General features: G+C 41.1%; 8 protein-coding genes across 41 annotated transcripts in view; 3 read left to right on the plus strand and 5 right to left on the minus strand.

The window, feature by feature from the left end:
• ANK2 (ankyrin 2) overlaps positions 1-83,180 on the minus strand; it is a 316,117-nt gene extending 232,937 nt beyond the window's left edge. For all 27 annotated transcript variants that reach the window (XM_032444311.1, XM_032444309.1, XM_032444304.1 and 24 more), the window contains exon 1: positions 82,494-83,180. In XM_032444311.1, coding sequence (XP_032300202.1) covers positions 82,494-83,165 — 672 coding nt within the window. In that variant the 5' untranslated portion in view covers positions 83,166-83,180. The remainder of the gene's footprint in view (positions 1-82,493) is intronic.
• A 7,805-nt stretch (positions 83,181-90,985) lies between these two features.
• On the minus strand, positions 90,986-116,201 carry LARP7 (La ribonucleoprotein 7, transcriptional regulator). The gene is made up of 13 exons (XM_015861992.2): positions 116,109-116,201; positions 113,768-113,976; positions 112,243-112,343; positions 112,046-112,129; positions 109,445-109,609; positions 108,775-108,883; positions 106,788-107,162; positions 105,878-106,013; positions 103,132-103,289; positions 102,217-102,335; positions 99,593-99,752; positions 97,057-97,148; positions 90,986-91,471 (listed from the first exon to the last, which is right to left on the minus strand). The coding sequence occupies exons 2-13, from the start codon at positions 113,973-113,975 to the stop codon at positions 91,391-91,393; spliced, it is 1,788 nt and encodes a 595-aa protein (XP_015717478.1). The 5' UTR covers position 113,976; positions 116,109-116,201; the 3' UTR covers positions 90,986-91,390.
• A 126-nt stretch (positions 116,202-116,327) lies between these two features.
• Positions 116,328-140,886, plus strand: ZGRF1 (zinc finger GRF-type containing 1). The gene is given in 30 exon segments (XM_015861993.2): positions 116,328-116,393; positions 116,940-117,057; positions 117,176-117,256; positions 117,382-117,438; positions 117,662-117,847; positions 118,559-120,728; positions 121,018-121,100; positions 121,586-121,657; positions 122,000-122,173; positions 122,716-122,818; positions 122,905-123,011; positions 123,248-123,380; positions 124,901-125,134; positions 125,137-125,534; positions 126,424-126,562; positions 127,112-127,296; positions 127,774-127,964; positions 128,626-128,765; positions 129,829-129,975; positions 130,832-130,946; positions 131,874-132,133; positions 132,927-133,086; positions 133,749-133,826; positions 134,654-134,801; positions 135,768-135,895; positions 136,210-136,333; positions 136,757-136,933; positions 137,073-137,207; positions 138,135-138,396; positions 139,329-140,886. Coding segments are annotated over 29 exon segments (6,324 nt in total). The 5' UTR covers positions 116,328-116,393; positions 116,940-117,036; the 3' UTR covers positions 139,445-140,886.
• A 2,532-nt stretch (positions 140,887-143,418) lies between these two features.
• On the plus strand, positions 143,419-144,750 carry NEUROG2 (neurogenin 2). The gene has a single exon (XM_015861954.1). The coding sequence runs from the start codon at positions 143,522-143,524 to the stop codon at positions 144,167-144,169; it is 648 nt and encodes a 215-aa protein (XP_015717440.1). The 5' UTR covers positions 143,419-143,521; the 3' UTR covers positions 144,170-144,750.
• A 6,232-nt stretch (positions 144,751-150,982) lies between these two features.
• ALPK1 (alpha kinase 1) lies at positions 150,983-187,254 on the minus strand. 3 transcript variants are annotated; one of them, XM_015861986.2, is made up of 15 exons: positions 187,176-187,245; positions 177,767-177,846; positions 175,429-175,606; positions 171,511-171,665; positions 162,964-163,162; positions 161,439-161,498; positions 160,438-160,524; positions 159,580-159,656; positions 158,476-158,571; positions 157,839-157,943; positions 155,334-157,416; positions 154,521-154,674; positions 153,150-153,312; positions 152,062-152,248; positions 150,985-151,435 (listed from the first exon to the last, which is right to left on the minus strand). In XM_015861986.2, exons 3-15 carry the CDS (start codon positions 175,547-175,549, stop codon positions 151,239-151,241), a joined length of 3,684 nt encoding a protein of 1,227 aa, XP_015717472.1. In that variant the 5' UTR covers positions 175,550-175,606; positions 177,767-177,846; positions 187,176-187,245; the 3' UTR covers positions 150,985-151,238. The 3 variants fall into 3 exon arrangements, with proteins under 3 accessions (XP_015717474.1, XP_015717472.1, XP_015717473.1); XM_015861987.2 differs by lacking the exon at positions 177,767-177,846 and having other exon boundaries at positions 187,176-187,254; XM_015861988.2 differs by lacking the exons at positions 171,511-171,665; positions 175,429-175,606; positions 177,767-177,846; positions 187,176-187,245 and adding an exon at positions 165,754-169,925 and having other exon boundaries at positions 150,983-151,435.
• TIFA (TRAF interacting protein with forkhead associated domain) lies at positions 187,250-192,818 on the plus strand. Its single transcript, XM_015861989.2, is given in 3 exon segments — positions 187,250-187,373; positions 187,672-187,764; positions 191,307-192,818. Coding segments are annotated over 3 exon segments (786 nt in total). The 5' UTR covers positions 187,250-187,257; the 3' UTR covers positions 191,884-192,818.
• A 3,533-nt stretch (positions 192,819-196,351) lies between these two features.
• On the minus strand, positions 196,352-213,548 carry AP1AR (adaptor related protein complex 1 associated regulatory protein). 4 transcript variants are annotated; one of them, XM_015861963.2, is made up of 10 exons: positions 213,219-213,548; positions 208,492-208,540; positions 207,084-207,110; positions 206,218-206,243; positions 205,300-205,396; positions 204,420-204,518; positions 201,633-201,691; positions 200,467-200,540; positions 199,794-199,922; positions 196,352-198,648 (listed from the first exon to the last, which is right to left on the minus strand). In XM_015861963.2, the coding sequence occupies exons 1-10, from the start codon at positions 213,293-213,295 to the stop codon at positions 198,383-198,385; spliced, it is 903 nt and encodes a 300-aa protein (XP_015717449.1). In that variant the 5' UTR covers positions 213,296-213,548; the 3' UTR covers positions 196,352-198,382. The 4 variants fall into 4 exon arrangements, with proteins under 4 accessions (XP_015717449.1, XP_015717448.1, XP_015717451.1 ...); XM_015861962.2 differs by having other exon boundaries at positions 201,633-201,694; XM_015861965.2 differs by lacking the exon at positions 204,420-204,518.
• Positions 213,549-227,723: 14,175 nt separating this feature from the next.
• Positions 227,724-242,682, minus strand: FAM241A (family with sequence similarity 241 member A). Of its 3 annotated transcripts, none has more exons than XM_032444238.1 (2): positions 242,442-242,682; positions 227,724-232,345 (listed from the first exon to the last, which is right to left on the minus strand). In XM_032444238.1, the coding sequence occupies exons 1-2, from the start codon at positions 242,535-242,537 to the stop codon at positions 232,100-232,102; spliced, it is 342 nt and encodes a 113-aa protein (XP_032300129.1). In that variant the 5' UTR covers positions 242,538-242,682; the 3' UTR covers positions 227,724-232,099. The 3 variants fall into 3 exon arrangements, with proteins under 3 accessions (XP_032300129.1, XP_032300130.1, XP_032300128.1); XM_032444239.1 differs by lacking the exon at positions 242,442-242,682 and adding an exon at positions 241,477-241,668; XM_032444237.1 differs by lacking the exon at positions 242,442-242,682 and adding an exon at positions 238,156-238,444.
• Between the last annotated feature and the right edge of the window lie 45,676 nt (positions 242,683-288,358).

Consider the following 288,358-nt stretch of genomic DNA (forward strand, 5'->3'; position numbering starts at 1 on the left):
AAGGAATAGAAGTACATTAGCAGAAATTATATGGGAAAATAGATAGTCACAAGCATTTTTTTTCCTCCGCAGCAGTTGAAGTAAGGCACTGTGTTTTTTTTCTCCTCAAATATTACTCCATATATATCACACATCCCTTTGACTCTTTTTTCTTTTACTTTACACCTACATCAGCTTGGAGAACCCTGCATAACCCAACAGCCACACAAAATGCACACATCAGGCAGGGAAATTCCACAGAGTGGACATTGAGGGAAGCTTCAGATTATTTTATATATATATATGTATGTATGTATATGTGTGTGTACATATACATATGTATGTATGTATATGTGTGTGTGTGTGTGTGCATTTAGTATTGAACAAATAAGCCACGCTAGTGATTTTTCAACTGAAACCTCTAACTTGGGTTCTTCCCACAAGCCTTTCAGTCTTTATTTCCACAGGCAGACCTACTAAACAAGAAATAGAGCAAATGTTTTTCCTCCTGCTCTACCAACAAACAAGGACTCAGGCAGGCCCCTTCTGAGCCTTAAGTTCACTTTCCTGTTTAACCGATGGACTTAGGCACGTGACAAAAGAAACGAGGACAGGAACTCTGTTGGCTGGGGAGAAGGGCAAAGGCTTGCTGCTCTCAACTGTAGAAGCTGGCATTGACTTCTGAAGAATTACAAGCCAGCCAAATGCACTTTGGACATTTTTGGGAACAGCATGAACACAGCAGAGCCTGTGAGGGAAGACTGTGATGGAACAACACTCTTGCACTTCACTGTTGGCTTTTCCTGATATTATAATCAATTCACTACCTGATAATGAAACAGCTAAAGCCATGCTTTGAAATCAGTGTCTGCAACATAAATAGTAGTTGGATATATATAAGAAAAACAGTTGAGGGCAAAAATAGAAAGAGCCTGAAGGCACACAAAATCTCATTACAAATAATACACAGCTGCCTCTCAGACAGAAGTATTTTATTATAACACAGGTCCTTCTCTGCCTCCAATTCCTAGAGTTATAACTATACACATCAATCAAAAAAATGCCACCTCAGAAAAAGGATATTTTTCCTAAAACACATGATGCCAAAACTATCTACACTGTTCCACAGAGTGAAATCAAAGTCATTACTTGACGTACTTTTCCACTGAACTTACTAAGAAAGCTCATTTGAACTAAAAGTCACTTTTTACACATCAAACAACCAAGAGCTCATAGAGAACCTACAAAAATACTATTAGATTTCAGGCTAAAAGCAGTGCTAATCATCCACAAAAATTATGGCTTGCTGAAATTTCATATCAGGTCTCAGTACCTCAGTCTCTCCTCAAGCTGGGACAACTGTAGTCATTTGTAACTGTAAATAAACTTATCTCATTAAGGGCAATTCCACAACAAGCAGTTAATCTGCAGTTAATCTTTGCTTGGAAAATATGCTACCACCAAGGAATACAAACAGTGCCACAGCAAGAAAATCAGTGCTCAGAAACAATAAACCAGACACGCATCTGTATCCTCTGCTTTGTGAGCACACACAAGCAAAAGAAATTGAAGGAGTTAGAGACCAGATTTGCAGACTAGATTTCCATCTACCCAATCCTAACCTATGATTTGAAAATGTATTTCTTAAAAAAAATATTTGAAAAATGAAAATCTCTACTTCAGTGCAAGACAGAAATTGAGATGCTCTCGTTATACACAGCTGTGGATGAAGAGTTCAAGCAGTCGCTGTTTGAAGTGTTTCTGATGAGAAGTTTTTTTGCTCTGGTTTTTAGCATTTACTGAATCTTAGAATCACAAACGTTGGAAAAGATCTCCAAGATCATCCAGTCCAACCATTCACCTCTCACCAATATTTCCCACTAAACCACGTTCCTCAGTACAACATGTACACGGTTCTTAAACACCTTCAAGGATGGTGACTTCACCATCTCCCTGGGCAGCCCATTTCAGCACATGATCACTCTTTTCAGATAAGTTTTTCTTATCAAACTCCCATTCTGTTCAAACAAAGACTCTATGTGGGTATTGTTAGTGACTGAAGTTAAGCTTTGAACTTCAACTTACCTCAGTACCATTATCGGCATGTTAGCGTTTTTGAAATGTGTATTATTTATTTTTCACATAGCACGTATATTCTTATATATGTAACACACATAACATTACATTAAGAATCTAAATCAGATTCAAACTAGCAGTTTTCTTTTCACCAAAATAAAATGCCTGTTACTTTGTTGACTTTGATAAATTTTTAATGCAATTTTGTGCCAACAAGAAAATAGAACTGTAGAAATGTAGATAATAGAAAATTAGAATTTCCCAGGTAATGCAAATTTTAAGTCTTGACCAGCTGAAGGGTTTTTTTTCCCCAAAGCTGTGAAGGTCTTTAATGCTGATCAGAGCAGAGCCGCTGTGGGAAGATAAGAAGAGGCTTTGGTCTATGTGTGGGTGAGCGAGCATTAAAGCCACATGCAAATGTATATTTATTTTAAAAATAAGAACTCCTATTATCCATATGATGTATAACAGAAGCCAAGCCAATTTCCCAGGACTGTCTTGACCCAGAAGAGACTTTTTCCATTATGGGTATCTATCCATTCCCAAAACAAAGGATCACTTTAATGTTCATATGCTTCTTAAAGCTCTAGAGGTGTCAGTACGTCAGCATCGCCTATAGCACAGCAGGGCAGCGTGTGACATGTGGAAGCTTCCCCAGTTACAGAAGCATTTAAGCTGAAGGACAGTAGTAAATATCAGCTATGACTAACTCCAGCCTAGAAAGGAGGACATCAGAGCCTGAAAAATCAAGTCAACATTTGGCAGACACAGAGTTAGATATCCTTAAATGTATTTTATGTGTGAAATTAAATTCAATTAATAAGAGTTAATTGGGTGGGGCAGTAAAATTCAAATGGAAGTAACAGGATTTCTTTCAGGTTTTGTGCTTATTTTAGTTAAACAATCAATCACTACCAGTGACCACAGTCCAAATCATTCCATGTTACACTAAGAGAGGAGACTGAAAACAAAACACACTTGAAGAAACTTGCAGTTAGAAACAGGCATTGGTCTCAGTCTGAATCCCATCTCACCTCATCAATTAAAATGGAATCATCCACACACACACATACAAAAAAAGACAACCAGAGATGCAAGCAGATATTCCTACAGTTACAACAAAGTGACCTGCTCCCTTATGCTGGCTCTGACTTAACACTGGTGCTTTTTTTACCTCCATTTCAGGCTTTTTTTTTTTAGGTTTGGTTTTTGTTTTTTTTTTTTAAAGAAGAGAATATGGATTCTCAAGGACTTAATACAAGATCCACTTTGGATTAGAAAACATACATCAACTTCCTGACACAACGTAGGCAGACAACAGTGCTTATGAATTCTCGTTGACTGCAGAGAAAGTTTCACATCCCGCAGCATGGTTGCCATGGCAATCCCAGTCAGTGCGATATTCTTAGCAGGCGCTCATGGTACCATCCCCAGCACCCAGCCTGATCCATAGCCAGGCTGCATGAGCACATCCCTATGCCTGAGCTCACCCTAGGAACCAACAGTCACCTGAACCAAGAGCTGAAGTGCCTCTTCCTGTCACCTGGGAGGTGGCAATGGTGTGCTTTATCCTGACTTGAAGGTGAACCAAGAACAGCAGCCTGGAAGCTGTGCTCACCTCATTCTGAGCTTTCCCTCATTGCTCACAAGATACAATAGTGACGAATAATAGAGGCAAGCACCCTGAGCCAAAGTAGCAGCCGAGTTTCCATGCCAGTTCAGTTTGTGACTGAGCAATTCACACCATCTCACTGAAGTGATGCTTTATAGACTTCAGCTGGGAATGGGGATAGTAGAGAAGAGCACTCAGACAAGGATAGGAGAATTAAATGTATAGGGGGCCACTATTTACAGACAAGTTCAGACCCACTGTGCACCACCAAATCTTGATCTGCTTCCACTCTTACTGCCTCAGTGACAGAGCATAGAATATGACATTGTGGACAGAGCACTGGCCCACAACAGCTGATAGAACTAATCTTGTCTGGACAGACACTCACTAAATATATCTTTTACTAGACCTTTAGAGAAAAGCCCTCTGTATCTGCTGAGACAGCTCAAAGCAAATACAGTATAAAGTGTAATTCACATGAAAGCAGAGACTTTCTTGAAAGGTATATAAAAAGCTTGCAAGGATCAAGGAGAAAAACAAAACAAAATAGAAAATACAACCTAACACGTTCTGAAATAAAAGAACCAAACAGCAAAGGAATACAGCAAAGAAGGTTTCAAGGAGATGTCACAATGGCCTTCCAGTACCTGAAGAGGGCCTACAGGAAAGCTGGGAAGGGACTTTTTATAAGGGCAAGTAGCAACAGGACAAGAGAAATAGTTTTAAACTGGAAGAGGGTAGGTTTAGACTAGATATTAGGAAGAAATTCTCTACTGTCAGGGTGGTGAGACACTGGAACAGGTTGCCCAGTGAGGCTGTGGATGCCCCCTCCCTGAAAGTGTTCAAAGCCAGGCTGGATGGGGCTGTGAGCAACCTGGTCTAGAAGGTGTCTCTGCCTATATCAGGAGTGTTGGAACTACATGATCTTAAAGGTCCCTTCCAACTCAAACCATTCTGTGGTTCTATGATACAGCAGAGAAGGCCTCCTTGGCAATTTTTCCAAAAATTGAAAAACTGCAGTTTTCAGAAGTTTACGTTGTGTCACATTAAAGGTTTTTCTAAAGCCATAGCAAACACAAGCCTCAGTTATGACCAAGGTCCAAAATACATTTGCACTACAAAAGTGGAATAAAAGTCCAACTAAATGAAGTACCCCAGTGCTTCTGTACAAGAATGATCCTGATATGTTTCTGGTTCTTTTTCCCTAACCTTTGAATGTTCCCCCAGTTATTTTAAAAATCACCTCCAGTTAAAAGTCACAAGACTTGTTACAACCTGGAAGAAATGCAGCAGAAGAGTAGCACTGGCTTTGCATATTGACTGATCTTGACCCCAAACCAACCTATGCCAAAGGGAACTTGCATCAGTTTTTCAGAAATACACTAACTCACGTACATAAGTAAAACCAAGATTAGGTCTGACATTTCAGCTTTGGTACTTACCAAGTGGAAATTGAGCAGAATCTTCCCAGATGCTTCGCTAATGCACAGATGATTTGTTAAATATAAGCTAGTACTTTGCTTTTTCATTTCCTGCTTATTTCTATTAAGATGGGTCCTGGGAAGATGCAAGACATGGTGCTGCAAAGCACTCAACTATACTGTATTTACTTGGATAGATTCTGTGGTTGCTTTTAAGTGTACTAAATATAACTGATTATTTTTCTTTCTAACCTAGAAAGGGGAAATCACAGCTGACACAGATTTCATCTCAGCAGTTGCCTGTAAGCCCTGTTTGCAGATCTCCTCCCCCAGCAGAGAAGGATCAGCATGGTCCTGGGTCGCAGGTGCTCTGACCATCCATCAGAATACTGTCATGCCTTCCTTTCCCACTAAAAATTAAGCATAGCTAAAAAAAAGGGAAGCACTAGAAATAGGGATGCTTCAGGTCAGTTATGAATACACTGGGCGTACAGTCTAATCCAGAAATAAACAATAGATTCCACTGATCATATGGTATTAACCACTGGGCTTAATGCATTTGCAGACTCTCAATCAATCAAAGCAAATTCTGCATATATTGCAGTAGCTGATTTACATGCAAAGCAAAGGAACATCAATTGATAGACCATCACAGTCATGCCACTTTGATGCTGATGAGCCAGAACCACCATGTTGGGAACCCTTACATAATTCATTCAGGTCATTTTCATTCTAAATAGGTGAAATGAGTCATTTTAAAGATCCTATAAAATAAAAGAAAGATTTTCCTTTTAAACACTTAAAATGGTTCTGAAGTAGAAGTAATTAGAAATGCTGAAAATATTACTACCTACCCAACACAATTTATGCTGCTTACTGTCTCCTCCTAAATCTATTTTTCAAGACAGGAAGGTGTTAAAGCTCTCCATTAGCACTGCTGTAACACTACACAAATCTATTTACACCACACTGAAAAGATTCAGTGCTAGAAGAACATCTTGTTTGCAAATCCAAAAGCTGAAATGGTACGCACATTAGTGTTGTACAATTTACATTTGCTTTTGTGTGTATTGTGCATATGCATTGCAACAGCACAGAACACACAGGGCACTTTTTGCATAAGATCCCATACCAGGTAGGGGACTCCATCCACCCTCCATTTTTTGGCTCCACTTCAGATTCCAATCTTTCCTCTCTCTGTCCCTTGGCCACCACCAGAGCTGCCACCTCGTACCTGCAGTTGGTCCTCCTGGGACACACTTCCAGCCCTTACCCACCACCTCCCTGTGTCCCTGCATGGTCCCCTGTGCCTTAGGCAGGTCCCCATCCCAGACTCCCACTGCAGCCCACCACAATTCCATCCCACCATGGTTAGCATCTATAGCATACCTGGCTTCTCTGCCTCAGCATGTAACTGCTGTTTAAAAAGCGAGGCTATTCCACATGACAGGAAAGCAGAACCTGGCCCCTCACTCTTGAGAATATTTACAGATCACATATGAAGGCTTATTTTCAACAGAAACTCTCACAGAGCAATCATGCGTGAGAATTTCCTGAAGCAGATTTGGAGCTCATTACTATGGCTCCTCAGGCTATTTGCACACACGCAGCTCTCAGGCGCTCCCTAATAAGAACTCTGATGGATTCGACGAATCATTAGCACCACACAGCAGGAAATTTCTCTCTTTTTCACGCATCACAACAAATATGCTGATTGTGTACATCGACTTCAAAACATCTGCAAATATCTGAGCTGCGAGAGGTCAGAGGATATAAACCGAGTTGAAAATACAGTTGTTAAAATGATGCAAATTGTACACAGTGTTAAACACAGACGAACCATGGCAACCATCTCAGAGGCAGACACACAGCCTTGTTTCATTGCTATAAATCTCACGTAACTGAATTTCTGGCCAGGCTCTAGATTCATTAAAATTAATTATTCCTGCAGTTCGAGTAAAGGAAAATTAAACCCCCTGATCCATGCGAAAGCAATGGGAACCTGGTCTTAAGCTGAAGGAGCCCTGGAGCTGCAGAATAACTCAGGTTGAAACAGACGTCTGGAGGTCATAAAACCACTGCTCAAAGTAGGTCCAATTTGATGAGGATGGACAGGACTGTGTCCAGCTGACTTATGAACACCTCCAAGGACAGAAATGCAACAGCCCCTCCAGGCAGATCTTTCCATCTCCCAATGGTGAAAATGTTTCTCCCTATGTGCAATCAGAAATGGCTGCGTTGCAACTTGTGTCCCACCACATTTGTGGCAGTCTTAGCACTGTGTTCCTCCAGCAGCAACCTGTCTTTTCTCTACCAAGAAGCTGAAAGGCCATAATTCCACCATCCCACAGCCTTCTTAAGGCTGAACTTAAAAACAAACAAGCAAACAAAAAACCATAACATCAGAGTTCTGTAAGCAAGTTGTGAACAAACATGAAAACATACATTAATGTTTAAGAGATTCTCCGTGGGAAAATAAGGAGCAACGATCATTCCTTTTTATTTTTCCTAAAACCAAAGTGTTTGGAAAATGTATCCTATGCAAAGTGAAAAGTGAAGAAAATTGTCAAGAAAAAAACAACAAACAATAAAGAGCTAATGGGTAAACACTGTGCTGGGAAAAAGGAGCAAGAATGTCAGGAAATTTTACTACATTCACATCTGGCTCAGTACAGTGAATACAGTAACCAATTATTTATAACACAGATTACTTGCCAGCAGGTGGATGCCTCATTCCAGGTAATCTTAACTGGATTTTTGTACCAGTTTGAATAGAGTGATCCACTAGGAAGCAATAACTAAATCTATAGCACAAGTTAAATTGCCTTGAAAAGCTTTCAGCAACTCCTAGAAAGGCTATTTTGGCCCCATTCACAAAGTAAAAGGTAAATTCTCCTACTCTAACCTAGAATCAATCAGAAAATCATTAAGATTGGAAAAGGCTTCAGGATCATGTAATCCAGTCATAACCAATGTTGCTCACTCAACAGTGTACTGAAGTGCCACGTCCACATGTTTCCTAGATACCTCCAGAGACAGTGACTCCACCATTCCTTGGGCAGCTAGTCCCGATGCCTTTCAGAAGTTTTCCTGATCATCAACTTGAATCCCTCTCCCCTTGCACTACATAAGGCCATTCCCCCTATTTCTATCAATTTTATGTGGGAGAAGAGGCCAATCCACACATCACCACCATCTTCTCTTTCAGGCAGCAGTAGAGAGCAATAAGGTCTCCACTGAGCATCCTCCTCTGTAGCCTGAACATTCCCAGTTCCCTCAGACGCTCCCCATAAGGCTCATGCTCCAGACTCCTCACCAACTTTGTTGCCCTTCTCTGAACATTCTCCAAGGGCCCTGATGTCTTTCTTGTAGTGAAGGACCCAACAATGAACACAGCACTGGATACACGGCTTCACCATGGCTGAGTACAGAGGGACCATCACTTCCCTGGATGCAATATTTCTGATACACACCAGGATGCTGTTGGCCTTCTTGGCCACCTGGGCACACTGATGGCTCATGTTCAGCTGAGCACTGACCAACACTCCCAGATCCTTTTCCTCCACACAGATTTCCAGTCACTCTGCCCCAAGTCTGTAGCTTGGGAGGGGTCAGTTAGGGTTGCTGATACCTGGTATACTTTATTGCTTTAAAGTAGACTTAATTCATAAAATAAAACAAAACAAAACACAAAGAAGGGAGGAAAAACTCTCAAACCCTTTAGCCAGTTGCATGAAATACAGGGAGACACACTGTTCCTATTAAATGTTATTTAGTGACTGCTGAAAAAGAATCCAGCAAACACAGCTCTTTATGCAATTTAACATTTGGGAAGAAAAAAAAAAAAAAGCTGAAAACACATTAAGAGCAAAGCTCACCAGCAGCTGAAACAATACAACAAGAGGCACAGGCACTGGTGCATTTATCTCATATAAGGAGGTCATGTAAGGACAGGTGCCTGCTCCATCCCAAGCCACCAGCCTGCCGGTGAGCACAGCTGCACCCTGTGCCCACAGCACATAGCAGATTGCAGTGCTTTCTTACAAGATAAATCCTACTCATTGTATTAGTGCTAAAAAATGAAAATGTCAGGAAAAAAAGAATGAATTTTCCCCTGGGACACACACAGGTCCCTTTACACAGTGGATTACTTCAAGTTAGCAGCAAATCCACATTTACTGGTACCTCTTGCAACTCTCAGGCATCAAGCCATGGGAGGTTCTCCCAACAGTCTCCTACCCCATGTAAAGAAACATTTTTCATTCCTGCTTTGAAAACATCTTGTGCTAAGGGTCAACTACAGGCAGATGAAGCACACACAGAATTGCACCTTGCATATAAAAATCCCTGCTTAGTTCTGGGACCACATGTAGAGACTGACCCTGCAAGCCTGCATAGCTTTCTGCTTTCATCTTCGAAGGCAAATTTGCAAATTTAGCTACAGCTGTTACAAGTAAGGAGAGAATCAGATTTCAGTTTGTAAGACATCCTCTACAACCATAAACTGTAAGCTGTAATAAAACAGAGGCACCAGAGCTTGTATGGATTTCTGCATAGACTCATAAATTTGAGAACTATCTTTAAGACTGGACAGAAGCCTGACATTTATTTTCTGGAAGGTCTGTGAGTGTGATAAGACATCAGCTGAACTGCTGACGGCACCTTTTGGAGCAAGAACCTGATAAGCAGCGTTAGTTTTTAAAATCAAGTAAGAATTCCCCACCCTACAGTCCCTGATTAGTCTGTTTTCAGAATATATTTCTTGGAGGACAAAGAACTAAAGCAGAGATTGGATTCTTTCGTGTTTGTTTTTTTTTTCCTCTTTTCCTGCACATGTTTTTCAAGACATTAGTTTTTCAGTAACAGCTAAGCCTTAAGCTTTAGCCCAAACTCAATAAATACACAAATACAGAAAGACGATTATAAAAACCCTTTTGGGATATGCCCTACATATGTGAAAGAGACTAAGATGTTTTACATGTTTAGCTACATTATTCTAAAACCACCTCAATAACAGAGATACCAGATAAAATGAATTAAGCAAACTGAACGTGTTAAAAGGTCCCAAAATCTACCATCATTCTCGTGACTCAGTTTGCCATGATGGCAGTGCTCAAGCAGATGCAAAGCCATGTTTGCAAGGCACCACCTCTACCTGACTGGTCATAAGGCAGCAGGCCCACTAAGCCCAGTTGCAGCCAGGCTCGGCTCCCAACAGGGCCCACAGGACCATCCTGCTGCTCGCCCTTACCTTTGGCTTGCAGAGAGAGGCACCCAGCGCTGCATCCCTGGGGACTGGGATGCACATGGCCACTAGATGGCAGAGGGAGAAGGGCGGGTTCCTAGCCGGGACTGAGCAAAGCATCAGTACCGCTTCAGGTGCAAGACTTGCTGGAAAAGCAAGGAAAGCCTGATAATGAAGATAACCCAGCACAGCAGACAGGTGTTTATAAAAGCAAAAAACAAAAACAAAAGACAAAACAGACTATTCCAGAAGAGAATGGTAATGAAATAATGATGCAGACAGTATGCTCAGGATACCAGATGCACTTTTGTTAAGCTATAACTATACATAAGCATACAGGCAACAGCTCATCACCTCAGCAATCTTTGTAAACCTTCCAGCTATTAAGAAAATACATTAAAAGGAACATAATCGGATTGTCTTTAGTGTTCTTTAAATGGAAAATCCCTCCAAGCAAGCAAAAACCACATCAATGCCATACCATAAAATACTTTGTAACGAGAATATTTAATGGTGGTACTATTAACATCACTGTGTCATAACTCAGATAACCTAAAAATCTGATAGCAACTAAGAGCGCATGATGAATTTGTCATTTCTTCATATTAGACTGCTGTTTCTGATTATTTTAATTGGTTACTATTTGCAACAGCATGTTTAGGGAAATTAGGCAATAAATTATATAGCTAATGATGGGGTCACACAAATCACACAAACATTGTAACACTGTATACAGGAAACAGCCTGCTGTTTGACTTGGAGCTCTGGTAGCCAGAGGAATAAGATCTGTCCTGAAGCCAAATAACATTATCGTTAATTTAAGGCTGGTGCTTCATTTGGCTCAGTGCCCCACAGGCACATCCCACTGACATGGGTTTTGCAGCATTACCTCAGAGGGAGGGACCAGCAGGATTGTAGTTCTGCCATCTATAGAAAACCAATTTCTTCTCCCCATCCAGCCTTAGCATAATGGCTCTTTTAAAGAGCCATGCAGAAAAAGGAAATTTAGGAAGTGTGTAGGAGTTTTCCCTTCCCCCAGTTTCCTGCTCCCTCTCTCATTTCTCTTAAGACACTGAAAACCCTTGCTGAAAATACAGCTAAGTGGGTGATATAGTATATTCAGTTTGGGTCCACATCAGATCTGGCTCTAGGTCAAAAGATCCCTTCAGAAAATACCCACTTCCCTTGGAGTGACATCTACGTATTAATGGAGACCACCTGGTGGTTTTTCTTATTGTTGTTTGTTTGTTTTTTTAAGATGACAGATTCACATTAAATGTTTTGCCTTTCATTTCCGATGTATTCCATCCAATGAGTTGCTGCAGGGAATCCAGTGACCAAAATGCTCTAAAAAAAAGACTGGGGGGGGGGGGGGGGGGAGGGACTTTTTTGCCATCACTAAAATAAGAAACAGAAGCTGACCAGCACATGTTCACATCACTTCAAGCCAGCAAGGTAGGCTGTGCGTAAACAATTAAATTTGTTACATGTAAATAACCTGAAAATTGACCTAGCTGCACTATGCCTAATAACCATGAGCTAACAAATTTTGTCAGTATGTTCTGCATTGTCTGACTGAAATTTGTGTTGCTTCACTGAAGTAGGTAAATTTACCTGCTTGTAATTACACTATGAAAGTGGCAAACAATCTTTTGCTCCTGATGTTAGCACCTACAGGAGTAACTTTATTTCAATCAGTCTCATATAATCTCAATTTAATTTTGAGATTCCATTCATAGCCTAAAGCAAAGATGCACTGAAATAAAAGCTGAGATCATCAGATCAACTATAATCCAGAAAGATTCCTTTTGTGAACTAAGTGCATCTTTAGTGTTCTCAGCTTTCTTATCCACCCATGGCCCTATGGCTCTGCACCACAATCAATACCTATTGGTTTACGTCTGGGTTTTGATAGCTTTTGAGAAAGAGTGTTGCTGTAGCTCAACAGGGCAGCACCTTTCTATTCTTCCAGCAGCCTGATAAAAATCAAATAGCAGTGTAGGTTCTAGCTGACAAATTCAATGGAAAATCCACATAAACCCAGTCCAATTCCAGGAGATGGTTGATACTAGAAATACTCATTAATACAGACAAAACTAATTACTTATACCAACTTCTAAATATCAAAGTATTGTGCAAATACTGCAGGATACTACAAGGTTTGCCACCAGTCTTTCTTTCTTTAGAAGACAGCTGAGTACAAGCTGCTGGTAGTTTTTATTCGTGCTAAAACAGGATACTGAGATTCAGACTAAGCAACTCAGATTCAGACACTAACTCCCCAGTTTCAGTGAGCTTTGTTGTGATGCATCTCTGGCCACTGATGTGAGTGACACAGTTGATGAGATTGACAGCTTTTCACTAAAGCCCTCAGCAGCTTGTACTTGTCATGCCTAAAGCGTTAGCATATCACTTGAAAAACAGTCACACTTGGGAGGTACGCTCTCTCACCACTCTCCTAATGTGGATCCTTACAGAACAAAGACCTCTCTGAAGCAGCAGTGTGCTTTGCTTGGGAGAGGCTTGGCACAGAGCAGTTAGGAGCCAAACCTACTCTTTTTGGGTCACACTTGGCAGAGCTTTTCGGTGATTCAGCTTCTTAGTAACCACTCAATGCAAGTCAAACCCTGACAGGGCAAAGAGGAGGTAAATCACAAAAATGTTGTTATGAAAATCTATTCAATAAATACACTTAGTAAAATCAGTACTCCACGATATACACATAACTAGCCAAATATCAGTGGTCACTTTGTGTTTCCAAGTCAACCTCACACATGGGGAAAGGAATAGGTTTAAGCAGACTTATTTACCCAGAGAGTTATGTAAACTGAGAGCAGGCACTTTAGATTGCCCAAACTTCTCAAAAATTAGTATTTGTTTTGGAATGATATGCTAGTCATATATAATAAAATAGTTACAGTTGTTCTGGAGGTATGACAAGATACATTTCTCATGCCTCATCACTCAAAGAGATGATCATCACAATAAAACTTTTACTCAACAATGTTAAAGAAATCAGAACAACAAAGATCTTGGCAATATTATCAACACAGTATTAATACCAAAATTCAAAGCCTTGTCAGAAAACATGCAACTCCAAGTTAATTTTGCAGAGATGTTATCGCCATAGATCATAAAATGAGAACAGTAGTCTTGTTTGTACTGACATTACACCCATAAAACAGAAATACGCAAAATAATTGAGTACAGCATAGGAAAATGTAGGTTCTTTTAATGCAATTTTTTTAATGCAATGCTTCTACATCTTACCCAAAGTTACCTATCATTATCATATTTTCTCTCTGAAGGGTCTCTACACGTCTTGCAGACCATCTTGCAGACCAGCCATGCCCACTCACAAGACCACTTTCTTGAGGTTGGAAGTGGGGGAATTTCTACACAGAAAACATGAAGGAGATCTCACTGCTTAATTATACCTATTTCATTTGTATCTGTGCTTTCAGAATGCTCAAACTCCCACTCAGAAGATAAACCCTGCTACTTTATTTTGGTAAATATGGACAAAAAGATGAATGCCTTCAACGGGCATTCATGCATGGCCCTTTTGCTACCTTGCTATCTTTTCCCTGTCAAAAAAAGAATCAACAGAACATAACAAAGAATGAGGATAGTAAAATGTAAGCCTAACAGATGAACAATTCAACCAATAGGAAGAGCAAACATTCCTCTTGCTCAGACAATGACCTTCATGTTTTCCAGTGCAGGGCTGAACTTTTCTCCATGGACAAAATGCGCTGTGCCTAAGGTGAGAGCTACCCAACAAGGCTGATGCTAGAAGCCTGAACGTGTCTATCTCTTACTTATGATCTCTTGAAATCCTGCTGAAGGCTATCCATACTGATGTTGCATCATATTTATCTTTCTCTGCTACTGTGCTCTTCATCAGTGGATTGAGACAATCATTACCTGAAGGGTTCAATAATTATTGCACACAGGTGCATGTCTTTACTGATGCTCTATTTTGCAGAGATGCAAAAGTGTTACTGGAGGCCTGTTAATGGTAGTGCTCATGGACGTGAGGCTAAGGAACAAGGTTGTGTTCTTTTGGTGGTGTTATTTTTTCATGTTTCATTACATAAGGACTGATCCAAACTGGTGTGAGGAGATGATAGAATGTAGGAGAAGGTTCTTCAGGTTTAAAATAGATTTTCGGAATGAACAGAAAACTTCGATTTCCTGTAAGAAAATTCTTGACACCTGACTTTCTTGTGAGTTGAAAGATGGCCTCATAAATCAGACTTAAGCAATGAGACGTGATAGGATATGCTTCTTCCTTCATTTTCATTAATACTAACTATATTGAATCATGTTAATCAAACAACATGCCAGAATGCGAAATCAAAAGATAACTGTATTATTCATAGGCAATCTTAATATTCAGACTACTCTGAGCGTCAGACCTAATGGTTAAATTGATGCATTGTTACAAATCCCTCAGAGTAGATGCGCTCAGCAACAAAGTCACTAGAAACTACTAGGTTGTAATTCCATAACTTATCTTTCCATTTATTGGATATGTACTTCTGCACATACTACAGTTGAAATGGATAGCAGATAAGAACTTAGTCACCTCAAAAAACTGTCTCTCTTATATGGTAGTGTTGGAGCATGCACTAAAATTTTGGCATGCATGAATTGAAAAATATATTCAGTGCAAAATAATTTCAAATCTGCTAAAGCAATAGGATGGGGAATTCAATAGTCTTCAGTGCAGCTCGCACTTCAGGTCATTCTTTGGTCATTCAGAAACACATGCCACTGGAACTTGAAATTATCAGAGAGAATGAGGGGAGATGCTGGTCTTCTCTATGGAACTGATGCACCCAGCCTGCTGTACTGCTTTTGGAAAATGCTGAATAAATTATTTTATCAGATATTCCCAGTTTATTAAGACAACAACAACAAAAAAAGAATATGTATTCCACATATGCACAGAGCCAAGGTGTCATTTGATAAAGGCTCATGAGTGACAAATTCATGCAATAAAATCCCCCATCTTCCTCACAGCCCCAGAGTCAGCTTTGCAAATCACAGAATTAATCTAACTCATGGTTGCAGGCTCATCCCTTTGTGTTCATAGATTGTTCCAATCAGCTGTCAGAATGACTTACAAAGCAAGACAATGTCACTGACCTGCCACATCACCATATTGTTTTTTATTAAACGCATTAGTCTCAGAACATTGATAATCTGAAGCTTCATGCATAATCAAATCAATAGAAATATAAAGAAGCCTTATTAAACCTTTCAGAAATGCATTGCTATCAACATGTATGATTTGTTGATTGAATAAACCTTTAAATACCTTTTCAGAATTAATTTCATGAGGGTTTCTTAACAACAAGTAACCTACCTCTAGGAATTCCTGCTTTTTTTCCTATCTTCAGCTCCTAAATATTTTCTTTATATTCTTATGGTATAATTGCTCTCCACACAAACAGTAAAAAATGGAGAGACCTACCAGAACACTTTTCAAGAGTAATCTTGCAGGACCAGATATGAATACAAGAGCCATGAAACACAGCAAGCATCAAGACAACACAAGCTGCAAAGGCAGATTAGCTATTTTAAGTCTGTATCTAGAGAATGCCATCCATTAGCACAGGAAGATCTGAAATTACTTTGCTGCAGCTGTAGCTCAGTTTGGTTGACTTGTTATTTTTATTTATTTATTAAGGTTTGGGGTTGAACTTTGGGGTCAATTCTAACTGATCCCTGAGTGACCAGCTGCAAGCGAGAGCACAAAGCTATGAAAAGAGATCTGCTCCTAATAACATAGGAATATACAGGGAACTATTGGAGTTAATTGACCCATCCGTCCCATTGCAAAGTAAAGAAACCAACTGAATCAATTAAAAAAAACAAATGCTTAGGAGTTATTGCATTTAGTTTTTATCATCAAGAGAAAGACTATTTGTGCAAAATTAATAAGAAACTTGGGCTTTATGCAAAATGCTACAAGGGAATTTCTTTTGTATTGCTGATGTAGTAGAATATTAATGAGCACTGGGAACAGGAGCAGTCAGAATTACAACAAGCACTGAGGTCAACAAGGGTAGAACTGCAAGGTTACATTCTAAGAATTTTTCTTGTTGGTTGGTTTATTGCTTGTGTGTCCTTTTCTGTTGTTGCTGCTTTAGTAAATGGAACACATGCAGCCAAGCATCTTTACATATACACTTCTACTGTTCTGAACAAGAAAACGTTGATTTGTTTGGAGGTGACCTGGCTACAGAAATGCAGTGCCTATTTCTATTAAAAGGCAAACATCTCAATTTGGAATAGCTTTCTAACACACAGGAAGATTCCACCGCTCAAATGCATGGTATTTGGCTTTTTTTGTTTGTTTGTTGTCTTTAACTGTGAAACCACATGAAGCTAGAAATCAAAGCAAACTAGACTAAGGCAATAGCTGGAAAAGCATAAATAAGTGGTTGGGCACAACAGCAGGCACTCCTGGCAGAATGTTTTAATATAGTTTTTGATTCTGTATGGAGTAGCTGAAAACTTTAGAACAGCAACCAAGAAGGATTTGACAAAGGAAGCCATCTGTAGAGCATGAAATACATACAAATACATACCTGCATAGAATAAGGGAATACCCAGAACTGCAGGAACTCTTCTTTCTTTTTGTCCATGAACTCACTAAGAATCCTTTTACTACATAACTGACGAGAAGATAGAGAGTTTTGATGTAATACTGGAATACTTACCCGTCTTTTGTCCTTCCCTTTTGTATATGCTCAGATGACCCAATTTAGCACAGCACTGAAAGGATCTCCTGAGACAGGCAAAGTTCATGAAAATATTCATAAGAGAAAAGGTATGTTATTATCTGTGGGCTCTGACTACTCGACCGTAATTAGAAAGCCATCTCTCTTTTAGCAGATGGGGCACCTGGCTTCTTTCCAGCCTTCACTTCATGTTGTTTATTATGGCAACCCAAATTGTGAATGAAAGAAGTAAAATATTTCCTAGTGAATCTTCGGTTTGACCCAACTTCTGTACAAATCAAATGTGAGTACAATTTATATGTGTGTGTGTGTATATATATATATATATATATATATATATTTAGTAAGCAAAATAGCTCAGCAAATTGATAACTGGCTATAGGCTCACCCACACAAAGACAGCTGGATCAAAGCTCCTTCAGCAATGTGGAGACAAGCTCATTATTCTATGGCAAGCTGGTGATGCCTTTCTAATTACATCTAGACAAGAAACTCTGTCCCAGGGAATACCATAACACACATGGCCTTTGTAGGCAACCTCTGCAAAGAGATCAGACAATGACTGAATTCTCCATTCTTTCCTTTACCAGCCCAGCCAAGTCAAAACCATCTAGGAAGGTAGCACCCATGCTATCTGCTGTCCTAGCAGATAGAAACCTTCACAGATGTTTGATCTATCTTACCCTGATTACAGATATTTTCCCCAGTCCACAAAAAAATAAAAATAATAATAAAGACAAAAGAATAGCAGCTTAGTTCCATGCAGAAAATAGGTAGGTAGCCAAATAAAATGACAGTGTGTGTGGAGGAATGGATTAGAACAATATCAAGGCTAGCGAAGGCTAGAATATTTTTACAAACATAACAGCAGGTACATCAGGAAAAGCATTATCATAAACCTTCCTGCAGTGTATTGGCAGCATTTCCTGGGCGATCTGCAGGATGAACTGAATAGTGGACAAAAACATTGTTCAGGCTCCACAGTCATGCATTACTCTGCTGCTAGCAGCAACGCTTGTCAATTAATGCAAACTGTGGAGTTTGATCTAAGAGATGGTATGGCTGCTGGCAACTCTCTTGAGTCCACCAGACTCATTTTATGGAGAGAACTGAAGGGCTATCAGATGACATCAATTTTCACTCACTTCTACAGCTGAGCAAATAATGAGGAAAACGATATGCAAACATATCAGCAGCTCCTCTATGTGATTTGCTCCCATTGTGCTCCCAAATCTCCTACGTGATTACCGTGGGTGTTTGGTTATGGGAAGGGCTTGCTCTCAGCATTCTCTCAGGACCACAGAAGTAATCCTCACTACCAACAGCCATTTTGAGGAAGAGATCACGCACAAGATGATTATAAATAGCAAACAAGTTTGTTAACATTACAATCTGTTTGTAGACAACCTGCAATCAAGCAAGAATGTTAAATCATCTCGCAAATTGCTATTGAAAACTGTCATCCTCAGCTCTAGCCTAGTGGCACTCGTGAACTGAGGTAAAAGACTTCAGTGAGCCTTAGTTATTTTCTTTAGTAATAATGAAATTCAGCTTTCCAAACATGTGATGTTCCCAGAAACACGTTGAGAGCTCCTTTGGCACCATCTAACGCAGCATACACCCACTAAAGTCTCAGTCTTTTATTTGGATTAAGTCCTACATGAACAGAGTTAGTACTAGACTCCTACTCTATTCTGGAAGCCAGAAAACTTCTGGAATGATTTTGAGTGGAGATCAGTCATTTTGGCAGTTATTTTGGTCTGGCATGCAATTAGTTTGCTTGGGAAAAGTAATTTGCTCTCTATTTGCCTACAAGCTTGTCTGTCTGCATGATGCATCCTGAGAGAAAAGATAGCTTAGGTAGAAATCAACAACTAATGCAGATGCCACCATCTCTTCCCTTTACCTCCTCTGACAGCGAGCATTCTGCATCCAAACCAAGTCAGACTGAAAAAAACAAAACTAAAGCTGATTAAAAAATACAGCAAAAATAACCCTTCTTTAAAACGATGAATAAATCAGATTTTTCTGGTCAGTGATTACTTCATGTAACATTTTCTCACCAGTAACTGTAGTACATGACCTTTAGCATTTTAGGCTAGTACTTCCTAACACTCAATGTGAGCATTCATTTTGATGTCTCAGAACATGAAAACCAGGAGAATTATGGCTTCAAATATTAGATTAAAACAAAAAACAAAAACCCCACAATCCTCTGAACAGCCTGTTTCTAGGATGACATGCTGTAAACAAGCACGTCAGCACTGACTTCAGCTCAGCTGCCACAGAAAAAAAGCATCTGTTTTTCTTCCTGGCACATACTAAATACAACTGAAGCATACTTGCTTAACTGAAATACACTCACACTTTCCAAAAATACCATTTACAATTAAAAATAGCCATTCCTGCAATCACAGTCTCAAATACTCTGGGATTTATCTACATACAGACTGACAAAAACAGTGAGTGGAGCCAATGAACTCCGGTACATTGTCCAGGATTTTGAAGGGTCACCTACACACAGACAACATTACTCAGATTTAGGACACCCTTCTTCATCAGACTTTATTGTTTTAGATCTCACCACCTAAAATGACCAGATGCAAACTGGTCGCTTCAACATGCAAACAAAAGGAGGTGCTGATCCATAAGTTGCAGCTGAATTTCAGTCATGTCATGCTTGACTACGTCATTACATAAGAAACAATGGGGAAAATACATAATGAGATTTTATATCACATGTGAATAGAGAGAAGTACTGGCATGCTACTGTGATGAAAGCAATTCTGCATAATAAAGCTCTCCTATCTTTGCTTAATTTCCTTGCTGTACACTGATTCAGCTACTTATCCTGTTTTTCTTCCCTACTAACCAGAGATATCAGGTGGCAAGCAGCTCAAAACAAATCCAAGGCAGAATCTGTAAAATGTGTCCATACCCTTAATAGTGCAAAGTACTATGAGTGAATTGATCTTCCTATGAAGTGGCTGACAACATCATAAAGGGTCATGGCTTTGTGCTCCTCATGGAAAATTACTACAGCATCTCCTAATCCCAACCAGAAACCAAGAAATGTCAAGCTTAGATAACCCTGATAAGGAAATATCTTTTCCTCACCTATGGGGACATGAGACTCTTCAGATCAAAAAGTAAGGAAAGCAATCTTACTTGAGGAAACATCCTTTAAAAACAGAGCAAAACGGGAATGCTCTTGATCACAAGGTTTACTCAGAAATTCATAAAATTCTGAAAACAATCCCTAAAACAAATAATAGACATGGCTTATTAAAATTAATTATTAATGAAATACTTACACATCACAAATTAACTTAATATAGAATATTTTGCATCTCTGTAGGCCTCTAGTACCTCCAATTAAATATATTCATGAAGATCTGTGTTCAAATCCAACAAGCACTACTTGTTCATAATTAAAAAGGCAAGTGTTCAGTGTTCTGGAATGGCATGCCTTCCTACCATAATGTTATTGGACACAGCAGGCAGCACTTTATTTACCTGTTCTAAGAAAGCCGTGAGTTACTCTGGCTCTAGGAGTATTTGCCCTTAGCGAGGGATAAAACACATTTACACTAAGTCTCGCCCAGAGAATAAGTTACTTGTTGCTAGAAGGTAATGGTTCTCTGCCTGAGCTCATGCTGCTCTCTGCCCACCTCTAGAAGGGAGCAATGTCCAGCCAAAGCTGATCTAAGCTTTTTGAGGCTGGAGATAAGGATTTGCTCTTGTGCTTTTAATGCCCATGAGACATCTATTAGAAAGTCCAGTGGCCACAGCGTCAAGCTGGCTGGGAGAATCCTGTCCTCTGCTAGTACCCTCTTTATGCACATACCATCCAAGCGCACTGATTGCAGATGAATACTTAAGTACAGCTACTAGGAAGTCAACCCCACTATGACAGTATTGCACTGCAATGTGGTGATTGCCTGGTAGGAAGAATAGTAGATTGAGTATAATGCTATCACATTTACCTTCCACTATGGCCAACGATGAAATGGAGAACACTTGTGAAATACATTTCAGATTGTAGAATACACATTCATAAATCTTAACTTGAATATTATATTGACACTGGGAGAACTGGCTAGATTACACAAAAGCTGGTGGAAAAAGAACACTATGAAAATAAAGACAGGGCACAGATGCTGTTGGTGTTCATATGAATTTACTACTAACCTACATGAAATGAGACTAGGCCCCATGTTTGCAGAAATGACTCAAAGGACACTGAAAGCTGCCATCTCACCAGATTCCTTGCAATAATCTGAGCCATGCTGCAGAGATAGTGCGAGTGGAGAGCCAACGGCTTCCCAGAAAACGATGTCCTTGGCTTACAAAACTGAAGTCATGGTGTAAGAAACAACTCCAAAATCACTGAAAATCAAGTTTCTGGAATAAGATGGCAAGTGTTGTTTTGATTCAAAGTGCTATGATTGCTGAGAAACAAATGCACCAGGGTCGGACAGGGAAAAAAAGCATCAATCACATGATTAGGAATAAAATGTTTTCTTTTCAATGAAGCTCTAAAACTGAACTGAAATTGAAAAGCAAAGATATGTGCAGATTATGACCGCTGGAATTAAGAATAGCTCTGTCTCAGGCTTAGATTTGAGTGACTAGAGCCTCAAAGGGAATTCTAAATCGGCTGAAGTTTAATATAACAAAGGGATTCCAGATGCATTAGAATCAATGGAGAGAGGAGGTTATAAAGCACTTGCTCTCTACAACTAAAGGGCACAATGAAATTATGCAACTCCTTTCTTCCCTTGCTATCCTCAGCTCATTAGCTAGCTAAGCTACAGACTCATTATCGCTGCTTTTGACAGCTGCAGCACAACATGAAAAAGCACCTACTGCCCAAAATACTATACTGAAAAATCCCACCCATGTTGTAAAAGGGACACTAGTCCTGCATAACAGCAAACACCAACTTATTTCAAATAGATGCTAAGAAGTGTTGTTAACCACATTACTTGATTCTGTGGAAGAAAACTATACAAAGCTGAAATGTATAGATGTGGAATGACCACTGGGGCACCCTAAAAAGCAAGAGAGCCTATATGCAGCATGATTACACACATGGCCTCTTAATGGATGTCTACAGCAGCCCAGAAGAGTACACAACATGATTTTCAACCCTGCCAATCAATCTGAGAGCCACATCTGTGAAAACAGGGAGCAATTTTCTTGACCTTCTCTCACAAGGCAAAAAGAGAAGAGCACTGCTCTAAAACATAAGGGAATAGGTCTGCACTCTAATAGCTGATGGCAGCTGTGTTTGCAATGGTCACTCTCCCATTGACCTTCTTTCATTTATTATCCACAGTTTACGTGTCCCAGAGATGCATATTAGATTGGAAGTTTACTATTTATCACTGCTATAAAGGCATGAGTTCAACCAGGATACACTGAGCCATGCCCAGGAAAACATTACAGTGATAAAATTTCAGAAAATAATCAAGTGAATGCAGACCTAAATGCCAGAGCAAATTTTCAATGATTCCAACGTATAAATTAGGTTCATTCTTTTTCAGTTATAAAGGATACATTTAGCCAAGGGATCTACATCTTCTCCATGACTCAACTTACTTCATGTAATGCACTGGTACGCCGGATGACTGTTAGTTAACTTTTCATTATGTTTATAATAGAAAGCCCCAGTTTGAGACACTTTCCTTTACCCCCCTACTTTCCCACCTTAATACCATCCTTTCCCCCTCCCCTATTTCCTCTGCTAATGCTTCTTCCTTGATGGGTTCATCCCCCCATCCACACTCACAAGCCCTGCGAATCTTTGATGTAGCTGTCCACTTGTCACAGCTTTCATCGCTTCTATACAGCCCTCTCATCTTCTGACAAGCCTGTTCATTCACGCATAGAAAAACAGCTTTGTAAGAGTTAACCACAGAGGGATGGCTAAGGACACAGTCTAAGCATTAATGGCCATTTACCTTCTGACCTAGCAATGACTGGATGAGTAACCTGGGGCACTGATGAGAGGAAGAGAGTAAGTAGTTCAAACCTATTCACTGACAGAACTTCCTACATCAGACATAACATTTAAAGATTTCCCACATCATTTCCCATTGGTAGCCAAAATCCATCTCACAGTTTTCTCAGCCTTAACCAAAATAAAATCTGAGCTAATGAAACAAGTGTCTTCTGTTACAAAACTGGCTTGTCGAAAAGCTTCAAGCAAGCATTCCATTCTGCAACTGATCCAAAGTGCTTCTTCCAGGAGAGCTCTGCCCTTCACCAAGTCTAGATTTAACCTGATTTACACGACACAATGCTATCCCTAACCAGTAGCCTGGGGCATTTTATTTCCTGCTAAGTAAGCTGAAATACAAACAATGTATATATATGCAATGTGTATATAAATATTTAGCATGTACACACATATACAAGTGTATGGCTAGGAAGCAGCACTGGAGCACCACCCAGTGTAATTTTGTACAGGAAGCAACACACATGTGGCTATGGCCACTGTACTGCCCTGGGTTAAGAGTGCCTAAAAAGAAGATAGAGAGATGACAGAAGCACACAAAGCAGACTTTCCATCCATAATAAACAGATTTGAACATCAGCATTGACGAATTTAATCTTAGCAGCTACATCTTGCATGTTTTTCTTCTGTTTTTATCTCTGGAAATCTGGGAAAATGGACTAAAGGACTCATTTCTGAACTCCAATAAAGCTGAATCCCTGACTATGCCAAGCTCTGTGCTCATCTATCTTTTTCATTCTTAGCTTCACAAAGTGCCATCTAAACACCATGCTGGGAACTTTTAGATTCCAGCTCCCCACTGTTAAATACCAAGCCATTAAACAGCCACCTCCTTAACAGTGTGACTTCTTATTTCAGTCCACATTAAGACAAGCATCTTGTTTTGCAGATCACAGGCACTTCTTTGGCAAAAACAAACCATGTACCCCTCAGACCTTTGAATTTTCTATGAACAAAAGTGCATCTGTGATGCAGCCTGCAATGAAGAGGGAATGAAATCATCTACACATCAGATACATTTAACTCCTTCTACTCCTTGTGGGAGCAAGATAACAGAATCCAATCATGTTTACACACAAAATACAAACAAATGTTATATGTATCAAGACAGTAAAGTTAAAAATAAATTTCCTACACAGAAGCTTGCACTCAGGCTCAGAGAGGCAGAGCATCAAAAACTCATCAGTGCTTCTGATACTTCCTGTTTCCTAAATGAAAACTTAATCTAGAAACAGACTAAGGAATTCCTTTTTACTATAGGTTTTCCCTAAGGAAAAAAATGAACACACTTGTAATTCAGAATCCATAATGTTCTGTGTAGGTAATCATAAAGCAGTTTTCTAGTATCACTCAGAACTAACCTACAAAATCATCCTAGCAGACAATCCGAGAGATGATACTTCATCTAGTTTTCTGAGAACTGCAGTGAAACATCTTAAAGTTAACACTGTGCTTGCAGGAACACAATAAAAGATAATATCTCGCAGAAATTACCACAACACACTGAGCAAGACATGAATAAGAAGCTCTTCTCAGTGCAATGAAAGCAAGCCAGCCTTGGGCTGCAGCTTCATATGTTTTCATGAGGTAAACTACACTGGATTCTGGATGCCCAGACAGAAGCTAGCAACATAAGATGAGGCAAACACAAGGAAAATACATGAAGTATACCATCGTGTTTGAATTCATATCGATATGCTACCCCCGTACACACAATAGAAGCTGAATCAAAATAGAGGTTGCTTCCAAGCAAGCTTTAGCGTGCCAAGCAATAATCGCTGGCCACAGAAAAATCTGTCTTTCAGAAGCACCATCTTTGGGGATATTTTTATACCAGTTGGCCACTTACTTCTGCAGCAGCAGTTGTTTCCATCACATGGCCTTTAAAGAACAGAAATAACTCAGAAGCCTCCTAATTCAAATTCTACTACTCTTTGGATAAAACACATGGAGACCGAGAGGGAAACCATAAGATACTGCATAGGTACATTGGGTGAGAGTATGGAGTCACTTGCAGATGCAAGCGCTGTCAATTGAAGGTTTGGGTTGCCATAGTTTTTAGATTTGCCCAGAACCAATTTCCACCCGCTTTTCAAATAGAAGATATTTTCTTATCAATCAGGTCAACCCTGATAATGTTCTCCTGACTAAAAGTCAGAAGCTACCTCAGAAGTAGGGGTGATCACAACCGCTTGCCATTTTCCACTTGAAACGCACAAAGGAAAGTTTAATCTGATCCAATAGAAAATGTCAAAGCTCAACTAAATGTCAAGTTTTCATTACCTTCTGAAACAGACACTGTCCTGAAAAATAGCTGCAAGCGCAAGACAGTTTTTAAGTGCATTTGCTGATACCAAGCTAAAAAACAACAGTAGTCTAAGAAAATACTGCAACATAACTCAAGTCTACATTCTGATGAAAAGAAATTACTTTTTAGTGATTTCTTGGACATCTTTTGATAACCTCAATCTAATTTGCAGTCCTTAAGTGTTAAGAATATGTTTTACCAGGAAACACATCATGTCACGATACTTAAGAGGTTGTTATCTAGTAAACTATAAATAAAAATAAAGCCACAAAAGTTAGGAAACTCAGGAAATACCAAACTTAAATGTCCCAACCAGGAAATCAGTGAAAAACAAAAGGGTAGCCCTTGAAAAATAAATGAATACAGCTAATACACAAACTATTTGCTAGCAATAAACAAGTTGAACAGCAAAGCAAGTAGATCAACATTCAGTGACACGTAATAACTTGAGAAGCATTACTTATGTTACTGTAATTATTACTGAAATTATAACACTTGTCCCCTTGTCAGTTTAAAAAAGAAATTACCTTAAGTGAAAATACACAGAAAAGAACAAAAAAACCCACAAAATGGAATACATCTCTCCATTCAGCCAGACAGCTTGCTCTTATTGCACCGATGAGATGTTCAGCAGCCTAATTACTCTGCCTTCATCCTGTCATTTCAGCTCCTACAAAATATGCACTCAATCAGCCAACTTCAACACATATGGTCATCTCACAGGCACTGAAAGTAAACTGCCTTTTTCCTCTTTCAGATGATTCCTTCAAATAAGAACAATTCCACACCAGTGGGGCTGAAGCAGGTTTAACCACGCCCACCCAAAAAGTCTAATTTATGAATGAATATTTAAGGACATAGCTTATATTATACAGACAATGTACATACATGCCATCACTTGTTTGTGCGCACATACCCTATTTAAGCACAGAGCTGTTATCTGTCTCAGTACAGGCCCTATATAATCTTTTATTCATGAATTAGCTCTTAAAACACAAAAATCCCACTTGCACCACAAAACTAAGCATGCATTCCTTATTTAAAATACAACACAGCATTATTCAAGGAAATGCATTTTCAGGGAAAAAAATTTCTGTGGCTCTGCTGCCTTTTACTCAGCTGTATCTCTCTACATGGTAATTGCTAGATCATGCCCTGAACCAATGATTGAGCACCAGGTGAGAGGACATGGCTAACACAGGGAGTACAGGTGCAAGTAATGCAGCTGAACAACTGGAAGAGCCCATCCCTCCTTACCTTAATTTAAGGGCTAGCAGCCAAGGGAGCAGCGTACCTACTTGGAAACTGCAGCTTTTTTCAGATTCTATCAGTCTTTGGAAAGTGGAAAGGGTGAGCCAGTTTTTTCCACTTTCTAAACTAAATCTCAATGAACACATTTACAAACATGCTCCTGTTCTGGTAGAAGGTGCTAAAGTTGCCTTGCATTGCTGCACATCCTCTTTCCCACCTCCTTGTTTTGCACCTTTAAGCACTGAGAGGCAGCCACCACCACTCCCCAGCACCAGGACATACAAGTGAAGCTTCAACTACACCAGGGAAAATTAGCAGCTGTAACAACTGCATCTCCACTCATGCCAGGAAGAGGAATGATGAGTCTTTTCTGTGGCGATCATGCTGATTAGGTTTTCTACAATATCCACATTATTCCTAAAGTCAAAGATTAAGGACAGCTCTGTGCTGGTTCTTTTTCTAACTGGTTTAAACTGCTGTTTTTGGACTCCAAGAGGAATTGCCAAAAACTCAGCCTGAGTTCTCTACGTGAATACATTCCTCCTATATCTGAAAATGGCCAAAATTTTCTTATTGCTGTTATCAGTTCTCATGTTAAGAAGATCACAAAGAATTTGTGCTCTGAGTGTTGAAGCATCCTCAAGTAAGATGAATGTTCTGACAATTTTTGTGTTGGCATATCCAAAAAAAACCCAAAAAAACAGCCTTAATTCCTTGTATTTAGAATGAGACACTCCCTGCTTATGAACACAGGCAGCTGGGAACCAGCAAAATGCCATAGGGCAAAGCTTAGAGCCAGCAGATGTGAAACTGTGCTGCAGAAAAGCTACGAACTCTTACACACAGAATGAGGAAAGGAAAATTGCTTACTAGGCTGCTGCACCCCAGTGGCAGTACCCCTCAACAGCAATCCATTTACACAATCCACATCTAGCTTCCTGCTGAGTACTCAGCTGGATCTCACTGGGCATCAACCCAGGCCTACAACACAGCACTTTGTCTTCTTTTCTCATCAGCAACAATTCATATTTAGTTTTGTCACAGTCACCAGGAAGGATCTGAAGAGATAGCAGAGAAACTTACTTGGGAGGTTATGCTGACAGGCAATAACATCAGTAAGTTTTATAAATATTTCTACTGCTCAATGTATATCAAGTCAAATAATGCGCCTGCTCATTTGGACTTCTAATGCTTTTCTCTCTTCTGGCCAGAGCTGCTGAAAAGTCTGATGACTTCAACAGTAACACCCTATAGGCAACAATCCCGACAAGAAAAAGTGTTTGTCTCATGCTGGGTTAACATAGTGAAGATAAAGTACAAAATAAACAAGAGGCAGTGAGAAAAGATTATAAAGAGTCTCACAAACTACAAGCAGAAAGTCTCTGCCAAAAGCTGAGCATTGACAAGGAAGGAATGGGGCACAGCAGCCTGGTGGTTGGGGAAAATTAGGGAAAAGAAGAAAGGGATGCGGAGTACCAGCTTGTGCTGAAGTTAACTGAAGGGTTGGAGGATGATGAGAGCTTAGTAAGAGCGCTCCCATTGTGAGTCCAAGCAAGGGCAATACAGCTCACTCTTTGAAGAACCACACAGTAAAGCCCCCCAACAAGGAAAGCTTGCCTTTTTGAGTAGGGACTTGGATTATCCAAAAAAGCAAGCCATGCCAGAAAAGGAGGAGAAGAAGATACTAGAACATGAAATACACCTATTTCCATTTGCTTATAGATCTCAGGGTCTGGGAAGTTGTTTTGAGGCAGCTCCTCTTCCCAACTTATTCTTCCAACTAAAAATATGAATTAGGAACATCACATTTCCTGCGTTCTCTCTTTTTTGTGAATTCTGGTAGAGAATTAACATGCCTTTTGGCTACAATATAAATTGCATGTTATTTCCAGCATTTTAAAGAGGATAGATTTTTACTGATCATGTCATAAAGCAGGTGGAGTTTTCCATTTCAGTCTGCTCAAACAGAGCTCCTGATGGAGCAGCAGGAACTAAGGCCTGTGTTTGGGACCATACAATTAGCCACAAGTGCTGGCAAGGTAAACATTCAGAGTACGCTTTCCAGCAACCACTAAGTGGAAGTCTCCAAAATAAATCAAAATTCTTTAAGCCTACAACTGTTTCTGTTCCCTGTTAAAATAATAATAATAAAATCTTCAAAAGTTTTAAATTAGTCTCCAATTCCATGATTCACAACATGATACACAAGTGCTGCCTGGCTCAGTTTGCTGCTTTTGAGGGCTATGAAGTAAACCAAAGTCAGCTCAAACTACTCAGTATCAGAGAAATCAGCTTAAAGTCATATTTTTCAGAAATGATTACAACTATCGTTCATTTTACTAGAGATGACATGTTCCTTGTACTATTTAAACAAGACTTTGCATTCAAGAATTCAGAGGAGGAACTGACAGTTCCTTCTGGCAGTGCTTCTTTCAAGCACTGTGTAATCAAGTGTCAAATCTCTGATGTGAGTCCCCTATGCAAACTATTGCTGTGCCACAAGAGTGCAGTGGGAAGACATGTGAGCAGAAGGTGGCAACAGAGCACCAAACCAATATCTGCATCCAATTTTACTCAGAATTAAATGCTTGCTGCCACCGGAGAAGATGTACACACATGGGTCATACACCTCCACCACAATTATAATGATTTAGCATGGATTTGTTTTGGCTACATTTCTCTTGGGCAAGAACTAGTGCCAGGACGCTAATTATGCCCTAGGATGCCCTAGGATAAAAGCTCCCTAACCATCTCAATGTGCTGATTACATGCTCCCTAGCATCACAAAACCCCTGAACCAGAAACCAAATATCTTAATTACACATCCACATACCTGACCACATTGGCACCATAGATCCCACATCCCATCCCAAGCCACCCACAGCAGGGCATCCAGGGACCACATGTGAAAGCAGCACAGACAAAGAGATTAAGACAAAAATCCCAGGGACGGCTTCACTCGCTCAATCAGAAGTGACCACTGCTGGTGACTATCAGCTCCTAGGTCCCACCACCAATCATCCTGGGCTGGGATCTAATGCCCAGTGGACAGAAACCAAGTCTGTTTTCACACCCATACAGTGATTAAAATTTGTCCTGTAAATATTTCTAGCTATGACTTCAATGGTCTGTGAGGATGTTGGCACCCCAGTGCAGCCAAATAGAGATTTGTGTGAATACCAAGCTATAAATAACAGTAGGAGGCCTTGGTTATTGCTTATCCACCACTAAAAGGATCCCACAAGCAAATCCATTCCTAGATGCTTGGTCTTCTCTGTATCACTGTAATAGATCAGGTTTAAGAAAATCCAACTAAGCAAATGCTAAGATTTAAGATACTGGCCACCATAAAAGCCTGCCAGATTTACATACACTGTTACCTGAAGTTATCACAGTGGCAAAGAGACCAGGATTCTCGATTCAGACTTTGAATGACTGCGAAGACCTAAGTGCATTGGTATCTGCCCACCTAATATACCTGAAATAATCTTTAAAGAAATGCTTTAATATTGATGCAGAGTTCATAAATCCACCACTCAAAACGTCATAAGACACACAGAGCAAATGTTGCATAGAAAGTGAAAACATATGTAACAGCTTTAGCTTACTGATTCTTAGCTGAGTGCTCAGATACACAGCATCTTCAACATGAGGCTGCCACTACCCCCACTGCAGGGTCCTGCCTCAGTATGGTTCATGCATTATCACATCAATTTTCTGAGAAAGGGAAGGAGCTGGGGGCAGCTGCTGTAAATCAATATTACTCCTCAGATTTGGTCCCATCTTATCCTGGAATTGTTCTATACATTTATCCTGTGTTCTTTAATCTAGCTTAGATTCACGTAATAAAGAACTGAAATCCCCATTTAAGTAAAATAAAAAGTTAATATGCAACTGGGAAGCCAGAACAAATTATTTGTACAAAACAGTTCACACAGATGGACAATTCCAACACCACATTCTCATTACCCAGCTGGAAGCCCTTCCCAAATAGCGTATGCTTCTTCCTTTGAGATTAAGGATTCACACAAACAAACAAAAAAAACCCCACAGCCCATACATATGGGACAAAGACCCTCATAGGTAATTTTATTAGTAGACACCTTATTAAAATAGTTTAGCATATTTGAAGTCAGAAATTTATTAGTACTGAGCAAGACAAAACAACTAAAATCTAACACAGGAGACAAACTGTTAAGTATTGGATAATCTAAAAATAACAGTTATAGAAAGTTAGAGGGAAAGGTGCAATGCACAACAAACCACACTTACTACTCTCTTCATTCCTGACTGTTCTACTGATTTATAAAAGAACTAAAACCACCCACACCACAAACAACCCACAGAAGCTATTTCTGATCCTAGCTTCTTGTCTGGCTTAGCAACTAAACTGCATGAGCCCAATTTTGACAGGTTGGCAGGGAATCATCATTGCCATTTAACCTTCATTCCAGAACACTGGCCTTTATCAGGGAAATGCTGCACTCAAGTCCCTTATAAATAGCTTGGCTTCCCCTTGACACATGTGCTTGGACGCTGTCTGCACTTTAAATAAACCCACACTATATATATATATTCGGAGAAAGCTTCTCATCTTTGAGAACACATCATAAAGATTGATAGCACACATTTTACAGGAACAATAGGAGAACTGTCAATCTATACCTAATACTTGCACCAAAGTAAATGAAACTTCACTGTAGCTCAGTGCACACTTTCAGGTCAACAGGGTACTTAAGCAAAGATACTGTTTATGACAGTACCTTTCAATGGCTGTAGATATCACTCAAATTCCTGGTGTCATATAGATGTCTTTTGGAAATATTTACTTTACTGTATATGCTTTTTGGGAACATTTTGTGTCAAAACAAGTGGCTCTTTTGGTTGTTTTATTTTCTGAACTGACACTGGTGTAGCTGTTTTGCTGGAAGAGGCCACAACTCCACAGGGTGTTTGAATAGCGTTCCTGCAATTCCTAATGTTGCGACAGCATTGCCAAGGAGAGCTAGAAAACACCAAACATCTCACACAGATAAAAGCTGCATTACTACATTTGCACTGCTAATATTGAGGATGTAGTGCAGCTCAGCAGGTCAGATGGGACTTTTCTTCCGTCTGCAATTATCATCATGTTAGTACATCAACACAGCTGTTTGTTTTCATAATTTCTCCAGGTTGCAATTAAAGCAAAAGTTTTTTTTAAACAAAGCAAAATGGGACTTTAAAAAAATAAAATCTTTTTTACGTTTTATACGTTCCCTCCCTGAATTTAAGATGTCCTGTATTCTAGAACAGCAGATTTCCCATTTCCTACCCTAGAGGCTGGAATAGAGATGGTCTCAGGAACTCCCTTCATTTAGGGAGGTGGAAAGAGTTTACCTTAGTTCAAAGGCTGAACAGTTTTGTGAAAGAAATCACTTGAAGGTTATTAAATACACAGAAATAACATTCAGCTCAGGAAATCCCCTGAGCTGAAAACTGTTGGAGTTCAGGAGATTATTAAGAAGAACTGTCAGAAACACTTGCCCTGCCATTATTCTTCTTCCTCAAGCACCAGGCTGAGGGTATTGTTGAGGAAAAAACACTGAGAAACACAGGCCCTTAAACTTGATCTTCACATGCAGCTTTTACGGATGACAAATGCAGGTACCATCTGAAAGTCCAAAGTTTATTTCATTGTATGTTTGCAGACTGTCTGAAGAGTGAGGGAAGCAACTATTCATCAGTTAGTGCATTTACAGTTCAGGACTGCCACCTACCACTACCAACAAACACCAGTTCTTCATTTTCTAAGAAGACCACCTGTGTTCTCCCCTTGTTGGCAATGCCTTTCCTTGAACTGCTTCTGTTATTGCTTCTGGTACGTTTTAGGTCAGGTTTCCAAAGTCAACCATTTAAACATTTACCAGCTCTGGATGCCGGCAACTTCCTCCAGCAAACATTACCTTGTATTCATCCACAAAGTGATTTCTCCCATCATAACACTCAGCCGTAGGTTTTTCAGCCTCATTCCCAGCAACCCCATAACTATCAACCTGAGCTGGGCATCACTGACATAATGCACTGTTCAAGTTATCATTCCACTGTACATACTAATTTCAGAATCTATTCTTCTGTTACTAAACATCACTAGGCTTCTTAGAAAGGAGCCAAAGGAGATTCAGGTTGGGAATTACAAAGAATTTCTTCTCAGAAGAAGTACTGAGGTACTGGAATGGCCTGCTCAGGGAGGTGGTGGAATCATCATCTCTGGAGCTGTTCAAGAACTGTGCGGATACAGCACTGAGGGATATTGTTTAATAGGCACAGTGTGGACAGGATGATGGTTGGACCAAATGATCTTAGAGCTCTTTTCCAGCATTAATGATTCTAATAAATTACCCTTTTTTCCATCTAAGAAATAGGCATTCATGTCTAAATGCTAGAGCAAAAAGCTAAAATGCAGCAGAAAGAGTCTATTGCAAACTACTGTGCAGGATTTTATCCAAGAGTTTTGAGTGAAATGAGCTACATCAGCTGAGTCCCTCTGGAGAATTTATAGATTCATCTATGTGCTTGCTAATCTGAGATCATGAGTAGGATCTTTGTTTTATTCAGCATGCATTCAGACACACTACACATTAAAGCAACACACACACACACACATATATATATATATATATATACACACACAGTCATATATACAGATATTTCCCCAAACATTTTCAATTAAAAATATGGAAAATTCTATTTGCACTGCTTTGATAGTTATGATACAACACTTCCTTCTTATTTTTATGACCTTTTTTCATTAATACATTTCCTGTAACAGCAGATCATAATCTGTTCTCATGGCTACAAATTAATGAGACAAATTACAGTGACATTAGAGTCTGAGCAAAACAAGACCAGATGACGAGGCAGCCCATCTTTCATCAGCTTCTCTAGCTAAAAGACACAAAGAAAATAGCAACTACTTACTCTACTTCTCCATTTCCATCTCTGCAGCAATGCAGGTCTCTGAACCATGCAAGTTACCTGCAAGTTTGCAGTCACTTAATATAGAGAATATATACCTGCCTATACCATTAATGCCCCGACCCATCCAAAGTTGAGGAATGGATTTAATGAGGGATCAAACTGATTGCTTACATTTAATGTTTGTTAAACACTTTCTTGTCCTAACCTGAGGCATACACTACAGGCAATAACTGGTTACTTCAGCCTGCCCACTTTAAATAGAGAAGTTTTGAGGGATGATATCTTTAAGTTATTATTTCATACCTATATAGATTAGCCTAGGGAAGCCAACGTTTTAAGAAGGATGTGTAACTGCATGCTACTGATGCTTTGTGAAGGACAGAAGCCTATCCATTGCAACAAAATGATTGATGAGATTGCAGTATAGTTTATCCCAGTATGTGCCACTGGAAAACTTTCCACTATTGACAAATATCCAATGCAAACCTCAGTTCTAATGGGTTTACATTGGCTCTTGAAATGTAAGTAGCAACCAAAAAAAAAAAAAAAAAAAAGAAAAGAAAGAAATAACTTTAGAGAACATTCATGAAGCATTTAAACTGGCAGATGAGGTATGAATTTTTAAGTGGCACTTAAAGACCAAAGAGTCCTGCAGCACACAAATACATCTAAACATAGGCACAAGCTTAAAAGAATGACTTCCTTCAGACACTCACAAATCAGTGCTGGTATGTGAAACCCTGACAAGCGTCATACCTTGGACCCATTTGCAGCTGTGCCACTGGAATATGGATGGAGATAAGCAGAGGTAACAGTATTATTCTTCAATTATGTTTTACTGAATATTATTACCAATATTCCAGCTTTCCTCCATCAACAGTTTATTTACCAGGCAGAAGATGGTGTTGCCTCTCCTAGAGGATTCTGCCTACCTGCAAAGTAGACCAACTAGAGACAAGACAAAACGGTTGAATTGTACCTTCCAAAAGACAGCAGGGACTACCCCAGCTAAACTTACTGAGCTCATCAGTTCGGTGCTACAAGTATATTTTAGAAAGACATGTTGAATGAGCACTATGATACGAACGTAGGATCTGTTAAGTCAGCTCTCTGCTACTTAAATACAAAGGAAATGTCAAACATTTAAAAGCGACAAATATCTACTTTATTTGTCTGAGCATCTGTAGAAAGTTTAGTTTTCAACTCTCAATCCATAAAGTATCATTCCAGATCTGCCCATTTAAAGGCTGGTTTTTGTTTGTTTTTAATTAATTCCCTCCTCCCCACGCAGAGGTTGGCACACACACAATGTTTTGCAAAACGGGGGAGGCAACCAATAATTATCTGATGCCTTCATGGCCCATTAACTTCCATTCGTGAGGGGCCAGTCTCTCTTCAGCTATGTAGCTTTGCTGCTAATTGTCCCTGCCTCTGAAAACATTCCATATAGACATCTATAGCATGAGTAAAACACCGAAATATTCATAGGCTCTCTGGAATTTCTCCCATTTTGGAGTCACAGATCCCAAGAAGATCAAAAGAAAGTAACCACGACTCTTTCCCTTACTCATTTTGGTTATGATAAAAATAAATTTTGTAACTCAGGCCAGATCCACTCTGGATTCAATTAATTGTGAAGAAAATGAACCTCCTACGTACCTCTAAAGAAACACAACAAGGCAAAAAGCAGTGCAAACTTACCGTACACCATGTCATCATTGTTTTGAAGGAACACCCTAAAGTCAAAGGGTAATTTATTCATCATGCCCCTTCCAACTTTCATTTCTTTTTAAGCTGCCAACAAAAGTACTGCTTCATGCTAAATGATATTTATTCATATTTTAAATCAGTTCCTTGGAAAAATCAAACAGGAAGATTATACGCAGTGATTTAAAGTTGTGACTGTCTAGACTGAATGTTCGGTATCTTGTACCATTTAGAAACACTGCAGAAAAGTACAAGTTAAGCTACAGCAATGCAGCCAGAAGAAAAGGAAGAATAACTGTTAAAATTAGCACTGTTTATGTCTGTGCATACAACCATTTCAGATATGGAACAGATGATGTGATTTAACTAATACTAACAAACAAGAAATCCTGAAGCACTGCATCCCCTTTTCAGGCAGAAAATTAAAACAAGAAGAGATGAGGCACAGACATGAGATTATTTTGTCAATTCTGAAATTTCCATTATTCACTCTGGATGTCTGAATACTAACATGCATGTCCTCCACTCACAAATTTTCCACAAATACGACAGTGAAATTATCTGAAGGAAAATACCACCAGTAGTGCATTTGACACAGCCAAATACGCAAATACTCAGAATCAACTTGGCTTAGAAGTCACCTCAGGGTCAGAAATATTTAGGAAGATCATCAGTTATTTGCATTCTGTAGGGGAAAAAAACAAGCTGCTTTTCTCCATCTTCTTAATCTACATATCACCACTACCTGACATAATACCAGTCCTAGTGAGCAGCAGTGACGCTAAGTTTTCACTGCTTGAGGATGAAGCTCGTTAGTAATTGAGCTCCTATGACTAACTCATCCCACAACACATACAAATACGGAAGTGTCTCATTGGAGATTACAGTTAATCGACAAAATTTTCCAGATGAAACCAGTTCTAAGCCTTCCAAAATAAAGCAGAATACTCAATTCTATAGTCATTTCAGTAAACCGAATATTCCCCTGTGCTTGTGAGTTTAGTCATCAGGACTAACCAACAAGATGTCCTTAAACAGATTATATGTTACGCAGTTCCTCCCCAAATCAACAAAGTCAGGTTCATACATAACAGTAAATTAAATCCTATATTCACTCTGCTCTTACTACAAAATTCAAGACCTCTATTGAGGGGTAAATGACTTCAGCACACAGAATTGCCCCTAGAAAGTGAAGCTAACAAGCATGTTATTTTCCCAAAACCACGATATTACACTGCTTATAGTCTTCTATACTCTTCTATTATCCTGATATTCTTCAGAATCCTATGCATTAAACAGAAAAGCAAATTGCCAAGCATCCCAGTATACCAGTTTAACAAACACCAACTCATCCTTTAAATGTTTATGGCAAGGATGTCAAACTATGAAATTTCCCAGTTTGTTTAGCAATAGAATCAGTACATCAGTTAAAGAACAAACATATTAGTTTAGCAAAGGGAATCCATGAGTGATAGTTCTAAAACTTTCAAGTTCAACTTTAGTGATTGAATAGCCTTATTTTCCTCAATAATTTTGTACTGGGGACATAATAGAATACTTTTATCTTTTGCCTCAATGATTTTGCTTCACAAGAAGCACAAGTCATAATAGAATACTCTTATCTTTTGTAGCCTGTTTTGGTGCCTGGCTCCACAGAAGCCCATGGATATACAGCTTGGCACATGCCATAAACCCACTACGTGGCTTTTACCAAAAGCTTGAAAAGACAAAGCAGCATTTCCCAACTGCACAATACCTTGTAACCATCCAACAGCATGTTGACACATTCTGTTCTGCGGTGTCACAAAAAAATACAGCTCTATGATTGCTGAGTCCTTAGTGTCTTGATGAGGAAAAAAAGACTTTCTTCCAGCAGTATAAAGGCACAGGTAAGCACAGGGTAATCATTCTGAACACAGTTCATATTTTCACTGGTACCTCAACAGCCATAAAATAAAAGTCTAAATTGTAGGCAGCAAGACAAGATTACCAGAGGACAGTGGCATTCTGAGATCTCAGAGATCTGTCACCTTTTCTGGGCAATTCCTGACCTCAGCATGTTGTTTGGCATTTACCTAAAGATGCAGACTTCAAGAACCAATACAGTACATTGCTTGAAATAAGGATTTACCATACACCTTGCATTCTGAACAATACCTGCCTTATTGAGATCACCTCTAGACACTTCCAAAGATGTAATATAAAATTAATTTTCATGTGATTAATAATCCAAAATCATTTTTGTATTCAGCAGCAGCACAAAGCCTCTGCTGGCTTCCAATAGAAAGCACCCGACTACAATGAATAATGACTGCAGATGATCATTAAGAAAGCAGGATGTGACATGTTTCCAAAAGGAAGCTTCAGAGACCTGATAACATGTCAAATGTAATAAACTAAATTGCCTGAAACAAATCACCAACTTCATCTTTACACATCATTACATCCATTTCCCCACAGTATATCCTAATATAGACTATGAGACAAATCTACATGATACAAAGTTGTATTTGTTTTAAGTGTACCAAATACAGGAGGTGTGCAATAAGCATTGCATCAAATCTAATATTTTCTCTTACTATATAAATCTCATGGACAATTAATTGAGGCTGATTTTTACTTAGTTTTTGTCAGTTCCATGTGTTTGCTTAGGAAATATCCCAGTAACAAGAAATGGTACTCCACTGTATTTCCTATGCTATGAATCTTGAGTCTGTAGCATGATCAAAGGAGAAATCAAAGGGGAAGCACTTCCAGAAGTAGGGTGTATTTCAGCCCATTGAAAATACCAACTTTGAACAGAGGAACCTAGCTCTACAAAGCCTGAGACCACTCTTAAGCAACAGCGTTCGTCATTCCTGCAGTCAGTCCTCCAAGACAGAGTCCATACTCTAGGGAAGGTGTAGGAAACATCAAGAAAAGCATACAACCCATTTCCAAGCAGCAGTGGTAGTCAATGATAGCGCCGCAGGTTTCACCCTTCCCTTCCACTTTTCCCCAGATTACTGAAAGTTTTGCTTTTCATTCACAGTTCTTTCACCATGACATTTCTATACCAGTAAAACTACTGTGAAGGCAAAATAAAGAAGGAGAGCAGAAAAACTGATTTAGCAGTTACATACAACCAGTACTATTAAGGCAAAACTGCTTAGAAATTTTCAGCTGAAGATATCAACAGTGGTATCAATAATCATCTCAGAAGTAGGAAATTCAGTGTTAAACCTCAGTTCCACCTTACTTAGGCCAGAAATTGAGATATTTTCTGTTTCTTATATACTTTCTCTAGTCAAAAAGCCTATATTCCTCTTTCCAGGCCTCTGTTAAAAAAATATATTAACTACAATTTTTGTTTTTAGAGAAATCGCTAGTAAGTATTGACAGTTTTATAATAGATTCTCCCATTAGCCAGCCTTCCTGAAGATGCTACTAAATAACTATAGTGCCATCAACAACAGTTACTACATGGCATCACTGTATGTAACCATTGCTTTCCCATCAGCCTACACTCTTCTGAACGGTTTTACAGACTATCACATTTGACAGCAAAAATGGTACAAAATTATAACTGCTTTCCAGTGATTTTGGAAATTATGACAAAGGGAATATGGCTGGATGTGCTTTGAAGTTTGTGCACAAATGTAGTAAGCAAAGCTCAAGAACTTTATTAGTAGTATATTTATGGGTAGCGCTACCCAGTGCAAGGCAAGTCCTTTCATACTTACATGCCCATCTGGCAGCCAAGGCAGTGGCTGACTAGAAACCAGATACTAATTTAGCTTTCTCAAGGTTATTTTTCAACTTAAGATCAGTATTTAAAACAGATCCCCCAGTGACTCGCACACAAGCTAGCAATACTTCACCTAATCTCAGAGGAAGCCTCTGCAGTAGGACAGATTTCAAGCACAGTATCTACATGTTCAAATTATATTATTCCTGCCTACAGTTGCTTCCCAATACTGAATGGTACCACATGTGTTACCACAAAGTCACCTGTGACCCACCAGTGCAGAAAGACAAATACTTCACCTGTACGATCAAGAACACTGTCACAAACCAGGACCAACATAGGTTAGCACCTGCTCAATTAATATGAATTACATACATAAAAAACAACTAAGAGTATGGTATCCAACTTCAGATGTGATGTCACTTAAGGATAACATGATGAAGATTGTTGATTTTTACTTCTTTCAGTCAATCAATGAACAAGAAAGAATTTAACTTTTTAGAAAAGGCAAACAGTCATTCAACATATACTCAAATTACTCAAGCATTTCTCTTCAACCTCAAGTGAAATACCTTTTGCAACATGCTGGCCATTTAAACGTCAATTCTTCATGTCCCATTCAGTTACTTACCTAAAAAAGAGAAAAAAAAGAAAAAATACATTAATTTTCCATGGTCTCAAAGCTGTTATGAATCCAAACTTCACTCTCCATTCCCCCTCAGAAAATGTTCAGTAGTTGTAAATTAGGTAATGGGGTTTGGTTATATTATCGGTTTAGATGGCATGTTTTCACTTCTGTTCCAGCTAAGAGTTCATTAATCAAATTCAAGAACTTTCTTTCCATATTATTCCTTCTTCCCTCCCCAGTAAATGATCTCTAAATAAAGCTTACTGACAGTAGCAGTAATTGAAATCTAAATTATTCAGCATTAGTATCCCAACATCACCTCTGGTACAGCAACAGACATTTGTGAAACCTCCTAAAAACCACTGGCAAAAGAACAGTTTGAACAGAGAGCAGAGCAGACCATGAGACTCTAGTTGACAGACTGCTATGAATTCAGGTACAGCTTTGACACCAATCTCCTCAAGTTCCATGTTTTAACTCTGGAGCTCCTTCACAGTTCTGTCATTATTCTCTCACGTAACTTTGAGCCACTTCATCTGTTTCCTTCTGCAAAGGCAAAGTATTTTCTCGTATAGCACTTTGAAGCTTTGGAGCTTTTTTTTTTAAAAAAAAAAGTATACAACCAGGACGACCAGCTGCGTGAACAACTAACTACTAATCACAGAATTGCAGGGGCTGTAAGGGACCTCTAGAGATCATTGAGTTCAACTACCTTCCAAAACAGGCTCCCGAGAACAGGTTGCACAGGTAGGCATCCATGTGGGTCTTGAATGACTCCATTGAAGGAGGCTCCATAATAATAATAATAACCATAATAACGGTTTCCTATATTATTATACTCTGCATTTGCTTTCAGCAGTCCCTGCAAAACAGGCAGGCGCAAGCACAGAACTCAAGAGACCCCACTCCCCAGGAGTGTGTGCCCAGTGCAGAGCAGCCAGGTGGGAAATGGCTGCAGGACGGCCATTTCTTTTCCCAGATGCATGCAATGTCATCTGTTTCTCCCTGTAATCCATACATGGATTACACGAGTAACTATAGCTGCATATTTCAAATGAATCTCAATTCATATTTTTCCCATCCTTACATGCCATCCATTGTTCTTCTAGCCATCTACAGGAACTTATTCCGAAAAGGCAGTATTTCTTACTGCATCCATACTATCATAGAATCACCAAGGTTGGAAAAGACCTAAAAGATCATCCAGTCCAACTGTTCACCTATTACCAATGGCTCCCATTTTTGTCATATGTTGGTTTTTCAGATGTTTTGTTAACCAGTACAGTAATTTCAGAATGATAAACATATTTCAGTCCTGTTACAACTCAATAGCTTTCATATTCAATTACAGACTCCAGAATCTCAGTAACTCACACCCCATCCTTTCCGGAGTTATGCCCACCCAAGCTCTCTGAAACAAGTCAGATGGAGCTCATTCTTCCACATAATGTGCTCACACTGAACAGAGCGTACAGGCTCAACATTGACTCTGCCTGTCTCCAGCTAACTATTTCAGACAGGATTTTGAAGCACTGCCAATCTCAGACACCTACTGCACAACTGCTGCTTCCATCGCCTGTCAGCTTTCTCTGTGATGCCTCTGAACTTGTACAGTGGCTTTTCTCCTTGGCAGAACTCATTTTATCCTCTTTCAAAGAGAGAAATATGGGTTTTCTAGTTCATATGCAAGCACAGTCTTTTCCAAGAGAAATGAAACTGCCAGCTACAACCCATAATTCTCCATTGCAGAATATATAATGCTGCTGTACTTTAACTACATGATGCAGAATCACAGAATCAACAGAATCAGAATTGTAGGGGTTGGAAGGGACCTCTAGAGATCATTGAGTCCAACCCCCCTACACCACGTTGCACAGCTCGGCATCCAGGAGGGTCTTGAATATCTCCAGAGAAGGAGACTCCACCACCTCCCTGGGCAGCCTGTTCCAGTGCTCCATCACCCTCACCGTAAAGAGATTCTTGTGCACGAGTACTATGGCGCTCTGGAATGTCTCTTGGGCTCCCTACAGCACAGCTCTGGGGCATGTCTGGATGATGCACTTAGTTGGATTCAGAATGTAGTACTTTGAGCTTTTGTCTTCCAAACAACTATCCAATCTGTTAATGGCATCTACTAGAGCTGTTTAATGTGCCAGTGTTCTGGTTTGTGAGGTTTTTGTTTGTTTTTAAAAATCACAGGTGCTTTCACAGATATCATTCCTCTAACCACCCATTCCACAGATAATCTGGAGGGATGAGAGAAACCCAAGGGACTATTTTTGCAGTGCCTTTTTTATCCCCCCCAGTTTAAGAAGTCATGAGGGTGTCCCCACATAGAGATGAAAAAAGCATTAAACTTCAAGTACCACAGCTAAAGGTTAATTTTCAGGAAGGACACTCTGCCATTTTGTTAGTGTTACGCTTATTCAATTGCCAGGGGGTTGTACCAGAAGAGCTGAAAGCAACAGAAGCACCCCTTTTTGTGCAGCATGGGCAGCCAGCAAGAACGCACACAGTCTATCTGTCCTTTGCCCATTTTAGCTGCAGACCACAAGCATTCCTCTCAAATGAGGTGTACATTTCTCTTTTATCAGTGAAAAGTATTTATACGGGAAACAGTGATCAGATTCCAAATGAGGTGACTCATACGCCGATAATGAATCCCACACCATTTCTTTCATGTAACATCCTACATTTTGCACCTTAGCAACCTAAGGCTTTTAAGACTGTAATGATTCAGGAATCCTTTAGCTCAGAGCCAAGATGTAAGCTGTTAGAAGCAGTAGAGGCACTGAATGCAGTCTTTCAGAGAGCACAGAGACATGGGTATGCTGAAGACATATTTGCTTGAGGGCTGGTACTGCTCTTACTTTCCACCTCCCAGGCATTTTGCTGTTGTCACTATTTCTAGCTGAGGGCAATGGCTAGAACTTGACCTGTGACAGTAACCCAATTATGAAAAGCACTTGCACGTGATTAAATGTGATATAGGTGCATTTCGGATCTGTACCTTTTCAAGAAAGCAGCTATCTTGTCTTGTATGGAGGTTTGGCCACATCTTCACACTCCCACATCCTCCTTCCTCAGTTGCACACATGACCTAGTAATACTACTGCACACAATAAGCACAGCTTTCTTCCCCTCCAATATTAGCTTTGAAGAAAAAGTGGATACTACAGAGAAAGAAGTGACAGCCACATCAGTAGCAGGTGTCATAACACCACCTCTATTCACCACCACTCTAAGCTGCACCTTCCTTGAGTTAGAGGAGGATAAAGGTGCAGAACTTATCACGAATCAGGAAGGAAGTCAGTATAACAGCTTAGACACTGAGTTTCTTGTTAATAGGATTAATGCTAATGGATGAAGCAGTCTCTTGTCTGTCTAAAAATTAGAGATGACCCCCCAAAAACTCTGGCCAGAATTATATTAATGGATAACTGCAGAAATAAATAGCTACAGGAATAAAAACACAGTTTCCTACCATGCAGAGGACTTAAAACAAGAATAGTTTAGCTCCCATTTGTACCCTTCCATTTGCACTGTGAAGCACTGACCAAGTCTCCCTCATTCAGGGTTTGTGTCCACAAAATGAGGTGGATGCATTCATTCCACAAGGCAGCAGAGGCTGGTGAAGCACGACAGTGTTATTGCCTTACAGCCATCTCTCCTCCTAACAGACTGTATTCACCCCATGTCCATCAAAAAACTCTCAGGTTTCTTGCCATTTCTCATCATGCCACATTCTTGCATCTGCTAAAGCATCCTGTGTAGGAAGTGAAAACTCTTTTTCTATTTGAACTTGATTAAAAACCACTATTCCAGACTAGAAACATTTTGCCTTCGCTGTAACCTATCTTGTGTTTACAGAACTAATCTCTTATGAAATTCAGTGTTATTTTTGGTTCCCTCTTTTCTGAGAACATCTACCCGTCTTCTCTCATTTTTATCCCTTGATACATTTGTTTACCCTGATACCCACAATGAGGTATCCAGAGAAAAGCCATATATGATCAGATCTCACGCTCCACCAGTAGCAAATACACCACACCTTGGCACAACCATAATGCTCACTTCAGCTGTCCTATGCAGTGAGAGAACAAGTTGATGATATTTAGTGCTACATCTGTCAAAAAAATTCTGTTTTTACCCTATCAAAGAGGTAAAAACTGTTTGACTGGAGGAAACAGAGTTCCATAGTTCTGACTTGTGCTATAAACACAGTGAAAGAGACATGTTCATAAATATTTTGGAAATGATCCCTAATTAGCGGGTTACCAGCTGGAGCATCTGATTCTTGTTCAGTTTCTACAGAGAAGGACTCTGAGCAGAGACACTCTATGAGAACATACACTTCAACATGGAAAGATACGCATGTACTGCTATTCATAAATCTGCACGGAGAGCTAATATTCAGCACTGGCTACTGAGAGGGGAAACCAGCAGGAACGAGGCAGAACCAGAAGGGCACAGGAGAGGCTCCATTTTGCCATGTCCATCCAGGAAAGGCACAGAAGTGCTCTCATCTTTGAAACTGAAGCTTCAGTTCAACTGATCCCTCTTTGGGGCTTTGAGCTTTCTAGGCATAACAGAAGACAAACTTTGGGAATACACATAACTGATAGAAAGTCATTGCTCTATGGAGAAACACTTTCCCCACCACTAGCAGGGTGCTGCACTGAACACTGATAATAATAAGATGAAGAAACTGTGAGCAAAAACATAGCTAGTGAGGTCTTCACTAAGCACAGGTCTGTTCCTCACCCAATATCTTAGTGGTTAAAACCAACAACAGGTTACTGTTTTTAACATAGTGTGATACACCAAACCCAGAGAAACATAGAATACTCACCTTAATTTGTTTCCTTGATATTATATCTTCTAAAATGATTAACTTGATGCATTAAAATAAATGCATCTGTTTTTCTGCTTACGTATTTTCAAACCAACTGTCTCTGTGTACTGCACCTCAAGAGCCCTAAAGCCAGCTCCTTTTTTCCTGTAGGAAAGAGTTCCAGCACTCTGACAGGGCACCAAGTCACCAGGGGTCATGGAGGAGGAGAACAAACGCTGCCTTTGTGTAGGTTTCCTGGACCAGAAAAAGAGTTGGACTCCCAGACGCAACAGATCAGGACAGTGTCAATTGCACAATGAGTGCGACATGAGAAGTGTGGGGAGCACCAACTCCTTCAAGGGAACAGAGGCTCTCAAAGCCCAAGGCTCTTCTGAATGAAGAGTAAAAGAGCTTTAAACAACACAGTTCCTATTCCTCTGCCATTATGCTTAGCTAGAGCTTTAACACTACAGCTCAATTCTGCCAACTCTTAGAAGCCATTAGTACTATTTAGATGGCTGGCAAATGCATCAAAACAGTAGTTTACTCTTCCTCCTCCTAAGCTTAAGAATCAAAGATATCTCAATAGCTTTTTTCAGTTTCCTAAATCCACTGTATAGCTATCAACCCATTAAACTGAAATTAAATTGTTACAGCATATTAATTGTCTTGCAAATTCTGATGAAATGTTAGTGAAAAGGTGGTAACCCAGTATACTACTTACATATGAAGTGCAAAAGCCTGACGTTTGGCTCCAACACACCTACTGAGGTAAATCTAGCAATTCGAATTCCGGGCCAGATCTGGATTAGAAAAGGGCAGCAACAGTGAAGTACAAAGAAACAAGACGACACTGCTTGACATACTAACAGCTAAATGGAGCTCAGTGTGGAGACATCATGAAAGTACTTGCAGAGAACTCAACAAATAGCATGGCAAAATCTTATTAAGAATGCTGGCCAACAAAGAAATGGCTTTGTGCTTATTTACCTACCAGAGAAAGAAATCACCCTTTGTTAGTGAAGATGGGCTGGTGTTTTAAAAGTGGGGAAAGAAAGAGCTGTGGGAGACTCTGAAAGAGGTAACTTTCAGGTGGGATAATTAGTAGCTAAAGGGTAAATCAAAAGGGTAGATGAAGTAACTTTCATAGCACACCTGAAGTCTAATTTTGGTAGAGACAAAGGACAGCTGTCGCATTAATCAATTTAATCTGAACAAGTGCTGTAGGGATGACAAAGAAAAGCATGTGTCATTTTTGACCTTGCAGTTAAATTCCAGAAGAGTTAAACATTGGTCATGCATCTGGGTTAAGGATACCTGTGTCCAGGCTGACACAGAGGTACACCTACAGACATTTCAAGTTATGCTTAAATGACAGACATAACTAAGCTCTTACAGAAAAATAATAATAATTAAAAGGAACAGTTGAAGAAACAAAGAGGCAGCAATAGCTCTGCTTCCATCATGCCAAGTATGAGAACCCAATCCTAAGCAAGGTTGACTGAGAAGTATTTCAGATTCGACTGGAGACCCTGACTTGTAAATACCTCGATATCTCTCTTCTATAACTATCTTCTATATCTGTATCTTCTATACTTTGCAAAGCACCCATCAGAGAAGCTGGGGCTGCACCCACACACAGCAGTGAGACCACATAATACGCCTTCCTCACTGAACTTTGTCCTAGAGAGAGAAACACCAGCAGACGTCAGGCTGTTTTCATCACCTAAACAGTCTCACCAGCAGAAAAATATCACACATACAGGATTTTCTACAATCACTTCCAAGTCATCTGAAACCTTGAGCATGGTGCAACAGTGTTTTGTTGGTGGTTTTTTTTTTTTGTTGTTGTTGTTTTTTTTCCCTTTACTATAACAGACATTAAAGGTCAAATTCTGTATTACTGGATAAAGGAAGAAGCAGCAACAAAAAAAAAAAAAAACAGAGGGAACAATCCATCATTCTGCTATTCCTCACATCTCTCTGTAAGACCAGAGACTCCAGACGCTTATTAATAGCAAGTAATTAGATTGCTGTCCATAAATACATACCATTGCTTCCATCAGGAGTGCAACAAGATTAACACACAGAGAACATTGGAAAAAACTCATCATCAGGAATGACTCACTCCTTTCATAATTATTTCTACTTCAGTTTATGGTGTTGATGCATTTTGGACACATTCTCCAAGACACCTCACTGGCTCTCTTAGTACCCAATGCAGAAGGTTTTCTTGCCAGCTCCCAGGACTTGCACTCACTATTACAGAGGGCTGCTCAGCCCAGGGCAGGTACTGCAACTCACTGAGACATTCCCTGGGCAACCAGCAGTTTCCAGCTGGGTGTGTTTTGGGAAACGATAACAAGGACACACAGCTGGGCCACAGCTTGAGAGGTGAAGTTAGCAGTTATGTGGTAGCTCTACCAATCCCTGAACAATTAGGAGGTAAAATGAACTGGTTAAAAGCTCACAAAACTCTTCAGCTGACAAAAGAATGATAGCCTCTACAAGTATCTTTGTTATATTATAGAATCATAGAATCACAAGGTTGGAAAGGACCTACAAGATCATCTAGTCCAACCATCCTCCCTTTACCATACCTACAGAAAACCACTAAACCATATCTCCTAGCTCCCTGTCCTGATGCCTCTTGAACACTGCCAGGGATGGTGACTCCACCAACTCCCTGGACAGCCATTCCAGTGCCTGACCACACTGAGTGAAAAAAATCCTTCTTATGTCTAGTCTAAACCTCATCTATTGTGCTATATTAAGGATAAATAGGATTTTTAGTACTCTTTAGCTGACAGACATAGGTATCTCACCAGCTAGTCAGCTGTGTGTATGAAAACACAGCCAGGAGAACAGCTCTAAACAACACAGCCTGAGGATTAAGCCCTTTCCGACCTTTCAGGTCAACATTTCTTTGTTCAGTATGAAAAGCCCAGTAACAGAATATTTCCTTACAGTCCAGAGTCATCTAAAGAGCTGCTGCCATAGAAACAGATTTTTATTTTTTTTTCCCCCTCCTTTAAACCATCACTGCAGTCACTTTTCTTTCAACGACTTATTCCACTTATTCCATTTTTATTATGTAGGTTAAGAAAAACAAGGAGCCCTCGAAGGACATTACCACCTCATGATCTTCGGTAATAAGAAAAGAAAAATGAGAAACAAACAAAAATTCAAATTGAGATTTGCAGCAGTTTCTTTAATTTTGTATTCCTGAGCACAAAGAGAAAGGAATCTCTCCCTGAGACAGAGGTGAGGAAGGAGGGGCAAGAAGTAAGGAATGAGTGAGTGGCAATAACACCATCTCCTTCATCTCCTCTTTTTGTTTGAATTTGTTCTGAAGCAGAAACTTCTGTTAGAAACTGATAGACTTGAACTACTCTAATTCACAAATGAATGACCTCTGAGAACAGTCCCAAAAGGAAAAATCAGAATATACCATACCTCATGTGGGATTTTCCACATAAAGGATAAGATGCCCAAGTGGATCTCATCTGGTTTGCGATGAACCATAAATCTGGCACAGCACTGAAGCTGGCCTGTAATATTCTGGATAGAAAGAGTTCAAAACAAGTGCTAATTCAAAAGGTTCTTACATGAGTTATTTAAAAAAAAAAAAAAAAAAAAAATAACACTATTATGAGCTCTTTTTCAAAGCTGTTCTGTGTGGAAAACCAGGAATAGAATAGAAAACACAGAGAAATGCAACTCAGAAATACCTCAGTTTATCCCACATCCTGGAGCAAACAAACTTTTTTCTGAAGGAGGAAGAAAAGAGAGATCGAAAATAGGAACAGAGAAGCTGGAAATATTTGGTCCAGTGTTCTGGAACAGACATAAGCGTTCCTCAAAATCTTACATTTCAAAATGTAGCCAGACTGGTAAGTTTGTCAACTACTGCAGCTGGACCTTAGATATCTGCAAGTGTCTGACTGTGCAGCAGCCACATTTGAGAATTAAAAAGTTTGTGTTAGTAAAAAAATATATAAAACATGCTCAGATAATCCCAATTATCTTAAAAACCACACGTGTTTCCGCAAGAGAAACTCCTTAGCCAGCCCTGCTGCAAATGCCCACATAACCTTTTTAACTGTATTTCATTGGTCCCATTTCCTAAAGCAGGGCCACAACTTGGCAGTAAACAGCTTTCTCCTGAGCAACCCAGTGCAGCTCTTTTTTCTTTAGTTTTTTGTCCCCTCAAAAAGCATCAGAAGCTGTAGTTGGGAGCAAAAGAAAATAAGATTTGTTTCAAAACTTCACATCTTGGAAGCTATGTAGCATCATGTAAACTTGTCATTTCTAGGACCTCTTCAGAGCAAAGGACACTTTCTTTCCACACTGAGAACTGCCGACAGATGTTCTCCTTTCTGTTGTTAAACAGAAATTCAAGCCTTAATAGTACTGGATGCACCCTAAGCAGACTTTCCATTTGATCTGCTCTAAGTGGTGTAGCCTTTTTTGCCTCCTTGTTCCAGCACAATGCATGTTTGGTACCAAAACAGTGGCAGCTGACACTGTTTCTTCTGTTAGCAAGAGCTTTACCATTCAATTAAAACCAAAAGCATTTGTCATATTGCGTGGCATTGAAGTAGATTTAATCAGCTGAGGGCACTAGTGTTGTCAGTGCCAAGCTGAAAGAATTTGGTAGAACAAAAGCTAGATTTATCTCCATGGGAGTTTGGGCAGGGAGCAGTAGAGCATCTTAGCAAACACGAAGGGGAATTTTAGGAGAATGAAGTGCTCGCAAGAGAATGTTTTCATCATAGCTATGCCAGAAAATAAGTTAATAAATGACCAGCAGGATGCACCTACAAGCTGATAAGAACAGAGTTGAAATTCATTTCTTTATATCAAATGTTACTAAGGTGCTCTACTGTTATGTAACTCACTATCCAAAACAATTAGCACCATCATGCTTGATTATGTTCATCAAGAAAGCTGCAAAAAAAAAAAATTAATCAGAATGGAATCCCCAAACTGATCCTCAAAAATACTCTAACTGGGACTTCCACTCCCTTAGAAGTCATAACAAGAGATGTTGTAGCTCTCCTAGCTAATACACCATATAGATCAAAACTCTACACAACCAACTCAACGCAAACTGCAAAACAAAAGCACAACATACACACACCACACTAAAAGGAAGGAAGAAATGGTCTTCATCTTTTTGCACAGTTGGCCAACAAGATAATCTTTTTTAAAAAACAAAACCCTCTTTTTACCCTTTTGGATATCAAAGTCATTCCAAAAGATCTAAGCAGGTGATAATTAAACTTGAAAGAAGGAGTGGGGGAGAGAATCTGAGAAAAGAACTACAAACAGCTTCCATGAAAGTTCTCGTGGGACACAATCTAGAAAACAAAGCATACAATATTCTATGTGAAAATTCAGAGTTTTCCACATGCATCACAGAGCACAGGAAACCAAATGTTTTGAGTTAGCGAGAGTGGGAACACTGACAATATTGCCTTTATGCATTCAAATTCTCTTAAACCATTTTAAAGTGACAGCTTAAATCTCCCCAAGTTTTAATTAACTGACTGCCATAGGTCAGAGAGAGAAGACTGGATGTCATGTAGAGTGCTGGTATAGCTGCTGCTTTGGCACAAAGCAGCCTCATTTTTGGCATTACTATATTGAAAGCTGCCTACAGTACGTTAACAAATTGGAATTCAGCCCTGCATGAAATGTTTCAACATTCACTCCAACTGTGCTAAAGAAATTACCTATTTGTTTTTTTCCCTGCTAATTACAGAGCCTCTTGAAAGGTACAGTGCATCCTTTGAGTTCTGCAAAAGCCTGTGAGAGATGAGGGATATTTGGATCACTCAGAAGACAATCCTTACCTCCAAAGAGACAGGGCGGCATTTAATAAAGTTAGAAAAAAAAAAAAAAGCCATAAATTTTATCTAACTTTACCCACTACAGGCACCAGAATCCATCTAGCTCTAATGTACTCTCTAATCTAGAGGTTACAACAATTAGTTGACTTGATGAACATGTTGCTTTTTAGACACTCAACTCATTCTTATGGACACCTGCCTTTGAAAAGCTTGATGTACATTTCACATGGACACAAATCCTTTTCAATGATGATGCGGCAGTGATAACACCCAAAGCAGCTCCCCCAGAAGGACTTGCAGAAAGCATTATAAAGCCTAGACACAGCATGTGAGTGTTTGGAGCCTCACCAGCCTGGCAGATTGGTTTCTGAGCCCAGGCCCGCAATGGTGCTCATATGGTTCCTTTTTCACATAGCCAGTAGATCAGCAACATTTATAAATTCACACGGCTTCAAACTCAAGAAACTGGATCTTGGAATAAATGTCAGAACCATTTTAGAAATGCCATGTCATTTAATTTACCCTGAACTGATACCTAAAATTCAGCATTTTTAATGTTAACTTAGAAAAAATGTGGAAATCAGATGTCTGCACCCACATGACTCCATAGCCAGGGTATCTGCACACTTTCCTTCCACCCAGCAAGAACGCATACAGTACTTCTGGTAGTACAGTGCCAATTGTCTGACTCCAGCTGCACCACAGGCAAACCAAAACATCAGTGGCACAACCCATGGGTGTTGTCTTGTCACCTCAGTGTGTCACTCAGTCCTTTCCTGCTGTCCTCATTTTGTGCAGAAGCAGCTGAAACCTTTAGTCACTTCTGAGTAAGCATTCTCTCATCAAGAAGCATGCTATCCTACACTACTACTTCTGGCTGTACAGTTTTCATTAAGCAGCATTCTACAAAAATTAGAGTACATGATAGACTGCATTTTTCTTTTAAGGATGCATCAGAAACGCAGTCCTCAATAGTTTTAATAGCAGGAGTCCACAACTTAACTCAAAATGCTTCAAGAACTTGTAAATTCAGAAAAGTTACATTCTAAAACATCACCAGAGAACAAAATCCCAACCAGGAGAGATGGAAGGATGCTGCCTCTTCTACTTCAATATTTTCACATTGGTCTGCTGCGAGTGAACCATTGGCCCAAAGGGAGTTCTCCTTCTACCTGCAAGAAGTGGCCCTGGGTTCCCCACATCTTGACCTAGTATCTGTCCTGATGCAAGGTTATAGATAGCAAGGGGTTAATAAGAAATGTCCACATTTTTTTTTCTGTTTTTCATCAAATTAATCCAAAAATCTGATGCAAGTTTCACAAATATTAGAACTCATATCAAATCTAAGAGTTTATTCCTTACTAATTATTTTTTCCTCTTTAAAATGCATTAACATTTTCACATCACCTTTAAATATTGACATGCTTAGATGAATACTTCATGGTGTTTTAAGGAATATCTTATTCTTCATGTTTCTGCTATTAAGCACAAAGTGGCAATTCCACACTCACAAAAAGGAATCTGTAACATTTTACAAAGAGGGCCATAGCACAGAAATAATACATGAAGGGCAAGGTATAATATTTTTTTTTCCCCAAAAGCTACTTAAGTGATAAAAGAACCCACACATCCCTCATTCAAATTAAGAGAAACTGCATGTCCAAAGCTCTTAAGCAATCTCAAATACCTCATTACCCTATAGAAGATTCTCCCAGTTTAAGAGTTTTCAGTTTAGCGCGATGAACCGAGCGTGGTCTCTGATGTGACATGAAAAGACTTCTAAAAGCAGAAGTCTTCAAAGATATTCCAGTTGCTACTATTATTATTTCTTACAGACAAATAAGCCTCCCCATACAGTTTGCTTACATCTGCAAAACAGTTCTAAAAGTATATAAGGACTGTACATTTTAACAACTGCCTCTCTTCTGCTTTTGCTCTAAGTTAATTACTTGTTTCCCTTTCTACATACCATCTTTCATCTGTGAAATGGAAGATTTCAAATGCAGACAGAGCCACCAGAAAGGCAGATTTCTCAGCTGTGTGCTCTGGACTAATATGTTCAGATAGTAACTTTTTTTTCCCCATACTTTCTCATCCCATTCCCCTCATCTCCTATTTTTTTCCATTTCCTTTAAGATCTTGTTGCAGCTTTAGAAGCTGCTGATGGAAGCTGGGTCCATAAATGGCTGAGGCAGCTTGGTAAGGCAGGTGTGGGCTCTTCCCATGCTGTCAAACAACTGGGACAACCAGTGCTGTTTGCTTACAAACAGCTCTATTTCTTGAAAATTCCACCTGTATCACAGGTCACAGCAGAGGTGGTAAACTGCAGTATGAGATGTGAAGGAGTGTGATTGCCTTCAGCTGGCTTGAAAATTGTCTTGTCAGATCACTTCATTCAGGGCTTTCTCTAGGATCACTGCTAAGGGACAAAAGCTTTGCATTGCACTTTGTACTCCAGACTTCAGTAGTTCCTATGCCAAGAAGTAGCTTGTAAGAAAGCAGTAGCTGTAAACATTATCGTTAAACTTTCTCTTAAAGTAGGGCAAGTTGCTCACATTCTAATTGGCTCAAAAGAAACTAATCTTGAATCACATAAAGGCAGAAAACTTGTAGCAATTAAGTACAAAACAAATGTCACACACTTTGGTAAGCAAAGCGTAAGCGATGGTATTAAATCATTAGATTTGTGAAATCAAATGGACTCAAAACCACTCACGTGCTACTCAAAGACCACTCTCTTTTTTTAGATGTATTGTGGGGAGAATGCAGAAGTCAGGAGCAAGAAAGGAAATAAAGGCAAGAGACAGGACAGAGATCTTTGAAGTCATTCTTACATTAAGTGACTTCACTACTGGATACTCTCAGATACACGGAGTACACACAGTGCATTATGTACAAGTGAAAGTTGGGATGTTTGGGTCTAATTTAAGAGGGGATCTATTTAAGAGGAGATCTATCATGACACTCCCTCCACAAGGTACACAGTTACATAGAAATCACAGGAAAAGAGATGAGATTTTAGCACCCAATGGAAGAGGAGACATCTCCTGCACTGCCATTCGCCATTCCAGTAGCTGCAGTTCTACTTTATTAGTGAATCGTTTCAGTGACCCAAAATAGAAACCTTTTTCTTTTAAGTGCTTATACAGTATTACCTGATATTATACAGCCTTAACTGCTGAACATTACTCACTGCCTGTCCCCAAAAGGGAAAAAGCATTCTGTTTCTCTCTTTCAAAAGAAAAGCCAATAATTTGTCCTGAAGTACATGATAAGTTTGTTGCATAGATGTATGCACTCCATCTATTGCCTTTCAGTCAATCACTTCAAAAAGAGACAGAGCTGGAATGCTTCATTTTCAAAACCTAAGCACAGCAAAGAGCCTACTGCGTCAGCTATAGGAACTCCAAAGTGCTCAGGGAGTGGAAATCACTTGGCACAAGGGATGGATAAAGGAGGAAACCACTGAAGACAGACTTTCTGGAACAACAGCCTAGCAAACACAGCAAGCACTTGGACTTGTGGATTTAATTATATTTATAAATATTTCAGCCACCCCTCTGAACCTGAGCTGTATGCCTGAAAAAGAAGAGGGGCACAGCAGATAGTATTCTAACCCAAATCCTTTTCTCTGGGCATGCAGCATACCCAGATGAGCAAAGCACAGCTGCTGACAGCCTCCCACAGCTCTCTGCCTTCCCACAGGTGCCAGGCACAGCACCCAGAGGAGAGCTGCTATGGACATTGAGGCAGCAGCTGGCTGCCAAGCTCAGTGCCACACCTCTGTGTTCTACCTCATCTTCACAAGCAGCTACAGAACAGACTGTGGGATCGCTTCTGCTCAGACTGAGGATCACAAAGCAAAATGTGGGATGTAACAAATTGAAGCTGTTGTGCAGGTTGGAGCACAGATGTATAAGGCAGCTCTCTGTAACTGACAGCATTTAAGATTTTAGGTCACTGCTACTCTTTAAAAGACTGAGAAATGATCATAATGTCATATGTTTACTTCAGCTCTAATCTTACCATTGATGACTCCCTTTCCACAAACCAACATTTGAATCAATTCATACTATTAAAAATGGATAAATCCTTATTGCTAGTATTCTTTAACTCTCTGTACAAGAAATAAATAGAAACAGGATCTCTTATAAATAGGATATTCCCGTTTAGTATTAAAAACATCACAAAAGCCATGTTTTCTGTAAACAGCACGTAAGTAAACCCTCCCCTTGGCAACTAATTTTAGAGTTTCCCTCAAGGTCAATTACAATTGTAAACCATAACTGATTCATTTCAAGCCGCATCTTGCCACTCTCCCATGCCTTTTTCCATGAAAACAAACAAGAAACAACATTAGACACTACCTCCAGAACTTCAAAAAGCAAATGAAAAAATATTTAGTGAAGATGCTTCTTATATCAGTACAGAAATACAGCCGTCACTGAAACTCAAGAGCTTGAATAAGACTATGGGACTACCACCACCTGGAAGCTGTGACAAGCCACAGAATAAATAGCCCTGAATAGCTCAAGGCTCAAAGTTTTTAACATTGTGCTGAACCAGGTCTGAACACTGGTCTAAAAATGGCTTAAGGGAGCATTCCTTGTATTCAGTAGAAGACTGAAAGAAGAAGATTTCTTTCATCTGTTCAGAAAAGCAGCCTTCTCTATAAGCCAGGTTTACCAAGGTTCTGTATTCAGTAGAAAGTTAAAGATATTTTTATATATATATATAGTATATATATAAATAATATATACATACATATTTATATAAAAATATAAATAAAATATAAACACACACAGAGAGAAAGAGAGACTTTGCTTGTTTCAATGAGTTCTTCCTCCCTCAGTTTCCAAAATGAACCTTCAGAGTGAGCTAGGACCTGCTGAATCAAGATTTCTATTTTTACATGCACAAATGTATATATAGGTCGATAAGTACATTATTTTTAAGAGTTATTTGCGGCTTCTGTCCAAGCCACACTGTGAAGCTAGGACCAAGCATAGAGTGAAAGCCTTGGTTAGGAAAAAGAGTAGGAAAGGATAAAGACATTTCAAAATGGGTTCAAACAATGCTTTGGAAACAATACGAAAAGTATTTTCAAGCCACCAGCTTAATTAGGAGAGACTTCTGAACCCTAATCCAAAGCAAATGATTTAAATGCCTGGGCCCTCAGTACAGGAAGGATGTGCAGCTCTTGAAGTGGGTCCAGAGAAGGACCACTAAGATGGTCAGAGGGCTGGAGCAACTCTCCAGCCAGATACAAGGAAAGGTTGAGGGAACTGGGCTTGTTTATCTTGGAGAAGAGAAGGCTCCAGGGAAACCTCATTATGGCCTTCCAGTACTTGAAGGGAGCATACAAACAGGAGGGGGATGACTTTCTACAAGGGTGGATAGTGATAGGCGGAATGGCTTTAAACTGAGACATGGAAGGTTTAGGTTAGATATTAGGAGGAAGTCTTTCACACAGATGGTGGTGACGCACTGGAACAGGTTGCCCAAGGAGGCTGTGGATGCTCCATCCCTGGAAGCATTCAAGGCCGGGCTGGATGTGGCTCTGGGCAGCCTGGTCTGGGGGTTGGTGACCCTGCACATGGCAGGGAGTTTGAAACTGGACGATCATTGTGGTCCTTTCATTATATGATTCTACGAAATGTCTCTGAAATGTAACCTAAAAAGAACAGTGAAACAACATGGAAAGGCAGACAAGAAACAAGTTCCTGGTTTCACTATGAAAGTTGAAGATATGATGGAGAACAGAACTTAGGGGGTCACTGGAAGGCAAAAGGTTATCTCAGCAAGTGGAACAGGCATTCTACTGAGAAACTAAACTGGCACAGCTAACCATGTGAAGGCATTGTACTTCAAAAAATCTAATACAACTTCCTCTACTTTCATAACAATAAATTCACGCTATTAAGGGTTCACACTATTAAGCTTAAAATACAACTTTGTGTATGCATATTCACTTAGAAAAACAGGTTTATATATAAGATAATCCAACTCTCTCCATTTTGTTGAGCCCTCCCAATGAGCTACTTTCAACACTTACACATCCAAATAATCTTAGATTACAACAGCAGCAGTCACAGGAGTAGAAGTTTGCGTGTTATTATTCCTAATGCCCAGGAATTACATACTTAAGTCCCTGTCAGTGTTGCATTATCTTGTCATTGCTAAGACACAACAAAACTTAATGCCGTGTTTAACATCTGGAATAGTCTCTGAATACAAGCTGGTCATTTGAGATTAATAATGGGGCCTTTCTCATAGTTGCCCCCAAATCAATTGTGCAGATTTATTGCCAAAATTATAAAGCTAGGACCTTTAGCCATACATGTTCAGCAGTAAGTATATTGCAGCAAGAAGCACATGTGGAGGATAGGGTTGTGGCATCAGTTTCTCAAGAATGTTTTCTTTCATGCTGTGTGTGTAACTTACAAGGGGACCATACAAACTATTCACAGCATCCTGTGGAAAAAGCAGCATCTCATGGTCACACAGGAAATCTGCAGTTGTGCAGGAAATAGCTCACGGGATCCCAAATCCCACCCAGCCAAACTGCTGCCCATCCTCAGCCATGCTTAATACAACTAAATTACCAATGGCAACAAATTGCAAAATCAGCCTTTCAGATGAGTCTATCTGTACAATGCATCAATCCATAACTTGTCTCCTTCAGACACTTGGATAAATGGGCTGGATGCCCAGCACATTATAATAGCCCCAAAAAGCTTTTGGCTCAGTCTGGAAACACATCAGCATTAACTTAAATCTGCTGCTTTGTATACTACGTGAGATATCTGCTTATGCTTTGTAGCCGAATTACACCAATTAAAGAGCCCCAAATACTGAGCTTGCAGAGCAGTTCACAGCACAAGACTAAGGACAGCCATTAACAAGAAGCACAGAAAGCTGAACTTGGTTTTTATTCCTTTAGGGCACTCTGCTCAATCAGCTACTTCTTTCTTTTCTAAGCACAGACTTCTCATGATGTACATTCAACACCTTCATAAAAAGTGATTCAAAGATTAAAAGTTGGGTGTGCTCCCACTGATTCTGAAGGGGATTATAGGAGTTCCAGTCTTGCAGCTATAACCATGGGTTACAGCAAAGCCACCTTTGACCTGAGCTGCTAGAAAGCATGACAAAGATCATGGAGAATCCAGCTCTTTGCCATGCTTGCTCTTGTTAAGGAGTCTCCCATGCCATGTAAGTACTGGACTAAATCACTCCAAGACAGAAAGCCATTCAATAGTAACAATGAAAGGCATTTTTAGTTCTTTAGAGCTACAGATGTAGCAGGCCAAGAAAAGGTCTAAGAACACCCAGAACACCCAGGTTGCACTGGAAGCAGTGATTTATTGACCCTATCACTGTGGCTTAATGTGCAGACTGAAGAGACAAGGCAGGGATTGTATGCAGACCACTGAATTGCTGAGCGCTAATGAGATCATCTGACAAAAACCAAGAGATCTATAGTAAAAGCATATTGTGTATCCACAGAGTGAAACAAGAGAAAGGTGAGATAACTTGTTTGTTTGTTTTAAATACTTAGGAACAAGTTCAGGGATCTGTACCAAGACGCTGCTGGAATCCGCAGTTGCTAATTGCACAGATGGCAGAAAGGGATGTAATCCAAGATCCATCCAGGTCAGAGCAACACCTTTTATTGACACTAGCAGGCTCCAGATCAGGCTCAGGGATACCAATGCCAACCCAGCTAGCACTGGTTTATCACCAGCAGGCACCAGACCTTGTTTGGCTCTGGCATACTGGAAATACATGAAGGCAAAAATGAAAATTATGTATAAAACAAATTAGCAAAGGTTACAGATTAGCAAGAAGGCTTGTTTCTCCTTTTATCTGCTTTTCTCTATTGACCAACTCTTTGAGCAAGCACTTCCAACAGAAGCAGCAATTTCTAAGCAAGAAGTATAGACTTACAGACACCTTATCAATAGCTCCCTGCTCTGATTACAATAACATCTCCTCACGCTAGAGACAGAGCCCATTTTGCAGCCCTAGAAAAATGAGAAAAGTGAAGAGCAACAGGAGTATTTCACAGACAGGATCCCATATAAATTCACATACAGTTTAAGCACACTCTCAGAGTGCATTTTCCCTCTTCAACAATGGACTACAAAGAAGAAAAAGGAAAAAAAAACCATGGTTAGCTTGTTGGACATAACCGGGGCTAAGTTAGAAATTATGGATGTACATCCCCAACAATTTCTTCTTTCCTCCTTATTACAAGCAGGGAATGAGAAGTGAGGGTGATAACCACCCATATTTGCAGCAACTGACACACCCAGTAGCTGCACCCAGCACTCCATCCCCAGGTTTTGCACAGTCAGGATCCCCATCTCACTGCCAAAGAAGCCCTACACCCACACATGGCTCAGTGAAGTCCTCACATGGACAGCATTCTGTCATTTACTATCAGAAGCACTGGTGGGTGCTGCATGCTATGGGAAAATGAATGGAACGCAAGGGACTTCACACTCTTGTCTCTGTGGGGGGAAGAAAGCCTTAGGGACTGAGAACATCTTCCTTCTCTCCAGCCTTTGTTCACTGAAACAGATGAATCAGAGATCAGGTAGATCTCCTCCATCACAACAAGCCGAGGTGGAAAAAAGGAACAATTTTGACAGCTCTTTATGGAAGATGCAGGAGTTATTGACAGATCTCACTCCGCATCTTCAACACACGACCACCCCCCCTCGCAGCACAACACAAGCAGCACAGCAGAGCCCCACGCTGCTGCCACCCTGTCCCTCCAGGGGTGCAGTGGGAGCACCTGTGCCGGCTGTCCCCAGGGTGCCACGGGGATCCCCCACCGTGCAGCAGCCCCAGCAGGTAACGAGCAGCTAACCCACACCCTGGTGTACCTCCCTGCCAGCAGCCAGGCTTCCCGTTTCTACCGGAGCGTTCTCCTTATCCCTCCCCGCTATTTATCTCAATGGCTTCTTACACAGAATAAGCTGCGGGGTCGCTACCGAGAAATAACCATTGTGAAAATAAAATTAAGCGCTCACGCCCACCCCTCACAAGCCCTGCAGGAGGAAAGAGACCCCGGCCAACTTACGCGCTCGTGTTTCTCAGCAGCAGCGGCTCCGTGGACGGCTCCCCGGCTACAGGCGGCGGTGCCGAGTGCCGCAGGACGCGGTGGGTCAGCCCGGCCCCCGCAGCCCGCCCTGCCTCCCTGCCCCGGGGCGGCACCGCGCCGAAGATCCGAGCCGCAGCCCCGCACCGCCGCTCCCACGCCGGGCTCGGAGAGGCGGCGTGTGGGTGCGGGAGGAGCGGCCCCGTCGGGCTGCCCCCCCCCCCGTAGAGCGCTTCGCCTTTGAGGTTGGGGTGGAGAGCCACGGCAGCGCCTGTTACGGTGCCGAAGCTGGGAGCGGGCAGAGCGCAGAGCCACAGCCCTCTGCGGAGCGTCAGGCCGGCTGGCAATCGGTGCTCGTTCTGCTCAAAAGGAGCCCGAGCTGGCTTCGCTGCCGCATTACAACACGTCTGTGCCTACAGCTCTGCCAAATAATGACGGCGGAGGAGCAGAAGACGGAATTAGAAAAGAATCTTAATTCATTAGATTCAAGCATGAATGGCAGGGAGAACGATGGGCAGAACAGAAACCACAGCGGGGTATGGTTGGCAGTTGCACAGAATCATTAAGATTGGAAAAGACATCTAAAATCACCTAGTCCAACCATCAACCCATCCCCCCTGTATCCCCCAGTGCCATAACTCCATATCTCCTGAGGCTGATTGGTGCCACCACCACACAATGTCAAGGGTCGGAAGGGAGCTCTGGAGATCACCCAGTCCAACCCCCAACTAAAGCACCTTCCCCACGATAGGCTGCCCCACTGGAAATGCAGAGAGCCCAACCTGCTCCAGCAGCTCCACAGCTCACATCCATATCTTCACATGTTCTCATAACAGACTCTCCAGCTATATTAACTGCAAAAACCACGGGACACACAACAGTATTAACCTAAGCTACATTTCTTTTACTTTGGTAACAGGGGTAATAACCACAAAAGAGGGAGGTGAAACTGGAAGCATCAGTAAGGCCCTTTTAATGACCTGTGCCTTGCTGCCTACTACTTTTTTCCTCAAATGAACTTCAGTAGGAACCTTAAAGAGTAAGTTTAATGCATGAAATCAGAAGCCAATTTGATCACAAGGATTTAGGTCAGCTCCAGTTCAAGACCTAACTATTGCATGCAAGTCAATGGCTGTTCTCCTAGCAGTGTAACAGAGCACCATGTTCTCATAACCACACATACAGAAGTCAGTGGGACTTTTTCAAATAAATTTGTCACACCATCTGATCCCTCACATTACATGCACAGCTGCAATTCTCCTTTTTGAGCATGAAATAAATCACCAGAACATTGCTACAGGGGGGAGCAAAGTGGGTCAGCGAAGTAATGGTCTCTTCTAAACAGAAAGGAACGTTCTAAGTCAGCAACACTAGCATTTATTTTCCAGAGCTGTTTCAGAATGTATCATTATTTATAACATGGTTCAAAGATCACAGATAGCTCTTCTCATTCTCCTTATACATAATCACTTCAGTACAGAACAAAGCGACAAAGTGAAGCACTAATACAGTGTTACTGCTTCCTCTGTGCATCCAGAGAATTCGAGATGAAGGCCTGCAGTGCTGTAATTAAGAAAAAAGAATGGTCTCTAGCGTGGTTTCAGCATGTAGAACCTAACAGTCCAGGTACAGGGATCTTGAAACCTGTCCTGGTTGAGCCACATACAACTTCATTGACCCACATATTAAAAAAAAATAGTAGAAAATGTGTAACGAGATGCTATGGAAACAGAAGGCTGGGGAAAGGGTTAAGGAGGACAGGAAGTAGGAAGAAATACAAAAATAGAAACTTCTGTGATGCTGTATACATTAGCTCTGGTTTCCAGCACCCAGTCTGTGCTGCCTGGAATCGGTTCTGCTAAAGCTTTAACAGTGCTAAGTACCCCTCCTACCTAAACTGTAAGTAAGGTGAAGATTGATGCTAGAATTTATACTTTTTAAACACCCACATTATTCCTATACTACTCCCCCCCAAGCTGTATTGTGTTTGCACACCACTGACATAAAGTGACTTATAACTCCACTCCGAGACCCAGAGAAGCAGCACTACCCCTTGTGCAGCTCAGCGAGACGGGGTACTTGAATCCTGCAGCATAACACATGCAACAAGGAGAATATGAAGGCAGGCAGACATACAGTAAGCTAGGAAATCACTGCATTGTAATGTATGGCATGAAACATTCATTTGGTTTTTCCCCCCCATTCCTCCTTCCCTCATTTTCCAGATAAATCTAAATTGTTTCATTCATAGCAAATGAAATCAATAATGCTTTTAGCTCTGAGTATATAAAGAGTCCAGCATTAATGTTGCACCCCTTTCATATCCGACTCCTTCCGGAGCTCAACGAGAGCAAATCCTGAGTGTAAAACAAAAGCTGGAGCAGGCCCAGCAAAGCCATGTAAGTAAATACACGTACATTCACCAGGAAAAGACAGGGGAAGCAACACTATTTCAGTGCTTTCTAGCAGGCTGGTGGATGTCAAGGCAGCTTGGTGAGGAGCCCCATCACCCACACAGAGGAAAGGGAATCATTTCACTAATAAGAGCTGCTCTCCCACGCTTCAGTGTGTGCCACTTGAGCAGCCCAGTCTCCCTCAGTCATCTTTCCATCAGCACAACTCAACATGCCATTGAGATCAATACAGACACTGCTTTTCAGGGTGATGACCAGAAGCTCAGCCCAAGAACAAATTCTGCTTGGCAGGATGAGGAGCAGTATTCTCCTGCTGGTGAACACTCCAACTATTTCAACACAAAATGAGTCGTCTTCTGCATGGTAATTGACTACTGAAGTGAAACATTTCTCTCCATCACTAACTCCTTCAGAAATAAACTAACAAAGACCAATTCTGAGAAGAACTCTCTCCTTGTAGGGTCTCTCAAACCACAAAATCAAGTACAATTTTCACCTTCCTGGCAGAGCAAAGCCACAGACTGCATGGTTTGCCAAATGCACATTAGTCTGTGTCTACATAACAGCTTTGAATTACTGTAGGTCAGAGCCTTGGGATTTCCAAGGCAAGTTTGTTTTGTTGTTTTCTTTTTCAAGTTAATTCTTCTTTTCTTTTAATGACCATTATTTCACAAAGGTAACAGCAAGAAGAATTGCTGCTGAAGACATCAATTGAAAGTTTTAAATGAAAAGCAGATCCATATTCTCCCCAAAAGGGTGTCTACCTGTGGAAAGATCAAAGTGAGATCCACCCACACATCTGGATACTAGCCATTGAAAATATATATGGTTTCCCAGTTTTAAGCTTACCCTTTGCTTTCCTATCCATCACTAACTCCAGGCCAGATCCCACAGAGCAATTTTCATCAGGTAATGGGAGAAGCCAAAAAAAGAAAGAAAGAATAGCATTTGTGTCCTTCACTTTCTCTTCCAGCATCTGGTGGTCCTGCAGGGAGGAAAATCAGGGAACATAACACTGCCAAATTAACAAGCGAGGCATGCTAGGCACTCATTTTTCTGGCTGAGGAGGTAACTTGGAATAATTGTTCTATACTCTATTCCTGTTTGCTGTTATTTGTTTTCCTTTTCCTCCCCCTCAAAGCTTTACTGGTAAAGGAATTTAACTTCATTTGCAGCGAAGGCAAGAGGAAGTTCTCTGGTATTTGTTAATTTCCAGCATTATGTTCTTCTAATTTAATTTCTGTGCATCTCTGTTCAGTGTTCAGGACATAATTGAAGGAGGTGGTTTGTACAGTTCAGTCACCAGCATAAGCCAATTCAACAGCTCACGATAGCAACAAGCAGTTTCAAACAAACTTTATATTCCCAGAGGAGCTGGAACCACAGCATGCCCAATGCTGACTGTACCGTAGTCAAACAGAGAGCCACATAGACTGCACCTACAGTAAGATGCCCTGCAAAACTGAGTTTTTTGACTCTTTCCAATAAAAGCTTCAATCCAACTGCAATCACATCAGTTCTTTCTACTGATTATCGAAGGCAGAGCTACAGTTCTCCTTGGAATAACAGAATTCACTAATAACAAAATAAGTTAAGAATTACAAAGATGGAAAAACACATTCCCATGAGCTTACTACAGGTTTACCCCAAACTTCCCCAACCTCCAAAGGCCACTTACTATTCTGGGATTAAACTCAAAGTAGAAGCCTTTGGAGTAGTGCTTGGCACATTTGCAGATGCACCTTAGCAAAACCAAATTGACAGAACCTATTAAATAAAGCAGTGGTTAGAAAACGATGCTTTGAGGAGGCCAAGCAGACTGAAGCCAAAGAGTAAGATGCTGGCAGGAGGTATTGCGAGCAGATTTTATGTCTTCTATTTCCATTTGAAAAAGAGTTCTCAGCACTGAGATAGGCACACTCAGCCCACACAGACTAATCTGTGCTTTTAAACACAAGCTTCTTGTTAAACAACAACAAAAAGAATAACTCCTGGGCAAGCTGTATATTTTAATGGAACTGTCCTTGCTGTGTGTGTGATATGAAGGCAAATTTGTTTCCCGTCAGCCTAATGGACTTTTGAGATGCAGTTTTTCCACTCCTGTTAATGACTTGTTTCAATGGAGATGAGTGCTCTGTGTACAGCAATGCCATCTTCTGGCACAGTTCCTGTGAGAAAAGGAACTTGCTGAATACCATTAAAAGAAAGCTCCTGTTCTGTGAAAATAGAAACTCAGGCTCCACAATAAATCTCAGATTTTCCCCTTTCCATTGCTCACACTGTATTTGTCGGAGGGACTGAAATAAAGCAGTGAGAATACATGCAGTGCACTGTAGGAGAAAATTAACTCAAGTGGCTCTTAAAGGTGCACCAAGCACACTAACGAGAATGGATGTTGCTGCTGATTCCCACAAATGCTCTGAGGTAAAGCATTGTAACTGAAGTCATGGACATGCACAAAGCTGGGCAATGTAGCAGCCTGGGAAGAAGAACTAGTACTAAACAGAACCAGCTTTGCTGATACAGAAATCCTTTCCCCAGGGATATGCAACCATTTCACACATCTAAATTATTTTTATGTTTCAAGCCAGGAAATCTGCACTATGCAATGACATGCTATTTATATTAAGGAAATAAATAAGGGCTAGAAATGCACGACTTCCTCATAATTCCTGTGCTGACTTTCTCCTGAACTATCTCTATTTGTAATTAGGAAGTACAGTAGGACAAGATTAGAATCAAATGTCTCCCACTGAACCCACACCTACACTTTGTTCTAGAATCTGCAAGGTCAGAACTCACTGCAAGTGCACATCTCAAAGGCTGAACAACCAAGTCAAATCTTAACCAGTTGCACTCTGGAGCAGTAGCTGAAGAAATTATTTATTTATTTATTCACTGTGCCATTTAATTCCCAAAATCCTCCCTAGAAATCAAATAGAAGAAATATATAGTCTTGCATCCGCCAGACTTCAGTAGAAGCTGCCTGAATTATATTTAGGCTACAGTACGAGTTGTACAATACAAGAGATTACATATGTAGAAAACAAAACCAAACAAAAACCACTGCCTGAAATGAATCCTTATGTGTGTAACAGAGCGAGAACTCCAAGAAAACCACTTCCCACAGCAAGCGTATCTAGGGACCCTTGTTCCCATATAGATTCCTGTCACTTAGGTCAAGAGTTGGAGGTTTGCTCTATTCTTTCACATCACTTTTGCTGAACAACTCTCAGCAGCCCTCACTAACAGCTAATCATTCCCTTTCAGAAGTTTTATACTTCATTTTTCCCAGTACTTAGTATTTCAAGGTGAATTTGCTTTCATCAGATTCTCTGCTCTTATTCTGACTGAAATAAAGGAAAAAGTACAGAGGTAGAGCCCACACAGCCAAAGTGCATTTTTTCAATAACTGTTTTTATTTATCAGATAAACTGTTTAAAAGCCAGCCTATCAAAAATAGCAAGACAGTCACTTCCAGGAAAACTATGTAATTACCGTAAGCATCTTCAGTTAATTTGTCCTCTGGACGCATTTACATAAGCTACCACTAACACTACACTAATCTAAGTGGTAAACAGAATAAATAGATGAGGACAGTGGCTCAAAACATGATGCTGAACAGCTGACACAGCTAGGTTTGTTTTTAAGGATCACTCAGCCAAACATTCTGATGGTTTCTGCCTCTGTGAGGAAGGTCAGTCATTCAAATGCTGCCATCACAGAACTTGTTAATCACTAGCATTTTTATTTATTTTTAAATGAGTAACTGGTCCAACTAGCTCAGCTTCTGTAATTCTCAAGCAAAATAGCAAATAGCACTGTTCTTTACTGCTAACACACAACATCTTTAATATAAACAACACTGCAGCTGTGTGACTGATATGAGAACATTGCTGCTGAATTCTTGGAAGCGGAGTGTATGAAAGCTTTCCCTTTGTTTTATTACAGCTGAAATCTTATTTAAAAACTTAGACTGAACCTCAGTGGTTTGGAGATTGATGTATACCGTATGAGGATATCAAGCAAGTTAAAAAACACCTTCTACCTCAGAAGTGGCACATGAAAGTCAATCATGCTTCCAGAAAAGCTGTATGTGGTTGATAATGGATGATATCAACATTTGATAACACACCGGAGCAACACCTAGAGGTGAGAAGGATGCGTATTGGAATGTCTGGGAAAAAGCACAGCCCAAATGCAGATGTCTGAAAGAGTCTACCACTACCTCAGCAATATATTGCCATCTTTCCTCAGTGCAAGACAACAGACAGAAGTCTACCTGACAGGATGCTGCCAAGCAAGATTTGAAATCAAGATCCACCCTCTGATAACTATAAATTCAACTCCTCATGAAATTAAACATGAAACAACAATACAAGATACACCATTCATTTTAGGTTTTGTAGGCTAAACCTTTGCTGGCTCTGGCAAAGCTGCAGTAAGTGAAGCCTTCCCATAGGAATATCCAATGTATGACAAGGAGAAGGAAACTAAACAAATCAAATTATAAAGCACTTAGGGCCAAATGTAGTAATTCTACTGATCAGTAGCTGAATATCTTTTTTCCCAGTGAGTCACCTCTTCAGAGACTGTCCAGCTAAACAACAAGCTAATTTCACACATGTGCCTACAGCTCTTCTCATGCAACAGAGCTGTTACCGTAACCAGAGTCCCTCTTTTGCAAGGGCAGTAAAAGACAAACTGAGGGGAAGAACTGAATGCAGCTCATGGATACACACGCGATATCTGAAATGCATACATTGTTCCCATGTTTGGCTAGTGGAGTTATATGACTACTTCTCTAAAGTTCATGCATCTGAATAAACACAACTGTTTCCCATATCTATTAGTGTCTAAATTCCTCATGAGTAATCTCAACAACATAAAATTTGGAATCAGAACTGAAAGGTTTGTCTTGTCAATTTATGTACAGCAGTAGTTTGTTTCCACTGGCATTTTTGTCTGGCAACAGTTTAAATATAGCAATTCTGGTAGCAACACTTTTTTTTTTCCTTTCTGTTTTTCTTTTTTGAATAGCTTTTCCTTGTCAGAGCAATGCTAACTGGTCTTTCTCACTGTATTTTCAAAATGAAATGAACCACAGCAACACAGCTCCATACAAAGCTTGCTTTTGGGGTAGCGCATGAAGCAGCTCCTGCTCCCTGCCCTATTTCCCAGGTGCTGTGGACACCACATTCACTGTTCTTGGAGCAGCAGCACCACTCCAGCCAAGCAGCTCAGTGGTGAGGTTAAGTAGGATTGTCTCTTTTGCTTGTATGTCCCAATGGCACTTAATTTACCTCAATAAATACATAAATAAATAACTTCCCACCTCTACCTTGCCCTTACAAAGATGCTAGTCTGCCCTTCAAGGAAAAAAGGTTATGCTTGTTGCACCCTCTGTTCTGGATGAAGGAATGAGACACAAATAATTTGAGACATTCAACACGCCTCAACCTTTGCATCGCAGTGTAATGTCTATAAATCAAAACCCACTTAAAGAATAACTTATTCCCAACATGATCACAATTCTAGAGTTGTGATAAAAGCTTCCCAGCAGCTCTCTATAGGTACACTCGAAACAATTCCAGCTCAAACTCAGACACCATCTGACTCCTTCCTTCATCCATCTGTGTGTGAACTGAAACATCACTCAAGACTCAGCTCTCTCATCTCAGAGAACTTCTTCCTCTTCTCCTAACGCAAAGCAGTAACTCACCAGCCACTAGCAGGTGAGGCTAGAACAACAGGACAGTCACTCCTATCAGAGCATCTTAAGTGAGGTCGCTCTCTCCCCCATCAAACGTTTTGATTTGACATTCAGCATTGAAAGCTCGAATGCTTTGCTTCAGTAGAAAGAATGTATCTTTAATAGATTTATAGCTTAGCACTCCAGCCAAAAGGGAGATGAAAAAGCATGTTCTGATACTGGAGACAGATGTCCATTGTGTATGTACTTTTTATTGGTGGGAGTAATTAATTAGTCTGCTAGCCTTTTGAGCTCTGAGTTTTGATTTTAAATAATGGTTGCAATGTCACTTTAATACATCAGCCAATTTTCATTTTTTAATACATGCAAAAAAATTGGGGGGTTTAATGTTTGTTTGCTTTTAATGGTCTGATTCAAGTAGCTAATAGCTTAAGGAACCTTCTTACAGAAATAATTCAGTTACTCCTTGTATATTAAAAAAAGCACCAAAATCTGCCAATGGAATTCCAGATCAACCTTCACATCTGGAAGCTGAGATTTTAGATGAGCAGACCTTTCATTCTCTCTCTCTCCTCAGCACCATCCCCTCCCAGTAATGCTGTATGTATCCTCTCACCTAGAAACAAGCAAGTCTAGCACCAGCACCAAAGGAAGGAAAACAAACAAAAAAAAAAATATATGTAGCAACAGCATACAGTTGGAAACAACCAATTGAGACTTGGTTCTCTATTTTCTAGTTCTACTGAAATGCTATAGTGAGAGTTTAACATAATTCAGGTACACAAGTAGTACTTCCTACACTCTTTAGAACAAAGTCTGCATTGCCCTAAATTGACAAAATTCTCTCACAATTTCCAGAACGTCACATCCACTCCAACATTAAATAGAAATTAATATTTTTTGCAATTTGGTACCTCTGTAATTTGAAGGCAGCAAATGAAGCTCTTAAATATATCAGCAGATTTAAAATTAACTCACTGCAAAGATAAATCTGGGTTCCAGGCAAAGGTTCACTTCCATCTGCCCAGAAGAAATTTAGAAGCACACCAGGGGAGGCAAGTGCCTTAGTATCAGGCATAAGTAACTTGGATCCAGCAGAACATCCTTGGGCAGCAGATATCAGCCACAATCAAGAAGTGATCACAGCCTTGCCTGCTGTGCATTAAGTCTCAATTTCCCAGGGTAGGCCCCTCTGACACTGAATAAATCAGCCTCATGTATCACTGTCATTCGTTCATTTTCTCTATCCCTAAACTAAAATTATTTCTGGATCATAATTACTGGGGAAAAAAATGTAAAATCATTACTTTTGCTGGCAGGTTTTCAATTTTGAATCTGAGCCATGGGTGACCTTGTACAAGTGATCGGTTCCTCTTAGTCACAGAGAATCTCTTATGTGTTCACAGGCTAAGCACAGTGCTCTGAATGGAGAAGTATACACACCTGTGTTTTCCAGTTTGATAGAGGAGTTTGAGAATAGGGTCTAAGGTTACCAAAAAAAAACATCCGTTTATGTTTGCAACACCATTTTTGGTTGATATAAATACATGACCTGCCAATTTTCAAACCGAACATATAAAGTTGCAAGCAGTTGTTCAACTCAAAAATCCTATCACATCTCTTTACCCAACTTTCATAAAAGACTGAAGCCCTTTCTTCAGTCACACCTCATTCACACCGTCATTATTCTGGCTGTAGGTGCATTTGTGTACAATTGTCAAGCATGAAATACAGGAAGAGTAAAATTCCAAAAAATCTCTGCCAAACAGCTTGAGAACTCACTAAGAGCTGTAGCCACTGCCACTGAGCCACTCTGATGCATTAGCTTCACAAAAACATGACCAAGTATCCCACTAGTTTTATGGTTTCGTTCCTTTTTCAATATAATAAGAAAAACATATTAAAAATCAAAATGTTTTGTTTCTATAATATATATTTTAGGGAGGGAGCTATTCTGAAAGCAGTGCCTCCTGTGTTATTACATTGACCAAGGACATCAGAGGCAGATGTTGGAAGTAGGGCAGCAGAGGCTGAACCTCCCCCCATTATTCTATTCCACGCAGTTGCTATATGATGGTGTAAAGTGAAAATAATATGAAGATGGTAGAAGGATGGTGACAAATATTCAAAAGATTATCTATAGAAAAAACTCACCAGTATAGAAGCCTTCAGCCTGGCTGGAAAACACTGAGCCTACCTCCACAGAGGAGCAATCTCAAAGAGATGCTGCCTTAGTAGTGGTCAGCCCTTAAATGAAGTCTAGGGGTCAAGCTCCACCCCTTCCTGGAGCACAGCTAATTACTCTCACCTGTGCTCCCATAGCTGACCCAACACCTGCCTCAGCTGATTAATCAGAGGTTCAGGCTGTGATTACCAGTTTCCCATACAGATGGACAGCAGTAGAGAGGCAGTCAGACATGGAAGTACATATGAAGAAAAGGGGTACCGCTGGATTCCTCCATGCCAAAAAGAAAAAATAGCACCCACTTACATTCATTGAAACTTGCTGAATGTTGATGGAGACCAAACAGTGGTCAGCAGTTGTGGCAAACTGTTGTGAGCATGGCATGCAGGCTCTTGTTCACTGCTGACAAAAATGCTTAGCTAACACTGGTGGCTATGTTGAAAAAGTGTTTTGTAGCTGAGAATTTGCTCTATCAAATACTGTTATTGTGCTCTTCATAGCTGTTGTGGTTTCCATGGAAATAAGCAGGAGGCATCGCTTTTGGAGCAAGATACTCACATGCAGCCCAAAACAGTCCCCCTTTACTCAGTGCAGCCAAGACAAGCCAAAAGTCTCAGACTCCCATGTCTTATACAATGTCTTCCCCCAGGGAAACACAACAGTAGAAGACAAGGATACAAAGGCTCATTTGGGGATCTGACAAAGCACACACTGTGGAAAACCAGACTGCAGCCCTGTTCCTCTCACTACATTTCAACTAGACAAAAATCTAACCAGCTGGTGCTTTCAGCAGAGTTAAGATTCTCATCTTTCTTTGTCTCTTATTTTTAACTGATACAGGCACCAATATAGATATTCCTCTACATCTACAGACTCACAGAGGAAAGGAAGAAGTCTTTTTAATATAAATGATGTCCACATACAAGAGTACTTTCATTTTTGGCAGAGTATAAGTCCCAGTCAGGGCTACGTTGCATCTCCAGTTAAGTTCATACTGGTTTTCCATATATATGAGGCATACCAAACTGACATGAAGCCCTACATAAACTGTTCTGCAGTACCTGAACATTAGAAGAGAAGCACTTCCCAAAAGTGCAGCAATTTCTATATGCATATTTATGTTCTTCTAAATTTAACTCATATTACATAAAATGATTCTTGCAATTAGAGATTAAACAGGCTTTGAGTGAAATAGATAGTAACTAACATAACTAAAAATGCAACAGAAACATCACCTTCTTTAGTTATTCCTTGGCTGCTGCTGGGTTTCAGGTATAAAAAAAGCCAATGGCTCTGCTGCCATAGTCTACGTTACCATGGTAAGTGCTCTGCCGTAGATAATTCCATCTTCCTACAAAGACCAAAAATATATATTTGTGTCATCTCCAAAAGCGAAAATTTGATTTACTATTCCCATATCAGAATATGTTTCTGAAAACATATCTATCTCCATAACTGCATTTAAGTGAGGATTATTAAATAACACTTACTGTTGATGTTAAAGGAGAGTTTAAAACAAAGATTCTAGAAACCTCCCATTTATAATATTGTCATTGATTTCACAGTATTTGCTACTTTCTCTTGTAATCCTTTTAACTTTTTACAATATTAAAAACATCTTCAGAGTGCCTTTAGCCAATATTTTCTATTTATTTTCCTTCAGACAACAGTTCCGTCGTGTGCTACCAAAGCTGCTTCATGAGAAAATAAGTCTAGAAGGTTCGCTGCAGTTTCTTCATGAGGTGTAAAAACACTGGTACATGCGCTTCCTAATACATCTTTCAAAACATATACTACCAAAGCAGAAGAATGGATATCGAGAAAACCTTCATTTATCTTTTGATAAAAAATAAAGTAAAATGATATTGCTCTCTTTTCAACATGATCATCTGAGCCTCATACAGCGTGTAGTCCACAGCCAAGGCATTTTCAACAGCCTTCTTCAGAACATACATTACTATAAAATAAGTTATCTCAGGAGTTATTCAGCAAAGACACCGTGCTCTGCAATAGTGAGATACTCCACCTGCACACACTTCCACTTCTGAACTGAACGTTCAGGTGGTACATACAAACCCTGGAAATTCCATCTGAAATCTATCTGTATTAGAGTGAACACCCATCAGTACTATTTATATTACCTTTAACATGCTTCCATTGTATATCAAAAGGTATTTTGCAACATAACTTCAAACCTCTTACTGTGAATAATCACTGACAGCTAATTGCACACATAGAACTGAACACGCATTTACAACACGTTCTTTATATAGACCTGAAAACAGCTGCCTCTAAATGAATGCAGATTTTGTGACCTTCTCAGAAGTACCACAGACTAATAAGAGATTCTACGTTGCAGCTGAAACCAATGTGACCAGCTGTCCTCAGTTCATTACAAGATAGCCATAATGCTGGAGTGAGAATTGCTGCAGGTTCTGGGATTTGTTTGTCACAGCAGAAGTACTGTAGCAACCTGAAGAGTTAGCTAGAAGCTTCTTCTTGCAGTACAAGGCATTTCTAGTTTTAAAATAGATAGATCATAATTAGTGTCAGAGCCATCAGGCCATTCTATTATTAATCTCCAAAAATCCTATGATGCTGTTGCTCAGCATTTCTTTTTCTGATTGAAATGAATCTTCCCATGAAGTCTACAGAACCTAAATAAATCAACATCAAGCATGCAGCACACCCAAACTTTTGGTGGAAGCTGTTACAGGGAAGAGATGTGCACACTATGTTATTGCCTAAGGGTGATGCAACAACAAAGCTCAATGTCAAAAGCTACAACAGGCACTAATCACACTGCATCTCAGTGGGACTACATGCAGACTAGAAGCCGGCTGCCTCCTCAACTCCCAGCTGCTTCAAAGGACTGATTTTCTAAAACACGACTATAATCACACATGAGCAAAACTTGAAAAGGCAAGCCAGCTGCCTCTCATAGATGTAGAGGCCAACTTCAGGTAAAGGTCTAGATTCACACATCCCCCTCAGATATGGGCACCATGAGCAGCAGGCTGACAGGTGCACAGAATACCAGACTATGTTTAGTTGCAACTGAGGCTGCATCAGGTCACGCTACATATATATGTTACTACATATAACCAGAGCTTTTTACCCCCGCCCACCACCACCCTCACAGATGAGGAAGTTTGCATCTCATCTCTACACTGCATTGCAGAAAATGCCATTAGAAATGAGAGAGCTCCAGTTTCACCAGGTGCAGCTAATAATGCAAAACCTTGTCAAGGATGTATGTTTTTGAATCCACTAGTGCACCTGGCTGCAAAGACAATCAGAAAGCTGCGAAGCCAAGCCTGACCAGCAAAGAAACCTTAACTGGCATTGCACAGCACTCCAAGCTGTCCAGTGGGGCTGTACCAACTGCAGCTGTGCCAGATGTATGTGCTACTATACACAGATCACCCAGAGAGCCCAAAGACACCATAAGAAGTGCGCAGTAAGAGACAGAGGCCTTTCAGCTGCTGTGCTCTCATGGAGTCTGCAAGAAAATTCTAAGTCCACAGTCAGACAGGTAGAGAGGTTAAGGCTTCTACCCTTAGACCCAACAGAACTGTGACAGCACAGTTCAGACACAGATATGAAAACCAGGAACAAATAAGTTAGCTGCCAGGAGCAGTATTGCTCTGGGTGATTAGAAGTTATCACCCATTAGTGCATGCTAAGCAAGCAATTTCATGTCATAAAAATAGAGCATCGATTGATTTTCTATGGAGCCCGCACACTGACTTATCATGTCTTAAGAACAGATCAAAATCTTGTCAGACAAAATACTTCATACAGATTTCATCCACATTTGCTTTACTAAATATAGATTCTCTCCTTAGAGCTGAACAGACAGAAAGGAATGTAACCACTCAAATCAACAGAAATTTTGCACATGTACTTTTACATTTAAGTGTTTGTGCTCAACACCTCTTGTTCATTACCTGTTCCGACTTACCCAGCTGCCATTGGAAGAACTGTAATCTTTCCCCCTTTTGCATTTTAAGGTCACAGAAATTTAAGTTCTTCTGTTGTTCATGCTCGAGTTTCTCTAATTGCATCCTCAGAACTTCAATATTACTATTAAGAAAAGTTGGTTATTTTTCTTATCCGGGGGCAGGGGGGATGGAGAGATGGAAGAGGTTCTGTTTTACCTGTTTTAAACCAACCATTATTCTGGGATGATGGAAAAGCCCTTCATACTCATGAATAAATTACCAGCTATTCCAGAAATACATCCACCTTTTTTTTTTTTTTTTTACTAAATTTCAAGAATCTGAATTTCCAAGATAAGAAATGAATTTTCACTCAATTTATTATTACTTTTTGCAATCAAAAGCACAAAGAAAAATGTGAAAAACAAGACTGGTATATCAGCAAGCAAACTGTTGTAACAATTAATACTAAGCAAAGGTTTGCTGAACATAAATTTACCCCTGCAGTGGTAAGGCCACACACATACCAGCTGAGTATGATCCTGTAAAGTGAATGAAACAAGGATCATTTGTAGCAGGAATGTGGATTCTTGCTCTGAAGACATTCCTAAATCCATGCATCTGTTTACAAAAGGATGTAAAAAAATCTCACCTGGCTACTTAAGACTATTCTGAAACTTTCAGCCTTGTAATTAAACATTGTTGATGTAAGGCTTTGAACCAACAGAGGCAGAGGGAAGAGTATTATCTATTATGTCCAACACGTGGCAGTCCTCAGGAACAGTCCACATTGCTCTCAGTGGAACCTGCAGAAGGTTGTGCTGACACGCGCTCACTTAGGGGGCTAAAAATAGGACTGCAGTGGCATCTTTCCATCAGTTATTGTCCCCTGGAAAATCACATGTGCTTCTGGTTCCTCGTGAGTGACACAGATCAGACTAGAAAAAGAGGCATCAACCCTAGTTTCTGGTTTCAAGTATACTCCTATGTCATTTGTATCAAAGAATCCTAAAATTGCTGGAAACACCCACCTCATTAAGTACCAGCCAGCCACAAGACAGCAGAGAATGCATACCAAGACAGCAGTGAACCCAGCAGTAATTCAGGGTAGAGCTTTTCCAGTATAAATCTGACTGCTAGGAAACAGTGCTCGTAAACAGCCTCATTAGAGGTCGGTTCAGATACAAAAAGCTGGTTGTATGAAATCCAAGACCAGATTACTCATGACATGATCTGGATCTACAGCTCCTCCAGGTTTGCAGTGTGACAAGAGACACACATGTGGCACGTGATGCCCTGTCTGCTGTCCCAGGCAAACCAACAGCCTTTGGCTTCTGTGCACTGACCAGCTGCTCCTCTCGGCAGGAACTAAAATATCATCTTGAATCTAGGCCAAGATATCAGCATCCAGCCAGAGCAAGTTTGGACTCGCAGAGAGCTCTTGCAGACTCACAAGAGGATCCTGCCCCTTTCCCTGACAACTTCACTGTCACACACACATATACGCACAGCACATGAGAGGGAACCGCAGCCATCCACTGCTGCTGGAACGAAACCCGCATTCCTGAGCAGCAGCAGCTGAGGGTCACAGATGACCAAATATTGGCAGTCAGTCCACACTGAGAGGAGGGAAAGCTAGATTTTAGAAAGATACAATAACAAACAAAAGCGTCTCAAGAGGATTCATGGAGCTGCAACACAGGAACCGGCATACAAAGGATACTTCAGAAGAGTTCTGCTCATGTGATCACAAGGCCAGTTACAAGTAAAGCACATACACAGAAACATTAGTACAGCATTCATTGCCTCCTCCTGGAGGTGTACAGCAAGAGGAGGCAATGCTGAAGTTGTTTTAAACCAATGAGTTTGGTTGCATGGTATTCTTAATGGTGTTAGAAGGCATGAAATGGAAGTTATCCTCAGCAGAACATAAAGGTCACATTCAGGTAAGGACCCTAGAAAAATAAAAAACAAAAACAAACCACAACCTTTTGAAAGACTGCACAAGAAGATGAATCAAGTCCGGATACTCTCAATGTTTTCTGAAGTAAGACCACAAAACAGTACTCCACTATCAGACCTAATATAAGGGACAACATCATTTACAGCGCTGTTCTATTAGTTTGAAACTGGTCACTTTGAATGCTTTCAGTGCATTCCCATCACTTGGTAACAGCCCATGAAATGCAAGTTCTCCAGCTGGATGCACAACTTGTGTCAAGGTGTCCCACACCTTTTCCTTGGTTGACAGGACTTGAGATCACACCCCATATCTTCATGTCATTCTGTGCCACACACATACACCCCACAGGAAGTAACGGCACTCAGGGCAGTCACATGAACATATTCATGCACATGTTAATGTTTTAACCTGCTTTGCAAATAACAATCACCACAGAGGTCAAATACTTCTCCAGTTTAGTCTACTACCAAGAAAAAATAATCTAACATCTTACGTTAATTGTGATCTTCAGAGCCCTTCAATTTAGCAGTACTGAACATTGTGCCTGATTTAAAGACTTCAACAAAGCAAATTGGGTGCCTAAAGGAGCAACAGTAGTAAAGGAAACAAAGAACAGCATCATAGTTTCGTCATCACCAGCTCGGACTTCAGCATTACCAGCTCAACACAGGGAAACCCACTGCAGAGTCATGTGAGCTCCACAAGAGAACCCCTTGAACTCTTCCTCCCCAGATATACCATCTTTAAACACACCGAGAATCTTAATAAAATAATGAGGCCATTTATAAATAAAGTTTAATTTGAGAGGTGCATTTTATAAAGCTTCTTACCCCTTTTCAGGAATCACAAGTTAAACTCAAAACCAGCACAACTTCTGGAAACCTGCCTCAGTTATCAGTGGTCAAAGCACTGTTGTGAAAGGGAAGCCCTAGAAGTGGGAGGTCAGCAGACTGATCTGATTGCTGCCAATTTTTGTGCACCAGCGGAGCTGAATATGAAGAGTTAATAAGGCAAACACTTTTTGAAAGTGTTTCACAGGGATTTTAGATGAATGAATCCTTGTTGCACAAACAAAGATTCCTTTAACATAGGAACTGCCCCATTGCATACTGTACCCCCAGTACTCTGTAGGAACAGTCAAGTTCTGCAGATTAACCAAAATACTTCAAGAGAGGACAATCCAAATAAGAATAAAACTGTACAAACGGGGAGAGCCAATAATGGTGCTGTAAGCTGTGCAGTCCTATAGCTCAATGCAGCTCATTTTTTTTTCACTCAGGCAATCTCAACTGTGAAGTACAACTTGACTTGAGCTTTAACTTGATTAAACCTAAAAATGCAGAGCATGTGCACGTAATTAGTACCAGCAGTTATGTCACAGGAGGAAGGAAACATACATAAACATTATTCTAGGATTCTATTAGTAGACCTACAGAAAACACATTTTTAAACAACAGCCACCAGAGCTCTCGGGATTTTAATATTATGTTTTGAGGCAGTGTTAGAGTAAACTGCAGCTCTGATATTGTTGCCTTAATCTCATTAGCAAAGCCACTGTATTACTGATGTTGAATGTCTGCTGAGGATTTCATAACCTCTAGCAGAGATCAGACATGCAGTACATTATTGGAAGAACATTAGGATGTCAGGCACTGCACAGGAATCACAATAATTAGCAGTGATCATCAGAAAATGAATATTTTTGTTCAGCTGAAAGATGAACTTGACTGCATAAAACATTTGCAGTCCTGAAAAATCTGCAGCTCTGCATCTTTAACCCATCTGCACAGCATTACTTCTTACACTATCAGTGAGTAAGGTTCAGCTTTCAGTACTAAAAGTCCAGCAGAAATTTTGCCACACTGTTTCAGCCACATTCTTACACTATTTAAAAGAAGTATACCCAGCTATGGTTTTTAAAAAGGATACAACTAAAGCGCCTATCTTGAACCGTACGTCCTGCTAGGTAAGATGGCCAGTCCTAAATTCCCAGCGAGGACAGTCAGACGCTTAAGAAACGAAAGGGGGGAGGATGGGAGAAAGGACATCAGAACAGAACATGCAGTGTTTAGTCAAGTCGAGCTTCTGAAGTTCATTCGGGAGTTACTATTTTTAAACACAATAGAAATGCGTACCAACAGAAGGGCAGGAGGCCCATCTCTGTACTCCCATCATCAGCAAAGCATATTCACCATTCAAGGAGTGCATTCTCAGTGATCACAGCTTGAGATAGATGCCTTAGGGGAAGCTCAGACATCGAAATTGTTTCTCTGTCTCTAAACGTACAGCATTTTTATTTGTTATGGCATACAGCAATACCACATGCAGGACAATATGAAAGAAAAGCCCAGTAAAATGCAGGATGTGGTCCCAGTCAAAGGGAGCTCTTCTGGTAGGAGCACAGCCCTAAGGCAGCCCAGCCATGAGCAGGGAAAGCTCTATAGCCCATTGCAGTGCAGATACCAGAGTACACACACAGCCACCTCACCCCAGGGCTGCCCAGAGCATGCCCTCACAGGAACAACCAGAAACAGAGACTGCCACAAAGCTAACACAAAGAGATACAGCCCTGCCTGCAGGAGCACCAATGTGCATCGGTCCTATACAGGAGAGAAACTTCCAGAAGGTGAGCAGTCTTTGGCTCTGGCCTGCTGGCTTTCTGGTGCTGGGGGCAGCCCATCTCCTGCAGGCAGCAGGTCTCCCCCAAGAAGTTGTTTCTGCTTAATAAATACCAACACTTCTGGTTTTATAAGTTCAGGTGTAAGTCATAATATTTGAACAATCCTTGCCTATTTTCCTTCCTACTTGGTTTAGATGCCCTTGATATTACACATACCTACTGCAGCTGACAGTATTTACTAAACTAACTTAGTTTAGAAACATGTTTAATACTCTCAGACAGCCCTGGCTCTGGGACTTCATTTACTTTTTTTCTTTCTTCTTTTAGCCCTTCCACATTCTTTTCTATAAACCAAGAAAAGACCACGCTGGAACAGTGATACATTTTCACTCACCATTTCTGCATAAATCAGAACTCTCCAATGTAGTCCCCTCCTTTTGGAATCTTCTATGTCATCAAAAGAAACTATTAATTTGAAGATATGAAGCATTTGCTGTGATTTTGAACATACAACATTTTTATCCTGGAGAATTTTTGCTACCATTTTTTTTTTAAAGCTGCAGTACCTCTATAACCTTCCTCAGGATTCTTCATTGCTTTGAGGATTCAGGTGACTGAAACACGAATGCTGAGCTGAGCTGTAAGCTTCCCATCTATCCTCCCTGGTATGCCTTGTGTGCAATCCACTGTGACATACTCTTTCACAGCATGATCATTAGTGATTCCGTAAGTGACTGCTACACAAAGCAGGCATTTACAGAGATTTCACCTCCCTTATACGCACACACCTCTCCTTCACGGACTAGATGATCTCTGTGCAGCCCAACCATATGCAAAAGCCCAGCCCCCAGCAGACAGGAGAACTTTGCAGGGGTGAAGACTTGGAGGCAGAGCTGCACCTTTAATCTCTGCTTGCAAATTCCCTCCATGTCTGGGAGGGAAGAAAGCTTTCAAAAATAACCATTTCCCTTTCCTTGATTATGGGCCTTAACAACAACAAGAAGAAGTATGGCAGAAATATGTTTGTTATTCTACAGTGTGTCATCATATATTGCAATTCAGCTCCTAGGGTCACTTTAAGCCTTTTTCTATACATCTCAATTCAGCGTAAAGGACAGACACAGAAGGTGACAGAATTAACATTGCACAGCTCTTAATTCTATTACCTTGTAACTACTAAGCACTTGACTTTGCAACCAAAATAACACTGCAATACAGTAATTCTTGCGTATTACCTAGACACACATAGTCATTTACATACTAACCATAATTATCTTTCCCTACATCAATCCACACCCATTACACATTGTTCCATAACTTAAAAATAGTGAGAAGCCATTTTTCTAGCACACTTTTTCCTTTGATGCGGCATACACAGTTCGTAGATGCATAAATGTTCACTGTGGTGGCTGCTCTCTTTACTCTGCGCTGTGATGCATTAATTTTACTATGCTGCTTTTCAAGTCATTTGCATTTTGAACAAATTACTTCTAATCCTCAATAGTAGCAGAGGATAAGATTAAAAATAAGCGTGAATGGAATTAAAGATTAAAAATATCATTGAAAATGAAGAATTCAAACCAATGTAATTTTTTGAAATTAGAATTCCCGTGCCAGCAAAGATGTGAAAGGAAGCATCATCCTACAGTCCCACACACCAGCTGCAGTGTCCCTGATAGCAGATTTTTGCCAGCCTCTAGGTGGAGGCCTCACACCAATCAGACCACATCTGTTTGTCTCCAGGTGACCCCACAGCCTGCAAAGCTGTGTCCTTTCAGCAGAGACTTTCTGCTCCTGCATCCAGGAGTCACTAATGGCACAATACATGAGACCAGACAACTCTGATTTCCAACCATTTAAACTGTGCTGGGGAACCTTGGCTCCCCCAGGTCTACTACCAAGGTACCAAGTAAATTGTGAAAGTCTCACATTCCCCTTTCTTCAGCGTTCAAGCTAATTTCTCGCACTCACTGATTCACAGGGCCATTTTGCTATGGAAAGGTCCTTGGAGAAACAGAATGGCAGATCTGCTCTGTATCCTCCCACCCAACAGCAGCACTCTCCTCCTGAACACCGCGGTAGATGCTCCCTCTCCAGGTTCTGGTTCTCATTCCAAGTCTTAGTCTGGCAACACAGAATCCTTATGTCCTTTGAATATATTTGGATTGCCCAAATTCTGCCATATTTGGGGGAAAAAAGGACAACAACAGAGATTGTGCAGAAAGAAAGAGGACTGTCAGTTCCAGCCATCATTCTACAGGCAGTTCTCTTACCCAAGGAGAACTGTGTGGAATAAAGGGATTTCAGGCAAACAACAAGGGCATCATCGCATTGGGAATATCACCATGTAACTGTCGTATATCGCTCAGTGATAAGCAACTTTGATTGAGATGAGTTAAATCACAACAGAAGACACTCACCTTTGTTTTTAATAAGAAGCAATGCATTAACATCAGTGATATATTTGTTCACATTCAGAGGTATAACATGATAGAGTACCTATGTGGCAGCACCAACCAACATCCCAGTCTTTCCCTTCAGTTCTGTTTTTATTGGTTTGTTTCTTCTACAGACCGTGTGTTCTGATGCAGGACACTTAATGCTTGTTTTGGAAATGTTGAGTTTATTAATATGGTTGTATTTTTTAACATGAAAAGGTGTGTTTGAATTCCTTTCTGACAACAGGAATAAAACCCTGGCAGACAGAAGGAATAATAATGTAAATAACACATGACTACTAACATGGGCATAACACCCTATCATAGCCATAGTTCAGAAGTACACCTGCCGAGTGATTTCTATCTAAAGTAATTTAGAATAATTCTAAATGTAGACAGGACAAAATGCACAGGATGGCAGTAAAACAGCTGCAGTAGTTTTTCACAAGCAACTTTCACATATTAATAGGATTTTACATTGTCATTTCACTCTCGTGTAAAATGTGTAACATGATGAAAAGTCATTCCATAATGCTAAGAAGCAGCAATCATCCCATTGAGCCATGCAGCAGACACAAGGCTACACTGCATGCACAGCACCAGGTCTGCTCTCAGGGCCTTCAGCTTTGCACAGCCAATGACATGCAGGCTACTGGGACCGTAAAGCCAGTCGTGCCCGACTCTGGAATCACACACATGAAAGCAACTGCTTGGCCTGGCATGGCTCCCCCTCTTCCTTCATCTTCATCAGCAGTGAGCGGCTGCTATTAATTGCTATTAGCAGTGATAACCAGTTGCTGCTAAAAATAGGTCAGAGGAAGCACGGTGCTGCCCGTGCACTCAGGATCCAAGTGCTGTCAGGAGAGCTGATGGCTTACAATGAGCGGGACCTGGACAAGGAGCAACTCGAGTCATCACTGCGGGTCTGGTCGCTGCATGCAGTGATCCCACCGAGCTGCTCCCACACCAAGAGCCAGCTGCGTGGGGTCTTCACGGCCAGGCCCTCCCCGGCCATTACCTGCAGCTCCTTCCAGCCCCTGTATCCTGCCGGTGCCCCACACAAAGGCCGTTCAGCCCCAGCTCCCTGCACACCATGGGGCTGAGCCGGGACCCCACATCTCCTGGTGGGCAGCACTGCCACAGCCAGAGACGAAGGAACAGAAAGAGCAAGGCGGGATTTATATCTGGATTTCTGTTTGAGCACGTACACGGCACGATCATCTGGCCGCTCATCGGGAACCCTCCTTTACAACAGCGTTTTATTGATTGATCTGAGCACAGTGACACAAAAGACTCAGCACGAGGAGCAGCCGCAGAGCCCACAGGGGCATTCGCTCGGGGATGTCCCTCAGAGCCTCCAAATGCGATAGCGGCTCCAAATGTAAATCAATGCAGCACCGCTCATCGCGCTCCGTTAGGTGCATGCGGCACGGCCGATTACTGCTGCATTACGCCGGCAGGGCCGGTGTTCCCGGGGCTCCCCCCCTCAGCGGCCGCGGTAGCTCACGCAGGTGTGTCCGACAGACGCCGGCTGAGGGGCGGCAGGAGGGAGGAGCTCAGCCCGTACCCGACGGCGCCGCCCGCCCGCAGCAGCCGCTCCCCCGCACCTGGGGCGGCCGTTTCTCCCCTCCGGAGGCCGCTACCCGCCGCTCGCGGCCCCTCCGCACCTGTCGCCCGCGTGCTGGGGGTAGGGGAGGGGGGCACGGACGCTCGCGTGGCCGGGCACCCACCTGGCGAAGGCGCGGCGGGCCGGCGGGGGGCGAGGTCCCGCCTCCCGGCGCGGGGGGCGCGGGGGCGGCCATCTTCTCGCCCCGCGGCTCCTTCCCGCCGGCGCCCGCCCCTCTCCTCAGCCCCGCGGGCGGCGGCGCCCCGTGGCCGACACCATGCCGGGGAGCCCGGCCCGCCGCCCGCCCGGCCCCGGCACGGGGAGAGCGGGGTTGACCTTCCCGGGACGGCGCCCGGTTCCCCGCGCCGGCGGGTGGGTGCGGGCGGGTGGGTGCGAGGGGGAGCGCGGTGCCGGGCGGCGCGGCGGGGTGCCCGCAGCCGGCGGCGGGTGCGGAGGAGGAGGAGAAAGAGGAGGAGGCGGTGGAGGAGGAGGAGGCCGGGCTGCCGATGAGATCATGGACAGCTCCGAGACGAGCGGGCGGGAGGAGCCGCCTCGCACCCCACACACGCACCGCTGCCCATCGCTCGCCCCGCAGAGCAACGCGGTGTCTGCCAGCGTTTCGCAGTGCGTCACAGCACAGGTAGAGCTCCCAGCTCAGCTCTCGGCCATTACGGGGGTGAATAAAGAGCTGCTCTTCACGCTGACCAAAGCTTGGAGGGCTCAGCAAAGCAGATGCTTTAATATTTGTTAGAAGTTTTGGGTATGCGGTGGGAAACAAGGCAGTAAATATGAGCATGTTGAAGGCAAGTGAAGAGTGAGAGATACGAGGCTGTCATGCAAAGAGCGGTTGCAGTTTTCAAGCCTGCCCGAGGGGTCTGCACGACTTCCTATTTAATTGAGTGTTATGATTTTTCAAGCATCTTTGGAAATCCCTGCCAAAGTTTACAAGCCATCAGTTTGCATGCCCAGCTTTGGAGAACAGCCCGTTTTATCCCAGCACACGGTGCCAGTGAGACCTCGATGAAGAAAACCTCTTTTCTGCTCAAAGGACTGAGCTTTGTGACTAGGACATCTCTATTTCTAACCTGCCCTCATGTCCTCTGTTACATTCTCTCTATGCTTTGATACTATCTCTAATATTGTCTCATTCCTTATTGAAATCTGCAGGTACTGGATTAAATCCACAGCCTGCCAGCAGACTGTTAGCCTTATTTCTACCATTTAATGCACGCTGCTGTGCCTGGGGGTTAGAATCCCCTATTAAACACAGCTTTGCCCTTTTGCAGACTTCCACTTGGGCAGCAGTTTTACACTCCACTTCTTTTTTGGGTGAACAGACTGTGAGATTCATACAAGCAGATCTTTTTGCTGAAACAGCCAGTATCAGGCCATAGTGACCCTACCACCACCCTCTGATCGGCCTCTGCTCCTCAAAGCCCCTCAGGATTTCTCAAGTGAAGTGTTTTGGAGCAGCAGTGCTTCAGCCCCGAGACACAGCAGCTGGGTGGAAGATGAATGAGCTTGACATCACCCTTGTCAGCCTAACGCTAGGGGTGCGATGCCATGGCACATGTATGGATGTTCTGCTTTCACACCAGTGTCAGGCAGAGATGAAATTGCCCAGTGCCCTGCATAGTGCTGCAGTGAGCAGTACTGCCCCTCGTTTCTTGTGTCCTCTGTTTCTTTCAGTCTAGGAGCAGCTGAGCTCCCCCACTCTTCTTTGTAGCAAGGCTCCTTCAGATGGGCCTCAAACTACCCTGACATCACATGGCTTTGAGTCACATCTCGATAGGCCTTAGTATTGAAGTGCTCTTGTTCTGCCCTAGGGTCAGCACCCTTCCTCCTCTTGGTTTTGGTGCTGTTTTTAGAATGAGGCCTTTTGGTTAGTGCGAGCCTGGGTAACAATGGGAAGCAGGGCCAGCTCCTGCGCCAAGCCATCAGGTCTCACCCAGCTGAGGCACCAGCTGTTCCCAGCTCGTGTTTGCACTTGCAGGAGGTCTTCTCACCACACCTGGTAAGAAGCAGCAAACAGACACTGCACAAAGCACTTGGGAACCAGAAGCCACCTTTCCTAACAAAAGACATTTGAGCCTGCAGCAAGTAGGAGAAAAGAAAGCAAAAAGCAGCCACAGCAGAAAAAAGGGAGAACAAAACAAAGGGAAAAACTTCATGAAGCACAAAGGGGAGAAAGGTACACTGTGAAGGTAGCTCCATGCATTATTCATAGGGTGGGAGAAGGAGCACCATGCTCCCCCCAAGGGAAGTAGGAGTAAGAGTCACCAACTTCCATGTTTGCTGTGTTTTTGCTTCTTGCAACAAGAAATGGCTGTGCCACCTCCATCCCACATGCTTTGCCATCACTGTTCCCATGGAACTGTGGACTAGATTCTTCCTGAGAACAATCATCCTCAGGAACGTGCACTCTGCCAGTGTTCAGAGAGGGAAGTACCTGGTGGTGAAAGGAGCTTTCATAGAAGGGACTTTGTTTTGCCAATTGGATGCCTGTTCCATAGGTGATCAGCACAGCCAAATGCACTCAGCACTGGGCTGCCCAGCCTCAGCCCTACAAGAGGTTGCAAAGCAGCAGGGGAGATGCTGGACTGCTTTTAGCATCTGACTCCTCTTATCTCTCTCTTTATTCCAGGTCTTTCATTTTGCACAGACCACTAGGGCTGTGCGCTCTGATTACACAGTTTGGAGCAGCATAGCACTACTGGCAGCCAGCTATCAGCAACAGGTGTGTGCACCGGGAGCACTGTGACAGGGGCTGAAGCACTCTGCCACTGCAGCACAGCCCTCCTGCCTGCACAGCTCTGCTTTCAAGTGCCATGGGTGGTTCATCCCTTCCCTTTCCTTTTCTCCCACTTCTTACCACCTTTCTGTGCTTGTTTTCTTCCATTCAAAATGCCAGCAGGCAATAAAATGGCAGCAGTGATGAGCATGTGCTTATCTGGCTTAAAGTTAGTTGCCTTGACAACAGCGACCAAAGCTCTCATGTACTCTCCTGCCTTCGTTCTCTCATTTTCACAGTAATTGAGATGAGTAGGGTAGTAAACACGCATGCTAAGTGTGCCACCAGCACCGCTCCCGGCACAGGGATGCAGCAGCAGACTAGCTGCATGGCTCTGCTCACCTGCGAGCAGAACCATGGGCTGTTGGTGCCCATAGAGTTCTCAGCCCCTTGGCACGAGGAGCTCCAAGCTGAGGGATGCATGAAGCACCGCAGTGCCCTTCCAGCCCAAGGACCGCACCTCCACAGCCCGCTGGCACTTCCCTCTTTGTCCTCAGAGGGTCACTGCTGGAGCTGCAATTAGCAGATTTGTGTAATTAGTTTGATTATGTGTTCAGCCAGTCTCTGTCCATCAGCATTGCACAGTGGCTTCCAGCCATTTCTTGCAAACCTGCAGCAGTACTTGCTTGCAGTGCTTCTAGTGCATGCCTAGCACTGTATTCTAACTCTGCTCACATCAGTCACACTTGGGGTGCGTTTACACACACTGTTGTTAAGTCAGTTTAGTATTTCCCAACATTATTAGACCAGCTGCACATTCTGGCTCCCTCACAGAGAGGACATTCTGCTTTTAACCCTGGTCCCTGGAGTCCCACAGCTGACAAGCAGCAGGGTCAGAGTGAGCAGGAGGGGCTGCAGGGGCAGCAGGGACAGGCTCCTGGCCAGTCGTGCTGCCAAAGAAATGGGCACTGCCTGTTCAGAACACAATGAAAAGCAGCAAGCAGGTCTTTGCCCTTGTAAAATTAATCAAGTATGTTCACCCAGGCATTTCCCTAATGCCGCTCTTAGAGACAAAATGCCTACTAGCATTTTAGAAAATGAAAGTAAAAAAAAGTAAAAGCAAAAAAAAAAAGACCAAAAAACCCCCAAACAACAGCTTATTTATAGAATAAAACACATTGGCAATCTAATGCTTTGGTACCACAGCTCACACCCACACCACCACAGGCAGGAATGCACAGTGTTCCACCACAGAACCCCACCTGACATGACTTAGGTAGAACTAACGCTAACTATAATATCCTATTTGACTTTTGGTACTGAGCAACTTCCTCAGTACCACCAACAGAAACTTTATGACCTGCAGGCATGATAACTGCATTACTTCCACTCTCAGTGACATTTCAAAGTCACACACGTACAGGGTGATGTGTTTTTTTTTGTTTGTTTTGGTTTTCTTTTGTTGTTTTATTTTAGCATTATGCAGTATTCCATGATTTAATGTTGTCTGAGATCAGTAGACAGCGTGGTACCACAAGTAAGCAATCACAGCACTGACCTATGTTCTGGGAGCCTAAGACAGGCAAATGCCTTTGACATCCATCAGAGGATAATTTTCTAATTTGATTTAGAGCCTCTCCAGAAAAAGATAATTGACTTACCTGCCAGCTTTCAAGGGCTGGCCTGACGTCTGATTTAAGCTAGAATGCAAAGTACTGCATACCTCTTAGGGAATGAAACAAAAAATGCAGAACATCAGTATAACGTGCAAAACAAAAGCAGACAGAACAGGCAATGCAAATCAGAACTGGATGGTAAAAAATAATCACTAAAAAAAAAATGTAGAAAGGAAAAGCAGGGAAAGCAAAAGAGGATGTAAATCTTGGGAATACTGCATATCAATAGAGGTGGCAGACAAAAATTTAGCCAGTTTTCCTACTGCGGATGCCCACATGAGCACTTTGGCATCTCATAATCCCTCAAGGACAGACCAAAGGGGCACAGAGTACAGGCATAACAGAGTGAGGGGATCCCCCACTAAGAGCAGGCTGCTTGAAGCTGCAGGCCCAGTAGCTGTGGAATACCAGGCTGCTCCTTTTGAGCAGAGGTGTTTTACCACCGTGTTTCTCCTTCCAGCATCTGAGAGCACACAAACAGCTTGTGGGAGGCAGCCACAACCTGCGAGGATGTGTTTGAAGGTACAGGTACTTTGAGCTGCCCAAAGAGGCACTCGGTGGCTCTGCACGTAGGTCCTATTGCTGCTGTCTTTCTGCACATACATAATTGAATGCCAGAACATGAGAAAGGCTTCCGTTTCTGTCAGCTAAGGAGGGGAGCATGCATTCTAACTTGCTCTGAAGGTGCACCTGGATCTGCCCGGGTGCAGGACAGCTCTGTAAGCACACGGTCACTGCTGCCACCTGCCAGAATCAGCTTGAGAGCATTTGGAAAAGTTATGCTTTATGCAAGAGGCACCAGGGCTTCACACAGGAAGCCTGAAGTGACAGGAAGACGCGACCCCGTTGGGAAATCAGCGACTCCAACAGGAGATCCAGATGATGACGGATTAAAATCCAAGGCTATGACTGAAGCTTAAACCATCCCTCCTCCACAACTGCACTGTTTGTGTTTTTTTAAACAACGTATCAGTAAGCATTTTGGTGAGAAATGTGTTCAACAGAGCTTTTTACCTTTGGCTGCTTGTGCAACTATAAAGCCAAAAGGAAAGCAGATTAATTCTAGGCTAGCAGACATGCTTGCTTCTGTCCTTTTAAGATCCTTTCCTGCAGGCAACAAAATACCCGTTTGTAACAGATGTCTCCGCTTTTGTCTTCAACAAAGGTTTTCAAATTAAGTGTGCCCCACGCCCTCCTTCTCACCTGCCCGACCCCCCATCTCACTAGCCATCCCGCCACTTAGCGCATCCTTTCCACCTAACTCCTCCCACACTCCGTGCTGCCATCACACCCAGAACTCTTCACCTGCATTCCAGTCCTCCTCCTCCTCCCCTTCCTCATTTCCTGCCCCAAACTTATCTGAGCAAAGCCCCAGCACGACCGAGCCCAATCATTTCCAAAAGACATTTACAAGGCCAGCTTTCAAACCTGGAAATGGAACATTTCCAGGAGGAATAGATAAATAAATATATATTATATATATATATAATATATATTATCCTGATATATATATCAGGAAGAAAGAAAATCAAAGTGGCCGTCTGGGGGTAGGAAAAATAAAGAAAGCAACAAAACAGTTTTCCCTAAAGAAACCATCTAAATCATAGACCTTAATCACAGAATTGTAGGGGTTGGAAGGGACCACTAGAGATCATTGAGTCCAACCCCCTGCCAAAGCAGACTCTCTACACCACATCACACAGGTAGGGGTCCATTCAGGTATTGAATATCTCCAGAGAAGGAGACTCCACCACCTCCCTGAGCAGCCTGTTACAGTGCTTTGTCACCCTCACTGTATCATGCGAAACTTCCTATGCTGTACTTTCATCCCATTACCCCTAGTCCTATCCCCACAGATACAGAAAAGAGACCAGCCTTGCCCCTATGGCCCCCACACCTCAGGTATTTATAAACCTGGATCAAGTCCCCTCTCAGCCTTCTTTTCTCAAGGCTAAACAAACCCAGTTCGCTTAGTCTCTTCTCATAGGGGAGATGCTCCAGGCCCAATATTACTATAATATTAATATACTTAATTAATATTCTTTCAAAAACAACATGCCACAAAGCTTTCTTATTGAAGTCCCAGATTGTGTTTCTTGCTCCAAAGGTCTCCATTTAGTAGGATTACAGTCCTGTTGCTACCATGCACAACCTGCAACTAGTGGAAGAGAGGTAAAAATGTAACACTGCTAAAAATCATTTCAGATTCAGCACTGTGCTGGTTCAGGAAAAGCACAATCAATGCTGGACTTTGCTTCAGGCAAATTTATGTGCATTAAGTTTGACACTGAATACTGCAAGCAGACAGGAATCTGCAAAAACAAATGAGAGCCATTGGTTAGGAATTGCTGTAATCTTGCAGTACCGTCCTGATATTTTAATGAGGATGTGTTATTTATGGGTAGAAAAAGGCTGCTGAAAGTTCTAAGGAGAGGGTGAACCTGGAGATGAGCAGAACAGAACATTGAATTGTATGCACAATATTGCTCTTGAAGTTCAACATCAAATAAGGCAGACAGGAAGCTGCAAAAACAAATAAGAGCCATAAATTAGGAATGGTTATAACGGATTAATGTAGAAATAAATAGAACACTTAATTGTAAATAAAACAAACAACAGCAGAAAAATCGCTGTAGCTAAACACTGCAGACCATGCTGAAGGCAGCCTCTGTTGGTAGTGGTCAAATCCGAAGTACTTTAGGGATGCAACACTCAGGGGATCGTAAAACTCAGCAGATGGACTCCTCTACTTTAGCATATGTCGACAAAGAAGGATAGAAGCAGCAGATTTTAACTGTCATGGTAGAGAAAAAGAATAAGAACACATAAACCATTCTGGCATAATTAAGAATCCTAGGGATTTTTTGTTTTTTAGTTTGTTGTGGGGGGTAAATACACACACTTGCTGTGTGTTTGAATCACAAATTATTAATAAAGCAGCAGAACTCCCAAGAATTCTGCTTGTGCAGCTCTGCTCCACTCTCCATAAACCATAAAAAAAGGCCGAATCATTTATTATTTGAATCATTTATAACATGGGTGAATTTCAGCTTACATGAATTTCAATTCCAATTAGAGAGCAATCCATGATATTTTAAGCCATTACTTACTACAGAAGTCCACACACAGGGACTGGCATTGATGTTAGAATCCAGTCTTCCCCCTCCTTTTCTCCAGATTCCTCTTGGAAGGAATTGCCCTTGTGCAATTTCTAAGAACCATTTGCAAGTTGTTGGTTTTTTTTTTCCCCCTCCCCTGAAAGTTTGTCCCTTATCTTGCACTTTTTCTGTTCTGTGTTCCTGCTATCTTTAGTTTGATCACTGTTATACTCCCCTCCATTGATTTGTGGTAATCCTCTCCATTCACTTACTGCCCGAGGAGAGGGATACTGTCTGCTGCCGGCTCAGATGCTAATCTGTGTCTGGTGGGAGTAAAGGATGGACATTTACACCAGCTGTGCCAGAGCCTAAGGACTGTAAAGCAGAAGAAAAATACCAGTGTAACAAAACTTACATTAATATATGTGGCATTAAAATAGCCACACTGCTCAAATGACCAGAAAACATACAACTTTTAAATGTTAACCAATTTTATGACCAAAATCCATAGACAAAAATGCCTGGAGTGTCGTTCCAAGTTTGTTTCAAGAGCCTGGTGGTATTTTAGGAATGTACTTGTTTCCAAGTAGTTTGCTCATCCCTCTATTTATAAAGGAAAATTCACACTTTTACAAACCAATGTGTTAGTTCCTTTGCCCTGCAACAAAATCCCCTAAATCTCACCAACAAATGTGTGAATGTCTTATCATTAATTGAGAGAACTGTAAAAGCATACTTAGCTACACAACTTTAACTGTATTATATATTTCATACAGAGAATTATTGCCAGTTAACAATGAAATCAAGTACATTAAGATTAGTATCTTACCTTGTAAACTACACAACTTCAGTACCCGTCTGTGAGCAAGATCTATTTCTGGAACCAGAGTTACCAGATGTAACCAAGTTTGGTTTTCTCCTTTACTTTCCACTCTCAAAATTACAACTACAAGACCTGTTAAGCATTCAATTCATGTTCATTATTTTCAGGCTCCTTAGTGAGGGATCTTCATGCAGCCCTGGTCATTTTAAAATACGTGGCAGAGTATACAGTCATTCTACTGCATTCTCTGATAATCTGATGAACTAAACAGAGGCCTCGAGAGATGTATTTACCATTAAACGGCTTTATTATTTCTAGTGTCCAAACACCAAATTAAAGAAGCACAACTGAAAATGTCTCAAGAATTTTATTTCATAACCTCGTGTATAAAACTTCAACATACAAAAAAAAAAACAACCCAAAGTGAACTAGAGCAAGATCTCTTGTAATACATTTTTCCTTTCCATAAAGCTCTACCTAAGGGCTCAGAAGCAGTAAACATTCAGCCTACTCAAAAATGGGATTCGGAGTAATGTTCATACTTGCAGTCTGCAGAATTATGAGTCAAATGAACGGGTTTCTGATTCCTTCTTAAGAACAGTTTAGTTGCTGTAAGCAGGGATGGGCTTGGTTGTTTTTTTTTTTCCTTTTTCTTTTTTAAATCGTGGTTCAATTTCAAGACTACATTCAGCCTTAGTTATCTTCAGAGAAGCGAATGTGTTTACTTGTCTGTTGAGTCTTTTCAAGTCTCATTCTTTCAGCTTTGGCAATCAACTGCAAACGAACACAAAAAGCAATAAGAAAGTTTACATGAAAATTATGATCTGAATAAAATTACCATTTTGTTTTGCAATCATGATTGTAATATTCATTCATCTATCAAATCTCCTAAGAAAAGGATAATGTTTGAACAGAAGAGCTAATCTGTACATGCAACAAAAAGCTAAAGCAGCCCCAATTAGCTACAATTCAGCAGGGCCCCAGAGCATTCGAAAATAAAATAGGGCAGCCCTTCCATTACTGGACAGTGCAGCATCTTTTATTCCAGTCCTCCTTCCTCCCACCATGGCTGAAGAGAACAAAACTATGCATTAAGTAATCACAATATACAGTGCTATACAGGACATTAAGAACATAAATCCACTTACCGGATTCACACTATCACTCGTGACATAAGATAAACAAAGGACACACGCAAACTAAAAAGCTGTATGACTGCTTTGTCATTTTTTAAAGGTAGCAAGGACAAGAAACACTGAAATCCTGAAGGAGGAGCATCCTTTATGGTGGGAAAACAGCAGAACACACCACAGCTCTTAAGGAATAACATTGCAGTAGGGAGAAATAGCGGTGCTAGGAACCCCTTACTTAAATCTGCCTAGCCTGTAAGTTGTTGGCTGCATTTCACAGCAGACTGATGAAATTACTACAGTATCTGGGTTTGTTTTACTTTTTCCACACAATTTGAAGCTGTAAGTGCTGGACTGCCATACTGCTGAAATTGCTTGCTTCAGTTCCCTGCCTGATTGCAGTAGCACTACAGATGATTTTAACTCATTTCTCTGACCATACTCTCTTTTACTCATGACAGTAACTTAGACTCTTTTCTAAAAAGGCAGCCCTTCTTGCTCTGCAGAAGATGATCATCTAGGACACTTGTATACTGCCACCCTGACAAGCGGTGCTCCTCATCAGTTCAGATGACTTCCGCAACGTAACTTCTATCTGGCATAGAATATTTTTCCCTTTTCTCACAGCTAACCAAACTTCAGGGATATATCCCAACTCTAGTCTTAAGCAAAACCTGTTACCTCTGCACTAAACTCTGAATTTAGCTATTGGCATTCCCATAGGATATTTACAATTTAGGGAAAATATCTCAGTAGTAATTCTCACACACACCACATTGCTTCCTTGCAAATGTGATGGGAAATATATTTTTTCCAAAATATCACCCATACTAGAACACTCACCTATTTAACTACAGCACTGCACCGATGCCATAATAACAGCCAAAAGCAAAGATGCAAACATTCTTGCTGGGATGATTCCAAATGTAAGCAAAAGATCCTAATAACTGTTACATGAGTAAAATGAAAAACAAATGTAAGGAACAAGACAGACTTCCCAGTCTGGATAAAAGGTGAGAAAGCAGGAGACACTGGTGAACCTAGATAAAAATCCATAAAGCACCAGTTTAAATCCATGCCTGCTTATTTGATGCAGACTAGGAGAATATCAGCTGGTGCTGTGGTCATAGGTGGGAAGCAACCCATGCAGAAGGCAGCCCAGAGTTTCTTTGAGGAGTCTCATTTATAAATGAAATTATTTATCTCCATGAGTGCAGCCAAAGCAATGCCCTGCAGACACTGCTTCTTGTACACAGCAGGCAGCACATGGTATGCTACTGCTGCTGCAGTGATTACAGCAGTCAGGAATAATCCTACACTGATATCACAAAACAGTGCAGTGTTTGCTATGCTGCAATATAATTATACTACTACCATTATATATGGTCCTCCCTCATCCTCTAACATGTAATTTGTCTGCACTCCTTAATATAGTCTCGACAGCAGGAACAGCTCAAACTCTACTGCATTGCTTACTTTCACAAACATTCTCCAGAAAGAAAGTACATTTAAATACATAACTAAATTTAATTACTTGCTGGTAACTAAAGAATGGACTGGGAGAATTAATCTCTAAAATGTAATGAGTACAATGGGTCATTAATTCAACATATTACATATACTCTCAAGTTATCAATCTACTACCAGCACCTATTTCTCATTGGTTGCACCTAATTGGAACTACTATTCATGTTTCATAGAGCAGCCTAGTCTCCCACAAACATCAGCTAAAGCATAATGCAGTAAAATGGTATGCCATTCAGAGGCACTTTGACAAACCTGAAAGGTGGGCCTGTGTGAACCTAGTAAGGTTTAACATGCAAAGTGCAGGGTTTTGCACTTGGGTCGGGGTAATCACAGATACACAGACTGGGGAGAAGAACTCCTTGAGAGCTGCCCTGTGGAAAAGGACTCAGGGGTCCTGGTGGATAAAAAACTGAACATGAGCCAGCAGTGTGCTCCTGAAGTTCAAATGGACAATGGTATCCTGGGTGCCATCAGAAGAGAGGCGGCCAGCAGGGACAGGGAGGTGACTGTCCCTCTCTACTCTGTCCTCATGAGGTCCCATGTAGAGTACTGCATCAAGGCCTGGGGCCCACAATACAAGACCAACAGGGAACTGTTGGAGAGGGTCCAGAGGAAGGCCACAGATGATCAGAGGGCTGGAGCACCTCTCCTGTGAACATAGGCTGAGGGAGCTGAGCTTGTTCAGTCTGGAGAAGAAAAAGCTGTGGGGTGACCTCATGGAAGCCTTCTAGTATTTAAAAGATTATAAATGGGAGGATAATCAACTTTTTACAAGGGTAGACAGCAATAGGACAAAAGAGAAAGAAGAGAAAGGGGTTAAACTCAAGGAGGAAAGGTTTGGACTGGATGTCAGGGGGAAGGAAGTTTGTTACAGAGAGAGTGGTGAGGATGCTCCAACAGGCTGCCCGGAGAGGCTGTGGCTGCCCTGTTCCTGGACATGTTCAAGACCAGTTTGTATGGGGCCTGGGCAACATAGTCTAGTATTAAATGCAGAGGCTGGTGGCTCTGTCTGTAGCAGAGGGGTTGGAACTCGATGATCCTTGGGGTCCTTTCCAACCCAAGCCATTCCATGATTCTAGGAAAGGCGCTTAATGTGTGTCATAGAGTGGGATCTTCCCTTCCTCCTCTCCTATTAGCCCCCACTGCCAGTGCACAGGCAGGGAACAAATCAACCTTGCAAAGACACAGCCCCTGAGCATAATGTGAAAAGAACAGCATGGGCTGTGCCCAAGCATTCCCACTTTTCTCTCCTATCCCCTTTTACCCATTTATTCTGCACATTAATTGCTCCTTCGCTAGCACCCAATTCTCTCTTCCTCCTGAAATGCCTTTCACTTCTTTCATAACTCCTATCTTCTTGAATCTCATTCTTTCCTTCTGTGTAAAAAACCTACAAAGCATAAGATGCTTCAACTCCCAAAGAAGTCAAGCACCCAGGCTGAAAGCGTAAAGCTCTCTCTGTGAGCAGACAACTTCTAATCAGTCTATGGAGTCTAAGGCCATACAGTAATTGCTTAAGATTTGCTTGAACAAGTACTGCCCTAAATAAGCATTTCTGACAAGATTTCCAGTCTTTTATCACTTCAAATTGTTTATCATGTAAAGGAACAATAGGCTGAAGTGTAGATTTGGAAGAGCTAGAAGAAGCAAGCACAAGGATGATGATGAACCATCAATTCTAGGGGTAAAGAAATTATATATATATATTAAAAAAAAAAGTTCACCATAATACTGACACTGAATACCTTTTAATTCTCCCATATACCAAAGGGTGGTGAGATATCAGTCACAAATGATGTCAAGCCTTTTAAGTTTAAACACTAATTCAAGCAGGTACCTATAAGGTATTGTCTCCAACAGAACTATAACAGTTAAGTGCTCATTTTAAAAACAAAACAAAAAACACTTGGACTAAATAAAAAAATCCTTTAAAAGAGCAGATCTTCATAAGGTAGATAAAGCAGTGGCATACTGAGCTGTATGTATGCACACATTTTCCTTTCCGCTTTTACTGTGATCTTCGAATGAACCAATGTGGGAGCACATTTGTAACATTTTACGTTGAAAATCCTTCCATATTAATGAATAAAGCAATACTGTGGGTTTTTTTGTACTATCTTTTCCTGGAATACAAGATGCAAAACCGTACAATAAAGGGTTAAAAGCTCCTGACTAGATCTAGACATTCTTTTCCTGATGTCTTGCTTAACAGACTTAGCATTTAAACAGCATTTGCTAAGCTTTGAAGTCAACACCTCCCAGCATTGTAAGGTGATGGGTAAGGGGGAGGTGCAGGAGTTTGCTGCTGCTATTGTTAAGCAGAACTGCAACAGTTTATATTTGCAAGCCTAAGTAAGGTCCATTACTGGCCACTTTACACCACTTTGGTCAACAAATACCAATCGTCAAAAAGATGAAGAACTAGAATCATGAGAGCAGGACACCTACAGCATGAAGTAAAAAACAGTCACTGGCAAAATATATTTTCTTTAACATAAGAACTCATTAAAAATAAATAAATAAATAAAAAATCTGTTAGTTTCCACATGCACAGAGTCTGATACTGCTTATATTAAGGAATAAAGGCTAAAACTCAAGGGCATCTCTTTTTTTTTTTTTTTTTTTTTTTTTTTTTTTTAGGTAAATGCAATGTCTTCCCAATTATATGGAACGACTAGGAAACTCAGTACTGTGTGCATTAATGTGGCATCTTGTAAATGCAATTTGTCTGAAAGTCTATATAGTCACTGTAAAATAAGGTCAGATGATTTTTAAGTTTTGTAAGCAGTGACAAAAACTTCAGTTAAAGCCAACTCGGAAGCCTTATCTGCAATAGATGTATTGAGTAAACCAAGCAATAAAACATCCCTGAAACACCATTTGGCCCCTCTCTGTAGGGTGAAAGGTCGAACTCCCTTGATAAAGAACCCTTCATGCCTGGAAGTGTCTTCTGTGGGCAGGAGTTGGGGCTGCTCCCTGCCAAGTTCAATGCAACACTCTCTCAACACTGAGGTCTGATGGGCACAATAAGGTCAAGGTCTGAGGAAAACACCAAATGAGCACTGAATAAAACTATACTGCAGTGCTATAGTTCGTAGGATTAAACTGTTTGACAGCTAAAACAACTAGACTTGAGCACATTAGGTGTGCTCCAAGCTCACTAGACGTGAGACAGTTTTGGTTTGGAAGCTGTTTATGTACAGATGCTGGTTAGCAGTACATGGATTTGTCTGAATTGGAACTTACAAGACTACAAGCATAGATTCAGGATTACTCTACAATCACACCATCTTTCACCATAGCACAGAATTCGACATTAAATGCTGTATAAAAGCTTTTGTTCTACTGAAATGTTGCTTATTGCACTAGACAAACAACCTAGAGCAAATAAATTACTGCTTTATAATGAGCTCACCCAGTGGAGTTTTTAAAGGAAAAAAAAAAAAAATAAAAAAAATCAGCTTACAAATTAATTTCATGTAATTAGTTATGGAGATGAGAAAAAGTTGAACCCACAAAGAGAATCCTTGCATTTGGCAACCGGACTAGGTCAGCTACATACTTTGTGAGTGCAAAACCATGCTGCAAAGTAGGTAGAAGGTGATCTTCCTTATCTAATTACAAAGCCAAAGATTCTGAAAAAGCAGATAGTCTTCAACTACGGTTGTATGAAGGGAAGGAAAGAACAAATAAACACCTCACCTTTTCAGTACCCCGCTTCTTTTCTCGAGGCTGGTTAAGTTTAGCTTGTCTGTCCACTAAAATCTTCTGCCAGTAACGTTGTTCATTATCACCTTGAAAATCAAGTTAACACAACAGTATGTGAACAGAGGTATACAATTTAGCAACATGGTGTTTGTGCTGGTAAAATCTTTTCTAACTCAAGTAACCCCCATATAAAAATACTTGTTAGGAAAACCTTAACATCAGTTGTAGTAAGAAACAGAATTTTGAACTAAAATATATGTGTTTATTTTTATTAGGACGTCAAACAAAACCCACTCTTTCTGCTTACTGCAAAATCTGTTTCAAAACAGATCCAACTGAGTAATAACGTAGGCTTCAACTATCAGTCTTTGTGAATCCAATCCCTATTGCTAAACAAACCAGCCAATATAAAAGGCTGCCCTGCAACATTTGATCAACACACTTCGGTGAACAAAGTAAAGAAAGAGTGTCTAAAGAAACTTAAAGCTGACACAAGGGCCTGTGCTCTGTAGTCCTGGACGGGACCTTAATCTAAGGTACTACAAACTTCATTAACTTTAGAACTTGACTGGCAAGTTATGTTGGTATTCCTGAGCAAGTATCTTTACAAGCTTAACAGAAAGAACTGAAGAAATAAGCAAACAGTGCTCTATACACTTAGCTGGCAGGAGGAGCTTAGTTTTAACTAACATTTCACCACAGTACTCAGCGGCCCTATAATCCACTGATGTATTTACTCTGATTTGTTTGACTACACTATCAAAAAATAACTGTAAAAATGACAATTATTTGACTTCATCAGACTGTGAGAAGCCAGCCGTAGATTGTGTGGGTAGTTTCAGAAGATAGAAAAAGAGCAGAAATAGTTCAACAGTTTCCTTCATTGACTGTTTTGTGGTAAAATAAACAGTTTGCCACTGCTCCTTTTGGTATGAATTGCAGCCATCACAATAGGAATTCTGTGGTGAAATGCCATATGGTCTCACAAGAAACCATCAGTTATGGGGAATTCTCCAGGTTATCCTGGAAAGGATTTCTGCAGAAATTATGGAGCTATGATAAGCAATTTTACATGTATTTTAACTGCATTTTATGTACATTCAGTCACAATACCACAATACCACCAAAATGCTTAATATGTTGCCAGAGGAAAAGCACAGTCAAAAGTTCTATTAAGTCAAATATTACTAGAAGAAGTTCTGCCCCTGAAGTAGCAGAGAGCATTAAAGATTCCCTATTGTTATTCATCACATTCACCTTTACACCACCAAGAAAAGCTGAAGTTCTTACTCAGCCTTTTGCATGCCTCAAAAGCCTTTCTATTCTCATTTCAATGAACCAGTTTGGGGTAAAAAAAAATTTAAAACTATGAATGGAACGATCCTACAATGTAGTATTTACCTACTCCCAATCTACTGCTGTGCTCTTTCATACAAGAAAAAAGAAACCCACATGAAATCATAGATTATAATTTTTTTTTTTATTTTTATTTTTTTAATTTATTTTTGGAACATAAAACTCTGGAGGACAAATAATCTCAGCATGACAATAGCAGCATTCACCAAGCCTAAACTTTAACTGCGATAGTATCAATAAGGTTAATGCTTTCACTGCAGTTATTCCTTCTGTAATCCTTAATTGTCCTTTATGTGGGTTTACATCTACGCACACATGTAACTGGACCCCATAAGGCTCTATGCAGGCATATACTGACATTTAAACACGTAGACAAGATAATCTCATCTGTAAGGCTCTTGCATTTGCTTGGTTTGGTTTATTTAAGATTTAAGATTTTTACTGTTTAGAATTAAAAAGTATGAATTCAGTAATCAAGTTTGAGACAAGTCTCAACTCTCCAATCTCCGCACACAGAAAAACATTTCAATCTAAAACAAAATAAGAATTTAGAACACCAGAGTAATTACAGGACAAAGAATACATTACAACGAGTCTCCTTTTTTAGTGTAAATGTATTTCTAAAAAAGCATAATACAGCCATTAGTTATTGAACCTCCTAAAAAAATAAATAGATTAACTGGAAGGTAGGTGTTAAAGCATAACCTTGCTGAGAGTTTGGTATCTTTCATTTTAAATTCTTGCCAGTTATCAGAATGTTATAGTCCTAAGGCCAAAATGTGCCTTAAGTTCTATAGTCTAGATCTAGGGTAGTGATGAAACCAGTCTCAAAAGAAGAGAATTAAATTGATCAGAGCAAGTAAAGCAACTATTTCACTCTATACAGTGGCTTAAGAACACTCACTATTTTACTAATTCCATTACAGTCAAAAGTTAAGACTTATAGGAAATAAATATACAATATATAATAATAAGAAGTCTGCTCAACAGCTACAAAGACACTTAAATTTTTATCCATAAAGCTATTACAATACTACATGATATACATAAAAGATATGACCTATAGTCAGCCACTGTAGCTGTAAAGATATACATTTGTCTCCTTCCACTAATAAAAAAAACTGGTAACAAACAAAAATACCACACAAAACAACAAATAAGCACCAAGACTTACCAGTAAGAATTTCATATTTCCAGTTGTTTTTTATCTGTAGGTCTTTGTGAGACTTCATGACTGTCTGTGCATCCTCAGGAGTATTAAAACGGACATGGCATTCTGTGTCTCCTTCTAGCATGTCAACATAAGCAACATCAGCCAGCATTGCCAAAGCATCCTATCAGGGTGTGTGAGAACACAGACTTCAGAGTACAGAAGAGTGGCTATTTTGACCACACAATTTGTAGAACAGCACTCATTTTTCATAGAAGGTTATGGAGTAGAAAGTAGTAACAATTTTTGAATCACTTGTCTAATAATTTTGAGTCAATATATTTTCATAAGATGAGCCCATAACTTTAAGACAGCTATTAACCTCTCATTGTGCTCCCAAGAACTATTTTAAGCAGTAATTCCTACAGATATTTCTTTTTCCTAAGAACAATTTTGACTAATGGAACACTAGTTTTGAAACAAAACGGACAATAACTATATCTGTACTAACATTCCTTCAAAAGAAAATAATAAGTGTTGTAACACTGAAAAGCGTCATTCCAATAGAAAAATATTCAGGGTCTTCCTACATATGAAATCCACACACACAGGTTCCTTTAAGGCAGATAATCTAAAAAGTAAAAAAAAACACAAAACAAAACAACAAAACAGTCCTTCCTATCTTTATGAAGTGATCTCTGCCTGAAAATTTTCACTAACAGCTGAAGGAGGAAGAGTCACACATGCTCTTTCAGATGAAGTACTTCACTTGTAATACCTGCTGTTAGGGAAATTAACTAAAACCACACATTCCTAGTCCATTTTGTTCACAGCAGGCAGCTCAAGCCGCTACTGTTCAAGAATTACTTGCTTTTAACCCCATCCACTACAAAGCACAACCTTAAGCAAAACAAAACTAAGCACCAAAATTGTTGAGATCCTTTGAGAATCAAAACTACTGTTCATTCTGATAACCCAAAGTCATCGTGTTTTGGTTTTTAAATTAAGACTCACACAACACATAAGTTTCTCTCCCCTGAGAAACAGGGGAGCAAATGGAAGTAGCACAGCAAAAAACTAAAATATCAAAATAACATTAGAATTGCACTGAAAAGATCTTTCAGGTATGTAGAAGTTCCCCATGCCTGTCATGCAAGAAGAAATACTGGAAATTTACTAAGAAAAACCTAAATGCATTGTCTGGCGGCAGCAGTGCTGTAGATATGACAGACCTGGTGGACAGACAAAGTAAAGGCTTTTGCTGAAGCGTTAAACATTTCACAGAAGCAACTAGTATAGCCACAAGTCAGCCAGGGAATGTCAAGTATAGTTTGCAGTTCCCTCTGCCAAGCTGAGAAACAGCTGGAGCATCCTGAGGATTGTTGTTTGTTCCAACTACAGATGTATTTTACAACTGTATTTCTTCCTAAAAATCTTTCCTCATTTGTTTGGAGATATTCTGTATAATATTTTGCCTTATTATGGAAACCACAACAACTATTAACAAGAATAAAGGCCATGCCAATCTTGTTATGTCTTTACTTTCACTGAAATGTTCTTCTTAAACTAAAGAAAAAAACTAAATTTGTTTTATTTGGAAATACCAGACTGGAAGTTTATGATTTCAGCAGTAGCTGAAAATGAGCTCTGCCCTACCTGAGCATAATGTGTTATGTGACAACACAAACTCAACTACATAAAATGTACTTTGCAGTCAAACTGAACTGGCCTTAAACGTTACAGTGACAACTACCACATTCTCAGTGCCTCCAGTACTCAGACGACTGCCTACAAATACCAAGGCAGACAAGACTGATTAAGGTGAAACCTCATGTATCATCAATTCCTTTTCAGTGAAAAATACCCTTCAAACCTTGCTAGTATTTATGCATACATTCAACTTCACACACTTGCAAGTAGAAAGCTCCCAACAATGTACAGTTAGATATCTAAGTAGTATGGTAAGCTACCTCAGAACTTGTGTTTAGATCCATTCCCATTATAAGTGGTCTGCACATTTATTCTAACATGAGTTAAAACCAAATGACAACTTTCTCATACAATATGTTTTCTTAACCCCAAATTCCTGTTGTTAAAAACAAACTAACTAACTAAAACAACAAATCACCACATACCGAAGCAAAAACAATTTACCACTATGGATTCCTTCATTTGATTTGTACCAAAACTAGTGGCACAATTACATACAGAAAAAGGTGCACCCAACAACATCAAACTCCTATTCCTGAAACGGAAGATTGGTCTCAGCAGTGATTTACTTTTAGCAGTATAACATTAACCACATTTTTCACACAGCAAATGAAAAGACAGAACAAGAAGGGCTGGAGGTAGAGGTGACAATTACTCATCCTCCAGAGCATTATTTATTTCTGCCATTATTTTCAGCCTTGGTTGAAGCACTCAAAAGGCTACATCTTGTTTGAAACATTCTCTTCACCCTATTTTGCCATCCTAAATTCTTCCATTAACAGGTACTAGAGAGGAATCCGAACACAGCTACAGGTAATCAAACAAACAAACAAAAAAATATCGTTAAAATTTGTTTAAATCGTATTCCATATTCAAACATTTGGGTGGCACTGTAAGAGGAAAGGCTAACAGCTACCCTGAGGTTACAAAGGCATTACCTTGATCTGCTTCCTGCCCGGCAGGGGCTCAGTGCTAATGATCTTCACAATTACTCCACTCACAAACTGGGGCCCCATTGTGTTAGCCTTGACAGGAGGGGCACCATCTTCACTGGTGGCTGATGGATTGGAAAAAAGGAGAGAAGAAATTTCACATTTATCAGTTTGGCAAGCCAAAATCTACAAAAGCACAGAAGCAACGTGATGTACACAGAAATGAAAAAGGAACATATTTTAAAATCGTGGATCCAGATTCCTCTCTAATGTAATAACATAAAAGAAAAAAAAATCGTAGCTTCACAAGCACCCTAGAATATTTTTTCTTCTATTCATCACAGTTAATAACCAAATCCTGAATCTATAGTGATTTAAAATAAACGACAAGTCTGTTATCGAAGTTCAATTCAATTTCAATTGAATTCAATTCAATTCACTAAATGGGAAAGGAAAGAGGATCCTGAGGTGGGGATGGGAGGAAACAATTCCATTTCAGAAAAATATACTAGTAGATCCAAGAATATGCAGCTTAACTTCTAGCTATAAACCTGATCAAACCCCATTATAAGGCATTTCTGAATGCTTTAGATTAACAGTTTTGTAGCCCTTAGAAGGGATGGTTAAACAACACAGGCCAACATCAAAAAACTCATTCTTGACTTATTTCTCCCTGGCTTTTAAAATTACAATTACCTAAAAAAAAAAATAATCTCGTTTAAGAAGTGGAACTGGACTGTTCTTGCACCACTTTTTGCTTATAAAATTCCTTAGTACTAAACCAATTTAAATGAGAGAAGCTTGGCATTCAAAGAGAACATCAGTATAGGAAAATAAGTTTTCTTTTTCTATATTTCTAGAGGACCAGTGACTTAAGCATTCTTGAACCATATAAAAAGAAAATGAAGAACAAACAGTTACATTTGCCATTTTTAGACTGAAGATTTTTCGGTGCACAGTTATTTGTTTCCATCTCTCCCACAGGCTCAGGTTTGATTTGGGACATTGTTTTCTTTAAGGAGGCCATGCTGGCTTTTTGAAGAGCCAAATATTCTTGCTTCAAATCCATCCATTCAGTCCTGTAAAGGCAAGACAGGTAAACCAGTTGTAAACACAGAAATAAGGTTTAGAAACTCAGACAAATCTGTCTATGATGGCTGAAACTAAACTTGGCAAGTGATGTAGATCTTTCTTATTAGAAGTCCCCACACAGTTTGCTCATTTTCACCTTGGTCAGTACCTGCATTTTTAATTTTGCTTTAGCTTTTAGTATTTCAAGCAAGTTAAAACAAGAATAACCTCACTTGTAGAGTGACTCAAATTCATTACACGTTCAGAAAACAACAGTGGTAAACTCTCTTCTACTGGAACTACAGAGCTCACAGACTCTATATTCAGAGTTAATTCAGAGACAGTGAACTCTGAATTTACCGAATTAGTTCAGTGAAACCACTTTGTGTCACTATATTAAGAATAAGTCATTTACTTTCTAGAAAAATCATTGATCGAAAATCAACAACTGGTTAAACTCTCCAAAAACCCACTGAGATAAGAACATTCCTCACTATTCAAATGCACTCTGCTTAAAAAATACCACCACATGGAAGCAATTTATATATTTACATACATTTAACATGGAGATGTTTCTGCAAACAGCCAGAGCTTTGCTCCACAGAAACACAATGCCTATAGTGCCACTGTGAGAACGACTCATTGTTACCCTAATCTGTACTATCAAACAAGCTGATAGAGGATTTTTAAAGAGGAGGATATCTTGTGGTAATGGTTTTAGCTGTTAACACTGACAACTGTATACTTCAAAAAAAGCATCCAGACTCACCCAGGATCATACATTCTCAACAGAGCAAAGACATTAAAATAACAAAAGACCCACGTAATGATTCGTTGAGATAAAAAGGCAACACCATTCCATGGCGAGGTATGGTATAAATACAAGCACAAGGAGTTGCTTGTCAGCGTGTCTCCAAAGAAGAGGAGACTGTGGGGAATGAGGCAGGCAAGTATTTACAATGCTTATCCTCTTACGGATTTTTTTTTTTTTGCGCTTCGCTTCAATTTAAAACTTATTTCTTTGTCCTCAGGATCCTGGAGGAAGAAGACGAGCACCGTTGGATAACTTTTTTTTTTTGGTGTGGACCCCTTTTACTTTAACATGGAGGTGCTTTCTGTGATTTTACAAAAGTAAGTGCTTCCATGTTTTAGTAGAGGTGAATCCTGTTCTCAATTCCGAAATGCTGTCCACGGCTTCGTTCTTATTTTGGTCAAGAATTTTCTCCCCACAAGACTTGAGCAAAGAGACTTTTGGCCGAAAGCAGCTAAGGACGTAAACCAAGACAGTTTATGGTCTGTAGGTTCAGAAGGATTTTTTAAAGGACTTCCTCCGCTTTAACATGGAGGTACCTGCTGCCTACAAAAGTAAGTGCTTCCATGTTTCAGTGGTGGTGGATCCTAATTTCTTTCTCCTCTTAGAAAAATGACAAGCATTACAACGCAGCGCTGACATGGTTTATTGCAGCGCTGGGTGCATGGAGATCTCCACCTAGCATGCACCCAGCGCTGAAATAACCAATGTCGGCTTTTTAAACTATCATTTACTTGCATGATTTTTAATTGTGTTGTTAAAGTAATTGTTGTAGTTTGTTTTACAGAAAGAAGTGCAGCCTCTCTACTTAAGGTTTCCCACAACTTAAATGTGGACGTGCTTGCTTTGTTCTAAAAAGAAAGTGCTTCCATGTTTTAGTGATGGTGAATCTTTCTTCTCAACTGGAAACTGGAGCAGAAGAACAATTTCTTTATGGATCTTTTTGGTTTCTGTATTATGGGGGAGGGAGTGTGGGGCCTCATAATATTTCTACCACAACATCTCTAGTCAAGATTATTTTGCATCCTGTTTCTGTATTTGCACTGCACACAGTCTTGTATGCAGAGCTAGTAATCGGACAGCAAGGACCCCCTCTACTTTAACATGGAGGTACTTGCTGGACACCTGAAAAAGTAAGTGCTTCCATGTTTTAGTTGTGGTGTCTCCTGAAACCCAACAGATGTAGAATTCTGGCATTCCCACTTCTCAACTACAGGCTAATACTGTTGCTAATATGCAACTCTGTGATATAAAAATTGGAATTGCACTTTAGCAATGGTGATGGACTGTCAGAAATGCACACTTGAATTGCACACTAAGTTCTCATTCCACAAGCATTACCTAAAAACTCTTGCATAAACCTTGTATAAACCCTTGTACAAGCTGCTGTATATACAGATTACTTATATAAAATGTGTGTTGGCATTCAATAAAACGTGAAACTATGCACATTTTTTTTTTTTTTTTTTAAACCTACGCAGAAACTCCTCATGGCAACTGAACGTTTTAAAATTACAGTACTCCCAAACACATTCACTGGGCAAAAAGGCTACTACCACTTCTACATAACTTCCAGGGCCAAGACTCGACCAAATACAGACAGCTAAATAAGTAATATGAGGCATAATTTTAACCTGCAAGTTTCAACACTGGGAAGGGGGGTTTTAAATCCACAGGAAACCCAAGCAGTGAGTAAAACTCACTTCGGCTTGGGCATCTTACACCATCACAAACTGCCTGCTCATAATCAAAAGACACTGGTAGTAAGCCACATATTAAACTTACTTTGAGAGTACTCTGAGTGGAATAACTTCTTCACCCATCTTGTGTCTTTCTTTGTGTTTTTTCTTGTGTTTTCTTTTAGATTTTGAAAAGGATGCGTCTTTTTTATCACCATCTTTATCATCTTCCACAGGAACATCTAAAAATTAAAAACCCAAAAGAAAACTGGTATAGAGGCAAAACAAATGGCTAAAGCAGACAACTGCAGTTTCCCTCCCCCAACATTTTTCTTCACTCAGCAGCCATTAGATAAACAAGTTAGGACTTATTCCCTAGTCCACTTGCCTAGCTTAGATCTATACTGGATTCTTCTTGCACATGCAAATGCCACTGCAATGCAGCTTTGAATCCCATCTCTACTAACATTTTTCCTTATCCTTTTGGAATTTTTAACCTTATCTAGATTATTAATACTATCACCACCATTTGTCTAGCTTTAATCCATACTTTTATCTTCAGTGACTAGTGAACTTCTTTGAACCATTTCTATTTCTGATGAGATTTACCTACTTCAGTGTTATAGATCTTCCCTATCCTCCCTGTAGATTATCTCCTTGAAATGGCTCCTTGCAAGGTTAAATTTCAACAGCAGAAAATCCCAAATATTCATAAACTGACCTTGTTCTGTCTCCACCAATTTCTACCTACTGACTCAAGCAGAGCAATCTTACCAGTTTGAATGTTACCAAACTTTAATTTGATAAACTTACTAGCCTTCAAGAGTTGGTTTCTTAACATATTTGTATTACAGAGATTACATTGCAGCAAAAAGCTGCCTTCCATCCACAAGGTTAGTAATTTGCCTGTCCCATACCTTCCCCTCATTCCCAAGCACCTACCATTCATCTCTAACAGATAGCCTCTCAACTACTCGTTATATAAATGACAGAAAAAGAAAAGCAGTGAACCTTACCATTAGAATCTTTTGGAGCTTCTGTTGGTTCCTCTTTTACAGGATGAACTTCATCCTTCTGAACAGTCTTCTTGACTTTTGCAACTGATGCCTCACCATCTCCAGAGCTACTTCTTTTTCTCTTTCCTGGCCTGCTTTCCATGGGTACTTCTGAGCTTTCTGATCTGTCCCATTTTCTTTTCTCTCTTTTTGAGAGCTGCCTGTGAACCTCAGTTCCCCCCATTTCTGAACATTCTGATGAAGTCCTGTGTCTTTTTGACTTGGGGGCTTGCTCTGTTGTAGTGTTCACATTAATTTCCTTTGCCTCTGCAGCTGCCTGTACATTGCCTTCTTTCTTAATTTTGGACTTCTTTTTTTTCTTCTTTTTCTTCTCCTCTATGTAAAAAAAAAAAAAAAAAAAAAAAGTTACAGTTGCTAATGACCACAGCTGGGTTAGTAGTTATACCACTGGTCATGCTACTCTGAGATGTTAAATAGGTGTCTGCCTCTATCATCTCTAGCTATACAGTTAAGATGCAATACACTATCCCAGAGCTCCTCCCAGGCATTCTAAGCAGAATTACAAAACAAAAACTGAAAAGAACACAGGATGTTACAAAATTGGAAAAGCTCTTGTGACTCTTGTGACTGACAAACTTGTGCAGTTTGACTACAGGTTTCCCCAAAATACCTGTTTTCAAATTAAGAAGAAAGGAGTTAAGATGTTATGTCATTGCCTTCTTGCCTTTGAGAAGAAATATACACCAGCTTCCAGGCCAGCCAAAGACAAACATAAAAAGAGACTGCTGATTTATATTCCCAGAAAAAGGATTTACTCAACAAAGTGGCCCCATAAAACTAGCTCCCATTAAGGAATGCTAACTTAAACTGTAGGAAAAAAATACATTTTGTTCACAGTATTTGCTTCAAAACTGTTGTGGGTAGGATGCAGTATGGAGCACTATGAACACACTTCAGAAGGGTTTAAAGATTGCTCCTGTGTGACCTGATGTAGGTGCTCCTCCTCCTGTAGGGGGGACTAGATGATCTTTCAATGTCCCTTCCAATCCCTGAAATTGTGTTTAATTTAAAAGGCATTTTTTTTCTTTGGTATTTTCAGTCCTATCTGCCCTAATAGTATGACAAAGAATCAGTGACAATAATGAGGAACACAACTCATCAATAGCCTTGAGAAAGAGTGTAGGAAGTCCCCTGAAAATCTAGGAAATTGTATTAGGCTCAGAAACAAGAGGAAAAATGATTCAGTGAATCAGAGTTAGAATATGTCTCTGTTAAGCAGCTTCATAAATTACAGAAGCTATTTATTATTGGAAACATACTCAACTGTAAATTCATGATTCTTCTTGCAATATCCTCAAGATTTTTGTGAGCATCCATAGATCACGTGAAGTGAATTATTAAATTAGCTGCAAAAAGTTCATTTCGCTATAGGCTGCTCTGCTCAAGAGTTTCAAAGAGGAAAATTATAAAAACAGTTTTCAAAGTTCTTCACTGAAATTCTCAGTAAGGGAATGAAAAATAGCACAAGGTTTGCTCTGATGGCAGATGATCACAAGCTTATGTAAATGGCAATGAAGTTCAAAAATAATCTTCCTCTTGTGTCTGTACCTTTCTTTTCAATACTAAATATTACTAACACAATATCTCCAATTTGTCTTTTGCTAGTGCTAAGTGCTTAGATAATACTACTATAGTCTAAAAGCTGTTCTGCTGGCATAACAACGACTAATGATGGCAGCTGGCAAGAGGGGGAAAAAAGATACTGAGCTCCTTATCAAGCAGGAAAACAAAAAAGCAGAATCCTCCTACATTTGAATTTTACAATTCCATTTCAAGCCTACATTGGCAGCAGCACTAAAACAAGCGTATTTGTTTCTTCAAGGTTAAGAAATGAGATTAGATTATAACAACAGCAATCAGTTCAAAACTCTGAATTCAGAGGCTGAAACAAAACATTTAGTCTTGATCCTACCTACTTAACACTTACCCACTACACTGCTGTTACTTGTATTGAGTGCAGGGACAGGCTTATTCTTGACTGTTTTGGGGAAAATCCCAGGTTTCCGTGGTGCTTCTTCTGGAGGATTATTTAAAAACTTCAAAACAAAACAAAATTCAGCAATTAATTTTTTAAAATCCACTGCACATTCAAGATAAAACAAGCAGGACAATGTTCATTCAAGAACAACGAAGCCCCCCCATGACTTTGGAGAAGTTCAGAGCTAGTTTATTTCATATCATTAGCGTGACATATTTGTGCCTCTATTGCCATTATGGTATGATACACGCTTTTAAAGTTGCAAATGCATATTTTCAGCCAGTTAGCTTGGTGCAACTACGCTTATGTCAAGAAATTTAGTAAGCCATTCTACTGTTATGGAGATCTCTAATTCTGTAAAATATGCCATTGCTAACCAATAAAATTAGTTCAACGCTTACCCCCTCCCTTGACTCTATTAAATCTCCAAACAACAGAATTTACACTTTTAAGGATTTTGATTGATTGCAATTCTGAGAGGAAGAGATGAGGACATAACCCCTATTAGCTCAGGATTTCAGTTATGATATTTCAGGAATTTCTGTATGTGAAAGCTATGTCCATATCACTGACACACAAAAAGGAAGAATGTTGACAGATGAGAGACGCCATTACTCACCTCAATAGCTTTTTCTGCTTGCTCTTTAGTTTCAAATTCAACAAAAGCAAATCCCTTGGGATCACCAGTAGATTTATACCGCGGTATGCTGACATAAACTACATTGCCACACTTCCCAAACACCCTCTCAATCCAACTGTGATTGACATTTTTGGGAAGAAGCTCCTATAAAAGCAAAAAGAAATCTTGTTTTCTCAGTATTGTACTATCATTTTATCAGATGGTTTGCTACATCTAAATAGAATTCTTCACAAAAAAACACATTTGATGTAACATTAAATAAATAATTTACTTCAGTAAATATTCTTGTCAGGAGGTCATAACATTCAGACAGTAAAGACAGTGATCTGAAAATGGATCTCTATACATTCTCCTATCTTAACAAATAATTTGGATTGAATTAAACAGGTTCATCTTCTTCCCTTGACAGAAACACCAAGGCTTCACATGTCACTGCCTTGTTCAAAGATAAACCATCTCTGTCCAGTTAAGATCAGAGTAAGCATAACTCTGTATTGCTTCAAACTCATCAGCATAGAGCACAAGGATTGTGTTTGTTTGTTTCATGTTGAGAACTCAGGTGTCACACAAATTAATTCTTGCAGGTCACTAAAGAGGTACTACTCAAATTGGTTTAAGCTCTACCAGCTTTTTAATACAGCAACACATTTTAGGAGCATGCACACACAATGCCTCAGTTCTTAACAGTTTTCCTTCCCTTATCAAAGAAACATTCTATTGTATCAGTGCCTAAAGGAGACTCATTTGAACACAATTTAAAATCAGTACTCCCAGATACATGCCTGAATTAAGTAACCAATACTTCTCTCTTTTTTTTTTTCCATGACAAGTTACCATTCCTTAAAGGATCACTGCTCCCCCTCATGGCTTAATGAGTTAAATGACTTCGAGAAGTCATTTAACATGGCTCAACAGTCTAGTAATAACAAAATAAGGGGTGGGTATCTGACACAACAGGCTTCTAAAATGTGATAAAACAAACAATATCCCTCTTCCCCTTTCCAAACAAACAAACAAAACCCCACTAAACCAACCAACCAACAACAAAATAACTCTGTACCTTTTTGGGTGGTAAAGAGAGGATATAGAACTGCTACACATTCTCCAAATAAGATTTTTTATGGATTAACTAAATTACAAAACCCAAATCACCTATTTTGGTTTTACAGAAAAAGTTAAAATTAAGGAAAATCCAGTTAACTATGTAGTTAGGTTATATCACTCAATACATTGAAATATTATATGAAGGCCTTCATATTGGGTTCAATTCTATTAAAAATGCACATAACTTTTAAAGAAGTGACAGTACAACCATCAGATCTCTTTCCACTTCCCAACACAAGTGGCTCAACAATACAATAATAGTAGACCTACTCTGAGATCTAAAATATCATACTGAGAAGCAGCATAAGCTATTTTCATTTATGTTAGTGAATCATTGAACTAGTAAGGTTGCCACATTATGCTAGTAGGAATATTTTAAAAAGCAACCTTAACATAAGATTAGCTCACTTAAGTAAATCCTGCAACTAAAAGAATGTTTACTTCATAAATGCTTGCTAGTACCACTGTGACTCCTCTAGCAACATTAATCAGAAAAGCCCAGGGAAATAAGTAAGATATGGATGAAAATACACCATTTCCATGCCAGGATGTGAAACAGCTCTTTGCTCAGCATTTTAAATCAAGACAATGCTAGAAGACAGCATATGACACTAAACCCATTCCTTTCTTGCCCTGGTCTCTGGCTGTGATCACCTACTTTCTCTTTACTTCCTTTACTCTGCACAAGCAGTAATAGTCAGGCCCTGACCTCTCTGTGCTAACAAAAGTATAAATGAACAGGTATTTTCATTCGTTATAAATGAACAGGTCTGTTTAGCCTTGAGAAAAGAAGGCTGAAAGGGGACTTGATCCAGGTTTATAAATACCTGAGGTGTGGGGGCCACAGTGGTGAGGCTGGTCTCTTTTCAGTAGTGCGTGGGGACAGGACTAGGGGTAATGGGATGAAACCACAGCATAGGAAGTTCCACATGATACAGTGAGGGTGACGGAGCACTAGAACAGGCTGCCCAGGGAGGTGGTGGAGTCTCCTTCTCTGGAGATATTCAAGACCCACCTGGACACCTACCTGTGCGACATGATGTAGGGAACCCGCTTTGGCAGGGGGGTTGGACTCAATGATCTCTAGTGGTCCCTTCCAACCCCTACAATTCTGTGATTCTGTATTCCCAAAACAAATTTTTATTGCATTGAAAGTACATATTAAGCCTAATATATGCCTCATCATTACAAGTTTAGTACATCTCTCTCCTTTTGTGCTGTCTTTTTTCTGAGAAAAAATCCTGTTTCCTGGTACTTTGATCTTGTCAAAGAAAATCCAACTTTTAACTGTAGTAAAATATGCGGCTGCTTTGTTGTATGTGCCATTCTTATTACTATAATAATTTGCAATCAAGTTACAGCCTGAAAAATGTACAGTGTTTTTTTTCAGCAAGAATAGAAGTTTAAAGTATTTGTAACAGCTGGAAATAAAGTGCTCTGTGAGACACAAAGCTCACAAAACAGGTACAAACTTACCACATAGACTGTACGACTATCCACATCCTTTGGTTGTTCACCCAGCGGCTGGCGTCTTCTAATCCTAGTTCCTTCTAAATCCAACTAGAATTTAACCAGAAAAAAAAAAAACAACACAGTCAGCAGGACTGACTACTTCAGTTCCACTATAACTACTAATCCAATTGCAGCAAAAGAGTGAAATATTGAACACCCACCTCTACAACAGATGAACTTTTAACTGCTCGTGCTATCAATTTTCCATCAGTAGTCAATTTTTTCATTTTGTTGAAAGAAACAAGCAGTGATATGTCAACATCTGAGAAGGAAAAATAAAAAATAAAAGGAGCACATGATGAAATCAACGCAATTTAGAAAGCCCTACTTGTGTGTAACAAACAGACATCAAGAATGAGCTAGAATTCCCATGAAAAGAATGTGGCAGTCATTACTCCAGCATGCAAACCCACACTGCAGACTGATGAGGATCTACAGAAAGTTGTCACCATCAGAATTCAAGCTTCAAGGAATCCTATATTTAACGTTTTGTGCTCATCTATCAAAGGAATTTCTGTCTTTTACCTTCCAAATGATAATTGTCCTTGAAAAGAAAGGAAGAAAAAAAGCCTTTGTGATGTACTTTTACAGTACAGAAATAATTTGCAGTGAAAACATGTTTCTCCTTGTGTTTAACCTAGCCTTTCCAACACAAAAGAGCCCCAGCTTTTACTTCAGCTGAGATGAGTCATGCTGATAACATCTGAACAGAAAATTATGCAGTACCAGTCTTAGTTAAAAAACTGTTCGAGACATCCAAACTTTAACACCCACAGAAAACATAAAGAATTTTCTTCTATACACTCTTTAAAAAACAACTTGGAAGTTCAATGCAATTGAGGACTCTGACAAGTGATATAGACTTCCCACACAACACTGATGGGCTAATGATTTATACTTCAAGTATGGAATCCTTAAGAAAACAAAGAACACACTTATGGAATCTGAAATGCATTATTTCTTTTGCTGGAAAAGGACTGTCTGTCTCTATAGATACAGCACAACTGATATAATCCATCTGGAGTAACACAATTGAGCAAATATACTGATAGATCATCTTAACCACAAATTTACTATTCTTAAAGCAAAAAGCATAATTGTTAGTGCAGCTAATGTGTAAACTAACTTCTGCTTCAGGATGAGCTGAGTAGTTCCAAAACCAAGCTCTATCTCCTAACCTGAATTCAAATGAACCATGTCAAAAATGGCCAGTAGGAAAGAGACCTATAAAAGCCCCAGTAAAAGCAAATGCACAATCTCTCACATATCAAATCTGTCCAAGCAAGAGGAAGAAAGAATATAAAACTGCAAAAGGAAGTGACATTTTCATACCTGTATACAGCTACCCTACAATTCAAGTACTGTACGTCTATGGAAAACAGTAACCCATGTTTGCTTGCTTATGCTGTTGATTATATTAATAATAATAAAATCATCAATTCAGGTCTCTTAAACAGTCACTACAACTGTTGCAGATGCCTCTAACTTACTTCTACAGCTATTAGTAGAGGAAAGCAAAATAAATGCGTACAGATTCAAAGAACTATTAACAAGCTCATATACAACTGCTTTCTTCTAGACAAGCAAGCATGCACCTAAAAATAAATTGTAACATCACCTGCAATATAGCAAAGAAGAAAATTCAAATCATATCTGTTTACTGACATGCCATTAATATAAACTTACATCCATCTCTGGACTTTTCTATTTGCTCTCGAAGAAATCTATCTTTGTGGAGATTAACATCGCCAAACCAGAAATCCACCTGTTTAGCTATGTCTGCAAGCACCTGCTTCACCCTTGACCTCTTCTTTTTCTCCCTCTCTTTCTTCTGTTCAGTGCTTTCCTCTTCCATGGCTTTGTCTCTTGCAGCTTCAGTCTCCATTCCCGTCATTCTGCCAATCAAAAGTTAAATATAACATTTAAGAAAATCAAAGTACTGTTACAGTATGGAACAAACACTGTAATCCCATACAGTTATTTTCAGAAACTTTATCACATGAAAAGGAGCTTAACTTTACGCATGCCCTACAAAAACATGTACCATTCAGTACTGAGTAATGTTGAAAAATATTAAGTACAGAGAAGGCTATGCTGAAACCTAAGTCTCACAGCTCCTTGCAATGCCCTCCAGCCATAGCAATTCACTGCAGACAGGTTGGTACCAAACCACAGGCTTTCCATTGAAAATCTGTGCTACCGTGTTAATCCAGAAAGCTTCACGAGCAGCCTGCTCTCCCCATTAAGATTACTAAGGAAACATGCACTGTCAGAAAAGCAAGGCTATTAACTAATGTTACTGAATTACTAGAAGTACTTGTGGAGGTAATTAAGCATCCTTCAATAAGTCAAATTCCTCGTTAGCAGAGAAGGAAACAACCTGTTAAAGGGAGTTCACAAAACCCATCTTCAAGTAGATCTTTGCCCTCCTAAAAATAAATATAAATATCCAATAAATCTCACTGGAATAGGCTCCCCAGGGAGGTGGTTGAATCGCCATCCCTGGATGTGTTTAAGAACCGTTTGGATGTGGTGCTCAGGGATATGATTTAGCAGAGGGTAGTTAGAATTAGGGTAATATAGCTGGGATGTGGTTGAATTTGATGATCTTTGAGGTCAAAACTTCTAGGTACATCAATTCAGGTTTTTTTTTTGTCTGGTGTTTCAGCTCACTGGAGGTATACAGTCATCCTAGAAGAAAATGCCAGTCACCACAGCGCTTTACTCAAGCCAAACAAAGCAATACCGGCAAAAGCAGACAGCTTTTAGAAATAAAATTAACACAAAAAATAAAGCGATTAATATGGAAATCATCATTTGAAAGACTCCTCAGCTCGTAAGGAAGCACAAGTACAGCCATCAGCGAGGAAGCTGACATCTGCAACAGGGCAACAATGGAAATAGTCTTCAAATTATTGTGCAAATGTGGCTCCTCAGCCGGGGATCAGTTTCTCTCCCCGCTGTGAGCTGACCACTCAGAACAGCGAAAGGGCAATTATCTTGGAGAGATAAACCAGGTAGAACTCTCCCAACTGAAGTTCAAGCTACATTCGAGCCCTTCAGCAACTTACATTAATTACTAGCACACCGCTTAGCTGAAAGCTACAGTGAGTTCCACCATTACAGGACACTTTCTTTAGTTGAACAGTATTTTATGACCCCGCTAACACATAACGAATATGACTTATGAACGGCAAAGCTTTATTTTAAAAACCCATCTAAAGCATTTCATGTATTTCTAGTCACTCAGGAAACACCAACAGGCACAAGCTGTAATCTGTTCTGTTTTGCTCCTCCTCCTCTCCCATACCCACTTTTAGGCGCTGCTTTAGTGCTCTGTGATATCGAGCATTGATATCAAAGCTCGCTTGCTTACTGTAAGCACTTAAATATGAAGATAGGAGAAGGAGGGATCATATGAAACCTTATGCTATGTTTCCATACAGTAAATGACAATAATTTCTCTTCTGGACAAAACAAACGTTAAGTTTTTTTGTCTTGTGGATAAAATTCAGCACACCTCTGCTTTCAGAGATGTACATTGCAGACTGCCTTGGGCATTCTTTGCTTGGCATAAAGGAAGAGCTGTACCTCTTTTAACTCATTTCTTACCACAGAATCACCCGGGCTGGAAGGGACCTCAAGGATCATGTAGTTTCAACCCCCCTGCCTGGCAGGGCCACCAAACATACACATTTACTAGATCAGGTTGCCCAGGGCCCCGTCCCAACTGGCTCTGAACACCTCCAAGGACGGGGCACTTGTTACACTCCTCCCCTCGCACCCCGTTCCTGCGTGACCAGGGCAGCTCTTTTCAGCCGTTATAGCACTCAGCAGCCCTATTTCCAGGGCGGTGCAGCCGCCTATGCTCCAACTACGGCTCTCTCTTAAGGACGAGCGGCGCCCGCGCTGAGGTGATGCCCACAACCGCCACCCTTACACGCGCCCCCCACCCACAGCACGGCGGCACCGCCCCCTTTTCACTTGCCCCCGCCCCCAATGGTGACCCCCGCCTCTCCCTACTGACCTGTCGCGGGGCGGCGTCACCTCGTGTACCCCGTGTACCCCGTGCCACCCCCCGCCTCTCTCACAGCCGCCCTGTTCTCCGTGCCCTGCCCGACAGCCGTCACGACGGGCGGCCCCGGCGGAGAGCAAAGCACCGCCCGGTGGCGGACGGCGCGCATGACGCCGGGAAGTGTTTGGAGAGGCCGCGCCTGGCGAGGAGCACGTGATTTCTCTCGGCGCCGTCGTTGCGTGGTGACGTCACGCGCTGTGGCGGGAAGTTCGGAGCGCGGCGGGACGGGTCGGGCCGCTCAAGGTGTGTGTGTGTGTGTGTGGGGGGAGCTTGAGCTGTGGGCCGCCTTCGGGCCGTGTGTGGGGGTACGTAACGCGCTGGGTCACGCGTGTGCGTGGGTCTCTCGGCCTTATATCGCTGCTTGTGGGGCTGACGGAGCGCTTGCCCATCTCCTTAGGGCGGTGTTGCTGTGCTGTCACTGTCAGCACGTCGGGGCGCAGCTGTGGGGGCGGACTGCCTGTCAGTTGAGCACGCATGGCCGGCCCGCCGGCTGGGAGCCGGTGAAGCGGTGACAACGTTCTTCTGTTAACGGTTTCTGGCTTTAATAAACAGTGTTTTATGCTGAGCCTTCTTCTGTTCTAGGAGAGTGGTTAGGTCCTGGAAAGGTGCCCAGGGAGTTGTGGCATGCCCCCCTTGGAGTTTTCAAGGCCAGCTTGGACGGGCCTGGGCAACCTGATCTAGTAAATGTGCTATGTTTGGTGGGCCACTGCCAGCAGGGGGTTGGAACTGACACTGATCCCTTGAGGTCCTTTCCAACCCGATCATTGTGTGATTCTGTGTGTTCCTCAGGTTGCGTGAAGTCTTTGTGCAATAAGCTGCTGAAGGGCCGTTCTGCTTATGAAATGTGAAGTTGACTTCTGAGTAGAATTAAGCCAAGGCAATGGCTTCTCAAGAATTTACTGTAAGTTTTTTAACGCTACGCCACTAAATATAAAATCAATGAAACGACACTGATGTGTTATTTAAAATGTTTTTCTTTACGTTTATGGTTGTTTCAACGTTTTGCCCTTTGAAACCAGGTGTTGTACACTCACCAGAAAATGAAAAAATCCAAAACGTGGCAAGATGGAGTTCTGAGGATTAGACCTGGAGAAAATAAGGTGAGTGTCTTTACATTGAAATCATCTGCTAGGCAATCAGTGGCCATTTCAACCACCTGTAAAGCAAAATTGGTTTTTTTTTGTGTGGTTTTTTTTTCTTCAATTCCATTTATTTTTCTTTGCAGGCGATCTTGTTTGATGAGAAAGGACAATATTTGGAGAGTATGTTTATAAAATCCCAGGTATCTTTTATTTGGAGCTTGATTTTTATGCTTATTATTGTGGTTTGCATTTCAAAGTCCAGCTTGTTTTCCGTTATTAACTACTTCTACAATGGTTGTGATGTGTTGGATATAAGACAGCACATTTATAGTAATTTTACATTTGAGTATATACAATATTTAGAAGCTCTGTAGTTTCTTAAGTAGCACTATTACATATACATGTTGCATTCTCTTTCCCTAGGTGAATTCTGGAGATAATTTAGAAAGCGAACGATATCTGATCACAGTTGAAGAAGCAAAAATGAAGGAAAACTCTTGCGAGAATCAACCAAGGAAAGCTGAAGTAGTAGATGTGAATAGACGTGGTGTGAAGCCTGGAGTTCTACCTCCCAGGCATCTGTCTGTTGGCTTAAAGAGGAAGTTCAAAGTATGTCTGTTACAAAGATGGTTTGACCCTAACATACATTTTAAAACACAAAGGGCACTTTTAAATGGAATAGTAAATATACAGATAATATCTAACTACCCTTCTTTGGAACTGTAAGTCAAAACGTGTTACTAGTAGCTATTCTTTCCAAAGCTTTTTAAATCTTTGTTTAGTTCTGTAGGATTACAGTAGGATTAAATTGCAAGGATCATGATTATTTTGTTATACATGTATTATTTTATCTGAACCAACCAAGAGAGTCTAGAGTCGGAGAAGACTGAGAGGGGATCTTATGAGTGCTTATAAATATCTACATGGCATGAGTTAAGTGGATGGGGCCAGGTTCTTTTTGTTGGTGCCCAGACAGAACAAGGGGGAGTGGGCACAAACTGCAAAACAGGCAGATCCCTCCAAACCTGAGGAAAAACTTCCTTATTGTAAGGATGACAGAACACTGGAACAGGCTGCCCAGAAAGGGTATGGAGTCTTCTTCTCTGGAGATACTCAGTTTGAGACTCACCTGGATGCTCTCCTACACAACCTGTAGAGAGCCTGCTTTAGAAGGGGGTTGGGTTAGGTGATCTCCAGAGGACCATTCCAACCCCTATGATTCTGTGAAAATATTTTATGGAATGTACTCAATTTTCATCTTTTGCTTATGAAATGTGAAGTTGACTTCTGAGTAGAGTTAACTTTAAATTTCTCTCATAGGGTTTCCAAGGGCCACGTCAGGTTGAAAAGAAAGTATCAACAGTAGAAGATGGAGAAAGAATGGCAGTATTGCCTACATCTGAGCAGAGTCGGGATCTTTTTCCATCCAGGTTTTATAGTACCTCTCCCTTATTTTCTACTGTTTACAAGAAGAATGCAGAAACAGATCTATCTACAGACTTGCGTGAAGATGGAGGTACAGATAACAGAGATCGTGTGACTCCCTCCCCAGTGGTTTCACTTCCATTTCTTCATACGTGTAATGAAACAGAGAAGAAAAATTCTGATCAGTCCATGGTAAAGCCAGAGTCTCCTCTAATAACTGGGCACACCAAGTCTAGTAGTTGGACAGCTGGTCACGGGGCAGTGTCACAGAACATCAGGAGCACAGCACAAATCATAGCTCTTTTGAAATCTAAAACAACACAAGTCTGCAGGGAACAAGCAACGTCTGAAGTCACAAAATGTAGTAGATTTCAAGCACTGGAAAACAGAGATAGTTCATATAGCCTAAAAAGCACAACCCTGCCTGCCTTTTCTGTCAACTCTGACAAAAGCATTGCTCAAAATATTCATCATTTGCCTTCTACAAAGGAAATGGTAAATGATAAAAAGGAATGGAATATTGAAATGCTTATAAATTCATCTGAACCTTGTGATAAAGAAATCACAGGGCGAACACATGACAAAAAGGCTGATAGTTTAAGCCAAGATTTACAAGATCCCTGCAAGACAAATAGTTCTGTACTATCTGAATTAACCATAAGCAGAGTGAGCGACAGCCAGTTTGTGTCTTCTTGTTCAGCAAGTCCAATTGCCTTTGAAGCACCTGTCTCCATATCCAGAGAGCATCTGGCAATTAATGGTCTTCAGGATAATTCATCAATCGATTCTCAGCGTGACCTTCAGCTGAGACAAAGCTCAGAAAGAGCACCTAGTGACTCAGAGCTCTCTGAGGATGTAACAGTGACTGAAAATGGGATTGCACTGCAGGGATTAAGTCCATGTGGCAGGGACTGTAGTCCAGACAAACAGGTGATGGAGGTTAATTTTGACCTGTTGGGGGCTTTTGATTTTCCTGATGTGGACAATGGAGAGCACTGTGAAAGAAATAAAAAAGAGCTCACTGAAGAAGATATGCTTTCAAAAAGTGTAGATTGCTTAGAGGGAGAAGATGGGGCTCAAAATACTGCATTGAGACTTAATTCTTGTTTTGAAGTGATGACACACTGTAAAAAGGAAGAAAACAAGTGTTCAATATATGATGTAGAAAATGATGGCAATCGCTGTACTGAGAACATGCCATTACAGTTTTGTAACAATGTTGTAGGTACAGAGAGTGTTATGGAGGACTCTACCGAAATTGTAGCAGAACTTTTGGATGATAGAAACAGCTTTAAAGAGATTAATGAAAGCCTAATAAGTATTGAAACTGTGAACAATAAGAAGGATCTCGATGTCTGTGCAGCACTTACCATTAATGGCACTTTGGGAACAAAAAGGAAGCACTTTGATCTTTCTCCTGGTGACACAAATGTTGAATGTCACCCTAAAACTGGAATGTTTTGTAAAACTGAAAATGTTTCATGTCTTGCTTCCAGCAGTATTATTTCTACAACAGAAGGACAGACTGAAGATGATATTATGCAGCTTGGATGTAGAAAATCCCCAGACGGTGATATAGAACATTTCTGGGGAACTAAAAGTGATTACATCAAACCAAATAGCCCTGTGCTGACTTTGTCACAAAACTCTGAATCTTGCTGTGGTTCATTCCAAAATATTACAGAAGGTCATCAAAATGTATCTGGCTTTTTGAGTAAGGAAGATACTCTTATTTCCAGAAGTGCTATCTGTCCTTTAGGGAAAGGCCATTCAGCCTCAGAAGAAACAGAAATGGGTGAAACAGAGTTTGAAAATCCATTGAGCGTGAATGTCCCTCATGGAGCCTGCAAAGGTGAAAGAATAGAAATGGACTGTCTGAAATTCATGGCAATGGCTGAAAATTCATCAGATCTTCCTGCTTTGGTAAACAATATCACCCTTCTAAGAGCTTTGTCTCAGTGTAGCACAGCACTAGACAGCTTACAAATGATGAAGGAAAATAATGATGTGTTACATGACGCAGAGACTTCTAAAGAGATACTCAAACCTCTTATCAAAGATGAAGGTTAGATCAGTTTCTATTTCATGACTGACTCTTCCTGGTTGACTTCTGCATTCCCATTTCTCCCACTGAACAGTTAACATTCAGAAGTCATACTTCTATAGCAGTATGTTATGAAAGCTGCATCTCACAACGTTCAGCCTTTAAGGCACCAGCGTGCCTATTTCCCTGTTTCATTTAATTCAGTTAACTATACAGTTCTTTACATGGGAAAGGAGTGCAAGATCATTAATTACTCAGGTTTTATCTAAAGTGACTACTGTATCTTATTATGCTTTTCCATGTCTTGTAGCTATAAAACGGTTTACAGAAATGCCTTACTCAGAAAGTATACAGGCATCTTCATGTTCATGCGTTGATTCTTCTGGCAATTTGGTAACCAGTTTTTGATTACATATATCTGTAGCTACTATATATATTTTTTTTTTTTTTTTAACCAAACTTCCTGGTTTATGAAGTGAGAATTGCTTTATGGTGTCAACTAAGAAACTGATAGTAAACAAAATATGTCATAGAATTGCTCAGGTTGGAAAAGACCTTACAGATCATCGAGTCCAACCACAACCTAACCATCCTACCCTAACCCTAACAACCCTCTGTTAAATCATGTCCCTTAGCACCACATCTAAATGGTTTTTAAACACATCCAGGGATGGTGACTCAACCACCTCCCTAGAAAGGAGGTGTAAAAAGGCTGTAGTTTGAAATACCTTCTGTTTTATAAATATGTGAGGTCATTGGAAAAATCTTCAGATGTATTAGCTTAATTTTTTACCTTAAAAAGGTTGTTAAACTGTGTTAAGCTAATTAGTTTTTGATACATGTATAGCAGCCTAACTTGCATGTTTGATTTATTACAGAAAACTGAGCTGTGTGTTCCACCAAAAGTACTGGGCCAAAGAGACCCCAGGGCATCTGACTGCCAATGGAAGGTACAATTTCTGTGTGAAACTGAAGTATGATGAAAAGTATTAACATTCAAGCCAGTAATTTAGTATTTTCAACATACTACAGTAAGTTCTAATAAATATTTTCCAGCTTCTCAGATCACCTTATGTCAGAATGTCACAACTTTGCATCGATATTTCTGCAAAAACTTTGTTGCTGCTGAATTGAGGGTCAGCAGGATACAGATACTTTCAAAAGCACAGTCTTTCCCCTCCCTCAGTTTTGAAGAGGTTACTTTTATTGTATCTCTGAAAAGTGCTATGTTGGCTTTAGATAGTTCCTGAACGCTGCTTATTTTCAGTTAATAATTCCAGTGTATTGTGTAGCCTGTTGAGTTTCAAGGGTACCAGATAAAGGGATCAGCATCTAGTGAGACAATGTTGAGAGTTCCCTGCTCACAGCTGGGATGGCAGCAGAACCCAGACACTATGGAGTTTGCAGCTGAGAGATTTTTGTCACCTCCATTTTCAAGCAATTATGTCCTTTCTGACTTCAGAGAGGTAAAACATATTTTTCCAAGTTATTCTTACCAACTTTAGTGCAAGAACCAAATGTAATACTTCAGTTAAGCATAATTAATTTTACTTATTGTTGCAGAGTTATGTATTTGCAACATGTACCTTAGTTTTTATGATTCTCTGTTCTATTTCTTTTAAACAATTTATAACATGTGTGATATTTAAAAAGAGATTCCTTGAAGGGAACAGTGATAACGAGGAGTTGTAGCAATTGGTTTTGGTGCATTTGAAATTTTGTCTATAGTTGTTGGAGAGTTTCAGAACAAGGATTAGAAACTTACTTTCTTGGATTATGAGAATTTATTATTACTCCTCATGGATGCAAAGAAACATGTTTTTCTAATGGACTGTACTTCAGTATTGAAAATGATGGAAAAAAAATTATACTTTCTTTTTTCAATTCCAAAATAGGCTAGTTACCATTTTATAATTAGAAATGAGACCTTTGCACAAAGATGCTATTTTCAAGGAAGATAAAAAAGTTTAATTTCTAACAAGATTTTACTGATACTTTTTTGATACAGTCTCCAGATTCAACAAGTCTTCATGAGGACAATACGAATTTTATCAGAGAGGAGAATTTTCAAAAGAAGTTTAATATCAGAGACTCAGTAGTAGATCACTCCCGTAAGTGAAAGTAAATGCAGAATGGTAGTCATTAGCACCCGAACAATTATACTGCCTGACTTCTGTCCCTTGCATGTTTTCCCTAGCATTGGCATTGAACCCATGTTCTGAAGTTCCGCCATGGATAGTGTCAAGCTCACCATCACATTCTGTATTGGGGGAAATGCAGTGGACTTCATGGGAACCTGACAAGGTGTGACCTGATTGACTCTCTGTTGTAGAGCTTTTTGGTTTTACTTCCTCTGTGTTCTTGGTAATAACTTCATGTCTAATTTGTTACTTTTTCACCTTGACTATGAGACATTTCAGTTGTCTAGAATGATAAGAAAGAGAATGATGATAAAGAGCAACAATCAAGGGCAAGTGTTTTTTTCCTTTTTTTTTTTCTCTCCAGTCACTCACTTGAAATATTAATTCTTCATTCTGTAGATTATTTCATCAGTGCAACTGAATTCCTCAGTTTCTCCAGCTTCAGGAAAAAAGGAAAGTGTTCAAGACACCCAGGAACCTCTGGTTCACAGGAACCTACCAAGTGATTCTGAACTTTCAGAAGACATTTTCAGTAAGAGATTATAGTTTATGATTGTACTTGATAATGTTTTTGCTACAAAGTCTGTGATGATTTTTGAAGCACTGTGAGTTGCGCTATAAGAAGAAAAACTAAGTCTTGAAATACACTGATATGTCTGTACAACTGCACGGTTTGTTTTGTTTGATACACTTTTTTCATACATGTGTTTCAGATTTCTAAGCACAACTTTCCATTCAGTTCCCCTTTTTTCCAAGCCACCTCAATAAGGCTCTGTATAGTTGGAATAATACAAGTGTAGAGTTGTAAATGGATAGCCAGAGGGTATCTAAGAAAAGACTCACCAGTGCTGAGGCTTTCAGTTGAGATGGATGCTCTTCACTGTTGAGGCTTCCCACAAAAACTCTACAAAGCAATCTCCAGAAAAAGATGTTACCTTAGCAGTGGTCAGCCCTTAAATGGGATCTAGGAGAGGTGGAGTCAAGGTCCACCCCTTCTGAGAGCACAGCTGGATTACCTTCACCTGTGCACCCACAGCTGACTCATCACTTGGCTCAGATGGTTAATCAGAGGTTCAGGCTGTAATCAACAGTTTCCCTTGCAGCCTCCTTTTCCACGCTCCCCCCCCCCACTCTTCTCCTTATTTTTTCATGGGAGAAACTTAAGTATATGATCCAATCGTATGAAGAAAAATACCTTCCTGTTTGGAGAGGGAAATAAGGCTGTAAGCAAAGCTTCTAATTCATTAATCGCCTGCTTTAGGTTAAATCCACGTTCAGCTGCCTCCTAACCCACTTTCAGTGAGTACATGGACACCTATCACTGACTGTCACTTCTTACTGGGAATGAATTTAGCCAAAGATTCTGGTACTGAAAAGCTTTTTATCCACATTGATTAACATTAATTTTGTACGCTTTTGTGGGGTGATCTTTATCTGTAAAAAGGAATAGATGCTAAGCTGTTTGTTTTCCACGTGGCTACTGTCACTGAGCTACAAAGAATATCAGATTTATAACTTCCACAGCAGATATTTGACTTGAATAATTTCTACCTTTTACTTAAAGAGAAGTAGAGTGCTTACAGATGTGTTCAGAATGTATAAATTAAAGTAATAAAAGAATCACATTTGAAATCATAGAATCACCAAGGTTGGAAAAGACATAAAAGATCATCCAGTCCAACCGTTCTCCTATTACCAATAGCTCCCACTAAACCATGTCCCTCAACACAACATCCAATCGTTCCTTGAATACCCCCAGGGTCGGTGACTCCACCACCTCCCTGGGCAGTGCATTCCAGTGCCTGACCATCCTTTCTGAAAAGTAATATTTCCTAATGTCCAGCCTGAATCTCCCCTGCTGCAGCTTGAAACCATTCCCTCTAGTCCTAAATCTTTCATTTTATGTGGAAAGGTAGTTTGTATAATGTCAGTTATAAGATAGTTTATAAAAGGAAGTACTTGGAATTATTTATTTTAGTTCTTTGTGCACCTAAAGTTAATGTGCCATCTGGAAGTACGGAAAGTTGTTTATAAGTTTTATTTGCTCTACAGCATGGGAGAAAGACAGCTATCCAGAGGAATGCAACTCTGCAGTTAAAATAAAAAGTTCACTTGTCACAGCTACTGCTGAGAAGATTCCCAACATGGAATTTTTCCTAACTGACAGTGAGGAGGTTCAGCAGTCTAATGGCTTTTCAGGAGTCAGATTGAACATCAAGTCAACAGTGTTTCCTATGAGTGCTTCTGGCCCCGAGGACAGGAATTATGAAACCTCTGTGTTTGAGGAGTGTACAGACAAAGGAAATCTGTGCACCCAGCATTCTCAAATGTGACTTCACAATACAGACAAAGCAAGTGGCTAAAATATCTAAACAGTGCTCATTGTGACTTGACAACTCAAAACAGCAGTGATATGGATGTGACTGATGACATCCATGCTGAGAACGTCCTTGGAATGCTGCCGGGTGACACAGGAGAGTGCCAGTACAGCACTGTGAATAGCAGCGCTCCCGGCTCTGTACCTCTGCTGACAGCAAAGAGCGTGCTTGGTGAATGCTGTGCAGATAGCAGCAACCAAGATTTGATTTCAGAGAGGAAGTTACTTCGCTTAAAACAGACTCCTTTAACTGAACCAGCACAAATGGTGTTGAGTCATCTGACCTGCCGCACTGCAACAGATGTCCAGGTGTGTAACTGTTCAAGCAGATACAGTTTAACAGAAACACACTTTTCTGGACAAAGCAACTTCATTTATCTGATTTCCTGCAAGATATTATCAGTATGATAGGATGAGATGTTTCTGTGTATGTAGTAACACAAAAGAGGCTCTGCTACAGAACAGCAGCTGCTAATGGAATTTTTAAGTGGTGTGACCAAGCCTCTATGAAGATAATTCCTTGGTTCACATGGTACCAGATTTAGGGTTTTTTTAGTCTGAATGTAGATGGCAATGAGATGATAAATCAGTACAATGGGCTTTTTCATCTATTATTGGTAAAAACACATTTTCAATAGGTATTTTTCTTAATTGCAAAATCAGCATCACTTTCATGAACATCTACATCTTGCTTCAAAGTATAGTCTCTAATTTGAAAATAAGTCAAATGTAATTTTCATAATAGAAAAATAAATTACGATATTGAATAAGGGCCTACAGAATTAGCAGTTAGCACAGCTGTCTTTAAAATATATATATGTATACATTGGAGAAAATAAAAACAACAAAACAAACCAGTGTTGTTAAGAAGGCAAGCTGTTTTCCCAGGAAAAAATTTTAACTTCAGTGTGCATCCTAAATGATAGTTCCAGCTCACTATGCTACAGTTCCGAGTGTATTTAATTTATTCTTCTTGAATACATGTTCCTGTACTTCCAGCTAACAACTTCAGCAAATGTTTGTGCTAAAGTATGTTTGTATTTTGCTTTTGAAAAACTTTTTCATCTTGAAACTTCTGGTTGCAGAAGAAGGCCCTGAAAAATCTGTTTTTGACAGACCTGTACAGAAGCCATTTATGACAATTTGTCTCACTTGGTTTTACAAGCTTTTAACAGCCTATTCATTTATTTATTTTTAGGACGTAACGGTTTCTGAGTTATCTTTTCCTAATGCAGATAAAGTAAAACATGCTAATCTTCCTAAAAGAAAGATCACCATACCAACTGAGTTTCAGTCTCACATTCACTACAAACAGGTTTTTAAAGCTGCTCTGACAGGTACGTCTAACACCATGCTATGGAAAATGCTGTCTTCTGCACACCATGTATTTCTGAAGCGTCACAAAAGCAGGTTGAGAGGGAAAGGTATAATCAGCATTGTCTGTAGGAACAACTGTTTGTTTTGAACTAGAATCTCTACACATCTTTGTATGCATATATATACACTAATATATACTCAAATATATTCAGTTTGTACTCAAAATTGTAAAGACAAACTGAAAGATTACTATACTTAGCAAAGATGCAACCTTGTGCCTGTTTACTAGAGTCCCATCTAACCATCTGAGCTACCGTTATTCAGTGTTTGCATCATTTGGAGATACAAACTTAAATTTGATTTATATGCAAGCAAGGCAGTTAGAGCATGTTTATTTCATGTGCAATATGTGAATTTTGCAGGCTGCATGGTTTCTTTTAGGACTCAGATTATTTTGATCTAAGCGTGGAACTGAAATTTTCAAATAAAAATGCACGTCTGAATGCTGTGTACATGTAAACATTTTAAAGCTATATTAATTGCTCTTCTATTCTCCTTTCTATGTCAAGAACACTTAAACATAATGCTTTTTGAGTTGTCACAAAGATTACACAACGCTCTTTCCAAAGTGGATATATCGTTTTACACTTCATTGAAAGATGAGCGAAGTGAGAGCAAAGAAAGCTGCGTTCCACTCTGTGATCACATGCGTCCTGCTAAGGTTCTTGTGGTTAAAAAAGAAGGTCAAAACAAGGTGCTGTTTATTCCTTGTCTGTTTGCAGTTTGAGATGCTTGTTATATACACCACATTGAGTGAACAATTCCAGCACAATTCTGAATGAATTATAAATACAAGTTAAAGTGATGCATTCCAGCAATCACTTTTAAGATCATTGGTAGTAACTGTTCTTGTCCAGAACTGCTGATGTAACAGTTCTCCCCACAGAGAAAGAGCTTTATATATGTGAGAGAAAGCCTTTAATTAATAATTTGTTCAGTTATACTGGATTTCTTTAAGCTGTGATTATACAAGCTGGCTTGAGAAACTGGGAGGTGTCAGGAACACCTTTGTTTTTTACCACTAAACAAGCTGAAAACACAGATGTTTATCTGATTATTTCTGTAGTAGCTAGTACTGGTCAATTGCTCTACATTTGTGTTTTGCTTTGTTTTTTTTAAACTTGCTTGTTTTAAAGTGCTTGTTTAAGATCTCCCTCTCCTGCCTTTCCAGGGCCGTCTGTTCTATGCCTGCGATGCCCCAAGAGCTGAGCGGTGTTCATTTTTCAAGTGGACAGAAGAAGTGAATCCTGCACAAATGAAAAAATTCAGACCAAGTGTAGTGCTTCATGATGTAAAAAGTATTGGGGCATACCTCCGAAATCAAAACATTTTTGTGTTTGATGGATGCCAGCTTTTTGTGAGGTATTCTGAAATGGCATACAGCTTTTATGGGTGCTAGATGAACTGCAGGGTCTATAAAAACACTATTAACTTTGGATTTCAGCCACCTTTAACAGACACATGCACTGTGTTTAAAGAGGTTGCACTTCTATGTAGAAGTGTAAAAGCCAAATAAGTAAAGGATTATTATTTACAACAATGGCATTTCAGGTCAGTACTCTTTTCCATGAGAATCAAAACTGTTTATCAGCAGTTTTATCAATTGCTTAATGAAAATTCTTATGATGGTTGCATCTGAATTACTGTTCGATCTTTCTTAAGGGAACTTAGAACAGTCTTTGATATATTTTTCCCAGTAATGCTTTTTAAAAACAGACATACATTCAAGATACCAGGTTATTAATATTTAAAAGGAAAAAAAGCCACCTGTTTGGATATAGCACACATTCTACATGTAGGTTATATCTAAGGCTCTTCTATGCTGTTAGATTGTAAGGAAAACAATTTGATATTTAGCTGAATATCAGAAGATATATTCATTTAAACCTTACTAAGATGAGCAGCCAAAATCTATGCTGCTTAGTCTGGTTCTATCTGTGGAACTTTCCTATTTTTTTCTTGGCAATGAACCTGTAACATACCAACTGATCACATGTTTTTTCTGGAAATTACAATTGAACAGGAAAGGCTATGAAATTCGAACACAATGGTGTAGTAAGCTCAAGAAACTTATGAATGTGCATGCTGAATCTGACGGGGATTCCAAAAGTAAACTGTACCTCAAGCTAAGCAGAAAGGAGCATTATTCTCTCTATAGCAAAGGTAAGAAATTTTAAATGTAGGCTATTATTCTAATGCCTAATGTTCATGTGCCTTTTTGAGTTTCTTTTGAGACTGCAATTTGAAACAGTATCTCCTTATGGAATGCCTGATAACTTGATGCTTCCTTTCTAATTCTAGAATGGCAACAAAGTATCTTTTTATTTCATCTTTTCCTGTAAACGCTGATATAATTTAGAAAAAATATGAACTCCATGTCTTTAGATTTGAATCGTATGAAATCTGTAAATAGCTGAATTTTCAGGAAAGCCCAATATTCAAGTAGAATATAGTGAAGGAAAACTTGATACGATTGGTGTTCCAATAGGTGTTGCCTATTTTATCTAATTTCATGACATGTCACAGAGTCAGAGGGCATTTGGTGGCGTGATCCATGTTGCTTAATCCAGTACTTATTAAATTGATACATATATTTTTCTCATTTATTCATTTTGCTATGGAATGGTACGTAAAGAAATTAGGCAGAAATTAGAACATGTTTGTAAATGCTTTACTACAAGCTCTAAAATATGCTAATAGATCAGTTTTGCTATTTTAAATTCTGAAACTCTGCAAAAGGACAACTTGCGAGTGGAAAATTTGCTAGTCATTATTGTAACAGGCAAATATATATGGCCTAGTGTACCCTCAGCTGATGTGCCTAGCAAAGCCAAACATTAGTAGGTTACAATATGTGATGCCATTGAAAGGGAAGAAAGCCAAGAAGTTAACTGGATTCATATACTGAAGTGATTTGCTCTGAATACTGCCAGAATTTATAAGGCTGAGGATTTGTCAGAGGTTAACTGGCACTAAGTGCATTAAGGAGAGAACTTTACTACTACAATGAATTTTAGACAGGGAGCACTTGGCAAATTGATAATTTAAGTTATTCTTTCTTTGGGAACTGAACTAACATGTTAAGGACTTTCTATTACCCCTCACTTTCATGTTAGCTGTCATTTAATTTACAACCTACTTGATGTTTCACTTTTCTATCTGGCTTCCATCTGTTTAAAAGATATTAGATGTTTTAAAGTTAACAAGAACTCTCTTGTTTTCACAGATGATATTTGGGTTGTTTCAAAGACTCTGAATTTTGATCCCCTTGATACTTTCATTGCAAGCAGTGCTTTCTTTGGACCAACACATAACAACGAAGTAGAACTACTACCACTGAAAGGCTATTGCCCCTCAAACTGGCACTCACACAGTAAGTTTTATTCTAAATAATTAAGAAAAGTGGAAAACAATTACTGTGGGGGAAAAATATGGCTAGCTATGAAGGATGAGATTTGAGTTTCTCAAATCTAGTGCATGATTTGATTCACAGTGTTGTTTTTTTTAATATATGTAATTTGAATACAATGCTTAACACATTGAAAGCTGCAGAGTAACTGGTTAGAAATTCTGAACAGATGATGAAGAGATGAGGATAATACAAATGGCATACAGAGAGTGCAAGTTGGCTGTGAGAGTGTAGGTAAAAAGTAGGTTCATGTTGTTACTGCCCTTAAGCAAAAATCTCAAGCAATTCACTGTATAATTATTTGTACTTACATAAAACGAGTATTAAGTCTGTGATTTGGCTGTCCTAGTGTTCCTCTCAGTTCATTTGTTGCTGCAATTTGGAATAACTGAAAACAAAACAAAAAACATTTCAAGAATCAGAAAAACCCCCAAATCTCTACTTCATGTTACTATCATCAGATTTTAAACAGAGAATTGTAGTATCAGTGTAGTTTCAATAAACCACTAATTGTTATATATATTATTTTACCCCAAAAGCAATTAGTTTTGTTTGTTCCCTGCATGTGAATTATAGTACTGAATCTCATAAGCTATCAGTGTCTGGAAGAATTTAATACATAGCTTTGCTATCTTAATGTTGTTAAATCACAGTTTCATATTTATTTTTTTACTCCACAAGATTCTGCTCCCAACTTAATTTGTGACCATAAATAATGCAGCAGGACTTATTCAGCATTTTCTAATTCATTTCTCTGCCCAATTTGAAAGTTTGGCTTATTTCATTTTTTCCTAATTTTATTTTTCTCTGGCCTTTTCAGCATCAGTTCATGCCTTGCTAGTTTGTAATGCCAGTGGTGAGCTTATATCCTTAAGAAATATGGAAGAATACTTCAACCCATCTACTTTACCACTAATACCATATCTACTAAAAATGTAAGTTACTGTTTCAGTGTCAGTGTAAACATACAATATGTAAATAGGTACAGGGAAAAAAAAATACCATTAAGTTTGCTCTATTAAAAAGTGGACTTTCAGAGAAGTGGTGGAGTCGCTGTCCCTGGAGGTGTTCAAGAAACATATAGATGCTGTACTTAAGGACATAGTTTAGTGGGCAATTATAATGCTATAATAGGATGGAAAGTACCATGATAATAGCAGTCTGGCTAAGTCTTTGGCTGCAGAAAGTGAGAATGAGCCCAAGTGCAGCAGCCATGGATGCAGAAATGAAGGAAAAGAGCTGCTTACCTTTGGAAAGCCTCAGGTAGGCAGAGATCTCCAGCAAGAGGTACCCTCATCTCCGCTGCCAACCTCCTGGCTCCACCTCTTTCAGTCAGGTACAATACATACATCTGAGCTGCCCTGCTTGGCCCTGCCTTCCCACCAGGTGCTCAGTCACTACTTCAGGCCATGACTCAGCATTTCCACAATATTGGTGGTAGGTAGCCAGTTGGACTAGATGATCATAGAGGTCTTTTCCAACCTTTATATGAATCAGTGAATCACAATATAAAACAAGTAATTATGTGAACCCCTGCTACCTTTGACTACATGTTTCTACTACTCCTAATTCTGTCAGCCTTGAGTAAGTCAGAGGAAAGTCTAACCTCACACTAAGTAGGATAAAAGCCAAAAAACCTGTATAGCATGATACAGGCTTCCCTTGAGAAATAATAAGAGGCAGAAATATGCAGTCTTCCAGGTGTGCATCAGAATGAAGCGGGCAGCAACTTCTTTGTATGTCAACTATTAATTACAATCCATCAGCATTTTGGCATAGGTGAGAGAATGTCAGAACAATGAGATGCAATTCATACAGATGCAGAATTATAACACAGCTTTTTTCTGTTTCATTTTTCTTAGGAATCTTGATTCTGAAAAACCTACTAGGAGAATCAACAAAAGAAAATTTACTCCACCTGCCATGAGCCTGGTACACAAAAAGACATATGCATCTGCCAGCACTGAAGTGGCAATGGAACTAGCTGAAAAGATGATCCTAACATTCTCACTGAATCCAGATCAAGCTACATCTCTGATTCATATAGCTCAGATGATGACCTCATATGCAAATACAAAACCAGTGGAAGAACATCAGATTTTCCCTATCACAATCATACATGGTATATAGCAAACATTACAATGATTTGCTATTTTATTCTTTACAGAAATGCTGGTTGATATGTAACACCAGCATTAGTGAAATATCCCTGAGTTCTCTCAGTGATGAAACACTAAACTTGTTTCCTTTGTATCATCATATTCACAGTCTTACATAGACTTAAAAACAAATTCTTAAGTCTGGGTAAACATTGACTTATTTTCAAAGGCAGTAAAAATAAAAGCATTGAGTCAACTGCCTCTATGTATGGAATATCCTTTTCAGCACTTCTGTAACACCAGTGTTCATGCATTTCCTTAAAAATCATGCCATGCATGAGGTCCTTCTGATAAGAACATTACAATCATAACATACATTCTGTCAGCACAGAACTTGATGAATTTGTACTTGAATTTGCATCCTGCCTCATCACTACTATGAGTTTTTAGATCCTGGCAAAAATGAACACATGGGCAATAATAACAGTCTTCATATGGATTAGCTTAACTAAATTTCAGGCAAAATAACAGTATTAGTGTATTAATCTTATTAGTGATTAGAAAAAAATCATCACCATCTCAAATTTCTTATAGTGTGCATAAGGTCATAATAAGAGGGATGTGTACAGATAAATAAAAACACATGCAGTAAAGTGTAAACCAACTGGTTGCCCCTGGATACTTGCTACTGAGGCAAATTCAAGCAGTGTTTTTACAGGAATTACAGCACGATACTATCACAAGATAAAGTTGATCAAAACTACATTTCTAGAAAGCCTTCATGTGAACTTGTTGATTTTTTTTCTAACATATCAGGTGTTTTTGGAGCTGGAAAGAGCTATTTGCTGTCTGTTGTGATCTTGTTCCTGGTCCAGCTTTTTGAAAGCAGTGAAGCTAAGGAGGGTCCAGAGCTAGCTCCATGGAAACTTCTGATTGCTTCTTCCACTAATGTTGCTGTTGACAGGATATTGTTGTGGTAGGTTACTATGAATTAAGATTTCAGAAGTTGTTGTTTGAAAGTCAACAATGCACTTAAATATTACTGGCAATTATGCTGGTTTTTCCAGTATAGTACCTTGGATTATACTTGCATTCTTTCCCCTGTAAGTTGTTGCAACTGGGGCTTTAACTTTATTCTTACTCCTTTACACAGTGTGCCTATTCTAGGAGGAAAAAGACTAAGTGGACTAGTGGACTATTTTATATGAGCCTAATCTCACACTGTCATCACATTTACTATTAGAATCCACCCAAGACAGAAATTAGGAATGCTCAGGAAGCTCAGTAACAGTGGCATGGGGGGGATATCAGACTTGGGAAGCTTCACCAAATACCAAGAGAAGAGGATATGTTAGAGGTTAAGACAGTTTGGAAGGAAATAGGGAGAAACACTGAATACAAGTTGAGAATTATAAAGGAATTGAGCATTTTTTGAGACAAATCACAATGAGGTAATTTAGATTTATTTCAATTTATTTGACTTGTGATTCACATTACTTCAGTTTGGTACGTTGCTGAAGTTTGTATTCTTTAATGTTCCGATGTCTTTTCATCGGGGGAAAAAAAAAAAATCTTTTGTGCTTTTTCAGAATTAATGCCTACCTTTTCCTAATGTGCATCATCTCTTTTTCTTTGAAGTCTGCTTGATCTTGGATTTGAGGACTTTATCAGGGTGGGAAGTATTAGGAAAATCGCCAAAGCAGTTCTTCCATATAGGTAAGTATGTTAACCTTTAGGGGATCTGAGCCAATTATACAGTTCATGATAGTGATTTTACAGCATGCACACTATCTTGAGGTTGTTCAAAATGAGACTGTAATATGACTGTCTTATTCTCTCCACCTACCCCGACAAAGTTGGTAAATTTTATCTTGATTTAGGCACATGACTTTGTATTGAATAGGGGTAATGCTTTTAAATGGAAATCAATAGAGAACAAATTAACAACAGTGAGAGATTTGACCATTTGCACAAAGAAGAAAAGCAAAAAAAAAGACTCAAGATATATATATATATATTGTTCTAGCAACATAGGAGGAAGCGATACATTTAACGCTCAGAATTAATAGTAACATCTTGTGAATGCTGTACTTCTTAGCCAAGGCATCTCCACTGCATACAGAGGAAGTGTCTTGGCATCTGTCTTTTGTCTATTTAAAACTAAACAACCAACGTAGTATGTTCAAAACTGTGGAGGGAATTAAGTACAGTTCAAGTTAAAATTACCACTCCTTGGTGTGAACAGAATGCCAAGGGTACAAAGAAGTATGAGTGAAAATTTGCCCCATGCTTCTACTCCACACTGAAATCAACTATAAGGGCTTGGGGGAGTCATTTACTACACATCTTTAGTTAAGGCAGTGGGTTTAAGCTGGTGAGATAAAAGTCTGTTTTAAAACATATTTTATCAGTTTATCTCAGCTCATATAGGTTAGTAAATTGTTGTAAAATACTTTTATGTTGCATAACTACTTTCTGTATATTGTGTGTTAACTAAACGTTTAAGACAATGTTGTTTTAATGTATGTTATGAAATCTTTAAGTTTACATGCTGGCTCAGGAAATGAAAATGAACAGTTAAAAGAACTTCTTGCTCTCATGAAGGAAGACTTAGCTCCAGCTGAAAAAACATATGTAAGGAAGAGCATTGAGCGACATAAACTGGGGACCAATAAAACTGCACTGCAACAGGTACAGTCAAAGTGGGTGGGATGGGAAAGCAGTCTTTCAATATGCCTTCCCTGCAAGGCCCAGCAATTGGAAACTGGGAATCCTCTCTGGTGCTGAGAAACTGCCAAGCACCTCAAGTTTTAAAATGAATGTTCAGAATAAGACAGCTTTGATTCTACAAGCGTAGAATAATGGCTTACATGCTTCTGACTTGAGTGGTATTTGCAGTTCCTATTTATGATAAATTATGAGACAGAAACCTATTTTGAATTTACTGTAGTCTGTTCTAACATCACCACTACAGTTACAAGGAGAGAAAAATTACTGAACATTGTCTGCACTGTCACTCCAAAGGTAAAACGTATAGTCTGACAGGTAAGAAGTAAGGAATTAACTAAATCTAGTTAACCCAGAACTGAGAAGCAGCTGCCAAGTTCAAACCTTTCAAATATATTTAAGTAACTTTTCAAAACACTGCATTTTACCACTTCCTGTGGAAAAACCTCCTAATCCCCAGTTATTTGCTTCTTTTCCCTCATTTCTAGACTCAAGTGATTTGAGGTTGTTGTAGAGCAATTATAACAAAGCAGATCTGAGCACTGTGGGTTTTTAGTGCTTGTTCCTAGTAATCATTGCTGCCATTTTTGCTACCAGGGCTCAAAAGGTTTTGGAGAATTGTGTAATTTGAACTCTTTCTGTACCTGACCTGTTCTGGCCTTCAAAAAAAAATCCATGAATCTGTGAATGGTTTTCATGCTCGGTGTATTTCTATGTTAGAAATGTTAACCTTTGATCCTCCTCTTTGTGTACACTATCTTTTACCTGGAGTTAGAATTTAATTTTTTGAGATTTAGTATAGCATGTAGTAGAATAGCTAAAAATTAATTGAAGTGTATTCCATTGCCAGAGTTGGTAGTCTCTTTATAGTACATAACTATAAGTGATCATTATGTTTCTCTATCAATTTTTCCTTTACTAATGACAAAGGTAAAAGTGGTTGGAGTGACCTGTGCTGCCTGTCCATTCCCTTGCTTGGATACTCTTAAGTTTCCTGTAGTGGTGCTGGATGAGTGCAGTCAGATGACTGAACCTACTTCTCTCCTTCCTATTGCAAGGTACCACCATCCTTCTGTGTTTCAGCTGAGAAGTAACTTTCAGTTAGTAGTGACACAGCCTCACATTACCAAACTTGGATGTCCTTTTAAGAACACAAACCCTAAGATCTCACCTTAAAAACAAGAACAACAATTACAAATAGAGGACTGCTTTTAGATGGTTTTCTTGAGTTACTGAGTTACTTGAACTCTAGAAAGTGTGGTAGAGAAGGGAGAAACAAGGCAATTCACAACATAAGAGAGATTGCAGTTTCATTACATTTAACATCCTTTTTTAGATCTTTTTAAAGGCTTTTTATAACATTCTTGTTTAGGTTTCAGTGTGAAAAGCTAGTCCTTGTTGGAGATCCCAAGCAACTGCCACCAACTATTCAAGGGTCCGAAAGCATTCATGAAAAAGGACTGGAGCAGACTCTCTTTGATAGGCTTTGCTTAATGGTATGTACTGCTAATCACATCTTCTCTAAAGACGGAAGATAAAATTTTAAGTCTTCTGAAGTCACTAAGACTTCCAATTTAGGTGTCAAAGAACCAGCATTCCAGCCTGCTTTTGAATCAATTAGATTCCATTTTAGTGCATTTCTCCATAAGCGTTATTTGCACAACACAAGACATTGCATAATAAATGTAAAATAAAAATAAGAAACAGCGACAGATTATTTCTCCTTATCTTTATGTACAGGTTTCAACCTATGCAGAGGAATTAGAGGCTACAGTATTTGTTCTAACTTTTGTTAGAAGTGTTAAGATTAAGTCACTTCTTGCAGGAATTGCTTCTATTTTTTGTTTGACTGAGTTGTCATTTCAAAATAGGTAGTAATTGTTTTTCCTATTCATGTTCTCTACATCATAATCCTTTAGGGACATAAAACAATACTGCTACGGACACAGTACCGATGCCACCCTGCTATTAGTGCCATAGCCAATGAGCTGTTCTATGAAGGAAACCTGATAGATGGTGTTTCTGAGAAGGAAAGAAGTCCTTTACTGGATTGGCTTCCAACACTGTGTTTTTATAGTGTTAGTGGGCTGGAGCAAGTAAGTTTTCACAACATTTCTCATCTTAAAAGATGATATTGTAGGGTTTCCTCCCTTCTGTTTCCATTCTTATTGTGCAATTGAGTGTATTTTAACTGCTGTTAATGAGAGCTAAATTAGAAATCTTCTGTATTTCCAGATTGAAAGAGACAACAGCTTTTATAACATGGCAGAAGTTCATTTCACAGTCAAGCTTATCCAGTCTCTGATTGCAAGTGACATAGATGGATCTGCAGTGGGTGTGATTACATTTTATAAGTCACAGATGTATAAGGTTTGTACGATATACCACTAATAAAACAGATATAAATTTATTCTAAGCAAAGGCTCCATTTCAACTAGGAATAGTGAACTAGAAGTGAGAAACAAGTGCTGAAAGATAAACCAGAATTTAGTTTACCTTTCTTGTTTAAGAAAAGAAAAAACTCTCTTAGTCCTCAAGTCAAAACCCTTCTTTAGTTTTTTGTTAAAAACAAATAAAACCATTCCCTTTTTCCTGCTGTAATAGTCAGAAAGAACAACACAATAAGATGGTAATACAAGAGGTGTAGCGACAAAAAGACAAACACAATAGAAACACATTATACAGAAAGGAAAAAAGGACTACTCACCCATCTCTGAAGATGTAGGTTCATAGAGAAAAGCTCCACTAGGGAGGGACCTCCAATCAGAAATCCTTCCCCAGTGGCAGTCAGCCCTTAAATGAGGTCTAACAGAGGTGGAGCCAGGCTCCACCCCTTCTGGCCACACCTCTGAATTGCCTTCACCTGTGCTTGCAGGGCTGACTGGATCCTTTCCCCAGTTGATCAATCAGTGGTTTGGGCCATGACTCAGCAGTTCCCATATACATAATTTTAATATATGATTTGGGTGCTGTTACAGGTTGATATGTGTGACAAGGTGAGATAGTGAAGAGATCTGCGTAGCAAGGCTGTGTTCGTACCTCAGTCAGTCAGGGCGTGATATGGGCTGCTGTGATTACTAAATGCAAGCATGGTTTGCCACACGGAGCAGACTGGTGTTTTATCAAATGCAGTCTCATTCCATAATACTTTACTGTAGGTAGCAAATATTTATTATCATTGTGCTTTGTAGTTTCTTAGTTTGCATCTTGTGTAGACTCAGACTTGTAGTTTTTGCTCAAGACAAATAATTGACAGAGCAGCATAACTCATCAGCATCCATATTCATCTGTCTACAGATACAGAACTTGCTTAGGAATGTACATTCTGAGGCTTTTCCAATGAAGGCTGTCCAGGTGTCCACTGTAGATGCATTCCAGGGAGCTGAGAAGGAGATCATTATTCTGTCGTGTGTAAGAACAAGACAAACTGGATTCACAGACTCAGAAAAGAGAATGAATGTTGCACTAACAAGGGCAAAGAGGCACCTGCTGATTGTTGGAAATCTGACCTGCTTAAGTAAGAACAGACTCTACGAAAGAGTAATTAATCACTGCAAAGGTATTACACTTTTCCTTTGTTGTCAAAAAACATGTAGCTCGTTTTTTAAAGTTATACAGTATGCTGTATATAGCAATATATGTACTATACAGTATGCGTCTTTCATAATGCATAATATGCATACTATGCAAAATACAATATATTCCTACATACATGGTATACTGCAAGTAGATCGCAAGCATAAAAGTTTGTTTGCAGTTTTATCTGCAAACTGCTCTTATACGTTAAGTATCTTTGTTATCCAGTAATGGGACTTCTTTTTTCTTCTCTTGATGGCATCACATAGATGGACCACATACTCTGGTAAGGAGATTTGGAGATGATTACTGCAATTCTAGTGCTTTACCAGTTTGGTTTTTACACAGCAAGCCAGGCAGAAACATATTGTAAAGCAGTTTTTCCATGCAGCTCTATTTCTAAGTCGGACATATTAAACAAGGGAAAGACAAACACACCATGTCTTTCTGCAACAGAGAAGTCATTCCATATCTCAAAGCACGAGTACATTTAATCCTACCTTTTGCCTTACTGATTATCATTGAATTAGAGAAGTGAAAGAGAGTCCCAGTTTCTAAAATGTCTTCAGTAAACTGTGTGAATCCAACTCCTCAGCACCCACTGCAGTGTCCTTGCAGAAACACATCTGCCCTTTGCACAGAGAGGCCCTCACCTTAGCACATACTACAGGAGGAGTTTTTAGTCTCTAAAACAACAGATAAGAATTCACTACAAGAAGTGCCAAAATACTAATTTAACTCTATCTACTTGGTTGGCATCAAAGCGGGCAGAACAACAACGATGTCCCCAGTAGCAAATATTAGAACCAACCTTTGATGTGTTTTGGGGAATGGATGTTCTCATTGCCACACACTGAACTACGAGATGGATGCTGTGAAGTGAGATATAATTATCCTTCTGAATGTTGCTTTCAGGACGAGAAAACGGATTGCAACATGCAAGCCAATGTGAGCAGCAGCTAAACGACATTCTTAAGTACTATTTGGAGGAAAAGAAGGAAGAAGAGCAGAGCAAGAAAAAGGAAAAATAAAACGTGTGTATTTTATTTTGACAATATGTGAATGGTGTGTCTATAAACATTACGGGTACTGCTGTGAATGTAATATTTAATGTTTAACGAGGGGAAATCTTATTGGCATCTGTTGTGATTCTCCTCTTTTGGCAGCCCCTTGCTTGGATGACTGAAACTAAAGAATATAGGAACTGCAAGGTATCTGAAATCCCTTTAATTCTGTTATTAATATTAGCACGAATTATTTAATTACTAAGCTTATGAAGTACCTAATTGCATTAGTGTTTTGTTTTTCTTCAGGTTCGATACACGCGTAACTGCCTATTGTAAAAACACGTGTCACTTTGCCTATTTACGAATCAGTCCAAGCCAAGAGCGTGGCTCTGACAGTAGAACGGCCCAAGGCAGTGTGGTTTATTCAAAGAGAATGGGATGCCCTCGGTTGAAGCCAGCATCCCCACCCGGCTCGGCGCAGCCCCACCGGGCCGCCAGGTGTCGCCGCCCGCCGCCGGGAGCGCTCCGCGTTGCTCCGTGCAGCGCTGCTGACACCTCGGCTCTCGCTCCCTAAAATCTCAATCAACAATCCATTAGGACTCAACGGGAGTAAAACTAAATCCTCGTTTAAGTGTATTTATCCGATCTCTTTTCTCTCTTTCAAATGCTAAATCCATTTCAGCATATGCCCCCTCTTTCTCTCGCCTTTCTCTAAAGCCCGGCAGCCCACACTGCTCTTGTAAATATGAAAGATGCTAATCATATGACATATCACGTCTCAGTCGGGGCCTGGAATAAAGCCTTGAGATTTGGGATCATTGCCTCCAGACAACAGCTTCATCAGCCGGAAAGTTGGTTTTTTTCTCCTTTCCTTCAACTCTCAATCCCTTCTTTGTCTAGAGGAAAATGCAGCCAACTCGAGCCACCCCGGCCATATGGTTCACTCTGTGTTTTCTTAGTGAATTCTGAATTGTTTGTGACTTGCGGAGGGGTTTTTTTGGGAGCGTGTATAAAGACATAGAAGGGGCTGCCCGCGCTGGGCAGGGCCGGGCCATGTCCTTCACGTGCCCATTTCACACACTCCTGTGGCTGCCCCACGACCACGCGCTGCCCGGACACGGCCCCAGGCTCAGCAGCACCACGATGCTTCCTGGGGCTCTCACAGTTATTCCCCTTTTGATAACCAAAGTGCCTTCCTGAAGGTGAGGCGATTTCGGGGCCGAGGGTGCAGGTTGCTCACTCATGACAAACCCGCACGGCTGCCAGGGCTGAGAGGTAAGGCAGGGCTCTGCGTAAAGCACGGCTCCTCTGCCCCGTGTGTGCCGGGAGCCGAATGGCTGCGGTGTGCTGCGGGTTGGACAGCCCCATTTGATAGCAGCCTGCCAAATTTTCTTTCTCTCTTTCCTTACACAAACCCCCCAAAAAGGCCCTTTCACCAAATCATTAAATTCTACAGAGGTGGTCAAGCTAGTCCTGCTTTTCATGCGTTCGAGAAAGAAAAGGGTCCTTGAAGTTTAGAAGATGCCCAAGGAAAACTCATTGAATGACATCAAAAGAATGAGTTTCCATAGCTGTTGAAGCACGAGAGCTGTGTAGCTGCACAAAGGCGGGTTGGGGCAGTGGGACTGTCCCACTGCTCTATCCCAGCACAATTGGGTCACTGAAATAGGGAATTAATTACCATTGGAGAGTGGGCAGCCCATTCACTGCTGGCTGAGTTTTATTAAACGCCAATATAAATAACAAAACAACTCTTGTGGCTGCACTATTCCTACACGCCAAAGGAAGGATTATGTCGGGGATTAACATCTTAAAGTCTATGAGACTTTCTGACTCAAGGCTCGGAGCTGGTAATCGTATTTGTCTCCTGGTTCAGCGATTAGTGCTCTCCCTCGCGCACCTTCGCCTGGATGGCCAATGTCCCTTTTTGCAGGCACCGGGTTTTTCACACAATCGGCTGTTCTTTTCCCCACATCTATAGAAAAGAATAAGAAAACTGAAGCGTGTTCACGCGATCCTCAAGCTTCTTCTCTTCTTCATGGGAAAGGAAGGCACCGGCAGCCCTTTTTCACAGGGGGGAGGTGGGGGAGGCAAATCCTCGGGGGGGTCGGGGGGGGCAGCGGGGCTCTGCATGGCAAAATCACTCCGCAGCCTGCACCTGCCATGCAAATCCACCGGGAACAATCAGCCCGACCGGGGGCTCGTCCGCAAGGGGGGCTGGGCCAGGATGCCGGGGCAGCACTGCCCGGGGGGGCTGATCCTAAAGGAACCCCAAATACGGAGGCCCGCCCTTCCCTCCCAGCAGTGCTTCTGGCTGCGGCATGCCAGGGGCTGCCCCCTGCCGAGCACCCCTCATTCACCCTCTGGGAAGGGGCTGTGTTTTGACCCCCAGGTTAAGGGCTGGGCCACCACACCGCAGGCTGGGCACCCCGCCATTAGCATCTTGGGGGGCTCCGTCCCACTCACCCTTTGGAGCCCTGGGAGCCCAGGGCCTGCTGCCCCCACCCTGCTGGGCCACGGGGCCAGCACAGGCACTTACTCACAACTTGTGAGGTCGGAGCGTGGACGGGCCGCGTCCAAAGGTCTCTCAGCAACACAGACCCTAAACTTTTAGGGCTCTCGGGTCGCCTCCGAGTTCAGTCTTCTTACAACAAACAAAGCCCTTCTGAAGGTCTCCCCCTCTCCCGTGCACCAGCTCAGCATCCTTTATTTCTGGGCCGTGTGATAAGCTTAAATCATTGTGCTCCCATTTCTTGATCGTCGCCTACTTCACCCCTTTGTTCCCATAAAGTAGGATTGAGTCTGGCAAAGGGGCTGAAGTTGAACAGTTTGACCCCGGGGGACAGTTCAGGCCCTCACCCCGGCCCTGCCCAGCCCTCGCCCCACACAGCGCTGAGCCTCCGTCCTGCTGGGTGAGTGAGGGCTGCTGCTGCCCCGTGCCGGGCTCCTCACACATAGAGATCTCCTGTTTCTCAGAAGAGGGAAATGTGTTCAAGTCGCTTGGCAGAGTCGCAGATGTTCTGTAATGGATTGGCTAAATGTGGTGTGGGGCGGCAGGGTACACGTCTGTGCAGCAGCAAAGAAGCAAGAACGGGGCTGGGGACAGCAAGAGCAATAGGAGGGAATGGCTTTAAGCTGAAAGGGGAGATTTAGGTTAGATGCTCGGAGGAAACTCTTTATTTGGAGGGTGGTGAGGCTCTGGCACAGCTGCCCAGAGAGGCTGTGGATGCCCCATCTCTGGAGGTGCCCAAGGCCAGGCTGGATGGGGCCTGAGCGGCCCAAACTGGTGGGGGCAACTTGCCCGTGGCAGGGGGTTGGGTCCCTTCCAACCCACACCAACGATGCTGCGATTCTATCACTTGTGTGCGCGTGTACTGCACACCACGGGACTCGCACGTACATCTCAGCTCTGTCACGCTGATCCAAGCCTCTCCTTTTTCCCACCAGCTGCAAGGCAAGCTCTATTTTAAAGCCTCCTACTTTTATCCCAAACCGCCGCATCCCACCGGCACCGGTCAGCGAACCGGGCCCGGGGCTGGGCCCGACGTTCCCTGCCGCACAGACGACTGCGGCGTCGAGCCGGTGGGAGCGAACAGCCGAGGGTCGGAACGCAGGAGCCGCCTCACAGCTTCAGGGGCACGGCGTCCCCCGAGCGCCGCCCGCCTCGCCCCGGCCCCGCTACCCCCGTAGGGACGCGCGGGGCCCCCCCAGCGGGGCAGCCCCCGCCCGGGGCCGCTGAATGCGGCTCTGAAAGGGAGCCGACTCCGGCGCGCGTGGCTCGCGGGACACCCCGATTGGCCGCCGGCGCCTCGCGCCCCCCCGCCATTCATTAATAAATTAGCGGCACGCTCCAGCCGAGCGCGAGGCACCAATGACGCGGCGCCGCGCCCGGGGAGCGGGGGGGGCCGCCGGCGGGGCAGGTTTGATTGTTCCCCGCGGGGTATATAAGGGGCGTTAGCGGGGTCGTGTGCCAGACACGCAGCCGACGGGCCCCGGGCCGCTCCGACGCCGCCGGGGCGCGTGCCAGCGCCCGCCGACCGCCCGACGGCCGTCGACCCGCGGCCGCGCCCCCCCCTCCCCCCTATCCCCCGCCCCCGCAGGATGCCGGTGAAGGCGGAGAGCCCGGAGCCCTCGGCGGAAGACGAGCTGCTGCTGCTGCGCCTCGCCTCGCCCGCCCCCTCGGCCTCGCTGCCGTCCAGCGCCGGCGAAGAGGAGGAGGACGACGAGGACGGGCGGCCGCGGCGGCCGCAGGAGGGAGCGCGGCGGGCGGGGCGGCAGCGAGGGCCCCCGCGGGCTGCGCGCACGGCGGAGACGGCGCAGCGCATCAAGCGGAGCCGGCGGCTGAAAGCCAACGACCGGGAGCGCAACCGCATGCACGACCTGAACGCGGCCCTGGACGCGCTGCGCAACGTCCTGCCCACCTTCCCCGAGGACGCCAAGCTCACCAAGATCGAGACGCTGCGCTTCGCCAACAACTACATCTGGGCGCTCTCCGAGATCCTGCGCCTGGCCGGGGCCGCCCGACTGGGGGGCGCGGCCGAGACCGCGCCCGGGGTGACCGCCGAGGGCAGCCCCTCGCCCGCCTCGTCGTGGAGCGGAGGCGCCAGCCCAGCGCCCTCCGCGTCGCCCTACGCCTGCACTTTATCGCCCGGCAGCCCCGCCGGCTCCGCCTCGGATGCCGAGCACTGGCCGCTCCCTCGGGGCCGCTTCGCCCCTCCGCCGCCGCCGCCGCCCCACCGCTGCCTTTAATGCGGCCCGGGCGGCCCTCGCTCCTCCGACGTGCACTTTGCCCGGCTCTTCCCCTCGCCGCTCCGCAGCTGTCTCCGTGATTTACGAGGGGGGAGCGGAGAAAAAAAAAATACAAAAAAGAAAAAAAAAAAAAAGTTAAAAAAAGAAAAAGTTGTGTTGTTAGGGGTCCGGGTTAGAAGTCATTGTATAATTTGTAGGCTTTGTCAGGGCTGAATGCAAGCGTGGAAATTTAGGCTGAACTCTCTATCAAAAGGAAAAACCGTAGAGGGATGGGAAGGGGTGGGTGGGAGGGAGGAGCGCCTCATGCATTATTTATTTCGACCTTTAGGGGACGAGGAACTCCCCCCTTCATTCAGGAGATTAAAAATAAATCAACGGACTGAAAACCCAAACAGACACGGGACATTACAGCGATCCGCCACACACGTGTTCACATTTATTTATTATAAAGAAAGATTTCATGGAAAAGATGTATTTTTTTTGTATAATTTACAGAGTCTATTCTAGTATGTATTTACGGCTGAACAGCAAAGGGATTGTTCTCCTCATAAAATATAAATAAAAATATCTAATTTTCATAATTTTCATCACTTGGGTTGCTCTTTTTCACGGCTTACGCACCATCTGTTGGGGTGACAAACGTCCTCGGCCCTGCAGCAGCTTGGCCTGGGGGCTGTGGGATGTGGTAGTGGTGGTGGGGGATGAACCCAAATACCATGGGGGTGGTTCGATTGTGCTCTTGTGGTGGTTGGAGACACCAGACCTGGAGCATCTTTTGGGAGGCTGACGTGCATTTCAGTTGCTGAAATGTTGTTTTGTCTCTTTAGAAATGAAGCAGAAGGATGAACTGTGTGAGACTTGAGCGTAGCCCCAGTGGGATGAAGTGGTTGCTCTTTGGGGGAGCAGATGCAGAGGGAGATGGGTTCCTCCTCACCCAGCGCAAGGACCTAGCTAGAGCTGGCTGAGGGGGGAATGTAATGTCCCATGTGAGGCATTTCAGAGTCATTAAGGTTGGAAATGACCTCTCAGATCATCTCATCCAACCGTCAGTCCATCCCCACCTTGCCCACTAACCCATGTCCCTCAGTGCCAGTTCTTGAACAGCTCCAGGCATGGCGACTCCACCACCTCCCTGGGCAGCCCATTCCAGTGCCTCAGAGAAGAAATTTTTCCTAATGTCCAACCTGATTTTTGGGTAATTCCGTAGCACTTTGACACCCTACCAAGGCTTCTGCACGGAGCGCATCTCCTTGCCTTGTTCCTCCCACCCCTACCCACTCCATCACCTCTTCTCAGTGCTGGGCACCCACCCCCCCACACATCAATGCCTGGATCCCAGATGAGGCCTGGGTATGTCTGGTGTGCTCACAGGCCTTTCAGCACCTTCATACGCACCCAGCAGTGCCGGGTGACTTCTGGGCACAAACACCTGGAAATCATTAGGAACCAAGTGGAGGCTCCCAAACGTGTTAATTCAATAACATGGGCTCTGGGAGCGTGAAACTCAGCCTTGTGAGCAACATCCCCGAAGGGGGAAGAAGGGGGAAAAAAAAAGCCCAATGTGTGAAAAGAGAATTAGTGAAATTAGGTTAGCCCAATAAAACGCACCCCCCGCCCCGCAGCCTCAGGCGAGTGCAGCTATCAGCCCCAGCTATTGTTTCCCCCCCTGGCAGGGGAGTTATTGTGTGATAAATAATTCCTGGAGGGGAAAAAAAAGAAAAAGAAAAAGAAAAAAAGAAAAAAAAAGTGGGCGCATTTGCATAATCAGTGCTTTGATGTGGCCAGGGCACAGAGCTGTGTCCCCAGACCTGCTGTGGGCCAGAAGGGACGGGGCAGGAGGCGGCCTTCCAATGGGGCAACCCGGAGATGCTGGGAAGGACCCTTTGTAATGGCTTGTCCCCATCAGAGCTGGTTGGGAGTGGGAGATCGTCTCATCTCACTGCCAGGCGGCTGCTCTCTGTCCATGGTATGAACCTCAGGGCTAGGGCTGGGTGTGTGGAGGTCTGTTCTCATGCCCTAGGCCCGTGCCGTGGTTCTACTGTCACCTTGCATGGACTTATGGCACAACACCTGTGCCCTGCAGCTTGACCTTATGTCCCCTTCCCCCCCTCCCACACGTGAGGGATGCACACCCAGGCTGTACGTTTCCTTTTATCGGAGCTGATCTTGTGATGATTTCATTGCCACAGAGATACTTCAGTTTTATGATGGCAGAGAAGTAGTGCTGTTGGGTTTGGGAGCTGCAGGTGAGGATGCACCTACTGTGGGGCATCCCATGGTGTGCTCTGTTGGCTTTGTTATTGAAATGTATATTACACTGAGTAATTAAGCATACACTGGCTGGTTTTTAGCACTGGATACATTAGCTCTTGCATAACAGTTTTTAATTAGAGGGGGGCCACAAAGATTATCAGAGGACTGGAGCACCTTTCCTGTGTAAAAAGGCTGAGGGACTTGGGCTTGTTCAGCTTGGAGAAGAGAAAGCTTTCCAGTACTTAAAGAGCTTACAAATAGGAGGACTGACCTTCACATGATAGTGATAGGACAAGAGGGGAATGACTTTAAACTGAAAGAGGGGAGATTCGGGTTAGATGTTAGGAAGAAATTCTGTACTCAGAAGGCAGTGAGGTGCTGGCACAGCTGCCCATCCCTAAAGGCGCTCAGGACCAAGTCGGATGGGGCCCTGGACAGCCTGAGCTGATGGCCCATGGCAGGGGGTTGGAACTTCATGGGATCTGAGGTCCCCTCCAACCTGCGCCATTCTATGATCCTATGATTATATGACAAATTGAAAGGGACAGTTACTGGGGCTATTAAACCATTGCATCTTTTATTTCCACATGAAGATACGTATGTAACTTAGAGAAATGAAATGGCACTTTAAGGATAGCACAGTGCAATATATGTGTAGGACAGGTTTATCCATGAGAGGGTGTGTGTATGTGTGCGTGGGGAAAGCCGCGCTGGTCCCAGGCTGCTCGTGGCAGCTGGCAGCTTCTGGCAGTGCTTTCACTCACCACTTGTGCCGAGCTCAGCACGCTGCTGGGGTGCCTGAAAAGCTGCTCTGAGGGAAACGGGCTCTCAGTTCTGAGCAGCGGGACCGGCAGCAGGACGGTGTCGGTGGCCTCCCCAGCCTCCTCCCTCCCCCTGCTTTTATTAAAAGGGAGAGCGACCGGACCAAAGCCGATGGCATATTTACCTTCGTGAGTTCTAAAAAAGTTAATTACTGCTCGGAGCAAGTTGGTACGGCTGTCCTGAGCTGCCTTTTATTAGTAGTCGCCTTCATTAATTTCCCTCGCTGGATTTGCTGCTAATAGCCGCTTGGTCCTGGGCAGCACAAAGCAGCATCTGTGCCATTGAGCGGAGAAGCGGGAGTCGGGCAGAGGGGGGCCAGGGGGAGCGACGCTGTTTGCAAATCAACCCCTATTAACGTGATGGCCTGAGCTGTGCCGGAGGCAGCTCAAGCTTCCCTGCCCGGCACAGCAGCTCAGGCCTCAAGAAACCCCCGTGCACCTGTGGGTACTGGTGGTGGCATCCCAGGAAGCAGAATGGGAAGTGGGGTGCTGGATGTGCAGTCCTGGGTGCCCCATCCTGCTGGGAGTGGGGATGCTCAGCAGCATTCAGCAGCAGCTGGGTCATTAGCAACTTGCTATCCTGGAAGTCTGATTTTGTTGTTGTTAAATAATGGGATGAAATTCTAGTTAGAAAGAAGGAAAAGCAAGAATAAGGCAGGGGAAGGTCAGTGTCTGTAAAGGTGTGCTGGAGGCGGTAGTGGCAGCAGGGGGACCTGCAGAAGTGCAGGTGGAAGAAGTTCCTGAAGCACCGTCTTCCCAAAGCACAGTGATAATTAATCCACCCTATGAAGCAACTTACTTAATACAAAAGCCTGGATGTCTCAGAAAATAAGAATGTTGGTTGGCTGGTTTAAATAACTTTCTTTGGAAAGCAGAGGAAATAGCAGAGTGGAGATGTTGTTGGTTGAGAGCTTCAAGCTCTCTCCCAAAGGGTGAAGAGTGCTGACCTATGCTGGGGACTGACAGAGCAGCCAGGCCAAGTGCTGTGATGCTGGTGCTGCTGGGAACAGGGCAAGCTGACGCTCAATGCCAACTTTTTCAAGCTGCTCATTCAGAAATCTGTCAGTAGCCGTAAATTTAGCTGGGATGGGAAAGTGTCTTACATCAAACAACAAAAGGAACCAGCTGCTAAATGCTAATACTACTATGCTGGGAAGTACTCCAAATATTAAAATTCCCCGTGTATGCATTCATCCAAAAGCGTATCTAAATACATTTTTTTTGGTCAAGCAAGCAGCAGATTGTAAAAGGCACTGCTTCTCAGGGTCACGGGGCTGCCTGTGGGCAGTGCGTGCAAACACTTTGTTCTGCAGGAATTGTTTGAGAGGGTTTCTTTTGCTTCTAATCACCTCTGCAGAGAAGGAAAAGACTTTAACACAACATTTCTGCCACCGACTCATTCCCAAAGTCTCGCTGACCATCTTTGTTTCCCCGTGGCAGTCCGAAGTTGTTGTTTTGCGGTAGCACGGAGCCACGTTTGCACAGTTTCTGTCACTTGGTTAGAGGCAGCACACCCCCCACCGCAGACAAGGCAGCCCTTTATTGGCTGCAGAACAAGATAACTGGCTTAATCTTCCTGGTAACACGTGAACTTCCATGTATCACTTTAATCTGCGAGACACTGGGGCTGAGTGTACCGTCACATGCCGATTTTACTTTTCTATAAGCGAGTGACTCCCGGGCTCAATGATGGATTGTTTTGCTCCCTTTTAACAACAGTCAAGATGGTGAATGCCCCGGGGTGATAGACAGTGTGCAATGGGAACGGCAGCAAATCTGATGGCCCAGTTCAAGTTCACCTGACAAAGCTGGAGCAGTCTGCAAGCAGCATTCGAGAAAGGATTATTCACACTAGCATTATATTTTTGAATGCATTTTTCTTCCCGTGCAGCTGCCCAGCTCCCCAGCACTGAAGGTTTATGCACCATAATAAAGAGATTTAATTTTTTTTTTCTTTTTCTCTTGCTTCTCCCTCTTTACACCTAGCTCTAATTGTTCAGCACGGTGATAGGGCATCTTTCCAAACAACTCGGCGCAAACATCCCCTCCAAAACAATGGCATTGCTATAAAGCAACAACAAAAGCCTAAAAATCTCCGCCGGTTGCAGAAACAAAAGCCCATGGTTTTGTTAAAGCTAACGCCATGGTGCTGGGACCCATCTTTCTGTGGGAGTTTAATGCTGTGTTCCCTTTCTCTCCACACAAATCCCCTGACAGGAGCGATCCCAGGGCAGAGACCCTCGGGGCTCAGTGAGAAGGGGTGCACATCAGTGAGGGCAGATTTCAGCACCGCATATGGCAGGAAGGTTGTGCACCAATTGTCTGATGGGGACCCCTATAGCACATGGGTGACTGTACACACACACAGGGTGTGCTGACATGGTCTTGGAAGAGTAAATTCAAGGTCTCCTCATGCTTGATTTTGCCTAGAGGCAGGTTGCTGAGCAGCTGCAGGTGCTGTCTCCAGTCCTGTTATTCCAAGAGGGATACATGCACCTTTTCTTTGGCTTTCACAGAACAGCTTTTGGCCTCCTGGTTTGGATAATGACTTATATTTTCTTTCTCCCTCAACCAAAATCTCCAGCCTGCTCAACTTGGTGCAGCACATGGTGTCATGAGTTCCTGCTCCCTTTCCTCTGGGTGTTTTCTCAGCTAAGAAAGGCCCATAAAATTGGGAGGCACCGTGACACCATGTGCATGCATTATCCGATGGTGCCACTGAGTTGGACTCAGCTTTCCAGCCTGCGTGGGAAAAAGAAGTGGGATTTCAGCTGCCCAGCCAGCATTCACAAGGCTGGAAGGGGTCTGCTTCCCAGCATGTGCTTCTGAGATGTACTGTGTGCCTCCAACCCAGCACACACTGTTGGAGCACAAGGCCAGCATGTATGCCGCATGTTGGCCTTAAATAACTGGGGCTCTGTGGGTACACTGCTATGTAACAACCACAAACAATAACAGAAATTCAGCTGCAGTGTTTAAGTTGAAGGCCATAGTCTGAGTCGCAACTGTTTGTATGAGAGAGAATAAAGTATGATCTCTGCATGGGCAGAATCATCAAGAAAAATCCTTGTAGTGCAGGTAAAGGTTTAGCCTTTGCCTGCATGAGTGGAGCGAGGTGAGAGGATCAAGTCTTGGTATAGGCTGTTATCTGTGGGAATTCATTACATAATCATAAAACTTATGGTGCTTACAGACAAGAAGAGGTGCTTTCCTCAGGTGAGAACTGTTCTGCTCTAGGGAAACTGCTGAGAGTTCGCTAGATGGAGAAGGCCTGAATTATTCATGTATAGTGTTTCCTGGTTGGAGAAAAATGTTGTTTCTTTTTTTCATGAAGAATTGCAGTTTTCTCTGCTATTGCAGTTAAAACACTACTTCCATCTATTTAAATGCAGCATGGTCACACCCATGGTAACACCCATAGCGGAAATGCTAAGTGAGTGCTTGAAACAGTAATTGAACTATTGCTATACTTTCCATTGCATTATAGTGTTACAACATTCCTCTGAAGTAAATGGTGTTTTTATTTTTTAATCAGCCCCAAACATTGCCATTTGTTCCTTGAAGCATTTATACAACTTTCTGTGAATTTTATGGATGGCTGAAACACAAGTCTCCGTCTCACTTCATTTTGTTCTCTGTTTCCAAAGAGCAGATGGTTCCTGTTGCCCTAACTGGGTCTGTAGATGCATCAGAGGTTTGTACAGTCTTGTAGTATGCTTTCGCTGAATTTTGGAGGCTGTTTTTTTCTTTCTCATAGGTTCGTCTGTTACATCTCACAGATGGTTGTAAGAACATATGTTTCAGATGGCACTCAGGATGGTAACATGGTACTTACTACCCGATGCTGTGCTACATTTCCCAAACTGTTGCAGGTTCCTGCATGGATGTCATCTCCGAGGCCCCGTTGTCATCAAGACAACATGTTCCTAATTGTGTGTATGATAAAATACTCCCCAACTTACGGGCCATACTCTGTTTGGTTGTCTTGTGTGAGTCTACATTGGTGTCTCTACTGAGGGTCTTGTTAAAGAAAGGCAACGGCAGATTTCATTGCATTCCACATGTTGATTGTTGAAGAAATAATAAATTCCTCTCTTCCCAAAGTTAGAGCGTGAAACATCTTTGCTATTAAGAGAATGAATCTGTGGGTCTGTGAGGTAGATGAGACCTTTTCCATTACCTGTCACCCAGCCTGCAAAGAAAGGATACGTTTTGGTACTGAACAGCACAGCCTTTGCACCATCACATTCAGAACTGTCTGCTTAGCACAGCAAATCCTCTGATAATGTAAGTTCAGTGATTCTCAGTTTACACCTTCATCAGTAAAAGCAGAACAAAACCCTAGGAGGTATATAATGAATATTTAAATTGCATATGAGCGTCCTAGATATACCTGTGTGCTAAAGGTTGAGTCTGAAAGGTCACGTCCTCAGCTTTTAAGCAAAGAGCTCTTCATTAGCTAAATAGAGATATATATTTTTTTAATTTAATTTTTTTTTTTTTTTTAGGCTTGCCAAGTATGAGAAGGAGGAAGCATGACAAAATCAACTGTCTCTTTTAGTGATTCTCCTTTAGATGCTTTCTCGGGACATGTCCTTGCAGACTGGCTTCACTTTAATTGGGTGCACAAAGCTGTGGCACACAAGGGCTTAGGTATCTTTCCCTTTCCTTCTCCTACCATGACACAGCAGACAAGACCACTGCTCAATGCAAAAAACACCTACATGTACCTCTTTAGGTCATTTAGAGAGGTTATGTCCCCAAATAGCATATTCTGCAACATGATATGCAATAAATGAAGTTCACTGCAATACAAACCTTGCAGGTCAACAACAACTTCTGTTCCATTGGAGAACTCATAGGAGAAATGGCCATAGGCCAGACCATACTCTGTGGCTTTGTACTCATTCTTTACTATTTTTGTGTTATTGGACAGCTTCACAAACTCCCCAAGGATGTAGGGCTCCACACTCACACATCCTTTTATTGTTCTGTCTTCCAGAATCTGAAAAGAGAGTTTTAATGACAGTCACCCAAGTAGAGATGTAAAAATAAGGATTCTAAATATCCTCTAACTTATTTCCTGTTGTTCATTTTTCCCTGTTAGAACTTTTTATCATAAGATGAACGGAAAGAGTCCCATATTAACCCACTGCTAATTCAAAACACAGGCTGTTCAGAACTTAAATTTATCACCAGATTCAACACAAAGCCAACCTGGCAGGCCAAACTGAACAACACATTCTACACATGTCTAGCTTGCCCTGCAAATGGGAAACTTCTTTCATGAGACTATGTCTAAAGCTGAAAAGATTTGGATAACCTTGCTCCTCTTGGTCCTCCTTACTGTGCAAATAATCAGTGGTGGGTTTTGTTAGTGTTTTTGGTTTTTCTTGCCCCCAGTGATTTATCTGTGCAGAGACTAGCATAAATACTGACTCGAGGTTGTCATTAAGCCTTACTAGCAAGTGGCATAGAACCAGATCTAGTGCTAGAATAGCTAGCAGAAACAGTAACATGCATATCATGCTATTGTATACATAGTAATAATGAAACTATGAATTCAGCTCTGCACCCTGAAGATGCTGATACACTGTTAGAATGATCTAAAAGACTGTATGACTTCAGAGCTTCATACAAAAGTGAATTTCTGGCTTCCACCAGGACACAGCATCTTTTTTTTTTTTAACCAGCATGTTTTTAATTCACATCTCCGTGCATAAGAACCTTCTGTCCTGAAAAGATCAGATGCATCTACCATGTAACATCATGTGAATTAGAGCATGTCATCTACAGGTGGCCTAACTATTTAAACCAACCAACCAACCAACCAACAAACAAAAACCCACTGACTTAGGACTCTTTTCCCATCAATTCCCTGGCATTGTTTTGAAGATAACCCTTACCAGAAGTACTGCAGATGGGATATAAAAGATTTGGGTAGGGATCTTTTGCTCGTACAGCCTTTTGTTGAATTCTGTCACGTAGTATTGGGCAGTCATTTGTCGTTCCACATCACTGAAATGATGAAGAAGCCCCTTTTCTTCTTTATATTCTTTCCCAACATACCTAAACAAGCAGAAAAATCTTTGCTGTAGTCAGTTTTGCAGCAGACTGCACTCAGGAAGACCAACTTGTGGTACACAAAAATCACCACAGAGCAGAGCATGGCAGCCAGCTGTTTGTTGGTGATAGATCTAGAATTGCAGTGATAAAAGGTGTGGGCTTTTCCCCAGCTCCTACAGTAAAATACTGTCATGATTAACCTGATCCTAAGATAGAAGTTTCATATTGATGAAATGTTTGAAGTCAAACTTCATAACACTGTTTTTGACACATAAGAATTCTTAAGCTACTTCTAATAACAATCTAAAATCTGTGATTAGCAGCAAGTAGAGCTCTCCTCATGTTGAGGCCTACTGAAGCAAATAAGTGATTTTAACTCAGCTTCCATTGCATACACCCACTGCTAAACTTAACCAACAGAAGAACTTCTCTGCCTGTAGCCACTGTTGCTTCTTCACTCTGTCTGATCTGCACCTGAGGTACTAATACCAGTCTGTGCTTGCACCCTCTTCAGAAACATAAAATGTTGTATTGCCTACCGATGGATAGGACTAGAAGAACTTGTTTTATGAACTTGGAATCTATGTTAGTTTAATTAATTACTGTTGTTTTGGGTAAAATTATCTTGCAGAACAAGTTAATCTCAATTGAGGATGTTTTGTTAGGGTGCTATGGAGTAGCAGAAATAGGAATTCCCTAATGCGAATCTTGAAGTCAAATGGAGTGATTTTTAAGCTCATTTAAGCTCATCTGAGTTTGTTTCAGCATGCTTGAAAGTATTCAGGTCTAACAGTTGTCATGAGCAAATGGACAATAACATGATTGTTAGAAGTAAAGAAGCCTTTTCTCCTCAAACATTCAAAATTAGAGAGTTAGGTGGAATGATGAGAAGAATTGGTGCAGTGAAGATTGACAAAGTGCTCAGTAGATTCAGAAAAGCAATAAAACATTCCTGCTAAAGAAAATCAGTCAAATACTGTCAGTGTAAACAATAAAGAAAGAAAATCTCCCCTTGTGACTATAATTTCTGCACTTGTCCAAGTGGAAGTTCTTTCTGTCTTCTGACAATACCTTATAAAAATTACTGCATGACAAGGCAGTGTACTAGCTGAATCACAGGTATAAGATGAGTCTCACCAGAGTTTTCATTCATGTTTACACAGAAGAAGCACTGATAAACATTTTCTTTCAGAAACTGGTTTGATCAGTACCTTCCCAAGCTTTCTTCTTGGTGCAGAAAGTGTATCCAAAAGGCGTTTCTCTGTTTGCCTTCTTTTGCCACGTTCAGTTTGTCCCCAATGAATACAGATGTTTCCTGGCCCGTCCAGAGTCCTGATTTCTTTGAATATTTCAAAAGAAGAGCAGCTACAAAAAGAAAACACTGCAGGTACACTGAACAATTCAGGACTTCTGTAAGCCTGTGCTGAGGGATGTTATACCATCACAGAGGAGACAAGATATCTAGGCAAAACATGATAGGATGAGCTCCTAGCAGGTTTTACCCAATGAGCTTAGTGAGGCAGAGATTTTGCTCCTAGCTTCTCTATTTCTTAGTATATTCAACAAGGGTTTACAAATAAAGATACAGCAAATAAATTAAACTGTTATTTATGATTAACTTAATAATCATTGTCTCAGTGCATACCTTGCAGAATGAAATGTGGAATCTAAATGGGCTTAAGGAAAGGGAGAAATATTACTTGATGGACTGGCACAAAGCACCAACTGACCTGAGATACTTATTGCATGAAGGAATGAAGCAGCAGGGGTGGAGTGGTCATGGAGATGGAGCCCATCTCTATGAAGATGTCAGTGATGTGCAAGTGAGTAAGAAGGAATAGGAGAGAATGGTTCAAGGATGTGTTCTTTTGCTACTAAAAGCGCTGCACAAAACCTCTTAGAATAACAACTAATAAAACCCTAGAAAGAGGTGGCTAAAGTATGAGGTTAAAAAGCCTGAGTAAAAGGTGTTTTCTATGGGAGTAGCATTGCTTGAAAATGCCTGTTGCTGTGAAGAAACTTACAGTATGCTTTATGAAGCTGTTTAGACTTAAACACTCCAGTAGGCATCAGTCTCTGGACAAGCCAGTTATGTTCTACTCCTGCCAGCAGCTGCATATAGTCATCATCCCTCAGAATCCGAGCATCAAGGATTTCTTCCTTGGTTCTCCCAGGTGCAAAGACAAGACTGCTTCCCTTTGGGTTTAGAAATGGACCTTCAGGGGAAGTGCTGGGCATCTGGGCTAAACTGTGTCCTGAACTCAGTGATGAACGGAATGATCTTTTGCTGCTCTGAAGCTTTTCCTCTTCCTCTTCTTCTTCAGTTGTGGCACAGTCAAAGTGTGTTGTTATCGATGTGTTTCCCCACAAAGGCAAACCTGTTGGTGCACCTAGAGCCACCTGAAGCTCTGGAGTGATCACTTTGGGAGAACTGTTTACTAACTCTCCAGTACTGATGAAATCAAATTCAGTGTCATCTACAGTTTCTGCCTGGGGGTCAACATCAAGCATTTTGACAGATCTGTGTCCGGCCGTGGCTGCAGGTTTCCTCAGCCACTCACTCACGAAGGAGCTGCTCTCCGGTTTCGGCTCACTGCCTGTAGATCCTGCAGCAGCAGCGCTGTTCGTGGGATGCCTGACGTCGGGCGAGGGGTGTCCCGTGCTGTATAGGGTTTCTCCCCCCGGGTCCCGCCCCGCATAGGTGCTTTGGGGCACGGCCGTCCCTGAGAGGAGGTGGTGCGCCCTGGCGCTGTCCGTGGTGCTGCAGCCTGCGCCCCTCGGTCCTGCGGCCACTACCCAAGGCTCGAGCTCCTCCCAGGAGGATGAAGAACACTCCTCCTCCCCCTCCACCCTGGCAGGATAAGAAGGAGCGGTGAGGGAAGGAACTGAGTTGTTCTCTAAGTCTGTGTGATTCGTCTCCTCTTTCCCTCCTGAAGAGTTCTCTCCCTCTCTCAGCTTTGCTCCCCCAAAAGAAGCCTTCTCCCTAAGCCTTCTAGATAGGGCTGTGTCTACCTCTAAGAAAGGCTGAGGTGACCTTAAACAACTATATGGAAGCTCTTGAGGAGATGTATACTGAGTTCTGAGTGGCAATGAGCACATGTAAGCAGATTGACCATTTTCATCTGTTTCTGTTGTGCAGCATTGCTCCTCCACTGAGCCTTTTTCTTGTTGCTGTCCTCTACTGGGTGACTCTTTGCTACTATCGCACTTCAGTTCCTCCCAGCTGGAAGAGTAACTTGACAGTGACAGCTTGCACCAGTCATTCTCTGAAGAAGTGGTTGGACTTCTGTTTTGCCACCTGTTGAACATGCTGTTTTCATCAATTATTACGCTTTCTAACAATTTGGTCCTTTTTTCAATGGAAATATTCCTTACATCAGAACTTCTCTGCTTGTTTCTTGTTTGTCCACTGAGCTTTCCTGAGCTACTTTCCTCTTCTGGTGTACTAAACTTTCCTGCACCCTTTCTCTGGCACGCTGTGTCTTCAGTGGTACACATGGTATCTGTATTTTTGGTTTCTGTTTTTAAAGTTGTGATACAAGCTGCCATGTGGGTTTCTCCCAGTGTGTTTTTGTTAATTCTGCAAGGATTTTTAAACACTTCACACACTGACAGATGATGCTGAGAATTCATGGCAAGGATTTTCTCAAAGTCGGCTTCCCCTTGCAGGACAGGTTTTTCCACTGCCCCTTTATAACTGTCTGGCACATAAGACCTGGCATCAGAATTAGGAAAGCTTTCCACTTGTAGGAGCTTCTTAACAGATGTGATCAGAGACATGATCTCTTCTGCAAGCACTCCTTTCTCTTCCTCTTCTGTAAATGAAGTGCTGTAGGTATGCAGTTTTGCTATGGCTTCTCTGCAAAGTCGATCCACCTCACGGAGTTTCTCACTCTCCCCATAGAGCCATCGATGCACAGTTGTGAGGCAGAAAGCAGCTTTAATAAAACTATGGAGCTCCTGCTTGCTGGTGACACGACTGTTATCATTCTTGGTGAGGAGGCCTATCTCAAAGGATTCTTTGGCTTCGGACAAGTAGAACTTTCTCCTTTCTGGTGGACAGTCCTTGGAGTGACTATAGGACAGCAAACACACTCCACGGATGTTCTGGGAGGGAAGAAAAGAGGAGTCCAGGAATTAGAAACTTGCATCTCTGTCACAAATAAATGAGAAAAGGAAAAAAACATTTTTCTTTCCTTTTTACAACTGAAAGCAAATAGTGGCTCTAACTGCTTGCTGTTGTGTTTCTAGGGGGAAACAGTCTTTCCTTTTCACCTTTGAAATGTATTTGTAGTTAGAGGAGAAGCAGCACTCCCATTTGGTCTTGAAAGTCCATCCTTACTCTATGGATAGATATTGCTTTCTTCCCACCTGCTTAGCTTCAGATTAGAGTCCAGTGTAACTCATAGCAACTACAAAACAGATAGGAGCATACTCTATGGTATGAAGCTTGGAAGCTATATTAAAGCCAAATTTAATAGCCTGGACTGTTCTCTTACACACATAACTCTTTCAGAACGTGAACTCACCACAGCTGTTAGCACAAACAGTGAGGTGTACTGGCTGTAGACTGCTGCTAGTTTGCAGGCTTCAGCAGCTGATAGCAAGCGATGGCTGGACTCCTGGAGAAGGGTCTGGTGAAACAAACAAACAAGAAAAAAAAAAGCAAGGGAGGAAGCTCAATCTTAGCAGCTCTCCTTTCAAAGTGAAGGATTTATCTGACAGGCAACCCTGTTTGACTGGATGGAGGTAGCTTGGGATTTAGCCATAAGAATCCATTTGGATTTGTAGGTTTCTGATGCCTTTGAATCATAGAGCAGGACATAAAATCTGACACAACAACCACATGTATTTATGAAGAAGACTTTTTACTTAAGTTTACCATAGATGTGTCCAGCTTGGCTCTGTAAATCATCTGTGTACTATACATGCATACACATACACACACACACACAATAGTTATTCTCACTATTTTCTTTTTCCTGGAGCTAGGCAATTTTCTATCTAGGTGCTAATAAACTTTTCCAATGGGAACAATGGAATTTGCTTCAGCCCTCTCAGCAAAGAAGAGAAACTGGAGGATGGACAAGTTGTGGGTGAATTTGAGACAATGACATACAATTTGTCTGATGAATCCACACTCACAAAAAACAAACCAAGTCTTACCAGGTTAATTGCAGCATTGGTTTTAAAACGCACATAATCCTTCTCATTCATGGAAGAAAATATATCTGCCAGAATACCCAAGGAAGTCGCAATTCCCTGAAAAAGAAATGGAAAGTAATGGTAGAGTTTTTCCCCTATGTTGTGAATTGTTGATTGCAGTAAGTTAGGTTGTATGTGCAACAAACCAGGAAAAACACACAAAACAAAGTTCTGAAGGGAAGCACTGTGAAGAAAGTCAGAGCGGTCATCTCAGAGTGGTAGGGTTTTATCAATTTGAACTTGCAGAAAGTGCATCCTGGTACATACTTAGGAGTTTCCTTAAGTGGCAGCTATCCTAATTGCTACTAGTTCTGAGTTTCCACAGAGACTTGAACAGCACTGCATTTTCCTTAGCTGTTTTTCCTAGGTGCTGTTTTTGACAGTGAAGGTACGGGAGAGGTGATGTGGTCTGTTTTTGTGGTATATTCTCTGCTGGAGTACAATTACAAAAACTTTTAAAGCATCACCCCAGGACTCACCAGACCTTTATGTTCACATTCCTGTTTAGCTACGGGCACAAGGTGTGACTGCTGCTTCATTGGCAGTGGGAAGATTAGTGTGACCATGCCTCACAAATGTGTTAAATACAGATATGCTATCTGTTGCAAGATGTTTAGGTACCACAGGGCCAGAGGATATTCATCTCTCACAACTGGTAGCATAGGACAGCTTGCGAACCCTCCAGCAAACAGCTCAGTTACTGGCTAAATAAATTCAGCTGTAGCCCTAGAAAAAAAAACAAAAACCTAGGGCAGCATTCTGGGATTAGTGAGTCCTTGTCAGAGGCACCTGTGACATCCTAGGTGATGTTTCACTTCAGATGATCCTGCTTAATGAAAACGATCGTTTTCATTCCCCTGCAGGAAAAAAGGTGTCCCTAAGCCTGTGCATTCATGCATAAGTGATGTGCAATACTTCAGCCAGAATATTTGCCCTGAGTGTTAATGGTGTCTGAAATGCATGATTGAAACACTATTTCTAAAAGACATGACTGAAGTAAACAGACGCTAATCTGGAATCATTATTAGGTTGGCAAGGTTATCTAGAATGAAAAGGGGAACTTACCTTTTTATCTGGTTGAGGAAGTTTGAAATATCCCACAATTGAAGCCCAAATTAACTCTGCTGCCTCATACCACATCCCTGGAATAAAACAGAAAAAAGCAATTACTGAACATACCTCTGTTTCCAGGTAGCTTTCAACAGGCTAGGCACATTTTACACTTCCTAGAGATAGGAGCCCTCAAAACAGTACGAGAAAAGACCTCCAATATCATCTAATCCAACCATCCTCCACCAACAATATTTCCTCATTGAACCATGGTATTTTTTGCTTTGGTGACAGTGAACGTTTATTATCTTCCTTTAGCTTTTGGCTGTATATGGACACACATTATATGTTCATGAAAGACTTCAGTTCAGCAGTCACTGAAGATAAAGGGTCACAGCAAGATCATTAAACTAAAGCTGATGGCCTCAAGTACAAAGTCCTGGATACAGAAGTCCATAATGCTGAATGCTAGGGATTCTCTTGAATTGGCTGAGGAAAGCACTGTGATATATCTCTGTTAAGCTACATAGCATGCTTTTGGGAATAGTGAATTTGGTAAAAACGTTAGAAGAAAAGTGGAACGATATTTCAGGATGTTCCGTGACTTCTGGCCACAGTAAAAATAAAACAATAATTCCTAAAATGTGCTTGCTTGGTACATGGTTCCAGTTCCTTGCTTCTTCCAACAGATGTGTATATATCTTATCTTCTATGACTGCATTACAGACACTGAGCAGTTGTTTCACATAAGCTAAAATTTGACATACAACAAATGCATATATAAATATATATGTTTATATATATTTAAATATATAAATAGTGAGAAACCTTGAACAGATGCTTACAGAAAAATAAAAAAAAACCAAACCTTACCCAGCTTTTGCAGAATCTGTCCTCTGATTTGTAAGCAGACTGACTGAACAAGGATCCTATCACTTTCCTTAGCATACTGCCAGGTACCTGAGAAAGAGTTGAAAATTTCAATAGATATTTCAATAGAGTAATGCTGCTGCCATTTTCAGCCTCGGAGGGCAACCTAAATGCCAGCAAACAGCCAGGAATCTCCCCATTGAATCCATCTGGTTTGAGTCAGATCTTACAGCCGGAGAGATGACAAAGGAATAGTGCAATAAGGAATATAAGCAGACAGCTATGTAAGCATGTAGCTTAATTGACAGCTGTACAGAGTATAAGAACAACATAAAATGTGAAAGGTACCTCTCTTCTTTGAAGTAACAAAAATTCACTGTATATAAGCATACCGAGTTGTACTAAAAAGGAGGATTTACATGGCATATTCTTGTTGTCACTGACATACGTAGTGGAACAAAATACTTTCAACCACTGGCAAAAAACATTTTCTTTCCAGATATCAGAGTATTGCAAAGATGAAATGCAAGGTTTTCACATTAAAACAGAATTATTAGTTACACAAAGTCTTTCATTATTGAATCTATTTTGATACCTGATTATAACAGAAAATGAAACCACCACTTTAACAGTGATGTATTTTCTTTAAGGCTGTCTTGAATGAGGACCACTCCTGTGTGAGTGCCAAACTTCAGTTTGGCATTAAAAACAAAACAACAAATACCAGAATAGGCTTGCTAAATTGTTTAATTTTCATAGCTGTTGAGAAACCTGCATGTGGTGACTAAGTCAACTCTGAAGACTAAGGATTAGCTAACAAGTCTAAGTTTCCTGAGTTTCCTTGGCATACTAAAGTGATCGCAATTGGACAGCAAAGGCATTGCAAAGAATGGTGATAAGAAGAGACTGATGTCAGATTGGCTGTATTTGAAATTTGTGTGACTGTTAAGATTGGTCCCACCAAAATAGTAATTATGAAATTGGAAAAATAAATATATACTTACCTGTTGCTCCGTTGTCATTAATAAGGCTGCTGAGGATATATTCAGCTTTTAAAAGTTTACCTAATTAAAAACAAATCAAAAAGAAAATGAATATAAAGACATACATTGTGGTGTGAACAAAAATATTCACTAGTGAACGTCCCAGCAAACTATACTCCTCAGTGCTGAAATTGTATTCACAAGTAGCCTAAACTTCCCAGTTAATTGTGTGCTGCTCAGTGTTGCCTTGTGCTCAGTAATTGCTGTGACACAGGCTACCTTCTGCATACATCAAATAATATTGCAAATAAATGCTGATGAAACAAATGTTTTTAGCTAGACACCCATTTCTGAAAAACACTTTGCTTTCTTTCAGGAGAGATGTTAAGGTTGTACATTCATTTGAGAACCAATCCAGCTAAATCTCAGCATTGTTGGGCCCTGACTCCAGGTAGACTCAAGTCTACCTGCCTTTAAGAAGAACTCTGTGATCACAAGATATAACCGGAATCTAAGCATAAAAGGATGCAGTATTCAACAGAAGGCTGGTATTCTGCATTCCACATTTCAGCCACCTGTCATATGGTTCAGAGGTTTTGTTGCATAGCAGAGTCATCTGAGGCAGCTTGATGGGCTACAGGAAACGTCTGAATGTCTAATGTGATCAAAATTCATGTAGCACCTTGCTTTTTGTCACAGTTATCCTAGTTAATTCATTCACTGCTCCAGCCAGTGAAGAGATACAAATGCTGGCTGAACTAGCCCATAGATCAGGGTGTGCCTCTTCCCAGCCACCACAGCAATGAGAGAATTTGAAGTCCACAGCCACACAGAGAAATGGTTATGCAAGGAGTTAATGGTCCTGACTGTTTTCTGCTAATAAAATATTCCTTAGTTGTCCTTTTCAAAGCAGATTTTCTGGATTTATCTTCTTCTCCCCAGAAGAAATAGGAATGCATCTTCCCAGTGGGAAGGTGATACATAAAAAACCCTTCAGGTGTTGCCTGTGTTATAGGAAAGATGGGCATTTAAAAAATAAACCAATCAATTTATCTTAGTGGGGGTGTAAGCAGCATTGTTTGCATAGTCAAGTGGTCCCACTGGAAGAAAAAAAAAGAAAAATAGAAAAAAAAAAAAAGAAGAAGAAGAAAAAAAGCAGCTGGGACAGTGCAGAGAAAATGCCAGGACTCTAATTTACTTTTTAAAGGCCCTTGGTCAGAAGTATAGCAATTCAGATATCCCTGTTTGAAACCAGCGGGGAATATTTGTTAAGGAACAAAAGCTCCAATTAGTATTTTCCACACCCTTTCACAATTTTCTCTACTGCTTTTGGCTCTGAAGCCCTTTATACCAGCCCCTTTGTGCTAGTGAGAGGAGCTGGGAGGGCCCAAGGGGGCTGGGAGTGGGCTGTGTGTTTGAAAAGATGGTACTGGGATCATAAGCATGTCATCCCCAGACAGGGACAAAGTATCTTCTTCAAAGTCAAGTAGCTCCTAATTGGGTTTGAGCCAAGAAAATGGAGCAGTGTCTACCCAGGACCTGGTACCTGCATTGACGGCAAGGCGAGCCTGGCGGATGACCACCTGAGGACCGATGGGTGTGGTGGGCTGCAGCTTGTGCAAGCCCTTGGCGATTTTCAGGAGTATGCTTGAGGCATCAATCCAGTACAGGAACCGGTCAATCAAGAACACAATCGCAGCTGCTGTCACACAATCCTTGACCATGATGGAAGCTTTCAAATAAACCTGAAAAGAACACCAGTGCCATGGGGCTACCTCGAAGAAATTCACAGAGCAAAGGCTCTGCCAACTGTTTATAGAAAATACTCAGCTTTAGTAATACTTCTCCTAAAAGGGCTCTACATACCATTTTAAGGCAGATTGAATTTCCTCAATCATTTGTTGTAAGGCAACTGCACAGTTTTGTAAGCAGGTAGAATTACCAAACAATACAAGAAGCACAAACTAGCAATTAAAAGGCTGCCTCAAAATTTCTACTCGTAACCTCTGTCTTCCTAGGCATTTACATAGGGGGTAAGTCTTTGTAGGAGTGATTAGCTATTTACTATAACCTATAATTTGACTAATTCTGGACATATTTTCACTCTTAAGATCGAAAGATTCTGTTTTTTGGGTGTTTTTTATTTTCTTTTTTTCTTTTCTTTTTTGAACGCACGTATTTCTTTTTTCTTTTTATTTTTCCTTGTCTTTGTAATTGGTGTTCAGTATTTGGAACCATATAATTTGGCAATTTGTTAATGAATTTAAATTACAACCAACAGATGAATAGCAGCAATAACAATTAGTTTAAAGGGGAGTCTGGGGAGACTGAAAATGGTCACTGAAGTATTTGGCTTAGATGAGAATATCTTCTGTCTGAGTACTGCATTTTCAAGAATATGACTCTCAGCTTTTCTTTTCCTCTTTTTCCACAGAATTTCCTCAGGAAATGGGGGACAGTTAGGGACCATGTTACTATCTGTGGAACCAGACTCTAGTTATAAACAGCCAACATCAATACAGCTTCAAGTTTGGATGGAGGACCAGAACTTCTTTGTACATCACAAATGAACGTAGAGGGCAGGAGTCTAATGTTTTCCCTTTGCAGATTATCTTTAATAATTTCTGCATTTGCAGTAACTCTTTCTGTATTCCAGCAGCCATCATTACCACACCGCTTTCAAAAAGCAACAATCAGCTGTAACAAAGGACCTATCACTCCATGAGCCATGGAGTCTTAGGGGTGCTAGGCACAGCCCTGGCTTGCCTGGGCTTCATGGCAGTGTCCTCATGCTGCCCTCAAAGCCTTGCCTCCTGGTGTCCCACTTGGCTCCAGTGCCAGGGAGCTGGCAATGCTCAAGTACTGTGTTGTGATATGGGGAAACTGCAAAAGAATAAAGAAGGAAACACCTTCAACTATATGAATCCTCATCATAAAAAATAATGTGTTTCTCATAGCATTCTTGTCAGTCAGTAAATCTGCTAAGAGCAGAGTTAAAGCAACACAGTGACTCAGACCCCAGTGCATCATCAGAGGATGACTGTCAAGAAGGCTTTGTGTAAATCCCCACTAAAACACTGAGTTGGACAGCTATCTCCAGTTTCTATCTTCAGTGTGTGTTTCCTTCCCTTCTTCCTTGTGTAGACACACAGGTCCAAGAGCATCATGTCAGAGATGCTGTTGATCACTCCAGTCACCCATCTGGGCTTCTTGATTCTCCTCATTGCCTCCACCATGGCCAGACTTCTGTTCTCTGCTCTCAGTTCAGAGAACCACCTTCTGACAGCAAGACTCATTCTTGATTTTATCAGCATAATCATCAACTGATTGAGGGCAGGAATGGCAGGAGCCTGACTGAGTAACACTTGTTTCTAATGAACAGAGCCCTCTGAGGTGTGGGGAAAGCCCATATCAAACCATCTGGAGACAAGGCCGTGACTATGGCATGAACGCTGGGCTGCAGCATCAGCTTGCTTCAAGCATTTTCTGGCTTGTTTGCACTTCAGTGAAGCAGATTTGTGCAAATTTTCCTTCTTTTTTCTTTTTTTTTTCTTTTCTTTTTTTTCTTTTCTTTTTTTTTTTTTTCTTTCTGAGCCTGAGTTGGATTTTCTAACAGGATGGCACTTGAAAAGGATTCCTGGAGCTCCACACGCACAGCCCACTTGTGCCGGTCAACAATGGAGGAATCCCCCTCTCTAAGCACCTGTAAACTGACACTGCAAACTATCCATTCGAAATGCTCATGAACAGGCCATATATTTAAGCACAGAGCATCGCCTAATCTATTTTTTTCCTCCCCTTCTTCCTTTAATAGATTGGAGCACAAAAGCCTGAGAGAGGGTGACCTACCAAACAAAAGGGCCTTTGAGTCCCTAGGAAAAGTAGACTTGGAGGAGGATGGAAGGAATCCAAGTGGCCCTATTATTTCCACTTGCACTAATTAGACATTTTTCTGTCAGCTATTGAGCACTGCTGAGAGGCCAAACTCACTGAATTCATTTCTAAAGTGTTTACAGAAGTTTGCATCTGTTTGTGTCTCTTCAGGAGGAAAATAAGCACTTCAATAGCATTGTGGAAAATCTAAACGAAGCATCCTATTCTGAAGGGCTTGGCAGTCTTGCAGCTGCATAATTTAACTCCCCACTCAATGCCGAAACCTCTTGTGTCCCTCTCCAAAACCAAATGGACACAAAATGTAGAAAAGTCAAGCCAGGGGGAGAAACTCAGCTACTTTTTTTTCTGAAAGGCCGGGCCGCACGCTGTGTGGCACACAGGGACACGGATTGGTGTCAAGCTTTGCAATTACATTCCCGGCAGCACACCCAGAAATCCATACCCATGCCTTTCACCCACTGCCAAATGGCACCACTTTGGAATTCCTCAGCCCAGCTCGGCTCTTCCTTGTGGGCAGTTTTTTCTTCAGAGGGGATGAGCGTGATGAACAGGTTCACTTGCTTTCTTACTGCATCTGCATCTACATGGAAGGGGAGAAAGAAAAAAAGAAAGAGCAGGGCCTGTGCACACTTTGTTTTAACATCTGTGTCCGTGATGCTCAATGCATATGTCTAATTGAGTTTAGGACACAAAGGGAACCTCATGCCTGGGAAGTGGAATCAGGTGGTGACAGAATTAAATTTGCACGAGATTTCTATACATGGATCGTGGGGGAAAATGCAAAACAGCCTTTAGTGAAGGGCTTGTCCTTAATGGCAATGAGTGGGAGGGTGTGCTGTGTGCATGGTTTCCTGCATTAGTGGGTTAACTCCTCCTCATGCTGGGGCCGAAGTTTGGGTCCCAGTGTTGGGTTCAAAGCCGTGATGCCTCCTCTGCATTGACAATGGGGCCGCTCCCGAGAGGGAGCAGCTCAGAACCGGGGCCATCTGGCATGGGAGCTGGCAGCATCGCGTCAAAGGGAAATTATTGGTGCATAGTAAATGAGGGTGGGGAGGAGGGGAAGGGAGTTGCAGAGATCTTATGTGGCAGCTGATGTAAGAGGAATTACAAGTCCAAATAAATGAAATATTGATTTAATCCACTCTCTCTGCCCTCTTTATAAGGCAACAGTCCCACAGGCAAGTCCCCATGCAGCCTGCAGGTGCAGAAGGGTCTCTGTTTTAGAAACACCCCTGCAAGCATCAAAGTTGAAATCATTTTTGGAGTGTGCACACAGTTTTGCAGGCACTCTGGACTCCTGTGTTTGCCTGCGGTCATTCATCTCACCCTATTTTAGTCTTTATTTGTAGTCAAGGCTGAGGTTTTAAATCCTAAAAAACCAAGAGCAGTCACGAAAAACTCAAGCTGTGTGCACAGACAGGCATTTCCAGGTGCTTTGGTTCTCCCTCAAGATCTACTGCTAGTTAGCACTTCACTGAACCCTAACAAATTGCCTGTCTCTTTCTCCCCCTACATTCGTCCCCTGTCAGATTAAACACACAGTCAAAACAGCAATGGATTTGGCTGAAGTCTCGCCCTTTTACCCCACGCACTGTTAGCAAAGCCTGTATTTCCAAGAGACCAAAGCTGCTGTCACTGCACGGGACTTCTCTATCAATCTCAGCCTTTCAGCTGGCAATCACAGCACACTCTGCAAATAACAATGAATTAAGCCTCCTACCACCTCTGTGACTGGCAGGAGAAAGCATGGCCATGATGTGCAGATGGATAAGCCTCAACACGGGATGGGCGAATTGTGTAGTAAATAGCTGTAGAGCAAGGAATGAGAGGCTCCTGGACACTTTCCTCTCTGCTCAGAGCAGCAGAGGATCCAATTTAATGGCTTGAGTGACTGAAGCTCTTAATTAGCTCATGTTATTCATCCTGAAGGTGATAGAGAGTTGGGTGTTTATTCAATGAGCCTAGCATTAGGTCCATTATTAGCAACTCATAACGCCACAGAATGGATCAGTTTTTACAAGCTGCCACATCATCCTTCATGAAGTGAGAAATGATGAGGGCAGTGGCTTCCCCTCACTTTTACTGACAGCCCCCCCTTATTTTTACTGTCAAGGGCATGCTCCTTGTTCTGTTCCCAGCTGCCTCCTCCATTGTCTCTTACTCCAGCAGAGCAGAGCTAGGAGAGCCCACCTGGCTGCACCATGTCCCAGATCCTCTGCAGGATGGAGAAGGACACACGCCTCACCATTACGTGAAGAGGAGGCACCATCCTCACCCTTGCTGATGCTTGTAGGTTGAGGGGACAGTGGGAAAATACTTGCCAGTGGGACCAGGAGACACTGTCATGATGGATTTGAAAATTCTCAGGAGGAGCATTTTGGGGCAAGAACAGAAGAAAAGCGTTTAAAGCACCAAGAAAACATTCTGGGCAGCAGTTCCTGTGGCCCTTCTCTTTCTGACAGCAGGGTTTTGAGGGACCCTGGAGCAGAAAGATTTTGCTGACTACCAATGGTAGCTGTAACAGGAACTTTGTGGCACTGATTTGCCCCTGCTGCACTCAGTCTTTAAACTAATTAAAACCTGTTGGTGTTTCCTTGTGTTACATTAGAACACTGTGTTAAAGGGCCAGTGACAAACCCTTCCTGATAGGGCAGCATCAATACCCCTATTATCATTTACAGATCCAAGAGCCTGTTTCCTATAACTGTCCTCAATATAAAAATCCATTTGAGATGCAGTTGGAAGAGAAAAACAAATGCACAGTGACCCCAGTAAGACAACTCAAAACCTTTTCCAGGGACGAAAGGCTCCATGAAGCATCAGCTGAGGAGAACAGTAAATCCTGCTGATATGCAAGGCAAACCAATAACCCTATTGGTACCCAGGACCACTGCTCATGTTTTTCTCATGGTGCTTCCTATGCAAATCCTGCTGCTGTTTTCCCATATGCGCAATGGAAGGTGAGTGCTTTGCAGCACTGCATGTCAGCAGGACCAGGGCTGGCCAGCTGCACCGAAGTGCTGAAGTTGTCCCACTGAAGCTGCTGCCTTGGCTGGGCAGCATGAGTGACACATGAGATGGTGGCTGTCCTCCTGCATTGATGGGGCCTGGTTTTTAATATTTCTCACTCAAGAAGCCCCAGAGTGACAGGGTTTGCACAGAATAAGCTGGACAGAATACCACCAAGCCCTTCATGAGTCGAGTTCAGCCCGCAGCCACAGCTCTGTGCTCAGTTACTCCCCACTTCACGCAGATCACCCAAGAAGAGCTCTTATGAGGCAGGTAGCAAAAGGTCATCCAGAATGACCAAGATCCTAAGGGCTTTAGTTCTCCTGTTACCACACCAGCAGGTATGGGGAGGAGAAAACTAAATCCTCAGCTCCCTCTTTAGCTGTTTCTCAAAGGCTGAAACTCTCAAGTGCCACGCACACCCCTAAGGGTATTGGGGCACTTCCCTTCAAATGATTATCCTAATGATAATCCAGCAGCACATAATTAACTAAGGCCCAGGCAAGGGCTGCAGGGACTGATTCTCTATTGTTTTCCACAGTCATATAAACTGCAAGGAGATTCTGCATGACCAGGGCTAGGATCAGCCTGCACAGGCTCCTGCGCAGCTGCTTGGAGGAAACCCGTTTTTGGAGAGTCTTGGGAGCATGTGCAATCTGACAGAAATCTTTAAACTGAAGATGATTGAAGGTCATTTCAACAGTGCATTTAAATATAAACTGAGAATGATTGTCCTCGGTGTCATTGCACAAGCAAACGAAATCTCTGAAGCTGAGACTTTGCTTTTGCACTTGCATGGTAGCTATTGCAGTAGGTCCTGGTTTGTGGCTGAATGCCGGAACCTGGATGAAGGAACTACTGCTGCGTTTGGTATAAAATGAAGCAGTGTTCCACGTCATTACAAGGGGCTCTAATTGTATAAGCAAATACAACCAAACATTTCATGAATTATTTCAAAAGAGATCTACTTGCATGTAGAGTTGGAGTTCACTCCAATGAAGCTCACATTAGGGTTTGCAGGATCAAAGCCTGTGTGCTCATGGGCATGTTGCCCTCTGTTGGCTGGTTACTGAGCACAAGGGTATTTCCATCCCTCCATATATGGGTGATCTGCAGGAAGGGCAATGCTTGTGAAGTCTCCCTTTTGGAAGTGCAGCCTCAGCCTTTACCCTGCAGCAGGCATTATATTTTTTTTAATAAGGGAAGTTACCCCTGTTTGTACTCTGTGATCAGTACTCTGATCACACAGGAGAGCTGAAGAAGAGCACTCTAAAAAGGATGCATGTGTGGGTGGCTTTGCTTACTTGGTGTGTCATTCTAGCACACAGCCACCAGCACTGGGCATCCCACTTTTTAAAGTGTAGCACTAAGGCGAACCCTTGAAGCCAAAGCCTAATCCTCTTACTCCCTGTGCTGGTCTCATGGAGCCTTTCAGCTGACGTGACGTGCAGCGTAGAACGGCCCGGTTGGGGCGCGGGCGGCCAGAGCTCCACACCACGCAGTGTGTTATGGTAATGAAGTGCCTTTCATTCAGGGATCTCAAAGCACTTTTTAAATGTAATGAATCACAGTTTATGAGCTTATTCTGAGCATGGCAAATTAAAACAAACAGAGATGATTTTTTTTAATTTTTTTTTTTTTTTAAGGTTTTGATGAACATTAAACTGACAAAGACTTATATATATCTCTTTTTTCCTTTGGGGATTTACATTATCCTTCTGTCCCTCGTGCCAAAAAATAAAAAAGAAGAAAAAGTTGCTCAGACTTTTATCTTTCCTCATCACACTGTAATCACTTCTCTTCAGCCTCATTTCCCTCCCTGCTTTTTATTCAAAGAACTGAAGCAGCCTTTGCTCTGCCTTGAAATTTTATTTAAAAAAAAAAAAAAAGGGGGGGTGGGGGTTGGGGGGGGAGAATGAATGAAGGGGAAAAAAATCCCTTTTCCCGACTAATACTAATAATACAGGTCAAAATGTCAGTCTTTCTACAATTAAATGGAAAACAAAAAAGGTTTTCCCTTTTTCCCATGGTACAATAGCACTGGAATATAAATTACCAGCGAAGATGAAATAATACTTCAAAGCACGCGGGGAAGGGCAGCACAATGTTTACAAAGTATTTTAAACCACACGACGAAGCATTGAAGCCGACGGTCACCAATGGACTTCAGGGGGTGTTGGTGAATAGTCTGAAACGAGCATGCGGTGGGATTTTAGGTCCCTATGGTCTATGACCCCATGATATGCTTTGTTTGACAAGGGCAGCTGCAGTTATCAACAGATGTTTCAGCAATAAATAATTGGTATCATCTCAGAAAGGATCCATCTACCTGGGGAGAGGGCATAATGCTGAGAACACTGCCCCTCTATTACCACCGCATTAATCTCCCATCTATCCAGGTCTCTCCGGGAGCTTACTGCAGGTGTTTGTCCTGGGAGAGAGCAGACAAACACTGTGAAGCCGGAGTGCTGAGCAGGGATTGTAAAAGAGGTCAACCTCCACCATAAATTTCTGTCGGAGGCCACACACACCAAAGAAAGAAAATAAATGCCCAGGGAGCAGCACCACCTCCCAGCACATTTGGGATCCCTGGGACGCATGGTGCTGGCGAGGGGATGTGCAGTGGGCACAGCCGTTGGCTTCCCAGAGCTCCTCATCATCAAAGCCATCATCCTCCCCAGACAACACCTTTCGGGCCTTGCTCAGGCTCTGCTGGGGGAGCTCTCCCCCTTGGGCTAGCAGCACGAAACCCACATAAATCAGAAAATAAGAAGCAATGGAAATTCCTTACTGCTTTCTGACATTAAAGATAGATAAAATGTGCAGCAGAGTACTCTTTGGAATCCCCCAGCACCTCCTGGATCCTGCAGCTCCTCACTCAGACCAGTGTCTCTTATGTACATAGAAAACCATTACATTCTTAACTTGCCCACCTTGACTTTGGCCAGCTCAGGTCCCAGCCAAGCAATTTCCTGGAAAATCACTGAAAAACATTTTGGCTTTGTTACAGTGCCAGGTCTTCAGGTAATAGGCAAACACACATCTTACTGGAAACTGAAGTGAGCAAGATGAATGGGTAAAGCAAGCACTCAAGCTAAACAAACAAGAAGCCCCTTGCCTTCTCAGAGGAGGAAACCTTCCTGCCCCAAGCACCCCACGCTTCCCACAACAGCTGTGCTGAGCTTCATACCAGTAGATCGGGGAGCCTGGTGCCGATCGTATCCTGCAGGTTGGTTTTGTCCTCTGGGCCCAAGTCCTGCTTGTACTGCCACTTCTCTGGCACAAAGGGCCACTTCATTTCCTTTGCCTCCTCCAGAAGGGTCCTCAAGTCATCGGGAAGCAATGCTGGAAAAGGCAAAGTGCTGGTAAAGATACAGCAGTGGGTACAGCCACGACCCCACACAGAACCGCTGCATTGCACAAAGAAGAAATAAACCTGGGTTGTACAGAGCAATTAGGCATAGATTAAAGGGATGTAATGAAAAATGGTCAGATGTGTTTAAGAATGTTTAACTCATCATTTGGGGAAAAAAGACGCTGGTTTGTGTTACTTAGTCTGAAAAAAAGATCGAGTAACTGAAAGAAGGCTACAAGATACATCTTCCCTATGCAGGGGAGAGATCATTGCTACAGCATGAAGAAACCGAGCCACATGCTTGGGCACTGATACAGCCTGCATGTGCACATCAGGTCCCAGATGAGTCTTGCACAGTTTCCATGAAGTTCATGCACTGACCTAGCCACTGTTGGGAGCTCTTTCTTTGGAGGCAGAGTATTAGAGTCATGCAGCTGAGCTGAGGAGGATGCCCAGCTTCTGCATGCTGGACTACAAGGCTGAGGAGCTGCATCGCCCTGAGCACAGTGTAGCCCTTGGGTTGTGCTCCCAGCATGAAGTACCACTTATGTGCCAAGAAGCCATTGGCCCAGCTGTGTCTCCAAACCATCTGATGGAGGAAGGACTGCTGATGGGAGCACACAGCTGGAGCTGGGCCTGAATTTGTCCTTTCCTTTCAGCTGCAACCCACATTTAATTTTCTCCAAACAGTGAAGATGCAGCTCCTGTGTGCTGTGCTAACCCTAGGCCAGGAAGGCTCTCTGGCCAATAAAAGTGGATTAGCAAGGATTATTGACCAGATGGGGTCAGTGGTGATCATCAGCTGCAGATCTAACCCCTTCTGGCCATTAATCCCCAGAAAAAAATCCTGCTCAGAGACCATCATTGCTTTAACGAGGTAATGCAAATAAATGTATTACTACCTATTTTTTAATCTATCCTTTATGGAGAATGGTAGAAAATGCACTTACATAAGGATTCTGTTTTGTGCTCGTATTGCAGTGCATTCATCAGTACATTTTTCCTATGCGAAAGTGGGAAGTCTGATACTGAAGGCCAGTTTTCCAGAAAGTCACCTTTAAAAAATATATCACTTTTTCCAATGCGAGTTTTCACATTTGCTGCTGCAGGTCTGGACACACTTCCCATTAGACACAGAACAAATGCACTGCCCTGCTGGTCTCATATCATGCCTTCAGAGGCTCAGCCCTTTCCAGTACAAAGGAAGAAGGCCAAGAGGCCAGACCAGAGGAAGAAGAGCTCCTATCCTCATGCATCTTATGGCTCCTGTGGTGATGGCACTGCAAAACTAGGAAGGAGCAGGGCATTGTGCCCCCTCACCAAGCATGAAAACTGAAGTAGGTCCTGACCCTGTATGTAAGGTGGCCAAAGGAAGGCCAGCAGTTGAAAATCAAGCCTCCCAAAATCTTCCCCAAAAGAAGATGAAGAGTGCCTGGATGCAGTCAAGGCACACACTGCTATTACCTTTCCCTATATGATCCCACAGGACTGACATTTTGGGGGGAATCTAGGGAAACAGTCATGGGACACTCACACAGGCAGCCTTTCTGTCTTCTCTGCCATCTACTCTTCTCCCTCAAACTTAAGCTTACTTAAATGACACCAGGCAAAAAGTAATAGTGTCAGAATGTACAAAAACAACCAGTGGGACGATGTGGATGTTGGTATTCTCTCTGAAACATACAGGTATCGCTGCTACCCAATTCTTCCAGTTTCCCATCTCATCCTTGGTTAAGCCTTAACGCCCCACATGCCTGATGAACCAAAGAACAAAGAACATCTTTAATAGTGAAGTCTCACTCCCTGAGCAGCCACTGTGATTGGACAGGAGTAACTCAGAACAAGGTTTTCAGCAGGATCTGATGATCTAATGAGCCTTCAGCCACCTTTGGTGTTGGGCATTTGAGTAAGCCTAGATTTGAGCCTTGTCCTCATGTCTGGTTGTCACCACTTGGAAATAATGCAAATTAGCACGCTAATAATATTAATTCGATACTGTGAGGTAGAAACATCCACTGTAAGCACATGAAGTAGCTGGGGAGCTGGTGTGAACAATCCTGTGGCCATAAACTGAAATACAATTGCCAGAACAAGAGTGCCAGCAGAAACGGCTCTGAGGGCCATAGAAGCCACGGGGCCACCGGCTTTTCCATTCCAGAATGCGCAAATGGGTCTGAGCACTGTAGGCACAGGTTCTGGGAAGGACAGGAGCTCCTTGCAGGCCCATTTCCTCCAGCAGCTCACCTGAAGGGCTGCAGCTAATCGAGCAGTTATAAGGGAGCTGATTTACCTTAGCTGGAACTAAACTGATTATTTCTCGTCCGCTGCAGTATTTAATAGGAGAGAAGGGATGAGGAGGGTGAAGGGAAAAAGCGCTACCTGATTAGGAGTTCAAGAGCCTATTCTGAAGGGAGATAATCAAGCTTAAAAGAATTTGTGACGAGAAAACAAAGTAGCCTTTTGTTGAAAACAAAAAGAAGAATCTTCCAGCATCCCTGGCAGAAATCTACACACCACCCTCCAGCACAGACAGGCTGAGGTGCTTCAGAAAGGGCGGCTGACCTCCCAGCAAGAACAAGGCGCACAGAAACATATTTGAAGCAGCCCCGCACTCTGAGCAAACAAAGGGTTTTAAAGCTCACACTGACATGATGGTCAAGCCAGTCATGCAAGCAACACAAAACTTTACTGACATTAAACTGGAAAAGGGACAGTACTGCAGATGTGTAATACAAAATAGAACCTGCATAAAATTCAAGTTTTGCAGTTTCTTTGCTGATGCTTGTACTGTTTCCCCCAGAAATGTCGGTTTTGTCCTTTACTGCATTGCTCTGTACTCACTGAGGTTATTTTTTGGTGCGGCAGACAGCAGTGTGTAACCTCCCTGCCCTGCCCAGGACAAGTGTCACCTACACAAACCCAGCGATGCAAACATGGCTCTAAATTGGTGAGCAAAGCAGCTGTGGCAGCTACGTTGTTGGAGCCCTTTGGAGCCCAAGCGGAACTGAGCATGTGACACCCTTCCATAATGAGTGCCAGATCTAGTAAGCCATTTTTTGTCAGATTTAGTAAGCCATTTTTTAAGACCTCCCTTACCACCAAAACACTGAAAAAAATGTTTCTGGCTCGCAATGCCAGCACTGAAGCAAGTGAAACACTCCTCTACCAGTGCCCTCCCTAACTACTGCTTTCCTTCCCGGTTATTCATTCCAGCCATTAGCCAACATGGGCTTTCCTTTCAAGAGGGATACTGCAATTTTTTTCTTTGGACACCACTTACAGAGGTCACACGCATTTTACAAGATAAAGATTCAGGCAATGAGCTCTTTAATATATCAGGAGTAGCTGACAAACAGAGAGGGCCCTCCCCCAGCCCCGCTGAAAGGAGAGGAAATATGTGCCATTATTCAGAAGTTGCATCTTTTTTTTTTTCTCCCTTTTTTTTTCTTTCTTTCTTTCCTTTTTTTTTTTTTTTTTTTTAATAACTGAAATTTATGTGCATCAGCAAACTTTTGGGCATTGTTCTTCCCCAACTAAACTGTTCCTTACAGCCTCATGTTTACTGAAGCCTAAAATTAGAACTGACAGCAATTCACCGTAACAAAGTGGGCTGCTTTCCCCTGCCTGCCCACAGCCCACGTCCCATTCACTGCCCTGAAATCCAGTCGTCTCTTGGCTCTCATCTGCCAGGAGCAGAAAAATAGGGCAGGGCCAAGGAGCGGCTGCCCGCCCTGCTGCCCCTTGGGGCCTCACCTTGGTGCCGCCGGTATTCTTGTTCCTCTTCCTCATGGATGTCCACCTTGGCTGACAGCAGTGTGGCCAGTGAGCGCTCACAGTCCTGCAGCAGTGCAGCCACCGAGCTGTGGGTATTCATGCCTTCAGCTCTCTCTTGGCTGCTCCAGCAGAGAGGTTTCCTTCTAGATGGAGGGACCTGCTGAACAGAGTGGGGAGATGTCTGCAGCCCTTTCCAGTAGCACCAGTAAGCTCTGGGGGAGCCCTAAGAGCAGAGGCTTCCCCGACAGGTGCTTACAGCATTGCCAATGGTGGAGTGGAAAGAAAAGCTTTCTGTCTCAGCCATCTGAAATGAAATGTGTAGAAATATGTATTCTATTTTTTTTCCCCATGCAACAAAACAAATCTGATTGTTCTCTTGTTTAATGAACTCCTCTCACAATTCAAAGCGATGCGGTTGGAAACAGCCTCTGAAAACGTTTCTGAAGTTGGTGAAGCTGTAGGCTTCAGGAAGGGGAAGTCAGAACTGCATGCAGCCAGGCACAGCTGGCTCTGCATCTCAGCAGCTGAATTCTCCTCTGCTGCAGCTTGGGGGTGGCTGGATCCCAACAGGCAGCACCAGGCAGAGCACGCTGAGGATCAGAAAGCAGAAGCAAAGCACTCATGCAGAAGTAGAGGGAAGCAGGTGGAGCAAGCCAGGGCTGGCATTCATCAGCATGGAGCCCAAGGCAGGGGCCAGGCAGTGGGGCTGTGCTAGCACTGCAGATAGATGCCAGGAAGAGAAGAAATTAAATGGGGACACACAGAGGATATTGGGGCAGAACACGGTGCCAAGCACAGATAGAGTGTGGGGAAGGCAAGCACAAGGTGCAAAGCCCCAGGTCCAAACCCAGCCATGCTGTGGCACTGCCAGGGCATATCAGCTGCATCCCACATCTGCAGGGCTTTTGCACCAGCCACAGAACATGGGGAGCCACATGTGTGTCAGTATTTGTGGGGTGTCTGCCTTGTGAATAATGGCTCAAGCAATGGGAAAGTGCTCTGAGGAGTGGCTGAGGTTTCATCACATTTCTGACTCTCAGCTGGCCAAGAAAGCAGTTAAAAACTAACCCATCAGGAAAAGCAATCTAACAAGCAATCTAATAAGATAAAGCATTCAGGTGAGGGTACTTAAAACAGATTAAAGGCTGCACTCATGTTCAGTTCCCATCACTCAACAATACACCAGGGTGAGACTTCTGCTGTCTGCTCTTCCCTTCATCACTCTATCCAAGTTACACCTTGCTTTTTCTCCAACTACTTCTGTATTGTGCATGCCCTCCTGAGGGAGGGGTTTTCCAAAAACAGGGCACCTGTGGGCATGGAGGCAGCACACAAGCACAAGGGGAGGTTAGCTGAGAGCTGTAGTGGCAGCACATAAGGCCATGAGCCCCTCCAAGGGTTCTTCCCCCATCCTAGCAGAGGAATCCATCTGGCAGGCATGGACACAGAGCAAGGGGCAGCCAGAGGCAGGGGGGGAGACACAGCTGCAGGCTGGTGCTCTGGCAGAGCAGCAGTCCCATGATGTAAGGATGTCTGAGCTTGGTGACAACAGCTAGGTATGTGCGTGGGGCAAGCCAAGCCCTCTCCTCCCACCCTGCTGGGTCTAGAAAAGCTGGGCTGGTTGCCGCTTATCCATCAGGGAAAACAAAAGCGTCCCCCTCTGCCATGATTGCTGTCACACACCTATGCTAGCATTGATTGCTCTGCTCACCATGCCAACATCTGCTAATTGATTCATCTGATTACACAGCCCTGCGTGGCCAGGCACATGGCTGTCCCACGAGTACCTCCCAGGTTGGGATGGAGCGTTCCTGCCATCTGGCCCTGGCTCCATTCCTTTGTGTAATTGATTTCTCCCAAGTCTCGTCCCCCAGGGAGCCCTCTCCAGAAGCTGCAGTGCAGATGTGGCTCAGACCCACAGCCAGGCAAGGCAGGATGCTCCTAACGGTGTGCAGGAGCACCTCGTAGCCCTAGCAGGGATATGTCCATAACCAGACAGTCTTCGACAGTGTGCTGAAGCTGAGACACTTCACAAAAAAAATCAACACAGTGCTAAGAGCATCCAAGACAGACACACTCCAACACGTCTGTGTTGCAGCCACAGCCCTGCTCAAGCCTTACAGCCTTACAGGCAGCCCATGGAGGGCTTCAACCTGGGTGAGTGTATGGGGCTGTGCTGTGAGGCTGAAAGCCCTGTGGCTTTGTGAGCCGCATGGCGTGTGAGCTGCACAAAGAGCAGAGAGGGCTTAGTGGGGAAGCTTAAATTAGTGTAGAAGTGCAGCACGTGGCTTGCTGGGATTGTAGGGATTTAACTCACCGGGAAACTGCTGGATCTGTAACAGGGATATAGGCAAGGTGGTTAGAGAGGTTTTTCTTCAAGTACGTTTTTCCAAAGACCTAAATAAACAGTGAGGGCTCTTAGTGTAATAAATAGCAATTTACAGCAGCAGGAACAACAATGGTGGAACCACACAGACCAGTGCAATAAACTGCACGGTAGCACTCAGAAGCAAGACAGCCTTTTGTGACCTGTCACTGGGGGCAATGACTTGCATCATAAAATCAGCTGAAAATGCACCAGAGAGCTTTAAACTGCAGCAGCATCCTTTACACAGATGCACGCTGCAAGCTGTTTTTAAGTAACAGCTGCAGCATTGCATGGCAGCTGGGAGATGAAAACAACCCTGCGGGCAACGTGTGGCAAATGCAGGATCTGAGAGCAGAGCTGAGCAGCAGAACCAGCGCAGGGTTCTGGTGAGCCCAGTGACAGTCACTAGTTGACCTTCTGTCAGCACTGATACATCCAAAAAAGCAGCACTTTGAGGGGAGGTCCAAAAGTGACTGCACAGCTGTCTAGAGAGAAGTGCTTTCTAAGGATATACCACAAAAAAAACAACACTTTGACTGCCACTTTCAAAACATGTAATAAAGACCATTTTACATTACAGTGAAGATTTGGGCGATCAGCGCAGTTTAAAGCAGAAATGATGGAAATAAATAACCATTGGCACTATTTCTGGTTAGAGTTTGGATTACAGTAACTTCTTGCATCAAGTACAATGACCAAAAGTACAAAGATCTCAGGGAGAGGGACAGTATGTTGCTGCAGTTGTCTCTAATGGGAGCTGGGACTCAGAACAAGAGGGAGAGAGGGAGGAGGAGGAAGGAGGAGGGAGGGAGGGCCTGGGTGGGCCACAGAGAAATGATCGCTTTAATAAGAAATGGGCCATACTGTGACACTTCAGAGCCCTTGGGCTAGAAGACCAAAAGGTCTGTCAGGAGAAAGGAATTTTTAAAGTTATACTGTGGATAGGAGGGAGAGCCTGGGACTCGGTTGAGCCAGTTTAAAATTGCAATTAGCTTCAGAGGCTCAAGGAAAGAGAAGACGTAATTGATGCATTCAATACAGCAAGCATAACAACCATTTGTTTCTCAGACAAAATTATTTGGGAAATTTTCCATGGCATTATTGTCCTGAAACACAAATTAGAGATCATCAGACCTTTTCACTCTGAAAATATATTATCCTAATTTCCATCTTGCTCAGGCTACCCTCCAATTCCAGGGAGACTAATGAAGAGGAAGCAAAGACCTGATGAGTTCCACGCAGAGGCTACATTTATGGATTAATCCCAACAGGGAGCAAATCAACCTTATTCCCAGAATGCTCAGTTGGGACTCAACACAATCAGTTGAGGACCGGGTAGTTATTTATGACTGAGGCTGTTTTGACTTTCAAATAAACATTTTAATTATTTTAAGTGCTATGCTGGAACTTAAAGTAGGAGTCCTGTTTTAATTTAGATGGCAGCCATGCCTTGCTCTCCTCCCTCCTAATCCCAAACCACTCTGGTCATTATGATACAGTGCCAGTGATCCTGATCATCATGCCTATAACATTTAAAAGCATAGGCCAAAAGCAAAACCCACTGGTCAGGCTGCAAAGAAGAAAGCCTACATGCTCTGTACCTGCAGTGAGGAGGTCTGGCTGAACTTTGTGTGTCTGCCGGGAAGGAACAGCTTGCTTTAGCAGTAGCACCCCTTGTCATAGAACTAATGCACATGAAAAGAGCATTCTCATAGAGGTACCAGCTCTGAAATCCATTTGTATGCCCTGATCCATCCTTGTGTGTTGTTTTTCTGTGCCAGCCTTCCCAAGCAACTACGAGTTTCTGTCAGTAAGAGAGAACCTGAACATTTATTTTTCCCTCAGCACATGGTAGTGAGCACACAAGACCAGGGCACCCCCAGCTGCTCCTCATCCCATGGATTTGTGCAGGAGTTTCCTGCAACCCTCCCCATTACCTGTGCCCCAAATAACAGGCTCAGCTTTGTTATCAGGTTTGGCAACTTGAGGATAAAGAAAAAGCAGAAAAGGAGAACTTGCTTAAAATGATCTAGTTTCACAGCAAAGGTTTCACCGAGTTAATATTATCTTCTAGAGAGAGGAAATCTGGTTCCCTGCTTTAATATACACACACTTGTGCTTTCCTAGAGCATTTTATCTTGCTTGCTAGTACACAGAGGCTCTGCCACAAGAGAGACAAGATGATGACCAAACAACAACAAAATTCATTTGCTAGGGGATTTATTTATTTATTTTACTTCTCTGGATTAAAGATGAGATGTTTTCTTTCGGTAAAGCTGCATATACCAACTGGCATTGGCTGTATTAAAATAAGGAAGAACCTCAATCAAAGAGCCTCTCCTAAGGCAAGCTTTCTTGTTAATATGCACCAACATGAAAGGCTTTCTTTTCATCCTATACAACTACAGTGTGTGTAAATTGCAGGGGGCTCATTGGCATAAATCTTGGCTGTGACCTCTGAGGTAAACTGGATTTACATTACTTTCTGACAAGAATTAAATGAAGGCCTTGTGGATATATGAACAGCCTTCTAGACTGCAACAGATGGGCATGAATGTGCTCCCTAGGCAAACTATCAGTGACATCTGTGTCCTCCAAATTCTGGTGGTCTCAGCCAATTAGCAGGCAAAAGGGGGAAAAAAAGGCAGCCTCTGCACAGCTACCCCAGTCAGTGCCGAGCAGAAGTGCTTCTGTTTAGAAATGGGATCAAGAACAGCCTCCAGCAGCAAGAGGACGGTTATCTGCCCGGGTGCAATGTAAGGCAGCACAACTGAAAGCACTGAGGTAATTAGAAAGGATATTAATATGGATACGGGACAAATCCCAGCCTTGGCTAAGCCTGCGTGAGACTAGAGTAATGGGCTGCAGTGATGGATTTACATGGATAGAACAACAGAGTTCTATCTGCACTAAACGCAGAGATGGGTCCAAAGCACACTCAGTGCCTCCCACAGCCAAGCTGGGCATTGAGGAGCCCATCCAGAGCCATGTGCCCTCCCAGTACACCCCAGTCCCCACAACAACAGCTGCACCCAGGCATGAACCTTGGTGGCACAGTCCTGTCCTAATGGCACCTCTGCCGGGTGCCTCCATGAGGTGGGCAGGCCTGAATCCACTCCCTGCCATACACAGGCTCCCTTGTCTCAGATGATAACCAGGTCTGACACCCAACAGTGTGGGCACTGGGCATGCAGAGTTGTGGGGATGGAGTGTGGTGCCCATGCAAAGCACCTGCTGTTTTGCCCTGTTGGGGACTTCCCGGAGGTGCCATTTGGGCTCTTTCCTCTCATCTCTGCTCTGTTGTGTGCTGCTAGGAGATGCCAAAAAAAGGGAATAATTGAGGGGCAGATCAATAAATTAAAAAGTCAAAAAAAAAAAGAAAAAAAAAGACATAATGAATTTGGTACAGCACATATTTTTAGATCAAAGATGCCTTTGAAGTGACAAACCCTTAATCCATAAACCACTGAAGCACTTCCTTTCTCTCACAAACTACTTGTTGTCAAATAAAATGGAAGTTAAGGAAATTATCTTTATCTGAAAATGGCCAAAAGAAGCCATCATCTAATGACAGCCTTGTCAAAATGACAATTGGGGAAATTGTTAGGCAGGCGAGGCCTAACGACGGGAGGAATAAGCTCGCTGTTTGCTCTAATCTGGTCAGGCAGGCCCCACACAATTCTGCACAGCTCGCCGTGTGAAACAGCCGAGTCTTTGTCAGTGTGAGCAAGGGCCAGGAGGACTTCTCTTTCATGAATATGTATCACCACCCCTCTACGTCTATAGAGAAAGAACCTTCCAAACACCAAAATAAGAAATAGGTAAATAAAACAAACCACCATCACCAATAAAAAAAAAATAAAAAATCCTAAAGGAACAAAATCCTAAACTATGAAGTTGTGCCAGGTGAAAACTATTAAGCAAGGACAGCTGACATTTTGGAAAGGGAGCCAGAAGCATCTTCTTCCCAAAGGCTTTCTTCAGGCTCCAAGCCCCGGCACATGGGGAGGAAGCACTTCAAGTCATCACAGAAGCAAAATGACCTGTTGGGGTACCTGAAGTCTATCACTGTGTTTTATATGGGGCACTTTTTAAAATGTGCTGCTTTGGGGTCAAAGCCCGGGCCACAATCACCTATCAGGATGCCACATGTCCTGGGAAGCATAGACATGCACTGCAACAAATATGAAGATAAATCTGGGCATAATAAACATACAGTACATTAATACAATAATAGTGGGCTCCTCAACACACAGCAACTCAACAGAGGCTCTCAAAAGAGGCCCAGTGCTCACAGAAGAATGGATTTCTCAGAGGTATTCAAGACCTTCTACAAATAAAATCCCTTATAACATCTCAAAACAGGCAGTTTGAATTTCTGGTTCCCTTGAAGTTTTGGGGCTTTTAAAACTTCTTCACACAAGTTTGGCATAAAACTGGAGGAGAGCCACATCAAGACTACCAGACTGCCAGTGAAGTTAATGTACAGACAGAAATTGCCTTTAAAAGATGAAATAGCTCAGAAATGTTTACAAGAAATACTGCATCTCTGCAAGACTGATGCGGACACATATATAAGCCCAAACACACCATCTAGAGCAACAGAATGGCAGGCAGGGCAGGGATACAGTATTGAACCAACACCATGCCTGTTACAGAAAACCCAAACGAAGCTGTTTTAAGATGCGGTGGGTTTTCTCTCTGCTGGAGAGCCAGGACATTGTTATAAAGCATTCATCACTGTTTGAAAAGTTACTTTCAAATGTTTGTTTTAAACTTCACTTGTAAGACTGCAAACCAGATCTTTATTTTACTATAGAGAGATTGTGGCAATACTAAAAACTTCACTTCTTTTTTCTCCAAGCAACAAACGGAATATAAAAGTTTGACTTCCAGCAGAGATATCATGACACAATGCTCAATTTTGAGGGTTTACAATATTATGCAATGTTTGCTGTAGACATTACCATTTCATTAGCATACTCTGCTTTACATGAAATCCAGCAATGAATGCTGTCCCTGATCTAAGGCTAATCCTCTTTAAAGAGCTACAGGGTATATTACATGTGGCCACAGACACGGTTGTGCCATGACTGAATCACTTTGAAGCCTATTGAACAGCGTTCCCTTGTGAGGCTATACACAAACCCCTAAACCTATGCTCTCTGTGCTGTGAAATTCTACTGTTTTTCAACACCAAGATTTTTTGTAAGGGGCAGTATTACCCTAGTTCCAAGAGAAGGAAGAGGTACAAGGCTGCCTTCACCATCTCTCAATGACAGTTTGTAACTAGAGCATATATGCCTGAGGTAACACAAATACCTAGCTCCTAAACACCACCCAATGGCTCACAGGGATGCTCTGTCTCACAGACTGATTGCTGAAATACAGAAGGTTACCACAGCTCACTCTTAGAAAGTGCCGGTATAACTGAGAATGGGAAGGAGATGGAAGACGAAGGAGCAATGCCACAGTGCCACACTGATTGACCAGAAACTACAATTACAGCTGACATCAAAGGAATGTAGCGTAGTGTTGCACTGAGCCAGTGAACTCCTCAACACAAAGACATCATAGGCAGAGCAGATCTGGACAGGATCATGCATATCTTTAAAGAAAAAGAAAGAGGTCATTTACCTTCAAGACAGGCTGCATTTCTTATGATTGGGTGCCCTTGAATGCTATGAAGTGTGATAATGCAATAGTATCTTTCTTGACACACAGTCCAGAATATGGAATCTATAGCATCTATCCAATTCAAAGGAAAAACGTGAAACACTAAACTACTGTTCCTGCTACGTATCAGCAAAAGACAGTTTATTTTATTGCTTATCCTTAACTCTTCAAGATAACTTTCTATATTAAATCACTGCTTTTAAAGAGAGCTGGAAAGGGTGGTTACATTTAGCCTGCATTGTGCATGATGCCATTCATCCCACTACACAAACTGTATTACGATGCCTTTGATTAGAGCTGATGTATGGCTATTTCAAGAAAGCCCAGCTTTAGGTAGTTTCCACAGTTTAGTTCTAATCTAGAAGAGGAAACAGCAGAGAACATTAAGCTGAAATACAAGGGTTATAATGAAGAAAGAACATTCTTTTCTTGGCTGATTTTTCTGTAGGAAACCTGAACTATTATTTCAGTTCTTGCAATGTCACATCTCTTAATGGCCAGAGTTGCCAGTGGGATTATGAAGTCTAAGAATTCATCACTTGATGATTACAGTGCACCAAGTGTTCTCTTGCTTAACTCTTCAGTTTGAGATTTGATATGAAAGATGGGCTTCCCCATCCTGGCATGCCCTTTATTGCACAAAGATAAGCCAGAGCGTCATGCTCTGTGCTGCATTACCTACAGCAGCACAGACATCTCTTCAGTAAGCCTTTTTAAGGACTGACTGCACTTAGCTTGAGAATCTGACAAAGTCAAAAACAGCTATCATGACGAGTGTCAAGGTGATATGTAAGGAGGGGTTAAAACATCAGAATCACACATGGATCACAATTACAGAAGGAAAAGTTTTAGCTGTATGCCATGTATTTTACTTTCTTAGTCCAAACAAAGTTCCACAGAATCACAGGTATGAGAAGATGTACATGCCAGCTGAAAGCATAGTGACTTATAACTATGGGATCAAAACTTCAAGCAGTAAATTACTGCCAGGTACAAAAGAAGGGAAATGACCACAAAAAAATAATATTGAAAACTGGAACCTGAATTATTGGTGAAAAAAGAATTGCAATAGAGTTTGTGAACAAAAAAATCCCACCACTTTCTAACTATTTTTAGAAAATATAGGGGACTCTTATTGAAGAGCTATGAGGAATGAGCACAGCTACAATCAGCAGCTGTGCACAGAATCCTCATCCCCAGCGTGCTTCTGTTACACAAATGATTTTTCATTTCCAATTCTACTGAGACACATTGAGACGCTACTCTGAAAAATGTGATGCTCCAACACGCTTAAATCCCCAGCCTTTGTTCCAACTTAAAAAAAGACAAAGTGAAGAGCTAACATTTTTTCCCCCCATATTAGGGATTACAGATTTGATTTTGAGCAAGAAGCAAACACTTGTTCTATGGTGTTGAAATCCCTTGCTCTACTTCTTGTCCCATAAAAACTGGAGTTACAGTAGTGTCCCTCTTGTAGCTGCTCAAACTGTCCTTGGGAGAAGCATTAATTCAGAAGAAGGGGTTTCAAGGAGTAAAGAATGTCTTCATAGACAGCAAGAGATGCAGGAGGATGGAAGAGAAATTGAGACAGAGGAGAGGCATGAAAGAAGCTAGAAAGGTTAGAACAAGATGTGCTTGGCAGAAGGATCAAGGACAAACCATGGAGCAAGAAGAGGCAGAAGGTGACAAAACTGGGGGAGTGGTGTAAGTAAAGCTCATCTATTCCCCTTGGAATGGAATCCCTCAGTGGGGCTTTATTTAGATCAAGTTAGATGGGAAATGACAGAGTTCTTTTTTTTCCCAAGTAAAGGAGCAATGTAGTAAATAAAATATGGAGGGAACTGCACTCCCTTTTCCTTCTGGAATATCTCCTCACCGCCTCATGGTTCTTGGAAATAGTATCTAAAGTGTCAGTGAAAGCCTCTATTTCAAGTGCACTTCTGGTCTCACTGTGAGCTCCAGCTGAATGTCCTGCTTTATACTTGGAATAAGGAACTCACAAATAAATAAGCCTTTCAGGAGAAACTGTCCTTCTTCTCGTTGAACATGAGGCACTCGACTGCTGCAAAGTCACAACAATTAACTGTAGAACCCCGCTGCAGGTAGTTACTTATTCTGTTACACCTTTCTCAAACGAACTCCTGGAAGCTACCACTGAAACTGCTACCATTAACTACAGGTGCCCCGACAGCTCTAGCAACGAGAAAACGCCATTTCCCGGTGCCTGGTCAAACATTGCCACCTACCGGCCACCCTACAGCCCTGTGCTGGGCATCGAGGGGATTTTATCTCCCCCAGCACCGATGCATCCTCACATGTACCCCCCGCCTGCACCTCAGGGCCATCAGTAACAGCCATGCCATCTGCACAGTTTGCCAGAGCAACCAAAGGAAAGAAGCAGTCCTCCACGTAGGGATAACGCTGCTGAAGCTTCGCAAAGCTTGTTGGGGAGGGAGGTTTCCTGTTTAGTCACCCTTCACTCACCAACTCACAACACACAAACATGAATCGCCTTAAAATTCCATCTCAGGAAGAGTGTTTGGGCATTAGCACTGGCTTCTCAGGGATGTGGTGGACTCACACAACCCTGGAGGTGTTCAAAAACCGTGGACATGTGGTACTGCGGGGCACGGGTTAGTGGGGAAATATTGGTAGTAGGTGGATGAAGTAATTTGAGAGGTCTTTTCCAACCTTAAGGATTCTGATTCTATGAATCTAAAAATAGAAGGAGATACGTTTGCTTTTAGTAACCCTCAGCTTCTCCCAGACTGATAATGACTAAAAGCAATACAAGAGTTCCTACTATTTTTTTTTCTTCTTTTTTTTTTTTTTTTTTCCCAGTTTGCTTGTTTGGGATGTGGATTTACTTGAAACCTCAGGATCAGACCAAAGCTATAGAAAGACAACACGTCAAGCAATCCCAACGCACCTCTGTATTACAGCCTCCCATAGTTAGTCATTACACATAATTAGCCCAGGCAGATAAGTCTGCTAACTGGAAGCAAGAGAGAATCCATGCTGGCTGCACGGAAGCAGGAACCATTACACTATAATGAACAGAGCTTTTCAGTAAGTCCTCCTCCCTTATGACTGGAAAGGTAATGAATACAGTGCTGGAAAATCAGGCTGCCCTGGGAGAAGAGGACAGCTCCAAACCACTTCTACCTCCAACATGGTCCTTGAAATCCAGGGACTGGCTGTATGGTCAAACCTCACGTTCATCCTCCAGAAAGCAAAAGCATTTCTGGGGAGAGCTGCAGAAGTTCTGGAAAAACCCAAAGGAGAAGTTGGTTGCATGGGCACCACAAAGCAGAAGGGTTGGCCCTGGTCCTACCCCACCACGCTGCCTGGCTGCGCAACTACTTGCAGTTTCGCTTTCAACTAAAGGAATTTCAATTGGAGGGGAGAAAAAAAAAAAAAAGTTAATGTAATGCAGCAATGAACTCTGGTAAACCAAGCAGCAGAAAGTGCTGGGGATTTTTCACTCCAAGGGGAAGGCCAAGGTCATTTTGTTGAAGTTGGCAGCATTTCAGCCAGTGCGAGGCTTAGAGAAAAGCAGAAAACCCAACCCCAGCCAGCACCTAAATGAAGTCACGTAGCATAGTATTAAGTTGATAAACTACCGGGAAAGAGGTAGTTAACTACTTCTAGGCAAAAATAAATAGGAAGAGCGTGGACTTACCTCAATCTCTCTAGACAGTAAAATAACCTCACAGGGGAAGCTTTCACTGTGCCGTGCCCTTGTAAACAGGCTGTATGCGGAAATGAGGGGCTGGCAGAGGTTACAAGAAGCAGCACAGGCAGCATTGCACAACCCCAGGCTTTCCAGACGGCAGTGAGCCACCGTGTGCACAGCCAGCCTGCGGCAGCCCAGCACTTGGTAAGTGAGTGGTGGTGGGACCTCTGCTTCTCTGCTCTCAAAGCCAGCTGAGTGACAGCAGGCGACACTGAGTAGTAGGCAGCAGAGACACTGAGTGCAGATAAAAGCTATAGTGGGAGGGTTGTTGCTAAATAACTTATCAAGCTGCAGGTGATTTACCTGTTTACTGGGTAAATAAAGGCAACTGCAAATCAAACAGTTCGTTTGAGCTGAAGATCACCGTACTTATCGGAGAACCATAGAATGGCTTAGGTTGGAGAGGACATTAAAGACCACCCATTTCCAACCCCTGCCACAGGCAGAGCTGCCACCTGCCAGATCAAGCTGCCCAGAGCCTCATCCCACCTGGCGGAGAACAACACCTTTGGGCCACAGTGCTTCACATACAAAGGTAAGAGGGACCCAAAGCTGCATGGGATTAAGAACAGCTCAAACCCTTTTGCTATGGGTGCTGCCCCCAGTTCCGGGTGTGGGAGTAACCTTGCTTAGTAGGGAAAACAGGGAGGGAGGAAGGGAAAACAGGGAAGGAAGAAGGGAAGGGCTCCCTTTTCCTGTCAGCCAGCAGCTCTGCCACACACTTCTAGCAAAAAGGTATTTTCTGCTCAGCAGCCCAGGAGCAGTGAGTGCTGTCTTTCCTAAAGGCATTGCTTAAAGCACAAGAAAATAACCAAATGCTTGTAAATGCTTCATTTTAGAATGTTGCCAGTTATGATGAAAACATGCCTCGTAGTTACTGAATGTTTTCACCCTTCCAAGTGTTTATTTGGTGGGGAGGAGTATGAAATTGAAACCACTTGAATTTTTCCATAAGCCAAACCTGCAGAGCCTGGAGCATGTAAACCGGGTCAGCAGCATGACTGCCATGGTTTGGGGATGTTAGATGACCCCAGGCAAAGCTGAGCTCCCTGTGCTTTTAGGAAAAACAACCCCAGTACATGTGCGCAGAGCAGCTCCACCCCATGCATCTCCCCTCCCTGCCCTTGTGCTGCCCACTCAGGGGTGGCTGTGCTGCCATTTCAAGCTGGGGTACCCACAGCCCAGTAGGCCTGGAGGGGTCACAGCTTCAAGCAGTGGTGAAAGTGGAATGCCCCTCCTGCTTCAGAAGGAATTAATGAAGGCCAGTGTGGTTTCCACCTGTAACCGCTGACATGCAGCTCTGCAGATGCAATAGATGATAGGTTCAGTTTGGGTTTCATTCAGTGTCTCGTGGTGTAGGTGGCTGCATTGCATCTAAACTTTGGGATGTGGCTCTCCTCACAACGGCTGCATCTGGTGGCTGGAAGGCTGAGCAGGATCTGTGCTACCCCACAGGCACTCTGTGCATGTGTGGGACTGAGGGTGAGCAGCACTTTCAGTGTGTTCCCTTGTAAATACAGCAAATACCACAGACTAACAAGACTAAGGCTGCAGATAATGAGCACCCCACAGTTATGAGCTCCCAGAGGAACACCTGCCTGGAAGATGGTTGCTCTCTGTACACACCTGTGCAATACGTATTAGTTTGGTGATAATGGACTATTGTCTGTGTTAGGCACCTAAGACACCAGCCACACAGGACAAACCTGTCCAGGGATGAGTAGAGGCTGTAAAGCAACCTGCTGCCCGCTGGCCTCCTGCCTCATCCCTTACTGGTGGTAGAATATTTGCTAATGACTGCAGCCTGTATTCCCGAAGGCAGAAAGGGTAGCCATGCTTAGATACCTGATGTTGGTGGTTATTTAAAACAAAAGGCAAAAAACCAAAATGGATGTACCTTTTTTTCCTTAGTATTCAGGCTGAAACTTTATGTTCTAATCTGCAGAAGTAAACAGGCAGTGTGCCCTGAACTCCAGCTTGACAGTAGGGCTATCACTCTTGAACAACCAGTTGCAACACTCAAGTTGGAATGCTATGGTTTCTAAAGTTAGGCACCCTGGTTCTTAATTCTTAGCATCACTCTTCTGTCTCTTAAAATGGGGATAGCAGTGTACACTGAAGGAGATAATACTGTGAGAAAGGAAAGAGGGAAAATCTTCATCGACTCAAAAGGAGGTACAGACAACAGCACAACAGAGGGTTACCTTATAGTTGCAGGAGAAATCTTTGCTTTCAACTGTGAGAAGTTTCCTTCTTCAGACAGTATTCTTTAAAATCTTTCTGCCATGCCATACAGTCTAATACAGACCTTTAGCAGTAATTCGGCACCAAACTCAGCCCAGAACTTAAGACAGAGAACTGTTTCTGTAGACTGACTTGTGAACTCAATGAAATGATGTGGTTTCCCCAAAGCCTTTAGTGTTCCCTTTAGCCAAAACTGACCTTGTGTAACATTTCACATCCTCTTATTAGACTGAAACAGTGCCAAGGGCAGAACAGAGCACAGAAAGCAACACTTCACTCCTGCACACAGAGCTGTGGCTGGTTCTCTGGGGTTGAGGCATACTGCTGGAACAAGGGATGGATGCAGATGCCATGGAAGCATATCTCACAGATGACAAAGGAATAACCTGCCACCACAGTGTCTTTATATCTTTGTCAAAAGCATGGATCATATGCTCAAGTTGGTTTTCAAGTGAGCTTTGAGACCGGCTTGAAGTCTTTTATTTCTCCAACCATCCATGCTTGGCAGAAGCACTTTTGTAGCCTACTTAGCTAAGCAAGCTGTGGTTGCTATATTTCTGTGTTAGAACTGCTGCTGTTATTGTACTAAAGGTCAGGGAAGGAAGCGATTCCAGTAGACAGGGACATACTGATAAACCACGTATTGTGCCTGGAACTTATTTACAGTGGTATAATATACCCTTACAAACAAGAAGTCAGAATGAGCAGTGATGATTCAACTGCCCATAAAACAACAGCTTGCATCCTAATACTTATCCAGCGTGATTCAGAGAACAGAGATGATGAAACAGCTTCAAGATCTAGGAGAAACACAGAGCACATGCACTGTATATTTGAAGTTAAATGGCAGCTTACAAATAATGCCATTTAATAATATTTCTCTGGCTAGCAACAAAGCTCATTCTTAGGTTCCCACTTTAAGTACATAGTCTTTTCTTTCTCCAGACTAAGTTTCAGTGCAGGAAAACACTTATAAAGGACCAGACTTCAGTGGTTCCTGAAATGCTTCACAGATTCATATTTGGATGCACTGCCATTACTCAGGTTTTTAAACAGAATGTAGTTCACAAGCAAGTAACTCTGTGCTGCATTTCTAAAGCTTTAAAAAAACAAAAACAAAAACAAACCAGTAAAGCTTATTTGTTTTGGCACTTAGTTTGGTGCTTCTGCAGAGAGCTGGACTTTCCAGCAGCCTATGGGGAAATTCTCAGAATGGGTGACAGTTCTTCTCCTGGGTCTCTGACATTCCAGCTTTTGCATTCATTTTACAAACTGCCACATCAAATCATTGTATTTGGTTTCATAAAACTCTCTTTAGAGAGAGAAAATACTACTTTATTCACATTTGAAATATCAGTGCTTACAGTCAGTTGGCCTTTGTACAGGTTGGCTGACGTCTAGTCAAAGGAATATGCTGTCAAACAGTGTGCAGAGGTACAGGTTGTGCTACTGTCACTCCTTTGTAAGCCCATGGAGCCAGTCTTATTGTCACTGTAAAGCACCATTATGTTTTCCAGAGATAATCCTACCTGTGAGGCCCTCACGATGAACCAGTTGTAGGCAATTTACAGTCACGTGTGCTCTTCACAGTTCTGACACGTTACACATCCACGGCAGCAGATGGGAGATTAACTGCTGGGAAGGGGTTAGCACAGAGCAGTCTGTCACCTGATCCCCTACCAAGACTTCAGCAGAGTGGCAGGAAATGATGGTTATCATGGATTGGGTGTGTTCAACTCTCACTTCTTTGTTCCAGTGTTTTACCTAGATTTGCTTTCAGCCTGTTTGCTAGGAATTACATACAGCGACTTTACATTTTCTTGTATTTTTGAGGACTCATTTCATCATGACCTCCTTTGAAGAAGATGAAACTGAAGAAACAGCAACATGCCTCCACATGACGTTTTACCATCCCTGCCAACAAGACAAGATGATGTTTCGTTGCTTGAATTTCTGTAAGCGAGAACAGGTCAGGGCAGATGAAACAGCCAAGTTTGGCCGTGATTCTAATGTCTGCCATTATAACTTAGTGGATACTCGTGTTTCTCGGATTCAGTTTTCACTGCAGTTCTACAGAAAACTTAACAGCTCAGAATTTTGTTTTGAGATCAAGAACATGAGCAAGAAAACAAAGCTGACCGTAGACCAAACAGAACTGGGTTACTTAAACAAAATTGATCTGCCTTGGAAGTGCATCATTTGTTTTGGAGACTACCAGATTTTAGCAGAGATTCAAGAAGGGGAGGCCATGGATTATTTTGAGACTCACTTACACTTGGCTAAAGTGCCGATCTTACAAGAAAGGAGCCTGCCATCGCTGCAACCCATACCTGAGAAGGGCATTTTCCCTTCCTTGTCTTCTTCCCAAGGCAGCAGCCCCACAGAGATTGATGAAAATGAGTCATGCTAGCAGCAAGGAGGAGGCTGGATGAGTTTTTGAACACGTGAAGCCTGCACAACTTCAAGAGCTGAAGGCGATCATCTCAACCCACTGTACCTAATGGTTCTCACTGCTGTACATCAGTCCCTCTGCTCACCATTTCCCATACAGCCATACCACGTGTCTCAATCCAATTACTGGAGGAGATGGTTTGACATATATATACCTGGAGGAAGATTAAGGCAGCAAGAGGCCAAATGCTGTCAGCTGGCTTATTACTCTCAGATGAGTGCTGCTAGACAAGCTTTGAGCCAAAAATTTTTCCAACTTCTCATACCAGGACATTACTTCGTTGAACAGAAGCAGCGTGTCTGACACTGTGTTTATCAGGGCATACGTGCTCTCTGTTCATTACATAAACATGTGAGAAACATTAAAGGACCACTTAAGTCCATGGCAGTGTATTCAATTCAAAACTGTGACATGTCTAGAAGGTCTATTTAGCAGGCGTTCATATTTTATGCAAGCAGAACAATGTCCTAGCCTCAGTACTGGCTAGCTAAGGAGGGGTATCATGTCTCACTACATTTGTTATACTTTGTGTCTTACTTTTAACATTAAATTCTGAACAGTATTTTCAAGCCTAGGTTGCAACTTCCCAGATTTTGCAGCTTAGAAACACTTTGTAAGCATAGCATTTTTAAGTTAATGTTTTTACTAACTTTGTACAGAGATTTTTACTAACGGTTTTAAATAGATGAAAAATAAGGTTTTGTTTTGTTTTTTTTGGAAGCAAGATGCTTTTGTTTGTGAATGTAAATAAACATACAACATTATGTAAAGATCCACCTAGATTTTGTAATAAAGCATTTGGTTGTTCAGTAAAATCTGTTGTATTCCACAGCTATGAAGTAAAAAGGTTTATGTGAATAAAATGACTTCCAGGACAATCCACTCCCAATGTTCTAAAAGCGATGCTGCTCCAAGAGTTAACTAAAATGCTTTCAGCAAGTTTTCTCCCTATCCTCTCTCTCCCCGCAGCCCACCTACTTTACTCTCTTACAATCTTATTGTCAGTTGAGTTTTTCTCATATTGTTATAGTTAAGTTTTTGTTAATTAGCATTTCTGTTTAGTCAAGTGTCTTAGACTGCTTGAAAGACACACTGGAAGGGCTCAGAACAAAGCACTTTTAAGAGATATCTATCTTACCCTCAAGCATTAACATCCACTGAATAATTAAATTATCCTAAATGTTCAGCAGAACACACTCCAGCCATGCACGCTTCAAACTACCTTCCAACCTCTAAGCTCTGTAACCCAGTGCAGAGTAAACCTCTGCTCATGTCCCCACACTCATTTGTCCGCAGAGTCCTAGGGGCCAGGCTTACATTTAATGGGCTGTCAACTGTTCCTTTTAACTTCCCAAACACTAGGGATGAATTTCCACATTAATCACTACAATACAAGAAAACCACAACATAATCCAAGATTAGCGGAAACAATCACAAGTGAGAGATGTTTGTGGGAAAGGCAATGAGACCAAACCCAAGTTTTCATAGGATTTCATTTGTCTGTTTCATCCTTGCCAAAAAATGCCCCGTTGGCAAACTTTCTACCTGTTGAACTAGCCTTTAATACTCACCTCTAGCAGTCTTTAGGCTGAATGTGCAATGCAAAATTCAGCTGACACCTCCCAGCACCAATGCCTCTATCCATTGCCCAGCCCCTCAGCCTAACAATACCAACCCAGCAGGAGTCACCAGACCTGGTGCTACTGGCTGCAGATTTCCAGGAGCCACCGGCTTCTTGGCTTCCATGTGCTTTTGATGTGAGACTTCCTACTAATCAGAGAGAGTGGCAAATAGCCTACAAATGTAAACTGTTCAGAAAGAGAACAAGATGAAAACACATTCTGCAAGAAGCTCTTACATTTAACAGCTTTTATGTGGAATCAACCTCTCAAATAAAACGCATGAGATTTCTTAAGTTCACTAATTTGGCAAGTGTCTGAGGGAAGAGGGAGTGTTCTGCGTTCCCAAGGAGCAGCTTTGTTCTTACGAATGCTTTTAAATGGTTGCATGGTGACATGCAAGTTCTTGTTTTGTACTGCTTGGGTCCTCAAAACCAGGTTGCTGATACTACCACTAAACAGCGCTACACAATTCATATACACCTTTTCTGCTGTTACCCACAGAAAATAAATGAATTAACAGAAGAGGCAACCCCAATCGTAACTCTTCACGTGCAACATATAGTCAGAAGTGTTTATCACCTGCTGACCCTCAGGAACATCTTTTGTCTGTTCTGCAGAGTTCCAGCACTGCAACTCAGAAGGCTTTGTACCCAGGCTGAACAGAGGGGCTCTGTGTCTGGTATGGAGTGGCACAGTCCATAGCATACCAGCAGCAAATACTGACCTTATGAATGGAAAATGAATGATTAATATTTTCCAAACCTTCTTAATGCGATAATACAAAAAGCAAGTACATTACCATGTGTGAGCAATGAGACTAGATGCACTGGTACCAATGTTTTAGCACTTACCTTCCTGTAGCTTGCTTTGTCTCATGACAAACTACACTGTTTTACTGACTTTGCCACTGCTGAAAGCTCTTCAGGTCCAATTAAAAGCTCACTGGAAACGTTCCCATGGAATTCAAAGGCCTGTAGACCAGGCATGTAACAGCAGTTGTGAAAATGTCAATAACTGTTTTTATGGTCCTCTGGTACGTACCTTGAGCAGCCTCCAAGGGAACCATTCTAAGTTTGTATCACCACCAAAAAGAATCTCAAATTTAATACTTACAAACCTGTAAAATATAAAGATGCTCATCTTAAAAGTGAAAATTAGAGGAACCATTACCCAGCTGCCTTCTACTTAAGCTACAGTGTCAAGAACCAGCAGTCCCTCACAGCACTGATGATCCCAGGAATGCAATGACAAGGCTCCGTTCTACTATGATTCCCCCAAAACATTAAGAACATCATCACTTTCCAGAAAACAAGCACAAAAATTGGTCCTGTGGATAAATTACACGCAATTACATGGCAATTTCCATTTCTCTGTGATACAGCCCAAATTTTCAAGCTGTTGTTTCAATGAACTTTCAAACCTCCCTGTCATTACGTTTAGCCAAACTCCTTCAGATCAATACGTAGTGAAGGAGATTCAGCTGCACAGTTTAGGAAATGGCTGGGTTACTTTGAATGATTGCATATAACCTAAGAGCAGATTTAATGTTCATTTTTAAATCAAATATTATTAGACACACTTTATTAATCCGCTAAAGTCAACAGCTCCAACCTATTAAAGTGACCGCCAAAGGAAACACTGGAGAATTCTGCATGTACCATTCTGAGGGAGGAGACCATGATAACACACAAGATGAAAAAACACAAGAGACAAGTAGCTATGCTTGACAGACAAGGAATGATTTCTAGTTACCTCAGTATAAAAATCAATAAATGTAATAGGAATGTAGCCATTCAATAGCACACCAACAGCACCGTATAAGAAAATAGTCTGAAAATCATCTGCTTTTGAATATGATACACATCCAGCAAAATAGGTGACTGTTATTTTTTCTGGATTAATGGATAAGAAATACTTAGGATCCATTTTCATAATAAACATGCTGACAGTTTGTAGAACTTAATAATAATTTGCTTTCATTAGCAAGATATACTCTGATAGCCTATGACAGCTTTCATGATACAGTGGCCAGGGTCTGTTTCACTTTAGAAGATGGTGCGAAGTAAAAGAAAGATAGAGAAAATGCCCATTTTCCTTTAGAAAAGGCGGCTAGATAACTCAGTGTTCTCAGCATACATTCCCTCCAAAGTCTGACCCCTCAATTTGAAATGATTCTCACAATACTTCACAAATGATGTAATTGGCCATCAACTAACTCATCACTTTGGAGCAACAAGACTGAACCTTCCTTTAAATTGACTGCATGAGTGACAGTTTTATCCCACTGACTTGAATGAAATTTACTGTTCATACACCAGTTTATGAAAAGACCACCTTTAGACCCAACAGTTTGGATTACAGTGATCCAAAGTACAAAACAGACAGTTTGATGATCACTTTTCACAGCAAGTCAGTTAAAATGATACACTAGCTAGGACAGACATGGAGGAAAGGGATGCTGCTTGCATTACACAAGTGTATCCTTACTTTGAAGCACGGTGCTGCAGTTGCTTCTTTTTAACAGACGGGCTCCACACTCCAAGTTCTTCAGGTCCTCCATCATCGCAACTTGTTAGAGCTTCCTTTCCATAGCAGCAGGTCCCAAGGAAGGGAGGGTACAGAATTCAGTAGTACAAGACACAACTTCGTCAAAACCTTAAGTTAAATGATGCATAATTCATTTCAAAGTCAAACAGATTTCTTCATGACGCAGAGATCATTTTGGGTTACACGTAACAGTTCGCCTCCATGCACTGCTTTCACTATGCGTGAAGCAGCGATCACAAAAACAACAGAAAACACTGTTAAACATAAGACTGTCTGAAAAGTTTAATTAGTTTTAAGTTTGTACAGAGATGCGTACTTTACAGTACTGTTGTGCTGTTTCATGTAAGATGTTTACATCATCTTTCCATTTCTCACACTTCCACAAATATTTAGAGTGATTTCCTAAGTCACTCTGTGATTCACTTAACTCTGAAAAGCAGAATGCAAATAACCATGTCTACAGAACACACACATCACAGTACAGACTTTCAGTTGGAGATAAGGCTTCTTTGCTTTGCCAAATGCCTGCTCATTCTCCAAGCAGGACTATAGCTTACTTCCTTGAAGCACAGTCAGGACAAGTCAATCTCATCTTCAGTGATCAGGAAAGGGCAAGTTAGTTTCAGCAGGTTAAAAAAAGTGTTATTTACACTGTGAGAAAGTTACCTTCATTACAGTAAGAATATACTATATGAATAAACATCAGAAGTTACAGTAGTAGCTTATGCCAAACCAAAAATATACATTTGATGTGTACAAATTTTTAAAGCATATTACAAGCACTGCAAATGCAGATAATTGCATTAAAGTATTTCCAATGACATTGCTACCATTTAAATTAAGAAATGGAATGTGATCAACAAAATATTTTTATCTTTGCCGGTGTTGATATATGTATATATTTAATGTAAATGTGCAGGATTTTTTACGTTGTCAAGAAGAGGACCACGTTATAGCAAACCCAACATACAGATAATCTAAAACAGTTAGGCAACTTGCACCAGCAAATTCAGTTATTCCAATGATGCAGCTTTTCCTACGTAACAGGGTGCTGCTTTTATTCCACAGTGGTGAAATTAAACCCCACTATTTTTTTCCAGGGGGAAAGAAACCAGACAGCCAGATGAAGTAATAGCTGACTACTATGGCTTAACTGAAACGTTGGGGAAATCTCAAGGTTTACAACTGTTTTGCATATTCTCTTCAGTGACGATTGCTCCCCCCCTCCTTAAAGAATAACTTATAACAAGGGGGAGGTCACACAACACACTAGATCTGTTAGCAGTACTAACCATTTAGTTTAGAGGCACAGGAAACCTAGAGCACTTAAACACACTATTTTGTACAGAAATTCAGTCTCCCAGTTCACTGAGAAAATGCTGTCTTTCAATAATTGTTCTCATTAGGCTGATTTACAAGTCATCCATAACTTAAGAATTTAAAAACCACATAATAGCAAATGTTGACCTATAAGGGAATGGGGTGAAGGGGGAGTAGAAATCAAAGCTTTGGTCCTCCTGGTTACCCAGCAGATAACGGGTTATTCCAGTTTAAAACAATGTTTATTTTTTTCCCCCTTCTGTCTAGGCACACTGACTATGCCTGGCATTATTAGAGAAGACAGTATTTTACCTAACCCGATGATTCATTTAACCATGATGTTAAACTGTGCTTAGCATAAAATAATTAAAAAAAAACAAAAAACAAAAAAAAAAAACATAAAGGAAATGGTAAAAGGAACACACAGTGCTAGAGAAAATACATGACAGACAAAGAGAACTGCAATTCACAGCATGATATTTTTGTTTACAACTGGCTAATTCCACCCTCTAAATCGCTGACCACATCAAAGAGCACATATCAGAAATAAAGACAGATTCTTAAAAATATTTTTCTATATTCAAGTATTGGATAAATTAGGTAAGACTTTCTCAGGACAACTATGAGCTTTAAAAACAAATCAGTAGAAACATCATCCAGAAAAAAAAAAGGCTAGTTAAAATATAGATATGCCAAGCTACGAATCTTAAATTAGCACAGATAATTTTATATTAAATCCAGATATCCAGAAATATACACAATAGAATCATTCCAGTTTTCACAAAAGTTTAGAAGGTAGATGATAAAATTGCACTTAATTCTGAATTGATCAGATAGCAAGTCCTTCCCATTCCTTGCTAATCAATTTATAAGAAAAAGAAGGGAACAGTGTTATAAAAGAGCAATATGTTTTTGTACATTCTATTTCACTTTTAAACATTTGGTCACAAACAAGGGCCACAGTTTCACTACCTGTCCTGTTGATCAGAATCAGATGTCCTTACATCTGATGTTGACAAATCTAATACAGGATTTACAAATCCAGCATATTCTGAATTGCCATTATCATCCATTTCAGCACTAACAAAGTCATTCTCCCACTCTAATCCATTAGAATCATCAGAGGCTGAAGGTGGATTACTTCCTGTCTTCTTGCTATTAAATTTCAGTGCTGCCCGGAGTATGTCTTCCTCTGTTTTTGAGCGTTCTCTCATTGGAATCATTCTGTTCATGCCTGCAATTTAAGACACGTTTATGAGAAGAACATAACTGAGGCAAGTATCTTTACAATTCCATTAAAACAGAAGACACAAGAATCAAATAGAGATTCAGACTCAGGTAAACGCACAATTGTCACAATGAATAACTCTTAAAAATGCTTCCCCTTTGTAGTCCATGAGCTGGTAGAAATTAGAAAAGAAAAAGCAAGAATTTCTGCATTTAAGCAGTTTTTGGCACCTCTCAGTACTTAGTATTTCAGAAGTACAAAAACAGATGAACACTCAGAGCTAAGTTGTTAGCTGGTCAAAGTGCAAGCCTGCTGGTGCTCATTACCTCTCAATGTAAAATCCAGTATATTTCAGCATATACGACACCGTTCTAGATACAGTTCCTCTGGCTCACACTAAAACAAATAGGTTGTGAGGTTATTTCTGTGAAGATTGGTGAAAGTTAAATCTTTCTAGTTCAGAAGCCTGTTTTGACATTTTAGTGCTCTTGGTAGTGCCAACCACTTGAATTATGCACACTGTCAAAAAAATATAGCTATGAATTCTTAAATTAAATCTTAGCTTATTTATGGTGAGCTTTTCAATAAGCGAAGCCCCAAAACCTTGGATAACTTTGAAAGAAAGACAAAGACTTCTGAATATTTCCTAAAACGAACAAGGAAGATCTGCAACAGCAGCAACAAGGACAGCTGGGATACTCATCTGGAATGCACATCCAACAAAGTTTCCAGTAGAACCATAAGACATACCATAAATTCATTAAAAACAAACTAAAACAAATACATCAACCAAAAGACAAAAATCCTACCACAATACTTTCCTGAAATACTTCAGTGAAACATGCTTGACCAATTTCCATAACTGAGAAACTATACTGAACAAACTGTTCCTGTTGGTACTGGCTCACAAGAGGGCAGCATTTCTTTACAGTTCATTTTGGCATTCGTTTACCTACAGCTTCGTTTAATAGAAGAAAAATTTGCTAAAGGATTCAAATAAATGAATTATTAGACAGATAACCACACTTAAATAAGCCTACACCAAAATAAGCAGTTTTCTACCTAAAAATTATGTACAGTTTACTCATTGCAGATGGAGAGAAATATCATTAGAAATAAGCTTTAAACCATTGTTCTCTTTTAAAAATTACCTTCTTCATCTTCCCACTCTAAGTCTAATGATGTGCTGTCATCATTTCCACTCGTTGATTTTGTTTTGGTCATTAAGTCACAACTGCTCTCTGTGTTTGGTGTCAGCACTGTAGCATCAGATGAAAGTCCTGGATAAAAAAGAAATTCATAAACACTTGAGCTTGAGACGTAACATGCAAAACTAAACTTTTAAATCAAGTTTTCATTCTACATTGTGTCCTTTAAATCCCATTTGAAAAAAGGCTTCAACCATCACTTCCAAGGGTACACAGTAGCTTAGAAACACTCAACAGCACTAAGATCCTATGGGATGACATTTAGTCACACTGCTTAATGAGAACTATGGAAGAATTTAGTAAGCTGCAGGTTGGATTTCTACAATAACTTACTTAGTGACTATCACAGACCATCATTAAACTAATGATGTAACAGCTTATAAATTTATTTTCCCATAAACTAGTCCAATTTTTAAATACAGGCAGCCAAATCTTCAGTTAAACTTAATTAGAAAGTTTGATTATTATTATTTAGTTTGATTCTAATTCTCACTCCAAAAATAATAAAAACTAAAAACTGTGTTTATCTGTGTGGGGGGAAAAAAATAAATACCACTTCTGTGCTCCTCAGAGTCACTTTACATTTAAAGACATACAATAGAAAAGGAAGACTTACTGCTACTTCGAAAAGCTTCATACTGGAATTTTGTATTTCTTAAGAAAGAATCAAAATCTTCCTCTGTCACAGCGCTGTAACAACAGGGCAAGTTTTATTTTTAGCTTTATAAACCTCTAGCAACACCATAAAAGAGATGTTAATCCACATGTCCTCCCATTCACACAGTTAGGAAGAAACTGTTCACAGTCCCTTGTAAGCTACATAGCACATAAATCTTTAACTGAAATCTACAAAATGAACACAGAATGGCTTTCCATTCTTTCTGATCACATACCTCCTGAGTCTGGGCTTCTGTTCAATTCTTAGTTGTCATTTCAGCTACACATGAATTATGTCATAGAACACCCTTTCCCTTCCCCTCTCTGTTACTATGGATAATTCCTAACTTTCTTTTTAATTTCATGTATTCAAATGCTGTAACACATTTCCAAAATGCAGCCAGTTCCAACTTGTCCAAAACCCCATTTTTCACAGCTCCTTTTCTTATTTTATTTTCTCCATCTAATTAAATATCCCTTCTATTCCTCCTTTCTTTCCCATTCAAAAATAATGGTTTGCTTCTAGAGCTTTTTCTAAATTCAAACATCTTTTGACAGTAAACGTCTCTGTAATTTGTAAGTAGAATTAAAGGAACAACATCCATGAAGAAACAAGCAGAATATATAAACCATTCAGGATCCCATTCAATTAATTTGTACTTTGATGGTGCATTTCTAAGAGTTCTGGATAAAGACATTTTACAATTACACATTTTTGTTATACAGTAAGGCATTTTACATACATGTGAAAATATAGACATGCATACAAAGGTGTGTGCATATATATATATAGAGAGAGAATCACTTTGATCCTGTGATATATAATATATAGACAGGCAGATGTTAGCTGAGAGAAGGTTTGATATTTTTTATGAATCAGTCTGGTAACTACAGTGACATTCGCTCTACTGAATGCAATTTACCCTCAGCACTTGCAGATTAAAGGGGAATCAGTTTGCATTCAGAAACTACTTGGTGTGAACAAAACTGCAATGAATAAAAAGAATTCTGACTTAAGAATGCAGTACATGTAAGTCCTGATTTTTTTCTTCCCTCTGTATGTGTGAGATAGAGATGAGTAGGAATAAATACAGACACCGTTAATAATAACACTTTATATCTTACCTTTGATAGTCTCCATTATTAACAGCATGTGTTCTCTGGGTTATCCTTTGCTGTCTACGCTGCTATTAAAAGAAGCAAATGGTTGAAAATGCTGAATGAAGTCCCTCAAATATACTCAATACTCATTCTCTTAATTGCAGCACTAAAGGGAGCACTGTCCTGGCTCTTGGAGCAGCCCAAGTACAGCTTAAGAAAAGACTGACTTTCATTCAAATGAAGATCAAATTTTCAGATACTGAAGAGTCAGTTACATGCAAGTCATGTTCTTTTCAACTTCAGAAATCTCTCAATTTAAAAAAGGTGGTAACAGAGTGAAAAAAAAATGCAAGATACAAGTTGATAAACACATTCATTTTGTAGTTATAAGAGGAATAATAAACATCACAGAAGGAGAGTTCTGCTGCTTCTTAAAGTTGGAGTTTTAAGAACGTAACTTTGTCTCAAGTATTTTTCCCCACCTGGAAAAATGTAAGCATTAAAACTGCATACCACCAAATATGGGACAAAAGGTAAATGAGCAGTGAAGCAGCACTGCCCACACAAACTATGGCAGAGCCTAGGATTAAAAATCACAAAACAAAAAACCCCAAGCTGGCTTTATTGACAAATCTGACTTAATTTGCTTAGTTTTCTGAAAAAATCTATTCTTAGCCTTAATGGATCTGTTCCTGTAAAGAAAAACAAAGCGTTAAGTAAATCAAGCTTTTTTAATTGCCAAATTTAAATTCCATCCAACAGTCACCCTGAGCTGGATTAACAGTCATGCAAGATATTTCATCAGCTACTATTTTCAGACCCAAGATGATGGTTTTGTTTGTTGGCACTTTCTACCAAAAGAATCAGAATAAGAAGGTTGAAACCAGCAAGGAAATGGGAAGTACAGAAGAATTAGAGATGTAATATTGGTGGTTAGAGATGGGAAGACTTAAGTAAACAGGAAGAAAGGGCCGGGAACTTGGCACCAACATAGTTGGTCTAAAAAAACATATTAAGAAAAATCTATTACTGATGTGTGCAACAACAGACTTTTAAAATTCATATACCTACATAATATTTGACTTATTATCTATCCATTTTGAGGGGCCACATAAGTATATAGCACCACAAGTTTCAGCATACACATACATTAAAACTTTTTGCTGTAAACTACCCTGACATTCAGCAGGGAAACATCAGCAAACAAATTAGTTTTAAAGAAAAACTATATTTTCAATGAAAAAAACATTTTTAACATTTAAAATACTTAATAAATAGAAAAGCCATAAGTTATATATTCAAAAAATGGCTTCTAGCTGATAAAGAAAGGTATAAGTTTGGTGCATATAGATACAGAAAGGCTACCTTAGAAATCCCTACAGTGCTTTGGGATTTTGGATAGGACTTATTAATGAAGGGAATAAGTGGTATTAATTACATGAGAGAAAGAAAATAAAATCTCCATAAATGCATTCTGTCACAGGCTGTACCTAAAAGAGGTGCCTGTGAAAAATACTGAGATAAGGAAAGCAGTGTTTTTCACATAGAATTTCTACAAAGATGAGGTAAAGGCTCAAGCTTCGAAGAAATCACTTCTCCTGACTTTATATAGAGGGGAAAAAAGAGCCGGGTACTGGAAAGAGAGTCAGAAAGAACTAGCCACCCACCCTAAATGGCAAGGGGATAGAAAGAGAAATGTAAAACGAGATCTGAGCTATACTTAGTAATATAAATATTAGATGAAAACTGAGTCATCGCTATCAGTCTGCAAATAGTAACTTTCAAATTACTCACTTTCGAATACAGACAAAACACTAGAGTTACAGATCTTGCCATTAACCTTCTATAGATTTCAGACTTTTTCTGTTACTCTAATATGGAACACTCACAAATTTATTCCTAATTGAACAACACGTTTAGCAGCAATTGCCTTGAACATGCTACAACTTCAGCCAGACTCGTTATACGTGGACAGACAATGAAAGCTTTGAAAAAGGTTCTGTTAAACATACACATTTCTGGCAACCTGAGGTCTCCGTGAGACTTTAACAGGTTATTAAGATGCTGAAAATATTAAGTTTTGAACTGCTACATGAAAACAATCAGTAATAAACAGTATCAGGAGACAGAACAGAAACTGTTTTCAGAAATGCAGGAAATCAAGATGTAGCTTTTGTTTTGCCTGACCAAGCTCCAGTTACCAGACAGACATCTAAAGGCAGGCACAGATACAGTGAATAAACACAACTGTTAAGTAGTTGTTACTGGAGTTTGGCTACTACACATACAAATCACAAAATTATAAACAGTTCAGGATGGGAGGGACCTCAGAAGGTCATCCAAACTCAACCTCCTGCTCAGAGCAGGATCAGCAGTGAATTCAGATGACTCAAACACTAATCCCCATGTTAGTATAAACCACAGAGACAGGGAACAATTTAGTGCAAATAAAGGTGTAAGCTCATTTTTTAAACCTAAACGGGGTTGTAATGTGTGCTTAATATTTTTAGTTAGAAAACTGTCATAGATTACATTAAAGATCAGTAAATTCTTTGTAATGTTACAAGTTCTGTTAAACTAATTCTAGATGAAAAAATAATAATCTATATTCAGGATAATAAACTGTTTCAAACAATTCTAATGATTTTCAGCTCCCCCAGCCAGATCCAAATCATACTTTCTCTACTGGAATTTACAAGCTGGAACAATTTTTTCTTTACATTTCCTGACAGATAAAGGATATGAGGAAAGTCTGCATACATAGAAACAGAAGAGAAGCTCTGATATATATTGGGGTCTTTTTCCCCTCACCTCCAAGAGCTTTTTCTGCTTTGCTGCCCTGGCTGCTTCACGTTGTGCAGCATATAAAGCCTCCTCTTCTATTCTTAACTTCTCCTCTTGTAAGGCTAACTGTATATGAACAAAATAATAATGGTTAACAAAAGCAGAACCTATCTATCTTCCTATGAGTAAAATCATAAGTACAATAAATCAAAATAAGAGCTAATAGAAAATAAAAATAAAATAAATTTGAGTATAGTTAAAACTTTTCCATTAACTGAATCTAACAGTTCCCCCCCCCAATTAACACCCCAAGAAATTCTGATAACTAAACATCTTATTGAATAAACATAATTAGCAGTGAATTGCTGTAAATGAATGGTTGTATCTTATTATGAACTGTCCAGTGACAGACGTAGAACTTCAACTGTAGATTTAATCGCTACTTTATTCAAAATCTTCCACTATTTCTAGGTTGTATTCTATATCCCATTCCATTAAATGCTTCAGAACGCTGGAGTAAAACTGACAAATTGTCTTTTACTTAAGAAAAGTTTGGGAAAAAACTGAGCACAAGAAAAGCTAAATCAAATACACTTTCCATTTTGCCTTTCTTACGAAGAAAAAGACTGTTCACATTTAATAGATCTCAGTAAGAGCTCTAAATTTATTAAAAAGGCAATCTCTGATGCAAATGTAGCTGTAGAGCAAATGCTCTGGGTATCTCCTTGACTGAAAAATTACAAGTGATGTAACAAAAAACAACTGTTTCATTCACATGAATGATATCTCATGCTCATGGTTGATTTTAACTACTTAACAAAACAACACAAACAAGCAACCAAAACAAGAAAATGAAAAACAAAAAAAACCAACTACCCACACCATTCTAGTCATTTTAACCACTTACCTCTGATTGAAGTTTCATATCAACAGCTCTCTGCTTTTCAGCAATGGAGTCATAATGCCTGTCTTTCAAATCAGCAATTTCTTCTTCAGTCAAAGGTCTAAAAGACAGAAACACAAGAAGACTAATTATTGTATACTCGTGACAAAGTAATATATATATATATCTTCACATCCTTTTTTGACTCCTTTAATCCAAATTTAACAAGCTGTGCATTAGGCCTGTTCCTTCTGAGCAGAGTTTCAAAGTTCCAGTTTACTGGGGACAACGTTGTCCCCCCCCTACAAAGCATTTTTTGCATCTTTACAAGAAGTATTACCTAAAAACATATTTTGATAACACAATTACTGGAACCAAATGGTTAAAACTTCATTGCTTTGTAAATCTTACTTCTTTTTCCTCATTTATTCAGGTCCCCTAATTCTGATTTGTTCCTTTTCAACTACTTGCACACTTTTATGTATCTAACAAACCAGAATTATAGTAGTTGTAAGGTTTGCTGTATAATTTCTTTGGAACCTCTAACAGCGAACTGCAATTCGAGAACCATAAAATGTATGTAATTCAAAACGTCTAGAAGCGCAGTTAAGTGTTTTCCTATATTTCCTGTATTAAGTTTCTTCAGCTTGTGTAAATACTAACACGTTCAGTTAAAATTAATTGAAGTTCCAGCTCTAACACCCATGTAAGGCAAATGTCAGGAACAAGAAAAAAAAGACTCTTCACAACGTACTGCTTTCATACAGATCCGCCATCATCTCAACTGTTTTAACACAGTTGAGCATCAAGGCTAGTTTAACACATTCCATCCATGCATCTTATTAAAAAAAAAAAAGACAGTTTTGATTGGAAGTCTCAAAGATTTCTTCCAAATTCAATAGCAGAGCAGAGGAAAAGAGGCCCTGAATCTCAGCAACTGACCTGTGACTGCTTCCTGGGCTTTCCCCCTGTGGGAAAAAGGAAACAACAAAAAAAAGCAGCCTTAATTTCTGAAAATCCCATTAGTCAAACACTTGTAAGAGAGTAGAAGACACACGATACGAAACTGGTTTCTCCCCATGTGTTGGTTTTTACACCTAGGGGTAAAACATACCCCCTTATATATACCCCTTATTATGCCCCTTAATTTGGAACATTAAAAGAACTTGTTATGCAATTGACCAAAGAAGATGACTAAGTAAAACAAATAATTGCTTCCAAGTGAAAATAAACGTTACAGTCGCGTATTTCAGGAATCAAACTACTACTCACTGTGTTTTAAAATACAAATCAAAGTAATAAAAATACATTTTCCCCACCATTATCAACCTATATTAAATTCACAGTTTTAAGGCCAACTTCTATTTATTTTTTTATACCCTTCAGTCAGTTTACCCACAACTGTCATGTCACAGGGCTACCAAAATGCTCCTCAGCAAAGCAATTTGTGCCCATTTACTACTCAGACAGACAGTGTTTGTTGAACTGTATACAAGGACGACAACAGGAGCAAATTCTCTTTCAAGGCTTTTTGGCTTTTTCTTTAGTTTCTGTCTTGCTAATATCCGTAACACATTCACGAAGTGCTACCTCCCACACTCCTCCAGACAGATTTTTCTCATGACAGCTTTTCGTCTCTGTGAAAGCATTAAATATTCCTGGAGCAAGCAAAACTCAAAAGTAACAATCTCCAGCAATTTAAGCCTGAGAATATCAATGTGGCATCAAGTAGGAGACAGATACAGACCTTGCAACCATTTAAAGTGAGCGCATTGTACTAGCAAGTTTCACACGATGCAAGCACCTACCTCATCACTTTCCACGAGGTTCTCAAACTGCAGAGAAAAAGTAAACAACATTTACAATCCAATATAACAAGTCACTGAACACCTGAACTACACATAATCACGTATTTAAAGCACCTTGTGAAAATACTACTCCAGTAGTAATACTGCAATTGTAATGCTACTTATAAAAGCACCTTCCTCCTCAGGAATTATTACATTTAGCATAGCTTTCCATCCTGGAAAAACCAAAGCACCCACTCCAATGTGAGTGGAACGGTGCCAAGTAACTTTCCCTTCCCATGGCAATTGTGATGCTTTAAAAAAAGTATTTGAAGATGTATTTAAATTACAGAACACATCGGGTTATTTTCTACCCAGGATTCTAAAAGCAAACAAAACACACATCCCACACCCCAGCTTTGCGCATAAGAAACTGAAGGCCAATAAAGCAATGTAATACCTTACGATAGGAAGCCCAAGAAATCCCCAAGCAGCCTAGAATACACACAGCATTCAGTGTTGCTAGAACAGGTATAGCAGCAGTATACATGCAAGTAGAACATGTGTAAGAACTTGAGGGGAGGACAGAACCTTCTTTTCTCTATCATACTGCTGCTGTAGGAATGCTTTTTCACAACTGGAAGCTACATGCTAAAAACAGATCTATGACACCCTACATGGCTCAAAATCAAAGCAGTGATTAATTACTAGTATTCTCAGTAAAAGGAATCTCTGAAAAGTCTAGAACTTTCACAACATAAGAAATACTTGGAGAAAGCAAACCAGCTTATTCTGACAATCTCAAACAATACAAATAAACCATACACTACCCTTCACAAGAAGGTTGTTGAAAGGGTAACTTCTCTAGTAAAAACAATGAACTATAAACTTATAAAACTATAAATTCCAACAGATATTCTTTTTTATTTTGCCCCAGACTCCTGACCCTGCATTCAAGAACAAAAAACTTCACACTAACAGCAGAAGGAAAAAAAAAAAGCAGCTCCCAGCATTTCAGGGATGAAAGGAGCAATAGACAGACTTTAAAATGAACTGGTGCTGCCTATCAGGTGACCACAGTAACTTCATGTCAGATGATCACAGATGACTCTTTACAAATGACAGATTAATGAAGCGTGATTATGTGTTTATGTTCCCAAGTATCGTAAGAACCACAATCTTGCCATCGAGTTTAGCACCAATTCAGTCTGGAATAACCTGGAGTATTTTAGTGTACCTGAACTGCAGCAAAAAGCATTAAAGGTATTGCTAAAAATCAAGCTCTTTCTACTTAATTTCTTCTGAAAAAACAAGCAAAAAACAACATCACACAACAAAAATGGGACGACTACTTTCCAAAACCAACAACAACAACAACAAAAAAGCCAAAACAAAACCCAACCTGATTTAAGTATAAACGCTCACCTACCTCTATAGTGAAGTGCTCTCCTGTCGAACATGTTCTAAAGTACTTTGACCTGGAAAAACAAGCCCAGCATTACTCCACAGAATAATCCTCATTTCAAGTAGAGCAGAAAGAAAACAAGAGTCACACAAGTTTAAATAACTTTTCAAATATTTTCAGTATGAAACAAATACTTCATATATTAAATATGTTGACTTGTCAAGCCATTTTCTCCATTGCTACCAATCTACACCAGAGTACAGAGGCAAACAGAACTGAAGAAAACATAAACACCCTCAAACGGGAGGCACCACTTCTCAGCATGATGGACTTACTATTGACAAATATTAAGCACATTCTTTAATACACTTTCCTTGAAAAACACTCTTCTCAACAACTTCCAACAGCTTCACTGCTCATCATGGAGTTTTAAGTATTTGTAGCATAATTGTATGATGTCAATATTAACAATATATCAACAATACATCCAATTTTGATAGCTTGATGCAGCCTAAAGGTTGACCTTCTTCCTTCATATTCATGGAAGCATTAAAAATCAAGGAATCAAACAAACAACAAAGAGTCTCTGAGAAAAACCTAACTAAGGTAAAGGCAATGCTCCTAAGCTAGAAAAATAGTTACTTGGAATCAGTAACTTTATACGGGAATTAGTCTCCTCCTTAATTCTTAATCTATCTTAATGTTGCCCTTTTTATAAAGGACAACACCAATACATTATTGAATTACCTGAATAAATTCTACCCAATGAAAGAGGTTTGGCTGTCACCCAAAAGTACTTTCATGCTGGTGCTTCAGTAAAACATCCATTTCATCTAAGTTTTTTTCTAAAAGCAAAGTTTCCGGCTGCAAGTGCTCATCGATATCAGGAATAAATCCAGGGCCCCAGGCATTTCTACACTTGTACAATAGATTGTTCTGTACTTGCAATCAACACACACCTCCACTTTACTAAAACCAACACACCAGCCAAAACATGGATTATTTTAATCATATCACATTTAATTCCCATTGTATTTTCATTTGGAAATCAGTCAGGACATGCCCTTCAAAAACCTGCTCTGCCCTTTTCACTGTAGACTCCTGGTCAACTGTTTCTTGCATACACAACTGTAACCACTCAATGCACAGCTGGCACTAAGGAACCACCTTCAGTTGATTCATTGTTATGAAATCAGGGAAAAACTGGCACTTTAATTCATCATTACAGCTGGGACATGTGGTAGGAGCACTTGAGGTAATTTCACTGCTGCATCTTAGGTGCAAGATTTTAGCATGCAGGTTTCAATGCCATTAAGAATTGGATTTACTAAGTCTGTTACAACAAATTGTTGTAGGAGCTTGTATTCTTTAACAAAAATACAGTTCCAGTTTACAGCAACAGGGGGCTACTCAAAACCTGATCAACTTTTCAGACATAGGAGCTGCAGTCAGATTAGTTGCAAGAATTTAACAGTAAACCAGTGGGAAAATAAGACAACATAGCGTAAGCTTACTACATGTAATTACAAACGTACCAAAGTGGTGACATTTCAAGGAAGATCAACATTCTCTGCTACATATTTCTTTCTGGACAGGGGCTTGATAACCTAAGATCTAGTTCTGTATAGGAGTCTGGGACCTGAAATCTCAGCACACCTACAGGTCATTGAGTTCATGGAGGACAGAAATGGAAAACACCAGCTTCATCCCCACACACAGCAATTTCAGCTGAAATAAATTAGTAACACTGAAAACCCTACAGCTATTACTTTTCTCATTTAAATTCTTATTTGCTGAATCAGACTTGAGAAACACATGGGTTTGATGAGTGTTGGAGAAAGCAAGGCAGCCACTGTACCTATAAACACTGTTAGATCAACCTTCAAGTTCTAAACAAATTAAAGAAACCAATTCTAATCCACTTAACATCTATGCACCTTGTTAGCCTTTAATGCAAAGTCATGTTTCTACTCTTTTTAGTGCATGAGAAAAAAAATCTTACTAAACATTAACATTTTGAGTACTAAAACCATAACGTGAGTTCAGTTTCCCCCCTTCAGTTCTGAGGATAAAATTGATTTTGCTACATTTTGCTGCCTGATAACACCCCCCATCCACCCTGATGAAAAAGTAAAGAACTACATGTTCTATGTTATTTATTCTTCCTATTTATTATTTTTAGCCCTATAGAAGCAAGAACTCTTATGGTTGAGCACAGAGATAAAACAGCAATGACCTACTTTCTAATTATGGCTGCAGATTGTATTACTTCATGTAAAACTATTTCAGAGGAAGCCTAAGGACACTCCCTAAAAAATAAAATAAAATTAAAAAGTCAATAACTGAAAGTTTCTGCCTTTACAGAGAGGTGAACCATATTATACTGAAGATTTTCACGTTTCATTACTTTCTATGTGTGTTCAACATGAACTCTAGAATCATTGCAACAAGTCATACATAAATCCCCAAGTATTTAAACACAGATTAGAATCTCACAGGCATTGAAAACACCTGCTAAAAACTGTGTGGTTTACTACTTAATTCTGAATTTACTTCTTCCAGTTAAGTCCTGGAGTGCCTAAAAATAATGAAGTTCTATTTCTGGAGGATAAAAATAAATCTGAGTGATGGCAATAATCACAATAATAACATGATAAGCTACATTACGCTGTCCCAGAAGTAGCCACATCTATGGAATTTGGTAGCAGAATGTGGATCCGCAGAACTTGGTCAGTTTCAATCTTAGAAAAATATATTTTAAGAGTTCTGTGTTTAGTCCCTCCCACCCTGCGCTTATGGAAAATACTCAGGTTGCTTAATACTCCGATACTATTCTGTGTACTGGCAGCACATCCAGAAAACAACGGTCTATTGAGACATGTGCCACCTGTCTATGAGAGGAAGCACTGATGATTGTTTTCTTGTAAGATGATGCTTGTATATGTCATTCCAGTTCCAGGGTTTAAAGGGGAATCCAAACAGGTTGTTGTCTTCACTAGTTAGAAAAGTCTGCTTTCTGCATTACAATTCCATTTTTCTTTCACCTTTCACCGCAGGCATGACCTGAAGGAACGTACATTTAACATAACAACAGCAGACAGTAAGATTTATTTCACCGGTGAGGACAGTCTGACCTTGGACAAAGAGAAGAAATACGTGCACACCAGAGAAGCTGAACCATCACAGAGAATGACCTTCTCCTTTGAGGATGTGCACCTACAAACATCTCCTGAATCCCAGCCCCCAGTTTAAGAGAATGGCCTTTCTCATAATGCTGCACACTGACATTCCTGTCTGCCACTATGAAAACCAAGCTGGCAGCAAACGGGTAACTATGTGGAAGACATCAGAACAGACAATGTCTGTCAAGAAAGCTGGTAATCTCAATAAGAGCATGAAGAAAACCGACTGGTGAATGTGGGAAGGCTGAGCATGACAGGAAGCTAACAAGTTCTTAAAACATAATTCTATGTTATGACCTTAGTAAATTTAATCAGACGTGCACCCAAACCAAACACTGGAAGAGATAACACTGCAAGCACCAATGAACAGTTAGAAACCAGAACAAAACACACACAAAAACCCAAATCAAAGAATTGTAAACAAGCATGAAAGAAAAGAATGTAAGTGGAAAAACGATAGACAACAGTCAGTTTGGAGCAAAGGGAAAGATAAAATACAGTGGTATATGGAGGAACTACTATTATGGCCAAGATAATCTTTGTGGACTCTGTCTCCTACCCAATGCCAATGGGTCAGTTAACAGTAAGAAGCTGGGCATGAAAAACAAACACAAAGAAAACAAACAAACCCACAGAGCCTCAAAACCAAAACAATCAATTCAAAGCACGAGACCACGCAGCTAAGAACTCATTATCGCTAATCTTGAATGTTAGAAAGGCCATATAAACAGAGACCCAGCAAAAACAACGGGTGAAGCAAGAACCTATCAAGTATTACCTGTTTTTCCTCAGATGACAGCGGAAGAAATGGATACTTCAGTGACAAGGCACTTCAGCTGTGCCCACACCCTCAGCGGGAGCACCAAGAACCCAAGCAGGTATCCAGGTATCCCGCACTGCCCAGCCCCGCTCTCAACCAAGCTCCTCGGCAAAGGAGGCCTTCAGGACAAGCTGACCTGCCTGCGGAGCCGGGCTGAAATCAAAGGCCTCCATCGCACTATATGTAAGGAGCTCAGGTCGGCAAGACCGAGCAGTTCTTACACCAGGCGACTGCGAACAGCCGAATACCGGCAGGTGTAGGGAAGGACAAGTAGCTGCCGGCAGGGCACGCACCCTTCCGGGTTTGCACGCTGCTTTTCCGCGAATCAGTGGTCGGAAAACAAAACACGGGCTCCGCACTGAGCCCAAATCGTAAAGTTTATTCACATCACCCTGCCGCCGGCCCCTGTGCCAGCCCGCCTCACCGCCGCAGGGCTCTCATGGAGCACAAGGTCATCCTCCCGAACACGTCGCCTTCTCCATTTCGGCAGCTGCCACGAACCCCCCTCCACGCTTTTCTCTCTCTGAGGGCGCCCGGGTGAAGGTAACCCCGCAACCACCCTGCAGCACACCCGGCCCAACGGGACACCGCCGCCTGCCAGCCCGCAACCCGCCCGTCTCGCCCTGCCGGGCAGCCCTCCGGCGAGCCGCGCTCCCGCCGCGGAGGAGGAGGGCGGAGCCGGGCGGGCCCAGCACCTCCCCGCCCCGGGGAGGGGAGAGGAGAGAGGGGCAGCCGCGCCGCCTGCTTACCCTCCGCCTCGCTGTATCCGGCCCGCTTCCCTACGGAGGAGCAGCCCGCAGCAGCCCTGCGCCCAGCAGTTCCCCATCGCATCCTGGGCGGCGGCTGCTCCTCCTCCTCCTTCTCGCGGCGCCCGACGGTCGCGCCGCCAGCGGTGGCCCCGAGGCCGTCAGCCACAGCAGAAGGGCGGGGAGCCGCTGCCCTAAGGAACAAAGGGCCCGGCTGGGCCCGCCGCGGCTGTAGGGCGAGGAGGAGGAGAAGAAGGCGGGCGGAAGCTGGGCACCCGCGGCCTCATAGCCGCGCCGCTCCCGTAGCGCAGAGGCGGATGCCGCATGCCTCGCGCTGGCACCGCCCCGGGCGGCAGCGGCCCGCCCCTCCACAGCACACGTGTGGGGAGAGAAACGCGGCTCGGGGCTCCCGTTGGCTGTAGGCGGCTTATTGCAAAAGAGAAAATGGTTCCTCTCAAATTACCAGGCCTGAACCCAGGAATTGCCATTCGGATACCGACAGCTGTCAAACATGTCTGGAGCATGGGGTCTTTATGATTTAGCATGATACCTGACTTACTCTTTAGCACCTCCAGTCTCTCTGGCCTCAAGTATCATATCATTGGCCTCTTCTCTGGTGAAACTAGTGATAGGACCAGGGAATAGCCTCAAGTTACACCAGAGGATGTTCAGGTTGAATAATAGGGGAAACTTATCCAAAAGAGAGGTCAGGCACTGGCACAGGCTGCACAGGGATGTGGTGGGGTCACCATCCCTGGAGATGTAAAAACAATGTGGAGATCTGACAATAAGGGACGTAGATGGGAAATACCAGTAAAACCAGTGAAATACCAGTTTAAGATCACTCAAAACCCAGAAATAAACAAGAAAAGCAGCCTGCAACCGAAAGGGATTGTTGCCATGTTTAAGTTAGCTCATAGAGGAGGCTGGAATCACCACTTAGCCAGTCTGGTTTGTACTGAATACTGTCCATAAGCAAGAAGAGTTTTCCTCCTCATCTTTTCCATAAGCCCAGTGTCCATCTGTGCTCAGGTTAGAAGGGCTTTTGGTAGCTCACCTGGGTAAGATATATATCAATGTAATGGGGACAGGTACTATCTGTGCCCTGCATCATTCTCATTAGTCTTCCATAAACATTAAACCCAAAGGGGTGCCAGACTGGTACCCAGAGAACTGCATTCTTGAAAAGCTTTTGTTGTTCCTTCTCAGTTAAAACCTCAAGACAGCAAAGTCTACAGACTCTTTTCTCCCTAAGTCTCAGGTAGATCATTCAAGCACCATTACATCATCTCTCTTTTCTTACCAGTGATGAACAAAAGAATTTCTGCCTGCATTATGGCCCTGAGATTGCACCTACCTCCTCTGTAACAGATAATGAGATATTAAATGTGTGGTCAACACAAGCTAACCTGGCCTTTGTGACTACTGAATCACAGAAAAATTAAGGTTGGAAAAGACCACTAGATCATCTAGTCTAACCATCAAATGTGTGCATCTCTTCATGACAGAAGGCATATGTTGTAAAAAAGTACCATATAGATACTACCAAAGGAGCTGCTTCATTGTAGATTAAACAATTTCTGTACAGAAGATCTCTAGGTGGACAAAGAGCTAGGGATGAAGGTGGATATGCACTGTAGGGAAATAGAACTGGAGTATGGAAGTAGAACTGTTTGTTACGGTTTGAAAAAAAAATGTTGAAGAACCATTGGCACTGACAAACTGAGTTTTTGAGGTCTATTTTGAGCCTATAGTTCTTGTTTGTGCCTTCTATATAATGAATCCAAAAGGGGTAGCTTAGAATTGAAAGGGTTAATCGGTTGCCAAGTTAGCTGTCTTTTAGTGGTGCTGAACAGATGCCCGCAACCAGAGAAAGCAATTGCTACAATAATGATAAGCGCTAGAAGGTGGGAGGGAGGTATATAATAAATTAATACCAACTGAACTCTGAGTTCTTTTCCTGGAGATGTGAGGTCAGCCTCGAAAGGTGCATTACAGTGATTGCATATGGGAGGTGAGAGCGAGCATGAAGGAGAAATAAAAACAACTAGAAATTAATTACAGAAGGTGACACGTATCAACGTGACTCAAAAGAAATATGATGTGGGTTTCAGAAGGAATTATTGGAATATATGATGCTTCACAATGCTGTTTTCTACAGAATTAGCATTTTTGGCAAGGTCTGTGCAGCTCCTCTCCCAGAGAGAAATGTTGCAGTAGTCAAACCTGGCAGGCATTCATAAATCTCTTTGTAGCAATTGGTGACCTTTCCTAATAGAGTCTTCTGGACTGTGAAATGTAGGCCAGCAAAGTGGGGAGATAAATGTCTAGGAACTGGCTGGAATACATTGAAAAGTCACGGTGGCTAACTATGGTAGGCATGATGTCAGTGAGGTAGGACTGATGTCAGTGAGGTAGGACCATTTCCTTGTCACCTGGTGGGCTAGGAGAGAATGCAGCTTTGCAGGCTTTGGAACAGACACTATCAGCTGTCTATCTGTATATCTGTGTATCAATCTTTCTTCCTGTTGCTTTCATCTCTTCATTCCCCCACACCTCAAACTCCAAGGAATGTGGAGTGGAAAGACCACGAGTGCTCTAGATTAAGTCTAATTTGGTAAACACACACACAAACTTTGCTGTTACTGAAAAACTGCTCTTAATGAAGTAAACAGGTTTCTTTCATGCCTAATGTTGAGTTGCATGTAGTGTATGCATAAAGTGCCATGCTTTTAAAATGCAGTGCACAGCAAAAGCGCTAATATCAACATCCACTTTAAAGCAAATTATTCCACCTTTATCACTGCCATATTCTTAGCAACTTAGGCTGCCTTGCAGTAATGCACAATTGCTCAGATATAGAATATTCATTAAATGAATTCATACTGATTTTTCATCTTGGCACTCTGCCCACTGCACATTTTGATGCCAAGGTAAGATTTCTTAGTCATTTATTCTTTCTACGTCTTAATGGCTTTAAGAAAAACCACAGTTTTAAAGAATCTCAAGGGAGAATGCTTTATAAAGGCTTTTTACGTGTTACAGCCGAATGGATTGCCGGCATGTCTCGGGCACTCTCTTAGGTTGGCTTTGTTTAGAAGGAGTCAGGCAGCTCTTATGCCATCAAATCACAACTTGTTTTGTGGCTATTCCTGTCTTCCTGATGCCTTGGTGACTGTTCTAGAAGGCAGATGAAAAATAGAGGAAGTGGTAGGGACTGTGCAGAAGGAAGGAGGAGAAGGTCACATTCAGTCAGCACCTGGCTACCAAACTGGAGTGGGTCTCTTAACTTCTAGGGCACAGTCTTAGTGGGAATTTACTCTACTTAAAAAACAAACAAACTCATTTCATATCAATTACCTCTTGCACTACTGCATCCCTGAAATCAGGCTGCATTTATGGTTCCATAGCATAACCCTTAACACATTTAGTTCTTTACCTCTGCATTTTTTTATATTAAAAAAGAAAATTGTTTTTTAAAGGTTATAAAGTTCCTATCCATTGGTTTTAAGATCTTTGGAGTTTCCACAGGACATTCAAATACAGTCAGAATGTTGGGAACCAGTCAGCAATGCCATAGGGGCACAGCCAGTCAAACCATCCTAGCTGTTATACATCTGGGTTAAAGCGTCATCTCCAGCTGTTCATTAATCTGAAACTTTTCGAAGAATTGGCACAAAACCTGGTCACACGTACAGCTTAGCAAGAAAGGGCAGTAACCGAGTGGGTAAGGGAGAGGTGGAACCAAACAACTTTTCTCACTTATCAGCAATCTGCTTCTGTCAAACCTGTTTGTTTTACCGTGCCCTAAATATGAACTCTAATTTTTCTAAGGTTGCTGTTGCTCACGATGGTTTTATCTGTGGGAAGGTGTAATGAAACTCTTTTGGTTACAGGATGAACTTGAAAGACCTTGGACACAGTATCCTTGATTAAATAGGAACATTTCTTTGCCTATCACTTGGATGCGCCTAGAAACTGGAATTAAAGGCTTATATGACAATAAATTTCAAGGGTGGAGGGCAGACTCAGGGAAAAGGAATTTCCCTGTATTACGCTATTCTGACAATAACAAACACAATGGTTTATTATATTTGGGAATTTGAAAACAGAGCAGAGCATGAATTTACAAAACACACAACTATCAGTTCACTGTAAGTAGATACCAGGGTGTCCAGCAACTTACATTTGCCGTAGTACGTATGGTCAGTTCTCTGGGGGAAGTGCCTGGTTGGCACTGGAATGGCATGCAAGTAACGGATGGTCTGGGTATAAATGAATGTAGAAGAATGCTAAACACCACCTGACAGTACAAGTTTTCAGCTTCACATATTAGACCCTGGAATAGTTATTCATTCTGCTAAATTCCCTGGGGTAAAAATAGGAAGTGTAGTGTCACTTAAAATTCATCACCTCCCTAATGAAGAGTAAGACAACATCCTCTGAGCATAACTGATGTCTTTCTGAACCTGCCATTAGAGCTGGAATGTGTGAAAATGAGGGCTGCCATTTCCTTTCAAGTGTGAGGGAATGATCCCAGGGTAGTTTTTCTGCTAATACTATTGATGACAACTCATTTGCAGATCTTCAGTCACGCAACATGCTGGCAACTGCCCCACTTCCACCTCAGTGCTTACAGTTGAAGTATTACAGCAGTGGAGCTTTCAAAATTACTTCCTTGCTAAGAATGTCACATCTTGAAGGAGTAAGCAAGCAGTGCCTAGGTCTCTGTTCATTTAGGGGCTGCCACTGTCTTGTAAAACAAGCTCTTTGAAGACACAGAGGAGACACCAAAGCAGCCTATATTGGACAGGGACAGCCAACAATTTATGCAGTGGCAGTTTCGTAGTCTCCTACATGACATTTTAAAGCATCCTTGGGGGCCAACAGAGCAAAACAAGAACTATATCTGAGGTCAGGCCTACCTTTCAGTTGCGTCCAGATAGTGCAATAGGATCTGGTCCAGCAGAGGGGCTCCTGTACACTAAGGTAATGAAAGAGAGAGAACTATGGCAGATGAAAGAGTTTATCTGCTTTTTGCTATGTTTGTATTAAAAAACACCGTTCTGGTGGTAATAAGACATATATGCATTTGTTTATAATATATGTTTTAAACTGATACCTTCATACATTCTTTCAAATTGCACACACACAGCTTTCTCCCATAATGAGGTAGCATGGAACAGGCAGGGCATGTCACACATCCCAAGATGTGACTGATTATTTTTTCTGTGCTCTTCTTCTCTGTCTTGCAGTAGTTACCTGAGTGTTTCTGGGTCTTGGTGGCAGCCCAGCAGCTGCAGGCAGGGTTTCCTTCTTACTGTGGAGCACACTGCTTAAAGCAGATGCTGCGAGTGGAGGCAACACAAGGCTTCTGTTGATGTCTTTGCACTATGCATCTTTATTGCCCTTCTACAGAAAATAAGCAATGCATAGGATCCAGAAAGACAAAAGGAGTGTTCTTCACGTATTCAAATATATGTAGTCTGCAGACTTACATCGTTTATATCCCAGCAACAAAAGTGCTGAGAATTTTCTCTGTCTTCCTGAGACAGCTGGCTTGCTCTGCTATGAATCAGTGCAGCCAATGGCAGAGTGACTAGCTATCCACAGCATCCTGGGGCTCTGTTTTAGTTTTGTTTATTTTGACAGGAGAATTTTGAAGGAATTTGATTGGTTAATTTTACAACCGTAGACAGAATATAGAGTGCACAAGCACAAATGTTTGTTTTCTATGCTTCCGATAATGTTTCCAGTATGTCTCATGCAGACAGGAGGGAGAAAAAATCAGGTTGCAATAATCTGTTTCCAGCCCCAAAATACCCAAGCAGGTTATATTGTTAACAAGAGCCACAGTTAGGTTTGCTGGACAGCTTACTGAAATGCAGTAATTCAAGGACTCCCGTGCACCACTAGGAAATCTTTTTGAGGTTTTGGAGGTGTGGGGGGGAATTCTTCTGCATATCTGTGTCAGACTGAAGTGGTTGTGGGGCCCTTTGCTTTTCCTCTTCCTCCTTCACCTGCAGGTTGGATGAGAATTATAAAGATTGGTGGTTAAGCACTAATGGTAGCAGGTCACTGACATAAGTGCTCTATAGTCAAAATGCTGCAGCTTTGAACAATAGATTGCCTCCCTCCCAGAAGCACTGATTTATCATGGGACAGATCACCTAGCAACAAAGTCCCCATGGGAAAGGGTCTACATCTTGTGCATTTCAGGGAAAAAAAACACCCTTATGAAAATGAAGCTAGGACAGATATCTTGTTCTTTTGGTTTTTTGTAACTTTTCAGGAGCTAGAGATTTTCCAATGAAGCAAGAAATACTTTTTACAACACTATTTCCAGTTAATAAGTAGGAAACACTAAGAAATTAAGCATTCTGTTATGAAAAGTGCCATTTTTCAGAGTGAAAAAGTGCTATTGGTACATATGTACTGACCTACATAGGCAAAGCAAGATTATGTGTCTCATTTAAAAACAGCAATAAAAATGCAAATTAGAGAATGTGTTTGATTCTGCCATATCTGATTCATTTTTAAGACAAAAAGAAATCCTTCCAGCCATACTCAGTAGGTTGTCTCGCATGTATCATTCATTTAGAGGCAGCAGTAATGGCAGATACAATCATATTCACTAAGATGGTGTCAATCACATGGTGTTTATATGGCCAGATGGTTGAATTGGGTGAGGACCTCAAGCTCCTGGAAAGCTATCTACATCATTTCCATTTCAGCATCTGGGCTTCCCTGGAAAGATAACATGGAACAGCTCGCAGTGCTGCAGCCACAGTTATGATGACTTTTTAACAAAGGACTAAACTGTGGCTAATGAACCCCCATTGCATTTCATCAGGCAGATAAGATTACCAGGTTCTTCAGTCAAATGTGGCAGATTTCTTTCTGCTTTCTATCACATCCAACCCTCTGGCATAATTTCTTCATTTCTTTCAGCCAAACCTCACTAGCTGATTTTTAAGTGTTTAGAGCTTTGCCTAATAGCTGATCTTGAAATTCATACCTGTGTTTTGAGCAAGAGCTGTATCTCCAAATGAGGCTCCCGCACACAAGATAATGGTTTTTCCATTAGCACACCTAAATACCTGAAAGCCATTTCTGGGTGCTCCCAGTGCTGGAAGATCTGAACCAGCCAACGCACAAGACTGGGTCTGCTGTTGGTTACTGACATTCTCCTTTCTGCAGGGCTCCTACAGCTGCCCAGGCAGGCAGATTTCAAGCTGTGCACAACCAGCAGGCTCAGCAGCTGAGCAGGTGCTTGCTAATGGGGCTGGTAGGGGAATATTCAGACCAGTAGGAACATTTATATACTGCACTATAAGAGCAGTAATTTTTAACTAGCCTGAGCTCAGACATTTTCACAGATTCTGAAATGAGCTCCTGAACTGTGGCTCTTCAGCAAAAGTACAAGACTCCACATTTTCCTAATTCTCTACTTTTTTTCTCACTAGATGATGAAGCGTATTGAATAATGCCACCTGTGGCAGCCACTTTGCAGATTACACATTTACTGACTAGGAGACATGTTTTGAGATTGCAAAGTCCAATTGCAGAAACCAACCGTAAGCCCTGAGGTGATAACAGCTGTGATTTTCCCAGTGACATGGATTAGATGTGAATTGGTAACTGGAGCTGAAAACCATCCGCTCATACCATGGCTTCTGTAAAAAAGCTGCTTCTGCCCAGGCATCTGCGGGCTGCTGCACTGCACGTGGAAGGGGAGGATGGTGCTGTAATTGTTGAGCACTTTCTGTTAGCTGAAAAGGGAAGTGTTGCTTGCATCATTGACCATGAGATTATCAGCTTTTATGGTCACAAGTAATTGAATGGCCAACCTAGGATGCTGGGGGCACATTGCTACAATATACAGTTTATTGAGCAAAACAGAAGCAAGCAAGCAGAATTTAGCAATAGCCTGACTTAAGAGCCTAATTGTTTAACTCTTTTCTTTCTTCTGCTCTAATGATGCGAATACAGGTCATATTGGTTTGGTTGTTCAGTAGGAAATAATATCACTCATTCTTTTCCTTCCTCCAAGCCAGAAAAAAATCAGATGTATGGAAACAGAGAACAGCATTAAGCAAAGTATAAACTGTGTTATCGTGAAAGGATATCTTTTAGTTAAATGAACCAAAGTCAGAGCAGAGATGAAGTTAGATAAGCTCCTCGCATGACACACAGTACTACAAAGTGCTGACAACCTGAGCAGGGAAAACAAGCAAAACCATGATCTTTGAGGACCACTTCATGTACCCACCATGCACTGATCTCTCTGGCAGAGCACACAATTGTAGCTGTACCAGGAAACTGGATGAAACCTTTCTCCCATCTTGCAGGCAGTTATCCTATATAATCTCTTTTGGAAACAATCAAGCTTTATCCTAAAGCTATATGCAGTGTTTGTTGTCCCTGATGGTACTGTGTCAGAATCTTACTCAAATAAGTGAAGTCTTTTACTCATATCCAGACTGAAGCTGCTGTCAGACAGTTTTTACCTAATGGCCCTTATGCCCATCTGACCTCGAGAAACAAGCCAGCTTCCATCATATTTTCATTTCTGTAAACTCTCTTCTATACCAGATCTAGTCTGTTATTTTTACGTTTAAAAAATTCAGTGTGATAAGTTGTTACATGCTCATAGTGAAAATATTTGGCAAAAGTATCCCAGGGTTGTATTTTCTGATGGCCGTATCTTATTCCTGGCTCCTGTGTATCCTGAGTTCAGCTCAAACTCTGGCTATCCTTTGTCACTTTCAACAGATGAGCTCTTAGCACATCTTTGCTACGTGTTCTTGCACATCACACTATGAAACTCATCCCTCCCCCCTTTTTCATAACCCAGGCTTTGACTCCAACGTGCTCTTGGCATAACCTTCTGATACTCTTTCCTATTGCTCCTGAAGGTTTATCACGTCTAATGATTATACCATCACTACTGCAGATATAAACAAGATAGGGGTACAAAACCTGCCGTGAGAAATCTTCCTATAAAATTTCCTTTGGCCCTATAGATTTTCTTTGTTTCCATTGTCTCAGTATGAGTTACTACCTTCATCTTCCCAAATTGCATCAATACTGATTTACAGGTAGGCTACATCATTTCTCCCAGCTATGAAAACAGTTATCAAAAATATAAGGCTCTAAGAAATTCCCACTGTATTTTATCTAGTTTAGCGAGTTATGGCAAATAATGCATAAAGCACATGCATGGGAAATCTCAGGTAAGCAATTTTTAGAGAAGCACAGCAGCTTCCTGCCAGCACCGAGAAGTGAAGGCTTCAGGATATCATTTCAACAATTTCACAGTTCAAAAGGCAAAATAGGAAACTCAAGCAATAGATACAAATGTGCTAAGCTTCCCAAAATCCAAACTCAGGAAAAATGTTTAAAGTTATTATTATATTTTCATTTATTTATTTTTTTTTTCTGAAAGTAGAGGACACATATGAAAACATCAAAGCCTCATTATGATAGCATCAGGCTTGAATAAGCTGAGCTTGCTGACGATAAGCTCAAAAGCAAGCCGTGAGGCACATACATAATTTAAATGTCTTTTCTAGCACTCAAGCTTATGCTACTGCAGAGCATGTTTCCTGCTCTGCACTCACCACAAACAAGCAAGGAGCCCCTCTGAGGTACAGAGATGGTTTCTCTTAGGCCAAGCGGGAACATGATTTTATCTATCAAGAGTTCTAAAGTATTCTAAAAAGCTCTGAAGTTCTTCCTCTGGGGAAAGTAGTGAGTGGTGCGGTGCTGAGGGGCACTATAAATGTTCTGCTCTATGTTGCAGGACAAATTAGCAGATTTGATTTGCTCACACAAACAAGTTTTACATTGCTTAGAAAAGCTGGAGAGGGACTGTACACAACGCCACTTATAAACACAAACCAAATGAAGGCTGAGCACTGTTATACAGTGGATAGCTTTCAGGCTACTGGAACTCAGTAGCTGTTCCCATCCTCAGTCAGCTACAGCTGACTTTATTCTCAGCTGGCAAAGAGCATGCTTATATGAGCTTCACCTATCGGCTTTCTGATGTAATTGTCTAAACATCCCATCCTGTGATTCCTCACAACATTCAGTAATTAATTCATGTCTTCACTTGAGTTTTGCTTTGTATTTGCAATAACACTTGCCCAGAACAGCTCTGTATGTCCGACAAAGAAATACTCAGCACCATGCTGATAGCTGGGCTGGGGACCAGCAGGGAAAGGCCACACGTGGGTCAAGGATGGAGGAGTCTGCTTCCCAGATAGGTAAGATGAAGGACCTATGTTTCAGGAGACAAGAGCCCACATAAACTAAGATAGCACATGCAGCAGCATCTCTTAAAAAGCTCTTAAAAGTGAGATTTCAAGCTGGCTATTACAGTATCAATCTCCTGAATGATACAATAATTTCTATTCATCTGTGCATTACTACTAGCAGAATAGGAAGACAATGTATTAAAGATATATACCTTTTTTTCTGCTTCTGACAGCTCTTGTCCAGACAGGAAGGTAACAGATATTCAACATCTGTGAAATGCAATGCTAGAACGGTTTTGCAAATTCTTGCTGTTAATAAAATCATTGAAGCAGGAAGGCATGAACAAAGATAATAATCATAATGTATGGCATTATTAACTATTCCGTTTTTGCATTGGAATGCTTCAGTGCTTTTTACAGTAATAATGCCTCCAACTTTGGTACAGCAAGCTCCATTTCTTCTTCTCTAAAGAAAATGACTCCAGTGCAGAATCTACTTGGTTCCGAAACACACAAAAGACACCCACACACATTCAGCTGACATCATGTGCTAGCTGCTGAAACTGAGCCCTAGCACAGCTCTGTGAACACATGTGAGGCATATGGAAACCCCAGGATGCCGCAGGAGGTAGAACAAGGAGTGTTATTTAAGGATTCCTTGTGTTTTCCTTTTACACAATCATAGTAAAGTGTTACTTATTTGAGAGAGAACTATATTCCTTATGAAAAAACCTGGCAGGAGAATGGAGAAAATTACACTTAGTCTGGTTTTTAAGTTTAGACTGTTGTATTTTAATCCATGCACCAATGCACTTGGCAGAGGATCCCTGAACCAGAAACTCACTTATAAATATTGTGAATCAAAAGAAGTCAAAAGAATCAAAATATATAATGATACAGAAGCAGAAATGGTTCTGAGTTAAACAATTTCTGATTTTCCCCAGGACATATCAGAAAGGCTTAGAAAGTAGAAAGTGTTTCTACTACTCTACTGCCTTCCATCTGGGAACAGCCACAAGATCTTCCCTCAACTGTCTGTATTACACTTGGATTTGAAGGGGGAAAGTTAAAGGCGTCTTCAGAAAAGATGGGAGAAGGGTGGCATCAAAAAAAAATCTAGGAAGACCTGAGTTCCCTTTGCAGTGCCTTTATTTTATTTGCTGGAGTTTCTTGTAAAACACGACCAGGGCTTAGTCTCCTGGGAAACTGCAGCATGACCACCACTGCAAAAATACATGCTGTTAGTCTAAAGCCTTCACTGTACTTTAAGACCTACCCACTTCTAAGCACAGAAATCCCCCTGGCTGATAAAGCCCAGATAACAAGGCAGGCGGGGCTCAGCAACAACACTGGGTGCAGGGTCCAAATTGTCTTAATGGTGCTGTCTCAACTAAAGTATCTCCATAGCATGAAATGGACTCTTCCCAAAATGTACAAAAGAAAGCCAGGTCCAAAGACTGCATTGTAATGTGTTAGAATGTACAGACCAAAAAACAGAAACACTGAAGGAAAGCTAAAAAATGATGCTGTTAGCAGTAATTTGTACTTATCTGCCAAAGACCTCAGGATAAGAACTTTTTAATTGAGAATAGTTCCATTGCTTACAGAGCTCAGCCAAATACTTCATCTCTTATCATAGGTGGAATGAAGAAACAATGGATCAAAATGAAAAACATTATTAGTCAAACACTTGTGTGCATTTGGTGCTCTTATCTGTCTGAGCATCTGAAATGGGCAATAGCCTCAAGACTGCTTAATCTTTTTCCTCTGCAGCAACAAGATTCACAGAGAGACTCACTGAAGTAAGCTTAAAGGCACAGAAATATTTGGTCTCAGAAAAACTGCATCATCGTGTTTTTCCTAATCTTATTAGGTCCACAACAAGAACACCAAATACTGGAATATATTTTACTCTGACAAGAAGCACAGGACAGTTATCTGGTGCTCAGCTGCCTGGAGATGGGCAGAACTGGGCTGAAATGCTGGAGGAAATCAGGTGCCTGGCTGATGTCAGCTCTTGCTGATAGATTCACCCTGACAGGGTGTGCAAATACAGAAAGTGACAGCAAAAGAAGTTTTACAGACCTGCTCTGAGGCTTTGTGACACTGGCCAGGTAGCATCAAAGATGTCTCAGTCTATTCCCCTGACATCCATTCAGCTTGTGCTGCCTGGCTTCACTCCTCTGGTACCAGCCAGCATGGGAGGAATGGCTTTCAAAACAGCTTTGAGAAAGCATATGAATGAATGAATGACTAAAAAGGATAACCAAATACAACTTTTAAAATAAGTCCTTTACAAGCCAGAACACTCAAGAACTCAAATTTTGTTTAAGTCAAGGAGAGAATTCTCAGTGTTTGTCACTTTATCAACAGGATTTTGGCTGCCAAAGATTTTTCTTTACCAAATAACTCATTTTTTTTTGCCACAGACTCACTGTACTGGGGATGTAGTCCTGATACCACATTAGAAAGTAGATAATTGGTAATTCTGACAGAAAAATGGTTCATTTCCACCATCTATTCTGGGCAGCATGCAAACCCACATCTCCTGTACTTTCATCGTCCGCAAGTTATTTCTTTCACAAGGAAGCCCCCAGTAGTTTGCTAGTGACTAACTTAGCACCTTCCTCACATGCACTAAACCCTCATGCAAATGAAGACAAGATGTAGAGCCCTTTTCCTCTGCAAGGCTTTAAAATGCAATAGAGAGCAAATTGTACATGTAAAATTTGCCAAGTCGCCTCAAGCAATGTTCATTCCAGACACAAGGTGATGTGCCAGGACAAGCTAAGAAACTATTTGGCTTAATTAATTTACATTTAATGAACACAAAACCTAGACACTGTATGCCCTAACAGTTCCGTTTCAAGTATCAGCTGATGGTAATCACCATCTGAAAAGACAGGTTCAACAAGAAAAAACAACAAAAACCAAACTACCTGACACATACATATTTTTCATAATCTTCTCTCCAATTTCCTCCCACTCCGGCATTAGAAGTCATAGAATCACCAAGGTTGGAAAAGACCTGAAAGATCTTCCAGTCCAACCATTCACCTATTACCAATAGCTCCCACTAAACCATGTCCCTCAACATCCAGTCATTCCTCGAATACCCCCATGGTCAGTGACTCCACCACCATCCTGGGCAGTCCATTCCAGTGCCTGACCACCTTTTCTGAGAAGTAATACTTCCTAATGTCCAGCTTGAATCTCCCCTGCCATAGCTTGAAACCATTCCCTCTGGTCCTATCACTAATGACATGAGAGAAGATTAAGCAGATGCTCAGTAAAACAAGATGTCCAACTGAAAACAAAATGACTGTCTGGCTGACTTTTAAGGAGACCGAGTGGTTGGAAAAAGCCCAAACCCTTGGCATACAGCTGTTCTTATGAATGGCTGTTCTGCAGAGTGAAGTAAGAAAAGCAAAAAGAGGATGAAGGTGTCAGTTCTGGAAGGGTGGAAAGGCTGAGAAATAGGCTCCTAAAAACTAGACTAAGGCCCAGGATGAAAAGAATCGAACAGAATATTGAAACCCCTTTCTGCCACTTCTGCAGACAGCATATTCAGTAGTTAGAGCCAAAGATAGGCATTCTTCAAATTGCAGACATCCAGTAAAAGGGCTGACCAAGAAACTTCGCTGGAAATCAAAGTCTGAAGGCCTGAATTTATTCAAGTATTCAGTTTTGCTTAGTTTGTGCACAATCACTTCTTTCCTTTTAGAAAACCCACAGTTCTTGATTGGTTGTGCATCTTGTGCAACACAAACATATGCACCTGATGGATCTGGCAAAAGGAACATTCTGCTGAGCTGCAGGAAAAGTATAAACAAACAGAAGTGGATTTGTTTGGGGATGTCTTGGCCCCTAAGATGTTCTGTGAATACTTAAACGGAAAGTCCCAAACCTCCTTGTGGCACAGCAACCGTCACTTTTTCACACCGCTGACCACATCTGGTTCCTCCAGAGGCTGCTCTGGGTGCAAAACAGAGAGATTAATTGAAGGGTTAAGTACTTACAGCACAATGTTGCCATTATTTGTTAACAGGTGTTTCCCCCCCTCCCCCAGTTCTCTGCAACTTTCTATACACTCAGCCAGTAAGACGTGCTACAGTTTATTCAGCTCTCATACTGCACTTGTTTCTCCAACAGCTGATTTCAGGGGCAATTTGAATGCTGTCCCATTTCATTTGGGCCTACCATGAAATCAGTGCGAGCCCTGAACAAAGCACCACAAAGAATTCAGTTCTCACTGATGACAATACTTTTTTATTACAAAGAATAACAAAGTGCTTTCCACAGGATTCACTTAATACAGAGATGTTAAGAAATGTGATTTTTTTACTTTTTAAAACAGACAGTTTCAATGCAATGATTCTTCAGTGCAAACACGGTTCTCCAACATTCTGCTGTGTAGCGTTTCTTCTCTGAACACAGTAGTTCGACATTCAGGCATCAGGTGTGAAAAAGTACCAACGAGTCCATCCTTTAAAAAACAGAGGTTATGTAAAAGCTTTTGAGATGTTGCACTGACCAACAGGAATTACATCAGGTTGCTTACTGCAGTCTGAGGGGACATCTTTCCTTCACACAGTCCTACACACAGATGCATCAAGGTGCTTTCAGTTCTAATAACCATATATACCAATATAAACAACACTATCCATTATAAGTATATAGACAAAAGCAACATTGTCTATATTTTTTGTCCTTTTCTTGAATTAAATTAACCTTTTGCTTTTTAACTGGAGATACACTGGGAATGCCTGGTGCTCCTGATGCCTTGGAACTAAAATTGGATGGTAGGAAGAACACAATGCAAGGACTGTTTACCCATTTCCCCCTCTTCTTGGCACAAATTCACACTTAAGATTTATTTTAACACTTATAATACATACATACAACTTTTTGGCTTGCCTGGACTGAACTGAGTGAAGAAGAGTTATCTTGGGCTGCATATAAAATATATGAATTAATATTTGTAACTAAACTTAAATTTATTTTTTATTATTATTATTTTTTTTTTAATTAAAACACAAAAAAGAGGGCAACAAAATCACAAAGTAGTGAGGGGGATATTTGACCCTGTGTTTGTAAAACTAATGTGTCAGGCTGGTTCGATGGCAGTGGCTGCAATTCCTGGTGAGCTTCCAGGGTGTTTGCCATGGATTTTTGATGGAATTTTACTCTTCCTGCCCTTTGTTCTTGAAAAGTTGTTCACAAATGTATGTACTGCCAAATGTGATGACACGAATAAGGTGTGATCGTCAAGTGAGGGGTATTTTTCTCAAACTTACGTAAGTCTGGTAAAGAGACATAATCAGGTTTTTGAGTGGAGTCTCTGATTGCAGTGTTATATCTCAGATGTCTTTATCACAACAGAAAGCACAGCCACATATCTTTCACTGTTCACAGGACTGCGTTTAGCCAATGTATTGCAATGCATAAACTCATTTGCCATCATCTGAGTCGGCACTGCACTGTGCTTCCCCCTGCCTGGTATTAGCCCAGACAGTGCCGATCACACAGCAATGTTTGGCTGTTGCTGAGTTACAGGTACGTGCCCAGGCTACTCAACAGGGCAAAGCCACCACCATGATGGCAGGGCAGAGGCAGCCACAGGACAGGCTGGGCCTGGCCATGTGCTGGCTATGGGTTGGACATACCTGCATTTAAGCACTACTTCAGAGTGTTCCATTTTCCATTCTCTGGATCTGATTATATCTCAGTCCTTTATTCCTTATGTCCTCTTTCCTTTCCCACAAACAGCATGGAGATTATTTAGCAATCATAAAAAAAAAAAAAAGCCAAACGAAAAACTATGCAAATTCTTATATACAATGGAATGTATGAAACCACAAGAGTGAAAGTGAGGGGGTATTTTACAGACAGGACTGTTTTTCCCCCTTTGCTTTCAGTCAACTCCATTAAGAGATATATTCTTTTGGGTTTTAAAATATTTTAAAACATCCGTGAAGGACAAGATGTGAGTAGTCATCCTTAAGAGAAACAATACCAAACATTCACAGTACGCAACCTTAGTCCAAAAACATACATTAGTCCATACATTACAAATATAGAGACATGAACTTCAAAAGAGAAACTTAAATGACTTCATGAATGAAACAGTCATAGTTATACACATAATAGAAGGTTACATGCATATAAACAGCTTCCTTAGCTTGTCAGTCACACCCTCGATTCATTGTTCCCGGTTCCCTGCACAGACTAAAATCACCGTGTCAAGAAAAAACCCTACATGCTGGGTCATAATACAGTCTTCACACAAGTACCACTGCAATGAGGATATCACACTGACACTTTTCCCCACAAGACAAAAGGAACTGGATGAGTTTCTCTGAACAATAGTTTGATCACAGGAAGAAAGGAAGGATCTTGTTTTTAAATGACAGAATGCTTTTGTAATACAGCCCTTACGGAGGAAAAGAATACACTCAAACCTACCGGTATAGCTATATAAACACGCAACAGTATAAACAGGTGCTCTGCTTTCCAAGGGATCGAAACAAAAGACAAAGTTTACCGTAGGCACTTGAGTAAAGAGCTTCCTGCCACCAGCATGTGTTTGCTGTTTGCTTTTGGAATTCCAGCTGCGAGCAACAAAGCCCTGTATGCAGGAACACCTCCTGTTGCAAAACACTTCCCTGCTACCGGCGTGACTATTTAACCAGCTGCCAGCCAACACAGGTCGCCATTCAGACACACCCTGGGCCTCTGTCCCACATCCACGCTGCCCCACTGGTTCACCAGAGCCTCCCGGATCCACTCGCAGCAAAGGTCATCTGAACATTTGGACAGGGGCTCCTCACAGCGGAACTTCTCATTAGAAAAGCTGAGATTTTCCTGGCAGAGTGGCAGGGGGTGGGCCACAGTATGTATGCATGTGGCTCCCAAGTTAGAGGTGCCTGAGCTAAGCCTTTGTGTTCACTGCACTAAAGAGCCATCAGTTCTCTAATAGAAAAGTCTGTAAGGACTGGGGTCGAGGGCTGTGGAAATATAGCCCAGCAAGCAACACGATCCATGGCGTTGGCATAAAATTTGCTCTGCAAATCCAGTTGTGACACAGGAACCACAACTGGACTACACTTAATTTCAAAGGTCTTTGGATAAGACTCAGCTTGTAGTTGAAAACACTATCTGTTGTTGATTGCCGCTAATATAAAATCGTTTAGAAAAAAAAAATCATTGCAAAAGCTTAAATAGTTTTTCTGTAAATTTTTTATGTTATGTTACACCTGTAAATAAACAGAGTTCCATTCTGAGGTCAAATTTGCAGTCAAATTCATTACTAAAAGTAATATACAGCAAACCATAGATTGGTAGCCTATTTAGTAAAGATTCCGTCTCATTTTACTATTCTCCTTTAAATGAGCACATCCAACTCTGAAATATTCAGTACGCCCTTGGTGTGGCTCCTAGGGAGCTAGAGAAAATCTTGCACCACTTCTTCAGTCCTGTTCTCAAGTTTGCATTGCCCACGACATCCAATTAATTTTGCTGCCTATTTTGGAAATTAGTCAGTTAAGGCTACTAAGTAAAATGGCCACTTGATTTCACTACAACCTTGTCTTGCAGGAGGAAACAAGACTGATCTGCTTATGTATGCAAGTTCCTAGTTCGTGCTTGGCCTGCAGTGCAGCAGATGAGGAAGGCGTTAACAGCTCCTGTCTATTATCAATCTGGTTGTTCAGATGCTTCATGCAAGAGCCCAGAGGAAGCAGACAGTATTCTAGCAGCACTGTCTGCATTGGCAAATTCCCAAGACTGCAGTTATAACTACTTACAAAGCCCATAAGTTAACCAAATATTTATCTTTAGGAGGAGGGATGTGGAGAAGAGCAAGGAAAAAAATAGAGCAGCAGGAGCTAAGTACATTTCCAAAACCGAAGCAGAGCTACATTAGTCCATTTGGGATTGTGATTCCTCCCTTACCCTAAACAACAGCTGAAGTCTTGAGTGAAGCCACTAGCATTAGCGTACAAGCAGTTTTCTGGATTCCTTACTTCCTAGAGGAAAGCTTGCCATAAACTGTACTAGGCACAGGTGCTTTTACGTGACAAAGCTGTCTCCACTTCAGAGCATTTAGCACTGGAGGTTTCCTAGCAAACCTCCCTCATGTCAATCCAGCTTTCTGGCAGTAAACTAGGAAATTATGCAGATTCAAAGAACAAACAGCACACAGTCCCCCAACAATGAAACAGGACACTCACGTCAAGCGTCCTTTTCAAACCAGACAAGACATTTTCACTATGCAAAACAAGAACACTGCAGGAATTGGGAGTGTAGGAGAAATAAAATGCCAGTAGGGGGACTAATGCCCCAAGAGTGTAGAAAAGGGTACATTACTTTGGACGCAGTTATGTGACGAGTATCTATTTTCTTTTGATGTGTGTGCCCTGTCAAGACATAGCAGGACTACCGACTTTGCTTAAAATTCATAATTTTAGTCCCTCTCACACCGAATCTCCAAAGTTCAGCAAAAAACAATTCAAGCACTGCAACTTTTGATATGCCACCCATTTACTTAAACATCCATATCCACTGAGACCGTGGATTGACAGAGTTAAAATACAGAATCCAACAGTGGGCATCTATAAAATTTTACTGTTGTACATAAATAATGACAAGGCACAGGATAGCAACCAGTCCGAGAGCTTGTAAGCCGACAAACCAGAGCATAACCCAGAAGAATATAATGATTACAGGTTCTACTATCCGTTCTCCAAAGTACATCCTTGTGAAGCCTATTCTGATAAGACTTTTGTTCAGTCCGCCGAAGAGAGTCCCCATCTTTTTATAATCATCTATTACAGGCTCTGTGCTGTGGTTTCTTTGTTCTTGCTGGACCTGCAGACAGAAAACAAAAATAAGAAACACGTTGTATTATCAGTTCTTATTAGTATGATCCATGTGAACAAGTCTCACCTGCTTACATTTTAACCTATAAGATATACATGCAAGAAAGCTACTCCTTATATCAAGAAACTGAAAATGTGATACAGCTTGTGAGGTAGGTACAATGTTAAGGATGAAACTCACTGGTCCATGCTCAGAACACCTGAAGTAACACAACAAAAGCATGCCAGCCTCCTTTCTAGAAGGTATCTGTACCACATACAGCTCTCCCACAGAACCTTCAGAACCACAGGAACAATTCAGAACTAGTAAGAATGAACTGTTAAGGACTTTGCACTATATCTCAACTGCAGGGCTACCATCATCTCCGACAGAAGGACAGTGAATTAGACACAGAAGAGGGCAAACATCCATCCTGATGCTGGCATGGAACACAATTCAAGGAATGAAAGTGAATATGGACACAAAGTGATGTTACAAAGACAAAGTGGGGTAGGAAGCAAGTTCTGCAGGGTTTCTAAAAAGAAAAATCATGGTGCTAATTCATATCAAGGCAGGAGAACATCTTTAGATGAAGATAAAATGGTTAAGTACCACTGCAAAAAACACGCACCAAAGATATTGATTCAACATGTATATTTTAACCAGATTAGAGCTTGAAATCCCATCTCTAGTTTCCCAATGTCCAGAGATCCATTGCACAAAACCTTATTGCCTCATGTTTGTGTACAACAAGTTGAGCACATTTTCAAGACGCAGGTTTGCTGATCCTTCCATTAGGCAGCAATGAAAACACAAAGAGCAGCTACTCATCAATATTTCAGTCAGCTGATCGATAAGTCCAACAAATTGTCTGTAAACCTCATGTGCAATTAGTCAGTTCCTGGAGCCAAAGCAAACATGCAACTTCAATTACGTCTTCAAGGAGGAAAGCCACCCTGTGTCCCTGGTTACATGGCAGAGACTCGGCAAGAAACAGAAACCCTACCCCACAGCAGTACTGGACTCTATGATAGACAGCAAATAATAGATGAAGTCCCATTCCTGCAGAAAGTCACTGACTGAAGACAAAAGGAAGCTAATATTTTGTTATAAGCCAAACTTAAAGCCACAATATGTAACCCTCTGTCTGAATGGAGGTCGGGCAAATCACCACACACGATGCTGAAAAATAAAGAGCCCCAAACAAACAAACAAACAAAAAAATCAGCATGCAGTCCCTCAGCTTTGTGCGCCTGGGCAATTTTTTACTTGCATATTCATAAAGATTTTGGTTTAAGTTTCAGCACTGAATCCCAGAACAGGAAGAATACAGGAAGCCTAAACTGTAATGAATATTGTATTCAACTTCTGTGTGGTTCTACAGAAGAATCTAACCTCTGAGAAACCCAGTGTTTTACACCATGTGCTGACAGCCACCCACCTCTTTTCTCTTCAACCTGCTTTTCAAGCACAGGTCATTTTCCTCCCCCTCAGTGGCTATGAAAACTCCAGCTTTCAGCATTTTGCCTTTAATTGTACTCATCATTCAAGTAACCATTAATTTCTCTTTAATTCCAGTGTCTCCAGATCAGCTTTGTCAAGAAAAGAAGAGGCAAGCTCAGGCTTACAAAGCAGACTCTGGATGACAGGATGCTTGCTGCACTGAGAGCCAAGTGTTATTATGGGAACTCTCATTCCTCTTCCCTCAAAGATCGTGTGGAGATGAAGCAGAAACATGAAATGATTAGCCTAAGTGGTATATTGATTGCAACAATTAGCGAAAACGGAAAGGATGCGCTGGGAAGGAAAAATACATTTGCTTCCTGCATTCAGATACCATAGGGAGCACAAGCCTATGGGATGGCAGAGGGATCAGAGAGCAGCTCTCAGTGGGACCACTGCGGAGCTGCAGATCTGTAACATTTGCTTGAGGAGTAGCTCATGCTTCAATCTAGCAGCCAGTGCAACCAGGAGGGGAAAAACAAGGCAACAACAAATCCCATCTGTGCCTTGGGGCTATGAACAGCACTCTTCAACATGACAGAAACCCTGGCACAGGGTGAGCTGAGCACAGGACTGGGGAGGACACCAGTGGGCACACTTACATCAGCACCCTGTCAGCTGGCTGGCTGCTGTACCAATAGCCGCACACTGAGAGCATCTCTCACTGCTGCTAGGAGGTGATCTGGGACTTCCCTGGCCTAGTCATACTAACTGGATAAGCTGACAGCAACAATGTACGTACAGCCTGTTAAAGCAGGGTACAGACACAATGTTGCTTCAGTGCTCTGGGGTTTTGTTTTACATTTTTTCAGCTCGCCCTCTCCTTCTCAGATAAAGGTGGAGTCACGAATTCCTACAGCCATTACACAAAGCTTGCTTCTAGCAAAAAAGACTGAAAAGCACATGCTTAGTTACAAAATAAGTGTGAAGTCCATTTTCCGAATGCTTTAGACAGCTTACAAAAGCTTTCAGGAAGATAATGGGAGTTTGCAAAACTTTATAGTCTACTGCAGCTGATTCAGGCTGAGTATGCCTTGCTCCAGGCAATTCTGCCAAAACAAGTGCAACTGGAAACAGATGATGGCCTGTAAATCTCAGACCGACCAGTTGTTTTTCCCTACCGCATAATCATTTCACGCTCTGGACAAAGCAGGTTTCTTCAGAGGTGGGACTAAAACAGAACGAGCAGGGCAAGCACAGGTAACATCACAATACTCCAGAGAGATAACAAGTATTAAATAAGTATTAACATGGCAGTTCAGAGTTCTCTTATTAACTTCCACTGAGATAGTAAAACTGCACAGAGCCACACAGGCGTGCCAGCAGCCCTCAGAACCAAACAGCTCCTCCTTTTCTTCCAAGAGCACTTTAACAAAAGCATTTATAGAAGTTTGCTGCCTTCAGCAAACACACAACTCCCAGCTGACTCTTAACTTCCATTGGGCTGCTTTTTTGTACAGAATCAGCCTGCAGCTAGAAAGACACAGCCACAACAGCAAAACATGGAAATGTGGCTTCATTTTACACGTAGTGGGACCATCCACCCACTTAAGCAAGTTTCGTTAGTGAAATTCTTTACACGAATGCAAATCCACTGTATATGAATTCGTTGCCTGTTTCTTCTTCAATTTATATTCCTTTAGCACGTTCAAATTAATAGCATAATGTTTTACACTTTCTCCTTTTTAAACATGTGGTGCTTAGTTTCTATTTTTGACTTTGAATTATTTGCAGCTATACACAAGAGTTCTCATGAGGAACCAAAGGGGAAGTGCCTGTGCCCTGTCACACTCCTCAATACATGCACGCAGGCCGCATCCTGCGCACACCTACTGCAGACGTCCAAGTGCTCCGTTTTCAGTTGTCTTTTCAGATGTTTGGTGCCCCAGTTCCCCCCCTACACACACAGCTACTAAAAAAGAGGTATTACCATCTGCAGAGTTGTTGCTGATCATGTCCTGTGGTTTATTGGCAGAAAGGCTGAATCTGAAGATCCAAACTCTGTAAAAGGCGACCAAAAGTACCCAGCTGCTAAGGCCACATGGCTGCAGGTTAGATGCTATATGGATAACCTGCCATATCTCTTCCTGAAGCAGATGCCAGCAAATCCACTTTTTTCCCCGGGTTAAAGTCTCTAAAGAGCAGACACTGAGCACAAGTTCCCACATCCACTTCAAGTGCTTCTGAGAAAATCCTCCCTTGTAAGTCAATGTTTCTCTGGGCAAGTTTTAAAACAACAGAAAAGGTGAAGTCAGCTCAGCCCTCTGAATCCAATGAACATCTGGCTGTGGCTTCACCAGTTATGCCTGTCGTCACCGCAACACGCAAAATTATATGTATTTTGACAACCACTTTTGCTTTTGGTAAAATTCAATCACATTCACTCAAACCCACAGCTACCTCAGTTTGCATGAAGCCCGTGTTTCCCACAGGAAACACTCACTCTGCCCTGACAGCAGTAGCTTTTTGAGCTCATCTCCTTTAGACCAAGACTGCTTTGGCCATACAGAGAAAGCAGAGATCCCCACAGAAAACAACCCCTTCTCCTAAAAACCACCTCAGAAATGCTTCACATACTATTCCTTAGGAGAGAAGGATGAAGGTAGTGCTGAGCTTCTCACAACTGTTTAAGGCTGATCTCCACCTGAACCACCTAACTGCAATGCACCCTGCCCAAGGTCTGTTTCCCTCTAACTGTTGAAAGAATTCAGTTCCCTCCACAGACAATTTGCTGCCTGTATACAACGGCTTCCTGTGCCCGTGGAGGACACAGATCTGAAGGGGTCACATACACTGCCAATGTGACTACACAGTTCTCCTGCTGTTAATCCAGGAGCGTTGAATTACAGAGCTAGCATTTCTCCTTTTCTGCAGTCAGCACCACTAGCTTGCTGAAGGACAGCAAGGGTTGCCTTTGTACAGCACCCAGATGTCCTTACACTGCCCTGCTGGGATGGGCCTGGAGCTTCTCCCATGCATGCAGCCGGGCTGCAGCTGTGGCACTTTCTCCAGCAGGTGATGAAGAAACTGCCAGCACGTAGCATCCCACATGCAATGGACGTGGTGGGCTTACTACCCACACACAGATCATATCAGATCTAAACCAGCACCACTCTGCGTGCTCCCCAGGCTCCCACCTGCTGGACCAACTGGGGCCCTCCATCCTGGGGGGAGGGGGACAACAAAAATGGTCTGACAGCAGACTCATGCTGGTGTCTCCTGCCAGCCTCATGGAGGCCTCCATAGACTGTCCCCTGCCACGAGGCTAATGTGACAAGTGAGATGCGGCCACCTGGAAAAAGCCAGGAGTGAGCTAGATGGAGAACCATAACCTGTATAGCTCCAAGGTGGCTGCAATATTTCTCACCCTTGCAACTTTAGCACAACCTACCAGCTCCGCTTTGCTGCTTCAAAGAGTGCTGAACAAACAATCTCCAGCAACGAAAGGGAAACAAGTCTGATGGTCTGGGAAATAAACCACTCTCCATATGTTGTGGGTGATTTTACCACCCACCAGATGAAGCTGGTGATTTTACAGTTACAAAAAGGCTGCTGGGCTGGTGGGGAAGAAGGAAAGGAGAGAGAAAAAGGAATCCATAAGGTTCACCTTAACACAAAAGAAGCAGTGTCTCCAAATTGTTTCTAACGTGCTTCAGGTGATAACTGGTGACATTTGCTGTTATAAAAGTGATTGCAAATTTAAGACTGTTTTTGTTGTTGTTACAAAAGAACCTCCTTTTGAGTTTACTAACAAATGTGATTAACAACTTTAAAATCAAACGTTAAAACATTTGTAACCAAGAAACACAATGATTCACCTACACGCATAATGGGGACAGGTTGATGGTTGGATTAGATGATTTTAGAGGTCCTTTCCAGCTTTAATGATTCTATACTTCTTCAGTATTTAAATGCTCACTATCTACTTTACTTCACTCGTGGTTATTTTTACTCCATGTAACAGGTGGCGTATCTGATAGCTGAAGCTCACGTGTACTTCAATGTCAAAAAGCCACTAAGACTTGACTTTAGCAACATGGGTGCTTAATGAGAAATATACTCCAGTATTTTTGAAAGCTCAACACTGATGTTCAGAAGGCAGCCTCGCAAAGTCATCTCTTTTAGAGGATGCAAACTACAACTGAAAACGCTTTGAGCTTGATCGAAAGAATAAGAAAAGAAAGCAGGCAGGTGACAGAAACCATGCCAACAGAAACCACAAGCTCCCTTCCCCTCCAAAACAAGAGACCAGCTTCTGTTTGGTACAACCATTGCACATGCCTGCACGCAACAGAGATCACGGAGGGCCAACATACCCAATATTCCTTGTATTCAGACAGCTGATTGCCCACTGTATAGCCATGGAGAGACTTTATGTTTGCTCCAGAATTGCAAATACGTTCACTGGAAATCTGATTTTCTTCCTCTTCTACTGTAGCAGGAAGAGAATGGTATTCATTTGCATCATTTGTCAGCATGAAACCCGAAGTCTAGCATTTGGCCTTGTGACTAAGTGGTAAAAAGATGTTGACACTCAGCCAGCACGCTATTAAGCAAACAAACTTATTTAAACTGCCTGCAGAACATCAACCAGGCTCATTTCGCTACGCTAACTTTAATCTGATATTAAAATATTAAAGGATTGATAGATTAGAAAAGGAGGAAAAGAAAGTCATGCATCTTTTCCAGATGAAAAGGTGGTAACAAGTTCATTTTTTTTTCCTCTAGAGAGAACCAAAGAATAAAAGAAAGTAAATAGCAAACTCAAAAAGCATGGAATAAAATGACTGCACAGTACTTTACTACTACCCAAACTACTTTACAATAGCTATCAATAAAAGTGGTGTTCTTAAACTAAGACTAACAGTGAAAACTTGCAAAACTAAGATCGAGTTAGTGTTTATTTCACAGCAAGAATTTAGACAACACTGTTTATAAAACAGAACCGAGATGTTGCTATAGAAACAGGCAACAACATAAGAAAGTCAACGGCAATGTACTGGCTTTATTCAGCTTTCATGGCAACTGAAGTTTAGGATCAACAGTTGCCGCTACAAACTTCTATCCGTCAAGAGCAGCTGTGTGTCAGGGAGATGAAAAGGTTTTTCAAGGCGATGAACTTCTGCATGTGCAGAGCAGATAAAACTCCAAGAGCAATACAGCTTTTAGCTGATAAACCATATTGCAGTCCCAGCACAGAAGGAAATGGGAATAAAAAAATAGGCCTATATTAAGACACAGAGAATGAATCTGCTGCTGTTCCTGTACCTTGATCCCCACTGTGCTATAATCTCACCCAGAGATCAGACCAAAAGTCATTTCTAATCATTCTTTTCCTTACAACCTCAACACTTATTTCCACAGGATACGTTTCCCCACTAAAAAATGGTCAGCTGGAGCCAGAAAAAAGGTACAACCCACGGTACATTCAGCATGGTGTAAACCCTCTGACTTGCTGCAGAGCAGCAATGGTTAATCCTTCCCCTTAGGGAGGATAAACTTCTGCACACTTCTATCTCCTGGCACTTTTATCTTTGAGCAAGGAGGATCTTCATATTATGGAAGCAGGGCATACTATGCTACCTCTTGTAGGCACTACAGGTATGTCTGAAGGTTGTACTTGTTTTGTTTTTTCTCCAAACAATGTCAACTCTTAGAAAACTCACTGTGGTGGGGAGTTGGAATGTGATGATCCATCCATGCAGTCCCTTCCAACCCAAACCACTCTATGATTCTGTGATGATGCTTTTTCGAAAGTCATTATAAGATACTACCACACAGGAACTTTTACAGTACAGTTAAGGTGTTAGCAGATCCAGAACAAAGCCTGGATTAGGTCATGCAGCCAGTTATTGCTCTTTTCAGTTCAGAAACAAATCCTAACAACAACAAGCAGGAGAAGCCTACAATTTTCAGATTAACTCAGCACAGAATGAAGTAGAAATAAGCTTCTAGCCTTTGGCACCACAATTTCTGTGCATACTAGTATGTTTAAAACATTCTTGGCCTCTACTGACTTGTGACTAAAATTATACAGTCCATGAACAACACAGCATGTACATAAGAGACCGTGAAGCCATTGAAAGCATCAGTTAATTTTGTCTCTGCTCATTCTTTCCATGCTGGAGAAACACCAGCGATACAGCAAGTTGGAAACATAGTCAAAAAAATCAAGATTTGAAAACCTCCAGCTAAGACATCTCTACTTCCTTCAAAATAATTCTCAATGGGAAACACCCAAAACCATTTACAATGGAATGACAGAATAGCTTAGGTTGAAATGTACTTCCTCCTAAACCTCCAAATGGATAACCCAGTTCCAACCCCCTGCTGTGTGCTGGATGGTTGTCCCCCATCAGGTCAGGCTGCACCTGGTCCTGGACACCCCAGGGATGGGACACTCACAGCCTCCCTGGGCAACAGTACCAGCACCTCACTGCCCTCTGAGTGAAAAATGTCTTCCTAACATCTAACCTTAATCTCTTCTCTTTTAGTTAAAGCCATTCTCCCTTGTTCCATCACTATCAGACAGTGTAAAATCTTGCTTCCTTCCTTCTTGGGAGCTGCAAGTACTGAAAGGCCGCTGAATAGTCCCTCTAGATCTTAATCCATCTATTACAAGATAAAACACCCCACTTACAGAGATCAAATGCTATTCAAAATTACAATCAAACATTCAAAAAGGTTAGAAACTCAGGTTAATAAGGTGACTGTCTAAGCTAATTTATCTATTTCAGAACACACATATTGCACATTAACTCCACATTTACACATCTTCTAGGAGGGAGTGATGGTCTTAGTTCAGCTGTGTAACAACACTTTGGATTCTGTTTATCCCCAACCAACTGGAGGTGGAAATCCTGCCTGGAATTCTGCCATTGCCTTACACTTTGATTACAAGATAGTAAAGCCATTAAAGCCTACACAAGCAATATACTCCCATTCCTTCTGCTCTTAAAACATAATTCTCATTCTTTACCTGCACAGTAGGCAGCTTTTTGGAAGCCCATTTCTCAGCTGTTTGCAGCACCTAGATACAGCATGAGGCTGTGCATTGCATTTGCCACAGCTTCTTCACCTTCCCATGGGCACTACGAGGCCTGCTCACCTCCCGGCTGACACCACCGTACCCTCTAACACATGACTTCTGCCTCATCTTTCGTTATAACACACTCACAAGTACTTCACCTGTCTACTCTTACTTTGTGCTTTAACCCAATAAGGCTTATAAGATAATTACACCTGCAGCGGTAATAAAATGGAAGAGCATGACCCCAGTTCTTCAGTGCTTCAAAGACTACCATACAGGTAATCATCCTCATCTTTGCAAGCAAACCTACAGAGAATATTAATCACATCACCATCCTGTTCAGCTTCTAAATCTAATTGAGGCAGGTAATTTTATAGCCTAGTGCAATAATGAATTCCACAGGCCATGCTCTACATTTAGTAATACATCCTTCAGTTCTTCTAGAAACATACCTCTTGGGGACTTCATTACACAGCTCCATGCTGACATTACTGCCAACATCTTCAATGCAGTATCAAACCTACGGGGTCTGGCCTTTCGTAAACAGACTCCCTAAAGGTTATTCTTAATTTGAAAAAGATAGTAAAAGGGTGTATAGATCACTTACATCCTGACTGCCCACTCCTGCACTGGGTATGTGACCTGCTTGCTCCATTTCCCAGTGGAGGGCTTGGAGGCACAGCCTTATGCAGTCACTAAGCCCTGTGTCTTCCAGAAGCACAACGCTGCTGGTTGTGAGGTCACACAGGTGTTCTGGGTGCTGCGTTCAGCTGTTCCCAGCCTTCTGGTTCAGCAAAGGCATAACGTTTTTTATATGAATTTTCCACAGAAATAATGAACAAATTCAATCAACAGTGTGAACGTTACTTTGGGACGTACTCTGGTGGCTCCGCTCGCCCCTGTGTGGATCTCAGCCACAATCCATTTCTCTCTCGTTCCCGTCCTCGAGAGATTCACAGTGGATCACTACACTTCAGTATTAAACATATCTCTCACCGAGGGGTCCATGAAGGGGCACTGGGCACGGCGCTGCCGTCCGAGCTGCGGGCAGCCCGTGCTGCAGCCAGGCAGCCAACAGGCATACCGAGGAGAGACGAGGCGAGCTCGGAATCGAACCGATCCATTTCTCCCTTAGTTACGATACATCCCGTTCAACAAGGCAGCGAACCAGCGGCACGCTCCTGCGGGTGCCCGGTTACCAGGGACGGCGACAGCGCCCACCGCTCCCAGCGCGCTCCCGGTCCGGTCCGTGCCCAGTACGGGACGCGGGTGGCCCCGCTGCGCCGCACGGTGTCCGGGAGGGGGCCGGTGCCGAGGGCCTCGCCCGCCCCGCACGGCTGTTTGGCTGCGGGTCAGCTTCCCGACAGCGCGGTAACCGAAAGCAAAGCCGGCACGGCTGCGGGAACTCCGGGGAACTGGTTTTCATGGCTTACACAACGCGGACGCCGCCTCGCAGACCGCTCTGTAACTGAGCGGCACTCCGCCCCGCAACGCGCCCGCTCCGCTCGGGACAGCCCCGGCCCGGCCCTTCCCTCCCGCTCGCCCCGGCCGCCCCCGTCCCGCGGCACAGACCTGCTCCTCCGGGCTCCGCCGGTGCCGGACGGGCGCCGCCCCCGCCTCCCGCTCGCGGTCCCCGGGTGGCGGCAGCAGCTCGGCCGCCGAGCCCATGGCTCCTCGGGCGGCGGGGGCGGCCGCTGACGGTAGCCCCGCCGGGGTGGCGGCGGCGGCGGGGAAGAAGGAGGAGGAGGAGGAGGGAGCGCCGCTTCCTCCCGCGGCGCCGAGCGGAGCCGCACGCTCCCGGCCGGCGGCGGCTCCTCCTCGCGGCGGGGCGGGGCTCGGCGCGGGGCCCCGCGGCGGCCGCTCGGGCAGGGCCAAGTCGCGGCCCCGCGGCGCTGAGGGGGCGCTGGGTTGTGGTAGCGCCTCGGGTCGGCGCTCCGCGCTGCCGCAAGCACGAAACCCGAGCGCGGACCTTGCGCTGAGAGCCGCGAGCACGCCCTGGGAGCGCAGGGTGCTACCGGAACGTTGGTTCCAGCCCGCTCCAGGAGCCCGGAGTGGGGCGAGGGGAGGCGGCAGCGGGTGCGGCGAGTCTTGTCTCTGCCCCTGCAGCGCCCGGGCACCTGTGGGTGCTCCTGGTGGCGGCCCAGCCCCGCGGCTGAAGGGCCGGGCTCCGTTCCCACGGGCCGTTACCAGAGGGGTTGTGTGACAGCTGGGGTCGGTGGAAATGGAGCGTTTGTACGAATTTGGTCCGACTTTCTGTTAGATGGGTGCGGACCCCGCTGCCGTTTGTCTGCACTCCACCCACGTTTTGCTTTTCCTGCCGTTATCGAACAGCAGTAGCTGCAGCAAACAGAAATCCACCGCAGAGAAGCACCCAGCCGATGGTGCCTTCCTTCTCCCACTGTCCATCTCAGAAAATGCCAGTATAAATTCTGGAGTGATTTTAGTGATGAGCAAAAAGCCACGTAGGGTCAACAGAATCACTTAGGTTGAAAAAGACCACAAAGTTCATCGCATCCAATGCCAACCCATCCCCACCATGCCCACTAACCACGTCCCTCGGTGCTACATCTACACCATTCTTGAACACCTCCAGGGATGGTGTTTCCACCACTTCCCTGGGCAGGCTGTGCCATTATTTTGCATGTAATAAAGAAAAAACTTCTCCAGAGGGGTGAAGAGGGATCCTTTTGACCAACTCAGCTGCAGGTCACTAGGGAGAGTCAGAATCTCCTGACAAAATCTGTAATTAATTTTCTGGAGAAATGTGAGGTTCAATAGGATGAAGACTGAGTGCTGCAGCTTTGCTCAGACCTAGGCCGAGCACACCAGCCCAAGTACACCAGCCTTTCTGAAACGCTTTTCTGGACCACAGTGGTAGTAACAGCTCTAGCCAGGTTTGTGCTTTCTAGTTGTAGCCATACTAGATGCCTGGGTTACTTCTTAAGAGCATTTTCCTGGCTTCCAAGGTTCAAAGACATCCAGAGGCCAGGTGCCATGCTGACAGCAGGGGTGGTATTTCAGCAGTGGGATCAAAGGCACTGAGGAAAGAGTACTGCCAGGAGATCACATGTGGACGGAACAGAGTGCTTACACTGGTTTAGTTGCCCAGGGGCTGGGAGACCTGGCACAATGAATCCCTTTTATCCTGCACCCTTGTCCATCTCCCTGGCTTTCACTCCTGCCCCTGCAGGCTGCTGGGGCTGGGGCGGTGAGCTCACTGCTCTGCGGTGTCTCAGCTGCTCGGCCCTCAGGGCCTTCCCATCCCACTCCTTCTCTGGAACACAAAAGCCAAGATGAAGCTCTGGTCTAGTATTAGATATGGAGGCTGGTGGCCCTGCATGTGGCAGGGGGTTTGGAGCTTGATGATCCTTGAGATCCCTTCTAACCCAAACCATTCTATGATTCTATGAAGCCCGGGTCGGTGGTTTGATGATGAGATGCAACCAGCATAAGGGCTCTAGACTGAAAAGGGCATAGGTGTGTAACACAGAAATGTGAGACACCTTGCTGGTCCCAACAGGTCAACACTTTTTGATGCGTTGGCACTGTTGATTAACACAAACACCTATAACCAACCTAAAATCATGCCTTGTGTGCGGATTGAACAGCTTTGCAAGTGCCATATCCTGCATCTGCTCCAGGTGTGCCTTTTGAGGCCATGTTAACAATAAACAACCCCCAAGTGGAGACTCAGAAAGGACTGGGACAGGGGATGAGCCAAGTTTGTACCTGCGTGCAATGTGCCATTTCTTATCAGCTTGGCTGACTTCCTGCTATAAGTATGTAGTTAAGGACTCAGGAAAAAAACAACAAAAACACCACCTTTTATTGTTTTGTTTTATATGCAACTATAAGACCAAATTGACTTCAATATGAGATTCAGTCAGATTGCTGATAGCAGGGTTTAATTCTGAATCTTTTGAAACTCCAGAGTTCATCTAAATATTAAAAGGCTTGGAAAAAACAGTGGTTCTTTAAACCTTTGGTAATGGAAACTTTTGTCATGACTGGGAAGGGGTCAATGTGGTTTCGTAGAGTTTAATGGATTTACTGATAAATGAAACATTTCCAACTCTCTGATGGGTTTTATCTACTTTATATTCCAGATGTTAATATAAGTAAATTCTCTAAACTCTCAAACAATTTGTCCAGTGTGACCATGCAGCTTATGGTGGTCACTGCAGCTCTTAGATGGATTTCTGAAGTAAAGCTGCTAAATTCTGTAATTTCCCTAGATCCTTAAAGCATATTAAGAAACACAAGAGATGTCTTTTCCAATACGGGCTACAATGTGAACTGGGAGAAATTGGAATTCAAAACATGAAAATATATTAGAGTATACTGAATGAAAATGAAATGAAACCATTAATTTGGTTCCTTTTTCTTCCGTGTATAATGACAAAAGGACATTGAAGATCAGCTCCCATTAGCAATCCCTATTCTCCAACAGTTGATATATATCATGTAATCTCATTTAAGGGCCAAAGCAAAATATATGTGGACTCATATATGGGGGATCAGAAAGGAGAAACAAAACATTAATGGGGAAGATCTATCACAAAAGGTCACCTGAAACATTCCCAGGCATCAGAGGTGGTTTTCTGCCGTACCTTTGCAACTGCATTCAGCAGTCTGATTATTTTTATGTCCTGAGTGCATTCTGCCATTTCTCTTATGTATTATTTCACAGCATAAAAAATCTGACAAAAGCCTTTTCTCTTGGTATCAAATCTAAATTTCCCCCTTTTTATTTCATTCTTTTAGGTTAGGTTCATTTATCATCCTTGATGACCAACCTGAGTTTCTACACAGCATGCTTTTGCCAATTATATTCACCTCCACTAATCCTACTGAAGAAAGCAATATTTAGGTCCTGGTTTGAAAACCTGGTAGAGCTACAGCGTGGTCCCAGTGCAGCTTTGCCCTCAAATAGCTAACCTTTATTTTGCTTACTTCACTCACTTTGCTCATTTTTAATTTATGACCTTTCTTCTTGGCTACCAGTTGAAAAGAGAGATTTGATCTTTTTTCTTGCAACCAGCCCTCTTTAAGCATTGACTTTTCCATAAAATAAGCTCCAAGCAGGCCCCAAATACTTTGTAAACAGACAGTGTAGCAGTGTATTTATTCATTTGTTTACTCCAGGACACTGGGTGCACGAGTCCAGTTTGCTACTTGGTGTCATGCTGAGATCTCCTGCTTCTAGCAGCTCTCCACAGTCATACAAGTCTTTTTTTTCTACAGTCCTTTTTGCTGTGTTCAAAAGCAATAAAATTGTTCCCCCAGTTTATCTGTTATGTGAGATAAGCCCAACAGTTAACTAAAATGATGCTTCACCTCTACAGCACAAACCCGTGTGTAAGACGTACTGGTTCCACAGGGCCTTCCTGGCCTTTCTGTGGTGGCCCATTGCTCTCCCAGCTCTTCCTGCTATGGAGAAGATGCTTCTTTGAGTGGAAATTTGTCAGTTAAGTATTACAAAAGGCATGTGATCATTTCTAGCCTTGTCCCATGGGCAGTTTTCGTGAATCTAAACCAGGACAGTGCTTTGAGTTGTAGGCACAGGAACAAATGGCTTGAGGTGTTTCACATGAGAGCAGGGAGATGGGAACTGGTGCTCAGTGCTTCATAATACACATCTGTGAGCTCATCCTCAGCTTTAAATTGCACTTCCCCTCATCCACTGAGAATCTCTCTGGGTTTATGTGAAACATTATCATTATTTTGAGGGCAGGGGTAGTTAAGCTATGGACACTTCAACAAAGGTTGCTCTGAGCAGCCTGTTGGAGCTCTAAGTGTCCCTGTTCATTGCAGGGAAGCTGGACTAGATGGCCTTTAAAGGTCCCTTCCAATTCTAACCACTCAATTATTCTAACCATGGGTCTGTAATGTAAAATTTGTTAGACTGAAACTAAGCCCCAAGATTTCTTTCATGTGGTCATTAGTCCTAATGCAAGCAAGGACAGGCCAGAATATTAGGCTGTGTGGGCATGTGTTAAATCTCATGTGGGCAAATGAAGTATGATGTTTGGTGTTTATGAGTCTATCCTACAACTACAGAAAGAACAAAGGGGATACCAGGTATGTGGCAGAAGGAAAGGTCTTTCTGATAAAAGTGGGGATGATTGTCTCAGTTTCTGACAGAAATCTCTAGCATGTAGGCAAGCAAAATCAACTGTGGTAGCCAGATATTCTCAAGCAGATAGCAGTGCATTTATATAAGCATGAGGTAGACAGGAAAAAAGCATGAAGAGGAATGTCCTGAATGAATGTACTTAATTGAGGATGCTTCCTGGCACCCTGGGCGCTCAGATCAACAGACATGAGGAGAAGGACCAAACAGAAAAACACACAATTCATGTTCTGTTTTTTTTTTAGCTTGGCTGGGCCTTTTTTTTCCCCTCCTGCCCACAGTAAAGACAGCGTTTTATTTTATATCTGACAATAGCAGCCTGTGAAAAAGCTCTCTGTGTGTGTATGTGTGTGTATGTGCATGAGACTCAAGAGAAGCCTGATGAGTCAGGGCTATGCTTGCTGAAGACTTCAGTTTACATGCCTCCAACTTCACTTTCTGTAGTGAACATAACTACAAATCAGATAAAGTTCATCCAAGTGAGTTGTTAATGAAGGCCTAAGCAATGTGCTTTAAATCCTGTTTTAACAAAGCCTTGTTATTTGAAGCTCTCACATACTCTTGTGCTTCAGGGAAAGGAGTAATAAATTAGGATCTTTATCTTGCACCAATTTAAAATTTCCAGAAAAATGTTGTGAATAATTCATAATAATTAATTTATCTGATGAATTTTACCTCTCTTCTTTGATATTTGTCCCCAAGCATAGCAAGATTTCCTCAAATATATTTGATTTTAAAAAGTACTGGCTAAATCATTCATTTAAATGATGTTCTTAGTCTGCAGCTCATCGATGACCAAATCCCTGTGGATATCAGGTAATTATCGCGTGGGACAGAGAGTCTGAGCAGGATACGTCCATCTGACTGGGATTTATTTTCAGTGTGTGCCTAGGTTCCTTGAGTGGGACCTGGTTCAAAGCTGGCTCTGTGCACTCACATGTCCTTCCCAGAGGAATCACATGTGGGGTGCAAAAAGATAAAGCTCATCCTGTCAGCCTGAGGATGGACCCCAGAAGTGATCTGCATCCCAGCTGCACTACTGGCTATTGGAATCGAATTTCTTTTATGAAAGGTAAAGAATTCAGTCAGTGTTTGTGTATATGCCCCAACAGCTGCCTAACATTTGCTTTGGTTAGCACTGCACTACCATCGGAAAGCTGTAGTCACAGCATGTTTAGGCAACTCAGGATGCAGATAAACTCACACTGTGGTTTTTGAAAGTGGCCTGAGATATCTGTTAACATTCAGGAATGCATATTCATATATTTGGGCACATAAATAACCTTTGAGTCTGGTTAGAAGTAATACAAAGCATCAGCCTTTGCAATTCTCCTGTTTCTCTAAGCCTTAGCTGTCTATGTGGTGTACTTCAGTATACCAGAAGACATTATTACAGATCAAGTCTTTAATGATTTCATCATAATGATTTCATCTGCAGAGAACTAAGATTTCAGAACTTTCTACTATGCAGAACAATGCTGCGGAGAGTCTGATGGCAAACTACATTTCGTCTAAATGGCAAGACAAAATTAACACTGCTCCAGCCTGGATTCAAAGTAAACTAACTCCTACTGTATGATTAACTCCTTTGTGCTTTACTAAGGGTTATGGAGATTGCAAATGTAAGCATCTGTCACTTTCCAGAATTTAATTAAAGAAATGCAAAGAAGTAACTATTGCTACTGCAATTTCTCCTTGGGGCAACAAAAGACAAACACAGTCAGCAGGAAAGGAGACACTCAGAAATACGAAGAAACCACCAACAAGCAAATCCCAAGTAATTGAGTTGTTAACGGCTGTCAAGCCTTATGTTCCTCATCTCCTAAGCAAATTGGCTTAAATATGATCTATTCTGATATGGAGAATACTGCATTAATTCTGCTTTGAAATGCCTATTTTTTTTTTTTTCCTTTCCACTTTCTTTTTTTTTTTTTTACATCAGTGTTGAGGAGCTACTGTAGAAGTTTACTATGGACTCACAGCTACTGTTTAAGAGCAGCAATGCTGTACATAGCCAAGGCTGTTCTCAGCAAAGGGCCCAGGGAGCTTGGAAGGAAAAGAATTGGGACAGCTGACTTAAACTGTCCAAAGGGATATTCCATACCATAAGTCATCATGCAGGAATTTTGGAGGGGGTGGGAGTTCAACATTCTCTTTTTTCCACTGTTCAGGCATGCTAGCTGGGCATCAGTCGGGGGTACTGAGCAATTTCTTGTGCATCACTTGTTACATACATTCATATATATATGTGAATGAACCACTGTGTGGTTGTCAGCTAGTGGCCGAGTTAAACCACAGCAAAGCAACTCAGAGATCATGATTCCCCTCACTACAAGAAAGACATTGAGGCCCTGGAAAGTGTTCAAAAGAGGGTAACAAAGCTGGTGAGGGGTCTGGAGCACAAGCCTTTTGAGGAGAGGCTGAAGGAGCTGGGAATGTGTCACGGGTTAACAGAAAATCTACCTGCGCCCGTGTGCAGGGAGGATCTGGACAGCGCAACCAGCCCAGCACCATGCAGCAAAAGTCTCAGGCTACCAAAACCACCTACAGCCCTTCTGCATACTGGACAAACTAAATCCGAAACCAGGGAGGGGGGAGAGAATGAAAGGAGAAAAAAGAAATAAAGAAAACATGACAGAATGTTCAGCCTGGAGAAGAGGAGGCTCAGGGGAGACCTTATTGCCCTCTATAACTTCCTGAAGGGAGGTTGTAGTGAGCTGGGGGTTGGCCTCTTCTCTCATGTCATTAGTGATAGGGAATGGTTTCAAGCTATGGCAGGGGAAATTCAGGCTGGACATTAGGAAGTATTCTCAGAAAGGGTGGTCAGGTACTGGAATGGATTGCCCAGGGAGGTGGTGAAGTCACCGACACTGGGGGTATTCAAGGAATGTCTGGATGTTGTGTTGAGGGACGTGGTTTAGTGGGAGCTATTGTTAATAGGTGAACAGTTGGACTGGATGATCTTTTAGGTCTTTTCCAACCTTGGTGATTCTGTGATTCTATGATTCTGTGATTTGGTTCCACTAGAGTTTGTGCTTAGATGCAGTGAAAATGTTACAGTTCCCAGATAACTTCTCTATGTTCTGATTATGAGTAGCTGATGAAGTTTGTGATAAATGAACAGGACCCTTCTAGCTTGTAAAGTAATCCAGGATTTTTTGCCTTTTTAGATTTTTTGTACTTCATATTCAGGGGAGACGTTCAAGCAGAATGGAGCAAATTTATTGCTGCCAAAGAACTGTATGACTGTTCCAGCACTGCATGTCAGCTTTGCTTATTAAAAAATGGAAAGAGGAGAGCAAGATGAAAGAAAATGAAGATTTCCAAGGGGGAAATCAATGGAATAGGAATGTATTGAAAAGCTTTTCTAACAGCTAAGTTTCATTTTCTTTTTGATGTCCTTACTCCTCCCTTGTTGATGACTAAAACTACACAGGTTTTGATTCTAAAATGTATCAGAACATAATAGCACTGGAGTAAAGTAACTTCATTTTTTTTTTTTTTTAAGATGTTATTTTCCACTCTGGTCAGCTACCTTGGAACATTCAGAATGAGACAGCTGATTCCAGTCAACTCTCATGGAGACCAGCCCTTCAGACTGGCCTTGCTGACCCAATTTGTGTTCCAATAGTTGTTCAGTTTAAACAATTAATTAATTTGGGCAGTTAATTTTAACAGATGGAAGCTCATTAAGTTAATACATCTAGTCAAGAAGGAGGCAAGCTGTCAAACCCATGTCCCGAGTGTTAAGTCAACATTTTGTTTGAAGTCTATGATGACTTTGGGCACATTAACACCCTTTAACACCCTATAGCTTTTCCTTCTGTAGCCTGCCCTTCTAAATACAATCCTTTGTGACCTGGAGCCTGCTGCCAGAAAGAAATGTGCTGCTCAACCTCATTGTGGCTAGAGGAATAGGAATTGGAGGAGCATTTGGCAAGAGTGCAGCATTTTGAGGCTTGAAGGAAATGTTAGGTCTGTGATTGAGTGGAGAATTAGCACTAGAAGCCATAGATGTGACACAAACCTAATGTGATATTGCAGTCCATTTTACACTGCAACTGATTATTTGGAAAGTGCTACTCTGACTGCAAGGCTACAAATGGAACCTCAGGAATGACTGCAGAAATTCCCTGTGAGTTCCATTACCGTTGTATGACTGAGGTGCAAAATAAGGAAAACTTCTGTTGCTCCAAAGCAGCAAAACTTGATTGTCTAAAGCAAAAAATCCTTTATGTTATGTTTTTAAAAGTAAAAAAATGTCAGAAATTTTAAGAAATGGCAATGCTGAAATGTTCCCAAATACATTATCTAATAAAGCTTCTGATTTGTACATCTGGAAAGGGAAGTGCTGTGAAATTAAACTAAACCCTGTTTAAATTCACATTACTTGCTCAATTCAGTTTCTCTGCAGCTTCCTTCCTTTACTTTGAAACTCTTATCAAGTTTTACAGTCCTTAGCTTTTCAATTAGAATTCACTGTTTTTCCTATCTGATTGCCTTATCTTGCTCTCAGCTGAAAAAATTAGCATTTTACAGAGGTGCACTCCTGTAGATCACAGTATAAGATTAAGATGTTGCGTGCTAAAAAGCTGCCCTGATCTTTCACTGTTCTTTGCAATTGTTTAGTTATGTCTGTGTGTGCCACTCTCTGATACACCACTGAATCCTTTCAAAATGGCAGTCAAATAATGCATCTCATTGTAAGAAAACCTTTAACTGATCAAAACAGCCAAAAATATAGACATTATGGGGCTTACAAGAATATTAAGTTTACAAACGTGCCTATAGTCTTCTAAGAAATGTGTGTAGGCTTCACTTTTGCTTTTAGACTTTGCCTTTGGTTGAAGGGTGTGGAAAAATACATTGTCATTTACAGCTCCAGGACTGAAGGGAGAACCAAAAGTGCTCACTAAACTCCTCCCTTTGAGCTGGGGTCTGGAAGGGGATGTAAGTACCTGGAACAGAATATCAGGGAGATCTGTCTGTGACTCATTAGCAGTGTTGTTCTGCTGAGATCTTGGGTCAAGAGCCTGGCAACAAGCAAGCCCCCAAATATTAAGAGGGCTGCCTGCTTCTCATCACCTTAAAGTGCTGTTTCTGCAGGTCTGTCTTAACCTCATCCTTACTCTCTTGATACCTCTCCTTCCTATCTCAGTTAGAGCACCTTCTTAGGTCTACCTCTTTCTTTTTCTTTTTCCTCTTTGGTGATAACTAATAAAACTTTCAAACCTTTCATTGCTTTTCCTTTTCATGAGTCAAAAATTTGTTTGGTGCTCTGCAGCAGTCAGATCTCTTTCTAGGGACCAAGTTCTTTGGCATATGAAAAGTACAAGGAGAAAGAGAGCTAAAACAGTAGAAGAAATAGTTACTGTCCTACTTTTGGTCACTGTGGCCCAGTGATAACATACATTCTTATCCTCAGTTCCTATAGTATGTTTTAGAATGAATTAGGTGCACGTAAGAAATTTTGCCCTTCATTTCCTTTTGTAAAGCATTTCAGTAATAATTCTGCATTGAAGGAGAAGAACTAGGATGGAATGAGCAGAAAGTTTTCCATCAAGAGGTGCTCTCCTGAGGTGCACGAGGTTCTGTGCAGAGATCCTCAAGTACTTGCAGTGTGGCCAGAAAATTAGAATATTACAACTACACCTTGAGGTTCTAAGGCATAGCAGATGGGAGTTTTTAAGAGTGCAAATTAGCAGTTATGAATGTGTGTTTAACAGATCAGCTAAAACTTATCATGAGAACATGAGGGAAGTGTCTCAGCTGAGAAACAGCAACAGTGTGATTTAAGCATGCTGTTATGCTTCTGGGAATCGCTTATTGCTTGAGTTGCTAATTTCTACAACTGGACACTGATTCAACCTATCATTTCCAGCTCAGTGCCTGCTTCCAATGACATTACAGGGTCAGGCAGATTCCTATTGCATAGCGTAGATCAGCACATGACTGCACCTCCTTGCAGAAAAGCAGATTTAAGCAAATGCCTTGGAAACACTTTTCACTGACAGTAAGAAACTGGTTGGAATAAATTGGACTTTTATACCAGTTTTGTGTGTTGACAAGATAATTTCTAATATAACTAGATATCTCAAATACTATTTTCTTGTGTGTGTTCTTGTCTCCCTGAAGCTTTTTTTTTCAGCTCACTTACTATTGATATTAAAACCCACTTTTACAGCAGAACAACACTTGACAGGGTTCAGGAAATATTCAATAATTATTCATGCTCTGCATAAAGGAGATAGAAATAATGTACACAGAGGTGCTTTCAGCAACCTCTTAGAAGCCTGGAAAAGTAAACAGTAGGACAGCACCAAATGGCTCTAAATTGCCCTTGATGGAAATGAACAGAAAAACGAGGCCAAAATGTAGGAAGGCAGGATTGGAAGTGAAACCTCTTCTCCAGTTCCATGTCATCAGCGTGCTGCTCTCTAACCACCAACTGAGTGTGTCACAGATATTTCCTAGCACAAAGGATTTGGCAGAGCTTCTCTGTGATCTCAGTGTTTGGCTTCTGGGAAAGCCATTACTGTCAGAGAGCTGCTGCTGGAAGAGAAGAAGGATGGAAAGGCTCTAGTAATGTGGCCAGGAGTTGTATTTGAGGAGTGCATCAGCTGGGGATGGTAGAGTGCACTGAATACTGCCGCAAGAGGTGGGTCTGTTCCACTGGGTTTCAGTGTCCATCAATATACTGTACATCAACTAGACCTTATGTTGCTACACTTACCTAAATATACTCATACACCTGAAGGGAGCTTGTTGTGAGCTGGGGGTTGGCCTCTTCTCTCTTGTAACTGGTGATAGGGCTAGAGGGAATGGCTTCAAGCTGTGCCAGGGGAGGTTCAGGTTGGACGTTAGGAAGTAGTACTCTGAAAGAGTGGTCAGACACTGGAATGGGCTGCCCAGGGAGGTGGTGGACTCACCGACCCTGGAGGTGTTCAAGGAAGGTTTGGACATTGTTTTGAAAGACGGGATTTAGTGAGAACTTACCTAAATGTACTCACACATATTCATGCAAAATTAAAATGGATATCCTGTTGACAATCAAGCATTTAAAACTGTGGCAAACGACAGTTTTTGCATGGATGATTGTTAAAATGAGAGTTTCCAAACTTGACAGTTTTTGCATGGATGATTGTTTAAATGAGAGTTTCCAAACTTAAACTAAGATGCCCCTTCCAGAGATTTCTTTTCATCTACACTAACATCTTTACAGTATACTTATGTGTGCAGCCTAACTTCCAGCTGGTGTGGTGGAAAAGGAACACCACACAACATGTGTGTTGGATTAAGACTATATCAAAATAAAAGTTTATGAGTCATCTACTGGGATGTTGCTCTAAGTGCAGGAAGCTCATCCAGAATAAATTGTATTACCTGTTTGGCTCATCCACTGTCCACAATTCTGAGTTTGTGCCACTTTCTTTCCCTTTCTCTGCTGCATTAGATTTAAGTCACTCACCAGCACTAACAAATTAGAGTCAGCTGTCCTACACAGTGCAAATAGATTCTATTTCCCTAAAGCTTTCACCTAATTGAGGCCAAGTTGATTTTAAGTCAGTGACAAAAATCCCATTCCCCTCATCAAGATGAAAATCACATTCCCAGAAGAGATCTGGGTATTTCCAGAAACAGACTGATCTTTGCTCAGTAACAGTTTACACCTCATATAATCATAACTTAAGCTCTTCCAGATCATCTTTTAAACATAAAGGCCTGATAACGAAGTGCCACCTGGTGGACAAAATAAAATTGCCTTTTTTTCCCCCTGCTTCCCCTAACCACGCAATACAATTTCTCCTCCTAGCAAGACCCAAGATACAGAAGCCTCTAGTGACCAGACCTAAATGAATTTTATATATCTACACGTAGATATGGTTTTAATTTATTTATATATTTATTTTTAGAAGTAATCCATCTATTATTTTTTCTGCTGTAACTCCCATAGTGATGAAGAATGCTGACAGCTACAGTAGGAGCAGGTTTTTGTAGGGGGCTTACAAAATACCAAGAATTAAAAGCCATATAGTGTAAGGAGCTGGAAATTCATCTTCCTAAGAATGAACCCTTTCTTCCTAACAGTTTTTGTTCCTGGACTGTTTTATATTTCTGGTGTTTTCCTCTAAGCTTCTGCAAGAGAATGGGGCTTGGGGGAAACTGGGGAGCCTGGAATTCCTGTATGATTTAGACTTGTTCAGCGTTGACGTACACATGGGCTTGAGTTTGTGAACTTAGCTGGGTACAAGAACTAGGACAACAAACAGGAAATAGATGTCTGAGGGCTTAGACTATCTGGATCTGTTACACTGAATAAGATCATCTCTATTCATCGCCATCCTTACGAATGTTTGTTTGAATCATAATATCTTTGGAGGTAGAAAAACAAAACTGGAAGTTTATAACATGATCTACCCCAGAGATGTTTCTTTGTAGCCACGAGAAACAACAGATATCCTAAACATGACAGCTGATTCAAATAATATTGTAACATAATTACTATGTAGCTGGATTCATATACATAAAGTATACTGAAGTTTACAGAGACTTATTTAGATCTTAGCCACTAGGCGGTAGTATAAGATTAAGTCATGTAAAAGCAACTGGTAGTTTTGTATTTGTTCTGTAGCAAGCTTGAAAATACACACCGGTTCTATAAGAATATTTTTAATAGGTATTTTCATGCTTCTTTATCAAATCAACATTCTTGTTAAGATTTTACAATAGTTTAAGTGCAATATTTAAGGCCAACTTACCACAAGGACAAGGTACATAGAAAAGCAAACTTTTCCCTTCCCTTATCTGATTAGTAAGGTTCAGAAATGCACATTTGGCATTGCGTAACCTTAACTACCTTAAAGAACTACAACTCGATCAACTTCTTCACTGTTTGCTATCTGTACTCCACTGGAGCAGAACTGGAATGATTAGCACAAGTTTCTCCTTTCACAGAATCACAGAATGTTTGAGGTTGGAAAAGACCCCTGGAGATTGTCTGGTCCACCTCTCTGTTTGAGCTGGGTCATCTACAGTGGGTTGCCCAGGAGTATAACCAGTTGGATTTTGAGTATCTCCAAGAATGGAGATTCCATACTTTCTCTGCATAGCCAGTGCCAGTGCTTGATCACCCTCACAGTACAAAATCTTTTTCTTATGTTCAGATGGAATATTATGGGTTTTTTTCACATTCATTTGCAACCATCGCCTCTTGTCTTATCAGGGAGCCTTCTTTTTCATTCCCTTCTATCAGGTAGTTATACACATTGATAAGATTCCTCTGAGCCTTCTCTTCTCCAGACTAAACAGTCCCAGCTCTTGCAGCCTCTTCTCTGAGAAAACAAGCTTTCCACCCTTAGTCATCCCTACAGTCTTTTGCAGGGCTCCCCTCCTGTAAAGCAGTCTACAGGTGCTGCTATCAGTGGCCTCTTTCAGAGTCCAAAGATACAATGTGATCTTTGCAGTGGATTGACCTTTGCTTCTTAAAATAATAATAATAGAATGACATCAAGATTGTAAAATAGACTCACATGAGCATGGATTATTTGGAAGTAAAACCCGCCAACTGCAACGTAAAATCTTGGTGCCTCTTACTTGCAGTCTTGCTAGTGTTTCTGATGAATATGGAAATTAAAGTTTGTGTACAATATGACAATTTTATAAGATTAGAAACATACAAAAAGGAAGAATGTAAGACTACAAGATGCTCTAAAAGCAGGATACAATTCAGTTTTGGAAGCCTCTTAGCTACAGTAGAATAAGTCAGCTTGGCTCACTCCCTCTTCTGTGTTTGACTTCTGCATACTCGTGTGATAATATGGTTGATTGCCTTCATTGCCTGTTAGAAAAAGTTCTCCCAAGGCAAATTTAGGTAAATACCAAAAAGGCCAGGTATGCATGATTTCTGCTCTTTTTCAAGCAAATGAATAGATCAGATCTTTCTGCAGCAGTGCCTCCCTTACCTAAATTAACTTGAAATCCGAATTTACTAATAAGATGTTATGCACATATTTTGATGTTATTTTACCAGCAGATCTTCAGCATAGCTTGAATGTGGGCCATAACTGGTGAAAAACCTAGTTAATGGGAAAAGAGTAAAACAGACAAAGCTCCACATATTTTGTTTAGCTCAGTTCTTTTGTTTTTTCCAACTATTCCTTGTTACTGATCTTGACAGCTTGTGCTGACACTGTTAAGATTTATATCAGAGAAACGGAAAACTTTCCAAATATTTTAATTAATCTACATAAACATGGTAATAGATGAATATATGATCTTTTTTTTACACACCGCTTATGCCACAGGAGATTATTTCATGCATGGATACATGTAAGTACACCTTAATAAGGAGGCTGCAAAAGTCTAGAAGGTTTGTGATAAACTCTATCACAAATTTCAATATGCATTTTGTGGAGTGCTGTGTGGTTTCAAAGTATTGTACATGAAATAAATATTCAGCTTACATAGGACATAAACCATAAAGCCAAAGGGGAAATAGTACGGTCTTTTAAACTCAGTGTTTGCTACAGCTTGTTGCACAAAGAGGAGCCCAAAACTACACAAGCAGAATGTGGGGTCACTCTTTTTGAAGAATGAATTCCATAAATGTTCTCATTAGGCTGGAGTTCTGCACTTTAAATGCAAACAAATTCTGGAAAGTTCATGCTCTTTAGTTTTGAAGCCTCTTTATTGGTACTCACAATCTAGCTAGCATGAAAAGTATCATTATAATCCAACTAAATCTACCTCAGTCTCGCAAAACCTTTCCTACAGATACTAATTTTGACAAACACAGTTTTGACCTACATTGGGACTCTCCCTGATGAATGGTTGCAAAAACAATCAGACTTCTGCCCATTTTTTTTTAATTTATTTTTTTTTTATTTTGGTGGACTATTTTTAAATCCTGATCTCTCAAGGAAAATGGAAAGACTCCCAGCACTTCTACTAGTGCAAGATGAGCTCATACTGACTAATATGGTAAATACTTTTTCCTATCTCCTTTTGTTCATTTTAAGCTTGATGCAAATCATGTATCCTCAAGACCCATTTCCTTTTTCTTTTCTACCATTTTTTTGGGGGGGGAAGTTCATCCTATTTATTCCCCTCTGTCTCTTGAAATACAACATGAAGACAGATATTGTGGTGAGTGCTGGGGGCAGAGGGGAATTCTCAAAAACTATGCTGCAGTGTGCTTTTCTGTTTTTCTTACAAAGAAATTTGAATTAGCATAGTTCATGATGTGAACAACAACCATGTGACATTACAGCTCCTTTTGCCATGTGATAACTATTTCCTGTATTTGTAGATATTGATATATTACAAAAAATGTTCTTTCCATAAAATAATAACATGAAACTCTTGCTTCTTAATATATTACCTTGAAAACTCTAAGAATCAATAGTTATTTTAGGAGGCTATCCAAAGGTTAGCCAGATAAATCTAAAATTATGCTCATAAACAATCTAAACAATGACCAGTCACAGAAACAGATGGTTCTTCTGCAAGATCCCAAAACATTTTCACCATTAGTTCAATGTAAACCTCCTGTTTGGAGCTTGGCAGCTGTGGCCTTTTGTGCTTACCTTTTAATGCTTTGTTTCTCGAAAGGTGAGATTTGTGACAAAGTGGTTGAAGCTGCTTTAACCAGCAGCTAAGCCCCTGCATACATGCTTAGCAGAAGAACTTGCATAGATCTCCTGAATTCAGAGGCATCAGAGACACTGTTTTTGTAACTACAGTTACACAAACTGCAACTGAAAATAACAAGTCCAGTCAGCCTTTGTTTTTACTGCTGTTTGCTTAGTATTTGCAGCACCGGATAATGGCATTCAATTGTCTTATTTTAGTTTATATTGTCATCACACATTACTCCATGTTTGATAATAATAATTTTTTATATCCACTTTTGATCGTTCCCTAGTTTTGTTCTAGAGTAGCTTCATTTACTTGGGCAACCAGATTGTCAGAATCAAATGATTTGTGCTGGAAAGATACCAAATTACTTATCTTGGTGCTCCAAAATATTCAACTGAGTCAAATAACTGCAACACTACAGACCGGTTTCTTATGCAGAATATGTGTTACCTGAATGAGGATGAAACCAATAGAGGAATATACAGATTAAGCAGTGGTAGTGTCCTCAAGCAGATCCCCTCCTAGTAATAGGTTTTGGGTTTTTTGACCTGTCAGAAAAAAGAAAGTTGGGTGTAGGCTTAGTGTTAGGATATATTCACTGGGCAGGTTGTTTCCAAAAGCTCTCTGTATGGGGAAAAATGTCATTACAGCACAATAATTCTAAAGAATTATGTGAAATAAATGCAAGATATGAGTGTTCCACATAATTTATTAGTTCCTGTGCTTCATCAGTATTTCATTCTTCACTGCATTGAAGTATTCCTTAGGTCCACGGTTTGCTATTCCTAAAGGAGGTGAAGTTATCCAAAATGGGAAAGAATGCCTGGGAATTTATGGACTAGATACATGGAGACATAAAAAACCAGTATAAATATTAAATCCAAAGAAATGGTGCAGTAATTACAACTCTGTGGCAGCATAAGGTAGGAATTAAAAGCACTTGCTTCCCCTTTAGAAGTATATTGAAAGAAACATATAAGAGTCAGTTGCATAAACTAATTCTTGCTTTGAAGGTGTTGATTACAGTTGTCTTTGATCTCATCCAAGAGCCAAGAATCATCTACACATATTTATTTGATTGGGTTGTACCCATTCTGGATATTTATAGCCATTGATAAAATACACAAGTCAGAGTATGTAAATATTTCAAGTAGAATAACGCCCAAAGAGTCATGGAAAAGGAAGGAAATTGTTATGTTAAGTTATTTATTTATTTATTTACTTAGTGTGTGTGTGATTCCTCTTATAGTCAGGGTAACATACCAACATTTGCAGCTCCAAAGACTAGATAATGTTTAATTCATGTCACTATGCAGTTTCAAGATCATCTCTTGAATAAGTTAAAAGTAAATATCTTCAAGGCATAAGAGTTAATATTTTTTACAGGACATCAACAGGGGGAGGAACAGAGAGAGACAGAAAACAAAGCATATGTGGAGGGAATAAATCTATCTAGATCCCTGGAGTACTCCAGGGGAGATAAGTTTTAAAAGCTCACATAAGAACAGCTCCCAAATATTTATGTAAAAGGCCTCTGTCACTAAGACATCTGAACTTTAAAACAACATTAAATAAATACACCTTCACAATGTGAAAAAAGCACTTCATGCTCACAGCAACATGAGTGGGAGATGCCCAGGTTCTTCTGAGCAGGTTAAAAGGAATGGGACCCAGCGTTATATATGTGGAAATCAGTGTCCTCAATGGCTGAGCTGCCAAATAATGCTTCTTTGTTATCCGCCAAACATCTATCAGCTTGCATTTGCCAGCAATTTGGCCATCATAATATAAGAGGAAAATAACATTGTTAGATGGTGTTCAAAGGAGGGCTACAAAGACAGAGAAGGGTCTAGAGGGCAAGATGTATGAGGAGCAGCTGAGGTCCCTTGATTTGTTCAGCCTACAGAGGAGGAGGCTGAGGGGAGGCCTCATGGAAGCTGCAGGGTCAGGTGTTAGGGAAAGGTTCTTCAGCAGAAGGTGGTGTGTGTGGAACAGGCTGCACAGGGCAGTGGGCACATCCATGAGCTGTCACTGTTCAAGGAGTGTTTGGACAGTGCTCTCAGACATAGGGTTTGGATTTTGGGTGGTCCTGTGTGGAACCAGGAGTTGTTCCTATAAGTCTCTTTCAACCTGAGATACTCAGTTATTCTATAATTCTGAGTATTATCCATCACTGTCATAGCTCTTGTTACTTATATTGCTGTTCAGTATTACCTGTTTACGAGTTAACAGCACAACTCTAACACACAGCATGAAATGCCTTGTCCTTTGAAGAAACGTGTCTAGATAAGAACTAAATACATCTGGAAGCTGTGCAGACAAGGAGTTCCTTTGAGAACTGAATAAAGTGGATTTTCTCTACAGAAAATAGTAACACACAAACAACTCAGGGAAAAATGTAATTACCATGTCTTACTGCACATCCTGGAGCTTAATGGGGCATTTGGTGCTTGGAGGATGAGTAATTTCAGCTAGAGAAGTGATTTTGCTTTGGGCCCTCTAAATTTGTGTGAGCTTTCCGAGGCAGTCAGTGTGCCATTATTAAGTTCACTGTAAAGCCTTGCACATTAGTGCCTTATCTAGACTTGTTCCTGTCCACTACTGTAATAGAAATGCTTTGTAATGATGTAATAGTAAGACAATGATTCAGAGCAGTGGAGGTGTTTGGAAACAGGTGCATCAGTACATTCCCTGTCTGCATCGTGGGGGCTGGCAGTGAGAACATGGCCCGATTGTCCCAGGTTGCCTCCAAGGAATCTGTTAATTCCTCTCTGCTCTGGGGTTCTCATTCCTGATGGATCCTCAGTACAGCTGATCTGGAGAAGTCAATTTTAGCTGCTTGTGATTGTTTTGCTGTTGCAAAGTTACTTATATAGGTAGATATATTTATACATAGAAACATCAGGCTTTTTTTTTCTTTGTTCATTGAATGAGTGATTACAGTTCAAAGATCTATTTTCCTATTTATTTTTTTTTAACACTCAGGTAAGTCCAACAGACTGGCCAGTAAGGTCAGTGTTAGACTTGGTATGCAGGAAGAGAACTGTGTGCTGCCTTCTGCATCAACTTTCCACTTGCTGTTCCAAGGAGAAGCCTAGGCATTTTTCACTATCAGTACATCAGTCCTGCCTGTCTCTAGCTGTTAGTATCAGTCAAATACTTCATTGTTATTGCTACCTCTACACAAAATAACAAAATGACTTATAAAATATAGCTTAAAAATATGTTAAATAGACTTGTTTGCAAGAAAAGAAGTAATTCAGAATTAATTAATTTTGAACTGTTTTCAGTGATGTCTTTCAAAAATACTTGTGCCAGCATTCTCACAATCTTATGTGTGAGTCCCAGATAAGCAATGACCACGGAATGATTTCAAAGTTATTTTGAGTTCTTCAGCTTACAAATATCTACATGACCTAAATGAGGACAGAAAAACACAGTGGAGGCATCAAGATAGACGTGAACGTTTAGAGATGCAATTGGTACAGATATCTTGCAATTCTTTTTGTTTAAAAAATAAAAAGACAGGCCCAGCTGAAAATGAGACCAGAAAAGAATTTTGTTGTAGAGTAGCTTCATTAACTGAATAGAATGACATTGAAATTAATAAATTCAATCCAATCACTGTGTAGCTGTAAAGAAAAATCTTACTTTTCAAACCCATTTAGCTTGTTCTGTGCTTGCCAGTGTCAGAGTTACAGCTGAAACAATTACTGCATGAGCTGACTTTTAACTTCCATGAAAGCTGGGCTTACTGATTCAGCACTACATTTTAAGTTTACAAATCCAGTGTCAGAAATCAATGGCATAATGTTCTTATGGTAATCTAGGGAGAAGCCTTTTCTAAACCTAATGTACATTGTATTTATTCCTAAAATCTCATCAGCTAATCCCTTAGAAATAAACTGTTGTTCTATAAATGTCATGTATTTTCCTGTCTGTGTTTTCAATTCAAACGAATGCTTCCTTTTCTGAACAACTCCCACAGAGTATCTTTTACCTTTGGATACAAAGAAAAAGCATTAATCATCCAGGAAGATGGAACTCTTAAAACACCTCCATGCAGAGTTCATAACAAAAAGTATGTGTGCGTGTATGACACATCTTTGTTTGTGGGCACATGTTGTGCATAGGTCATGGATGATGTTGTCAGGAGACACATGCTGGGAAGCCAGTCTGCTACAGAAAATCCAGTTGTGTGATGTTTGCAAGCAACCCTGGGCTATTCAAAAATGATTTGGCATGGATGCTATTTCTGTAGCTCATGTGAGTTTAAATTTGTTTATACAAGATTCAACAGGAAACCCCAATTAAAAATAGATGTCTCTTCTTAGAATCACAGAATGGCCTGGATTGGAAGGGATCTCAAAGATAATCAAGTTCCAAAACCCCTGCCACAGGCAGAGTTGCCAGTCACTAGATCAAGTAGTACATCAAGTTGCCTAGAGCCCCATCCAGCCTGTCTTTGAATACCTCTAGGGATGGGGCATCCACAACCACTCTGGGCAATGTGTGCAATTCTTCATTGCAGCCTCCCTGAGAAGAGAAAGGGTAAGCAAGTTCAGGTTTGGGCACATCTCTAAGCAACCAACAAATGTTGGTTGAACTAGCACCCTTCTGAAGAGTCACCAGTGAAATCACTATGTTGAGTAATGGTGTTTCACAGAGCTGCCCCAGTGTCTGTCAGTGATGGAGAGAGACTGCCTTTAAAAATTACTTTGCATCACTGATTTTAAAACCTTGCAGAAACCAATGGGAATTGAAATTGTTGTGCAAGAAATCTTGTTCTTTGTTGTTTGACAGTGAAAAGGCACTTGGCTCTAATAATTTTCCTAATGGCTTAACTTGCCTGTTGTAGTGTGTTACAGAAGTGAACTAGTCAGAGAGCGATTGCCAAAATTAACTAACCATGAGATCACTCACTTTTTAAAGAGAGAATTGAATCTCTGCTTGCAGTAGAAATTCAGACAATTAAATGTTCACTCCAGTTCGGACAGCAGCATTAGCATAACTTCTTTGCGCTAGCTTAGAAGCATGTATTTCAAGACAAATTATCTACTCATCAAAGGAGTCAGTTCTGAACCTTGTTCCATTTTTAAATTCCTCTCTATCAGGCGGCTCAGAAACCCAAATGCTCTCATTTCCAATTTGGCCCCAAAAAATGAAAATAGAACAGATAAAATAAAGCTTAGTGGTATATTTGAGTATAAAATGGCCTCATATAAAATGAGGTCAGCTTGGCTTATGTTATACTCAGAACATAAGTGAACATGCTGAACTTCTTAGTTCTTTTTGCATGCTGTTCTTTGTATAGTACAAAAGGCATTTATGATATATATTGTCATTTCAAGTATTCTTGCCAAGCAGTTTCTCAGTCTTTTCATAAATTTAAAGGAACTCTATAACAGTTCAGCACATTTAATAAACATACTTTATATGGAAATAACTTTTTGAATAGTAGCATGAAAAAGTTTATCTTAGAAAGTTCTGCTTTAGTTTTTCAAAAGCAAACTAATCAAGATCTGATTTAAGACCTTATTTTAATGATAACTTTCATGCAAATGCAAGCATAAGTTAACAGGACTGATAGCCCTCTGCTGCACTTTAAAGACTGTAGATAAATTTGGAATCAGTTCGTGTTTTAGTAAGAACTGAGAAATATTTAAAAAAAAAAACAAACGGTGTTTTTTGTAATGGTGATAAGCTAAAAGTGTGTTATGCTCCCATAGGACACAAAATAATAGAAGATTTAGATGAAGAAGTAAATGAAATACGGTACGGTAGGTGAAAAAGAGCACACTCACTTCAGTTCCCAGCTTATAACAGATCTTTCACACACACTCTGGTGAAAAGAAAGTTAAGGATCATTTTCTATAGAATTTCATGGAAATGATTGGTTTGGAGACCTAGGCACGTGTTTTCAAATGTATCTGTTAATATGGGCTTCAACATAGACACTCTGATTTGAAAACATACAATTGCTCTTCCAAGAAGTACCGATGAAGAAACTGATGACGCTCAATCACACAATTAGTTAAGCACTGTGCCTAAGGATATTTCTGTACTAAAATACAAGTGCAAGCGGGTGCTGTATGCTGCATGTGGATGCGATGAACAAGAGCTTGTAGGCCATGCTCAAAAAATCTGCATGAACATAACTGTCACCACGACTGAAATGCACCAATCCAGTGTGCCATTCCATTTGGTCATTGCAGAGTATGAATTATAGTCCTTTTGAAAAGCACGCTACTATTCTGGATACTTGGGAACAAAGACAGCAGCAGTGGCTACTCATGACTGAAAACTTCATAACCTGAAAATTATATTTAATGCTTAACAGATTAAAGCAAACATTTTTGTGTCTTTGACATTGTAGATTGTGATTTCGTGTAATTCCCTATTAAACATCTATGTAATGTCAGTCTAGTCAGCTGTTTGCTTGATGTACCTGGGTTTGATGTCTAACACATTTGGGATGCTTTTTATATTGTGAATCAATGATAGCCAGTTTTTGTTACATTATGAGGAAATATTCTTTTAACTATTTAATATCTCTCTTCTGGTGTTTAACTGTGCTTTCCACACACTTCTTTTCAAATAGTTGCATCTAAGAATTTTCTTAGACAACTGGTTGACAGGTCTTTCAGGACCTGTGAATATTGAGCTCTTTCCTTGTGCCCATGGAAGGGAGACAAGAATTACTGAGAGGAGAAAACACTGGAGATGCCTCCATATAGGATGCATTCTGAAGGGGATCATTCACAAAATGGGACAGAAGCTATGAAATGGCAGCAGAAGGGGGAATGCTGCATATTCCAGTCTGATCGTTGCTAGGAAATGATCAGAGAAAATGGAAACAACAAAGACTAGTAGCTCTCCATCAGTAAATGCAATTATTACATATTATTTACACAATGAGCCAAAGTATACTGGGCATTGTACCCTAGATGAGCCACATTCTCATGTCTTCTTCCGTTAATCTGCTGCAATTTAATTTGAAGTGTCATGCTTCAGTATTACTGTGTGTTTTGCCTCCTGCCTCGCTGCAGTTCCAAGGCTTGATGAAATAGGATATAATCCTTTAGAAGATGTCTGCTCAAGGCTTAGTGAATGCCACTACATCTTGCTTTCTTATGTACTCTCGAAATTCTTGCAGATTTCTAATAATAGTTATACCCCATCCCCCAGCAAAACATATTAAGCACGTTTTCTCAGTCAGTCTTTCTGTCCCTCCTTTGCTCCCAGACCTTTTGTGAAAATCTCTTCACAAGAGGGTGTTGGGCATTCAGCCAGGCCTAGCTGTACTTCTGTGTGAATTTGGTAAAAGGGAAGTTAGGGCCTTACAGCATGTGTACCCGCAAAACATTCTGTTGTGTGATTTTGATATGCTTTAATTAATCTGCACACTTGGTTAGAAATTAAGTAAAATCTAACAGCTGTTCAGAATGTACCACTTCCAGAGGGATTTGCATCCTCCTGCTTCATGTAGGAAATTGTCTTGTTGCATTTTTAAGAAGACCCCCAAACCCTGTCCCCCTTCCCCCACCAAAATGATGACAAAAGACTATTTAACTGGTAATTAAGACTGTTACAATTCAGTTCTCCATTATACTATATGTCCTATACCACAGCACCTATATTTATGGATGATGTAGTTATAGCCTCAAACTGTAGGAAGGATACATGATCAAAGAGCAGTGCTTTACATATGGAGAGCTTGAGTCAGGCAGGCAGAGCAGATATCTCCTTGCATATCTCTCAGTGTGTAGGAAATGATGCTATGTTTCAGGTGCCTGTTTTCTAGAGCTGGAAGGTACACACAAACTGCCTGGATATGGGTTCAGTCACATGTTTTGAGGAAAGTGAAAGGAAGTCATGGGATACACTAAGGTCTTTTGGCCGACTTGCTAGGAAGTTTTGTTTTCTGCTCAGAAATGCACCAAAAGTGGACTGATATATATTTAAAATGCTAAATAAGGAAAAAGAAATGAAATCTCAGGGGTCAAATTAGAATTTTCATAGAAGTACTACTTGGAATATTTATTTAGATTTGTCACTGCCATAGGATGCCATTGAATGCCAGTTAATCAAGGGGCACATTTTTGCATTTTCTGTGCCACTGAATATGACAAACTGCTTGCTATTCCCAGTTACCTCTTTGCTAGTATGAAATGGGCTTCCTGATCTTAAGAAAAAATGTTTTCTGATCAATAAGGGAACAGTGCAGAAATGAGAGAGTATAGACTAGGATAGAGAGGTGTACTGCTGGTGATAACAAAAGCCAAAATATTTCAGTCTTAAGGAAGTGATAATGCACAATTGAATTGGGCATGGCCAAGAGAGGAGAATCTTTGAAGCATCCTTTGAATGCCATGCTTGCTAGTGCCTATGTCACTTGTGAGGATGGTGATGAAATGAGTCAGAAAGAATTTACTTGTGCATCTCAGCCAGATTTAATTTCACCCATGGCAGCAGCAATGAGAATCAACCTCCATCAGATATAGCTATCTTTCTTTCTCTGCATACACCTGTTTCCACTCACTCTGACAGTTTTGTACTTAATGTGGAAAGGGCAGCAGGGCCTGACCATAAGATCATGCTTACATTCCACAGAGTCCGAGATGAACAGGAGAAATGAGTCCACGACGCTCATTTCATAGCACACACAGAATAATGGGATACTTCTGGTGCTTGAGTTCTAGACATTGACAATTGAAAGTGATTGCTCATAAAAAGAAGTCTGCATATTTGATATCTTGCCAACTAAGCTATGAAGCAAGAGGCACTGGATTTATTTTTCTGGCACTGCTAGTCACAATGTGAGCCAGACCCAGAACCTCAGCATTACATAGGGTAAATTGGACTGGAGGAGGTGAGAGCCTACAATGAACCCAGCCACTTTTTAGACATGAATGGGAATAGAAAAGGAGATGCAAGCCAACGATTATAGATTAACCCATTTTTTCCTATTTTCTTGAAAACTGAAACTTCTGTGTTCCAGGTGGGATCAGTCCTGCAAGTACCCAGAAAAAAAAAAAAAAAGAAAAAGAAAAAGGAAACAGTAATCCAAACAGATACCCAGAGCCCAGGAGTACAAAGGGAATGAAATATCGATTCTTTTGCTCTATCTCAGCTGCCCATGTGTGCAGCAGAATTACGGTTGCTTCTTTCATCCCACCTTTTGTCAGACAAGCCCATAGGGATGGTTGGTTCTGAGGGCAGGGGATTGTTTTTCACACCATGCTTGTACATCCCCTAACACAGAGGAGGTCTCCCTCTGGTAAAAATTCATTGGATGATGCAAGTGATAGTAAGAGCAAACGATAGGGACATCTTGACTGACAGAATGTATTTACAGACTGAAGATGTAAGGAGAAATCTTGCAGCGTGTTTCTGCCAAATCAATGACCAACAGTGCTAGGCAAGGATAGTATTTTACATGCTTAACTTCCTTATTCCCTTCTCACTTTCTTCATGCAGAATTTTGAGGTGTAAAAACTGTCTAAAGTAAAGGTTACAAGGAGAATAAAAAGGGGAAATCTGGCTAACAAAAGGATTTGCTGCAGCGATTAAAGGTAAATAATTTCCCAAACCACTACTGCAATTGAAATGGGCATTTCAAATATTCTAAGATAGATGACTACTCAGTTGTAGCTCTAATGATTACAATATGAGCTTATGATTCCTATAAAAAGTGGTGTAATTACTGTGCATATCCTACTGGATTTTGAAATAAGGAAAAAAGGAATTTTCATGCTTTCTAGGTCAAAGATAAATATAATTGATTTATGATTAACATCAAGGTCCAGGCTTATCTTCCAAATATATTGTATTTCACAGAGAAATGAGGATAAAGGCATTTTTCTCATCTCAGTTGAAACAGGGTATTTGCAAGCCAGAGTGGATAGGAGGAATTCTAGTGAGAGCTACTGCTAGATGAAGATTTGACATCATTCATGCTGGATTCCAGTCCATCTGTTGTATGGCAGTAGGAAGACGAATGAGAGGTCAAAAGTCTAAAGCATAACATGAGCAAGGTTTTTAAAGGACATATTTATAAAGTAACACAATTAGAAAAAAACAGATCCACATCTTCCTGTCAGTTCAGTACAAATTAATTAAGCAACACTGATCACCAGGCATTTTTCTTGGGAACTAGTGGGAGTCAGAGGTTAATAGTCCAAGCCTGTGCCCTAGACCACCAGTACTTGCCAACTTCTTCTGCCACCCACTTGCCTCATACCAAGCCTCTTATTGTAATTTAGATTACAAACAAACAAGCTAACAAACAAACAAAAAACCCACAACAAAATGCAGAAAGATATTCTGATTTTGGGAAAGTTGCTTCAGCAACTGAGCAATAGTTATCCCTAGAGGGACATCAGTTTGATCCTGAAAAGCACGGAAATCCACCAGTTGCCATCAGTTCCTCTGGGTGTCTGATCATCAGCAGTTGAGAGAGGCTCTGGCAACTCTAAATGAGTTGCAACCTGAATTTCATGACTTTGGTGGTCCAACTCAGATGATAACATAGATGACTGCATCTTGAAGCACAGCCACCAAAAATACTGCAATCAAATCATAGTAGTAGGTCTAAGCTGACACCTTGCACCCATCTCCAGAAATTCACGCATTAAATGCACCACTTTTCAAAAGGTGTCCCTTGCAAAGAGTCTAGAAGACCATGCAGAATCAGACTGCTTAACAGAAAGTAAGGAAGAAGGTTGAGACATTAGTTGAGTGTCATTACACCTGGTGGTTTACATTTTATACACTCCTCTGGAATACTGAGTAATTTTGCAGTACTCACTCTGTCTTGTTCATCAGCAAGGATGACTTACTACAGATGTAAACTGTGTTAAAAATATGCATGACTCCACTTTCAGAGAAAGATGAATATGATTCTGACCATACTGCATAGCAGGATGAATAAAACAATTCTGTATATATGATTCCTTGCCCTCTACAGAGATTAGTCATGTCATCTGTGGCAGTACTGCCACTCCCTGCCTGTATGGCTGGCTAAAACGCCAGTCAACTACAGAGCTCCCTGATGCTAACACTTTGTGTTCAGCAGTGTCAAGCTTCCAGATAGCTGGTTCGTATTAACTCAACTGCCAGACAAACTTCCACTAACATTAATGGCAGCAGTAGCTATGGCACAATTCTGTAAGGTTGCAGCTACACTAATAGGCACTGAGTCGTTATTCTACAAGTTCTCTCATGAAGTTACTACTCTCAAGATTCTGGTATGAGAATACTGCATAATTATATTAATGTCCAGGAAGGGATAAGTAGAGAGAGTATAATTGTGCAGTGTTCTCTTTTGAGGTAGGTTGGCATTTAACCATCTTTTAGTAAGGCTCACTTCTATCAGATAGAAGCCCTTAGATGGGCCTCTGGCCTCAAATTTAGCTTCAGACTCAGCCAGATTTGCAATCCCCATAGGACTGTGTCTGCAAACCAAAGGTGTAACCTTCTCTCCACATCTGCAGTAGGACACACCAAGCAAAAAAAATAGGGAAGAAGGCACAGTGTGTGTGCTGCAGAGAGTAGATTCCTGAAGCTTTCCTGCGCTGCTCCTCTCTTGTCCTGGGATGATTCCAGGCAGTGTATAAAACCCAGCAATTTCATGAGGCTGTTCTAAACACTGCTCCTTACATCTAAAACCTCTCTGCTGTTAGCTCTGCTAAAACACATGGCACTCAAGCCCTAGGTAGTTTCTAAAAGGCTATCAATAGACTCTGCACTTAAAGGAAATGTAAAAAGAACAAACCAAACACATATATCACACACCTTTTAGGGCTTAGACATTAAAAAGCAGAAGCTTAATCTTTGGAATTTTTCAGTATAAATAACTGAGCCTGTTTATTCAACTCCTGCAAATATCTTCCACTCTTTTACATGAAATTTTCCCTAGCTAGTGCTTTGAGGAAGGAAACTTCTTGAATTTCCATACTACCATTTTCAATTTATCAGAAGCAAACAAAGCCTATTAAGAAGCCGTTCCTGTGTATTGTGCTGTTTTAAAACACAAGGAGAAATACAAGACACAGTGAGAAAACATTCTATTTTCTTGAAAAATTGATTCTTTGGTACAATTCATCTTGCCCACAGTTGTTGCTTTTGTTAAGAATGACCTACCTGACTTCTCCGGTGTGACATAAAAAATAAAGATGGTAGCCACAAAATACTGCGGAGCTGGTGGTAGTAGTTCTTTCTGTCTGTTCCTTATCTCAAAAGGAACTGAAATTATAGACACTGAATGGGGGTAAAAAGCCATAAGAAATGCACTTTACTGAACACTGATCTCTGCATATTTTTCAGATGTCAGTAGACAATGCTTGCACAGTTTTTCAAGAGTGCAAAGTATGGTTTGAAAAGTTAATAGTATTTATGAAGTGCTAAGACCTATTATAAGCTTGTATGCCGTGAAATGAAGAAACTCTTTTTAGAAGTGTTGTGCACGTGCTCACTTTTAAAAGCAGAGGAGACATGCTACAACAAGTAATTATTTCAACGTTTCTCGTTAATCACATTACCCTGCAGAATAGCAGGAAAGGAGATTTTGTAAACTGCAAGCTACAACCAATCAACTGCATATACTCTGTAGTTTACAGCCTATACTGATTAAAAAGGTACATGGGCCTTAACTTACATTCTCACTTAAGCCAAACTTCATGAGATTTTGCTTGAATAAACATTGTAAGGTTGCATCCCAAACCGTGGGAGCACTTGTCCTTAGGCACTGCTCCTACTGCAGACAGACTTTGCTGAGCATTAGCAGAGCAAGTCAGCCTGGTAAAGTATGAGTGTGAGTCTGCCTGTGCTTGCAGAACTCTTCCAAAATGTTTCTGAAGATAAACTTATTTTTTCTTTAACTTTGCATATGTCAGGCAATTTTTCACAGAAGTGTCCCTTCAGTCGTTTCCAGTCCACACAGGGACATGAGCGTAGCTGCTCCAAACAGTAGTAACAGGGAACCTCAAAAGAGCCAAGGGAACTGGCTTTGTGGATGCCTCTCATATCACAAAGTGCTAATAATGACAGAGGTTCACACAAGAGACAGTTGAAGATACTTTCATTTGATTTCTGAAGTACTGAATATTTCATTATGAAGCATACATTTATGAATAAAACAGAGTAGAAACTAATACAAATGGAAGTGGTCAGTTCTGGGTTTCCTTTCTGCCTTTGTGGTTAGTGGAAGCTAAGCACTAGTGTTATAGGTTTTAACTTAATAAATGCATTGATGTACAAACTGTAGAAGGTAAATGTGTTACACATTCTCATAGACAGCAGGGTGAAGATTCTTTAAAGTGGCTGGCATGTGACTGACTATCCTCTGGGAAAGTGCATGGGAATTAGCAAAAATATAAGGGGTGGTTTTGGGGTCCTAAGAATTCTGTAAATACTAACAACAGTGGGCATTAGAGTTTTCTTTGTTGTCAATACTCCTGAAAAAACCTCTTTGTTGTTTAAAATAAGGTACCACATTTTAATAATAAATACATATCGCTCACTTTGTCTTTTTTATTTTATTTTATTTTATGAAGTTTCTGTTCTTCCCATAATATTAGAAAGTGTAGCCATTAATTGGAGCAAGGACCGCTGCTCAGGAACTAAACTAGAATTATGACCCTGTGCTTATGGCATGATTTCTTTCTTCTGTGTATGTCTTTAGGGAAACCTCTCCTTTCCCTATGCCTAAAAGCCTACGGATCCACAAAGTTTAAATAGGTGCAGTAAAACACCTTCAGGACTGTGAGTGCCAAACATTATGATAATTTATGACCTTCAGATAGTGAAGAAGTGCCCTGCCTTCACGGAAGGCATGTCAGGTATTAGATCATGAAACTGAGAGCACTGTCCTTCTGACACAAGCTATACATGACCTAGTATGCCAGTAAATTGTTGCTCACACGCATAACACATCACCACTGAATTTTGTCAAGATACATTACTTGTTGCAAGTCAAGGGTGATGTTGTAATGTTTATACTGAGCTTATGCAAAATCAAAGCTTTTTACAAGAAGTCTTGTGACAGATTTCAGAGTAAAGGAATATGATAACCTCTAATTTAACGTATCTTAAATCACAAGATCAAATGAGATCAAATGCAAATTTGGACATGTTGGAAGAGAAGTTCTTCATTACTGATGATATCTAAAAGAATTTAAATAATGTGCTTGGGAACTCTTACATTTCCATGGAGAGTAACTAATTTTTCTTTATTTTTCTGTCACTTTTTAAGAGTTAAAACATTTTTTTCCCCTTTCCCCTAAAGCTCATAATGTGGTAAAAAAAACCAAAACTGTTGAGAATAGTTGGATCGGTTTATAAATCCCCATGAGGTACAGTCCATTGCTGATTTTGCACATCTCAGGGATTCAAGGACGGTGGGCAGGAATCTGATCAAAAATATAAAGCCAGACAGATTTCAGTGAATTCACTGGCATTCCTCCAGATGTCAGAATAACAGAGAGCAGAGTGTAGTTCAGGAAGTGAAAAATAAAACAGAAGACCTGTGTCTTTCACCACCGATGCTGTAACTTGTGACAGAAACCTTCTCTGAATCTGTGATGTGCTGGTGTAACAACCAGGCTGAATTCATTTACTTTGGCAGTTTCTTGGTTATTCCATTGCCTATTTATTTGAAGTGAAAACCAAGAAATGTTGCCTGTTCCCTCTCCAGGCATATGATCACACAGTACATCTTCCATTTTTTGGAATCAATTACTCCCTGTGCTTTTTCCCCATTGTGTGCCACTGTATGTGGCTTTTGCAGAGGTTTCCATCTGAACATAAGCAGAAAGGAAAAAATTAAAGATAAGAAAAACTGTCTATGCATTTTAAATGTGTGAAGAATGTTTATGTTTTTCCATGCAGTCACTTGGCCTTTTAATGACAACTGATTTGGAACATGTGGTTCTCAGACTTCTAGTGTGCTTCTCAGTTGTGGGTGTAAAAGCCAGCAGTCTTAGTGTTAGATAAGCAAGTCAGGACCTGTTGTTATTATAGACATCTCCTAGTTGGTGTGGAAAAACCACACAACGTGGCTGTTCAATATCAGAGACGGATGAACCAAATATTAGGTATCCTTAGGAGTCTTTTCAAATTGTTCTACAGTCAAATAAAAACTAAAGCAAGGTAGATAAAAGATGAGTCACACCTCACAATACATTTCAAATGCAAAGGAATTGCATTAGAAGATGATTTTGATTTTTGAAAATCCTATATAATTAAAATATATATCTTTTCCTTCTAGGGTCAGAGTTGCCACATATTGGTTAATAGACCATCCTTCAACAAGTTATTTTATTTTTATTATAGAAGTGTGGAAACTGAGATATGTAGATAAAGACAAAAATTGCTCAAAATCAACCAGTATTCCAGTGGAAGGATGAATAAAGTTTAAGAAAACAAGAATATAACTGAAGAAAGGACATATTTGAGAATAAAAGCAGGTCTTAGTGAAAGTATGTGCTGCATTTGGCTTCATCAAAACTCTGACAAAGTTTCCTTTCCTGTGGAGGCACAGGTGCGTCTGCCAACAACTAAGAAAGGGCAAAGTTGCTGTCAGCAACTTATTTACCATGGGCTAGTGCTTCATCCATATATACCAAAGCTGCAGTAAATCTACATAATTGATCAACTAATCACACAGGAAAAGGGCTTCTGTCACCAAGAGATGCTCTCAGAGGGCTGGGATTTCCTCTCTTACTACACTAAAACTCTCTCCTGTCTCCTGGATGGCTGACGTTTCCACACTGGCCATGCTGACCTTTTGGTCCTCTCACAGCACAATATCTGCCGGTGCATATCCCCGTTGCCTTCTCCTTGTCTTCTTTGTTGTCAGCACTCCTATCACTGATTCTAGTTACTATTGTTATCTCCTCTTTCTTGACCAATTTAATCCAGCAACATTGACACTGATCTGATACCTAGCAATATTTATTTATTCTCTGCATTTTACTTAGCCTCTCTGCAACTCCACTCATTTTGCCAACTGGGAACTGATGTTTTAAAGAAGGAGCACTGCCCAGTTTGAAAGCTCCCAGGGATCGCCGCTGTACAGAGCTACAGTTCAATGCCTCAGACAGGGGTGATGAAGGCTTCTTGCACCATTCACCTCTATGTACAGCGGTAATCACCTCATCTCTGGCTGCAGTCATCAAACCTTATGTGCTACAATCAGAAATTACTGAAGAGCCTACTTCTTCAGTACACAGCTCTCTTCACTGACAGTTACAATTGCAAGGATTGTATGTATACATCATCTGTGGGCATAAAAGGTACCTCAGACAGAATAAGATAATTTTTCTAGAGAAGACCACAAATCCTACAAGCTTGAATGGAGCAGCCTGGCAGACTGCTGACACATGCAAAGAGCTCCTAAACCTTAGAAGAAAAGACTTGCAGTTTTGTTGCCTGGCTTCCTGAGAATTAAGGGGCAGACCTCAGATATATGTAAGATGGGACAGCGTTGCAATGGTTCCAGAGGAGTTAGCTTCATGCCTTCAGTGCAGTGAAAAAAGCAAGGAGTGAAACTCCCACTGGATTAGTTTCTAAATTACACTTTACTAGGTAGAAAGGTAACATGCAGAGTTTACAAGTTGGGGCTTGCTTTCTTTAGCATCTGAACATTCATTTTTAAAACTGTTTCACTTCTTATTGTGTCAATATGAGAGATTCCCAGCAGTGTGGTTGACAGGTTAGACAAAGAGCCCTGTTCAGTAATAAAACAGTTACGCAGGTGTTCTCCAGTTTTCCCTGCAGCATTTGTACTGAGCACATGGACTGTGCTTGGACCTGATACACTCTTGCTTTATCTATGATTTGACAGTAATTTCTATGGAAGTTGAGGAGGTGTTTGGACTACAGCTAGCATTTCTGAACCAAAATAGGATGGTCAATAATATTTTGTTTCTCAGGAAGGATGATGATATATTCACCGTATTCATGTATCACAGCAAATGCTTGTAAAAATGCTTAACTGTTAAATATGCAGGTTCCCTCAAGATGGTCTGGGGAAACAACTGTAGCTTGGAATGAGCATTCAGCTCAAGTTATAGAAAACATTAAAAGTTTCCTGACATTAGTTCTTCAAGTCTTGTTTTTTTCAAGAATACAGTGCAATGTTATGGCAAGTTATTCAAAGTGATTCTCAAAGCAGTGTAGAAGAGGAATAACTTGGATGGAGATATCCGGGAGCAAAACAGGCATGTTATGAGGCAAATCAGCTGGCAAGGTCTCGAGTAACCTGAGCTACTCTTGCTTTGCTTTGAACAGCAAATTGGACAAGGTCACTCTAGAAGTCCTTGCATCCTAAAATAACATAAAGTGTTATGAAAGGGATGCTACCTATTTGATACAGATGATGATATAGCTGTTTTTCCTTGATACAATATAAATTTCTCTCTGTTAGCACTCTGCTTCAAAAACAACTTTGGAATAATTCCTAAGTTGCTAAGTACATTTAGATTTCTTTTCAATAGTAATATCTTGTTCTTATTAGCCACTTAGCTTCCTACTCTTCGCTGTTTTCATCAATATGCTTCTTTTCAGATATTACTGAGTAGATCATTACTTTCTCCTCATCTCATTGATAACGATACTTCTCTTTCAGACTTCAGACTATTACTCCTTTCCTTTCCTAATTCCTTAATCTCCTAATCTTCCTAATTTCTTAATTTCCTTTATCTCCTATCACCAAATCTACAGTGGCCCTAAAATTTAGCCATTAATACTCAGCCAAGCAAAGCCAACGCTGACTACAGAGACCATCACAAAACCAATTAGATAAAATAATCAGAATGGGCTAACTAGAAATAAAAGTGCAAGATTTTTAGCACTGATCTGATCTTGTCAATCCAGAAAATGAGAAAAAGTCTGGCCATCTGGCTTTGGTTCACACCTGCACTACAGACCAAATCCTTAATAAGTAAAGCAGCTGAGAAGATCTCTATCCTTGTATCTCATATGTTTCGAATAGGCTCTTGCTTTTGGTGTTTACAACTGTGCCGAAGTTGCAGTTCTTTAAAAAGGGAATGTCTGCTGACACGGCAAGAGGACAGGTGGCCTGCCAGAAACACAGTAGAAACCATGAGGTGATGTTTTGATTATGTCACATTCTTTTCAGAAATGCCAAATATAATGTGTGGTTTTTTTTTTTTTTCAGACCGTCTTAGATTATGGCACTCTCTGGTGCTATTTCTTACCTGATGCCATTCTCTAAAATTGACGCAACCAAATGATATATCATTTTCTGCCTGAAAAATATCTGGTGTTCTTTGCTGTGCAAAAACTACTTGCAATAGGACAGACATTTTCACATACAGTTTGAAAGGAAAAATGGGAGAAAATGCTAATCTTTGCCTTCAAAACCTTTATTTAGATGTCATTTCTATTTGCAACCCTATCAACTCAGTTATTGAGAAATATAAATCTCCCTAAATACCTGCAGGGGTATATCTATCTATATTTGATGATCACTAGACTAAGAATGTCAGCACTTGCTCTTTCAAATGCCAAGAAACTTTACCTGTCAGCAAAGTAAATACAATAAATCATACATGTATGTTGGAGGAATGGAATGTAATGGGAAAATGGATCTAGTGATTATAGTTCATATTGGAAACAATAGTAAATCCAGGTGCATGATTTACAGAATTGGTGAAAACATTTCTAAAGTAACCTTCTCCCACAGTACACAAGGCCACCTAGCCAAGAGGAAAAATGGGAACTGAATACGTGGTGTGAAAGAGACAGGAGAGTATCTCAATAAAATGCTGGAGAACTTTCAGTGCTCCATCTAACCAAACTAAAGCTAGGCCTTTATCTAAGATAATTGGCAAAGACTTGGAATTTCATAACTAGCAGCTGGGAGAGGACTAACATGTAGTGAGAACTCCGAGAGAACAAAGACAATTGTCAGGCATTATAGCATTGCTGTAATTTAAAAGGCAGTAATAAAAGATCAGACAGAAGGTACAGATGCCTGGGAGGAGAAGAGACTGATAAGTATTACAGCACAGTAGATACCAATATGTCTTGTGCATATCCACATCACAGTGTACAAAGGACAAGCTGAAATAATTTATTAGGAACAAGCCTAAAGTCCTTTAAAGAATTTAATGAAGTCCTAGACAGCCACAAAGCAAAAAGTTATGAAAGTAAATGGTGACAGATGAAAGAATAATCTAATACAGAAACAATAGGACAGTAGATTTTCTGTATTGAAAGACACCAAACAATGGCATGTATCAAGGATTTAAAATAAGACCTACTTATTTGATGTATTTAGTAAGGATTTACTTTCCATTTTTGTGAACACAAAGAATCATAGGGCCACTAATACTGCCTAGAGTCCCAATTAAACACCAGCCTAGAAAATATAATCATACAAACATCTGGAGAGAAATTTTAAGTATTCAGTCTTGGTTGAAACCCTCTGTAACCATTACTGATCTTTGACAATAATGAGAAAATCTAGCTCTGAAGATTATTAAACTGGAATCAATTACACTCATGACTACTAAAAAACAAAACAAAAAACCCCATGACAATCTTCCATAAATTTGTCGGTACAAAATTAGAAGCCAGTTACAACCAAGCTGAAAAATCAGAACATAGTTACTATGTTCTCATAACTTCCAGCTATGAAAATGTACAATTATTCCACACATTCAATGATGTTATTCATTAAAAATACCTTAAATTACTTCTCAAAATAACAACTGCCTAAAGGCAAATAATGGCATCACTGACATGATACTGTATATCTTTTTCAGTGACATTTATTGCATGTTTAAGAAATTAAATGCTTCCCTGTTTCTAAATATTCTTTCCACGTTGGGTAATAACAGAGAACTCTATACTGGCATAAAACATGGCTTTGTTGGAAATTTAATTAATTCATAAAATTCAGGTATGGTTTATTATTGCAGCTGAAGTGTCTGCCTAAAGGAAAAATAATATATTAAATATCTTTCCATAGAACGGTCTTATAAACTATAATTGTTTGAAATAAGCCTGATCCTAAGAAGATGTGGAGGAGGTGCTATTTTTAACATGAGAGGCAAATCATACCTTCCAATGTTTGACTTCCCAAATACCTTTTAAGTTTCTCATTGAGTTTTGAAAACGTCTGTTTACAAAATCTTTTTCTCCAGTAAACCTGCCTTTCTGGGAGTTCCATAAAATAATAATACATTATATTTTTGGCAAGCTTATGGTATGACTTTCTGATCATTTTTAATTCCAGTCCAAACCAGGGAGACATTCTGGCAACTTAAAAAATGGAATTAAATCGTCCTTGTCTTCATTTACATAAGAAGTGTAAATAAATATTTAAGTCTTGATAAGAAAAGGCACCTAACTACATGCTGAATTTTAATCACATCCCTATTTCCTGAAAAAAATAAACTTAAAACTACATGGAAATGATCTCTTTTGCCAAGGAGCTTTTGCCTGTTTTCTTCATTAATTTGTCATTTTTTGCATGTACTGGAAAATATTAACCAAAAAGTTTAACAGTTGGACTGCATGGGGTGATTCACAGCGACAGCATACTGCTGTTACAGACACCTCGAAGAGAGAGATCTAATGCATTCGCACGGCTCTGAAGAGCCATAAGGGGAGATTGTTGCAGATGATGGCACATCTCCCCAGAAGCCTTTGGCCTGAATTTAGCGGGATACGTGAATTTCTTTCCATTGCCTGACTATTGTCAATGTTGAGTTACAACCTGTTTCCTCTCCCCAGAATCAGTTTGTGGATTTCCTTTTATGTTTGCACTGACTTGCTAGGGAGCACCTGTCTGTGTTGCTTTCCTCATTTCCTCTAAAATGAGACTAATAGATACCAGCCTGCCTCTGAGGTGCACTGCAGGGCTTTCCTCTTTGTACAGTGCTTAGATCTTGTAAAAGTCTGATTTAATGCCATATGCCCCAACAGAACTCATTCCTACTAACATTTGTAGCATCTTGGAACATATGACGGAACAAATTGTGTTCTCAACCCCACCAGAGCTGTTGTCTAATTTCTCTGCTTACAGTAGCACAGCAACTCTGGATTTAGACCCTCTAGTTAAGAGCAGGAAAGAAGAGTGTTTTTTGTCTGATCCACTGCTATCTCTATCTCCAAAACTCACAAGAGAGCAGGACCTGGCCAAATGTACCTTTAAGAAAAATCTGTAGCCCCGGCATTCCAAAATGTAACAAAAAATATGAAAACTTTCATTGTGATAAAGAGCTCTGATCTTCAACAGTAGTTCAGTCATAGCCAGCTTTTGTTACCTTCCAACACAGATGCATTAAGAGATCTGTATCTGATCAAATACAATATTTGGAGAATAAGATATGCTGTCAAAGAAGCAATTTTCTGCTAAGATTGATGCCAGACTATCAAACACTTAGATTATTCATAATTGTAAAAGTATATAACGATACATATGCATCTGATATCAGAACTGAAGCATAAGTTAGGCATAGCACAATAGCTTTGAAAATATATTGCCTAGTATTGAGAAAAAGAATAACCCCACACAATTTCAGAGCTCTTTTTTTTTTTTTATACAAACTTTAAAAAAATAAAAAATCTGGACAAATTGCCAAGTTTACAAATATGCACACACATTCCACATATGGATATGCTTTAGTAATCATCTTTACAAACCTTTTAGGCTACACATGGCTCTAATAAATAACCCATTCACAAACAATATATTATCATCTAAAAAGAAAAAAAAAAAGGAAAAAAAAATCAAGCCCTTTTCATATACAGCCCAACAATTCTAGCCTTCACTTTCAACCCCCAGCTTCATGATCAATCATTACGTCAGTGTCCATTTTTCATGGTTTGGTGTTGAACAATAAATGGAAAAGAAAATGACTGAAATAATTAATATTGCCTCTGACAATGAGCAAAGCCCAAGAAAGAACTCGCAAGCAACAGCTGAGGACAGTCTGCCCTCTGTAAATTGCAAATGTAATAAAATCTGAACTTTTTTCTTCTTGTCTTTTTGGACAAAGTTCACATGGGCAAAACTGCATGACGGGAAGGCTCACATGTCAGTCCCTTTGTGTAAATAGTAAACAGCTGCACTTAAATGCTTTACCCCTTGAAGGACAATACTTATTAGCTCAAGGTTAAGAGCCTTGCAGAAGGTCAGCCCAGCTACTGGAGAGCTGTGAAATATCATCCTCTGGCTATCTGCAGACTTGCAGTCAGGGATTCAGTTATGCAATATAGACAATGCAAGCTCTGCTGCTCAGAAAACAACATCAGATTAATAAAAATCATATTCCCCAGCTTCCAAATCACTGGGCCAGTAACTGTTTCAAACTGATTATGCCCACGAGTTTTCTTCACTCCCAAATCTCATTAAATTGTTACCTCTGTCACAAATATATGCTATCATTGTGCATGAAAGCTGGACAAAGACCTTTTGTCTACATAGCCTGCTTTTGACAGGGTGAGATGCAAACCAGGAAGGAGTGTCAGAAGATTCTGGAAGAACATAAGAAAATAACCTGGTGTTATTTTCTCCTTGCATATCAATCTGACAGGTCTCAGAGAAAGACAGTAGTGTTAGCTGCAGTTGGAGAATTATGACATTTAGAGAGTTTATTTGAAACTGGAGACCCTAAAGGGACTGATAAAGCCTCCCTGTACTGTGAATGTGAATCTGAAGCAGGGGACACTCAGCAGTGTGGTGCTAGGAAAGTGGGAGGTGAGGGCCATAGGAGAACATGGGAAGGGAACCAGCCGTCTCAGCTGGGAGAAAATAGTATGCCCTTGACTGCACTGTCTCTTCTACCGTCTCAGGTTAAATAAACAGGAAAGCATAATCTGGCTAATTTTCATTATTATTATTATTTTTATGCTTACATTTAATCAGAATTCTGACTTTCTGAATTTGTCAGAAGTGGCAAGAATATGCACCTTTTCCTTGTCATGAAGGTTTCAAACTTCTTATCTTAGTCTAAACTTGCCCAATTTTTGTTTTCTTCTAGCACCAATACCTTAGACATCTGGCCTATCCCAAAACATGAAAGCTGTATTTGCCTTGGCAGAGGAACAGTTTTGAGCCTGACTGATGCCAGATCCTAGGCAGTACTAATTATGCCTCTTTTGGGTGATATGCAAGAGTCTTTCATCAGAATTAAGGCTCAGGACATTCAAAATCTGATAGATTGTAGCTGAATGATACTATGGTTATGTTTCTAGCGCACTAAACAGTTTCTGTCCCCCAAATCAAATGTTTTTCATGGCTCTATTTTCATGCTGCACCACCATATACCTATGAAGCTCAGTATGCTTAAAGGTACAGAGAGTGTTTCAGCTTTCTGCAGATAGTTGCGAGCTTCTCCGGTGCTTATTTCATATGCAAATGCTACTTATTTGATTGATGAGATATACCTGTGAATGCTGGAGGCAGGTGTGTAACAAAAAATGTAATTTAAGAAAATCCTAAAAAAATTAATATATCCAGCATAACTCTTCTGATATCAGATGTGACTGTCCCTCTTCCAAAACCCTTGGTGTTAGACTAGCATCTTGAGCCAGTCTAAATCGAGTGCTGCAGTTGACCTCATCTTTCCCACAACAAAAAGTAGTGTTTAAGCCAAGCCAACTTCTAGAGAGTAGTCAAAGCAGAAGGGTTGAGTCTGCGTTAATGAGTAAGCAATACCAACCCCCTGTATAATCTATATAATATAAACATAAATCTATAATCTATATAATATAAACAGGGATGATAAAGGCCCTCCCTACTGCCAGCAGTTACAGCAGGTTCTCCTTTTCCTCCATGAAAAGAGATTTAAGGGTCCAGTCATAGGTTTCATTTTTCACAGCTGCCACAGTAAGAACTATAGATGCTCTCCTATTGTTGGCCCAGTGAGTGTGAATGCCAGCAAACCCAGCAGCACTGAGCACTGTAGCACTAGACTGGAGCAAGGTTTGGATGAAATTGGGCACTCTACTTGATGTACTAAGCTGGTGGGCAGCCACATGTTGCGTTAGCCTCCACTTCCAAGAGACCTTCACCAGCAGCCCAGCGCACAACATACTGCATTAATCCTTTCTGGAGGTCACAACATGGTGGCTAAGTGTGCTGCAGCGCAGATCCAAGAGAAACAGTTGCAAATGCCTAGCCAGATGCAGATGGAGAAAATGTGCTTTTCATGTAGCCTGTTCAGAAGACTGAATAATTTATTAGTGCATCACATGCTATTTTTCGAAACTATGCCACTTTGAAGGAAATCGTATATTTTAAATCATAAGCAGGTCCTGCTAACAGAGTGGATCACAAATGCCAAAGCCGACAAACCATGGCGTGTCCACCAATTCCATGTCAAGTGGCTTTGATTACCTCAGTGCTGGTGGATAGCTGGAAGAGAAGTTTCACATGACAATAATGAAACAATTACTAGTGCTGCCACATAACTTGGTGCACTCAAACCCCAATACAGAGTCCTCAAAGTGACCCTTCCTGGAGTGCCCCCAGTGCTTCCATGCAGCCTCTCAGTAACAGACTATCAAAGGCTGCGGGGTGGATTAATTCCATTGGCATTTATGGAGCTGAGAGAGGCTGACACATGAAATACAATTTGCCTGTCTCGGTGTGGGTATTGTGTTCTGCACTGTAATGCAGCACAGGTGTTGCAGGCCAGGAAGGAGACGCGCTGGCAGAAGTGTGATAAGGAAAGCTGTGAAGGAAACCAAGCCATGGCACGCTGGGGAGAGGAGGAGAGGTGGAGGGCCCCCTGCCCCGCAGGGTACTGCTGGGCCCTGGCGCTCCCCCCAAGTCTCGCAGCATATCTCTAGGTAACATATGGTTTGAAGATGAGCTTCCTGTGCTTCTGAGGGGTGGAAGAGAAGGAGGAAGCGTTTACGTATGGGGAGAATAATTGCTTCCCTCTTCCATTCCTTCTCCTCCTGTGCCCGGAGCATCAACTTTGCATCACCATAAGAAGGACATGCAAGGAGGCACTGTACAAATAACCTCAACTGGAACTCATGGGAGAACAAAGAGAGAAAAGAACACAGGATAGCATACTAGCAGCACATGGTGTATCTCACAGCAGCAAGAACCTGTCGCAGTTTTTCATGGTGAAATAGAGTTCAGAGGGACTCAAATCACCCAAATCAGCTTTATTCTGGTTTTAGGGAGGATTTGTCTTATGTTTTGTTCCATAGTGATGAGAAAAACTGCTAATATGGCCGTTACCTGCAGCTCTAGAGGATCTGTTACTATCCACAACCCAGCCTACCTGACAAAATAGCGTTTACTGCACAGAACCATGTCAGAACAGCTGGCTGTCCTCACCAAAAACCATTACACTACATGATGAGCGTCATTTGTAACTAGAGTGGGACAAGATAAATGGGCATTTTTGCATCACATTTCATAGAATATAAAGATTTTCTATTAAGTTCATTATAATTCAATTAATTTTTCCATAAATGGGGCACTGAGTCTAGTAATAATTATAATAAAAGCCTAAATAAAGTCTGAAAAAACTTTAATCTATAGAAATTCCACCCAGAGGCAGCTTTTCACACACATCAGCCACAAAAGCAATACAATATAGACTCAATTGTGGCAATTGCACAGATAAGACACACTCTTCAAAATGTACAGAAGTATGTCTCCTAACCTCATTATGCCCCTACTCTCCAGACTGTACATGCGATTCTGGACAATATTTTTCAATAGCAATCTGGTTATGGTTACACAGGGAGATCTAGATATGTGCTTATAACATGCATAATGAAAACCAAAGAAACCCTGCTTGTACTCACACTAATTTTCAGAAAATCATAAAGTATACACAGTTGTGTCTGTGTCACATGCTTGTCTAATTCCTCTCAGGAAATTTCTTATTGACAACCAGAGGCTCAGGTTTTTCTTGGGCAAGTCACTTTTTTGATACCAGCTCCAGAACCACATATACCATATATTGAAGGTTGTTGGTACCTACCTTGGGCTGAATGGGTAGGAGCTGACCCTTATCCTAAGAAAACTGCCCCTCTTTGAAGTGATGTCTGTTCATTCCTTCATTTCTGTAGATAACCCGGAATGAGTAATGAAAATGTTAAAATCCTATCTTAAACTTAAAACTAATACAATCACCCTTGTCAAACAGTGTCTCATAGAAAAGGGCATGTCATTTTACATATTTTCATACAGAATCAGCATTTCAGTCTCAAAGTTGGAAGCCGTCTTTTGACAAAAGCTGCAGTAAGATAGCTCTGCTACTTCGGTGCACTGGCAGTGTCACTGGAGGTGATCTTTCTGGGTCTCTAAAAGAAACATTCAAATGTCTAATCTCCAGTGAAACCAACCTTTAGAAATCTGCCCCACTTCTTTTCCAAATTAAAGAGGAAAAAAGAAAAAATATGAAACGCTTATTGGAGGAGTGCTAAATGTCAAATGAAACACGGTGATGCACACTATGAATCGCTTTCTGTTATTCAGACTGCTCTGTTTCAGTGCATTACTGCGGATCAAAGGGCTGCTTGGGGCTGCTTCCCTCTTTCTTTTCAGCAAGACTTTCTGCTCTGAGTTTTAGCATGTGTTGGGCTGTGCATGCACCATTTGTCAGCCTCCCCAGTTTGAAAACTTGGTTTTGGAATTTACATCAATAGAGTTGTTACTGCATGTATTCTGTGTGGCAAAGTTAAATGTACATATTACAGTTAGTCTTTTGCTGTGTTTGCTGTATTCTACAGTTCCACCAAGGTGAATCAAGAATAACAGGAGCAAAGATACACATTCCTAACCAATACAAAACATCAGACCAGGGAAAACAGACCCTTAAGAAAGACAATGTCATCAATCCATGATGCAGTTTCAATTTTAGTTTCAATTTTCCTTTTTTGGCCCTCTCACAGCACCTCTGAGTATTCTCTGAGAACTGAGAACCAAACCCATTCCACCCACAGCTGTGGAACTTCTTGAAGAAATGAAAGTATAAATCTATGGCCCCCCTCCAAATTGTCATCTGAAGGGCATTTTCATCTGTATCACAATTAACAGATCTGTGAATTCTGTAGTTCTCCAAACTGCATTCTCTGTCATGTTGGTGAAAGCAAATGCCTCTTCCTATGCAGTTTTAAAAAATAATTCTGTGTAAAACATTTTATATTAAAAATACATTTCTCAATCAAGTGCATATAAACATCTAAACATAAGGAACTGAAATGAATATAACACTGCTGATTTTTATATTGATTTCTTATCTCTTTTTCTTCCTCCTCCCTTTTGAGAACATCCTCTCCTTGTCCTTTTGTTTGTCTGATTACTTGGGAAACTGAATACAAAGGATTTTTACAGAATCATTGGATATGTAACAGATTCAATGTATTATTGGCAAAAGCCATATTGAAAATGACTTTGAAAAATGACTCTTTTCCAGTGGATTCAGATTTCCAAATTCCAAATGTTCACATCTCTATTTACGGTTACTTTAAATAGCTTCATTTCTATGGATGGCTGATGAGCTTCCCAGATGGAATATAAAGCTTTATGTAGCTCTTGAGAGGTGCTCCTTTTGCTCTTTATGAAGAATAAAGGAAGAAAAATAGCTTTCAACTGGTAGGATTTTGTGAAAAAACAACTGTTCGGAAAATGGAAACATTTTCAGACAAACTGACCAGCTGAAGATTTTTGGCTGTAAATTATTTGGTTTGCTTTGATGAAAGATTTAATTAAAGACTGGACTATTTTTATTCACAAAGAGAAGTATCAGTGTGACATTACCTGATGGATTAAACAAGTGCATAGCATGCTCTGTTGTTTGACTGCTTTTTCTTCAATCACTTAAAGTGCAGCTGCTGCATGCCTGATACTTACAAGGAATATGTTCTGCCCTTGCAAACATGTTATTTTCATTCTTAAAGAGCTAGGGGAAATAAAAAAAGAAGTCACGTTTCTCTTGTATTCCAGCAGCTTTTTATTGAAGAGCTATAAGAATAATTTGTCACTGCAACTTTGGCTGCAACTCAAGCGTGGAAATACTCACAGAAGTCCAGCCTGTGATTCTACCCCCAGTTATGAAGGCCCCCCCTTAGGGCCCTTATAAAATAGGATTTGGGATAGATTTTCTTTGGAGACTTCTAAAGATTTCCTGACATTCTTGAACAAGTTTAGACATGAGAGCATGCAGAACTGTGTCAAGGCAGGGGGTTTGTTATTTAGTTCAGACAGAGCAATTAAGTCAGAAAGATGCCATCTGGTCAAAAGTTGCATTCAAGTTTCATGGTTAAAGGTCTTGCACCAAAGACCACAAAAGTCACCAAAATGCTCTTGGCACCTTCAGTGCAATATGGAGTAGGATCTGACCAGGAGGGAAAAATACTAGAGTTGCAGACTTATCTTCTGTACATATGTGGGATTAAACTCTGCTCCATATGAGACCGCTACGGAACATAATAAATAGTTAGAGGCTACCACAGAGATGGGAAAGCAAAGGAGATTAAGGGGACTCATTTTTATTTCATTTGTTCATTGCACAGTCTGCAAGACAACAATAGAAAAGGGAAACAACTTTGTATTTATTATTATGGCTGAGCTTCATGTAATAAATTATGGAAGAAAAAAAGACCGAGGGATAATTGACTGAAAAAACAAATGTCAGTTAAAGTAAACACAGCAGTTTCTACTGAACCTATTTGTAAAAATGTCAAAGGAGCTGAGTTGTTTTCCTTCACAATATTTGTGCTGGTATAAAGGGACTGTGGTTTAATTAAATTTCCCCACAGAGACTAGATATTCCACTAGATGTCACTTTGAGACTTTGCTAAGATGAAGGACAGCATTCTGATGAAGGGATGCAGCATTCCCTACTGTGAAACGGATGGACTGAGGGATAATTCCTCTTACAGCAGGAGCCCGTAGTAAGGAACGTTAATTCTGGGGTGCATTATTAAGCACAAGGAGACTCATTACAAAGACACAGCCATCTGCCAGGAGAAAAGTTGCCACCTAGAAATGTTTACTAGCAAAGGTATCTAGCCAGTCAAAACTTTTTACACTGCTCCCTAGGGAAGGAGTGAGAAAACCACTGTCTTTGCCAACAATCTGCCCTGTCCTCTCTACAAGTAGGAACAGGGCCAGGCTTGGTAGGAAGGAGATGAGCTCTTGGGCAGCTTCCTTGTGCTGCTATGGGAGACATGATGAATTCAGGCAAACAGCAGCATCAAGGATACTGGTCCTAATGTGGATGTTCCCAGAGCATCACACAGGCAACAAGAAATCAATCAAATCAAACACATGGAAACTATCTCCAAAAAGGGGAAGCAGATGACTGACCCCTTTCTTGGAACTGTCCTGCTCTTTTAGCAACCAATCATTATTTAGTACACTAAAGAAAAGACACGAGATATCAAGGTTTCTCTAAGTGCTGAATATTGAATAAAAGTAGGGAAAGTGAAATACAGCATGCTTGTTCTCCTAAAAGCAGGTGAAAAATAAATGACGTGCCTCTGTTCCTAGTAAGATAATAAAAGAGTTATCACAATGGCATAATCCTACCTTTTTAGTTCAGTCCAAAGGGGCTTAATATTCAGCAAAAAGGGAGATCAAAACAAACCAAAACCCAGCTACCCTTTAATAATGCTGGCACACAGTTGTCTTTGTATGGAGCAAGAGCCTGTGTTTGTACCTACACTCAGCTGTGAAAATCACACAGAACAGGCCGCTGGGACACAA

The sequence above is a fragment of the Coturnix japonica genome, chromosome 4, assembly GCF_001577835.2.
Source record: "Coturnix japonica isolate 7356 chromosome 4, Coturnix japonica 2.1, whole genome shotgun sequence".
NCBI classification, from domain to species: Eukaryota; Metazoa; Chordata; class Aves; order Galliformes; family Phasianidae; genus Coturnix; species Coturnix japonica.

Coding starts and splice junctions, on each gene's coding strand:
- NEUROG2 (XM_015861954.1), top strand. CDS start 143,522: ATGCCGGTGAAGGCGGAGAGCCCGGAGCCCTCGGCGGAAGACGAGCTG.
- FAM241A (XM_032444237.1), bottom strand. CDS start 238,317: ATGCTGACAAATGATGCAAATGAATACCATTCTCTTCCTGCTACAGTA. Junction 232,346..238,155: donor CTGAATACAAGGAATATTGG/GTATGTTGGCCC, acceptor TTCTGTCTGCAG/GTCCAGCAAGAACAAAGAAA.
- AP1AR (XM_015861962.2), bottom strand. CDS start 213,295: ATGGGGAACTGCTGGGCGCAGGGCTGCTGCGGGCTGCTCCTCCGTAGG. Junction 207,111..208,491: donor GAGAGCACTTCACTATAGAG/GTAGGTGAGCGT, acceptor TTTTCTCTGCAG/TTTGAGAACCTCGTGGAAAG. Junction 204,519..205,299: donor ATATGAAACTTCAATCAGAG/GTAAGTGGTTAA, acceptor GTTCATATACAG/TTAGCCTTACAAGAGGAGAA.
- ALPK1 (XM_015861987.2), bottom strand. CDS start 175,549: ATGAATACCCACAGCTCGGTGGCTGCACTGCTGCAGGACTGTGAGCGC. Junction 153,313..154,520: donor CAAGAAGAAAGCTTGGGAAG/GTACTGATCAAA, acceptor CTGCTTGTTTAG/GTATGTTGGGAAAGAATATA. Junction 151,436..152,061: donor AGTTGTTGTTGACCTGCAAG/GTTTGTATTGCA, acceptor CTTTCTTTGCAG/GCTGGGTGACAGGTAATGGA.
- LARP7 (XM_015861992.2), bottom strand. CDS start 113,975: ATGACGGGAATGGAGACTGAAGCTGCAAGAGACAAAGCCATGGAAGAG. Junction 107,163..108,774: donor AAGTAACAGCAGTGTAGTGG/GTAAGTGTTAAG, acceptor TTTTTTACATAG/AGGAGAAGAAAAAGAAGAAA. Junction 102,336..103,131: donor TCAGTCTAAAAATGGCAAAT/GTAACTGTTTGT, acceptor CCAATCCATCAG/CCACCAGTGAAGATGGTGCC.